Source organism: Catharus ustulatus, chromosome 20, assembly GCF_009819885.2.
Source record: "Catharus ustulatus isolate bCatUst1 chromosome 20, bCatUst1.pri.v2, whole genome shotgun sequence".
Classification (NCBI taxonomy): domain Eukaryota; kingdom Metazoa; phylum Chordata; class Aves; order Passeriformes; family Turdidae; genus Catharus; species Catharus ustulatus.
In genome coordinates, this window is record NC_046240.1 from 5006919 (window position 1) to 5278751 (window position 271833).

At 49.6% G+C, this 271833-nt stretch overlaps 13 protein-coding genes and 1 long non-coding RNA gene across 39 annotated transcripts; 7 read left to right on the forward strand and 7 right to left on the reverse strand.

Moving 5' to 3' along the window:
- Nucleotides 1–846: 846 nt before the first annotated feature.
- Nucleotides 847–5926, forward strand: MRPL38 (mitochondrial ribosomal protein L38). 4 transcript variants are annotated; one of them, XM_033077087.1, is made up of 9 exons: nucleotides 847–936; nucleotides 2012–2215; nucleotides 2595–2723; nucleotides 2805–3013; nucleotides 3344–3416; nucleotides 4088–4133; nucleotides 4456–4614; nucleotides 4946–5082; nucleotides 5345–5926. In XM_033077087.1, exons 1-9 carry the CDS (start codon nucleotides 870–872, stop codon nucleotides 5479–5481), a joined length of 1161 nt encoding a protein of 386 aa, XP_032932978.1. In that variant the 5' UTR covers nucleotides 847–869; the 3' UTR covers nucleotides 5482–5926. The 4 variants fall into 4 exon arrangements, with proteins under 4 accessions (XP_032932978.1, XP_032932979.1, XP_032932975.1 ...); XM_033077088.1 differs by having other exon boundaries at nucleotides 2012–2191; XM_033077084.1 differs by lacking the exon at nucleotides 847–936 and adding an exon at nucleotides 1888–1921.
- A 1320-nt stretch (nucleotides 5927–7246) lies between these two features.
- On the forward strand, nucleotides 7247–22385 carry TRIM47 (tripartite motif containing 47). Its single transcript, XM_033076995.2, has 12 exons — nucleotides 7247–8104; nucleotides 8678–8773; nucleotides 8845–9075; nucleotides 9318–9489; nucleotides 9728–9808; nucleotides 10695–11207; nucleotides 12842–13776; nucleotides 15416–15511; nucleotides 16011–16241; nucleotides 16802–16997; nucleotides 17654–17728; nucleotides 18761–22385. The coding sequence occupies exons 1-12, from the start codon at nucleotides 7658–7660 to the stop codon at nucleotides 19384–19386; spliced, it is 3699 nt and encodes a 1232-aa protein (XP_032932886.2). The 5' UTR covers nucleotides 7247–7657; the 3' UTR covers nucleotides 19387–22385.
- Nucleotides 22386–24002: 1617 nt separating this feature from the next.
- On the forward strand, nucleotides 24003–31733 carry WBP2 (WW domain binding protein 2). 2 transcript variants are annotated; one of them, XM_033076905.2, is made up of 8 exons: nucleotides 24003–24125; nucleotides 25783–25891; nucleotides 26423–26558; nucleotides 28106–28198; nucleotides 28417–28533; nucleotides 28725–28847; nucleotides 29952–30028; nucleotides 30184–31733. In XM_033076905.2, the coding sequence occupies exons 1-8, from the start codon at nucleotides 24067–24069 to the stop codon at nucleotides 30235–30237; spliced, it is 768 nt and encodes a 255-aa protein (XP_032932796.1). In that variant the 5' UTR covers nucleotides 24003–24066; the 3' UTR covers nucleotides 30238–31733. The 2 variants fall into 2 exon arrangements, with proteins under 2 accessions (XP_032932796.1, XP_032932797.1); XM_033076906.2 differs by having other exon boundaries at nucleotides 24039–24130.
- Nucleotides 31734–35975: 4242 nt separating this feature from the next.
- On the forward strand, nucleotides 35976–53238 carry UNC13D (unc-13 homolog D). 4 transcript variants are annotated; one of them, XM_033077106.1, is made up of 33 exons: nucleotides 39310–39388; nucleotides 41101–41140; nucleotides 41891–41923; nucleotides 42156–42263; nucleotides 42911–42970; nucleotides 43190–43256; nucleotides 43338–43515; nucleotides 43638–43682; nucleotides 44014–44082; nucleotides 44256–44325; nucleotides 44590–44694; nucleotides 45077–45169; nucleotides 45389–45492; nucleotides 45666–45783; nucleotides 46275–46399; nucleotides 46618–46708; nucleotides 46968–47024; nucleotides 47111–47208; nucleotides 47423–47474; nucleotides 47765–47895; nucleotides 48131–48251; nucleotides 48818–48958; nucleotides 49098–49196; nucleotides 49558–49764; nucleotides 49935–50003; nucleotides 50194–50273; nucleotides 50489–50594; nucleotides 50669–50740; nucleotides 50863–50946; nucleotides 51227–51347; nucleotides 51887–52010; nucleotides 52234–52439; nucleotides 52516–53238. In XM_033077106.1, the coding sequence occupies exons 3-33, from the start codon at nucleotides 41891–41893 to the stop codon at nucleotides 52617–52619; spliced, it is 3138 nt and encodes a 1045-aa protein (XP_032932997.1). In that variant the 5' UTR covers nucleotides 39310–39388; nucleotides 41101–41140; the 3' UTR covers nucleotides 52620–53238. The 4 variants fall into 4 exon arrangements, with proteins under 4 accessions (XP_032932998.1, XP_032932996.1, XP_032932999.1 ...); XM_033077107.1 differs by lacking the exons at nucleotides 39310–39388; nucleotides 41101–41140 and adding an exon at nucleotides 35976–36024; XM_033077105.1 differs by lacking the exon at nucleotides 41101–41140 and having other exon boundaries at nucleotides 39120–39388.
- Nucleotides 53239–56496: 3258 nt separating this feature from the next.
- UNK (unk zinc finger) lies at nucleotides 56497–100805 on the reverse strand. Of its 9 annotated transcripts, none has more exons than XM_033076453.1 (17): nucleotides 100693–100790; nucleotides 81746–81955; nucleotides 80176–80352; nucleotides 79607–79737; nucleotides 79346–79481; nucleotides 77193–77310; nucleotides 76172–76256; nucleotides 74235–74377; nucleotides 72945–72992; nucleotides 71875–72075; nucleotides 67719–67787; nucleotides 66883–67057; nucleotides 65676–65777; nucleotides 63983–64171; nucleotides 60969–61066; nucleotides 60245–60502; nucleotides 56497–59205 (listed from the first exon to the last, which is right to left on the reverse strand). In XM_033076453.1, exons 1-17 carry the CDS (start codon nucleotides 100788–100790, stop codon nucleotides 59050–59052), a joined length of 2394 nt encoding a protein of 797 aa, XP_032932344.1. In that variant the 3' UTR covers nucleotides 56497–59049. The 9 variants fall into 9 exon arrangements, with proteins under 9 accessions (XP_032932344.1, XP_032932343.1, XP_032932353.1 ...); XM_033076452.1 differs by having other exon boundaries at nucleotides 60969–61150; XM_033076462.1 differs by lacking the exon at nucleotides 72945–72992 and having other exon boundaries at nucleotides 60969–61150; nucleotides 100693–100805.
- Nucleotides 100806–104285: 3480 nt separating this feature from the next.
- Nucleotides 104286–105979, forward strand: LOC117005137 (histone H3.3A). Its single transcript, XM_033076463.1, has 4 exons — nucleotides 104286–104401; nucleotides 104823–104964; nucleotides 105040–105193; nucleotides 105278–105979. The coding sequence occupies exons 2-4, from the start codon at nucleotides 104837–104839 to the stop codon at nucleotides 105404–105406; spliced, it is 411 nt and encodes a 136-aa protein (XP_032932354.1). The 5' UTR covers nucleotides 104286–104401; nucleotides 104823–104836; the 3' UTR covers nucleotides 105407–105979.
- Nucleotides 105980–106600: 621 nt separating this feature from the next.
- LOC117005441 lies at nucleotides 106601–113111 on the reverse strand. The gene is made up of 17 exons (XM_033077058.1): nucleotides 113013–113111; nucleotides 112614–112821; nucleotides 112221–112328; nucleotides 112065–112137; nucleotides 111771–111927; nucleotides 111643–111688; nucleotides 110752–110810; nucleotides 110610–110645; nucleotides 109568–109620; nucleotides 109187–109319; nucleotides 108918–109114; nucleotides 108658–108703; nucleotides 108492–108557; nucleotides 108065–108124; nucleotides 107854–107936; nucleotides 107604–107698; nucleotides 106601–106868 (listed from the first exon to the last, which is right to left on the reverse strand). Exons 1-17 carry the CDS (start codon nucleotides 113109–113111, stop codon nucleotides 106834–106836), a joined length of 1554 nt encoding a protein of 517 aa, XP_032932949.1. The 3' UTR covers nucleotides 106601–106833.
- A 187-nt stretch (nucleotides 113112–113298) lies between these two features.
- GALK1 (galactokinase 1) lies at nucleotides 113299–117563 on the forward strand. The gene is made up of 8 exons (XM_033076839.2): nucleotides 113299–113482; nucleotides 114213–114402; nucleotides 114690–114809; nucleotides 115301–115436; nucleotides 115789–115970; nucleotides 116172–116322; nucleotides 116487–116649; nucleotides 117352–117563. The coding sequence occupies exons 1-8, from the start codon at nucleotides 113318–113320 to the stop codon at nucleotides 117421–117423; spliced, it is 1179 nt and encodes a 392-aa protein (XP_032932730.1). The 5' UTR covers nucleotides 113299–113317; the 3' UTR covers nucleotides 117424–117563.
- A 273-nt stretch (nucleotides 117564–117836) lies between these two features.
- Nucleotides 117837–145021, reverse strand: ITGB4 (integrin subunit beta 4). Of its 3 annotated transcripts, XM_033076837.1 has the most exons (41): nucleotides 144558–145021; nucleotides 140444–140535; nucleotides 140087–140169; nucleotides 139509–139610; nucleotides 138940–139144; nucleotides 138340–138436; nucleotides 137795–137966; nucleotides 136979–137242; nucleotides 136521–136610; nucleotides 136235–136357; nucleotides 135946–136113; nucleotides 135623–135699; nucleotides 135224–135435; nucleotides 134896–134999; nucleotides 134674–134772; nucleotides 133788–133914; nucleotides 133538–133657; nucleotides 132986–133092; nucleotides 132631–132664; nucleotides 132054–132242; nucleotides 131863–131966; nucleotides 131437–131495; nucleotides 130814–130837; nucleotides 130529–130677; nucleotides 130272–130451; nucleotides 129628–129776; nucleotides 129023–129227; nucleotides 128408–128568; nucleotides 127891–128071; nucleotides 127595–127732; nucleotides 126960–127142; nucleotides 126641–126772; nucleotides 125519–125719; nucleotides 124480–124653; nucleotides 123866–124039; nucleotides 122846–122995; nucleotides 122037–122225; nucleotides 121617–121772; nucleotides 121017–121181; nucleotides 120500–120613; nucleotides 117837–119969 (listed from the first exon to the last, which is right to left on the reverse strand). In XM_033076837.1, exons 1-41 carry the CDS (start codon nucleotides 144560–144562, stop codon nucleotides 119839–119841), a joined length of 5589 nt encoding a protein of 1862 aa, XP_032932728.1. In that variant the 5' UTR covers nucleotides 144563–145021; the 3' UTR covers nucleotides 117837–119838. The 3 variants fall into 3 exon arrangements, with proteins under 3 accessions (XP_032932728.1, XP_032932727.1, XP_032932729.1); XM_033076836.1 differs by lacking the exon at nucleotides 144558–145021 and having other exon boundaries at nucleotides 140444–143576; XM_033076838.1 differs by lacking the exons at nucleotides 125519–125719; nucleotides 144558–145021 and having other exon boundaries at nucleotides 140444–143576.
- A 6014-nt stretch (nucleotides 145022–151035) lies between these two features.
- LOC117005139 (SAP30 binding protein) lies at nucleotides 151036–179862 on the reverse strand. Of its 2 annotated transcripts, XM_033076472.1 has the most exons (11): nucleotides 179710–179862; nucleotides 179441–179550; nucleotides 176477–176524; nucleotides 163946–163988; nucleotides 158026–158114; nucleotides 155621–155712; nucleotides 155114–155174; nucleotides 154557–154608; nucleotides 154100–154158; nucleotides 152838–152922; nucleotides 151036–152168 (listed from the first exon to the last, which is right to left on the reverse strand). In XM_033076472.1, the coding sequence occupies exons 1-11, from the start codon at nucleotides 179822–179824 to the stop codon at nucleotides 151987–151989; spliced, it is 936 nt and encodes a 311-aa protein (XP_032932363.1). In that variant the 5' UTR covers nucleotides 179825–179862; the 3' UTR covers nucleotides 151036–151986. The 2 variants fall into 2 exon arrangements, with proteins under 2 accessions (XP_032932363.1, XP_032932364.1); XM_033076473.1 differs by lacking the exon at nucleotides 176477–176524.
- Nucleotides 179863–179869: 7 nt separating this feature from the next.
- RECQL5 (RecQ like helicase 5) lies at nucleotides 179870–217368 on the forward strand. 7 transcript variants are annotated; one of them, XM_033076464.1, is made up of 20 exons: nucleotides 179870–180123; nucleotides 180492–180622; nucleotides 181761–181882; nucleotides 183545–184063; nucleotides 184593–184698; nucleotides 185300–185411; nucleotides 187840–188002; nucleotides 188345–188427; nucleotides 208736–208963; nucleotides 210399–210498; nucleotides 211002–211038; nucleotides 211839–211897; nucleotides 212020–212096; nucleotides 212578–212671; nucleotides 213089–213226; nucleotides 213646–214307; nucleotides 214493–214571; nucleotides 215283–215534; nucleotides 216048–216120; nucleotides 216199–217368. In XM_033076464.1, exons 1-20 carry the CDS (start codon nucleotides 179885–179887, stop codon nucleotides 216318–216320), a joined length of 3396 nt encoding a protein of 1131 aa, XP_032932355.1. In that variant the 5' UTR covers nucleotides 179870–179884; the 3' UTR covers nucleotides 216321–217368. The 7 variants fall into 7 exon arrangements, with proteins under 7 accessions (XP_032932355.1, XP_032932356.1, XP_032932361.1 ...); XM_033076465.1 differs by having other exon boundaries at nucleotides 216220–217368; XM_033076466.1 differs by having other exon boundaries at nucleotides 180002–180088.
- Nucleotides 189777–193158, reverse strand: LOC117005141. Its single transcript, XR_004419779.1, has 2 exons — nucleotides 191850–193158; nucleotides 189777–190594 (listed from the first exon to the last, which is right to left on the reverse strand). It is a non-coding gene; the product is annotated as an uncharacterized LOC117005141 (long non-coding RNA).
- SMIM5 (small integral membrane protein 5) lies at nucleotides 194522–205416 on the reverse strand. Of its 2 annotated transcripts, XM_033076474.2 has the most exons (5): nucleotides 205085–205416; nucleotides 199200–199336; nucleotides 198690–198830; nucleotides 196930–197083; nucleotides 194522–195582 (listed from the first exon to the last, which is right to left on the reverse strand). In XM_033076474.2, the coding sequence occupies exons 4-5, from the start codon at nucleotides 197054–197056 to the stop codon at nucleotides 195461–195463; spliced, it is 249 nt and encodes an 82-aa protein (XP_032932365.1). In that variant the 5' UTR covers nucleotides 197057–197083; nucleotides 198690–198830; nucleotides 199200–199336; nucleotides 205085–205416; the 3' UTR covers nucleotides 194522–195460. The 2 variants fall into 2 exon arrangements, with proteins under 2 accessions (XP_032932365.1, XP_032932366.1); XM_033076475.2 differs by lacking the exon at nucleotides 199200–199336.
- On the reverse strand, nucleotides 216908–242970 carry MYO15B (myosin XVB). The gene is made up of 43 exons (XM_042779851.1): nucleotides 242753–242970; nucleotides 242192–242264; nucleotides 240657–240714; nucleotides 239078–239205; nucleotides 238877–238972; nucleotides 237128–237363; nucleotides 236875–237053; nucleotides 236130–236202; nucleotides 235533–235736; nucleotides 235365–235444; nucleotides 235095–235192; nucleotides 234831–234918; nucleotides 233421–233531; nucleotides 233180–233274; nucleotides 232430–232648; nucleotides 231888–231984; nucleotides 231405–231581; nucleotides 230965–231154; nucleotides 230760–230850; nucleotides 229952–230219; nucleotides 228466–228581; nucleotides 227904–227963; nucleotides 227615–227690; nucleotides 227044–227162; nucleotides 226733–226851; nucleotides 226189–226330; nucleotides 225957–226068; nucleotides 225524–225684; nucleotides 225167–225279; nucleotides 224999–225062; nucleotides 224692–224764; nucleotides 224299–224375; nucleotides 223863–223939; nucleotides 223177–223307; nucleotides 222835–222929; nucleotides 222490–222567; nucleotides 222261–222369; nucleotides 221283–221431; nucleotides 220841–220968; nucleotides 219979–220112; nucleotides 219362–219495; nucleotides 218800–218940; nucleotides 216908–218551 (listed from the first exon to the last, which is right to left on the reverse strand). The coding sequence occupies exons 2-43, from the start codon at nucleotides 242192–242194 to the stop codon at nucleotides 218492–218494; spliced, it is 4959 nt and encodes a 1652-aa protein (XP_042635785.1). The 5' UTR covers nucleotides 242195–242264; nucleotides 242753–242970; the 3' UTR covers nucleotides 216908–218491.
- Between the last annotated feature and the right edge of the window lie 28863 nt (nucleotides 242971–271833).

The window sequence follows — 271833 nt, forward strand, 5'->3', positions numbered from 1 at the left end:
GGAGCACAGGTGACACAGGGCAGAGCTGGCTGTGGCATTTGCTCGGTGTCACTGCAGCTCCAGCACCAGCAAAAGCTGATCAGTGCCCTCAGCAAGGGCTGACCATGGTGCTGGGCAGCAGCAGCTTCAATTCACACAAGTTGTTTTCCATTCCTTTTTGGAGTTGATGTATTGGAAAACATTTTCCTTCCTTGCTGCTGGTGAGGATATTGTGCAGTTCATGATTTGCTGTGCCTCAATGTCAGCAAACAGTGTTTAAACTCTGCCTGACAGCCCTGCAGCCTCCTCCATCTCTGGGCAACACTATGGTGCTATTTCCAAAAGTGCTGAGCCTCTTGGTGTAGGAGTAATTTCAGTGTCAAGCAGTGACACCTGTAAGTGACTGTTCCTGCACAGTCCTGACACGAGGCGTCCATTGCTGGGGGTTCACCTGACGGGAGCGATGGACTCTTCAAAATGCCACCGTCTGGGGACGGCCTCACAAGGAGCCCGTGTTCCCAGAGGGGCTGGCAGCCCCTGCAGGGTGGCTCTGTGGGTTAAAACACCAGAGGGAGATATTGCCAGGGATCTGCGGGAAGCAGGAGCTCGAGTACAAACAAGGCAGGAGCAAGGCTGGCTTTGTCCTCTACTCAGCCTTGGTGTGAACTGCCCACGGCATGCAGGATATTTGGGACACTTCCCTCAGTGGGAGCCCGGGGCGCAGGGACGTTTCTAATCAGGCTCTAGCGGGGGCAGCCCTGCCGCGGGGACCGCCCGAGTCAGGCGGAGCGCGGGCAGCCACGTGGCGGGCGGGCCTTCCAAGCCAGGCGTGCGCGGCGCGGCGCCCGTCACGATGGTAACGGGGTCCTTCCCTGAGCGCGGCGCACAACATGGCGGCGCCCTTGCTGAGCGCGGCGCTTCGCGGGGCCCGTGGCGGGCGGAGCTTCGGCACGGCCGGTGAGAGACGGGAGAACCAGGGGAGACCCGAAGCCCGCCAGGGAAGGGGGAAGGAAGGGGAAGGTGCTCTCGGACGGCTGTGTCCCGAACGCCAGGCTCTATCACTAATGGTGTCCCCCCAGGGTTCAGTACTGGGCCCAGTCTTGTTTAATTTGTTCCCTAGTGATTTGGATGAGGGGTCGGTGCCTCCTCAGCAAGTTCACTGATGGCACAAGGCTGGGAGGGGTGGCCGATAGCCCAGAGTGCTGTGAGCCCTTCAGAGGGACCTGGACAGGCTGGGGAGACGGGCAGAGAGGAATTGTCCGAAATTCAACAAAGGCAAGTGCGGGGTCCTTCACCTGCGGGGGAACAGCACCAGCACAGGCCGGGACTGACTGGCTGGAAAAGCAGCTCTGTGGGGAAGGAGCTGGGAGTTCTGGTGGACAATGGGCTGTCCATGACCAGCGCTGTGCCCGAGGGGACAGAAGGGCTCTGGTGTCCCAGGAGCGTTAGGAAGAGCATTTCCAGCAGGTCAAGGAGTGATGCTGCCCCTCTGCTCAGCCCTGGCGAGGCCTCCCCTGGAGCAGTGTCCAGCTCTGGGCTGCTCGGGATGAGAGAGACACGGAGCTCCTGGAGGGTCCTGTGGAGGGCCACAGAGATGATCTGGGGACTGCAGCATCTCTGTCCTGGAGAAGGCTGAGGGTGCTGGGGCTGAGAGGGGCCCTCAGCCCTGTCTGTCCCTGTCTGCAGGGAGGGCAGAGCAGGCCCAGCCTCTGCTCCAGGGGGCCCAGCAATGGCACCACAGGCCAGGGACACAAAGTGACGCCCAGGAAATTCCACCTGAACAGATTGTCCAGAGAGGGCATGGAGTCTCCCTCACTGAGATATTCCAGAGCCATCTGGACACAATCCTGTGCCCTGTGTTGGAGCAGGGAGATGGGATCAGATGGTTCTGGTCCCTCCCAGCCTCACCCATCCTGTGACTCCATGAACGTAGCTGTGGGAGGTGGGGATGGCTCTGGCCCTGTCCATGCTCTGCCCACCTCAGGCTGCTTTCTCTCCCTCTGAACCCCCTGGGATCTGTGTTCCCCTCCAGCTGTGCTCTGGAAGAGGGCAGCCCCGCTGGGGCCGATGCCCAACGAGGACTTGGACGTCGGGAACCTGGAGGCGCTGGAGAAGTACCGGAGCTTCACGCGCTACTTCCGGCAGGCGGAGCGGGAGAGCCGGAAACCGCACTGGTGGAACACCTACCACAAACACACCAACCCCCCTGCAGGTACCCCTGTGGGCAGCAGCACGGGTTTGTCCCCACACCAACCCCGTGAGGTGCTCTGGCACAGGCTCAGACCTTTCCCATGTACAAGTCTGCAGGGTGCAAATGTCTCCAGGGAAAAGGGGTGGCAGTTTTCCAGAGGGAGGGAGGCAGGACCTGCCAAAAGATACAGAGCAAAGAAGGGATTTCTTGGAGCCTCAGTGGTGACAGAGAGCAGACAAGGTGTCCTTGTCCATTGCAGGGGTTGGAAGTGGATGGTCTTCAATGCCCCTCCCAACCCAAACCCTTCTGTGATCCTGATCTCTGGAAGTCTCTGTCTCACACTCTCAGATGTTTCACAGGGGTTTGTGTTTAGGTGGTTTGGGTACTCACATTTCACTTCCTCTGTTTTCACCCCTCCCTGAAGAGCCCCAGACAGACATTGGCCTGCCACGTGAGAGGCTGTCACGAGCAAAGGAGATCAAGGAAAGAAAGAAGATCCTGAGGGAGAACCGCCAGAATGCTGAGATGGAACGAGCGGCGCGGCTCCGGACTGGTCAGTGCCAGCACCTCCCTTCCTGCTCCAGCTGCTCTGGGTGTCCAGTGCTGCCTCTGCATCCTCCCTCTCTCTTTACAGTGCTCATTCCCCTCGAGGATGTCAGAGCTGAGTGGGAGAGGACCAGTGGCCCGTTCCACAAGCAGCGCGTGGCCGAGCACTGCGGGGTGTTCCGGGACCTGTTCAAGGGGGCCACCTTCACCCCCTGGGTTGCCCTGAGGGTGCAGTACAGCCAGGAGGACGAGTACCTCGTGCCAGTCTACTATGGGAACATGGTGACTCCATCAGAGGTGTGTGAGGGGGGCTGGGAACAGCCTGGAGCCTCTGGGAAGCCTCTTTCTACCAGGTGCTTCCAACCAGCAGGGTTCATTTCGGGGATGCTTTTCACAAGGGTGTTTCCTCTGTGCTGAAGGAAACATTTTGTGGATGTGATAGGGACAGAGACTGTCCCTATTTTGTCTGTCAGAAAGCTGATGGTTATTTATGCCCTGGGGCTCTCCAGGTGGATTCCTCAGTAACCTGGCAGTGCCCAGTCTGTGTTGTGTCCAAGCCTTGCCCAAACACAGTTCATGGAAGCTGTTGTGTGAGTGATTTACATTCTCTTTATGTTGCTCTTTTAGGCTTCCAGTCCCCCTGCAGTATCATATGAGGCAGACAAAGGTTCCCTCTGGACTTTGTTACTCACAAATCCAGGTGAGCAGTGACTTCTTTAAAGGAACGTGTTTAAACTGGGTTGTTTCACTCAGCTTTAAGTTAACTCCTGATTCTTTTGGCTGCACAGAGATGATAAATACTGGAAGGGTTCAAGGCTAGGTTGGAGCAACCTGGTCTAGTGGAAGGTGTCCCTGCCTATGGCAGGGGGTGAGATGAGATGAGATGGGTTTAAGGTCCCTTCCAGCCCAAGCTGTTCTGTGAGTGTGATATTGGATCTGTTAGATTGGGACATATTACTATGGAGGAAAGACTGTAGCTTCCCCAAATCTGTGGCAGCTGAGAGAAGGGACAGTGACCTGTGCCACACTATAGAAGAAACAATTTCCTGACTCCCTCTTTGTTTACCTCCAAACTCCTTTCCCTTGGCAGTCTGCCTGGAAGGCAGCTTTGCTGACACTGTTCACCCTAGAGACCAAGGCACAGTGAAGGGATGCAGCTGCCCAGGATTTCAAGAATCTTGGAATTAGATCTGCAGAGTTCTTTGCTCCTCATTTTAAACTCAGTCCTATAGGAATGAGTTCCTTTTCTGCTAGGAAGGAATGCTGGGAGGCCTTGAGCTGCTCCCTCAGCAGGTCTGGGCATTCTCACTTTGGGGATGATGTTGACACCAGGGTGTCCCTAAGTCACTTTTGTCTGTTGTGTGTTGGCAGATGGACATTTGAGGGATGCAGACTCGGAGTACCTCCACTGGCTGATGTGAGTACATCAGAGCCATGTGCTCTGTGCTTGTGCACTGGGCAGAAACTCCTCCAACAGCTGAGAATCCATGGCCTTTTCTGAGCTCCTGCCATTAGCTCCTTTAGCCCTGTGTTCTGTTCTCCTGCTAAGGATGCAGGAGTTCCAGACATTGCTGCTGTTCAGTGCTCCAATCACTGGGTGGGATTTTTCCTGTGCAAAAGCAATCTCTACCTGTTCCCTTATCAAATGGGGCAGAAATCCCATCACAGCATGGCAGAGTGATTTGCAGTCCTGGATGAATCTGCTGGAGGGAAATGAGTGTAAATGTGTTTGTGTTCAGGACCAACATCCCAGGCAGTGACATCAAGGCTGGCAAGGAGATGTGCCATTACCTGCCCCCCTTCCCTGCCATGGGGACAGGCTACCACCGCTTCATCTTCCTGCTCTTCAAGCAACACGGCCCCATCGACTTCAGCCAGGATGCTCGGCCAACACCGTGGTAATTCCTCTGCTCACGTGCTGGGCTTGGCTGCTGCTGCTTGTGGGCTTCATGTACCTGTCACTGCAGTAGAGGAGCAGCTCCTGTCACTCTGCAGAACTCTCCAGGGCTGCTTTGGGTTTGTGTGTCCTCTGCAGTCACAATCCCAGCACTGCAGAACAGGCTGTTAGAGAGTGGTTTGTCCTGCCCAGAAATGTGCTCAGAGCTGGAGACACTGGGAGATTTCCTTTTAGTGGCTTCTTTTTCCACCTCTTGCATATGCTCTGGGGTGATGTGGAGCAGGGTTCTGCTGCAAGAAAAGGTTCACCTGGTGCTTGTCTCTTGTTTCCAGCTACAGCCTGAAGATGAGAACCTTTAGCACATTTGACTTCTACAAAAAGCATAAGGATGCCTTGACCCCAGCAGGGCTGGCATTTTTCCAGTGTCAGTGGGACAGCTCTGTCACTTCCACCTTCCATCAGCTGCTCAGTAAGGAATGGGGATGTTGGAGGGGGTCTGTGGGTGGGACATGGCCCTGTGGCTGCAGGCTCTGACTTGGTCTTGGCACTTGTCCAGGATCAGACTAAGCCCTCCCAAACTAACAGCACCCTGAAGGAACGACCCCTAATCCTTGGATGAGGATTTTAAAATAACTCCATGGGTGTGTTTGAGCAGCCCTGGTTGTGTGTGGGTGAAGGGGGGGGTGGGGTTCAGATGTGAGCCCTGCTGCTGACCTGTCACTCCTTTGCAGACATGAGGGAGCCCGTGTTCGAGTTCGTGCGGCCGCCCACCTACCACCCCCCCCAGGTGAAGTTCCCTCGCCACCAGCCCCTGAGGTACCTGGACAGGTACCGGGACACAGAGGAGCCCACCTATGGCATTTACTAGGAGCTGTTCCCCTCTTTGTCCGTGGGATGCTGGCTCCTGGATTTGCTGTGCTCCCCTCAGTTCCTCAGGAGGGAAATGATGAAGTCTCAGCCCCTCAGCTCCCTTGTGCTGGGAGCTGGCATTGGGTGCTCACAGGGCTGGCAGCTACCTGGTCAAAAAGCTGCTTAACAAGAACATTCAAAGTGAATCCATGGCCAGGCTGAAACCTTGCTCCTGATTCTGCAGCAGAGCTGAGCAGGGGCTGGCAGGTTGCATCTCCCCAGAGATGCTCTGCTTTGCTTCCCTGCAAGGATCACACTTCTCCTTTTGCCTGTTTATGGAACAAACAGAGCCAGGCCAGCCTGGATTTTCTCCTCTTACAGTGCTGTGGTTCAGGACTGTGACAGATTTTATTTGTGCCATCCTCCTGGAGAGATGAGTCTGATTAAACACTCTCTGAGCAGTGCTGGCAGAGCTGTCTTTATTGGAAGGGCCTGTTACCCTGGCCAGTTGGCACAGAGCTGGGGAGCTCAGCAGGGTGCAGGGGAGATGGGCAGCCCTTCCACTGGCCAGAGCCGCTTCCCTTCTTGGATGTTGTAGTTTGGGAAGAGTGTGGCTACAAGGTGGTAAAACCTGCATGAGGTTGGTGTTTGTGGAGGTGGCTTCAGCTACCCAAGCACATGGACCTCAGTCTCCTTCCCCACTCCCTGGGCAGGATGTACCTGGCATGGGCAGGTGGAGCAGAAGCAGAGCTGCTGCTGCTGGTCCTGTTCCCAAAGCTTGGAGAGCCTCTGCTTTCTGCTGTGCTCCACTGTGCAGCTCCTGTTCACATATACCCCAAATACCAACATGTTCTTGCTGGCACAGCTGCCTCTTCCCAGCTCTGGTTCCCAGTGACTTTTTCTGAGGCTCCTACCAGGAAATTGGAGCCTTCAGCAAACAGCTGAGATTGGGCTGAAGTGCCCCCCTGCTGCCTGTGCTCAGGGCACAGTTACCAGTTATTCCAGAGCTTCCTGAATTCACCTCCCACCCTGAAGAGTTCTGGGGTCTGGTTTAAGCTGGGGTGAGTGCACTGGGGAGGTGCCCATGGTGGGAACACAGGTTCCAGGCAGACACACAGCTCATGCTATGCCTTTAAATATTTGGTCAGAATTGATAGATGCAACCCAAAGGAATGTTTTGGAGCTGAAGCTTGCTGGGACATGCAGAGAGTTGTGACATATCCCAAGTCCTCTCCTGTGGTCAGGGGGCTGCCTGCCTGTGGTGTGGAAGCTGGTGTGGATAATCCACCAGAGACCTCCCTGCTTGCCCTCACCTGTGCAGGTGAAAGGGAAGCTGCTCATGGGGGGAAGCTGCAGAGCTGCTGAAAAACAAGGCTGTCCCAGCAGCCTGGGAACGTGTTCGAGATAGCACGTGGGCCTGGTAGAGATAAGGCTTGGGCTGGGAAAACTGAACTATGTGACAATGAGGTGAGAGTTTGCAGTGCACAGGTCTCCGGGCAGGAGGCTCCACCTGCCACCTGAGCGGGGACAGGTGGCCCAGGTGCCATCTTTATTGTGTTTCAGGGTGCTGCTGTGCGCAGGTGTTGCAAGGAAGTTCGTAGGAAAAGGTGTGGTGGGTGGGAACGTGGCAAACAGCAGGAGCTGTGGTTTAGAAGATGCAAGGGCAGAACATGGTGCTGGTGTGTCACAGCCTTGCCCCTGCACAGGGAGGTGACATGGCTGCAGCAGCAGCGGGTGCCCCTCTCTGCTGGTTCCCAGGCAGGAGCTCTGTACAGAGGTCTCTGTGCCATGCTCAGCTCAGGGATCCAGCCCTGACAGAGCTGAGGATGCCTGGAAGTTCCTTCAAAAGGCAATAGAGGAGTGAAAGTTCAATTGTTCGTGGAAACATGTTCATGGAAATACACATTGCTCTGATCCCTGTCCGGCTCCTGCGTGTCTCCGTGTGCTGTCACTGCAGCGTTCCATCCGCTCCGGAGTGTCCCACTGAGCTTCACAGCCCTCCTTCTCCGCGGGGGAACAGCTCCAGCCCTCGGGCACAGCGGGTGTGACGAGGGGACAGCCACCGGGTGTCACTTCAGGAGCGCTCTGGCCGGGAGCCCTGCCCCGCCTCTGGGCACGGCGTCACCCCTCTTCTTCCTCTGCGCTCCTCAGTTTCTATTTCCCGGCTTCTCGCGCCGATCTGCGGCACGGGCAGCATGGCATCACCCATCTCGCAGAAGCTGGAGGAGAAGCTGGTGTGCTGCATCTGCCTGGAGCTGTTCCGAGTGCCCGTGACTTTGCCGTGCGGCCACAACTTCTGCAAGCGCTGCATCAGCGACCACTGGCACAAGCAAAAGCAGGAGCCCTCCGGGACCGCCGCCACCTACACCTGCCCCGAGTGCCGCAGGGGCTTCGAGCGGTGCCCGGAGCTGGAGAAGAATGTCATCCTGGACAGCGTGGTGGAGCTGGCACGGGACAGCGAGGCGCGGGGCTCGGGCACGGGCCGGTGCGCGGTGGCCCCGGGTGAGCTGTGCCGGCAGCACGGGCGCCCGCTGGAGCTGTACTGCGAGGACGAGCGGCGCTGCATCTGCTGCATCTGCACCGTGCGGGACTGCCAGCGCCACCGGCGGGTGCTCTTCGAGGAAGAGCGAGCCAAAAAGCAGGTGGGTGACAGGGCTGGGGCGATAGGGGTGTTGTGATAGCGCAGCATCCACCTCCTCTGTCCCGTGTCCTGCTGCAGGGATGTGATGTCCCTCTGTGTGCCAGACTGCCCAGCCTCAGCTGGACGTGGGGCTGTCCTAGGAGATGTCAGCAGTGCCCAGCTGCTCCCTGAGAAACCAGGTGTTGTCAGGAGCAGCAGGAAGCTGGGGAAATCCAGCAGCACGAGATGAACAGCGCCATATGTGTTTGTTATCCTCTGATCTAGAGGAAACAGCTAAAAAAGGGTGAAAGGCAGCACACAAAAATCACTTTTTTTATCCTGACACGGAGTACCCTTCCCAAGCTGCCTCCTTCCCTGCTAGTCTTGTCCTGCAGCACTGACAGGGTCCTGGGGGCTGGGTGGGCAGCACTGGGCTGTTCCACAGGATGAGCAACGGGACACAACTGGGAGAAATGACTGGATATGAAACTCAGTGCTCTGGGCTAGCTGGGGGGGTTCAGTCACAGGTTGAACTCGATGATTTTGGAGGTCGTTTCCAACTATAATGATTCTATGTTGGTGCCTCTCTTCACAGACCATTTTGAAAGAATCCCTGGAAAAAGCCCAGGAGGAATCAGAGAGGATTGAGCTGGCAATGAAGGAGCTGGAGTTGCAAACATCGAGCATCAAGGTAACGCTGCAGCCTCCCTGTGCTGGCCTGTGGGTGGGAGCACACTGGTTCTCATGGCTCTTCCTGCCCAGGACTGCTCTGAGCTCGAAGCTGGGATTCAGAGCAAATTCACCCACCTGAGGACAGCTCTGGAGGATCTCCAGCGTCAGACAATGGCCAGGATTGAGCAAGAGAAGGTGGCAGCACTGGAGCGTGTGGACAAGAACTGGAACCTGTGTAAGGACCGCCTGGATGTCCTTAGCCAGCACAGGGAGAGGGCTCAGAGCCTGCTGGCCTGCTCTGACCACAGGACCTTCCTCCAGGTACCTTGCACCCTTTTGATGGCAGCAGAGTCATGTTCAACCCATTCCCACTGGGAATGCATCCTCACTTTGGCTCAGGGATGTGATGGGGCTATGGGGAAGACCTGGTTTTGGGGGTCCCTGTAAATTGTGTGGGCAGTGCTGGGATGCCCCTGTTGCCCACTGAGGAGACACGGTGAGTGCAAACAGGTTTGCACAGTCCTCCCCAGACTGATGCATGGTGTCTGTGTGTCTGTCTGCAGGAGTTCCCCCTGCTCCCACCTCTGGAGAGCCCAGAGGCGCCGGTGCCCGTGGAGTTTGATGTGGCTGCTGTGATCAAGCCCATCTCTGAGATCCTCACCAGCATCTCCAGGCTGCTGCTGGAGGACCCCGCTGTCTCCGTGGCCCCCAAAGCCCCAGACCTTGCTGGCCAAGGTAGCCCTCCTGCTCTCAGGGGTACTTTGAAGGACTCTGAGTTATCCTGAAGATGAGCCTGGCCTGTGTCACTGCTGGGGACACAGCTGCTGGGCACAGGGTTTGGGATGGGACACAAATTTGCTGTTCAGCAGATGAAGTGGGATGAGCTGGGTGGCCTCCCTGTGGCCCCTCTTTGCTGGGAATGCTGAACCATTTGGGTGGCATTACTCAAAATGCCTGTTCTCATCCTCCCCAGGCCCAGTGCCTCCCCAGGAGCTGGTGGTGAAGACTGTGACCCCTCTCCACAGGTGCCAACTCCGAGCTGAGCTTCTGAAGGGTAAGGAGCACAGGGGGCCTGGAGGGACAACACCCCACTGAAGAAATGTCACCAAGTCAGGCTCCTTCCCAAGAGGAGGGTGGCTGTGGCTGCAGGGACAGGGACTCCTTCCCTGGTTCTTCCAATGTGTCTCCTTAAATGCACAGAAGGGTGGTGTAGGGACAGGATGGTTGGGCTGGGATAGGAAAGGACTCATTAGGGGGCTTAGCAGCAGCAGGAATTGCTTTCCCTGTTGGGAAGAGGGTTGGGTGATGTTCAGGCAATGTTGGTCATGTCACTCTTGCCAAGGAGGCAACCACTGCCTATGGGACCTGTAGGAATTCCCTCCATCAGACCCAACAGAACTTTCTTAGGGTTATTAATAGGAACCCCCTGTTATTTATGGGCAGCAAGCAGGAGCCCAGCCAGCTGCCAGGCCCAGGTATTGGGGGAAGAAGGTGGGGAGCTGGTGGTCAGTGAATGCCTGTGGCAGGAGCTAGCACAGCCTGTGCAGGGGAGAATAACTCCCTGCAATACTGCATTTGCTCACTTAAAACCTTGGGGCTTTCCCCCACTCTCCCAACCCACTCTGGTACTGTTTTGCTCTTAAAACAAAGCACATCCCTGCCAAAATGGCCACAGAACCACTGTAGTCACAATGGCCATTTGTTGGTTGTGAGCTGGGTTGTGCAAAGCATCATGTCTCGGTGCCTCAGCAGCTATTTCTGGGCTTTTCCATTCCCTCTAGGGCAGGTATTGCATCCTCCCCTCTCCCCTTCCCCTCCAAACAACTTGTTCTCTTTCATTTCGAGATCCAACCCTGCAGAATTCAAACCCCATCACTGCTGGGAGGGCACAAAGGTCAGATGAAGCATTTCAGCCCCATCCATGCCCTTGCTCTCCCCAGACCACCGCAACCTGACCTTCGATCCCGACACAGCCAACAAGTACCTGGAGCTGTCCAAAGGTGCCCGGAAAGCCAAGCACGGTGCCAGTGCTGTCCCTGGGCAGGAGCAGGGCCCTCGTTTCCAGCCCTGGCAGGTGCTGTGCACGCAGAGCTTCGGCCCTGGGCGCCACTACTGGGAGGTGAAGATCTCCAGCCACTCTGTCATCCTGGGGGTCACCTACCGGGGGCTCCCCCGGGAGCAGCAGCGCCACAGGTTCAACATCGGGCTGGATGGGGGCTCGTGGGGGCTGCAGGTGCTGGAGGATTGTTACCTGGCCTGGCATAAGGGCCAGGCTGAGAAAATCCAGGAGCAGCTCTACAAGAACTTGGGGGTCAGTCTGGATTATGGCAAGGGACTCCTCTCCTTCTATGGCCTGGGGGAGAGGACAAAGCTCATCCACTCCTTCCACAGTGTCTTTACTGAGCCCCTGTACCCTGTGTTTTGGCTGTGTGAGGGGAGAGTGGTGACACTGTGCCAGAGGGACTGAGAGAGTCACAGAGCCATAGCCAGGCTGGTGCCATAGTGCATCTGCAGCTGAGGCTCTCATGGTACAGTGGGAGCTCAGTGCTGAGGCAGGTGTGGAGTGCAGTGTTTTAACAAGAGCTGATGGGGACAGAGTTGTAAATTAACCTGTTTGGTTTACATATGCAAATATCACTAGTGACACATGGCAGAGCTGGAGCTCACCATGGCTGCCCCTGTCCCTGCAGACAGAGCAAGGGAATGGGGAATAAGGAGGGTGGAAAAATTATATTTTCCTCTTTCTTCTATCCCTGTCAAACTTCCCAAACTTGGGGAAGGTTTGGGATGAGGGGGACCACAGAGGAAGGTGCTGCTGCCACAGGGTGCTCTGAAACAATTTGGAGAGACCTCTGTGCTCACACAAGTCTCACATGCAGGCAGGTCCTGCTCCCCCCAGCCCTTTCTTGGTCTCCTCTTGCCATTCTCAAGGCCTGGCAGGGCAACTTCTCAGGGTTCTACACTGTAGTTCTTTGTACAGTGCTGCTTTTCCCAATAAAGCTCTGTTTTCTTGCTGGTTTGACCTTGCTGCTGTTGGGAGACGTGAGACCCAGCAGCACTGGGAGTGGGGGGAGTTGTACACCCCTGCTCTCACAACCATCCCTGCAGGGCCCCATCCTGTCCCTCTGTGTCCCCATGACCAACCCTTGGAGTGACAGCTGGCAGCAGGACCAGAAGGTGCTTTATTTACTGTAGCACTGATAAGGAAACCTGGTTTCCTGCTGCTCTGCTCCAAGGTTGATTTGTCACAGGAGAAAATCTGAAGTTTTCATTGATGTTATTCCAAGAGTGAGACCACAAATCCGACGTCTCCTCTGGCTCCTGTGGGAGTGCTGGTGAGGATTAACGGGGTGAAACTGGGCACTGGGTTCAAAGGTGCTGGGGATGTGAATGCCTGGGGAATGAATCACATCATTTTTTCCTTTGGGGACAAAAAGCTTAAAAAGGATCAATCTCCTTCTTCAAGAACAGATGTTATTTTTCTTGTGCTTCCTGCTTCCCTCGACATCTCCCTGGTCCTCCCAGCCCTGTCCTTGGGTGAGGCCTTGGGCCAGCATGCACCTGGGAACTTATCCAAGTCAAAAAATTGTGTATCCTGCACAGAAGGGGGGCAGAGATCTCATGGGGCAGATCTTCACTCTAAAAGCATGTCAGGGTCTCCCATTCCTCTCTGGTGCCTGCCAGCTCCTGCCAGACCCCAGAGGAAAAGGGGACAGTGGCTGAGCAGGACCTGGGCACTGCAGCCCTTTCTGGCCATGGGGAGGGCTGATGTAGGTCCATGGACATGAGGGCTGGCAGGAAAGCACCTGTGCACTGCGGGGGCTCAGGATCTTCCATGCGGCCCCAGGGCGGGAGCAGAGGACTCCTAAAGGCAGAAGGAATGCTCACCGAGGGCAGCAGATCCTTGGGAGGGCAACAGCTTCCCCAAATGGGAGATCTGGGGAAGGTCAGCAGCCTTCCTTAGGAGCAGTGGAACACTGGGGAGAGTCCAGATCCCAGTGGGGCAGATCCTTTAAGAGACAGCAGCCCCTGGGTGGGAGGCAGCACATCCTCAGCAGGGTAACCTCCCCTCGGGGCTGATCTTCAGGCAGCAGAGAGAGGAGAGGAACCAGATGGGAGCAGATCCCATTTGGGGCGAGACCCTTCCCAGGAGGGCGGGTGCCGGGGTCGAGGCTGTGGATCAGTGCCCCCAGGACGGGGGAGAGCGCAGTCCCGGCTGCGGTTCGGGGAGGCGGAGCGGGCGGGCGGGGCGCGGCTGCCGCCCGCCTCCGTCGGGGCTGGGAGCGGGGCCGGGGCGGCTCGGGGCGTTCAGGGATGGATGCTGCGCCCGGGAGCGCCCCGCCGTCCTCCGGCGCGGCGTTGCGGCTGGCGCTGGCGGCTCCGGGGCTGCCCGAGGGTCCGCTGGGCTGCCCCATCTGCCTGGACGTGCTGCGGGACCCGGTGACGGTGCCGTGCGGACACAACTTCTGCCAGGGCTGCTTGCAGGCGCTCCGCCAGCGGCCAGGCCCCCCCGACGGCGGCGGGACGGGCGGGGCCGCCCGCTGCCCGCTGTGCCAGGAGCCCGTCCCCGCGGGCCTGCGGCTCTGCAAGAACCGCGCCCTGTGCGAGCTCCTGCCGCTGCTGGCGGCCGCCACCGGCGGCTCGTCCCCATCGTCCCCGGCCGCCGCGTCCCCGATGGCCCCGGGAGCCGAGGAGGAGGATGCAGCGGGGGAGGAAGGAGCGGTGGTGCTGTGCGATGTGTGCCCGCCCGGGTCCCGCGTGGCGGCGGAGCGGTCGTGCCTGGTGTGCCTGGCGTCCTTCTGCGGGGCGCACCTGGAGCCGCACCGGCGCGCCCCGGCTTTCCGCGCACACCGCCTGGTGGCCCCGCTGCGCCGGCTGGAGGAGGGGCTGTGCCCCCGCCACCTGCAGCCCCTCGACGGCTTCTGCCGCACGGAGCAGAGCTGTGTCTGCTCCCGCTGCCGCGCCCACGAGCATCGCGCCCACGACGTGGTGCCCCTGGAGCAGGAGCGAGAGCACAAGCAGGTGTGTGGGTGGGGGGGGCGCGGGTGGGATGAGGTGTGGGGGTGTCGTGGGTGGGACGAGGTGCGCATCCCTCGGAGGGTTCATCCTGCACCCACGTCCCCACGGGGAGCCCGATCCTCGGGTGGGGTATGTGCAGGTGCAGCACATGGTGGGATGCCATGGAGGGTTGCGCTGTATTCTCATCCCTTCGGGGGATTCCACCCCAGCATATGGACAGGGTGCTGCGCCATCGGGAACCCCTGGGACTGGGACAGGATGGGTAGGTGGGGACGGGTATCGGGGCAGAGCCGCTGCCAAGGCATCATCCCGTGGGGAATCTTCCCGCTGCGGAGCCAAACTCGCAATGCCGTGGGTGTAGGGCTGAGGCGAGGCTGCCCGGGACACCCCACAGCGGCCACCCCCGCGGTCCTGGGGCACCCGGCGGCTCCGTGCCGTTCCCACAGCTCCGTCAGAGCGGTTGTTCTGGCCGCGCTGGCAGCCGGCCCGGCCGCCGCTCCCGCTCCCCCAGTCCTTTGTATCCTGCCGTTTTGGCAGCGGGGGTTTTTCCATCACTCCCATTCCCAGATGTGACTGAGTCACCTCCTAAACTCACACCCTCCAGCCTTCCCAGGAGCCGGGGCTCCAGTCCCAACGTGGTGCTGCCTCCCTGGGCACTGCTGCCTTGAAAGTGTGGGGCTGCAGGCAGAGGGGAACCTGTGAGACTCTCGGTGTGGTGGCATCTCACATGGCCATGAGGCATTTGGAGACCTGGGGAAAGTTTGCCTTTTCTAAGGAGGAGCCCAGCCTCAAGCCAGCTCCCAGTCCTGATGGGCTGCTAGGATTGCAGGAAAACCCTTTTATCGGCAATATTAGTCATGGGGTGCCTTAAAATAGAAAGTGTGTGTAATCCCAGCCCCGAGGAGCTGTCAGACCTCGGGCGCTGCTTAATGTCGCCTGCACGGCCTCTGTGACTGCCCTGGGCCACCGCCCTCACTCCGCAGGCTGGGATGGATGCACGGGGAAAGCAGCTGTACCTGCTCCCGGGCACAGGGAACAGGGCCACGGGGCTGCTGTGGCTGGGGAGTGCCCTCCTGGCTCCCCAGGGACCTGTCCTCGTGATGGGCAATGGCTGAGCCAACAATAGCGTCTCAGGAAACGCCGTGTTCGGAAGGTGCTTCCTTTGCAGCCCGTGCTCCGGAGCTGGTTTGCTCTGCTCCTAAACAGAAACCTCCAGGGGAATCTCTGCTGAGTTTCTGAGTGCTCCAGGCTGGACTTTTAGCTTCTGCACCAAACCCAGGTGGATTTTTCCCAGCCCTGGGTACTTGCTAAGAGCACTCCCTTAGCTGCAATCACTGCCTCATGAGTTTGCTTTCAAATTCCTCTTTTGCTTGGTTTCCGCTGGGACCAGGGTGGGGAATGTGGAGCTGGACATGACTCTTTCACTTTCCAGTTGAGTGAGAAGGGAAGTTTGCATGTGGGATGTTGCAGGAAAGGAAAACAGGCAAACAACTCGTGTTTCCCCTTGTACCCTTCACCTGAAGCCTGGTAGGGAGGTCACGGTCACAGAGGGTCTGTGGGTTGAGCTCAGGGAGAGGCTGAATGCCCTATGGCTCCACTGGGACTGGGGGTAAAGCTCAGTGTTTGTCCTTCATGTCTGCAGGCTCAACAAGCCAAATTCCTCAGCGATGTGGAGAATGAGCTGGAGGAGCTGGCAGTCACCATCACCCAGGCCAAGAAGATGGTGGAGCTCATTAAGGTGACTCTGCAGTGGCTTGGCTCTGTCAGTGCAGCTCTGTTGGGCTGGGGGTGGAGGAGAAGGGGCTGTGAGATTTTGAGGTGCATGGGATGTAGAGAGGGTGCTCAAAGGAGCACTATGAAATGATGGTGATCCTGGCAGAGATTCCTGAGGATTCTTTCTCCCCATCTCTGCTGACACTCATGGCATCTCTGGTTGCTTTAGTTTTTAACATGGAAGAAGGAGCAGGGCAAGGACCATGCCAGGGCATCCTCTGGCTCCTGCACCTTCTCTCCCCAGACTCATGGGGGGGTTTGTCCCCTTTGGCCCTGGTGCAAAAACATCACTTTCCTGCTTGGGGACACCAAATGTGGTGCAGTGCCCAGCCAGGTCCCTTGACAGCTGTGCTGTGATCTGAGCTCTTGGGTGCAGGGGGTGATGGAGTGTCAGGGGAATTCCACAGAGCCGAGAAATGGATGCTGGGCTGGGCACGAGGGACTGACCCCTCTCTCCCTGCCAGGGTGCTGCCACAAAGGAGAGGGAAAGGGTCGGGAAGCTCTTTGCAGAGGCCTCTGAGGTGCTGGCGACCTTCCAGAAGGAGGTGATGGGGTTCCTCGAGGACGGGGAGCGCTCCATGCTGGGGGAGGCTGAGGCCGATCTCCGGTGGAAGGAGGAGAGACGAGCCAAGCTGGCACAGTGCAAGCAAAACCTGGAGAACGTCCCCAGCACTGACACCATCTACTTCCTCCAGGTGGGATGGCAAGAAGAAGGTGACAATGTTGTACTTCGGGGATTTGTCCCATTTCCCATGGAGCTGGGGGCCAGGAACCCTGGGATGTGCAGACTGCAGTCTCACTCCTGTTGGCACAGTCCTCTCCCCTCTCCCAGGGGGACCAGGCAGCCAAGATTTTCCCCTCCATCACCCCCACCTCTGTCCTGTGTGTGACTCAGGAGAGGCTGATGTGCTGCCCAGAGTGGGTACCTGGGTGTGGGGGAGAGCGAGAGTTTGGGGTGCCCCACTGCCTCCTCCAGCATCCCCCAATCCCTGTCAGCTCAGCAAGAGGAGACATTTTAGGGAGGAGATGCTGCTCCATGGGAGGTGGGCATGGTCTGAGTCTGGGTTTGAAAGGGAGTGAAGAGAAGGTGCCAGGAACACGTGGCTGGGAAAGCGCTCTCCTCCCTCATGCTGTCCTTGGGCCAAGTCCTGAGACCTGCCAGATCCCAAATCCTCCAGGGCCGGGTGGGGTTGTGGAACAAGAGACAACTTTGGCTTGTTTGAAACCTCCTGAAACTCTGTCCTTTTTGGCTCAGGAATTTCAGGCCTTGAAAGCAGCCATGGAAGAAAACCTCTCTCCACCTCTGAGCTTCCAGAAAGAGCTGAACTTTACCAAGTGCACCCAAGCCGTGGGCACCATGAAGGATGTGCTGTCCACTGCCTGCAAAAACCAGTGGAACCACTTGCAGGGGAAAGGAATTGATGGATTGAATTGCCAGGAGATGGAGGAAGGTTTGTGTTCACCTGCCTGGAAGGTTCCCTGTCCCTTTCCCTCCTCCCTGCCTGGGTGGGAGGTGGCTGCAGGCTCCATGGCCCCTCTGAGCGCTCTCCCCTGTCCTTCCAGCCCTGGAAGCTGCTCAGCACGGGTTCCCTGCACGTTGCACAATCCTTGTCTGGGCTTACGCCTCTTTGAGGTTTTGTGAAATTTTCCACGGAGACTGGAGACTGGAGAGGCAACAAACAGCCTGGGAGTTAGGCAGGGCCCTGTGGGAGTGGGCAGGTGGCCAAAGTGGCCTCCTGTGAAAGGGGACTCTTCTTCCCAGGACAGACAGTCCTCCTCACAGGGCAGGCTGTGGGCTCTCAGACATGCCAGGGTTGGAGAGCTGATGTGGCAGCTCTCTCCCAAGCTGTCTCATTTAACCTGAACTCTCTCCTTTCTCATTTTCTTGGATGCCCATGGGAATTTCTTGCCCTGCTGCCCACCTACCTCCCTGGGGTGACAGAAGTGTCTGTCCTTTCCTGTGTGGGAGCCACTGGGGATGTGTAGGGGGAGTGGGGATGCTGTGACAGCTGGGTGCCATCAGGGACAGGGGACAATGCTCCAGTACCCCCTTGCTGGTGGTTTGGTTCCTTTGCTGATGCAAACCCTTCTGTCCCTGTTTCCACAGCATTGCCTGAATCCCGATTACCAGACAAGTCAAACGATCCTGCCTGCCTGGAGAGCCGTGATTATTTCCTGAAATGTAAGCAGGGGACTTTTGCTGTGGTGGTTGTTGCTAAGGCCCATCTTCCCTTTCCTCCCTCCTTCCCGCTCACCCGGCAGCCCTGACCCAGCAGCTGTGGGAGTGCTGCCACCAGCAGAGGAAATATTGCTTGGCTAACAGGGAAGCCTCCTGGCTTTCCTGACAACAGTCCTAGCCCATTTAGGTGATGTTTTTTTCCCCTTGTCTGTGGTTCTGCTGGCCCAGCTGCCCCAGGGGGGCTGTAGGCGTCCTGTGAAATTCCTGCTGCCTTCCAGCCCTTGGCAAAATGGATCTTTAAATTAGATCAGAGTTTGTGCATCTGCCTTTTTTGCTGAAGGACTCTGGGCTGGTGAGAGTTGTCTGCAGCAGCAGAATGACAGGGATCACACTGTGGTGGAGCAGAGTGAGGCAGGAGGGGCTGATGCTGGAGGGTCCAGGGCTGGGTTGGAGTTCCCACACCCCACCTGTGTCCCCCAGCCTAACAGGGAGTATGGGATCAGGTTGGGACTGCAGACTGTTCAGACTGCAATGCAGTTGGTGGTGATCCAGGGTTGTTCCCTGGAGGAACTCCTTGGACATCCCCTCTGTGTGGGATCCATCAGTGGCTCTCACATGGCCCATGGCCCCACTTGCTGGGGGCTGCATGTTTGTAGCTGTGGCATACCTGGCTGTTCTCTCTTCTTGGGGTCTCTCTCAACTGCATTTATCTGTGATACCTGAAATATGCTTTTATATGAGATTTTCTTACCACCAGTCAGTCAGGTGGATTCTCCAGTGTCTGGTATCACAGTTGAGCTCATCAAGCAGCCCCTCTGCTCTCTCCTCTGCCCAGTTCCCTGTATTCATCCTGCTTATGGGGGTGTCATCTCTTTCAGCCTTTCACCCTCGTTGACTGAAATTTGCCATGGGGTTACAAGCAAGGGGACAGAGTGATGGGAAAGGTCAGACAGGATCATGTTCCTCATCAAAGGCTGGGGCAGGGAGCCTCACATTTCCCTCTGCATGCTCATTTCTCCCTCTTGCCCCACACAGTTGCCTTCATCATCGACCTGGACAGCGACACAGCCGACAAGTTCATCCAGCTGTTCGGCACCAAGGGGGCCAAGCGGGTGCTGTGCCCCATCCCCTACCCGGAGAGCCCCACCCGCTTCATCAACTGCGAGCAGGTGCTGGGTTTGAACCTCATGAACAGGGGCAACTACTACTGGGAGGTGGAGCTGATCGACGGCTGGGTGAGCATCGGGGTCATCGCCGAGGACTTCGACCCGCGCGAGGCGTACAACCACGGCCGGCTGGGCAGGAACGACAGGTCCTGCTGCCTGCAGTGGAACGGCCAGAACTACGTGGCCTGGTTTGGTGGCTTCGAGTGCACCATCCAGCAGCCCTTCTTCCACACCATCGGCGTCTTCCTGGAGTATTCCGAAAAGGCTTTGACCTTCTACGGAGTCAAGGACTCCAAAATGACCTGCCTGCAGCAGCTCAAGGCCACCCCTTCTGTCAAGGGGAAGTTTGGCCCGTTCCAGAACAAGATCAACCGCCAGTTTGCCTCTCTTTTCTCGTGCAGGCTGAAGCCAGCCTTTTTCCTGGAGAGCGTGGACGCCCACCTGCAGATCGGGCCGCTGAAGAAGGATTGTGTGTCGGTGCTGAAGCGCCGGTGACTGCCCGGGGAGAGCGGCACGCACAGACCCACAAAAGCCTCTCCTGGAGATTGCTGCCACCTCTCTTTGGTAGCCCGGTCTGTCTCTGTGGCAGCCCTCCCTCCTCTCTGCACTGTTGGGGACCCAGGGCTGGATGAAGCCTCCTGATGGGCAGGGCGGGGGCCAGGATCCGAGTGCCAGCTCTGCCACTGAGGGAGCTTGGGCGAGTCCCTGTGCTGCTCCCTGCCCCTCAGCTTCCCTTTCTGGACATCAGGGACTGCAACAACCTTTCTTGGTAAAGTGTGCTGCTCAGAAGTGCCACATGGATTTGGAGCTGTGCCTTGGCCACCTGCCCAGTCCCTCTCCTTCACCTCTGCTCGCTGTGCCCCAGCAGCTTGTGCAGATGCTTTGTGCCTTATCTCAGGCTCTGTTGCTGATGCTTTTTTGAGTGCTGCTTCATCAACACCTTCTGCATGCTCCTCACAAATGTGTGGACCTGGTGAACCCCCAGGGCAGACGTGGTCACTTCCCTGGTGCCACATCACCACTGTACCCTGGCATGGAGAGGTGGTGCTGCAGGGAGAGGGATCTGGAGGAACCTGCCTGGGTGCTGGGGTGATGCTGGCTGATGCAGCACCTCTACTGCCCACCCATTAGTGCTGCAAATGTGAAACAAGGATCTCTGCCCAGCTGGGAAAGGGAGAAACCTTCCTGCAGCACCACTGTTCCCAGCTGGAGATGGGGAAGGGAACAGCACAAACCAAGTTTTGAGGACATGCTTTAAGCAAACACATTTTTAGCAAAGCTTTTCAGCCAAATTTCCCCCCATGTTTTTGATGACACTGCTGTTCTGGGGGATTTTAGTACTGTTACACCACCAACTCTTCAAGAACCCTGGGCACACTTGAGCTGAAAATCTGCCCCTTAGCTTAGAGATTTTTAAGTGACAGAGGTGCTGTGAATATGTCCCAGAGATAAATGGTCTGGTTTAGTGTTCTAGGGACAGCTGTGAGTGCCTCGATAAAGCTGCAGCATCAGTCAGCTACTAAACGACCCTTTAGACTCTGGGAATAAGTAACAATTAACAAAAACTACTCTCAAGCCGAGAGGGAACACTGTTCCCTTCAGGAAAGGTGGAAACTCAAGGCTGAGAGACAAAACTGGCAGTTCACATGTCCTAAGGGAGCTTTTTCAGAAGGAAAACACAGAAATAGTGCCTGTGAGGGCAGCACAGAGCAGCCCCTGTCTCAGCACAACGTGCCTTTCCACAAGTTTATTTTTTCTGGGGTTATTTTGCTACCTACCTCCCAAAGCTTGCTTTACAGAGCCGTGGTGCTGTGTAATGTACACCTGGAGAAAAAATACAGAGGGGCATGAGTGAGTCAGGGATGATGCAACAACCATCAGCAGGGATAATAAACAGCCCTTTTAGCTAAATATATGATATATATATTTTTTCTTTTCTCCAAAGGATAAGCTGGAAATCATAGTGCTATATTCAAGCAAAGGGAAAAATGTGAACATGAATAAAAGGCAGGCACAAAGCTGGGAGGTTTGAAGTAAAAGCCACGTTTACATCCTGAGGCTCAAAGAGCTCCTTTACTGTCACTCCTTCACCAGCACTGCCAATTCCTGCTGCTGCAGAAAGAGCTGCCAGTGCCCTGAAAATGAGGATATTTGAGTGGATGAAGGGTCTGAATGCAGCCACCCTTCCCTGGGGCAAGGCTGGTGAGTCAGTTTGGGAAGGGGCTTGCTGGGATCTGTCTGCAAATTCCTTCTCCTCCTCCTCCCCTGCATGAGGTGACTCCTAAACTGCTTCGAGCAGTGGGAAAAGGAACAGTAGGGCTTGCAGAGCGAAATCTTCAGCTGAAATCTTGGCCTTTCCTGGCTGGTGGGAATGCTGCCCAGACTTCAGTCCGGATGGGAATTCATTCCCTGCATCCTGAGCCTCCAACCCCTCTTTGTTTGGCTGGCGCCAGCAGCCCCTGCAGAGCTCGGCCCTTGCACGAGATGTCAGCGGTGACACAGAGCAGGAGTCGCTGCTGCTCTGTGCACAGAGAACAGGAGTGCCAGGAGCTCCTGATGGAATGGGAAAGGTGGAGCTGTGCCACAGCCCGTGCATGGCCACCTCCATGAGGGCGAGGAAGGAAAGGAACCTTCATCTCTGCAGGAAGAGATCTCCGTGTGGGCCCACACTGGCGCCCTAAATCTCATTTATTCAGGATAAGCTCCCACAGTTTGCAGCAAGGAGTTTTGCCAGAGTAAACACAGCAGATCTGGGTCTTTGCCCTGCTTCTTTTCACTGTAGGCGGATTGATTGCTCCAAGGGGAAACCCAGGCTGGAGCCATGCATCCCACCCTTCTCCACTTTCCCAATTCAGACACAAACCTCTGACCTCCTTCAGGGCTTGGGAGGCTCAGAGATTCCTCTCTCTCCACCCTGTCACCACCTGGAGCAGCTCAGGAGGCTGCTGGGGTGTCTGGGCATGGTGTGTGGTTGTGCTGCTGCTTTGGGTGGATTCATGGATGCATCTCCATGGAGGAGATCCCTGTGGATGCCACAGCTGGGAAGTGCTGCCCAGCCCTCTCTTTCCTGCTGCTTGCTTTTCTCCTGTTTGAGAGTGCTAAAATCATCCTGGGTTAGGGATGATTTACAGCAGGAGCAATCCCCTCAGGAGCTGGGCCAGGGTTTGCTCTGTGCTGCCAGTAATTTGGGCTGTAAACTGGAACTGTCATGCAATGTGCACTGTGCCAGCTCTGGATCCCTGATTTTGCTGTAAACAAAGGGTTAATCACAGGGTGAGATGAGTTGAGATGGTTCAATAACACTTGGCAATTTAAACAGCCTTTCCTTGTTCCCTTGGGTTATTCCTGCTGTCACAGAGTGTTCCTCTTTTTAATTAGGATTTTTTAAATACAGTAACTGTAGGGTGTTTTACAGTATGTGAAAAAACTGTAACAGAATAATATAATGGTGTTAGAGACTATGATTTGTCCATTAAATATGATACAGTCATTGCCCTGGGTTGTCTTTCCTTTAAATACCAAACCATTTGAGTTGTCCCATTATCTCATGTTTACTTTTCTGTGTCCTGTACATCTGGCATAAAATAACACAGATTTTGTTTTCCAAGTGTGTCCAAGGGAATTCTGCCACAGACACATTTTTATTGCAAAATGAGCGGAAGAACCTTAAAATCCAATAATAATTGTCAACCCTGGGCAATTCAAAACAATGAATTGTCTCGGTTCTCTCTTCTATGTTTGTCCTCATCCTACAAATAAAAAAGATTATCAGATTAGGTATTTTTTCCTTAGCGTTTTCAAGTTTTAGAGTATAAATTTCCAAGGTTTTCTGTGTGATGAAGAGGTCTAGAGCTTCATACACATACACTTGCAGTTACAGCAGCATCTTTTTAAAGTGAAGGCTGCTTTTCTTAATCCCAAATGTCAGCTGGAGTTAGATAAAAATGTTATTTGGTGAGCCTTAGTTCATGCAAGGTGCCAATGCTCCATCTGGGCATTTCAGTGGAAGCTGAGTGGATTCTGCTCCTGACTTTAATAGGAGAAGAATCAGAACTGTTTGTTATGGCTGTTTCTTAAAAGGGAAACTTACTGCTTATTGAAAAAGCGGATATGAAAAGCACAAACTTGCTTTTTTCCTGCCAAGAAACCGTACAGATTATGTCACTGGGTTTATTTAAATCTGGTTTCCATTATGTTTTTCTGCTCTCCCCCTCCGCCTGCATCTGGTTCTCAGGCACTCAGACAGGACTGGGCTGCAAATCCAGGGAATAGCTCCGATCCCTCTAAAAAGATAAAATAGAGGGTAAAACATGCTCTTATTTATATATTGTTGATATACAGCTGTCAGTTATTGATCTGAGGGAGCCCTTCAAACAGGGATTAGTTTTCCCGTTTTTAACAAAGTTATGCAATCATTAATTTTTTATTTTTTTTAATTCCTCCTACTTGCACAGCTGGAGGCAAGAGTTTAGACCCTTCCTGCAGATCTGCAGGATGCCACAGCTATTTTATCCCTCCCAGATTCCTGACAGAGACACACCGTCCTGGCTTCTTAACCCGTTAGTCCTTCTAGTTTAACACACTTCAATATAAAGGGGAAATTTTTCGGACGCGCTTGATTCCATCACTGAAAGCAGCCAATAACAGGATCAAAAATCTGTTTCCAGGTGTGCAAAACAGAAAATGCATATCAAGTGGGAATTTAAAAAAACATTGGAAATTAAGCATCTTCGCTGTCTTAGGCGCTAAACCTCATTTCACGTACAGAACCGCCAGATATCCGGGATTATTTTTATTTTACTCCACCAAACAGCACAATTACAGAGACAGGGTGCCAGGCCCTGAGGCGGGGAAGGGGGGGTATCATGGCGAGCGGCCTACAACTCCCAGCATGCACCGCGTGACCGACGCGGACGGTGTTAACGCCGTGCATGGACGGACTACAGCTCCCGGCAAACACCGCGGGGCAAACGGCGCCGTGCTAAGGTGGGTGAGGTGAACTACAACTCCCAGCATGCATCGCGCGGAGACACCGAAGTGACCGACTCTATTGATTGAGATGACTACAACTCCCAGCATGCCCCTCGGTCCCATTGACGGCAACAGCCTTTTTCCCGCGCAGGCGCGAAGCGGGCTGGATGCTGTGAGGAGGAGGAGGAGGCGGAGGCGGCGGCGATGGCGCTTAACAAGAACCACTCGGAAGGCGGCGGCGTCATCGTTAACAACAGCGAGAAGTGAGGTGCTATCCCCTTCTCCCCTCCTCCGGCCTCGGGAGCCGGGGGACAGTGGCGAGTTGCTTTCTCCTCCCGCCCTCCTCCTGCCTTCCCCCTCAGGGGGAGCGGCTGTGTGGGTCATGGGGGGCGCGGCGGGTGAAGGGGGTGCTTTAACCCTCTCGGTGCCGGTGTTGCTCGTCCTCCCCTCACCTCGCTAAGGGATTAGGGCCTGTACGTATCCCCCTGTCCCAGGGCCTGTGCGGGGTGAGCTCTGCTGGGCTTCAGCCGCAGGCCTTGCCCACGCTGCACCGCTCCCTCAGCGTCCAGACTGTCCCCAGCCTGTCCCCAGCCTGCTGCTGTCCCCAGCCTGTCCCCAGCCTGTCCCCCGCGGGCTCAGGAAGGGCTGGCAGAGCTCAGCTCCCGTTCAGGTGATGTGGGGATACTGCACCTGCATCGTGCCCCAGCTCGCAGGCTGCCCGCCGTGGTTTTCCGCGTTGCTGGAGCACAGCCCCCTGTCTGTGTGTGCGGGAGGGAGCAGCAGTGTTGGAAAAAGGTGCTGGGATATAACCATGGAAACGGCGAGGCTGCACAGAGCTGCCTCTGTCTGCTGCCCTTTGCTGTCCGCGCCCGCTGTCTGCCAGCGTGCTTCTGACGTGGCAGTCATCTGCTTCGGGGACAAAGGAGTGCTTCATCCTCCAGCGCTTCTTCCACAGGGCCACTTAAACATTGCTGTAGAAATCCTGTGTCTGACTTCCACTTGGGATGTGACCTTTCTTAGAAGTCTTTGGTAACATCAGTTCAGGTATCTGAATTTGCATTCCCTGAGAGAACTGCAGCAGCTGAAGGTGTTGCTGTTCCCTGCTGTCAGCCTGCCTTGCATCAGGGCCTGCCTGTCCCTGGGTTGATCCAGCTGAAATGCTGCAGCCTGAGCAGAGCTGCTCCCACTGCCCTTCCCGAGCTGTTCCTGGAGGGACAGGTATTTACTGGCAAATGGCTGAGGATAGAAACACGTCAGCTGCCAAAGATAGAGGTGGTGGAGATTTCTGCAGCTTTAGGGATTAGAGTGCCTAATGTGGATGCTGTAATGTCAATACAAGTTACCTGCTGTGCCCATGTAACAGTTTTAACCAGATTGTAATTGAGAATTAAGGAATCAGTGCTGGCAACACGAGTTAATGAAGTCTTGTGGCAATGAACTGGAGTTGCTCTGCATCACATTTTTGTGTCAGAGGTGCTAGAGCTGTGCTGAGACCTTCAACAGCCGTGTTGCATAAGCCAGCTTGAGCAGTTTCTTCTCCTGCAGTCCTTCCTCTGTCATGTTACTTGGGGACAACTGACTTAGGGAACTGATCCAGCAGAAATGCAAAACAATTTAAAACAAACAAACAAAAAGTCTTGAGGTTTCGATCAGCTCGATTGACCGAGTTTGCTGCCTGGTTGTGCAGGCAGCAGCAGCAGCAGCTGTGTCAGCACACTGGGAAGGGAACGAGCAGCAGTGCTACTTCAGTTGCTGCTGCCAACAACAACAACAAAAAAGGCAAACCAGAACTGATTCTATCTGCTCAGCATCTCCACCAATGCTGAGGTTACAGGTGGTTTTGGTAGGTCAGTAAACTGCTGTGCATACTGCACTTGTGCCTTGAGCTGTAACTCCTGTCTGTTCTGTTACTGTGTGCAGTGTTTTGATGACCTATGACCATATAGAAATTACCTTCAGTGATCTGGAGCCAATGCCAGAGGCCTTCAAGGGAACCAAGAAGGGGAGTGTTTTCCTGACTCCCTATCGGGTAAGTGGTGAAAGGCTTTATCTTGTCTAAGGAGATAACAGCCCTGGAGTCTGTATTTAAATGTCCTCAGTGCATGAAAGTCAGGGTAATCTACTCCTGCTTGAAGTATGGCTCATCCTCTCCCTCTGGGAAGCATTATGAATTCATGGCATATCCCCTCTATTTGTCAACAGATAATAAATCTGATTAGGTCTTGTACAGGCAGCTGTTTAGTCCATCAGGCATCTTCAAACTGGAAATTAGCAGTGGTCTGGAAATGCTGAATGCAGCAGCACAGCTACTAAATCATAGCTGTGTGGAGCAGCAGGTTCTCTGGAAGCTGGGTGGAGCATTGTCTGAGCAAGAGACTTCCTGGAAAGCCTTAGTACCTTGAGGATTTGGTTTACCTCTGTGGCTGCTGTGTGCAGCTTTTGGCTTGTGGAACTGGTGATGTGGGAGGGAGGTTCAGTTCTTGGAGAAGTCTGTTCATGTAATAAATCATGTGTTTCCTGTTTGTTTTGAATAGCTTTTGTAATGTTACTTTCTTTTCAGGTTATCTTTGTGTCAAAGGGGAAGGATGCTATGCAGTCATTTGTGATGCCCTTTTACTTGTTGAAAGATTGTGAGATTAAGCAGCCAGTGTTTGGAGCAAATTACATCAAGGGCACAGTGAAAGCAGAGGCAGGAGGTAGGTATCACTCAGTGTAAGTTCTGTGTCTCAGTTCAGCTGCTCAATTCATAGCAAAGTCCTGGCTAACCAAACCTTGACACTGTCCAAATGGGTTTTCACACTCCTGTGTTTCTGTCACTGGCAGCTAAAACCACTCTCCTTACTGACTCCCTGCTGAGTTACAATGAGCAGATGTGCTCTGCACCCCATCTCCTTTCCTGCCCTCAGCAAAATGCAAAGTTCAATCAAACAAGTGATCTCAGCAGATAAACATCAGAGTGGAGTCAGCAAGAATGAGGATGTCATTTTGCTTTTGTCACTTGGGATCACCTGTCCCACCTGCATCCAGGTTCTCCTGTGCCAAAAACTCAGATCCTTTCTGGCTCTGTTGGGGTTCAGTGCAGATCCCCAGAGCACTTTCTCCACTGTGTTTCTTGTGCAGTTCAAGGACAGGTGTGCTGTTGCTGCAGTGCATCCTGGCAGTGAAAATGGCACTTGGAAGGGAATGGACTGTCCTGAAATCAATAAATTTAAGGAGCTGTTTCACATTAAACTCAATGAGAAGGCTGTGGCAGACATTTTCAAGAATAATTTTGATTTTGACTGGCTTTTTTTAACCAAAGGCACAGAGTTCAGCAAACTGTCATCCTCAGCTTGATTCAGTCTACTGGTTGTGGCACAGAAATCACACAGGGTGTAAGATCCTTCAGCTGGAGTTCTGCAATCAGCATTGTAGCTTCTGCATAGGAGCTGAGTGGGATCATCCAGCATGAGAGGGAGCCTGAGCATTAAAAACAAACTCAACTGTGTGAAAGGCAAAAGGCTTTAGCTAAATCTTTGTGAATTTTCCCCAGAGGCCATCTCTTTTAATGATGATGTTGTCTTAACAGCCATGAGAGTCTGGTTTACTTAAAAGGCTCTTTAATCTACTTGTTTCTGCTTCAGCACAGCTTCTGCTTTGATGCTTTCTTGGGACTCTGGACTGTGCATGTTTTTCTTTTTTATACTGTAATGTGAGATGTCACTAATTTATTTGTTTTTAATGATTTTTTCATCCTGACTTGAAATATCTTCCATGGGCTCTAATCAATTTATGTGGACCATGTTTTTCATTAAGCTCTTTGCTTTGTTGGGCACTCAGACTCCCAAACTAATTTGGAGCTGACAGTTAGGTGTAGTTGCAAAGGCTTTTTAGCAAATGGAATTAACAAAATCCCTGTCTTCTGCACTAATCTTATCCAAAGCAAGAGCAAATCCAGCACTCCTGATAGCTTGGCCTGTGACAGCTACAGTGGCAACAGCCACAACTCCAGAAAGCTTTTGAAGCTCTCCCTCATGGATGTTTCTGCTTCAGGTGTCTCTTGACCTGACAATAACCCCATGTGAATTTTTCTGATGATACCATAATTCTACCTCTTCCTCTGCTTTTTATTTTTTTTTAATTTGGATTTTAGGGATAAGCTCTTTAAAGAATTACATACAGAGCATCTGTAGATGCAGCATGTAACCTAAATAGCAAAGAAATGGCTTCTCCTTGCTCCTTAGTGCTGTCTTTCCTCCCTCAGGTGGCTGGGAAGGATCTGCCACGTTCAAGATGAGCTTTGCAGCTGGGGGTGCAATTGAATTTGGGCAGCGGATGCTGCAGGTGGCATCACAAGGTATGCAAGTCTGGGGGTGTCTGCCAGAGCTCTGTGGTTTCAGCAGCCCCTGCCTGAAGCTTGATTTAAAAAATACTTTTTTCACATCCAACAAGCAGTAGATTTATTGGTATGACACTTGTTTTTCTGATAAGGAACTCTCTAAGTTTGCTGGAGTCCTTGGGCTGCATTTGAGACAGACTTAATGTTCTGATGAGATCTTGTCTTTGCTTTTGCAGTCTCCAGAGGTGAGATACCCAGTGGAGCTTATGGCTATTCCTACATGCCAAATGGATCCTATGCTTTTGCACCACCTGCAGCTAATGGGGGCTATCCATACCCACCTCCTCCTCCAGGTAAGCCTGGGGATTATTCCAGTCAGTAAGAGTTAAAAAAGGCAAGAAAAACAGATTTTACACAGTGTTTTAGTAGTGACTTGTCTTGTGTAGCTTTTGTTCCTGAGTTTAACTGCATTTACCTTGGCTTCTTTTGGTTGATAGAGAAGGAGGAGTTAATTCTCTTGCTGTGTGATCTCCTTTCCTGACAGACTTTTATCCTGGTCCTCCTGCAGCAGATGGAAACATGGGCTACATGCAGCTTCCACCCCCACCCTACCCAGGGCCCATGGAACCCCCTGTCAGTGGCCCAGACCTGCCCTCCACTCCTGCAGGTAAGGAGTGTCCAGGTGAAAGAACTCACAACAGTTTTCTTAGGAATGAAACAGATTTTGTTTCTTGTCTTTTGGGGAACTTTGAGGCTTCACTTAGAAGTTGAAATTTGTTTAGAAAGGGGATTAGGGAGCTCCCCTAATCTCCAGTTTTGTATATCCAGCTCAGTCTGGAGTCCAGCCTGATTCTCTTCAGGGTAGACACCATTAATGGGTATTTTACACATGGATTTCTTCTTCTTTTGACACACAAAAAAATACAGTTTGTGATTCTCCTGTGGTGGTAATCTTGCCCTAATGGATTAATACAAGGAAGCTGATGGTGAAATGTGTTTGTGGTCTGTTTTAGTTCACAACTGTGGCTTTGGTGCTATTTGTTTCTCCTTCCCCTGTTTCACTCTTAATGTGATTATTTTTGATGAAACAATATGGAACAGGGGAGGAGATGATGGAAAGGAGCTGGGGAAATATCAACCTCATTTTTCACTCATTTGGGATTTATTAAAATGAAAAAAGAGCTTTTGTGGCTGAGCACAGCTATAGATCTCTTGCAGATAAAAATATTTGTTTGGATAAGGTTTTAACTTTCTTCTTTGGTTTGAATAAACAACCATTCATCTTTGAACTATTATTTGGAAAGTGGCACTGCTCCAGAGGGTTGTACAAGATTTTTATGTCCTGCAGAAATGGAGGAGCTGGATTATCCTCATAAATTACCATCTTTAATACACTAATCCCCTGAGCTGGTGTAAACTTGTGCTGATTTTTGTTTTGCCTGTTGATTTCACTCCCAAGAAAGATGGTTTGTTCACTCTTTATAAAGGGTATTGTCTGTATTTAGGCAAGGCTACAGCAGCCATTTATTTATGCCTGACATGCAAATCCCAGGTGACATTTCCAAACTCAGTCTTCCTCTGTTTCCCTGGGAATCAACAATTCTGTGGTAACTGGAAGGGATAATGCTCAATTGTGTTTGTTGTAGCTTTTCTGCAACTTGAGCACTGGTCATAGGGTGCTCAGTTAGTAACCCTTGATGGCCAGGAGTTCTTGTTTTATTGTCAGAATTCTCTGTGTGTTCCTAACCTGTCACTTCTGTCCCTGTGACAGCTGAAGCCAAGGCTGCTGAGGCTGCTGCCAGTGCTTACTACAGCCCAGGCAACCCCCACAATGTCTACATGCCCACGGTGAGTCCCTGCTGCTCTGGCCTTGGGGGGGAGCCCAAGTGTGTGTCTGCCAAATCTTCTCTGTGGCACAGCAAAGTTGGTCTGAACTGATGGTGGTGTCTTGGGTTTTTTATTCTCAGCCATGCACTGATGTCCTTTTGTCATCTTTATTGCAGGACCAGCCACCCCCTCCTCCATACTTCCCACCAGAGGACAAGAAGAACCAATAAGCTGACAGAGAACTTCTCCACAACTCATTGCTTTCTTTTTTTCCATTTTGGCAGAATTCTGGGGCACAGTCCATAGCACTGAGGAGTAGAGCCTTCCCCCAAGGCACACTGCTTTCAGGGGCTCTAGGAGTAGGTGTGTGCAGAGCAAGGGGAGGGATTTTGGCAGCCTGGATCATCTGTGGAGCTCTGAGGGTTTGCTGTCCTGCAGCATTCCCTCCTCCCTGTGCACAGTATCGCTACACCTGGGGGTTCTCTTCACCTCTGACTGCTTCCCTTAGCTCTGTTTCTTTTCATACTTAAATTATACCTCTTTAGAGTCAGCATCTGCCCTAAACTGCTAATTAACATGATCATGACATGGAAACAAGGCTCTTGGGGGTGGGAGGTGCCTTGAATTTACCTTAGTGTGCATCCAAGAGCACCTCTGGACACAGGGATGCCTCTGGGTATTCTTTTTAATCCAGAGTGTCACATACAACTCTTTGCTTTTGAGAAAGGACTTCAAAGGCAACCTTTGGGATCTCAAAGGAAATACGCACCTATGACATTTTTCAGATACATACTCAACTTTCTTGGGTTTCTTTTTTTAATTTTTTTTTTTAATCTAAGTCATTCCTGACAATCATAGCAAACAGTCTGATAGCCCTTCAGATTTTCCTGCTGCTCACCACGTATGACAATGCTGACCAACTTCCTTTCCTCAGACATGCTGCTCTTCACAGGGCTCTCCAGTACCATCTGACCAGTTTAGATCCCATGGGAACACTAATATTTCTGCACTCTCTATTTTCCAGTTAGATAATGTGAGTTCACTGAGTCCTGAACATCCTCCTCATAGTCTACAATGCACTTTTGTTTTTCCTTTGTTGTAACACAAGTTCCACTTTTTGGCCAGTGAAGCATCTTCCTGCTGTGATTTACCTGGTGAATTTACAGCTGATGGGCAGAAAGCAGTTGCTTTACTTCTACCCTGAGAGAATATGCAAAACATTGGAATAAGCTCTAAAGTACAAAGTGTTGTTTATTGCTGTTTGTGTTCCTGGTCCAGCTGTGAATTCCCAATCACCCAAACGTGGACTCCTCATAGCATTGATTCCTTGGTCTCTTTAGCAACAACTCCAGTGCAGAACCTCTGCAGGACTGATCAGAATCTGGGCTGGGAAACTTTTGTGTGTTGTACAGAGAAAATCCTTCCCAGCAAAGTGTGACACAAGATCCTGTGCTAGGGAACTGCTGAGACTTGCTGCATGCAGCCTGCTCGAAGAGAAAAAAGGTTCACCTCTTGTTTTGTTTTTCTTTGAGTTTAGCTGATTAATGAAATTGCTACTGTTTGTGCACTGACTTTTCTAGAATTGCTACTGCGGTGATGTAAAGAAATGGTTATTTAAAAAAATATTTATTTTGAAAGCATTTGATTAATATATTAATGTGAAATGACTTTTGAATGCAGATTTGTTTTGCCAAGACTGTGAAGTAAAAAGAAATGAGCTCAAAAATTGAAGTGTTGATGAGTGTTGGTGTTGGTGAGTTGGTAGCTTTGGATGCAAAGAGGAGGAATTAGAAGCAAAACCACTTGGATTTTCTATTTTATTATTAGAAGCAAAATCACTTGGCTCTTGGCTGGTGACATCAGTTGCTTGATTTCCCTTGGGTGACTTTGTGAATGAGAAGAAAATGTTAAAATGTTTCAGCAAACTCCCATTTCTCAGTTCCTGTTGGAAGCTGGTGTAGCAGCTGCTTTACCCACATGTGTCACCCAGGTTGTTTTTCCAGACCAATTGTCCTCATAAATGTTACAACTTGTTTACTGTTTTACTACCTCAGCAATCCAGCATGATTAATGCCTCTAATTAGAAGCAAGCCACAATTTTATCCTTTTTTTCCCTGTAAGTGTGCTGAGGTGGCTGGTGGTTGTGCCCAGTGAGTCTCAGGTGTGCTCCCCTGTGCTGGAAAAGCTGGGAGTGCTCCAGCAGCAGTGCCAGAGCCATCCCTCCCCCTGAGCTGAACCAGGTGTGTCAGTCTCACCTGGCAGGGCAGGACAGGAGTGTTCCACGTGGGATCAGCTCCTGCTCAGTGCTCCTGGCTCACACTGACACCTGTCAAACAGGAGCTGCTCTCCAGGTATCATCCAAACCTTGCTTGGTTTTATTCCTCTTCCCAGCAGCTGCTGTGGCTGCCTTCATTCTCCTGAGTTCCCTGACCAGCCAGCAGGGATATCTTCCAAATTCTGCTCATTTTTACACCCCTTTTGTCTCCCACATCCTCCCCCATGGCTGTTTGACTGTTTGTTTCCTGTAGAAGAAGGTGGCTGAAGGAGGAAAGTATTGAGATAAAATTTTACAGTTCAGTAGGAGCTGAATAAATCCTTCAAGGTTTCCTCAGTCACACCTGATGGTGCTGCAACCTTTCTGTTGTGACTCATTCCCAGTTACCTCTACTCTGAGACAGAGTCCTAGAAAACAAAGATTTGCATGAACTTTCCAGAGCTCTTGCCCAGCCCCACTCCCTGTGCAGCTCTTAAGCCAGCAATCAGAACAAATCCACGAGGTTCTTTTAAAAGAAGTAAAGTAAGTAAGTGTGCTTGAGAGAGAAATATTTAGATATCTGCTCCCATGGGAACTCAGCTCCGTGGCTCAAGCTGAGTCACTTCCCTTGGAGTGGAGAAGTGGCAAGACCTTCCAGAGACACCATGAGGTTTCTGTCTGGCAAAAGGGAAATGCACTCAAAGGATGAGTCAGGCTGGAATAAATGAAATATTCCTTAGCACGGGTGTCTGGGCTAAATCTGGACTTGAAGCTGTGGGCTTTCCACAGTGGTTTGAGATTGAACGTTCCCATTGCCCCAGGCACGCTCTGTGGCGAGGTGGAGCAAGCCAAAAAAAGAGATTGGGTGTGGTCTCGATGTGTTTGGAGTGTGCTGCGGGGAAGTGAAGCGCGTTTTGGGAATGCAGGTTATACACTCAGGCAGGGATTGGGCTGAGCGGGCCAGCACGATTTGGGATCCAGAATTTGACTTTGGTACTCAGCACTCCCTGCCATCCCCCTGATGGCAACTGGGAGCTGTTCTGTGCTTGGGAAAGGGCTCAGGGAGAGTGGAAGGGTCACCAGTCCTGCTGCCCACGCAGAAGGTTTTAAACATTAAAGCAGGCAAGTGCAATTTGAAGTCTGCTGCTGCTCTGGAAGCAGGGTGGGAATAGGACAGGAAGAAATGTTGTGCAGTGACACGTCTGCAGGTCTGGCCCCTGCCTCAGTGATTAACTGGCTGTGCAGCAGGAGGCTGCCATGTGACACCCAGATTGGTACCATTAAATTCCAGTAGTTGGATGGTATTATACTGCTGAAGGAAAAGAGGAGACACAGGGAACAATTAGTGTTGGATCCTTTGGCAGAGGCAGATTTTCCCACCACCACCTGCAGTTCTGTCTCTTTGGTGTGACTTGGGCTCTTCACTTGAGATGTCTCTCCCTGCCTCTGATGCTGGGAAATGCAGCTGCTTCCCTGCTCTGGAGAGTGTGGGGTAACTGGGTATTTCCAAAGTGCTTTGAGATCTTGTGCAAAGAAGTGTTGCTGCAGGAACTGCAGCTCTGCTGACAGATTTCAGACTGTCAGCCCTGAAATCCTGCTGCTGTCCCTGGGGGCTGGGGAAGGTCTTTACCTTGGAAGGATTGCCCCATCCTTAGGGATTAAGGATCCTTACCCTGGAAGGATTGCCCCATCCTGTGTGTACTTGCCTGGGATTGCCTCCAGACAAAGGAATAAACAGGGTCCTCCTCTTCCTCCAAACCATTCTGCCCATGTTTTACCTCAAGTGCTGCAGCTTCATGCATTAATCTTCTGGCTGGGGGGATGCACTAAGCAATTGTAGGGAGTGAGGTTAAGCCCATCTGGCCAGCACCTCCCCATGCTGTGTGTGCCTTCCTTTGGAGATCATGAGGAATTCCCACCACTCTCAGAGCTGTAGATGGTCAAACTGCCTCTGCCACATGATGATTTATCAGCTCTGGCTCACAGCATTGTCTCCCTTTGCAAGCACTGCTGGAGGTGGCAGGAGCTGTGGGGTGAGGTTTGGATCCAGCTGCTCCCACAGCATCCAGGAGCAGAGCCAGCCCTTGGCAGTGAGCAGCTCCTGTCACATCACAGGCACCACCACCTGTAAAAAGAGCTGCCAGAGGTGTGCTGGAGGTGAGTTTTGCCAAGGCAGGCTGTGATCAGGAAGAGTTTCAGGTTGAAGCTGCACAGAAAAGCCCAAGGGACAAATGTGAGGTTTGTGGGTGGGGACAGAACGCTGAGATGTGCAGGGTAAGGATCTTTATTTCAGTCAGGGCTCTCTCTGCAGCCACAGCAGGTGTTACTCACCTGTCTGCTCTCTGGAGTGAGTCAGCTCCAAGAGACTGGAACCAGAATTTCAGCCCCCTCCTTGCTCAAGGGCTGGCCCTGTGCCACTGAGAGAGGCCCAGCGGGACATGAAGTGGCCACTCAAAACCTGCTGGGACTCAAAGCTGCTGGATCTCACAGCTCAGGGTACGACTGGAGCAGGATCCCTCCCTGCCATTCCCTACACAGCTCCTCTGCTTTCCTGATGCTGGAACAAAAGGTACCAGCTTGGCTCCGTTTATGAGCTCAGCTCAGCAAATCCTGTCTTTCTAAACTTTTCCTTTCCCTTGCTCAAGTTGTCTCCTCCTCCTCCTTTTCCATGTACTTTGCTGTGTGAGGGTTGGGCTCTGGCTGGGACACTCTGGCTGTTCCCGTGGCACAGACTGGCTGCAATAATATTCCATGTTTTGGCGTGTCCCTCTGGAATGCGGGGGCGGTGGGAGGGACTGTCCTGCAGCCTCCTCCCATCACCCTTGCATTTGTCTACATGGAGCTTGGGCTCCTCAGGGGCTTTGGCAAGTGTGTGGGGAGGATTGTTGGTGGGAAAGCCGTGGGGAGAATGCTCTGTGCTGGAGCTGGTCAGCAATCTGTGCTCCAGAATAACCTGGTTAATGGGCACCATGGGGGCATGGGGGTACCTGGGTGTCAGACCCAGGTTCTTCCACCTTCACAAACATCCCCCAGCCCAGGCACATGCTGTAGGTCCTGCTGCTCTCAACTCAGCCCCCAAACCAGATAAGCTGGCTTTGAAATCTGTGTCCACCACTCTCTGTCCCTGCAGTGAGGGGATGATAAATCCAGTGTCTGAAATGGAATTATCTCTCTGGGAGAGGGAAGTGGAAGACAGCACATGACAGTGATGGTGAAAACATTTTAAAGCAGTCAAAAGATGCTGTGAGGCAAATGAGGGACATCCAGGTCTTCACATCACGTCTGTGACTTCCTCAGAGCCATCCTGGCATGTCCCTGCCATGGAGCTGGCAGCTCTTGTGCCAAACCCCTGCTCCTGCACAGGGCTGCCAGGGGGAACAGAGCTTTCACAACTGCCCTGTCTTGTGTGGGTGGCTGGAAGTCCCCTTGTTCTTCCCAGAGGGATGGAACTTTGCCCTGTTTGGGGCTGCCCAGGTGAGGGATCCCCTGGGTCCCAGGGGATCCCTCACCTGGGCAGCCCCAAACAGGGCAAACAGGGATGGCTCTCATTCTGAAACCACCTTTGTCTGCCCTGCCTACTGCCTGCACTGTCCCCTTTGCCAATGCCTGGCAGGCGCCACTGGCTTTTGCAGAGTCATCAGACCCCGTGTTTAAAAGGAGAAGTGAGGGAGGGACATGTTGAAATCAGGATTTTGACTATTTGCCCATTTCCATCTGAGAGATAAGAGTGAGGCCAGGCTGCGGTTCAGGACCAAGACAAGAGGTAGGAGATAAATTGCTGTTACTGCTGGTGTAAGGTACCTCCCTAGCAGGTTTTCCTTTTAGGGGAAGGTGATTCCCTATAAAGAAGGTGATGATGCTTGTTCTTTGGAGATCTGTTTTCTCAGCAGCACCTCTAACTCCATTCACCAGTGAACTGTGTGCTTTATTTATACTGGGGACAGGTATAAAGGGTTTTACTTTAGAATGATTTGTTTTTAAAAGGAATGTAAGGCTTCACTCCATATTGTGAATATATATGTTGGTTATTTTGGGAGGCAGGCTGACAGCGTGGGAAGCAGGGGCTGTTTTGGGGAATGCTAACCACTCCCTTTGGAAAGTCCTGCCTTGGATGTCTGGGATGTTTTGCCAGGGGTCTGCCAGTGTGGGGAACAGAGTTTGTTAGGATTGTGTCTGCTAACCAGAAATCCTCACTCATTCTGGAGCTGCTTTTAGGGCTCCTCTCATTGTTCCCTGGGCAAGGAGTAATTTGTTACTGGAGCTCAGTGATTTTGTCACTGGTATTTTGTGGAACAGGTGGCTGCTGGTAAAACCCAGGGGGGAAAAGGGTATTTGCTGCTTTTGAGACCTGCTCACCCAACAGCTCCCCCATGGCACACACAGAGGCTCGAATCCATGTGATCCCTGCACTAAATCCTTCCCAAGGACTGTGCTGGCCTCTGAGGGGAGCTGTGTGCTCCCACCCAAACCAGTGCAGTGGCCAGCTGGGGACCTGCTGGGGAAAGTGCTTTTAAACAGCCACTTCCACACTGCAGCTGAGCTTTTGCTTTCTAAAGCCTGCACAACCCCAGCCCACCCATCAGCTCCTGGCTGGAGGGTCACTGCCTGATGTTTGGCAATAGTTATGACTGGATTTTATTTCTCCAGTGTTAGAAGGAGGAGAGAAGTGGATTTGAGGATTGACTAAAGGTTTTCAGCTGTTCTTTCTGTGCTGGTTGAGGTAAGAGACATCCTGACTGCTGCTATTTTTTGTTGGCAAGGAGAAGTGAAAAGTGTGAGCAGCTCAAGGATGCTGAGTCCATGTCCTGCCTTTACCTCTGGGGTTGCTCTTTGCAGGGCCAGATTTTGCTTTTGCAATCAAAGCTAAAAGCAAAGATGGCAGCAATGGTTTCCAAAGGCCATCGTGCACTTTTCTCTAGTTCCCACTAAAAGTATTTTGCAAGGGAGCACAGAGCTGATGTCCCAGATCAATAAACTGCATTTGTGCTGTGACAGGACAGGAGCTGGCTTCTCCATCAGTGAGGGAGGAGATGCTTTTAAACTGTTTGCCCAAGGTGAGCCAATGGAAAATGGCTGGATAAAGCCAAGGCTGAGGCTGGCAGGGCTGGGAGAGCACCTCTGAGCATCTCTGACAGCAAAGGGAACAGGCATCCTCCCCAAGTGTGGCTCCAGTGCCGAACTGGGGAGTGCACAAAGAGGGGTCTGAAATGCAGTTTCTTGGGGCACCCAATTCCTGGGGACAGTTACCAGAGCCCTCCTGACAGGGAGGGAGCAGAACTGTAACAAGCAGCTTTTTTAAACCTCAGGGGACAGGGCTGAAAAATCTCAGCAGTGCCTTTCAGCATTTTGGTGTCTACCCATATCTTTGGGTTTTTATTCTGTAGATTATCTTGGCATCCCTCTACTCCTGGAAATTCAGGAGTAAAAATTGCACAGTTGTTCTATGCAGCCCCTCTTGGCCCCAGTCCTATGCTGGCTGACCTGGATAAAGAAAATCTGCCCCCACATCAACCCCCTGCCTCTGCTCTCAGCTCAGCCCTTTTTTCACCTCCTGGTCCCACAACTTCAAGGAACCTCTTTTGCCATTATATATATATATTGTAATATGTATATATATATAAATAACCTGCTCTTACAGGGTTCCAGGGCAAAGGGAGGTTGTGTCTCTCTTAATTAAAACAGTGCCACCTGCCTCAGTTAAAGGACTGGATGAGTGCAAGGCTGGAAGGGACTGGCTGCCTGCCCTCCCCCTCTCAGAAAATGCTGCTGCCAGCATCCTCCTGCAGCCCTGCTGGGAGCCAGCGTGCTGTGGGGCTCTGTGCTGATGGACTCTGATTCCTTCTCTGGTATTAAGGAGACAAACTTTCCAGAGCAGTTTCCATGGTCGTGGTTTCCTGTTTGGGTTCAGCACAAATCCCAGCGCCCCTGCACAGTACCACTGATCCCAGTGTACATCTTCTTACATCTTTTTTTTTATGGCTTTTGGGCCATCCAGGGCCCAGAAAGGTGTGGGGAGCACAAACCTTCCCCTTGGGGAGTCACTGCCCTGCTGCACAGAGCCCCAGCAGTGACACCAAACCCCAGCAGTGACACTGGGCACAGGCTGTGTCCTTGTCCTTCCCCGGGCTGTGGGAAATGCTTGTGCAGCTCAACAGCTCCTCCAAAGCCCAGGCTGCTCTCAGCTGTGCCTGTAGACACAACACACACCCAGGAGCAAACGGGCTCTGCCCTGGCCAGCTCCTGATGCCCAGCCAAGCCTTCCCCCGCCCAGTTTGTGATCAGTGAGAGCATCCTGATAGGGATCTGCCTGAGGAGAAACTGCCTGACAAGCTGCAGTCAGATAAAGCGTTTACAAGAATGAAAACTGATGGTAAAGAACAAGTTTTCAACGTCATTTCTTTCTGTTTTCTTTCTCAGTAACCAGCTCTTTCTGGACAGCCCGTTTGGGGAAAGGTCACAGCCCTTTCTCAGTGCTGTTCTTGGCTCTTTACTGCATCTGCTCTCAGCCCAACCTTGTGCAACTCTCCTGAGTGTTGCAAGAACTTCTCATCCTGCAGCTTCTGCGTGGGGTTTCAAATCCCCTCCATCCCCCAGGGCTGAAGACCCTGCAAGGTCCCTGTCTCTGCTTTCAGGGCAGGATGGATCCTAAAGGCACATCAGAGCCCAGATCCTGAGTGTTGCCCCCACCAATCCTCTCCATCACCCCTTTCCCTGCTGGGCTTTGCTTCTCAGGGTATTTCTCTCCACTTGCTCCCAATTCCTTTGTGTTCAGTGACAGCAGGGGCAGGATGTGACAGCAGGGGCAGGATGTGACAGCAGGGGCAGGATGTGACAGCCTCCTTTTGCCCCACGGCCTGTGTGCCCTGCAGTGCCCATGGCTGAGGGTGCAGGGGCAGCTTTGGGGCGCCTGCGTGCCCGGGCTGCTCTGTGGGGAGCCCTGGGAGCGTTTCCGCTGCGCTAAAATGGCCACGCTCTGATAAGGGCTGTGGTTTCCTCCTCCGAGCAAGCGAGGCACTGGGGGAGGCTGCAGCTCCAGGCACAGCTGCAGTTCCAGCACAGCTCCCCCTGAGATGGATCCTGCTGGTGAGAGCCCCCCGGGGACCCTCCCCGGGGAGGAGAGCCCCGAGGTAGGTGGCTTTGGGCTCAGGGGGGCTGGGGACGGTGTTTGGGGTGTGATGGCAGCAGGCAGGGCCAGGGGGCTGTGCCAGGGGACCCTGGGGGCAGTTCTGGGGCTGAGGCTGTGAAAGGGGAAAGGCCCAGAAGGGACAGAGGCCTGGGTGTGACTGAGAGATGGGGGCACTGACCCCATTGTAAATGGGCACCCCGGGGTGAGTACGGGTCAGCTGCAGCTCTGTGCCCCACTGAGGGTCCCCTCTGAGCTTGGCTGCAGCTTCCCAGCACCTCCCAGCCCCTCTGGGCTCTGCTGCTGGCAGCTCCTCCAAAACCCTGCTCTAGGCCATCCCAACCCGAACAACTTCCTCTGGGTACCCGTGAGATGGGAGCCACAGCTCTGCCCGGTGCTGCTGGGAGCGCCAGGGCACAGAGCCGGGTACTGCACCCCTGGGATGGTGTGTGCTGCACCCTGGGATGGTCTGTGCTGCACCCCTGGGATGGTCTGTGCTGCACCCCTGGGATGGTGTTGAACCCCTGGGATGGTCTGTGCTGGACCCCTGGGATGGTCTGTGCTGCACCCCTGGGATGGTCTGAGCTGCACCCCTGGGATGGTCAGTCCTGCACTGATGGGATGGTCTGTGCTGCACTGCTGGGATGGTCTGTGCTGTGTCCCTGGGATGGTCTGTGCTGCACTGCTGGGATGGTCTGTGCTGCACTGCTGGGATGGTCTGTGCTGCACCCCTGGGGTGGTCTGTGCTGCACCCCTGGGATGGTCTGTGCTGCAATCCTGGGATGGTCTGTGCTGCACCTCTGGGATGGTCTGTGCTGCACCTCTGGGATGGTCTGTGCTGCACTGCTGGGATTGTGCTGCACCCCTGGGATGGTCTGTGCTGCACCCCTGGGATGGTCAGTCCTGCACTCCTGGGGTGGTCTGTGCTGGTGTTGTCCCCCACTCAGGGACTTGTCCTCCCTCCCAAGCACCCCTGTCCCTCTGCCTCCCCCCTGCTGCAGCTGCTGGGCTGGGTTGATGCTGCTCTCTGTATCCAGACCTGGATTTAAGCAGCACTCCTGGGTTTGAGCTGGGCTCTTGGCATGAGGATTAGCAGCAGTAAACACGTCCTGGAGGCTCAGCTCAGCTTTAGCTTAACCAGTCCCCTGTGCACAGAGCAGATCCTGCAGCTGCCGTGTCTGGGGCAGAATGGGACAGCAGGGAGCTGCCCCCAAAACCAGCAGGGATTCCTCCCCTGCCTTCCTGTGCTACCCCACTGCTGGGCAAGGAGCAGATGATTCTGTCTTGCTGATAAATAACAGCAACAGAGAAATAAAGTCCTTTTTCTGTCACGTTTGCACCTGTGACCTTGCAGTGGGGCAGCGCTGACTGTGGGGATTTGAAAGATTTGGGATGGGGCCATGCCCCCCGTGCTTGGTGTGGGCAGGACAGTGCCAGCAGCAGCAGAGGTGCATGGAACCTGGGCAGAGGCAGGCTGGGACTCTCCTGACTGCACCCCCCTTTCACGAGGGGGCACCGAGCCACCAGTGCCCCCAGTGGGTACAAGAATGGATGTGGAGGCAGAATAAGGGAGAGAAGCAGCACAAGAGTTAAACTCACCGGGGCTGGAAGGGTTGAATTCAGTCCAGATGGCCGGGGGATTATTCCAGCCCTAGATTTGCCATAAGCAAATGTTAATGTTCCAGCTCAGGGTTGGTTTATTTTTTTTTCTGTTAGGGGTTCCTAAGGTCACTTTGGGGCCTGGGCTGACCCACAGGTAGGATTTGTCTGTCCATCCATCCATCCATCCATCCATCCATCCATCCATCCCCACCAGCCCTGCATGGGCAGGTGCTGGGACCATGCTCTGCAAACACCCCTCAGCCCAGAAAAGCCCAAACTCATTTTAGAAACTTGTGTTACATTTTTTGGTGTCACCCCCTTGTACTCCCAGAGGCTCCAGTGCCAGGACCAGTAACAGATGGCACAGGGACTCTGCTCCCCTTCCTCTGCTGGTGTCACTGCTTGGATTTAGTTCTTGTTTGGAAAGTCAGTGCTGCTGCTGGTCATCCTTCAAGAGAGGAATGAGCAGTGCACCCTGCAGCTCTCAGAGATTTGTAGCAGTGCACCGAATCCTGGTGGCTTTTGGCATCTCCTTGCCCAGCCTGAGCTCCTCGTGGTGTCCCTGTCCCTCATCTGCTTTGCTCTCTGGTGCTGCTGGACTGAGTGGCTCTGGGGGGTGAGAGGTGCCTGGTTTGGCTTTTAAAGCCTCCTGGGGGTCACCCCAAGCTGCTGTTCCACCCTTGCAGCCCCCTCCTCAATTCATGGGGCTTGGGAGTGAAGCCCCCCACGCTGTCCCTTGGCTGTGGGGTGTCTGGGGGGTGTCACAGCATCCTTTGGGACATCCCACCCTCACGTGCTGTGGGTGATGCCACCCCATCCTGGCTGCCCTGCCCTGTCCGGCCACCATTTCCTCCTCAAGCCACGCTCTTGATGGGAAACCTCTCTGCTTCTCTTCTCTCCCCAGATGGATCTGTCCCACCGCTTCTCCAAGGAAGAGGTACGAGTGTGGCCCCACTGAGGTGTCCCTTGGTGGCACTGAGGGGGTGACAGTGCTGCAGGGGTTTGGGGACGTGGCTCAGTGCCGGGAGATGCTGCCCAGCAGCTGGGGCAGGCAGGGCTGGGTGCATTGGGGCTGGGGGAGCCTGAGCAGGAAATCCTGCTGCTCTGGGGGATGCACAGAGCAGGTCCCTGCTGCTGTCCCCACGAGGTGACAGCACTGTGCCCCACAGCTGGCCCTGCTCTACGAGGAGGTTCTGTACACCATCCTGCACCGCCTGGGCAAGCCCGAGCAGCAGCACGTCGGGGACTCCCAGGAGCTCTACTCCTACGTGCAGAAGGTGTGTCCCTCCTCCCCAGACCCTGTCCCCAAACCCTGTCCCCTGATGTGTCCATCCTCCCAGCTGCAGGGAGGGGTCTCTTATTGCTCAGCGAGTTTTTAAAGGGGTTTTGATTTACTCTGGTGGTTCACAGGAGATCACAGAATTCTCAACAGGTTGAATAACAAACCTTTACTTGCAAACTTGAGAATATTAGTGCTGAATAAGGCTGGGCTTTCCGTGTGCCAGAGGCTTGGACAGGACCAGAGACTCCAGGGGCCAGGATGTGGAAGTGCCCCATCCCAACTGTGCAGAACTTGCCCTGACCCCCCCCACACACAATTTCTCTCTGTTTTTTTGGAGCCAATAATCATTCCTCTGGCCCCCTACAGGGTCACTCAGAGGGAGCTTTTAACAAACACCACCAAAGATGTAGCAGCAGCATCCAGCTGGAGGGCTGGGAGCATCCTGTGCTGGGAAATAGCCCTGGGGAGAATTGTTTATCTTAGGCTGGGAAGAAGGCTCTCCCTCAAGAGCTTTCAGCTGGTCCCCAGCCTTGCTGCTGGACTCTGCCACTCTCCTCTCCCAGGGAGCAGAGGGAAGCCCCTGGCTGCTCTCCAGCCCCTGTTAACAGGGCAGCATCCATCACAGCCCCATTATCCACACAGGCTTTTGGCATGGACCCGGAGGAGCACAGTGTCATCATGCAGCAGGTCATGGAGCTGGAGGTACAGTGTCCCCAGGGTGCAGCTGGGGTGGGGCTGGGGGGCTGCAGTGCCTCTGAGCCCCTGGCATTGGCATTTGGGGTGCCCTGGGGTTGTCATTGCAGGGGTGGGAGCTGATGGCAAGGTCCTGCTCCAGCCCCATCCTTCCTTGCAGGGTTGATCTTTCCTCACAGGGTTGGTGACCTTGCACATTAATTGCTGTTTTTTTCATTTTTTTTCCAGAGCCCCATTTACTGCCTGAAAGCCACTGTGAAGGAAGCCAAGGGAATTTTGGGTAAAGACGTCAGTGGTAAGTGGAGATGGGTGGGTGTCTGTGGGAAGAGGAGCAGCTGCTGCTCCCAGTGGAATTCCCACACCTCCACCCTGGCAGGGCTCAGTGACCCATACTGCCTGCTGGGCATCGAGGCCAGGAGCCAGGAGCCAGCCCACCCTGAGCACAGGAAGAGGATGAAGGCTGTGGTCAAAGACCTCATCCCTGAAGACCAAATCCATCGCACCCAAGTGATGAACCAGACCCTCAGCCCAGTGTGGAACGAGACATTCATCCTGTAATGCACCCAGCCCCTGGTTCTGCTCCCTGGAGCATCCAGGGTGTGCCCAGGGCTCTTGCTGTGGGTGGGGGTCACCACTGGTATTTTATCGAGTAACAGCATCCCCTGGTGCCTTGCAGGGAGTTCAAAGATGTGGAGACAGCCAGCTTCCACCTGGACATGTGGTGAGTGACAGCACCCCAGTGACCCAAGGACTCTGCCTCCTCAGGTTCAATCTGAAACTTTTTTAAAGGCCCAGAAGCTGGGAACCCCTTTGCCCATCACTTTCTGTGGAGCAGTGCTCCATGCAGATGTGACCTGTGCCAGCAGAGAAAGCCCAGGTTTAATTCAATTAAACCCTGGTTTAATTCCTGAGAGAAGCCAGGTGCTCACAGATTTGGGCTGGGTTTGGGGGTGGCCTCAGTGCTGACACTTCCCTTCTCCACCATCACTGCAATTCCTGCTGGGTTTTCCATCACTGGATTTCCCCTTTCCCCGGTGGGTTTTGCCTGGCAGGGACTCGGACACGGTGGAGTCGATGCGGCACAAGCTGGGGGAGCTGACGGACCTGCACGGCCTCAAAAGGTTGGTGCTGGGGTGGCCCCAGGGCTGCTGAGGAAAGAGGGGTGGAAAATCCTTATTCACCTGCTGGATTTTAAAAATCGCCCTTGGACGGAGGGAGGGCAGCAGGTGTGTGTCCCCTTCTCCACCCCGGGTCACAGGACACCTTCCCGCCCCCTCCGTTTTGTGCCTTTCAGGATCTTTAAGGACGCTCGCAAAGACAAAGGGCAGGACGATTTCCTGGGGAACGTGGTGGTTCGCCTGAAGGTGAGGGTGCCTCCCCTGCCCCGAGCATCCCCGGGATCCCAGCCCTGAACAGCGCCCGGCACACCCCGGGTCCCCTCAGAGCCACAAACCGGTGTCAGGTCCCTCCCTGTGCCACTCGGTCACTGCACATCCCGTGGTTTTAATCCAGTACAGAATCCTCCTGCCCCATGAGCGCAGTGGGATGAAGATCCCCTGGTCTCTGGATGAGATCCTTCTCCTGGGAAGGGTGCCCAGGGCTTCCCTCTTGTCCCTCTGTGCCTGCAGGACCTGCACTGCTGGAATGACCAGTGGTACCAGCTGGAGCCACGGACAGAGACTTATCCTGAGCGGGGACACTGTCACCTGCAGTTCCTCCTGACTCACAAGAAGGTGGGATGGGATGGGATGGGATGGGATGGGATGGGATGGGATGGGATGGGATGGGATGGGATGGGATGGGATGGGATGGGATGGGATGGGATGGGATGGGATGGGATGGGATGGGATGGGATGGGATGGGGAGGGGCTCCTTCCCCATTGTCCTGGCAGGATGGGACAGCTCCCTGTCCCCTGGGGCTTGTCTGGGGCTCGCAGGTGCCTGCCCCAGCATCTGCAGGTGCTGGAGCCTCCCCTGAGCTCTGAGCCAGCCCCAGGACCCTGCTCCTGGTGCAGCTGTAGCCCTTGGCTCTCCAGCCCTGCTCTCTGTGTCCCTGCTGTGACTGTCCCCGTGTGCCCAGGCAGGTGATGGCTCTCTCTCCTCCTCTCTTTGCAGAGGGCCACCACCAGCAGCCGGACACAGCCCAGCTACACCGTCCATCGCCACCTCCTGCAGCAGCTGGTGTCCCACGAGATCCTCCAGCACCAGGTACCCCCAGTGCTGCTGCCAGCACAGGAGCAGCCCTCCAGGTGGGCTGGGGGAGGTTCCTCTGCAGCCCACACCCAGGTTGTGTGACGGGAATGAGGGTCAGGATGGTGCCTGGCATCCTTCCCACTCCTGCAGACACCCCGTGGTGCCTGTTCCCCTCCGTACTCATCCTGTCTTGCCCCAGGACACATTTCCCCCTCTCCCTTTCCCTCCTGGCAGGCTGGCAGCACCTCCTGGGACGGGGAGCTGAGCAGCCACGCCAGCACTGTGCTGTACCTGCATGCCACACAGAAGGACCTGTCTGATTTCCACCAGGACATGGCGTGAGTACCTCACACCCAGAGCACCCCAGTGCAGCACCTGGGACCTTCTGAGCTCAGGTGTTGCCCCAGGACACCTGGGTGCCACCCCTGTGACTCCCCCAGCGGTGACTGTGGCTGGTTCCTGGGTGTCCCCCAGCCTCCAGGGGCTCAGCCCAGCCCTCCCTCCTCCCCAGGCAGTGGCTGGCCTACAGCAAACTCTACCAGAGCCTGGAGTTCAACAGCAGCTGCCTCCTCCACCAGATCACCAGCATCGAGTACCGCTGGGTGCAGGAGCGCCTGAGGCCAGAGCAGGTGAGAGCTGGGCAGAGAGCAGGGGAAGGTGCCCCAGGCACTGAGCCTCTCCTACCATGTGCCCCTGTTTCACTCCCCTGTTCCAGGGAGGGCAGGAGACTGTGGGGTACAGGGGTGCCAGGGCATTTCCCAGTGGTTTGTTCCCCCTCTCTGTGGAGAACCCCTGACCCTTTGCACTGACATCCCCCTTCCCCCTCCTGCCATCAGGTCAATCACAACCCCCTGCAAAACTTAAATATGACCCAGTTTCTGCTTCTCCCAGCCTGTTTTCCCAGAGCATCCCTGCACCCTGCTGAGACACTGAATTTTCCATGCATAGCAATGAGGTTTAAGCACAAAGCTCAGTTCAGTCCCTCCAGGGAGAAGCTACCACAGACATCAGGGTTTTTTTCAGGCTGGAAAGGAATGGGAGCACCAGCTCCCTCCACTGTGGTGCTGTGGTGCTGCCAGCATCTGAGGAGGACAGTGCATGTTTCCTTTCTTCTCCCCAGAAAGCAGAGCTGGCCGAGTCCTTCCAGTCCTTGCTGACCTACGGGGTCTCCCTCATCCGTAGGTTCCGCATCATCTTCCCCCTGTCTGTCCCGAGGTCCAAGGACAGGCTGCAGTCCCTGCTGCGGTGAGTTGGTCACTGGGCCAGCTGCACGTGGGGTCCTGGGCTTGGTCACTGTGATGGACAAGCCCCTGAGCTCTGTGTGAGCCCTTCCTCCCCCCTCTAGCTGCTGTGACACTTGTCCTGTCCCATCCCTCATCCTGGGCTCCCTGTGGGGAGTGCTGCTGGGAGGGGAAGGCTGTTTGGGCAGGGGCTGGGTTTCACTTGAGGTTCTCACTTTGCAGGGTCCTTGTCCAGATGTGCAAAACAAAAGCTTTCCATGAGCTGTGCACACCCAGCCCTGACCTGCCCCAGATGGTCTCCACAGCTCTGAAGGTACCGGGGGCCTCACCCACCCCAGCCCCTGCAGGGTGGGACCCTGTGGGTCTCCCTTTCCTTCCATCCCCTGCCCAATGCCCACAGCTCAGCAAATCCACATGGATCACCATGGCATGGGAAATACCCACCCCTACAACCTGGTGGCCCCAGCCTGTGGTTCTCACCTCACCCAGGGGACAGGGAGAGTGAAGGGGGTGACAGAGCTGGCTTTGCTCTCCTGCTTCCCTGCCATCCCACCAGGACTCCTCTCTTGCAGTCAGGCACAACAGAGTGGTTTCACATGCAGAAGCAGCACCTCAAGCCCATGGTGAAGGTCAGTTCCCATCTCTGTCCCTCTGACATGGTAAAGTCACCTCAAAATGTCTGAGCATCCAAAACCAGCTGTTCTTTCCTTTGCAGAGCATAGAGGAGAATAGCAAAGCCTTGTCCAAACTCCTCCTGGAGGTGATAGAAGATCTCAAGCAGTGCCAAAAGATCTGGAACAAATTGTTCAGCACGTAGGTCTCAGTGCTTGATCTCATCCCTATCCACCTTCCCTGGGATCAAGAGTCACAGGGCACTTTGATGCCTCATTCCTTGACCCTGGGGATCCACAGGTGGGATCTGTGGTCCCACCTCTGCCCCTCAGAGCTGTGCTGTGCTCACCAGGACATGGCCTGGCAGGGTCTGCTGGACTTGGCAGGCTCCTGGCTCCATGTTTCTCTCTTGCAGCAACCTGAAGTTGAATATCTTCTCCATTGCCTACCTGGAGCTGGAGAGCCTGGTGAGCAATCCTGGGCTGCTCTGCCCTCAGGGCACTGAGGTCTAAAGCCAGGCTGAGGTTTTTGGCCACCCTTCAGGTGACAACTGCTTGTTGCAAGCATGGAAGGGGAGCAAGAGAAACTCCCCCTCTCTCCCTGTGTGCCCACAGAGTGACTATGGGGACTGTTTGACCCAACAAATCTCCTGAAATGCCACCCAGAAGGAAGAGCAGTGCCCTGAGCTGACCCTCACTCCAGAAGGAGCCTTCCTGGCCAGACCTCACTGTGTCCCCCTGCCCTTGCTCCCATCCAGGTGGCAGAGCACGTCCAGGAGCAGCTGCACAAGGTGGACAGCAGCATGTCCAAACCCACGGCCGAGAGCCTCTTTGATCTCTACAGGAAGCTGCAGGAGCTCTATCAGATGAAGGAGTCCCTCCCAAGCAGGTATCCAGAGAGGAGAGGTGCCAAAGGGAGGGATGGAGCACTTGACTGAGGATCTCCAGATCCTACCCACTCACCTACATCACTGATTGCACATCAGGCAGAGCAGGCTCTTGGTGTCTGGTGTCAAGGGGAGCATCACAGGAGGGTTTTGGGCTCATGTCTGGGTGGGGTTGGTGTGAGAGCAGGAGGGGTGAGGGTCCTGTGCAGTTGGAGAATCCAGTGCCTTCCTCCCTAGGGATGGACCTCTGGCTCTGAGCAATTTCCACCAATGGTTTGAGGAAGCACTGCCCCTGTGGCTGCAGAAGGCCTACACCACCACGCTGGAGAGGGCTCAGAGAGCCATCCAGATGGACCAGGTAATGTGTGGGGCAGAAATCTCCCTCCTGCCTTTGGGGACATTCCAGTGTCCTCCATGCCTTGCTGCTGAGCCTGGCTCACAGCCCTGAGACCACCCCATAGGTGCCTCTGGCAGCCCAGGAGCAGGCTGGTTCCTTTCCCAAATGTGTAACAAAGTCCAAACTGGTCCCAGACAGCTGATCCCACCCACCCTGGCCCCACACAATGTCCCTGTGTCCCTTCCCTTGCTGCTCCCTGTCAGCCCATGGGATCTGAGGACCCTGCATTTTGGGCCATGATGGGAGAATCTCCTTTGCTTCCAACCTCTCTGAAGAGGGGAGGGAGGGAAGGCAGCCAGGGGGCCACAGGCTGCTCCTCAGTGGGGTCCAGCAGTACAGGGTGGGTGTATGGAGGGAAGCAGAGAGCTCGTGCTGCTCCGTCCATCCTCATCTCCTCCACTCTCCAGAGTGACACTGGGACATAAGGAGTTGATGATGGGCCAAAGAGCCCCAAAGTGAAGGAGCAGCTCTGCCCTCTGGGATGGCATCTCTCTGTAAAAGCTGTGTTTGCCTTCTCTGTCCCTCAGCTGAAGCCTTACGGGTATCACAAGCACAGCACATCCACCGTGGACCTGTCCACCTGCTACGCCCAGATCGTGACAACCTGGCAGCAGCTCAACTGGCCAGACCCTGAGAAGGCCTTCATGATCATGGTCAATCTCCTGGAGGTTTGTGCACCTGGGCACCAGCACCTGGAGTTTCCTCCTCCTGCTCCTGGGGATGTGTCTCCACGGAGGAGCCAGTACCCCAGTGATGTGTCCCTGAGGTGCCTGGTTCAGTCCTGCTGGTTTCCTCTCTGTCCTGCAGGATATGTGCAAGATCTCCCTGATGTACTGCAAGCTCATCAAGGAGAGGGCTGAGGCTCTGTCACTGAGCGAGCAGAACGAGGGCGAGGCGGCCAACAAGGTTGGTATTGGAACCTGTCCTGACTGCTCCAGGAGGGGAAGGATTTGGTGCTGGTTTCTGGACAAAAAAGGAGCTGAGCTGCTGAGAACCCAGCTGAAATCCCCAGTTTGGGTTCCACAGGGACCACTTGGCCATCAAAAGCCATAATCCTGGAAAATCAGGAGAGAAATGATGTGAGCAGGGGGAGCAGGATGGGCATGGGGGCACAGGTGAGGATGGAGATGGTGATGGAGATGGAGATGGGACACAGGTGAGGATGGGGATGGAGATGTGAATGGGAATAATGATGGAGATTGCATTGGGGATCGGGATGTGGGATGCTCCAGGGGGTGTGGACCCTGAGGCAGACCCACCTCCCCAGCTCTGCATCGTGGTGAACAACATCGAGCAGCTGCGGCTGCTGGTGCTGAAGCTGCCATTGCAGCTGGACTGGGCCCAGCTGGAGCAGCGCCTGAGGGGCATCATCGAGCCACAGCAGCTCCAGAATGCTCTGCACAACCAGCTGGACAGCACCGTGGCCTGCCTGGACCATGAGGTCCGGGACGTGGTGAAAGCCCTGGCTACCAAGGTGACCACCTGCCACTGATGCCCCCTTGGCCCTCACCTGCCCAGAGCAGTTTCACCCAAGGTGTCCTGAAGCCCATCATGCTCCTGGGATGGAGACAAGGTGGAGCTGGGCACGGGGAGGCTGGTGCAGAGGGCAGAGTCCAAGTCTCTTCTTGTGTTTCTTCCTGGCAGCTGGAAAAGGGCATTGCCAGGCACATCCAAGAGCTCTCGTCTTCCAGTGACACCCAGAAGCCTGAGGATGTAAGTATCTGCTCCAGGCCCTCCTGGACCATCTTTTTTGGGCAGCCAAAATGCCCATGTCAGCAGCAGGACCACACCAGGCACAGCCTGCCCATGGGAAGGAGCCCTTCTGGGATCCTCCCTGGCCTGCTGGATACACCCCCCCTGCCCTCCCCCCTGCCCTCCCCAATGCCCTCTCCTTTTGCTGCAGTCCATCATCCCACTCATGAAGTTCCTGGAGTCAGAGCTGCAGTACCTCAACGAGCATCTGGTCCAGGAGAACTTCAAAAGGTGACCAGGGCACTTGGGATGCAGTGTGGCACAGCCACCAGTGTCACCATCCCTTGGGCAGGAGCATCCCCTCAGCTCCATGGGCTTGGGGCCATCCCTCTGCAGGGCTGGGCAGGATGAGGCACCTCCTTCTGGGGCTTTGCAAAGCCCTTCAGCTGAAGAGCTGAATCCAGCCCAGCCTTGGATCCTGCTCACAGCCTCCCTCTCCCCTGCAGCCTCCTCACCCTCCTGTGGCACCACACCCTGTCCGTGCTCTCAGCAGCCCGGGGCCCACAGATACCCTCAGTCCAGCACTGCCAGAGGCTCTTCTGTGCCCTGAAGGTACCAAGGGGAAGCAGGGGGTCCCTGGCAAGGACAGGGGTGTGTTTGGTGGCTGACAGCATCCTTGTCCCCAGAGCCTGGAGCTGTGCTTCCACGCTGAGGGCTGTGGGCTGCCGCTGGAGACCCTCCACAGTGCAACCTTCCAGGTATGGAGATGGGGATGGGGAGTCCCCCTGGGTTCCTTTGGGGGGAAGGGATGCCAGGGAGGACATCCCCAGGCTCTGGACCTGTCCATGTACTTGACCATCACCTCTCACCCTCCCCACAGACGCTGGAGACTCACCTGGCTCTCTGTTCTGCCCCAAGCCGCAAACTCATCCAGAAATATTTCAGCAAAAGGATCCAGCAGCAGGTAGGAGCTGGGTGGTGCTCCCAGCCCCTTCCTACATCCCACCCTCGCTCACAGGCCCTGCCTGTGGAAATGGGGAATTTCCCCACTACCCTCCCACTCCTGGGGTTGTTGGGGCAGGTTTATCCACATTGAGCAGGAGGGGGCTCAATGCATCCCAGAGGATTCCAGCACATCCTGGTACCCCAAAATTTCTGCTGAGCCTCTGCCAGGCCCTGTGTATCCCTCCATGATGGGGATAAGGACCCATCCTTGTACCTTATCCTTGTACCCCACTGCCCAGCTGGACACCAGCTCAGAGAAGTACGGGGCCGTGACCATCAAAGCTCTGTACCGGCCTTCGGAGCAGAAACTCCGTGTGGAAGTGCTCAACGCCACCAACCTCATCCCACTGGACTCCAACGGTGGGTGTGGGTGGCCAGGGGAGCCACACTGCTCCAGGGTCCCCTGTCCTTGGTCCCCAGGCAGGAGAGATGCTGGCAAAGCTTGGGCTCTCCCTTTTGTTTTGTATTTTTATGCAAGGGGCTGGATTTGGGGGAAATGGGGGTTATTGCACTGGTTCTGGGTGGTTCCATGGGATGTGTCAGGCAGAGCCACGCAGGACACAGTGCCCACATCCCACTGTTTGTGGCACAAGCCAGCAGCCGGGGCAGGCGGCTTTTCTTCATCATGCAAAGCAGTCACAGATTAAGAAATACGGCAGGGTGAGCAGCGACCTTGTCCGGGTGTGGCTGTCGTTTGGGGAGCTCTCCAGGAGAGGTCACTCCTCCTGCAGCCACCCCTGCTGTGCCATGCGGGGTCAGGGATGCTCCTGCACCCTCCAGGAGCCCGGGCCGGGCTGGGGGCTGTGGGGAGGCTGCCCTGACCCCCCTGCAGCCACCCCGGTGGGTTCATCCCGGGGCACAGGGGCCAGGGGAGGGGGCTGATGTCTGCACCCCACCAGGCTCCAGCGACCCCTTCGTGCAGCTCACCCTGGAGCCCCGGCACGAGTTCCCCGAGGTGGTGGCCCGGACCACCCAGTGCAAGAAGAACGAGCTGCACCCCCTCTTCGACGAAGCCTTCGATTTGTACGTAGGGGCTGGCACCCACCGGGGCCCCAGGCTTCAGCAGAGCCTGTGCCATGGGGCTGGGCAGGGATCACTGCAGGGATTTCACCCCAGTGGGGACCCCCAAGCCCTGTGAGGGCGCTGGGCTGTGCTGGGCTGTGCGGGTGTGGGTCGGTGAGGGCAGGGGCTCCCATGGAGGATGGAAGGTCGGGGTGTGATGGACCCTGCCCACCCTGCCCTGCAGCTTGATCCCCTCCGAGAAGTGCCGGCAGGAGGGGGCCTGCCTGCTGCTGACCGTGTTTGACTACGATGTGCTGGGAACCAACGACCTGGAGGGCGAGGCCTTCTTCCCCCTGTGCCACCTGCCCGGCCTGGACAGCGAGGAGGACCAGGCCGACATGGGCCGGGTGCCCCAGACCCGAATCCCCCTGACCCACCCCAAGCCCACGGGTACGTGGTGCCACAGCCGGGCTGAGGGCGGAGTGTGGGGAGCATCTCCCACCATGGCTCCCCTCCTCTCTGGCAGATGAGATCCTGCAGCTGCTGGAGTCCAGGAAAAGGGATAAAGAAGCTCAGGCCTTCGTTAAGCTCCGCAAGCAACGAGCCAAGCAGTCCAAGGAGACAGAGTGAGGGAGGGGCAGGGAGGTGGCCCTGAGAGGAGGGGTCCAGTCACTGGGACCCCAGGACTTGGTGGTGTTGGAGCCAGAACCATCTGCAGGGAGTGAGGGGACAGAGGGTCCCTGTGCCAGCCCCACATCAGCTCCTGCACCAGCTCACCCCATCTTCGGGCAGCTCCCGTGAGCCAGCAGGGCTGGGCAGCTGCATCGGAGGGGATTTCTGTGCCTGCCTGGACTAGAAACACTACACGAGGGATGTGGAAGTGTGGCTGTCCCTGTCCATCCCCCTAGAGCCTGTCATTGCCAGTGCTGCATCTCCTGGCCGTGTACCCAACCCTCCTGTCTGCAACACGACTGATGGGGACAGCCATGGCCATGGCCAAACCTGCCTTCTTCCTACCTTTTTTTTTTTTTTTTTTTTTTTTTAATTTTTAAGTTTCTTTCCCCCCCTCATTTTCTTGTGGATAAGCCTCTTATTGGAAATGAAAAGCCACAGAGCTGATGCATGGGCTGTGTGCTTTGGGGCAGGGCCCTGTGCTGGGAGCAGCAGCACAGTGGGGTGGGACACGGCATTTGAGATCTGGTGGGAGCTGCTGAATTTCTCCTTTTTTAAAATGTGCATAGCTCTTGTGTCTGTTTGTTTTGTTATTTTTTTATTTTACCACTAACTTTACCGACCTCCTGGGAGCCTGGGATCTTGCTGGGCAGCAATAAAGAGCATCACAGCCCTGGAAGCCAAACCAGGAGGCATTTTGGGCAGCCGAGAGCCCAGGCATGGGGTGCAGGTCCCTGGCATCACTCCCGGCCTGTGCCAGGGATCTGGGTCCCTCTGGAAGTGATGGGAAGCTCTGCAGGGTGCATCCCTGTGGGGTGACCCAATATGACAGCAAAAATGCCTGACCAGGCAGCTGTTGTAACAATTAGTTGGGTTTTTTGGAGCTTGTTTTTGCTGCAATTTTAAATACTAATTATACACCTGGAGCTCCCTCTACCTCCACCCTGCACGGGGGTGTGTTTGAGCTGCAGTGGGTCCCTGGGAGCTGCCAGGGAATTAAAAGCATCCCTCTCCCGGGTGCCTGAGCAGCAGCTGCTCCCTCGGCGGGCAGAGCAGCCGCTGGGTCAGCTCAGGTCAAATCCTGGATGCGGGGGTGGGAAAAGAAAAAAGCTCCTTTGGTATCTGTGTGACAGAGCCCACAGCAGGAGGGATTAAGGCACTGCAGGCTCTCAAGGAAGCCATTTGCTGGCTTAGGCTTCAGTGCAGGGAAATAATATTGCAGAGCTGGCTCTGGGATTGTGGGGATGCTGTCCTGGGCTGTCATTTCAACCAGGTCCAGCACCCTCCATGTGCACCCTGCAGCTCATCTGGAGCTGGAAGCAGCTGGCAGCCACCTCACGCTTTATGACAAGGTTTACTACATAAGGCTGGAGGTTTGGATAAAGTCTCAGCTCATTTTTAGCTGTTTTTTAAAAAATCAATGTGTCCCTACTTGCCCTGGGCTGCCACCAGCCAGGCATGTCCCAGGGAGCAGGTGGCACAGGCTGACCTCTCTTTTGAGATTGTTTGCATTGGATTATTCAATGTGTTTTAGCTTAATTTTTGCTCAGCTCCAGGCAGTTGTGTGGGTCTTCTCCCACCCTAAAAGAAATCCCTTTAGAGCACACAGTTTGAGCAGGAGAACAGCTCAAACACTAAAAAATATTAAGGCTTGAAGCACACAAAACCAGCTCCTAGCAATGCAAGAATGACAAAGAGAAGAAATCTCCATCATCATCCTCCTCCTAATCCTGGTGAAGAACCCAACACAGGTGGATGGCCAGAACACAAGAGGGAAGGGACTGGCACTCAGATCTGATTTTATTGTGTTACCAATAATCTGCAGTACAAATGGGGCCATTCAGATTATTTTTGTGATTGGACTAATGGGAAGTGGTTGATGCATTTTTGAAGCATTAATTAGACCAAAATTAACAGGTAATTCTTGGATCCACAGACCAGGTGTGTTCTTTTGGGTGCACTGTTTGTATCCACTGTGCAGGCACAGCTCACCTCTGCCCAGCCTGGCTCTTCCAAAGAATTTGGGTGAGAAAGTTTTGGATTTACCACTTCCAAAGGGGTTTCTGCCCCACCTTAACCACACTGCACTGATGCTCCCCCTCTTTCGCCACACCTCCATCAGGAAAGTAAATTGCAACACCCCGAAAAGGGAAGGGAGCTCAGAAATTATTCTTGGTTGTGTGAAAATTGGCCACAGCTCTGTTGTTCTGAGGGCTCCAAAGCCCAGATCTCTCCACCCTCCCAAGGCCCAGAGCAGAGGCTGCACATCCACCCGGGCACGCATGCACACACACACACACGCGCTGCTTCAGTTTGTATTTTTTTTTTCTTAGCAAAAAAATAAAAATTTATTGTCCTCTAAAAAAAAAAAAAAATCCATCCTGCCCTTGGAAACTGTGACACAGATTGAGTTCTTTCCAGCCCCACATGCAAATTCACTCTGCCAAGAAAAGAGTCTAAACCAGGTTTCCGACAGCCAAAACACATATTTACAGAGTACGAGAGAACGACAGCTGAAATCACAGTTCTATACATGGAATCAACAACACGTTTTACACCACTGATCACCATTCTGCCAACTTCTACACGGACTAGGGGCGCCTCTGCCCAGTTCCCTTCCTCCTGGGGAGAGCAGGGAAGGGACTGGGCGAGAATTGCCACCAGAAATACTGCAGTGTGTATTATTATTATTTTTTTAAAACGTATACTGTATTTATTTTGTTTTAACATTGGAAGCTACGGAGTGGGGAAGCCCCAGAAATCTCTCCAATGCAGTCACTACTTTGCAGGAATATTTCACCTTTAAAATACTAGGTTTTACATCAGTAACATCTATTTTGCTGTTGGCCATCGCTCCAAGGATTATAGTAACTCTGGAGGAAAACACTGGTAATATTCTTCCTTCTCAGATAGGGGAAAAGGAGGAAGAGAGGAGGTTTGGAGGCTGGTGGAACAGCAAGGGATGACTGAGTCCATTCAGGGTAAGGAATTCTCTTCATTGTCTCAGCTGCACAAGCCTTGCCAGTGGCTCAGGTTCAGCTTCAGAGATGTACAAAAGTGTAAAACCCTTCAGCAGGGGATCAGCTGCAGGAACCCCCCAGGGGTGGGATCTGCTTTAGGAAATGTGCTCCAGCTCTGAGACCTTTCCTGGGTCCCTCCTGTGCCCCACAGGCACATGGCTACAGCACCTAAGGCTGGAGAAGAGCTCAAAGTGGTCCTGTTAGCCCAAAATGCTAAAATCCTTCAGCTCCTAGCTCTCAGCTACAGCTCTGACCCTGCTTGTTGCTCTGCTAGTGTTGTCCCACAAGCCACCTGCTTCTAGGTTGGTTTTCTGTAATAATGTAAAAGTTTATTGACCTTTAGGAGGCTGTGGTTTCAGAACACAACCACAACTCCCTTCCCCCAGCTCTTAACTCAGAAGTGCCTGACCTGCCCAGTTCATCACCAAGGTCAGCTCTTCTGAAGCTCCCAAAACTTTGGGGAGGAAAATGTCATTGTCCACTAAGGAGTCTGAGTGAGGAGGCACGACCCAGACTCCCCAAGGATCCCTGTGGACCCCACTTTTGTTGTGAAGCCCCCTGAGCTCTGCTGTGTTACTGTGTGTCCTGTAAAGGGAGTTCCTGCTCCAGAAGCAAGCCTGACAGTACGTGACAGGGGCTGCACTTATTAGCACCAGGTTTATTTCAGCTCTTTTTACACCATACAAAAGCTGATCACAGACTCTTAAGCCTCAACTGCAGTGCTGTGATTATGGTTTGTCCTTCCTGCACGGAGCAGGCAGCAACAACTGCTGGAGTGGGTCAGGAATGCTGCTCCTTCCCCCTGCTCCCACCTCATTTGGTTCAGAAATTGTCTTTAAATGGCCCACCAGAACATTCACAAAATACGCAAAGATGAAGTTCTCTTTTCCATCTGATGCTTAAGAAAATAAATTCACATTTCAATATTTCTCTCTTTTTTTTAAAGCAGCAAACAAATTGATAGAAACCTAAATTTAGGAAGTGTTTCTTCAAGAACCAGAGGAAAGTGAGAAAGTCTATGTGCTTGTGCAAAGAGAGTGCTGAGAGAGGCTGGGTGGGGGCAAGGGAATGGTCTAGTGCTAATTCCTTCAGGCTGCTCTGCCATGAGTGCAGTGTGGCAATGGAAAGTTAAAATTTAAGGGCCACAAACAGGTGAAATTCTGAATTCTTTGGTCCTTCAGTATAAGTTTTAAAACAGAGAAACTGTTTTACTCAAAAAGGGAAAAACACATTTTCTCTGGCCTGGAATTTTTCCTTCTACCCCAGGGAAAATGGGGGCAAAGAGCTCTTTTCCCTTAACACCCCCAGGTCCTGCATCAGCCCATGACTGCAAATCCCACAGAGTTCCATGGGGAGGGATTCCCTGCTGGAATCATGGAGCTGGTGCTGGACAGATCTGGAAAAAGAGGGTTGGCAAAAGGCAGCATCACCCCTGAGCAGCCCCCAGGGAGGCAGAGGAGCAGAGAAACCCCACGCTCATAAAAAGTGTTACAAACCATAGCCAAAAACGGGCTGATCAGCTCTGCTGCTTATAAATATTAAAGATCTGATTCAAGAGTTTATTTCCTACGATTTAAGTTAGTTACAAAAAAACTTTTTAGTAAATTTTTTTTTTCTTAATTGGGCTTTTTCCTCCTCCTCCCCCCCCGCTTTTAATTTTTTTTTATTTTTTATTTTTCCTAAAAAAAAGAGAAATGTTCACGTATTTTAATAAAAGGTCTTTCCTTAAGATCAGACCAAGGCAGATGTGCTGCCCCATGGCACAGACATTCAAAGGCTATAACCAAACAACATAGCCACAATAGTCACTCAACAGTGTCTCTCCATTAAAAAATTAAAAAACCTGATGCTAGTTACAATAAAATACACATGGAAAAAAAGCATTTTTACCAAAAAACCCAAAAACAAGTTAATGGGAAAACATAAAAAAGAACTACACAGAGCTGCACTTAAGAGATCATCTGGGAATGCATATTAACCCCTTCCATGGAGAGGAAAGGTGGAATTATGGAAACAAACCTAATTATGTGTTTGTATTAAATATGAAGCTTTCTGAGAGGCTCTGGTAAAAATTCAGTTTTCCTACAATAGTGGGCTGCTGGAGGTTCCAGTGCTTTTCCAGGTCACAGAGGGGCAGCACAGGAGCATCCCTGTGCAAAATAAAAATGTTTAATCAACTGAGTGGCCTTCTGGTTGAGATCCCAGCAGGTTACTGCAATCCACCTGATGTAAAAATCCAATAGACAAGCTGGTAAGGAAAGTCACAGGAAAGCTCAGCTGCTGGGCAGGTCTGAGCTGGTGGCATTTCTCTGTTCTGCTGGATTATTTCTGTCACCACACATCTCCAGCACAAGGTTTTCTGGAGCCAGCAATCCACAAACCACCCCTGAGCTGCTGACACAGGCAACAAAAACGTCCTCAGCCTACCTGGAATTGGTTCATGCACTTCAGCAGTGACTACGAATCAGGTCCCTGTGGCTAAAACAAAACTAATCTGGTCTGAAACAGGAAAAAGTCTCTAGACAGCCACCAGACAAAGGGGTGCCTGGAGAGAACTAACCTCTGCATCCAAATTTCCTTCATAAAGGGCTTTGGTTCACCCCTAAGGCTGCTCAGACCTGGAATATGTTGGCTGCATCAGCAGTGAACATTGGTCACTAAATTTTGGGGCTTGGCTTGCTCTAGATCCAATATAAATTTTTTTTTCCCTCTTTTCTTCTTTTCATACAAATATACAAAGAGTGTAAAAAAATTTAAAAAGTGAACTTTGCTGATTAAATGACAGCCAAAGTTCCTGCACATTCAGAGATGGGCAGTGTGAGGCCCTCCAGGCAGGAGCCTGGCAGAGCTCCCATCAGGGAGGACGGCTTTAACCAAGCTGGGTCAGTGAAAGAGCAGGGGGACCGAAGGCAAGAGCAAATCATTTCAATCCACCTCGATCCTCCCCATGATCTCAACTCTTTCCTCTGGAAAGCACGTGGAAGCCCCTCTTGCCCACTCTAAGTCCTTCTGGAAATAGTCAAAAATTTGTTATCACCTAAATAGAAAAGAGGAGAAACACAGACTCTTTGCAAATGGCCCTTTGATCTGTATTAAAAACAGCTCTCAAAGTTCATCAAGAGTTAGAATTAGTGGGGCACGGGTGAGGGGCAGTTTAGATACGGGATGTAAAATATTAAAAAGTGCTCTGCAACTAATTTCTGTTTTCATGTGTGCATGTGCGTGTGTGTGCGCGTCCCTACACGAGCACAGCCACGCCCATCCACACACATATATACATATATATATATACACATACATATATATGTACGTATGTATAAAGTTAAAAAGTTCTATAGGATATGATCTGGAGGAGTGTCCTCGGGAGGTCACGACTGCAGAGAGTGGGGCCTGTTGGGGTGGCAGATGGGGCACTCGCCCTCCTCAGCGCACGTCTCGCACAGCACCGCGTGTTGGCACGGCAGCACCACCCGGTTCTCCTTCTGACACTTAAGGCATTTCACTGACTGCATCTGAAATACTGCCTGCAAGAGAGGGGACAGGGACAGCGTCACACACACGAAGGGAAGTGCCCTGGGGGAGGGCAGGGAGCGATACAGGATGTGACCACAAGTTTGTATTCTGTCACCATCTGTTAAACCAGGTGGGGCAGTGATCCTTATCTCTGTGGGAGATATCCTCTGCTAATGGACCAGCTGTTAAAAAGCAGGTAGGGCAGTGTTCTTTATCTTTACCACAATCCATCCCTCCTCCAGAAAGATATTTCCTGTTCATGGCCATTGAGTGCCACTGCATGATGATAAAATTCCATCATCCCATGGGGAGATGCTCCAGCCAGGGCAAGGAGCCAAGTCTTTCCTACCTAGATAAAAATCTGAGATTTGGAACACCAAAGCAGCCTTTTTTCACTGGATTCCAGAGGAAAACCAGACCCTTCCACATCTTCACTGGACCTTCAGAAAAAATCTGCACCCTTCTACCGGAGCACTGCTTCAACAGAACCACATCTGTCACTGCAGGAGGATGCAGCCACCATGGAATGGGACTGCTGCCAACACCCTGCCTGATGGGGTGTCACATTGTATTCTGAATCTGGCAGTGTTTGGGGTTTGTTCTTTGTAATACTGTATTTCTATTTTAATTTTCTTTGTAAAGAACTGTTATTCCTATTTCCCATATCATTGCCAGAGAGCCCCTAAATTTCAAAATTATAATAATTTGGAGGGAGGGGGTTTACATTCTCAATTTCAAAGAGAGGTTCCTGCCTTTCTTAGCAGACACTTGTCCTCTAAACCAGGACACCTGGTCATCTCCTGAAGCAAAGTAAAGCACAGTGTGATGCCTTTCAGGATCTTTAGGATCAACAGAGCAGCTTTGATTGATTTAAACTCTACTTTAGGCACAAAGAACATGGAGTTATCTTCCTGTGAGCCAGCTAGAGCTCACTTTGATTACATCTATGATAGGTTTCTGATTTCTGGGTGTATAAAAGAAAAGGGAAAAAGCTGTGACCTGCAGGAGCAGAGAGGGCAGAGCCCTGCCCTGCCAGGCCCTGGCACTCACCTTGTCCACTTTCTCCAGGTTTGCCCTCAGCTGTTTCTGCAGGGTGTAGAGTGATGAGAGTGAGAGTGTCTCCAGGTCAGAGAAGGAGCGCAGGAACTGCGGGTCCTGGCCGGTGTGGATCCTCTCCAGCTCCTCCTGCAGCTTCTTCACTTGCAGCTCCAAGGCTTCCCTCTGCTCCCGGGCCAGTTCACATTCCATGTTAGCTGTGTTGGCGCGATCATTTGCTTCCTCTGCCTCCTTTTTCCAAGCATCACAAGCCTGCAAGTTCCAACAGAGAGGGTAAAAGAAGCAGTCTGAAAACTTGGTCTGTCTCCAAAGAGAAACCCAGGCAAAACTCTCCATTTCCATACACTCCAACCTGCCCTGTTCCCAAATTCTGAAACACATTTGGAGCCTGACTTCAAGGCACTGCTCATTCCACATATCCCATCTGCTTGGGCTGTGGTCCTGCTCATCTGGCTCACAGTGTTCAGGGGATGAACTTTGTAAACTGACAAATTATCATGAATCAAAGCTCTGAGACAGTGTCACACACTTCAGGGCATCTGTTGGGACATCTGGCCTTGCACTTGCAGCATCTGAACACACCAGGCCCAGTGATTTGGTGATTTCCAAGGGAGGGGAAAGAATGCTGAGAATCTGTAAAACCTACAGCTGTCCATCACCTCCATGTCCTGTTGAAAGGCTCCTTTACACTCCCTAATGCCAGGATTTGCCCAAGTACCTGCTTGGCTTGTTTCCAAGACTCTTCCCACTGCTTTATTGTGCCGTTGGCCTCATCCAGTTCTTGTCGTAGCCGTGCCATCTCCGCAGCACCTGGACCTGACAGAAATGCAGGTGAGGTACTGGGCGAAAAACTCCCCGAAGCAAAGTGTTCCCATATGCTGCTGTTCATCCCATTTAAACCTGTTTCACAGGGAAATAGAGAGGGTTATGTCACAGGTGCTGGCAATTTCCCCATTTCCTCCCTAACCCTGTGAAATCCAGGATTCAAAAATGTGTAAATAGGATAAAAAAGTTCATCTTAAGAATCAGTTTCATCCCCATGCCCCTGGAATCCATCATAGAGGGACTTTATAGGGAGATTACACACCACTAGGCCTCATCTTTAGTGATGCAGGGAGGAACCATGACACTGAGTGCAGGCAACTCTTGGATCAGGCTGTTTTTAGAAGCATCACTTTTACAGAAGAGCTGACTATCAGCCTGAACCCCCCTTGTTTCAGGAGAACCCCTGACCTGCTTCTACCTTCCCACTTTTCAGTGCAGCACAGCCAGAGCTGGTTCACAGACCCCAGGTGGTGCTTCCTCCCACCCTATACCCTGAGAAATTTCTGCTTTTGTCCCCTCAGCGTGGGGCTTAAAAAAGGAGTGTCACTTGCAAACAGTGACACAAAAATACTCCAAGTCATTACTGTTTCCATACACAAGGAACAGAACTGGAAAATCCTGTTTATAAACAAGTAGAGACAATAGTATCTGTATCTGCAGAGTTCTAGCACTGAGCTGGTGAGCATCATCAAAGAAAACTAATTAGCCATTTCCCAAATTTAGCTTGTTCAAATAAACTCTCTTTTCAGGAAGAAATTCAAGGCTTAGGAGACAAAGGAGTAGAGTAGCAGCTGTAGACAAAACTGGCAATTTTTCCAGAGTCCAGTGTTCATACTCCTTCAACAACTTTCACTTAAAATAGTGCATTTTCACTATTTTAGTTCACTACTCACTTCAATAACTTTAACTTTGCATTCAGGGCAAAACCAGTAGTAAAAGTTAACACTAAAACAGTGTGGAGTCTTACCCACACAGTTTGCTCCAGTTTGATGTGGGAGTCATTTTCATGCAGTGGTGCTCACCACTGGCTGGGAACATTCCTAAATCGAGCTGCAATTGATAATTCTGATCTCACAGCCCCTGAACTGTGCCTGCAAGTGAACCCTGGAGTCAACAGCCTCTCACTGAGGTCTATCCCAGCACCACTGACTTCCCAGCCAAGACACAAATAGTTACAAAATACACAGCTGAAAAATAGTAATTTGTCTTCAGCAATGGCTTAGGCACATGAACTCATTCAGCAGAGCAGCAAGGGATCTTTGCTGGCTCAGGCCACTTACCACAGATCCACTTCAGCTGCTCTGAAGGGTGCTCAGTTGAAAGCAAGTTTTAATGGAATTCCAACTCACATTTTGTTTTTTAAACCTCAGTTTTCTTGAATGGGAATCCAGCATTAAGCAGGATGCTGGCAAGCCACAAATTCTGCCACAGTTCTGACCAAGCTGATCCTGTAATTTGTTTTAACTCCCTCTTTCCATCTGCTGTTCCCATTTCACATTGGAAATATCAAGCCCCTTTGGGCAGGAAAGCCTTTTCTGCACATTTTGCACCTAGCACAGTGGAAACCAGCCCAGAACTAGGTATTTTAAACTCAATTTCAATACAAATAAGGGATAACTACACACTTGACATGTTATGTGCATTCACTAAGTTAAATGGAACAGATGACTGCCAACTGCTAAGAAACTATTTAAATATCTTCTCAAAACCCCAGCAAAGGATTTGTTGTGCTTATGGAAAAACAAATTTTATAAATAAATCATTTAAATCCATTTGTGATTTTCCTGCAATTTTTGGCTTTTTATTTGTATAAATACAGAGTCAAGATAAACATAATTAATTTTTTCTGAAAGAGCAATTTTTCCTTTCCTTACAAAAACTGGGATGAACAGCCAACCTCAACCTAATTAAGAGCAGAGATGGCCTCTGATGTCTTTTATTACAATAATTGTAATAAAAAAATGTAGCTGTTACAACTAAACAAGCAGCAATAGCAAGCATGGAAGCATGAGCCTGGGCTGTGCAAACAAGGGATGCAGTTACACATAAGTGCATGCAGAAATAGCTTACACAAGCATGTAATCATTTTATTAGGTTAAGCTGAATATTAAAGATTAAAGATTAAAGTGTATCTCAGATTTTAAGAGGCATTTATGTCCAGCATCAATAGAGAGAATTAATATTTACTAACAGAAAAGAGCAGAACTGGTGTCCCTGTAGCTTGGAGGCCAAGCAGTTTTATTTCTCAAGGTAATCTTGTATCTTGATAATAAAATAGATTTGTCTGCTAAATTCCCTGTTCTTCCTCATACTCATGAAGCTCCAAAGTAATTTCTCTTCCATCTGTCCCACATACAGGAGAAAGACCCTTGAGGAGGGGAAGGAGCAAAGGGGACAAAACTGGAACACTGACTTTTTGGAAAGTCCACACTGCAGAACTAGTGCAGTGTCAAACAGAAGAAAAAGTTCCAGTGGCCCAGGCCTGCTCAAGAGCTCCCAGGAGCCAATCTGACCCACAAGCTTTCCCAAAGGTAAACTGCAATCCCTACCTAAACTAAGCCAAGATGAGGACCCAGCTCTGAGTTTTATATGAAATCTCAGCAAAGCACTGCTGGCTGGAAAAGGCAGAGCTCTTTACCCTGGAAGGCATCATCAGAGCAAGGCAATTCACCTATCTGCCCCTTTTTCCCAGCCTAGAAACAAGGGAAGTAGAGGGAATTGCTTCCTTGTTCATGAAGTATTAGCTGACTTTTGGTAAAACAGCTTCTAAGCCCATTGCTGTTCTCATGGGAAGAGGAGATACATGGCAGCAGTGAAGTAACACTTTGAAATTAAAGCAAACTGAAAAGAAAATACTTACATGGCACAGACAGGCATGTACATGGGACACACACACTGTGCATTTACCTAATGATCCATGAGAAGCTGATGTCCCCAGGAATGTGTTTTCTGACTGGCTTAAGTGTCCCTGGGGCTGATGGAGGAAATGCGATGAGAGGCTGACCGGTGGAGAAGGAGAGGCGGAGTGAAAGGAGGCAGAGCTTCCAAGGGACCCGGGGATATTTACAGGAGCAGAACTTTGCAGCAAACTCCCACCTGGACAAAGAACACACAGAGAGGATGGCTATGTATGACCATGAGGTGTGGGCACAGGCAGGAGTTCAGAGCAGGAGGTGTCAGGTTCCCTTTCTTCTCCCTGAGCCCCTCGGGATTCCCTCCACTTCTCCTGAGGTTTCATTCCCCTCTCAGCCTTCAAGAGGAGAACTGAAGCTGCCATCCCATCACCCACACAGCTTGAGACCCTCCACAATTCAATGGATCACTCTTTCAGTGGCCAAAGGAACAAATGTTTTCTGAGCAGAGCTCGGTCCCTGTCAGTCTGGAGAAGATAAATTTGGTATCTGGTGAAACACTTCATCACAAAAAATTCACTTCTAAAACATGTGCCTCTGCCTTTAATACTTCCAAGCAACCTGTAGTGGGTGAGCTCATGATCTCAACCACTGAAAACCAGTGACTATCTGCAGTTACACACACCTGAGTGCCTGGATCTATCACTAATAAAAACCCACAAATAAACAAAAGCCTAACCACAAAAGACATCAACTTCCCTTACACAAGAGGTTGTTCTGCCTGCCACTCAAATTCAGGGAGATCTCAGCCCTGCTCTCTCCTCATCTATGTCTCTCCTTAGAAGATCACCAGGTAGCACCCAGGTGTGATGTGAAGGGGAGAAGGGGAGGATCCCCAAGGCACTGCAGGTGGGGAGCAGCAGCAGCAGGGCTGGCAGCACACAGGGACAGCAAACCTCCAACAGGCTCTCATCTTTGGGAAGTGGAAGTAATATTCTTTCCACAGGTCCTTTCCTACCTCAACACAGCTCCAGGCAGTGTGCAGTTCCCTTGGAAACCTTCAGACAACCAGAGTTAGCTCCTGTTCTAACACCTGCTTTACACAGCAAGGATAACCAGAAACTGCAACCACTTCCAAAAATGTTACAAGACGTTTCTTTTTTCCCTGGACACCCATCAGAGACAGGCAGAAGAGGCCTTAGCCTACCTCCATATATCAAAATGAGACAGACATTACAGGAACCAAATCAGCAGACCATGATGACACTCTGACAGATGGATGGCATTACCAGGTCAGTGAGTTTCCTGTTACAGCTAGCGACAGTTTTCTGCTTAAGATGCAAATTGTTACACTTTGGCCTGATTTGAAATGCATCAGATGCTTCTAGAGTCCACTTACACACTCAAAAAAAAAAAAAAAAAGAAAAAAGAAAAAAAAAAAGAAAAAAGGAAAAAGCAAAAAGAAAAAAAGGAGAAAAAAAAAAGAAAAAAATCAGGCAAGTCCCATTCAGTCTCAAGAAACATCCCCAAGACACCTGGGCCCAATGGCAACAACTCAGCTCTGCTAGTCAGTAAGGGCAAGCTCTCACTTCAGAGATGCTCAGGGGTTGCCAGAGTTTGTTGTAATTGCTGTTTTAACCAATGTAATTTTGGGACTGGTTTTAGAACTTGGTTGGGCTGGCTCCACTGAGGTGACTGGGCAACACTGCTTGGCAGAAGATAAAGAAAGCTCTGTTGCTTTCATGTACCTATCATGATGCCACTCGTGTGGGGCACTGTGCTGCTGTCAAATGTCTTCTCCAGGGCAGCCACTCCGAATTCATTCAGGTCCAGGTCATCCAAGGCAGACTCTGCCAGACACAGAGGTACCAATTATGTTATAAAGGACCAACAACTTCAAGAGATAGGATGGCCCAAAGAGCCTACATGCAGAGGAGCCTGTGCTTGCTACCTCTCAGCACCCTACTCTCCATCCTGTTCTCTGATGGTTTGGCAGAAGTGTCATGGGCAGCTTTTCAGTTCTGCTTCTTTTTGTCTTAAAGTATTCCCAAATGGTACACGAAACCAAAAATCTGATGAATTAACAGCAGATCCCATAAGTCTTCCCCAAACTGCTCTTTTAAGTCTGTCCCTTATACACAGGAACACTGGCATATGGCATGTCTGGGTCTGGTTTGTGCTTTGTCCCTGCTTTCCTGAAAACCACTTGGAAAAGAAATACCAGGAGAAGGGAACACTTGAAAAACATCTCTGAGGTTCACATATTGGGTAAAATAAAGCTTATTAATGCCTGAAACTGTTATATCTATTTGAACATGCCTCATCACTAATGATGATCAATATAATTTCATCCCACACATGCCCACTCATTTCTATTATTATTTTTAACAAATTAGTGAGATCACCTCAGAAACGTTACATTTAATTAAAAAAAGGAAAAAAAAAAGGAAAAAAAAGGAAGAAGAAAAACAGGTGACCAAAAAGCCTGTGCCTATCTAAGAGTGACTCCACTCTCTGGACTCTCCTGTTTTCCCTTCTCTCACAGCCTCTGTCCTACACTCTACAAAGGGCAAAGTCCTTACAATCTACCTGGTGGTAGCTCTGGCTATAAAATTGTCATTTAGAACAGAGGGGTTGTAACTGTGGAAAACACCCCTGTGATTTCCTGCCTAGTCCAAGACCTCTTTGTCACTTTGACAAAGCTAAAACTAAGGCCCTTTTACACTAGGTGACATTGTGAGTGGCCTTCAGTTGGTCCCGTGGGTGAATGTCATCCAAAATGACCTGCAGGAAACATCAGATGTGTCACAGTCACAGAACAAGCTTCAGCAATCTGCCAGCGCCGCCAGACACGGAAAACTGCAGGTCACTGCAACACCCAGCTTATTCCAAGTCTCATACCTTGATCCATGGCTGAGGGAGCCCTATTTTCATAAGTGACAAAGGCAAAGTTACCTATGACAGACTCAACGGTGTCACTGGTTGGGTAGAAGGGAAGGGCATTGGCATTCATGCCTGGAATGCTGCTGGTGCCGGCGGGGCTTGGGGGGGTTGCAGCCAGACTGGAGGTGATACTAGAGGAGATGCTGGATGTCAGTGGGCTCCCCACTGGGAGAATGCCCAGGATGTCCTGAAACAAGAGTGTGAAAAGCAAAAGAGGTAGGAAATAAAACATCTCGATAGAACAACCCCTCCAGAAAGGTGCAGGAAGGAGCCAAATGGCAGCAGCAAACCTGTTTCCTGCCTGCTTCCAACCTGACAGATGGCTACTGCTACACTGGGCTGGGGGTGGGGAGAGATTAACAGCTTTTCTTTAATTTCTGTCGACTGTTCTCCATTCCATGACCCCCATCCCCCTCCCCAGTATTCTAAACATCTTTCAGGCTGCCCCAGAATTAACTCCTGTGACCCACAAGTTGCATGCAATCACAGCCATGGGCCACACAATCACTCACTCAGCCTTAGCTCAGCACACGACTTAGAACCTGATATTAAATTCCCTCTGCCAAATCCTTGAACTTAAATGACTCCAGAGATCCATTCCAGCTCAATTTTCTGTAATTTGAAGACTCTCTCCTGCACAGTCCAGCCTCATGAATCTACCCTGAATTCACTCAGGTCTAACTACTCACAAATAACACCTCCAGCAAATCATCCCATCTTCATAAAGTAATCCCTCCAGCTGAGCATCCCTAATGGTGTCTGGACTGTTATTTACTCCCTGCAGAGCTGTCTGGATCCACAGATTTCTGTGGTGCTGGAAGCTCAGAGCCCTGCCAGCAGTTCCCTACCTGTTTGGGCTGTAACAAAGGTTGCTCCTGGCTCCTGTGCTCCAGGGAGTGGGACTTCATCTTTGCTTGCTGCAGTAAAGAAACAAAACAAAAGATAAGCAGAGGGATTATTTAGCAAAATTAAAAATGGCTGAGTGCTGGTTTTGGAGAGATCATGAGAAACACAGACCACTCTTCTCTTGGGCTGCTCAAGGCACTGGTGAATTTGGAGAGGGGAAAAGCACAGCAAGCTGAAAACATTCCAAAAAAATTGCTTTCTGTATCACCCCTAGAGTTATGCAGAGACTTGTCACAGTGATATTTGCCTTTAATGCTGCTGTAAGACCCCTGTTAGCACAAAGCACATCCTAAGAACCAGGATCAAAATCAAATTATTTTGCCTTGCTATAACTAACTCAGCAGCACTACTAGCATCCAACACCCAGAAAGGGCCACAAATGGTGGGAGGCACACTGCACTGTTAAATTATGCAAATATTTTTCAGTTTGGGGAAAATAAAAGTATGGTAGATTATGTTTTCCCTCAAACTTTTCCAGCTCCCAGGACTGCAAAGTAAAACACAGTGATAACCAACCAATTTTCAAAGCAAAATCACCAAACTAACTTTATTTTAAAATCCTCCCCTCATCTATTAACGTAAGAGCTCAAAGGTAGAAAACAGAAGGCTGTTTGGAATTGCAAAACTGCATGAATGCCAATACACATTTAGAATCCCACTATCCAGGCTAAAAATTCAGCTTAAGGTCCTTCCAGCATTATATCCTTAATGGATATCAACTGTCCTGCCTTGCAACATCAGCTGGGATGCAGCTGGGAAGTGGCCTCAGGAGCCTGTCAGTGTGTAACAGTCTGTCTGCAGCCCTGTCCCCTTCCCCTCTGCTGTGACATGGCACAGGGAGCCAATCCCACCCTCTGGGCACAAGAGGCAGCAAAAAAGGGCTGGGAGGCAGCCCTGCTGATTTACAAACACAGACATATTCCAGCCATAAAGCAAGCTTGGTTTTTATCCCCAATCCAGGCAGGCACCATCTCTGCAGGAAACTGAGGCACAACGTGCAACAGCAGCACAGAGGCACCACCCTGAGCTGAAATGACACCCCTTGACTTTCTGGCCTGAACAGTCTTGTGACAGAGATGAAGGAATGCTGGAGAGGGTGACGTAACCAGACAAGCAAAAGAGCAGCACAAGAATTCCTCCCTTGGTTTGATTTCATTAAATCATTTTCTCTGCTGAGCTCTATGCCCATGGGCAGACAGAGAGGTCAAAGCCTGGCAGACAGTTGGGAGATGGACACAAAGATCCTTCTGCAGTGGGGGCTGCTCTCCAACCCTTCCCTGAATGTGTCCACAACACAGGAGCCACGATGGGTTCAGTCTGTGTGGGAGAGCCATGCTCTGTCAGTGCCTCTGTGTATGTCTGATAATGCTCCTGCTGCATGATCCAGCACAGCCCTGCCCCATCTGACACTCAGCTGAACACAAAATGTGCTATCTCAGACGTCAGCAGCTCAGGGGAGGGCACACACACAGCCATGCCCCCACTGAGAGGCTTCCTGCCAACGTGGGGAGCTGCCTCTGCTGCAGCTCAGTCTTACTGAAAACACTTTTTTTTTCTTTAAGGGGGAGAAAAGTGAACATATTTCCAAGTTAGCCCCAGTTCTCACTGCCTGGAATTCACAGAGCACAAGGGGAAAATAGAACAAACAAAATGTCACCACTAAACCAGTCGCCTTTAGCTCTGAATAACATCAGAAAGGGCACACATCGAGACAGACATTCAAAGGACAGGCTGAAATTCTCCAGCTGCCTCTGTTGCAGTCAGGGAAGAGAACAAGGGACATAAATTATGAGTGAAATTAAATGTTTTCTGACCAGCATGGAACAGACCTACTGTGTTGTGTGTCAAGACTTGGGAACACCTCCTGGTTGTGGCATTCAAGTCCTTCCAGTGCAGCCAGCATTTTTCCAGCTTGCTAAATCTTTTGGGACTTGGGAAAAGTATTTTTAGCTTTAACTGCTGGCTCAGCCTTACCATTAACTTAAGACAGAAGGTGCATTTTTCATTCTGTTAAGTTAGAAACTATTTAGAAACCAATTCTACAGGGGAAAAATGACAAGGCCATTGCAGAACTGAGCCAGAGTGTCTCCTCTGACGTTTTCATACAGGAGCTGACAAAGTTAAATGCCTCATTATTGGTCTAATTTAAAGGGTATTTGAGAATCTCTGGTGCCCACTGCAGCCAAAGGGAATTACAGTAGAATTTTAAAAGTAAGTAATTATAGATTAAAGTAAAATTAAATCAGGACACTTATGAGACACCTAATTTTGTCTGTAGAAGCCTAGCATAAGGCAACTGTGATTACTTCTGTCTATACCTTAATAGCTATTTATTCCTATTTAACACAGGTTTTGCTTAATTAAAGCCACATAATTAAGCAGTTCTGTGAATACTGTATCTCTGTAGCACAGATCTGACTTCAGATAGAAATGCTCATCATCTGGCCCTGCTTTTGGAAGTCCTATTCATGCTCCATCCCCTTTCTCCTTGGCTTAGGCTTGCTGCCCATTTTCTCCAAAGCAGGGCCTCCTTGGCACCCTGCCCCTGCTGGCAGCAGACAGGGGTTCTCTCAGTCCTTCAGCTCTGGGTTCACTCCTCCTTTGCAGCAGAGGCCACAGAGGATGAGGACATGTTTTTCCTTTTGTTTCTAAACAACTGTTACAAGCTGCTGTGCCTGCAAGAAGTGCCAGGATCACAGCATGCTCTGCTCTTTACCCCCAAAGACGTGTTGCATCAATTTGCACTTTCCTAAGGCACATCCCCCTCAGCCAGACAAAGGGAGCATTGATAAGAGAGCACACATGCATATAGCTTAATCTGGATTTGTCACTGCATCATTTTAATTAGACTAAACAGTGCTCAAGACTGGCCCTACTGCAAAGCTTGGCCATATTTTCCCAAAGCCATAAAAATAAATAAAACCCATGGAGTCTGCTTCTAAATTCAACTGCTTTATGCAAGACCTTGTCTGGACAGGATATTTCCACAGTTTTCTCACAGCACTACAGACTCATTAAGACTGACTTCTTTAATGTCACAGACCAAAGCTAAAACATGGTCAGGCTGAAAGCAGCACTTCTTGTCCCTTCTGTTCCCAGGCAACACAGATCTGCTATTCTTATCCCTTTTTATATTCTTGTCCAAAAGAACTTGCAGGAGATACTTTTGCAGGTACCTCCTCACACAAGCAGCTATCCCCCTCTCCCTAAATCAAGATAAAATTACAAACCCAGTGAGAAATTAAAACTGAAATAAAAACCCAAGCTCTGGGTTGGGCTCAGGTTGGAAGGGGTGGTGCAGAGAAACTATTAATTGTGACATCAAGAAAGGAAATTCACAGCAAGAAGCTGACTGTGGAAAAGCTCATGTGTGGCAAAAGAGCTGGAAGAGACTGTTCCAGGCCTAGGGAGCAGCATGAACAAGGCATGACACCAGGAAGAAGACTGAGGAAGCAGCAAGGCAAGACTGGGATATCCACAAGGGATAAAAGGGAATGTCATTAAGAGATGTGGGTTGGGTTCTTCACATAAGAATGAGAAATTCTGATTTAATACAGAAGCCAGAGGATAGAGTCAAGGATCAGAATGATACAGCCACAGAAGCAAGAGACAACTAACATGCCATCTTTATACACCACAGGAATGGTGAACAGAGGACAAACCAAGTCATGGAGATCAAGGGAAGAGTTTGGAGTAGGAAGACAGAAGGAAGGATGAGCTTCCATGAGACAATACAGCAAAAGACACAGCAACTCTTGGCAAGGACCTAAACATGGAAAAAGAAAGAGCAAGAAGTGATGTGGGAAGCTGCCCAGGGTCAACACAAGACAGAAGTTGAGAGGGGTTAGGAAAACAAGCAGCAGCTTGACTTCTACAAACTGGGTGTGTGATGGCAGCAAGGGAGACAAGACCAGATGTGAGATGAAAGAGGCTGGAAGGGAGGCTGAAAGCAAGAGCAGAGATCCAGAAACTGCTCAACAAGAACAGTGCTTTTCCACTTTTGTTCCACCAGAAACAAAACCCCATTCAAGCTAGACTGGGCAATTTCTCATTCTTTCTCATCCCCCCCAACTCTTCCAGTCAATATTCCCCACTAACCTGGCATTTGAAACTCTTCAAATACTCGGCCCCCACCTGATCTTCTCGCTCAAACCCCGGTGCTTTCTTGTAGCTGCCGGCTGCTGTGACTGAGTCTGGAGGAAAACCAATGGTCTCCAAGCTGTGGGGCTTCCCAATGGCACCAGGAGGAGACCCACATATATTAGATGGGCTTCCAAGACTGCTGTTCCTACAAAGAATCTAACAGAGGGAACAAGTGTCAGCAAAGTACAGCCAGACAGCAGGAACTGCTCAAAAGAGGCATCCATGGAGGTGCTCAATCACGTCACTGTTTGTAGATCAATGACACTGACAGCCAACACAACCATACAAGCTTCAGTCAACATCCATTAAAAAAACAGGAAAAAGCTCCACTGAGTTTACACAGTCCCACAATTATGGTTTTATTGTTGTTACTTTGGAGTGAAGTCTTTTAAAATCTAACCTACAGCTCTAGTGACATTTATTCTTTCTGAGGCCTCAGAGGTGACTGATCAGGTTCCCAACATGACCAAAATACTCTTCTCTTCCCTTAGGCTACAGGGGTCCTGTCTGACTCTGGCTAGTGGTGTGGAACCTGGAAAGGTGTTGTGGCAGTCCCAACACTCAGGGATATCTGAGCTATATGGAATACTGTATTTTTTGCTTTGCAGTTGGAAATCTCCAAGTGTTAATATAGACACAAGTCAGGTATCAACAGCTGCATTTAAAATAAACCAATGATTTCCAACACTTCCATTCTTTGGACTAATACCAGGGGTCACAATCACATGCAACAAGGCTAGTTTTGCACTGTAGATGAAGCCACAGACAGCAGCAAAGGAAGTTGAGTTTTAGAGAATGTGTCCACCTGGATGAACACAAATATCCCATTTCTCTGGGACAAGAAATTATTTGCCTCCACTGGAAGCACAACTGTGCTTCAGACATCACAGATTCAAATGTGGCACAGTCTGGGCTGGCATTAGGGAAAAAAAAAAAAAAGGAGCAGCCTACAATGTTTTTATTTTATTTTTATACAGACATTCTGCTGTCCACGCTTCCCTACAGTCGCAAAGATAACTACTCACTGTGGTGGAGGTGGGGCTAGTTGGCAGAGTTCCTGATTTATTCCACACCTACAGTACAAATACAAAACAGAACAGGCCACGTGAGGCTGGCTGCTACAGGGACCTTTTTCTCTGATTAATTCATCATGTAAAATGATCACCAGCAAAGCCATATTTGTTTGCAAGCTACACGCAGATGCCCTGTGGAGTGATGAAGTCACAGACAGACGTGTGCTGCCATTTGGCACATAACCAAGGATTAGGAAAGACTGCTTGAAAGACTAAGAGCTTGAGATAGACAAGACCTAAACAGCCTAAAAGTAGGAGATATCTTCAACTGCCCTGCAGTTTTCAGAGAATTTCAATGATAATTTCATGAGATGGAGGGGTTTTGGTTTTTGTTGCTTTCCAGTGTTATTTAGCAAGAGACAATATTATGTCCAGACTTTTCAAGATCTGTTTGGAATTCTACCTGCAATCCAACTATGAACTGCTAGGTTGGCTCAAACACAGCTTCTCTTTTCAAAGAGAGGGAATAAAATAAAGCACAGGTCCTAGATGAGTTCACCTCAGCCTGACTAGTTTCAAATGAGTTAAATTCGTGTCATTGTACCTTCTCAAAATCTCAGCCAACCATTTGAAAAGGTTACACACCTTATCAAGTGCAGTACAAACAGGAAAGACTTAACAAAAAAAAAAAAAAAGAAAAAAAAAAGCTAAGTAAAAATGTAGTCTAGCATTCCATGGGTTTCTAATCTGACTCTGAGTATCTGTTCAGCACTTAGAGACCTCATTTTTTGTACAGACAACTAACTACCAACAATCTGGGGCATTACTAAAACATATCCCAGAGTTCTGTCTCCAGAAGTACAAGAGGGAGGGAACTAAGGATATCCTATAATGCAACACACAATATGCACAGGCTAAGGCTCTGAGATTACATATGTAAACAAAGTCCATTGTAGTTATGTACTTTACAGGCTGTTGGCTCACAGCCTTCAATTATAGGTCTTGGAAGCTAAGCCCAATATGTACCTCCAGACAGGAAGGAGTTGGACTTCATGTGCGGATGTATTCCACTTTCCTGAAAGTACATCAACAAACCCTGCTCAGAAAGGAAGGCCTGCAATTTTTATAGGTGAGAGGACAATACTAAAGCCACTGAATGTATGTTCCAAAAAACCAGACCTCTTTAAAAGTGTGGAGCTGAGAACTAACAGAAAAATCTCATATCCTCTGGGCTTTTGGGAGAAACTCAGAGAAACAAAGGTTTGCACAATATGGACAAGGCTTCTTCACAGCGCTACATACATTGCTAAGGTCTGGGGCATGTGGACTGGAAGGGCTGACTGGAACAGAGTCTCCAGCTGCTGAGGGCATGTACATCACTGGTGCTGTCTGGGTGGGGCTGGACACGGCTGAGGATTGCTGCAAATCTTCACTGAGCGCCGGCTCTGCGGGAGACAAAGCACAGGGAACACCACTCACAGCTGGGCAATTGCCATGGAGACCTTCAGCAACAAGAAAACCCAGATACTCCTGAGAGAAAAAATACTCCACAAGCACCTACTTATAAATATAGAACTAAGGAGAAACCTTACTTGGCTTATTTGCTTATCTAATATTCCTCACATTTTGACTGTCATCACAAACACTCTGTGCTGCTCTTTAGCTCATTAATGCTGCTCCAAAATTATCTTCCCTGGATGAATTGTGTGTTATTCATTCAGTTCTCTTGAACTAAGCAGAGTTTCCTTCTTTGCTTGGCACAAAGTTGATGGGTGCATTATAATTAGCTGAGGGAGTTAAAGTTTCCATCTGTGCTCAGTACAAATCATTACCAAAAAAAAAGAAGTGGTACTGGTTTAAAAGGCAGAGATGCTGTAGATTTATAGGATTTACATCTAACACTCAGCATCTTCACAAAAACTATAGAACTGACAATACATCTATATTTCAACACCCTCACAATGCTGGTTTCTTGCTATTCATCAGTAAAACTCAAGTTTAAGAGCAGATACAATAAATGGACTCCTGTTATTTTAATTGCATTAGGCCTGACCTTGCTTACCTTGTAGGAAGGACTAAAAGATAGAAATCAATAAGACAGTACAAGAAATAACCAAGTTGGAATGACCTAAATGCCATAGAATGTTACTCTAAGTAATATAAAATCAAGTGTAATAATCTTATTAGGAATAAGGCATTCCTAAACAAAAATACTGTGTTATACCCAAGGAAGTTTGCTGAACACTGTTCCTTTAGCAAGATTCATTTCCTAAAGCTTGCTGGATCCCACTGTGTAGCTGCACTGCTGTGTTTTGGGCCATTACAGCCCACAGCTCCAGCTACAATTACTGCTTGTCAACAAGGCTTCCTATAAAAGGAACTGCATAACCTGTAGGGAATTTACTCTCTCCATTCCTTGTCAAAGGCAGCAATTACTAATTCCCTCATTTACAAAGGATAATCAAATAACAAAGAGATTTTCTCAAGGCCATGTTGTGAGTCAGTATCAGAACAAATCTAGTAGTAACCTGCTCTAATTGTTGCAAATTCAGCAGTGAGATTGCAGAGCAGCATCTGAGGAGGAGCCCTAGGACAGGAAATAACCATTATTTATGAATGTTAGGACCACCTGCAGGTAGAACTTCCACAACTAAAACTGCATCACTAGTTTATAGTTGATTAAAGTGAGGATTGAAATAATGCCCTATAAGTCAGGGAGCTATTGAGAAAAGAGGATTTGAGATAAAGCAGTAAAAAAAAAAAAAAAAGCTGCATATTTTTCTTCTCCAACTTGACTTAAAGATTTAACCTCTAAGTAAAACCTCATAAAGAGTAAAATAGCTTTTTTTTAAAAATGGATCCACAAACTATCTACAATCAGCAATTTTATCTTCAGCTTTTAAAGATATGACACTTGGCAATTTAGCTAGTTCATCCATGTGCAGAAGAGAAGCAGCTTTCTCCACTTCCATCCTCCTGAAGTGACACCCAGAGAACTGAGCAGGAGAGAGGGGACAGAGGGAGATCCTCCAAGAGACAGAGCAGTGAGAGCTAAAGGCTGAGTCCTACAGACCACCTACTGCCTCCAGCTCTGCCAGCACCTCCCACACCAGCAGAGTTTTACAGAAATCAAAGTTTAACCCTTCACAGAGTTTTGCAGCTCTACATTTAAACTCCCTTGGTCAGAAACTTTCCATAGCTCAAACACCCAGGAAAGATAAGAGGAGTAGTGCACGTACGTTCTACGTGTGCAAAGGCACAGAAGGGTCCTCGGGGACAGCTGCCAGACTGCTGCATATCATTGCATTTGGTGGATTTGTAGATCTAAGGATGGGAAAAAAACAAAACAAAACAAAAACACCAAACAGAAATGAACAGAAAATAACAGTGACCACCAGGTACAGAAGTATTATGAAGAAATTTGACAGCAAGGTAGAGACGCAGATAAGAGGTGCAAAGGCCAGCAGAGCTCAGGGTGACCATTTCAGTGCTTTGCTTCAATGAAAGGAAAACCCACTGTAGCTGTGGAAACACCAAAATATGCCCATGAGAGCTAGAGTTCACCCAGAGACCAACCCACCACACACCAGCTCACCCAAAGGTCACCATCTGCCATGAAGTCCCTCAGACTCACTGGAAGCTCCATGGACATTACAAATAGCAAAAGGTAGGAAACAGCTGACAGATGACAGCACAGAAAGTTGCAGCCACATGTTTGCAAGGAAAATAACAAACCATTGACAAGGACTGTAGCAAATGGCTTATTCCCTTTCCCCCCAGTTTGACAGGCGGTGACAATGGTTACTGTGCAGATACGGGCCCCACAAAGCTTTTCAACACTGTAACATGAAGCAGACTACGAGAAGGTCTTAATTACACTTTCTGTAAGGATACTGGAATGCTCTGGGCATGCTCACAGCTAAGAGCTTGGTGGTGTTTAGTGCTGCCAACATGAACCACAAACTCTTAGTCAAGGAAACAGATGCTGTTTGCTCACATGCAGACCCACATTGTGCTTTCCAAAGGACCCCCACACCTGAGACTGCTCCTACACTCGAGTTTTCCCCCACTTTTCTTACCTCCTCCCATACAATCTATTCTGTTTAGCAGCTGAATTGCAGCTTACTCCCAACATGCAGCTTCTCTGCATCCCAGGACCACACTACAAGCAGCCCACATCCTCTCCCACCTGGCACAGTCATTTACTTTGTAAGACTGGAATGCTTTTGCCTCTCCCAGTGGGGTGAGGAGTTACTGTACCTCTGGATGGAACTGCTGCTCTGTGCGAGTGTGGCAGTACTGGCAGGAGTCTCCATTTTCACACTTACTGGGATCTCCCCACTCGTCCCCGTGTTTCACACTGGGGCACGGTGAAGATCTGTGGATAAAAGGGAGCAGGAGAAGAAATCAGGCTCACAGACCTGCTCTGAGCTTTGGGCAGGTGGAGGGAGGTGTTTCCCCCACTCTGATCCACTCCTGGAGGACTGCATCCAGCTCTGTTGGATATCAGAAGGATGTGGACCTGCTGGAGCAAGTCCAGAGAGAGCCAAAAAGGTGCTCTGAGGGTCCCTCTGCTCTGCAGCCTGGCTGGGAGCACTGGGATGCTCAGCCTGGAAAAGAGAAGGCTCCAGGGAGACCTCAGAGCCCCTTCCAGTGCCTAAAGGGGCTCCAGGAGAGCTGGAAAGGGCTTGGGACAAGGACCTGGAGCACCAGGACAAGTGGGAATGGCTTTAAATGGAAAATAGATTAAATACAAGGGAGAAATTGCTCCCTGTGAAGGTGGGGAGGCCTTAGCACAGGGTGCCCAGAAAAGCTGTGGCTGCCCCAGGATCCCTGGAAGTGCCCAAGGCCAGGCTGGATGGGGCTTGGAGCACCCTGGGCTAGTGGAAGGTGTCCCTGCCCATGGTAGGGAGTGGAACAAGAAGAGCTTTAAGGTCCCTTCCAACCCAAAGCATTCCATGATGTTAAAATTCCTCAGTCAGGGGCAGGTTTGGCTGCCCACCCTCAGCTGTACAATCTGCTTTTGCTGCTGCTTCCCCAGCCCCCAGCCAGCTGCTATTGCATCTTCTCCCCCTTCTTCCAATTTCCCAATGAAAAAACACATGGCTTAATTCTCTATTGGAAACGAAATACAACTTGAACCAGAATAACAATATTAGCAGCTGATGTGATTAGTGTCAGAGACGCTGGGTCTGGTTTCTGTTTTGGAACTGCACCTTCATAGAAAGCTAAGAAGTTAATTGGCTAATCCTAAAACACATAATACCCTTACAGCAGTATGTTTCCAGGTTTATAGTGTGGCCATGTAGAAAAGAGGCTGAGTCAGGTCACTGGGGAAAAGGCAAGTCCGTTTTCTTTCTCCCAGCCAAGAACAGTTCCTTTTTCCAGATCTGAATTTTTGCTGTGACCTACTTCCCCTGCTCTTTATGCTCTTAACCATTCCCTCAAACAACAGCAGAGGGAAGCAGACAGCAGCACCAGCACAGCCACATCAGCTGGGGTAGGGAAAACACAGGAGTGAGCACAGAGCAGCAGAGAAGCTTTCACCTCTTCCCTTCCCCAAGGGCCCAGAGAGGGGCAAAAAGCACATAGCTGCTGCCTGAAGACTGCCCTAATGGTTCTACTTCTCCTTAAAGCATTGAGATTAACATTCCTTTGATTGCTGCCTATTTAATTTTTTAAAATATGGAATTTCAGTGCCAATTCTAAAATTTCTGTGAATGCTGGGGGTGGGGAAGAAAAGCGAGAACATCCCTGATATTTTCTCTCCTGGCTTTCTGGTCTGCTCCAACGTTTTTCAAAAAGGAACTAAGGAAAAGCCCCACTGAGAGCACAACAAAAGCTCTGTTGTGTTGGAGGAAATGAGGGCCTATAATTTGGATGAAATGCGTTCAGGGAGACACAGCACGCTGAAAACTCCAGCGACAGCTGAGTGACAGAACACCCTGGTGCCTCAAAAGCAGAGCCTTCAGCAGCTGGTTAGGAATGCATGTCCAGCTACAGTCCCTCCTCATGATCCCCATCACCAGGCACACACAACAAGCAGCCTGATGATTCTGAATCCTTCACCATGAACACATTGTGGTGTGAGATTGTTTTTAGATGGGGATTAAAACTTTCTTTTGTTTTCTCTTCCCTGCACTGCTTTCTAAAGCAGAAGTTTATGTGGTAAGGGGAAGCCAGACACAGGTTCTCTTTGCTATAAAATCAGAGTTGTAATATGGTTTAACAATTCATTTATTAAAGTAGTGGTTGCTATATACAGGAAAACTTCCTGTTTAGTTTATTTTTCTGCTAGGAAGAAATAACACTCCATCATGGCTTGGAGACACACTAAAAACAACTATCCAGTGGTCAAAATCCTGCCTCCTGCACCACTCAGCTGGGAAGTACAATATCCAGGATCACAGCACCTGTATTTGTGTTTTCTTGGACTTCTTCTCCTGTCTTTGCTATTGTGGTAGTAGGGACAGGCATAACCCTGGCGACAGAGCCGGGGGGGTTTCTTACACTGCTCTGTCTTGTAATTTCCCAACACATACGTTGTATCTGCAAAAAAAAACAACCCATGAGTCAAAAGAAATGACCACAGAAAAGTTTTTACTACAGAAAAGTTTTGGCCAGGAGCAGGCACTTCACAGACCAAACTTTCCCAGACTCCCAGTGACACTCACCTTGCCACCTTGGCTCCTCACTGAGTATTTTCTCTATCATGGCATGGCTGGCAGCGACTGCAGACTGACCCTCAATGCCTCCTTCAGATGTTGTCTGACCATTCTGTAAAGCTTCCATCGCCTGAAGCTCTCTTCAGGGACAGAGTTAAGTGAACAAACAGACTGAGTAGAGGAAGAGTCAGATAAATGTGTATAAAAACTGACATACTGGAGCATTTGCTAAGTGGGTGCATTTCAGCCATGCATGTTTTGTCAGAACATCTTCAGCTGAACAGCAACTGCAATAAAAATACATCTTCATTCCCTGGGAATTCTAGATGCACTGTTTTGACCCCTCCATCAGTTTCCAAAGTGTGATCCCTTCCCCCATTTTAAGAATCCTCCCTGGAGATGTTTTACATTTGCCTTATTAGGAAGGGATATCTCACCATCCCTTCATTTCAGGTTGAAACAGCACTGTCCCTCAATCCTCTCATTTTCACTTGGGTACAAAAATTACCTTTTCCATCATCTCTTTTTGATTTGGGTACAGAAATGCCCCTTTTCCCAGGAGCCCCAACTCCACTGACCTGATGTCGTACACGGGGGAGCGCAGGTCATGGGGCCCGTGAGCGAAGGCGCAGTGCACTCCGTTCTTGGTGCAGTTTCCCTTGGAGTCTGTCTCATGGATGCAGATTCCAGTTTTGTAGTAGCGCAGGTGATACCTCCTCTCTGTGTCTCCAGTAGTTCTATGCAAGAAGGGACACCTGAGGAAGGAAGGAGGGGAGGAACAGACAGGATTCAACTAGCAGAAGACACTTTGCTGAGAGAAGATGCTGCAGTTGGCACCAGCTTTGCTAACTCTGCCCCTTCTCTTGTGCTGTGCCTTCCAACGCTTCAGAGAATACCCAAACCTGTCACTACAAAGGATGTAAGAGTTTCCCTCCCTAAAAGAAACCTGGATTATTAATCCACCAGCAACTTATTATTCCGGATGAGTGGCTGTCAGGGATCTGAAAAAGAGTAAGGATGTGGGACAAGGAAGAACAAATCTAAAACTATCATTTTAACTTGTTTTGTTTCCCCTTTTAGGCAAAACAACAATCTACATTGAGAAATAAAACAGAAATATAACAAGATGGAAGGAGAAAAGTTCAGATATTGCAGCAGTAAGGTAAAAATATAAATGAGCAAAGCTTCCTAGATGACAACAGCTTTCATTCACTGAGTTTGAGCCATGTGTTTACCAGTGATCTAGAAGCCAAAGCCCACAAACATCCCATTTCTAGTTCCTTCCAGATCTCTTCTAGTAAGGAAGAAAGTATTGAAACTGAGGCCTGAGGGACTATTCTATTCTGTTGTAGTCACAGAAACTTTACTTAATCAAGTTGAAAAATAAAAAAGTTTTGCCAATAAATAGCAGTTTTGTATGTTTATACTGGCACCACAAAAGGGAACTGAAATTCCATCTTTTTACAGCATGTCTCTATAAAACACTCTCCATATTTGACCACAGTTTGGCTACACTATTTATCCCATATTTGTCACATGGTTAAAGTTATATTAGCAGGTTAACCCCTTAATTGCTGGGGTCTGCCACACACATAGCAGAAATATTTGTGGTTTTGCCCCTACTGCAATCATGGGGGAAGAGCACCCAAAAAACCCAAACTCCTCCTCATGTTGCCTTTTTCTGTGTACCTCTTGGTTCTCTACTGGCATCTTAAAAGTTCAGAAAGACAAAATAAACTGATATGAATTAAAAAGCTGGGACAGATAACTCAGGGGGCAGACAAAGTTCCTCCTCTTTCTTCAATCTACAGAAAACTAACTTACCCTGCTAGTGAGAAAGAGCTGAGAGTCAGGGACATAGAGAACAGAGTGTTTCCAAACCCATTTGTCTCATTGAGCTGTTTTTCCCACTTCAGCTTTGCTGAAGATGCTGAAGCTCATGGGCACAACGAGTTCCCAAGAGCTGAATTCCCATCTAAGCCACCCTCAGCACTGTCTGTGCAGCAAGCCTGGAGCACACAGGCTGCTCTCATGTTACGTATGTGACAAAGCTGCTTTACTGCTGACTTGCCTCATCTGGCTGGAAGCATCACCTGGCCTGATCCCAAAAGCCTAAAGGCTGAAAAGCAGGGTGCAGCCTTTACTCACTCATCTCCTTCGGGGCAGATGCCCGTGGTCTCGTCGTACTTGGTGCAGTAGATGTCGGGGCTGTAGTTGAAGGTGCCGTCGCGGCGGCGGATGGACCTGCGCCGGCGCTGGTTCACAAAGTGCCAGTGGAAGCAGGTGTAGGGCCGGTGCTGGGTGCACTTGTGCTGCACGAAGAGCGGGCACTGCTCCGTGCGGAACTCCTTCAGGTACCTGCAGGGACCAGGCTGCCGTCAGTCCTGGGGGCTGGCTGGGCAGGGGCACCCACAGAGCCCCGTGTCCATCACAGACACGTCTGCTGTCCTTCCCACACCCTCCTGCTTCCCCTCCCAGGATGGAGGCTGTTTGTAACGGCAAGATATCCATTACACACAGGATGTAACGGGAGCTGAAATCACTTTGTGTTGGGATCATTCTGAAATCACTTTCTGTCGGGATCATTCTGAAATCACTTTCTGTAGGATCATTCTGAAATCACTTTCTGTCAGGATCGTTCTAAAGAGGCTTTTTATGAGCTTAAGAAACAGTTTGTGAGAAAATAGAACTCTTAAGTACCTTTCTACCCCTTTCTAATAAGTATCTTTCTACCCCTTTCTAAATCCATCTGGGCAAAAAGTTTTCCTTCTTACATGTTCAGTTTTTAAAAAAAAAACAGCAGAAAAAAAATCCAAATAGATATGCTTTTTTGAGTCATATTTAAAGCTTCAAGTTACTGAGTAAGATTTTTAAAAGACTCTTTCGTGCCTTGTCGTCCTGGCTTAGCTCTGCTTTGTCAGTACATGGTCAATTATGAAATAAAAATTAACCAGTTTCTCTCTTGCATTCATACAAATTCAGGGCTCAGTCTTGAAAAGTGGGATAACTATCCTCAAACTCCCACATGTTTATGTTGCTTTGATTTTAATATGTAATTCCCTGAAAGTACATGGCTTCTTTTATCCCGAGAACTAAAGAAGTCACAAGCTTTTATTTGTGACACTAATAACAGTCTCTAAACCCAGATTGTAGAGGATTACAAAATGGTTTGGATCAACATAATGATCTGACTGTGATCTGTGTGTAGGTGCTTACAAAATCCACACTGCTGAAACCCAGGGGCTGTCCTGTATTTACAGGGAACGTCCAAACAGCTCCAGGAGCTCAGACCCCAATCCCACCACGTTCAATCTCAGAGGCACATCCAGGAACAAAGCAGAAAACCCAGAGCATTCTGGTCTCTTATGTTTAGAGGTCAGTGTAAACAGTGAGGACCAAGATTTGTAGGTCAAAAAAAAAAAATAAAATACGAGTATTCTGCTGGAAGCAACAGGGTGATATAACAGCAGATTCGGACTCATTTTAAACCGCGTATGTAGTCCCAGGCAACAAAAAGGAGTGCAGGAATTCACTCCATGTCAGATAGTCTTTATCTCCTGTTTCTAAATAAATGGAAAGATGCCTGATGCCCAAAGATGTATTTACAGATAATACCACAATGCTAGGCTCATTCTGAAAGCAACATCTGTAAATAAAGCCTCCTTTCCTCTTTACCCCAGCTGAGGAGAAAGCCTCAGGAAAATGCACAGATTCAACCAAAGTGGTTTTATTTGTTTGCTATGAAGAGACAGTATCAGTGGCAAGAGCTTTCCTACATTGGATTTTGCAAGCATGAAAGGATAAAAGCTCTTCCTCTTCTTCAACCTCTAAATACGTGAGATTTGCAGGTTGCACTGCCTGGGATCTGGGAGCAGCCGGGGCTGGAAGCCTCCACAGCGGCTGTAAGCCCTTCTCTACTCCAGCCCATCTGTCCCTTGAAATCCACAGCGGCTGCAACAGTATCTGCACTGGGGCCCAAAAAAACCAGAGCCAGCTGCAGAACCAGGTCTGCTTGGCATAGGTGAGGGCTAACAACATCACTTTGCTCCTTTTCCCATTTAAAAATCTGGCTCTGTTCAGCCACACCAGCAATTCATCTGGAAACTGCAGGCTCTGGTAAATCCATCTATTCTCTAAAAGCTTCCCAAGTTGTTGGACCAAGCAGTTGTAGAAGGTGGAATTTCACACATTATTTTATTTTATCAGCCCACTAGGAAGACTTGGAACAAAAGTGACTGTAACAACATTTTGGTTAGAAAGTGAATTAAGTAACCCTAAGCAGGACAATGCTGTCCCCAGAGGATAAAATCACCAACCAGTCCCTTCCACTTACACACCTCCACATTACACCTCAGAGACACGAGATTTGTGTTATTCCCATTTTACACGCGGACAAATAGCAACACAGCTGGCTGTGAGCCCCAGCTGGTATCACACAGTAACTGGAATCCCAGACAGAAACCAAGAGTACAGTAATTTCACGATTATAAGCCGCACCATTTTGACTAAAATTTTGGTCCGAACCCAAAGTGCAGCTTATAATCAGGTGCGGCTTATATATGGACAAAGAATGAAAAGTTGCTGTTTTAGTTTGGAGGACAGGTGTCTGATGAGAAAGGCAGGAGCTTCTCTTTGAAATGGAGAATGTAAAGCCCCTCCCTCCAAATTATTATAATTTTGAAATCAAGGGGCTCTCAGGCAAAGATATGGGAATTGGGAATAACAGTTCTTTACTAGGGAAATTAAAATAGAAATACAGTACTACAAAGAAACAAACCCCAAACCCTGACACAGTCAGAGTACAACCTGACACCCATCAGGCAGGGTGTTGGCAGCAGTCCCATTCCATGGTGGCTGCATCCTCCTGCAGTGACAGATGTGGCTCAGTTGGAGCAGTGCTCCTGTACAAGGTACAGTTTCCCTCCGGAGCTCCAGTGGTGATGTGGAGAAATCCGGTTTTCCTCTGGAGTCCAGTGGAGAAAGGGGCTCCCTTAGTGTCCCAAAAACTCTGTTTTTATCTTGGTAAGAAATGTTGGGCTCTTCCCCCTGGCTGGAGCAACTCCCAATGGGATGCAGTAATTTTATCAGTCCCACAGTGGGACTCAATGGCCATGAGCAGAAAATGACTGGCTGGAGGAAGGATGGGTTGTGAAAAGATAAAGAACAATGCCCTGCCTGGTTTCAATGGATGGCCCATTAGCAGAATATCTCCCACGGAGATCAGGATCACTGCCCCCACCCTCAACAGATGGTGATAGAACAGATACCTTTTATCACACTTTGTATTGTAATGTGCGGCTTATAATCAGGTGCAGCTTGTAATTGTGAAATTACTGCATTTTAACTCCTCCATCCTCACCCAGTGCTGGGCTTAAGTTCAAGAACAGCATCCTGAACCTCCTCAGTGCTCTGGAAAGCACAGAGAGATATCAGGCAACAGCCTGGGTATCAAGCCCAGCACTCCACACTTGTGATAGGCCCAAATGAAACACTTAAAAATCAGAGAATTTAACAACTCCACAATCAGCTGAGCTGAAGCTGTTTCCCTTCAGCAGGGAAGTTTAAGAACCTACACACTGACTAGGGATTTCAGTCTCTAGTATCTCAATTGCTGCTGAAGAGTATTTGAAAATTAATTGCATTTCATGATGGGCTAAACTCCCTGGAGAAACATTTATTGTAATGTTAACAAGAGATAATTACATAAGTAAATGGTTCACCTGAAAAGTGTTTAACATCTCACTTGCTTCATCAGAAAGTATTTCTTTAATGATCCCTATTAAATAAATGATGTCTCACTCTTAATTTCAAAGCAAGTCCAGCAAACAGGTACCACTGAGCTCCACAGACATTAACTGTGCACAATCACCCTGCAACACACCCAGCTGAGGGAAGGAGAGTTGTCACATTAACTCAGTCATTTCAGGCCTTTCAATCACTGCTTTGGGTTTTCCTTTTTTCCAAGCCACTACAACGTTTTAAATCACCCTCCTCCACAATAGCCTGAATGGTAAATTGCCTTACAGCCCTTTATTTTCTTGATCCATGAAGTGAGTTTTGGCTCCTCTGGGAGAATACAGACCACTCAACCAGCCAATTTGTATTAAAATATATAAAAGGCCTCTGAACCACGTGTGTTTTGGGAACACAGAGAGGACACTGAGCCTGTTCCACTGCAATGTGATGTCTCACAAAGCAAAAAGCCATTAATATTTCAGGAGCCTTTTTGCAAAGGCTCTCAACAAAACACAGAGAACACTGTCATGACAGATCCTTCTGGTGTCAATGGTCTCTGCAAATTTTTTTTTCCCCCCAGAACAGCTGAAAAAAGGAATTTCTGAACGACCCTTGAAGCTGAAACCACGTTGATGACTGGTACACATTTCAGAGCATGTCAGCCAAACGCTGTATCTGCACAGGAAGAGGAAATCCAGCAATGATAACTTGCATTTGTCAACTCCTCTCAGGAAACTCTACAGCCCTCACTTGAGGGGCAGAAGAATTATTACCCCTGTTTTATACTGGAGCTACTTCCATATTTCTTTTGTTAAAAAAAAATCTAAGTATATGTTGTATTTTCATACCTATGTAATTATTAAAAAGTGGAAAGCACACAGTAGTGTCTTCTGATACATTAACATCAACAGCAACACCCAGATTATTCCTGGAGGAAATGTTATCATTTATGAGCCCTAGTAAACAAAGATGAATGCAATTCTAAACAAATAGGACAAGACTGGCCAGAACAATGCAGATCAAAGTCCCCAGGCTGAGCTGAACTTGCTGTCAAACAGGATGGAAGCTGCTGGAAATTAAAGTTTTTTTCCATAGGAAGACAAGAGGAGAGGTACTTAGAGTAGCTTTAGGAACTCCTAGAGACCAACAGGAGCAGCAAAACATCAGAAAAACCTAAATGCTACTTTGCTGAAATTCCACTTCCTCTGGGATGAGGGAAGGGGTACTGATTGTTCTGCAATTATTTACACTAGTGGGGAGCTGCTCACTGCGTTTAATTGCCAGCAGCAGCTCGAGTCTCCAGGGCAGGTAGCAAGTGTTTACCTCTGCAGCTTGGAATTACAGGAGTTCCCCCTCTGAAGGAATGAAGCAGGAACCTGCTCTGGGAGCTGCAGGGAAAAAGATAAGTGCAGCAGGGGAAGAAGAAAAAAATTCAAATCTAGAAAGAAGGAGCTAAAAAAAAAAAAAACAAAGTGAGAACCCAAGAAGAATTTTTAACCTAGAAGGTTCATTTTTATCCCCCACAATTGCAGCTGTGTCCTGGTCCCCTCCTTGCCTCCTAGTGCAGAGATCTCTTGTTTTTCTGCAGCTTTCCTGGCTCACACTGGTGTGCTCAAGCAGCTTGGTACGAGAGGATTCCTGCATCCATCCTGCTTCCAGGGCTGCAGCCCCTGTCAGACTTGACCCAAGTCACACATGCAATGGAGTGAGCTCAATTCAGGAAAATGTGCTGGTGATGCACAGCTGAGCTCCAAATTCCTCACAAAAGCCTTATCCCAAAGCTCCCAGAAATCACTGGAAGGTGCACACTGATGCCAAGACAGTCTCTGCTTTGTAAACAGAGGGATCACAAAGACCAGGGAGAGAAACAATACCAAGGAGCAGGGAAATGAAAAGATTAAACCCAACTCCTCAAAACTCTTGTGGCTTCTGTGATGCAAAGCTTTACCTCCTAACACCCCCTGCACTGTTTGAAATCTTCATGTAGGTCCCAAGACGAGCTCTTCTCCTTTGCAGCCCTTCTTGCTCTGCCAGGCCACCCCAAATTCCTCTCAGTCCCAAAGAGAGGCTCACAAACAGCACCTGAACCTTCTGCAGAACGACACCCAAGAGAAAAGCATTAGATAACATAACCACTACAGTCTGGCTAATCCAGACTAGGACACAGCCTGCAAATGTAGGGCAGTAGTGAGATCTAACACCACATCATCTGCATTCCACACAGGCTGGGGGTGTGTTTACACCCCTGAAACTGTGCTGTGCCACCTCAGGGCAGGCTGCAGCAGCACTGCTTGTGTGCTGGCACAGAAGTGTAAACTATGAGCAGCTTTTACACCAGGTCCTTACTCAAGGCACTGTCACTGGGGTTCCCTCCCTGCAGCTGCTCCTGGGTCAAACAAACCAGCCCAGAGAAGGCAGCCCAGGCCTGGCTTGTTTCTGTAAAGTCCAGCCTGGTGTGGGCACTCCACTTTTAGTATTAACATTAGAAATTACCAGTTCAGGGTTGTATAGAGATTCTCAGCCACTATCCAGAAGAGCCTCCTGAGGCAAATCTAATGAGAAATGTACAAATTAATTTTTAGATTGTGTGTTTTATCTTGGGTTTTGCTTTAGTTTTTTTTTCCTGTTCTGCTCTGTTTTTTTTCTTCAAACCCAGTCTTACCTTCCTTGTAAGATTTCTGGTATCAGGGAGAAAATGCTCTTCTGCCATTACCATTTATTTTAGCCATGGGTGCCTTTCTCTCAAAGTATTACACTGGCAAAAATGCCATTTCACTGGTACTAAAGTACATGGGAATGCTGGGGACACTTGTTGGCATTTCTGTATCAGTCATGTCCTGCTGTTTCAGACAGGACTGCATGAGGCCACTGACCTCTCTATAAAGTCTCAGGTGTTCCCAGTTCACATCCCTCCTGAAAAATGCACTCTGACTGAGAGGTCACTGCTCTCAGCTGCTCAACAGCTTTCCTCCTCTGGAAGCTTCGAGTGGCACTGATCTGTCCAGACAGCAGGATGGAGAAAGTTTTCCTAATTCAGGTTAGGAAAGATTTAAAAAAAATTTAAAACCAAAAAAACCCCATATATAAAAATACAGATAGATAGATAGATAAATAGACAGACAGATAGATAGATATCCCACCAGTTTCATTTAAAAATTTAAATTAGTGGTTTGAGCTAACACAGATAAAATTATCTGAAGCAAACCAGTGTGTGCTTACCCAAGACTGTCTGCTCAGTAGACAGCATTGCAAAACCCAGGAAAAAATATCTAACTATAGATATTGATATTTCTAATTCAATAATGCTTATCTTTTGGGAATATTTTCAGAACTGCTATTTTCTTCTCAGGCTCAGAGAGCCACCCCAACACAAGAGGAAAAGAGCTGTCCGTATTAAATCAGCTCTCTAAATTCATTTCACCCTCATAAAATTTTATTGCAAAAGATGATATCAGACACACTTTAAGTAAGAAACCCATGACTCAATTATTTTCTTTTACTGAACTGTGGTATTCCAATTGAAATGAGTCAGTGGTGCATGACAGAATCTACTTATTCCAACAGGATACTCAATAAAAATCCTACTAATGCACCTTTCATTTAACACATTACTGATAGAGAAAACCCATGATATGCAGCTCTGACATTGCTCAGGAGTTTTTGCTCTTGGGGCAAGGGAGATGTTTCAGAATAAGTGAGATAAAAATGGAGAGTTAAAGAATAGGATTGTTCTGAAATAATTTGGAGTTTGATACCAGCACTCACACAATGGCTTAGGAAATGCTGGCATTTCAATGCAAAGCTTCCTGACAGGGAACAGAACCTTCAACTTGGAACCTGGGAGGAAAGAAGTGAAACAATCTGACTCCATGGGAGTTGTAGTTCTTTGTTCCGTGGGGTGGCATGAGTCAAGCAAATCCCTGAAGCAGCAGCTGCAGACCCCCAGCACCCTGGTTTACAGCTCTGCAATGTTTAGTGTCCTAGTAAGAGCAGAAGTTAAGTCTGTTTCAATAAATATTTTTTACTGACTGGCAGATGTAATTTAATATTAAAACAGCCTCACATGAATTGCTGTTGAATATGAAACAACAAACACTTTTAGCAGCAATCTTCAAAGTTTTAATCATAATTTTGGGAAAAATTCTCATCGAGTTCTATCAGAAATCTGTGTCAAGCCTTGATTTGGGTTGAAGGGGATGTTAAAGATCATCTATTTCCAACCTCTTGCCATGGTCAGGGATGCTCACACCCTACATGAGGTCTATCAGCTACTGTGGCTCACCAATATTGGATATTTCCCCTTTTACCCCATTTAGGAGTATTTACAAAAATAACCTCATAATAAGCCTTCAAAATAAGCCTTCACACCCCAAGCTTTTTGCATACACCATTCACCACTTGGCACAAAAGGCAAACCTCACTCAGGACATCTCCACAACCATCAGTCCATCTGCCTTTCCACACCCTCAGCAGCCAGGTGCAAGTTCTGTAAACCTTGAAAAGATTAGAAGGCACTTAAATCTCAAAGAAAAATGCATGGATCATTTTATAGAAACAAAAGGCTGACTGTGAATGTGGGGAAGGAGAAAAGGATGAGGAGAAAGTTTCAGTAAGCTCAGATCTGTCAAGAAGATAGACTTCACATGCCTCAGTGTTTTCTTTATCACCTAAATAAATTGAACCATCAAGTGGAAAAAGGGCACACAGCAGACAGCAGTGTGTGATTTTAAAGCTGTTAGATCTCCCCTTCTCCATTAGAGCTTGACAACAATGTCAGTCTGAGGGCAAATAAAGAAAGTGACAGTTGGAAAGACATTACAGATGCATGGAGTTGGGTTTGTTTGGTTGTGGAAGTTTTTTGTTTTAAGACTTCATATAACTCATGGTGTACCTCAGTGATCAAAATGACAACTGCTCACATCCATAACTCATTGCTCCCCCATTTTTGTTGTAGAAATAGGCAGGCAAGCACTCAACTCTTCCATTTTGCAGGCATCTGGATGACTTAGAAAGCAGAGTTGAGCTGGATGCTGCCAAATAAATGGAAATGCAGAACGTGCTGCAGAGGGTAAAATACAAACTGCCAGATTACAGGAAACTGAGGATAACACACCAAAATACACACAGTCATATCCAACAGTAACCTGATCCCTGCTGGAGCTCCATCTCTGGATTTCAAAGGAGCTGGACAAGAACACAGCGAATTCATTTCGGCCGCGACGAATGAATTCTGTCCCACCAATACTTCATAGATAACTGAGTGACTGCAAGAGTTCAGGCTAAAAATAACACGTGTTGGCAACTATCAGAAACCATCAGGACTTTTTTCAATCAGAAGGGAAAAGTCAGACAAACAGTTGTGCCTTGTCTACACTGAAAAACTAAGGGAAAAGAGAGAAGCACTACTGTGTGTGCTGGCCCATCACGGGAAGACAGATTTGCACCAGCTTCAGGCAAAACATTGTTCAGTCTGCACCAAGCAAAAATGGCTTTGTTTGGAGAGAAATGCCACGTGGCAGCTAAGAAGTTCACCAACACTCTGTCCTGATGAGGAACAAAAAAATCAAGGCTTTCAAGCCGGAGTTCACTTGATAAAACGCACATTTATCACATTTGTGAGCAGCCAAGACAGGAGCTCCACGAGTCACAACTGTGTTCCTGTCCCTGGCTGGTGGGGAGTGGTGCCTGCTCAGACTTCCCAGAGCTGTGCATCCCTTTGCTTGGCATCTCAAGTTGTGTCACTCAAAACCCAAGAAATAAAGCGATTTAAATCAGTTTTTGGCTGTCTTTTAAAAGTAGGCACTTGTTGCATCAGCAGACCATGAAATGTATATAACCAAGTCATACCAATAAAATCCATTTCAAACACAAGTGTTTGTTTACACAGAGCTTTCACTTTTTAAATTACAACAACCCAAGCACTGGAAAAGGCAAACACTTAATGGCACTACATTTTAGAGGCATTTCCTTAAAAGCTATTCACCCAGATCCAGAATTCTGCAAAAAGCCTTGATCTTACATTTACATTTCCTTAAGTTAGTTATCCCTTTTTTCCCAAATTACTTGGCAATGAATATGTATTAGATATGACCTCGAAATTAACTCAGTATTTAGGCAGCTCATGCAATGTTTTAAACACACAGCCCATTTTTCCAAGTTTAAATGACATATTTGCAATCTGACACCGTTAGTTTATGTAAACTGTGCCTAAAGCACATTTTCCTGTTTTCAAACACGGATCACCCTGACTGAGACAACCCTCATCCCTCTCTGGGCTGGTTTTTGCTCCATAAACTATTTTGCTGTCATTAATCCTTCCCTACAGCACCTGTGTAAGTGCTGAGTCTATGAAAACACAATCATATGGAAATAATTATTTTTCAGTAATGTGGGTTGAGCCTGTTGCAGGGGAGCTCAATGCATCCAGGTCTGTACCTGCTTCAGTTGTCAGCACCACACACCAACATATGTTTAAATATGAGCAGGTAAATGTTTTACTACTAATTACTTCACAAAAACATCCATCCCCAGGTTTATCTATTATGGTCATTAATTCAGCTTATAGCCAGGTATATTTTCTCTCACATATTAACTTATATTATCCATCTCTAATGGATGGGATAGATGATGCCTCTTTATCCCAGTGTTAGTGTTCAGAGCCTCAGAAAGGTGTGGTTAACACACACCAAGTTTGGTACGACAAATTAAAGTCTGAATAACACCCTGATAACATGTGCTCCAAAAATTAAAGTTCCAGTTTCCAGCAAAGGTTTTTTCCACGCTGTACTTCTCTCACCACCAATTCAAGCACTAACAAAGCCTACCCAGGGCTTACAACTGCAGAAACACCAGGGAAGGCTGGGAACAGGGCTGGGCTGTTTGAAAACTTGTGTTACTCACTCTTCTAGTTCCCTAAAACAAAACATCCCACATGCAAGAATTCATAATGGCCAATTCAGAAAAATATTATTTCCATACAAGCCATTCCACAGCTCAGGCTTTCAGCTGCAGATTGTTAAGAGCATTTTAAACCAGCTAAGCCTCAACATTTTGTCTCACAGGAGGTGCTTTGGAAACAGAGCACAGAAGCCTTCCCTGTCCTGGCCATGCCAAGACCCTCAAGATTTAACAGACAGCTCATAGATCAGCTGCAGCCCCACACTCACAGGAGTTTTAAGACAGAACATGAGCTGTTTGAAGGGCTGTATTTACACAGGACCAAAAGCAGACAACCAAAGCTCCACATGACATGACAGCTCTATAGTGCTCTCACCCAGCCCAATCTACATTGGAAATGAAACAGCATCTGCTTCTTCTCAGGTTAAACACCAACCAGATTTGCAGCAGCCTCTCTGGAAAGGCTTTCCTTTGTGAACACACATTTTCTGCTGTGAGTTTGAAACAAAACACAGTGATTATCTAACAAGCATGAACCTGCATCCTCAACACATGTGCCAGCAATAAGATAAAAGCCAACCCTTACTGGCTGATTTTGAAGAATCAATGTCAACCATTCAATCGATTTTCTTTTCCACTCAGCACTCAAATCAGACTTCATCTGTGCCTGTTGTGGCCCAGAGGATTCTTTCAACACTCCACACACAGGCACACCTCTGAATGGAAGTCCTGACACCAGCTCTGCTCCAAAGGGAAAGCAGGCAAACCCCAGGCTATGCCACAGCTTCTCACTTCCCACTTTGACTAATCAATGCACTGATAAATCTGATGGCACTCTCATATTTTAAATGTGCAAACTATATATTTTTGTTGTTGCTGTAAAGTTGCACAGTTGTCCTCAGGCATCTGCTGTTTGTATTTCTGCTATGACAGTAATAGTCAAGTGCCATCAATGAAAACTCACAGTCTATTGAAAACTTTAGAGGAGAAAAAAAAAAATAACTTCTGAGCACACTGGGTGTGGACTGACAGCTTCTTTTTGAGCTGGGGTGACATGCTGAATACAAAGGATAACAAATAATACTGACTTTAATTCATTTTTTTGCAGATAGTCATAGAATCATAGAATGGCCTGAGTTGGAAAAGACCTTAGAGATCATCCAGTTCCAACCTGCAAGTTCTGGTTCCAAGTTCATCCAGAATAGTTTCAAATAACTAATTGCCTTTTCATATGGCCATGACTGCATATTAATCAAAACAAATTTTAGGCATACAATGATAAAAAGCCATCCCACTTAATTTCTCAGCTGCACTTAACAGTGCCATCAGTCTTAGGAAGGCAGTACATGCTCTGCTGAAATGGATTTGTCATTTTGACCTGCAGATGGAGATTGTATGAGATTTTTCTTGTTTGACCACAAATTCAGTGCACCACTGTTCTGACAATTTCATTAAATTAAATATCTCTGACTTCTAACAAGAGATAAGAATCAGGCCAGTATTGAGCATTTCAGTGATCTGGGTCTTTTATTGCCATCACTGCACTTTAATACTTAAAATTGCTTAAAATATTTCTTTCAAATTAATTTACCTTGTTGTAACAATCACCTCCCTAAACCTGAATGAACACTACAGCAGGGTGAGGGTCTGTGAGTCAGAAGGCAGCCTGCACCAGAGCTAAGGAGAGAAGGAATTGTTGGTATTCATTTCAAGGGAACATTCATTCCAACTGATATTTCGAATGTCAAGCTGGTATTAACTGCATCAAGCACTGATCAAAATACACAGGAGATTGCTGAGGAAATCATCACAAGCATCTAAATTGGCTGTCATCACTAGGAGGAGTTTGGGAAGGCACAAGCCTTTAGCATCTCCCTATGTACCTTCTGCTGAAGCTCTGTATTTTTGATGCTCTGATATAAAAGACAAATTCCTTCTCAATAAATTAGAGGGGGGGAAAGGTAGCTAAGAAACAGCACTTGCTCCACAGCCTGCTGGCACATGAACACCCATTAATTTAGGGGGAATTGCTGGCAGGCTCTGTGCACACACAGCTTTCAGCAACTGCTCTGTACCTGATTTGAAAGTGATGTGCTGAACGTTACAGAAAGTTTATAGCGTACATAAATTCTTGATGAGACAGAAACTGCTGTGATTTACTCCCTCTTACAATTCACAATTTCACCAAAATCCAGTTTAAAGTGGAAACTGATACAATATTAAAAATCAATGACAATTAGACCAAAAAAAATCCTTGCTAAATTGATGTAGGTGACTCTTGGGCAAAGGGACCAGGTAACTTCCCACCATTTCTTTCAGCCTATTTCTGCTGCTTTCAAAAAGATTTATGAAGTTTTTAAAAGGAGAAAGTTAATGGAAAGAACAAAACCTCTCCTCAGCATCCTCTGAAAGTGAACAGGCTCTTCATGTCCTGACAAGCAGGTTCTCACGAGCCTCAGCACAGCAATTAAAGACATTATTGCCTCTTTATTTTGCTCCTCTCTCGGAAATTACAGCTCCTTTACCAGGGACCACAGAAGGGCTGTGTCCCTGCCCAGGGTGCATTAACACAGTCCCCAGTGACAAATCATGCTAATATGCCACACCATAAGTGTGATTAACTGATGTCCTGACACATTCCCTCCTGCCATGCTGTCACAGGGGCAGGGACATGCAGCAAGCAGCCAGGCAGGGATGCTGGAACACACTGCAGGAAGGTTTTCCTGAGGACACAAGTCAGACCCCTTGGAACAAGGAGGATGAGTGTTTCAGCTGCTCCTAGAAGATAGTAAAGCCTTTTTCTGGAAGAATAGATCTAAGGACAATAAAGCCACATGATGTAAAAAATACTAGACAATAAACTACAAAATGAGAAAAACTGGTATAATGAGAAACTCTGAGTTCTGAGGTTCTTAGGATCAGAGAATAAATGGAATTGGGAGGCACCCACAGAATCACAAAGTCCTAGATTTTCTAGAACAATTGTTAACTTTAATATTGCTTCCCATGCCACAAAAACAAACTGTAAGCAACACACAACCATCAACATAATACTTTTTATTAAATTAAAATTTAAGGAACCATCTTCCACACTGAAAAAATTCTGCACCGTTGAAACCCTCTCCTCCTTCACAGAGTTTTGGATTTTTGAAACAGCAAACCTTGCCAGACCAAAACTAATCCTGAAAACATCACAGCAGTACACAAAGCATTTTGCTCTGCAAAATATTGATATCACACCTCTAGAGCAGCTATCCATATGTGAATTCCCTGTCAGACTGATATCCAGAAGTACTCAAGAAGTGGGAATGCAGCAAGCAAATCACAGGTCCAGCCCCATTTCAGCACGAGGGAAAAACTCATTTTTGCCCCAACACTTTTGGGGCACAGATTAGGCCCAAATGCCCCTTGCCAGCCCCTCTCTCAAGCTGGAGCCTTTCAACACTTGGCCTTTGAAGAACCATAAAATCTAAAATGTTATTTTCAGCACGTGTTCAGTGGTGAGAGCATATTGTGAAGGCAGCTCTTCCTGTTCACACTCCAGCACTTTATATTTCCAACTTCCTGTAGCTATTCACACTTCCTAATAACAGCTGGCAGTGGATGTGCATTCAGTGAAGTTCACACAGACTCAAAAAATACCAACAATAATAACCAGCTTATCCTTTCTTGGGAAGATGACATTTACAGGTAATGATGTAGTAGACCACTGGTAAGTCACAAGTTTACAAGTATTGACTCACTCTGTACTTTCCTAAGGGTATTGCCTAACGTTATAACACTATATAGACAACAACAATATATATATAACAATTATAACAATAATATATACAATATATAGTATAAATTATTGTTATCTACAATAATAACAATCTATCATACATGTTCTTTGCTTTCTCCAAAGGTATTACCAAACCTGAAACCTAAAACCACCTGGGTTTCTTTTTGTTGTTTTTGTTTTCTGGGTTCTTTGGGCTTTTTTATTATTTATTTCATTTTGTGCTTTGTTTTGTTGAGGTGGCTTTTTTTTTAAACTTAAACAACAGAGCTAGTTTCTACAACTTGTATAAGTCCATATCAGTTTATTGATCTAAGGGCTATCACCAGTAAAACCAAAGCAGAATCAGGGCAGCAGTTTGTTATTTTAAGAGTCCTGATGGTTTAAAAAGAGCACAAAAGGTTTCTAAAAACAATTTCCAAAGCCTCAACTGAGGCAGTAGGGTGTAAAGACCACCCAACTCAAACAAATCAAATGTATAATCTAACAGAGCGTGCAGGCAAATGTTATGGGCCCTGGAAGAGCAAACAGTAACCCCGAAAAATTGTTAGCTACACATCTGATTTTTGGTTTTCTTCCTACAGACACTCAGTCTGCACCTTTGAGATCAGACATTTGTTTGCTCTGCCAGTAGTAAGAGACCATCCACTGATAAGGAGATAAGGATTACTCTGCACTAGGGATGCTCCGAGGTGTTTCTGAGAGCTGTCGGTTTTGAGTAACAATTCACACATACAGTTTTGAGGTAAGAATTTAAATAAGCACATCTATGGTCTTGGTTTTTTTACTACTTCTTCACCCACATTTTCGTCACTGTCCTGATCTGAGTTCCTATTTAAGGTGAAGAAACCACCAGACAATGCACAATGCAGACACAAGAGTGTCTTCGATTGCAGTTACAGCCAAAGTATTGCACCAGCTCCATTTTCATCCCCATTTACAATGTCCTTCATCCAAGTCCTCTGGTCCTTCCATGCCCAAATGGCAGCAGAATGGTTGCAAGACAAAGCTTGGGTGAGCACAAGCCAGGAGTCACTACATGGCAGCCCAAGCAGACATGTGGATGCAGCCCCAGCAGGACTTACAGGGCACTAATCCTTCAGCAATTTCCCACAGCTCCTCTCCTTGTGCAAAAGGAAAGACAAGATTTTTGCTTCTTATGCTGCAAAGGCATAATAATAAAACTTGAGGCACTGCAAAGGAGGACAGGATGTGCTCCCAGGCACTTCAAGTGAGGGTGCAGCCAGCCAGGACACGGAATCCTAAAGGTCCCTTCCAAGGGTGCTGCTCACATTTAAGATGGGCACACTCAAGAGAAATGTCCTGAGCAGCAATGACTTGGGTTATGCACAACAAATCTGTGTCCCAAAGAGTTCATCACCTAAATCAGAGTATTTGCAATGCCACCTGTGAACGTGTGTACTCTGAATGCAGCAGACTAAAGGGACTCTGATTTTCATTGAATGCGTTAATTTATCTCCACCTGAACGTTTGCTTTCCTGCAGAGTTATTAAACTGTCTGACTCCCAGGTGAACGCACAGCGAACAATGGGCTGCTCCACTTTCACTTATCTAAATTCTGCCAGATCAATAAACACCCAAGCAGTGGAAACAATCTTTACAATTCACAATTAAGGCATCAAGTCTGAAACCAACCATGCTGCCAGCAGCTGAATGGAGGAACTGTACCAAAACAAAACTACTCCAGAGCTCTCCGTACCTACAGCTCCAGTGACTGAGCTCTTGCTTTCAGTTTCTTCCAACTCAAGCTCTACCCACACATAAACACACATTAAAGACAGAGGTACCTGCAGAAATGACATGCTAGACAGAGTCGAGAAATGCTGCAAAACCAATTCTTAGCTGAGGTTTGACAGAGCCTACCCAAACAAAATCCACTTCCCATCCACAGCACATCACCCCAAGCTGATCCCAGCCTCCAGGAACCCCAGGAACGAGGCTGTCTCACCCCTTTGATCCTGGGAATATGCTGCTCTCATCCTGCCATGGGATCAGAAAGCAGCCACATGCAGAACATCTAATCCAGCAACCCAGGGAGAACACAACAGCAGCCACGGAGGATTTTGTTACTCACTCGGGTTCTACAAATGGAATAGCAGATCCTCAGACAAGGAGCACAACATCCATAATTAAACAGCAAACTTTGGCATCTACCAGCAACTTGTCTCCAGGAATATCCAGCTGCATGCTACAACTGCTACCAAAGGACACAAATCATGGAAGTTCAGCCTCTTCTGCTAACAAACGGTGACAAAGGTGTGAGAGAGCATCACCAGCTCTATTTTTCCCACATTTTCTTTTGCTGCACATCTAAAGTAAACATAAAGGCTTCCTGTCAGAAAAACAGAGGTCTGAAGTACCTAAAAAATCTCTTGCAAGTAATACCAATAGTTTAGAAATTCACACTAATACAGAAATTGGAACATTTCCTTACAAATACAACCAAAACTTTCAGAGAGATCCCCAGCACCAGATTGCCTGTCCCCAGGGAACAGCAAAGTATGCAGATAATTAAGCTTACTTGAGTTTACAACTTGTAACCTTCGTGTCATTTTATGGAAACAAACTGTATTTAAGAGGAAAAAAATAAAAAGGAAGAAAATATTTACATTTTGACAACATACAACTCGTTCACATGGGCGACCACCAAATAAGTTCCCATATGTTATCAGGAGGAGGTTTGCAGTCTGATGTGACCCAGTGCACACATCCTAGACTTCCAAAGGATGGCTCACATCCCACTGTCAGCACTCAGCCCCCAAACCCGTCTTTCACTTATGGTTATTCAGCTCCTCTGCAACTGTTTTCACTGAGGTATTTTTAGCATCCATCTTCAAAATATAAGTTTTGCCCTCTGGAAAGGAGCTAATTGCACCACCAGCTTTGTTCCACACTATCCTCTTTCCCAATCTCCTCTTTTCTTGAAGTCTTTCTTCCTCTATTTTTCCTAACACTTGACATCCTTATTTCCACAGTCATGCTTAGCCAAGCTATCACCTTCACCTTCCTCTATCCAGTGTCCTCTATTTCTCAACCTCATCTCCTTGTTCTCCTTCATGCTTTTGACCAATTCTTTCTCCACCACTGGTGTCATTCCACCTCTACAGGCAGCTCCTGTTCCCTCTTTTTCCCTACAGCAATATTCCCTTCCATGCCCATTTCCCCCATAAAACTGTCAAACTTGTAGACCACACCAGAAACTACGCAACCTACAAGACTGTGGCCAGTTCCTCAAAGATCATGACAGGATCTCCACGATGACAATAAAACCTGGGAGCCCTCACTCTGCCACAGTATTTCAAACAGCCAGGTAACCTGTGATCCCAGCAGCAAGCACACAGGTGGTATGGATCCATGCCTGTGAATTCCTCAAAGCTCTTTTTGTTACAGCTATCGCAGTGTGTCCACCACCAACCTTACGAAAATGAAAATTAAAAGCAGGTCTCAGTTTGGGTGGGGGCATCAACACAAGCCAGAGATATGAGTATTTGTAGGGTATTTGTAGGACAACACCCTAAAACGATAAGGGCAAACGGCTCAACACACGTATTCTGTTCACAAAGAACAGTTCCAAAGTTTTCTCTTTTAAGGACAGGGAGCACACGACCTATTTCCAACCATACCCATCCATCACCAGCCCACCTCACAGAGATAATGCTCGCTCCCAATCCGTTATCCCTATTGCACAAGAGGATGGGACTGTCACCACAACCTCCAACTCCAACAACTGACCACAGGGCAACTTCACACAGCTCCGACAGGTTGTGTTTTCTCAGGACAACACAGTGAAGAGGTATTTTTTGGTTAGGAAAGACACATTCCAGCAACAAGTGTTCCCTAAGGGAGGATCTCCAGTGATGGAGGTGACACCAACGGGGTGCCCTGCACACCCGATCACACCCGAGCAGTGTGACAGGGCAAACGCTTGTCCAGATTTCGGTGTAAACCTTCCAAGGGGGATATTCCACACACCTGTGTCATTCCCAAAGACACCTGCCCTGAGAGGGACCCACTGGAACCCTGCACGGACACTGCGACCCTGGGGACCTCCTGTCACCTCACACCTCCCTCCAGAGGGGCCAAGGAACCCCCGGGACCCCGCAGGGGATGGAGGACAGCAGTGACAGCCCAGGTGTCAAATCCTCAGCCCCCCGAGCAGCTGTCCCCTCACAGGGGTCCCCTCACATCCCGTGGGACAGCGGCCCAGCCTCGGGCGGGGGTGTCACCACAGGGCCCGGCGCTGCTCCAACGCCACGGGGGAGGGACCAGGGCTGTCACTCGCGGGTGCCCTCAGCCGCGGCCGAACGGATCGGGGGTGCCCTCACATCCCGGGGGACAGACCCCCGCCTCCGGCGGAGGTGTCACCGAGAGGGAGGGACCGGGGGGCGAGGGGCCGGCCGTGTCACCCGAGGGTCCGGAGGTGCCCTCACCCCCGGGGGAGGCGCGGCGGCCCCGGTGCATCACGGGGGTTGCGGGGGGGGGTCGCTCATCCCCCGCCCCTCCCTCTCCCCCCGCCGCCCCCGGCCCGCGCCGGCCGAGGCCGGTTCCAGCCGGTGCCCGCGCGTCCCCCCGCGCGCCCCCGCGCGCGCCGCACGCTGACGTCAGGCGCGTGTTGGCGCGCGGGCGGGCGGGCGGCGGCGGGGAAGCTCCCGGCTCTACGTACGTGTAGTGCTGCGGCTTCTCGGGCTGCGCCTGCAGCGCGCTGGCGGCGCTCGCCGGCCCGGCCGCGGCGGGGCCGCCCGCCACCGGGCCCTTGGACATGCCTCCCGCCTTCCGCCGCCGCCGCCGCCGAGGAGACCTTTATTATTCACTCTGCGCGGTCCGCACGGAGGGCGCCGCGCGCAGGCGCCGCCGCCGCCATTGCCGCCCCGGTGGCGCGCGGGGCGGGGTGGGACTTGTAGTCCCGTCGCGCGCGCGCCGCCCGCCAGCCCGGGACGCGGCGGGCGGTGGCTTCCGGCCGGCGGGACTACAACTCCCAGAGGCGCCTCGCGGCGTCGTGGCCTCGGCGCTTCCTGTCGCGCGGGGCGCGACGGGAGGTGTAGTGCGCGGGGCGGTGAGGGCGGCGCGCCGGGGCGCCCCCCGGTGGTGGGGCGAGATAGGGGCCGGGGGAGCCTCGATCCCTGTGGTGGCACCCACCCCCGGGGAGACACGGAGCCCCTGAGGATGAGGAGCGAGCCGCAGGATGGCACCGAGCCCTGACGAGACACCGGCCCCGAGGGCGGCACAGCCCGCTCGGCCCAGCCCCTCCAGGCCGGCTGGGACGGCAGCGGAGGAGGCCGGTCCGGGGGGCTGCTGAGGAGGGCCGGGAGTTATTTGTGTCAGGCGGCCTCACTTCCTTCCTCCCCCCTCTTCCTCTGCCTCAGGGGCTGAGCGTGGACGCGGGAGCGCGGCCAGAGGGTTATTTTAGTGCTGGCATCGCTCATCGCTCCACGGCCCTCCCCACCCACGGGACAACGCCGTGCAGGAAGTGCCCGGGAATAGCACTGCGGCCCGGGGAGGAGGAGGAGCGGGAGGAAGGCCCAGCAAGCGCGTGTTGAACCTACCTGGGAGCAGGTGACACCAATGGCACCTGGCTGCTGGGACAGCGGAGCACGGGCTCCCCGTCCTCCCCTGGGAGAAACCCCCCCACCGAACAGCCGAGACCGAGGAATCGGCCGAATTCCCATGTGGAGCGCTTCCTCTGCCCGTGAACTTCTCTCCCAGGAGAGGAAATGATACGAGCTTCTTTTAATAGGACTTTGATCTCTTGGGCTCTGCACAGAAATGCTCCTGGCGCTGGGATCTCCAGCGGTGTGGGAAAGGGCATGCAGAATTTATCAGGCAAACACCTTTTTTACCTCTGCCAGCCCACATGGGGTGAGCAGTGTTAATAATAAACTTCAGGCCTGGTCTCTGCAGCTGGTTTGGGGAGGCAAATCACTATTAAAATACCTATATATACTGATTTAGTATCTACTGCAGGCAGGCTTGTCCTGAGGTGATTTAGTAGCTTATTCCCAGGCATTTGCAGGAGTAAGTCACAGGATATCCACACCTGCTTATTCATGTAATCACCCTCCAAGGGAAGCTGGAGCACTGGAATTATGCAGCTCCTGGTCAAGCAGGGCTGTTCCTCAGTCAGTGTGTGTGCAGGTGTTTCAGTGAGTGTCTCCACACACACCTGTACACCCACAGAGTCACTGTCAACTGCTGGAAAACCCCCTCTATTACTGGGGAATCACACTGAAAACACCACCAACCTGCGCTTTGTCTGAAGGAATTTGGGTGTCACAGGCTCCAATCCCTTGTGGTTGATGTTTACAACCTGGTACTGACACTGTTTCCTCTTCCAGTTGTTTCACACCTGGCCACACGTCCTGCCAAGCGATGGGGAAACACTGAGGACACTCCAGGTGATGTGCCCAGGCTGCATTTATTCCACCTTTGCTAGCATGTGCAGGTTTGCCCTCCTCAGTTTCTGTGTGTACACCTGTCTCTCACCCTGCTCCACCCCAGGAGACACCTGGCTTTTCTCCAGGAGAACAAAATATATAAAGTGTCTCCAAAATGAGGAGTCCAAGTAGCCATTGCTATGAAAACTGAGGAAAGAAATTACTAAGGAGACGCTGAACTCCGGGTAACAAAGTTTCACCCGGCCTCTTAGCATTAGCGACAGTGCTGTGAGCTCTCAAAAGTAACAAATTAAATGTATTAACGCTGTTACCACCAGAACCGGTTCCTAACTTATTTTCCCAATGTGTAAAGAACTCAGACCGAAGGAGAATTCTTCCCTTTCCACCTTCCAAAACAACGCAGTGAGTGTTTGCCTACACCTCCCAAGCCACCACATGGATACACAGCTTTTTGCCTCTGATAAATAATTAACATTTTCCTTTAGAAGAGAGAAAATTAACCTGAAAATGAGGACCAGAGGCAGGGGAGATGACATCCCTTGGGCAGCAACAGCCTAGGCACATGTGACAGCCGTGTCACACCACAGTGCCACGTTTGCTCGAGAGGATGGTGGAGCAGGACACGCTCCCAACACATTCCCAGTGTGCCAAGCTCCATCCTGGCTCTTCCCACCAGGCCAGTGCTGACCCCGGAGGCTGAGGATGCAGAGAGTGGGTGATTCCAGCTGTGCTCTGCTTTGGGAAGTTCAGCGACGCCTTTAGGAACATCTGTTTGTGTTCTCTGTGTATCCTACGTGCTACAGCTCCAGGGCATTTGGGACTTGTTTTTCTTGATCCTGGGAGCCTTCCCGTGGGCACCGGGACCTGCCTCCACAGTCAGTGCAAATACAGTAAAATACTGATACAAATCAAGGTATAACTTAAGGCAGCAGTTTTCCCCAAAAGACAAGTTTTTAAATTGAATTATTATTTATCTTAGGAAGATAAACGCTAAGATGGCACCGATAGGGAGCATGGATTCTGGATTTCTACTTGCAATGAGACTTTGTGGTTCGCTTTGGGGGGATGCAGGTGACCCACAGAGCAAGTGTGATTTGGGGAATGGCAGCGTGGAGGGGCTGAGCCCCAGCTGCTCAATGCTCCCTTCCCAGGGCCAAAGGTCAGGCTCCAAATGGGGCAGTCACACCCCAGCCCTGCTGCCCACTGCCAATCCAAGTCCCGTGACAGCCCTTCCTTGGCAGCTGGAACGACAAGCCCGGGCAAGACGCGCCGGAGGCGCTGCCAGACCCCGTTCCCTTGCCAGGGCTCCGCTCGCCCCCACGGACACCCCCGAGCGCGGGTGTGGAGCGGCCGCACACCGGCGGCTCCCGGGGGAGAGGGGGCGGAGGCGGGGGGACCCCGCGGCCCGGCCCTCGCCGCTCGCAGCCCCTGCCGGGCGCCTCCGCTCCGCAGGCCGGGCCCGGCGCTGTGCGGGGAGGGCGGCCGGGGCCGGCCGGGGGTGCCCGGGGGATCCCGCGGCGCCGCCGCCGCTCGCCCCGCTCCTATTGACTTCCCATTGTGGAGCTTCGCAACAAAGGGTAGGATCCAAACCCTGCCCGTTTCGTCCAATCAGCGCGCAGAGCGCCTGCCCTCAACCGATTGGATCCTTCTCCTCCCTCAACAGCCAATCGGACGCCTACTTTAACAACCAATCAGCGCCCGGCCGCGCGCCCAATCAGCGCCGGGGAACCGGAGCACGGCCTTTGTGTGTGGTGACGCAACGGCGCCGGCGGAGGTCCCGGCCAATAGTGCGGCGCGTTGCTTACAGGCATTGTGACGTCACCGCGCCGCGCGGGCGCCCCCACTATAAAATCCGTGTCCCCGCGGCGGGGAGGGCGCAGTGAGCGGCGCGGCGGCTGAGGAGCGCTTCGAGTAGCACTACAGCGTAGAGTCTTCGGCGCGCAGCGCTACCGGCACCGGCGCTTCCTTCTCTTCCTACCGGTAAGTACTGGATAGCGGACGCGTTCCGATGCGGATGGTGATATTGTGCGGCTTTTCGCGGCCTTGCGTTCTCCCGGAGCGCGGCGGACAGGCCGGGCCTTGCCTACGTGCCCTGAGTCACGGCCGGTTCCCATCCCCCCCCCATTGCACCTCCCCCTCCCGCCCCGGAGCGGCCTGGGAGGAAGGAGGAGGCGGCGTGACTCAGTCCGCTTTCCCCGGGGAGGGGAGCGGCTGGGCCGTGAGGCGGGGGTGGCGGGGTGACCGTTACCGCTCCTCCCCGTCCCGGGGGAGGCCGCTGGCCGCCTGCCCGCGGCGGGGGAGGGGGACGTTCGGAGCTTGAGGGGATTTGGCCGCCGTGTCGTCGGGCCCGAAGGTGTCGGGGAGAGCCGGGCCCCTGTGTCACGCGTGCTTGTCTCTGTAGGTGAGTGAGGAAAAATGGCCCGTACAAAGCAGACCGCCCGCAAGTCCACTGGGGGGAAGGCGCCGCGCAAGCAGCTGGCCACGAAGGCGGCCCGGAAAAGCGCCCCCTCTACCGGCGGCGTCAAGAAGCCTCACCGCTACAGGTAAGGCCTCGGCTCGGCCCCGGCTGCCGCAGCCCCTGCCCCGCCTCACCGCCCCCTCCTTCCTCTTCCTTCCAGGCCGGGAACCGTCGCCCTCCGTGAGATCCGTCGTTACCAGAAATCCACGGAGCTGCTGATCCGCAAGCTGCCATTCCAGCGGCTGGTCAGGGAAATCGCTCAAGATTTCAAAACAGACTTGAGGTTCCAGAGTGCGGCCATCGGAGCGCTGCAGGTACTGCTGGGGACCCACTGGGCCGCGGCGCTGGGGGAGCCGCGCTGAGCGCTTCTAACATTTCTTCTTGTGCTCTTGAAACAGGAGGCCAGCGAGGCATATCTGGTGGGTCTGTTTGAAGACACAAACCTGTGTGCCATCCATGCCAAGAGAGTCACCATCATGCCCAAAGATATCCAGTTGGCTCGCAGGATACGGGGAGAGAGGGCTTAAGTGAAGGCTGTTTTTATGGTGTTTTGTAGTTAATTCTGTAAAATACTTTGGTTTTAATTTGTGACTTTTTTTGTAAGAAATTGTTTATAATATGTTGCATTTGTACTTAAGTCATTCCATCTTTCACTCAGGATGAATGCTAAAAGTGACTGTTCACATAAACCTCAGTGATGTTGAGCCTCGGGCTCGGGAGTGACAAGTTGCTAATATGCAGAAGGGATGGGTGTTCTTTCTTGCTTCTCATGCATGTTTCTGTATGTTAATGACTTGTTGGGTAGATAAACTTGTAAGGTACTAGAATTGATATAAATGTGTACAGGGTCCTTTTGCAATAAAACTGGTTATGACTTGATCCAAGTGTTTAACAATTGGGGCTGTTAGTCTGACCATGCATCACTGTGATCAAATGTGGACTTCCTTCAGAGGGTGAAACTACAAGTCTTAACCACAGTGTAACTTACAGTTTCCTAAAAACGTAAACCTGGCAGCTATAGAATACACTATGTGCATTTATAATAGCTATTTTATATATTGTAGTGTCAACATTTTTAAATTAAATGTTTTACATTCACATGTGAGGAGTCTTTGTCATTTGGTTTGAATGGGCTTGAAGAAGCTTCTGCCCCCTCCTATGGATTCCTGCACTCCTGGGCTGCTGCTGTGGCAACTTAAGCTTGGCTGGCAAGAAACTGGAGAACTTTTGGAGTATTTTGGAGTCCTTGCTGGGACCCTACAGCTGCAGTGGCCTTTTGGGGGGCATAAACTCAGCTCTAAGTTGTTTCCTCTTTTCCTCTGGATGCAGGGGAAGTTTACTTTGTAGCTGGCTGAAGGAAAACCACCTGGCCATTCTGAGCAGTGCTAATGCCAAGGTGTGGGGGGAGCATTCAGTGGGATGGGGCTGTGCTGCTCCTGGCTGTGCACAGGGGAGGGGTGCAAGGGGCACAGCTGAATCTACACCCTGGGAACAGAGGGGCTGCTGAGCACAGGGCTGGGTGCTCCATGGCATTCTTATTTCCCATCCAGACTTTTGGATGGAGTGGGATTATACTCAATCCTTCACTTCAGGTTTAGTTAATGCCAGACCCTGCTGGGCTGTGGTGGAGGGAAGTGCCCAGACTGCCCCTGAGCCGTGGGTGATGAACACTGAGCTTGGAGGGTGAGCCCTGCCCCGACAGGCTCTACGAGTAAGGCTGGAGCTGTCACAGAAAGCAGCACAGGGAGGTGGTTGAGCCAGCCTGGCTTGATTTATTCCAGTGGCAGTGCTGTGGTGTTCTGGGGGAAGAGCAGCAGCAGTTCCAAGCAGGCTGGGGTAGATTGGTGCTGGCTGTCCGTGTTCTCCCGCCATGAAAACCATCCCACCTCACTCTGGGCACCAGGGCCTGCCTCCCTCAGCTGCTGTGGGCCAGTGGTGCCTCATCTGTGCTTCTTCAGACAAACCACTCGGTGTGCTTGAATCCTGCAGCTGGAGGAACAGGCACTCCTCACCCCCCTGTCCCACACTGCTCCAAGCTAGCTCAGAGCAAACCCAGCCCCTGGCTCACATCCTGCTCTGAAATTACAGGTTTGAAACGAGTATTTTCCTATTCTCCTTGCTGAAGCTGTAGGGAAAAAAGATTCCTTTGATCCAAAGTAATTAAGTTCACAATTTAGACACAAAGTTAAGCACCAGCTCAAACGTGAGGTGAGGCTCAGTGATCTCAGGTCAAGGGCCTGGGCAGCTCTCTGCAGGGACACTGCCTGTCAGGAATGTCCCCATGGGAACTCTGAGGATCCTCTGTGCCCATGTAATTGAGGAAGAACCACACAGCTTGTGTTTAGGCCAATTGAAAATGAAAAATGTCAAGTCATGGGATTTGTTTGTAAATGCTTGGTTTGGTGCTGAGCTGCAGTAGAAGCCTCAGCTTAGGCAAGAAAAGTATGTTTAAAATAACATCCCTTGAAAACAGTGTTTCCTCCAAGTCCTTACTGTAAACAATGAAGCATCTGGCTATGCCTAGAAGCCGTTTCTTAAAATAAAATCATTGTCTAGTGGTCCTTAAGAAAAACCCCACACCAAAAAAATATCAAACTATCTCTTCATCTTAGTAACCTCAACAAAAGGAATTAAGTCAGATCCTGCATGTGGTGGACCAGAACAGAATTCCTGATATTCCATGGTGTGACTGGTGCTAACTGAAGCCATAAACCCTTCCCTTACCGATTCTCCCGACGATTTCCTCGCATTCCTGTTCAGAGCTGGATGCAAACACCAGGCAGTCGAACGTGCTCCCATCAGGGCTCTCGGGGGAAGAGCTAAAAATGGAAACACATCCATTATCCAGCAGAGCTCCGAGCCCAGCCCTGCCTCCAGCCGCGCCGGGGACCCTGCGGCTGCTCCGGACCTGGCTCGCTCATTTTCCCAGCCCCTGATCCCTGTGCCCCCCTCCCAGGCCCACAGCAGAGCTCACACCACACAGAAGGCGAAGATCCTGGGGCTCCACGTGCAGCGTCCCACGCAGGAGATGGAGGGGTAGGGATGGCGGCACAGGAGCTGTGCAGGGGACAGGAAGGGGACACTGTTTGGGGCTGTGGCCAGGCCCTGGTGGCCCCATCCCTGGATTCCTCCAGATGGGCTCCCCAAGCCACCACATTCCCCAACCTCGGGTGTCTCTCATTCACCTTGGAAGAAACCTTCTCCTGCACAAGGACTTCTGCCTCCTTCACATCAAATAAAACCTCCTGCAGGGGAAAATGAGGGGGAAGAAGCCCTGATCAGCACAGCCCTGAGCTCTGTTTTTAATCAGACACTCACCAGAGATTATCTAAATGCAGAGGTGATGAAGCACAGTCAACCTCAGCTTTTTCAAGTTTCCTCTGTGCTGCCCTTTTCCCTGCCACCCAGTGCTTCCACACTTCAATCTCTTCACAAGCAACCCCCGAGGCTCAAACAGCAGTGAGCTGAGCCCTAAAGCAGAATCAGGCTTAGCCTTCCCAGAGTTTTCCAAGTGTTTTCCTGCATGTGGTTGTATTTTATTCCTTCATGCCCTTTGCTATCCTGCATTCTCTCCCTGAGCCCTTCCCGGGATGTCCCAGCCCCATCACTCACCTGCGCTGCCGAGTCCCTCTCCAGCACGGCAGGGATGGCTTCCTCCAGCACCTCTTTGCCACCATACTGAAATGGAATAGGAAAGAGGGAATAACCCTTGGACCCATGAAAAGAACTCCAGAAGAGATGGCTCACCCCATGGTAGGGCTCTGCCCCACAGCCTCACCGTCCCAACGCTGGTCTGGCCCAGGTACCGCAGGTTGTAGAGCAGTCTGGGGAGAAAAGGGCTTGGGGGCATCAGAGGAAGGACCCCACACATCCCTCCTGCTGCTCTTTGCAGGGAAAGAGGCCCCCAGCCCCCTCCTCACCTCCAGGCCATGGGGCAGCCTTGGCCCCACAGCCTTGAGCAGAGATCGGGGACAGTGTGGGCACGGGGCTACCCCAGTGCCAGGACCCCAGCCCAGCCTGCCCATGGCCCAGACCCACCTGCCCCCCTGCAGCTGCTGGGGCTCCCCCTCACCCCCGTGCTGGGGGCTGTGCTGGAGCTGGAAGTGGGGCTCCTTCTCCTTCAGGGCCTCCAGGTAGGGCAGCAGTGGCTCAAAGACCGTCCCGTCGTGCCACCGCCACCGCAGCAGGCGGAAGGTGAGCGGCTGTCCCTTCAGTCTCTGCAGTATGGCCCCAGCCTGGAGGGAGGGGGGAGCTGAGGGGAGCAGGAGGCACCAGAGGGGACACCCCAGCCCTCTGTCCCCACCCACCTGCCCGGGGGAGGCGTATCTCAGTGAGCAGCCATTGATCTCATCCAGGATGTCACCGGCCAGCACCACCTCGTCCACCTCTGCCTGGCTCCCGGGGAGCACCTTGGTGACAAAGACTCGGCCATCCACGTACCTGGGGGTGCAGCCAAACCTCAACCCAGCTGCCTGGCTCCCCTCTTATACCATCCATGACATTTCACCCATACACAGAATGCAGGGAAAAGCCACCCCATGGACAGCAGATACTCGCAAGTCTGAGCTGATGAGGAGAAAAGCACCCAAGGCAGCACCCAGTGCTCTCAGCAGGATATTTATTTTCTTTTTTGGAGCACTGTGATGACCAGATCCCTCTGGAGAGTGGAGATGATTGAGAGTTCCTACCTGAGCACCATCCCCAGTGCTCGGCACGGGACTGTCTCGTAAATACTGCACACCTGAAAGAGAGTGGAATTGACAGTGGCCCTGGCAATGGCCATTGGACATCCAAGGGACCCCATGGCCGGGGTAATTTCTGGCACTGATGCCAACCCAGGGCTTTGGGAGCCCAGGGAGAGGCAAGTCCCAGTGCCCCAGGCTGAGCTGGGACCATCAGTGGCCGCTTGTCTCTGTCCTCTCTCAGGAATCAGCTGTGTCCATACCCTGGAGGGACAAAGCTGCTCTGTGGAAGGGACGGCAAATCAACAGCAAATCCTTAACTCATTGAAGAGCCCTCCTGCCTCACCCCACATGTCCCCACACAGCCAGGGGATGCAGCTGCCCCTCCCCAAAGCCCGTGCTGTTTGCAGCAGCACTTACTGTCACATCGCATTAGCTGGGGACCCGAGACGGGGCCAGCTCGGCCGGGGGCACTGGCTGTCAGAAATGCCCCAAAGCCAGCGGGATCCCAGCCTCTGCAGCAGCACCACGGCTCAGTGCACGCCTTGACCAGTCCCAAAACCGCCTTGAGCTTTTTGGGGATTCTTTTGGGTTTTAGAAGTGGTGCAGGGATGCTGTTCATTGTTAAAAGACATGAAGGCATCCCTGCTGTTCTCAATAACGCGCTGATGTTTCACTGAGCAAACCAAGAGTGAAACCAACTGATGCGTAATCTGTGTCAGCCCAGGCAAATGGGGATTTTTTGGCAAGAAATCAGAAAAGGGAGCACGGGAAAAGTTCACTTATATCAGCGATTTAGGCCTGGGTACTGCTCTTGCTCTTTTATTCCCAGGAATGCTGGGATGTGCTCCAGGTGAGGGTGCAGGTACCTGGCAGGATCCAGCCCTGAGAGCAGAGGCAGCTCTGCTCATCCTGGTGCACCTGAGCCCACTCACCCTGGGGTGCATGGCAATCCCTCCCCACCAAACCATTCCTTATCTTCCTCCTTTGACTTTTCAGGGAGGGCCAGGTGGCGGAAGGAGGGCTCCCAGGAGCCACGGGCTCTTACCGGCAGCAGCCAGCTCTCGTCCAAGAAGCTGCAATTCTGCAAACAAAGGAGTGTCAGCACCATCAGTCCTGGCAAGGAAGGGGCCAGGGCCCCACGCTGGCAGCCCTGTGCTGGTCACCACCCCACTGATTCACCACTGCACCTGCAGGTCCAGGGAGAAATCTATCTCTGTCAGCACCAGCAGCAGCGAGAGGAAAGGCTCTGCGGAGGGATGGGGATGGAGAGGCAGTGTCACTGCTGGGCTCCTGGCAGCCACAGCCTCACAGAATAAAGCCATTTGCAGTGTAATTAATGAGTCCTGGGAGTGAGGCTTTGAGAGCACCCCAGCACCATTGCACCCAGGCTGCTGCTGGAGGCCCATCCCAGGCTCCCACTGCTGGCACAGCTGTAGCTTGGTACCTTTTTCCCCAAAATTCAGATGAAGACTTGCAGTGAATGCTACTGGCTGTTCATCCCCTTAGAAGCACAGCAAAGCTGCCCAGGCTCTCATGCACAAGCCTTGCAATCACACTGCAATCTGCTCATGCACCAGCAGCCCGGGTGATTTATAAACCATTGACGTACAGGTTTAACATGGGGTTATTCATCATCATCAAAAGATTAAAGGCTTCCACCCTGGCCTGGCCCCCCAAGGAGCCTGGCTGTGGATGGATGGAGTGCTGCAGCCTGTCAAGGCAATGCAGCCATTTACACCCCCGTGCCACCCCTCAGCCCAGGCCACCCGACACAGCCTCCCCTCAAAGCCAGGCTGGGTCTGATTAAGCCAGAATCCTTGGTACAAAGGAATAACATGGAAGATACTTTAGAAGCAATTTCCTTATCCCATGCCACTAAAGCCAACCTTAGATGGATTCAAATAATGTTTAAATATTTACAAAGGGTTTTTTTTTTTTCCCCATCATTGCAGCAATGTATTTAGATTCCAGCACTAAGTTTGGATTAGAAAAATCACAGTGGACTCTTCCCCCTCCCCTGCAGCAGTGCAGTGCCATAACACAGGCTGCACCCTGCCTCGGGTGAGCCACCATCTTACCCCGGAGATCTTCACTGCCGAGGATGGAGCTCCCTGGATCATAAAACTGAAACCCAGTGAATAGCACAGATTACACCTCCGTTCCACAGCCCACCGCCCGTGGGTAGCAGCTCCCCCCCGTGCCGCACCTCCAGGAGCCGCGGGGTCTGTGCCAGCTGCCTCACGGCCACCGCCAGCACCTTCCCTTGCAGGGCCGAGCGCAGAAAGTGCCGGCCCCGACCCTGTGCCGTCCGCGTCCGCTCACAGCCCCCGGCGCTGCGGATGCTGCTGCACAGAGGGCTCGGCCTGTTCGGGGAGAGGGGAAGCAGCTTTGGCAGCACACGGGAGGTCCTGCCTGCACCTGGGCTCTTTGGGATGAGAACGTGGCGACAGACGCCACCACAGCTCAGATTGTCACCCCAGGCCAGCTCGGGGACGCTCACCGGCCGCAGGTCTCCGCGGGCAGCTGCTCCAGCCAGTGCCAATAATCCCGTCTGCGGAAGCCCCAGGCGGGTTCTGCGGGAGAAAGGGAGTGCGGAGCCCTCGCCGCGGGCCCGGGCACGCCGCCACCGCCCGCCCGGCCACCGAGGGTCACTCACGTCGGAGCCCCTTGCGCAGGATGCTCTCCAGCAGCTGGCACAGGGACACGAGGTGCGGCGAGGTGTCCGTGCAGGGGCCCCCGCCCTCCCGCAGCCGCAGCACCCCTCCTGCGGGAAGGACAGAGAGCGGCGGCACCCGTGGGTGCTCAGCCGGGGAAAGCGGAGGGGGAGCCCCGGGGACAGCTCTGCACGGCCCCGCAGCGGGCTCCGACACCCGGCACGGCCCGACACCCGGCACGGCCCGACCCCTCCCCGGCTGCCGCCGCCGCGCCGGGCAGGAGTTCGGATAAACTTCCTAGAAGGCAAGGCGTGGGGCTGGGGAGCCCCAGCGCCGAGGGCCGGTCAGACCGGTACTGGAGGAAGCTCGCACAGGTGCCGGGGGCCCAGGCTCACCTTTAAGGGCGCTCAGCAGCGGCTCTTTCCTGGCCATGGGCTCGTTGTCCCCCAGCGCCAGGGGGTCCCGCGAGCGCGGCTGGACGGGAACCGGGAACCGGGAGCGGGCCCCGCCCCAGGAACGGAGGGAAGCTCGCACACACACACAGGTGTACGTGTACCTAAACTGAGAGCACAGCGCAGATGAACACAGGTGTAACACATATACCTATTGATGGGTACGGACATATGAATTCCATACCTTGTATCGACAGAATATATGAGTGCAAAATAGATTCAAATGTATTTATCTCTTATGCGATACGGACAGTTGTGTTACAGAGCTCTGTGCCCCGCCGCAGGCACACTCGGGGTGTGTGCGGGCGAGCGCTGGCCCTGCCCGTGGGGATGCCCACGCACCAACAGCGACTCCGAGGGCCGTGAGCGGGGGCGGTGCGGGGCTCGGGGGCGGTGCGGGGCTCGGGAGCCGTGCGGATCCGGGAGCGGTGCGGAGCTCATCGGGGGCGGAACCCGGGGGGCGGTACGGGGTTCATCGGGGGCGGTGCGGGACCCATCGGGGGTGGTGCCCGGGGGGTGGTGCGGTGCTCATCGGGGGCTGTGCGGGGTACTCGAGGGCGGTGCGGAACTCATCGGGGGCGGTGCTCGGGGGCGGTGCGGGGTGTTCAGGGGCGGTGCGGGGTGCTCGGGGGCGGTGCGGCTCGGCCATGGCGGTGCCGGTGGATCCCGGTTCGTCCCCGCTGCTGGCGGCCGCTCTCCGGGCGCACGAAGCGGCTTTCGGGGGTGCAGCGGTGCTGGCGGCGTGGGCCCCCGGCCGGGTGAACCTCATCGGAGAGCACACGGACTACAACGGCGGCTTCGTGCTGCCCATGGTAAGGGCCGTGCTCCGCCGCCCCGGCTCTGGCCGTGTCACCCTTCCGGCTCCTCCTGGCAGCCGCCGGGAGTCCTCGGCCACCGCCTTGCCAGCCCCGTGCCGGGATGTCCCCTCCGGGATACCCCACCCAGGACCCTGCGGATCCTCCGGGGGTTCGGAGCCAGCCCTGCTGCAGCCCCGCTGCAGATCAGCTCCTCACGGGGATGTGATTCTCTCCCAACCTCTCCGAGGGGCTGAAACCTTTTTTGTGCAACCCCGTCAAACAACTTCCCGTTCCCAGAGAGCGATGTTTTAGTGGCAGAGATGGTTCAGAACAGCAGGAGCTTCCTTTTCCTTCGGAGCCCCTTTGGCTCAAGCGGGGAAGTTCCCACTCAGTCCTAAATCGAACCTACAGCTAATTACTGTGAGGCCGAGGAGCGTGGGGGCAGATCAGCTGAATTCCCCGGCAGGCAAGAAAACTTCCCGAAGCCTCTCCCATCCTTGCCGTGGTTTCCACTCCCCCGGAGCCCAACCAGCAGCACCCGGAACCAAGCTGTGGGGCTGGTTCTCAACACTCAGTGGGAAAACTGACCCTGTGTGTCAATAAATAGGCAGGAAGTTTAATTCTGTGCCAGGCAGGAGCGTGCAGGGGGTGTTAAAGAGAACACTTGGATGGGCTGAAGCATCCACAGCTGTCCCCTGCCGCCCGTGGGGATGCTGCGGGGTCTGAGCCACCTTCCCCCCGCCAGGCCCTGCAGCTGGGGACGGTGCTGGTGGGATCCCCCACGCAGGACGGGACCATCTCCATCGTCACCACCTCGGCAGAGGCGGACGAGCCCCACAGGGTGCAGTTCCCGGCTCCCCGTCCCGGCAGCTCCCTGAGCCCGGGGCTGCCTCACTGGGCCAACTACATCAAGGGCGTCATCCAGCACTACCGGGGTAAGCCTGGCCTGAGGGGTGGTCACAGCCCCCCTGGCAGGACACTGGGGTTCAGATCCGGCTTTGGGGGTGCTCCAGGGCTCTGCTGGTGTCTGTGTAACCCCACAGCTCTGCCAGCTCCAGCAAAGTCAATCTCAGCTCCAGAGTTCCTGTGGGTGGGGGGCTGCAGGGTCACCCAGTGCTGTGAAATGTTGCAAGGGGCTCCTTGTACCATTCCCCGTGAGCTGTGGGGCACACACAGCCCTGCAGGGGCTCATGGCCCCCCCTCCTCTCTTCTCTTCCTGCAGGTGGTCCCGTGCCAGGCTTCAGTGCTGTCATGGCCAGTGACATCCCCCTGGGTGGGGGCCTCTCCAGCTCAGCTGCTCTGGAGGTGGCCATGTACACATTCCTCCAGCAGCTCTGCCCTGGTAAGACAGTCCTGGGCCCCAGCATCTTTCCAGGTGGGACCTGGGATAAGGGGAGTGCCTTTAGCCAGATCCCACAGCCCTTGGCAAAATGCTGCTGTGAGTGGGTAACAACTCCCCAGCTGGCACTGTCCTGCCTGTGTGGCTCCTCTGGCTCATCCAGCCTGACCTGCCCAGACCTCTAAAATCCATGGACCACTCCTGGGGCTGCCCAGGGGATGAGAGGAAGTTCCCTTGGGAGCATTCTCTCCCCACCCTAATGCCCCAAAAAATCAAGGTACCTGAAACACCGGTGTCAATTATCAATTATCAGTTATCACATCCAGCTGGATCTGGGGGCCCAGACTGGCATGGATGCCATGCAGTGGTGCAGGCCATCTGCAAAACCCCATTCTGCAGGAAAAAAACCCTTTACCTCCATGTTTGCTTCCCCTGCTGCCAGGCAAGGCACAAGTTGCAGGAGCTGCTAACCTGATAACTCTGCCGTGGCACAGATGACGGGGATTTGGTGGCCAAGGCGCTGGCGTGCCAGAAAGCAGAGCACACGTTTGCTGGGATGCCCTGCGGGATCATGGACCAGTTCATCTCTGTGATGGGCAAGGAAGGGCACGCGCTGCTCATCGACTGCAGGTCAGGACCGGGCTCTGAGCTCATTGTGCTGTGCCCACCTCCTTGGGCAGCTGGGGATGAGCTGGGCCTGTGGCCATGGACCCTTGAACCCGGCCCAAAACCTCATGGCGGGGCAGCCTACACTTTAATTCCTCCTTGTTTTGATTCCTCCTCCTGCAACCCTTCTGCTACTTGCCTGGGGTGTTTTTCCCGTGGAGTCTATCATGAAACTAATAACTGTGAGTGAGTGAAATGCTTGAGTGAAACCCTAAACCACCTGGACTTTGCCTCTGTAGTTCAGGATCTGCTGCCACGTGGCCTCACTCAGGTGTCTGAGTGCCGGGGCGGGCACATGGCTGAGCTGTCCCTGCAGGTCCCTGGACACCGTCCCTGTCCCGCTGAGCGATGCCAGCCTGGCCGTGCTCATCACCAACTCCAACGTGCGGCACACGCTGACGGGCAGCGAGTACCCCACGCGCCGGCGGCACTGCGAGCAGGCAGCGGCGGCTCTGGGCAAGGCCAGCCTGAGGGATGCCACCCTGGCCGAGCTGGAAGGTGGGGACAGTCCCCCCCTCATCTCTGGCCACTCTTTGGGACATCAAGAGCTGAGACCTGGGGCAGGCGGGTGGGCGCTCACGCGGTGATGGGAGTGCGCTGCAGGCAGAGAAACTTTGGCACGGCATGGTTGCAGGCTGCACCCCTGCAGCATCCTGCAGGCTGTGAGGCTTTGCTGCAGAGGCACTGATGTCTCTGCAGAGGCCAGGAGCAGGCTGGGAGATGAGGTGTTCCGGCGAGCCAGGCACGTCATCGGCGAGATAGCCCGGACAGCACAGGCAGCACAGGCACTGCAGCACAGGGACTACAGAACGTTCGGGAGGCTGATGGTGGAGAGCCACAACTCCCTCAGGTGAGGGTGACCAAGGATGCTGGGCTGGGATCTGCAGCACCCTGCAGCACCCAGCATCACTGCCACGGCAGTGGCTGCACCAGAACACCAGCTGGAGCTGTGGGTGGTGCAGTGCTTGTTCCCAGGGTGCAGGACAGGGCAGAGCACAGCTCTCCTCTCTCCAGGGATGACTATGAAGTGAGCTGCCCGGAGCTGGATGAGCTGGTGGCAGCAGCCCTGGAAGTCGATGGGGTTTATGGCAGCAGGATGACTGGGGGAGGCTTTGGAGGCTGCACGGTGACACTGCTGGAAGCTGGGGCTGCAGACAGAGCCCAGCAGCACATCCAGGTACGTGGCAGAAAAGCCCCAGGACCCTGACTGGAAGATCCCAAGGGAACACTCAGGGGCACAGCACAGGAACACTGTTGAACTGTCACTCCTGAGCCATTTGGGGGTGGTGGAGCCCATCCAGGGCCATGCAGAGGGCCCTGAGTCTGCTGGGGCCACTAAACTCTGGTAGGCAGTTCAGCACTGTGCCACTCACAGAGCCCTGCCCCAGGACCTCATTGCATCGAGAAAGGGAATGAAAACGTGCTGGGGGAGCTTCAGGAAGGCCAAATCCATCTACAGAAAAGTGATCTGAGCTGAGGTTGGGCACTGCTGAGCTGAATGCTGGCAGTTACAGCCCAGGAGAGATCTCAGTGCCATCACCAGTGTCCCTAACTCAGCACCTCGGTGTGCACAGGTAGCTGGAAATGCCAGCAGAATGGGGGCGTTAGGACATGGGGCTGTGAACGAGGCAAATCATCATTTTGCTGCTCTATGAGATCATGGTGCACCCTGTAAATAGCTGGAGGAGAGGGAAAGAAAGGACAGGGGAGGGTCTGAAATGAGGAGAGACCAAAAGGGCTTTGGTAAAGGTGGGAGAGAGGAAACATGAGCAGCAGTTCCAGTGCAGGGAAGAGGGGAGTGAGTGTGGAACCAACCAGCAGGGTCTCTGGATTCCCCATCCCCAGAACCCCAGCCCTGACTGCTCCTCTTGTTTTTCAGGAGAAGTACAGGGGCACAGCCACCTTCTACCTCACCAAGCCCTCGGGAGGGGCAAAGGCTCTGCCCCTGTAGAGGAGTGACCACCTCACCTGGGAACCTTGGGCTGGCATTGCCTCCCTCCCCGAGGCTTTCCCAAGGGGACCAGGTTGTCCATCTGCATTCTTTGCCTAATAAAAGCAAAACATTTGCACAGTTGTTCTGTGCCCACGTGAGCCAAAATCACTCAGGACTGTTCCTCAGAGGACACTGGGTTAACTGCAGTTTGCACTGGGGTAAGGAGCCAGGACCAGAGCTGTGGGGTCCAGCAGAGCTGCAGTCACAGGAGGGGAGGGCAGTGGAGTAGCAGGCACTCACACATGGCACAAGTTCCTGCTTGGGAATCTGCCCCTGGCCCCTGCCCTGCATCTGCTGCAGATGGAGGATAGTGACGGGGAGGGACTTTTGTTTACTTAAAAAAACCCCAACAACAATAAAAAGGCAGAATATAGAGAAAATATTTATTGAGTGCAAGAAAAAGCCATCTGATCAAAGGCCTGCTCTAGATCCAGCTTGGAAAGGCTGAAACAGCACCAGCTGCAAGAACCAGATGAAATTAAAAAAGACAGGCCTGGGTTAGTGCATAGGGAGGGCCTGATTCCCTGGAGAGAGCTGCTGGGCCCTGCTCTGCTCTTACAGGATCATCTTTGGTTAAAATGCTTGGGAAACTCACTGTTTAGGCAGTTCTCAGTGTTTGACCCTGGACCACAAAGCCCAGGGAAAGGGTCATGGAGTCCTTGTACAGGAGGAGAGAAAATCCCAAGCCCAGGCAAGAAGGAAGCAAGGAGGGAGGCAGCTTCTTGCTGTTGGCACTTGCTCAGGAGAAATAAGTGCTTCTTGAAGGCACAGTAAAACCTCAGGGCTGGTGAAGGATCCCTTGAGCCAAGTTCAAAACTGACTCAGCTCCATCTGCAGGCATGGAGAATCCTGTGGATTGATTCACCCCCATCCATCTTTGGCTGAAAGATGTACAACCCTTCCCCCAGTGAAATAAAAAGCCTGAAGAGGAGAGGGAATTGTTAGTGGTGAGCTCTTCTTCAGAGTCCAAAAGAAAAAAAAGAAAATTTTAAAAAAGAAAACCACAAAAAAGCCAAGGTTCATTGTGAGATCAAAGCAGGCTGGTGATGCTGCCAGGAGCTCAGGCAGCTGCTGCTTTGGTTGGAAGCTCTGCCCCAGAGCAGAGGCTGCTGCTGCTCCTCACCTGCTCCCATGCAGGTGGAACACACCAGGGAAACCTTGCACTGCTCTGCACGACAGGGAGCCTGTTTGTTCCTCCTGCAGAGGGCAGAGAGCCCCCAGGGATCCTGCCCAGCACTGGGACATGAAGTCCAGCAGGGTCTCAGCCCAGCCCAGTCTGTGTGAGGGGGCTGAAGGAGTCTCAGACTTGTTCAGCATGGTGGGAGTGCCTGTTGTTCCCAGGCTTGCTCTTCCTTTGTGTTTACTGAAGGATCCAGGTCCCTTTATGGATGTTGCTGCTGGGCAAAAAGTGTTTTAAAAGGTCCTCTGCCCTCAAATCTCACTCTCTCCACATGAGCTGTGTGAGGAATCCCAGTGCAGTTCTGATCTTTATCCCTCACCTCCTTCCATGTCCAAGTGCTCCAGCTGGGGGATGCTCTGCAGTGAGTGGATCCAGCCCCTTGCAGCATTCTGCTGGAGTCTTTGGTGCTGAAGGACACCAGGTCCAAGGCAGAGCCCACCAGCCTCCTCACAGGGTTCAAGTGGCCTTTGGATCAAGCCCTAAACTCATTTCTTCCAGTTATCCATGTTTCCCCTACAATCCCAGTGTAACCTCCACATTCAGCATAGATCTCATCCATCTCCATTTTTTTATAAAATAATAAAATACTTTTATATATATTTATATATATATACTATTAAAACTGTACAATATTGTATGCAAAAAAACCCCAAAGCATCAGAGGCCATCAAGTAATGCAACACAAATGGAAAGTTATTCTTTGCTATTGTGGTACCAAATGCCAGCAGCAAAGGACAGGCACAAACAGGTGCAGTAAGAAAGCACAGGTTACCCCCAAACCCTACCTTGCAGCTCTCCTAAAAACCCCCATACTGAAAAAAAGAACCATCTCCAGTGGACAGGTGAGTTGCCAGAGAGCCTGGAGCAAAGCTGGAAACAGTGACCCTCTATAAATGATGATTTTGGCATCTGAGATCCTCTCAAAACCGAGGACCTGACAATAAAACCACTCCATTCCATTTACCTGGAGAGGCTGAAGCAATGGAGACACCCCAATGAAGGATGAGCTTACAGACTGAGCTGTGCCACAGCTCTGGGTGTGCTGGGCTCCAAAGGAGAAGTCCAGAGCCTGGAGTGCCCCAGAGGGTCTGTGCTGCAGGAGGAGCTGCCCAGGCACCGCCTGGATGAAGCACCCTTGGGTTGTTCCATAAAATCCTGGCACCTGATCCCAAAAGTCCTGCTGGTGCTCGTGCTCAGGCCTCGTAGAACTGCCTCTCCACGTGCTGGGTGAGGGTCCCACTGGTCATCACTGTGTGGCTCACAAACTCCTGGGTCAGGGTGCTGCTGGAGTTCTCCACGCGCTGGGTGCTCACCAGCATCCCGTCTGCAAGGGGAGGCACCAAGCATGGGTCACAGCCAGCAGGGGCTGCTCCAGGCAGCTTGCTTCCCATCATAGAAAGGAGGATTTGAGGACCTCTCCACACCAAGGGATTCAGGGTCAATCAAGAGGATGGATCTCCCAACAGCTCCCAAACTCTCTGTGCTGCAGCATGAACCCATGAGCACAAATGGGACAACACAGGACAACTACATTGATGTGAATAAAGGTGTTTGTCCCACTGCTCTGCTTTTTTTCTGCAGGAAGAGCTATGATTTGGTCCCTAGTGATAGTGCTGGAGAGCTCTGGAATACAGCACTCCCTCCAGGACTGGGCAGCACATGTGGACATGACTGCAGCTCTCCCTGGGGCAAAGCAGGGACACAGGGTAGGAAAAGGGCTGATCCTCTTCAATCCCACCTGAAGGACCCTCCTCCCCTGCCTCTGGCACTCGAGGTAAAAGCAGCCTCAGACCTTTGGACAAGCAGAATTACCCTTTGTTTCCTGAGGGCTGCAAAGCCACAATGAGCCCCTACCTGTGAAGTGGGGATCCAGAGAGGAATGGCTGATACTGGTTTTGGTGGTGTACTCAGTGGGGAATTTGAAAACTTCTCTCATGTATTGCTGTCCTCCAAACTGGGAGAAGGCACCTGGGGAGAAGGAAAAGGAATCAGTCAGTCAAGAAATAACAAAGATCTTCCAACTCCTCAACCCTGCACAGTGAGCACCAGCAAGCTCAGGAATCTTCCCTTGCTGTTATCAGAGCAGGTTCGGGAGGAACTGGGAGGACTGGGAAGGTCTCACACCTGGGCAGTAAGAAGCTGCCTCCAGGTATTTGTACAGAGACAGAATTTTCACCATAAGTTACACATTTCCACGTACTCCCTCATCATTCATTGCACCAGTGCTCAGCAGGCACAGCACTGCCTTCATGGAAAACTGTCTCCATGTCTTTCAAGGACATGGAGTCACCACCAGAGCTGGGAAGTGCCTGCAGGAGTTGTGTGCCCTGCTCTGAGAGGTTTCTCTTCGCACCTCCACATGGTCCTGTACCTCTGTCCTGAGATTCAATGGTGATGAGGCCTTCTCTCTCTGGCCCAAAACCTTGGGTGGTGTTGGCTTGCACCTTGAACTTGTAGGGGACATTCTCGCTCAGGTGGGGCACGGTCAGGGTGGTTTCCAGGTTGTCTCCTTCAACGTAGATTGTCCTGGGCTCCCCTAATCCACAGAGACACAGAATGGTGAAGACAGAGCAGAGTGATGGTCCCTCCAAAATCACTCCCCCCCAAATCTGCTGCCTTGGCTTTCCCTGAGCTTTATACAGCCCATGGGCTGGAGGATTGCACCCACTTCTACTGAGGGTTAAAACAACCCCATTTCACTACAATGGGCAACCTCAACAACCAAACTCCACGGGGTTCTGGCTGCAATAACCAACAGGTCCACATCTGTTAGACCAGCCCACACAATGACACAAAGTGTCAGGAGCCACCAGCTCCCAGGCCTGGAATGAGCTTCAGGTCCCCACTTTGTACTGATGTAAGCAAACAACTCTTTTACTGGCCCCAGCCAAAATGCAGCAGATTGCTGCCTTAGCTGAGATACCCTGTGCTCTACACAAGGGAGCTGTGCTGCCTCAGCCTGACACTGTACCTCCTCCATGCAGCATCTCACAGGTGATCCTGTAGCCCAGGATGGGCCCACTGGGCTCACGGGGTCTCTCCCAGCTGAGGTGCAGAGTGTCTGGGCTGAGGGCAGTGAAAACCAGAGGTCCAGGGGCACAGGGGGTGCTCAGGGTGAAGGGGGTACCTGCAAGGGCACAGGGGACACGTCAGAATCACAGCAAAGGGAGCTGGGAGGGATCTGCAAGGAGGAATGAGCTTTTATGGAGTGAGCTGGAAGGGCTCAGCTCCAGGGAGTGTGAAGTGAATGTGTGGGGAAGAAAGTCCTGTTCCAAATTGAGAGAAAGGAAAGGAGAGCTGAGGATGTGGCAAGGGGAGAGAGAACAGCCAGGCCAGCAGTGCAGACAGCAGCACAGACATCAGTGCCACCCTGCTGTCCCCAGGACCTCACCTGGCACGGGGCTGAGCGGGCTCTGCGGGTCCACCTGGGACTCGATGGTGATGACTCCCTCCCTCTCGGGGCCCCAGCCCTCCTCACTCTGCGCCTTCACCCTGAAGATGTACGAGTGGTTGGGCAGCAGGTCCTCCACCACCACGGAGTTCTGGCTGGGGTTTGGGATGGTGATCCTGTGCACCTCTCCTGGGACACACAGGGGAGAGGATGTCACCACCGGGTTGTAGGCACAAAGAGTCACAACTTTCACCTAAACTCCGTCTCAAACAAACTGCCTGCAAAAGCCATCCATCCCTCCCCAACCACCTGTATACCACCTGGCACCAACAATGGGCAGCTCAGGATGAGCTGCCTTTCCAAAAAACGCTTAGAACAAACAACAGCTTCTTGAAAACTCCAGAAGTTGCAGACAAAATAAGTATATTTTCTCTAATACTGCCCTGAGATTCACGTAAGTAGAAGAAGGATTGAAATGAAAATATCTTATAAGTCCCATGTGTTGAAAATAAAAAAAATTCATGTAAGATATTTTGGCTGATGGAGAGAATCAAAGGGGGTGTTTTTTGGAGGCAAGATGATTCTACAAGCAACTCCAGGAATTGCTGTCCCTCTAGCAGAAACAGGGAGTGAAAGCTGTGGGGTAGCTGAAACATTTCCTGCACAAGAAGAAAATTTCGGAGTGGAAGGCACCTCTGGAGATCACCTGGTCCAATCCCCCTTGCTCAGAGCCGGCTCATCCAGAGCCAGAACTCCCAGAGCAGGCTCCCCAGCACCCAAATCCCCCAGCCCAGGGGCTGCTCACTGACCTCCGCTGAGGAGCTGGTACTGCACGCTGTAGCCCTGCACCTCCTTGTCGCAGCGCGGCTCCTGCCAGCTCACCTTCAGGGACGTGGGGCCCAGGGCAGAGAACACCAGGCGGGTGGGGGTGTCAGGGATGCCCAGGGGCTTCCTGGAGTCTGAGGCAGAAAGGGAACATCAGGCTGGAGATCTTGGGGAGGGGGGCTAAGGGGGATGGGGGTGGCACACACAAATATGGGATGGTCCTGATGGTTTGGGGAGGATGTGGTGAGATGTCCTCTCTGCAAGCTGACTGGCATGAGGGGGCACTGGCTGGCTCTGCACAGCTACAGGGATGTCCTATGGCCTCAGGATGCCAAGTTTGGGTGGGATAACAATGTAAGCTTCGTGCCCCTGTGGCAGAGAGCACACAGAAGGGACCTGGTGCTGGCTGTGACCTTCCTCACCCCTAAGCACCCTGGCCAGTCTGCCAGAACCTTCATAGACTTCATCAGATGGACGTCAATCAAGACTGGCCCTAATCTACAGCTAAATGAGGCCCTGTTCATGTGGCTGGGACCACACCTGGGTGCTCCTCAGCTCATCCCACTGGGACACAGAGAGCACAGCAGCCTCCCAGGTGACACTCAGGGACTGAAGCCCTTCATTGACAAGGAGCTTGCAGAGGGACATCTCATAAGGAGCACACATTCTCCCCAAGAGCTCTCCCAAGGCCTGTGGAGTAAGACTGAGAACAAGAAGCTTGTTAGGAATGAAGAGAATGGGGACAATGGGTTGATCAGAGCATGGTGGCAGCAGAGCTGGTGAATGTTAATCAGTCCAGGTGGGTTGAAACCTGCAATTCACCTGCAAATGGAAAGTTGATGTGATGGAGGTGCAGGCTGGCTCAGAAGGAAGATCAGCACAGCACACAGCAAGGCATGGAGAGGAGGTTTGGGGTGAGCAGTGGATGGCAGCAGCTCATGGATGGGTGGTGGCTGGGCTATTATGGGATGTGTGGCTGGGACAGAACACTGGACAAGCTGTACCTATGTACTTGCACATCCCTGCAGACCCATCAGCCATGATTACAGAGTCCCGACAGCCAATGCTGGGGTAGTAACCCTTCACCTTTGCCCTGCTCCTGACACCCAGGTCCCGGGGCCAGAGGAGTGTCCTCCCAGCATCTTCATGGATGGGAGGGAGGAGTGTCCCTGGGTAATCTACAGAAGCGGTGCAAGAACAAAGAGAAAGACACCATTGGAGATTTCAGAGCAGGTTCAGCCCAGGCTCCTGCACAGGTGGCTTTTTAAGGCTCAGGTCTGAAGAATCTTTAAACCACCTTCTGTCAGCACCAGCTGGTTGACACACGTGGAGCTGAAAGACAACCACACTGCTGGACAGAGTGAGAAGAGATGTGCTCTCCCTGCAGTGCTTTGTGGTGTGAGGAAAAGGATGGAGCTCCTTGCCTGTGAGGGGTGGGAACCCTTTCCAAATTGCTCTGGAAGCAGAGAGGCCTTAGCAAAGCACCAAGACATCAGTGGTGGGGACATGCCCTTCTAGACCTGCATTGGCCCCTTAGCTTTGAGCACAGTCCTCACCCCACAAGGGTTCAGGATGCAGCGATGGGGAGGGAAGCTCAGGTCCCATCCTTGGTACTCACCGTGCCCCAGCAGCACTGTGGAGCAGTCTCTGGTCAGCGAGGAGCTGCCCATCACCCTGTGCTCCTGGTGCACGTGGGTGCTCAGCTGGTGGTAGCTGCTGTTGGCTGTCCTGGTCAGGGTGCCACTGCCACTGCCAGGGAAGGAGAAGTCCACCCGGCCATTCAGCAAGTGCTCTGTGGAAGAGGGCACAGTGTGAGCAATGTGGCTGTGGACAAAGCTGCTGCTCCACTTTCCAAGAGGAGGAAGAAGGAGGCATCAAGGTGCCCTCCCTGCCTTGGCTGAATCCCAGGTTCAGCCACTCTGGAAGGTGATTCTCGAGTGCTACATCTAGAAGAAGCCACAACACCCAACATGAGACGCAGAAACAAAGAGGTAAACAAAGACTTCTCCCTGCACAGACACACCCATGGTGCCCAAGGTAACTCCAGACCTCGGCCTTGCTGGGGCACTGCCTCGTGGTTCTTGCCACATCTCCCCTTAGACACAAGCACTGGTTTGTAATTTCAGATTTTAAAAGATGGTGGAAGAAGGAAAATGGCCCTTTATGAAGGAGGTTTCTCCAGATCTCATTCTGGATCCCATCTCAGCTGGATCTGAAAAGCAAATTCCGCTCTGTTGTTCTGGTCCTTGATACACAAATCTCCATCCCCTCCCAGCAGGGGAGATCAGCCACCTACGAGAGAGTGATTTCTGTTTAACAGTCCAGCAGATCTGCCCCAGAAGCTCAGGGCATTTAATTTAGCTGAAGAGCTGCCCTTGGAGGTGGCACTTAGCAGGCATCATCTGAGTTTGCTCCTGCCTCGAAGGTCCAGCTTTGGTAGAAGCAGCTTGCTAGCAGGCTCCCAAGTCGGTGCCGAGATGGGGTTACCTTGACACTCGTGTGAGCAGACACAGGAGCAGGACAAGGCTTTGGAGCAGAGCACACCAACACGAGGGTGGGCACACGAGGGGAGGCAGGGCACAGAGCCCACCCGCCGCTCTCTTGGCTCAAAGCAGGACGAGACAGGATACTCGGTGCCGCAAGGAGCCGTCCTTCACCTGCTTGAGGCTGGGGCGTGGCGCTCCTCCTGGCGCTGCCGGGACCCCCAGCGCTGTCCTCCTCGGGGAGGAGCCCCTCGGTGTCCCAGGAGAGGCGGCTGCTGCCAGACAGCCGGGGAATGGTTTCGGGGGGGAGCCTCCAGGTGATGCGGCGAAGGTCCAGCTCTTCTCCCAGCAGCGGCACAAATTTCCACCTGGAGCCTTTTGGGACAAGCACTGGTGTTGGCACGGTCTGCAGGGGTCGGGGTGGGCACCCCCACCTCTGTGCTGCTTGCTGGGGACAGGAGGGGACAGGCACCAGCGGGGACGATGGCTGCTCACAGACTGTGGTCCAAGAGCGAGCTGAGGAGTTCGGGTGGTGCACCCAGCTGGCAGGTGGAGAGTGGTGGGACTGGGGGCTCCTCAACCCCCAGACTCTTTTCCAGCTCTGTGTCCATCATGACAAAAGGTGAGGATCAAAGTCCCACCACACGCCTGTCCCTGCATGAAGACTCTGCAACAATTGTGCTCTGCTCAGGAGAGGTTTCATCACTCCTTGACGTGCACTCAGGGTGGTTGGACTCCTGATGCTCCCATCACCTCGCTCTCAGAACAGACCAGGGACTCACTCTGGGTCCCTGGCCCTGGAGAACCCTCCAGAGAAGATCCTACAGACACACCTCATCATTTCACTCATGGCTCGTGTCCCAGCACAAGACCAGGCAGTCAGCCTCATTCAGTGGAGGGATGGAGGAGGAGAGGCCAGTGCCCTCCCAGCACTGCTGAGCTCCCTCCTGCTAGCTTGGCTCAGACCCCCAGGGACTCAGAGATCTGTGCCTTGCTGGTGCTTGTTTGCTGATGTTAACTCTCTTGGTCCAACCAAATGGCAGCACAAAGGGAAAATGAGCATGAAAAGCTCCTCTCCCACCCCACACTGAGACAAGGAGGGACCAGCCTTATTTGCACTGTGACCAGCCAAGTGCTCCCATGGATGCAGCTACTGAGCTTTGGAAAGGCTGATCTCCACCAGCTCCACTACTTGGATCTCCCCATCCCTGAGAGATGGAAAGGAGCAGTGAAGCTCGCTTCCTGTAAAGGAAAATGCATGTTACAAATGATCTTTTCAAACGCAGAGACACGAACCTGAATCGTCAGAGACACTGGGCCGCTTGCTGCCAGCTGGGGAGCGGAGCACATCTGTGCTGTACATCAGGAAGCTCTCATAGTCCTCACCTCCCTCTGCATCAACGATGGGGACATCAGGGATAATGGGGACTGCAGGAAAGGTGCAAAGTGCCATCAGACAAAGCAGCAAAAAACCACACAGCGCTCAGGCTGGCTCTCAGCACTCCCAGGCTGGCTGGAGCAGCAGAGCCAACAGGAATGGGGAAGCAGGGGGGTGATGGGGAGCTCTCCCCAGCACTGTCCCTGTCCCTCTGCCCCTGCCCAGGCTGGCACTCACTGGACATGGGGCGCTTGGGCTGCGTGGCCAGGTTGATGGTGGCGTCTCTCTCGGGCCCCCAGCCCGCGCCGTTCCTGGCCTTCACCATGTAGCGATAGGTCTGCGACTCGCGCAGGTTCTCGATCAGCACCATGCGCTTCTTGGGGTCTTCAATCAGCACCTTCTTCATGGGCCCACTGGGTACTGCAAGGCACAGCAGCCTGTCACCCACCAGGCACAGAGCACCCCAACACACCCCACACTTCGGTGTCAGCACACAGCCTGGATCTGGGAAAAACTGCAAATTCCCAAACCCTGCTGAAGTCAACCGACAGAAGTCTTCTGTTGTTTGTGTGTCACAAATGACACCTTCCTGGCACCCCACCCCTTTATCTAGACCTGTGAACTAAGTTTTTGAGAAGAAAAACAACATTAAACGCTATGGAATTGAATGGGAACAGAGTTTTCTGGCATTTGCAGGGTTAAATCCTGATTGGTGATTTTTCTATGCTCTTTCCATCAAGAAGTGACCTGTCCAAATCCCAGTGCTCAAAAGAAACATGCCTGGAGCTGTTCTGGCTCTGCTGCTGCTGCTGCCTGGGACTGGCCCAGCCCCTCAGCCTGGCTGGACTGTCCCATCACAAATGTGCTCTTACCACTGTCCTCGTTGACAGGCACATAACTGACTTCATAGGCCGTGATGTCCCCGTTGGTCTCTGCAGGCTCAGCCCAGCTCAGCTGGGTCACGGTGGAAGACACAACATTGAAAGCCAAGCGCCCGGGCTCGCTGGGCACTGGGAGCAAAAGCAAAGGGGCAAGTCAGGACCCAGTGGGTGCCCAGAGCTCCTGAGATCACAGCTGGGTTGCAGGGCAGACACTCTGTGCTCCCAAGAGCAGCAGAAGCTCAGGGGTGCTGGGTGCAGAGGTCCAGACTCGCTCTGGGGTCACTCACCCTCCTCCAGCGTGCGGCAGTGGATGACGTCTGAGTAAGTCCCTTCTCCCATGGCGTTGTAGGCACACACTTGCATCTCGTAGTCACAGAAGGGGTAAAGGTTTGTCAGCTCTGCTGATGGGGTTTTGACATCAATGAGATGGGCATCTGACTCAGGGTCTCCCTGGATCCAATATTTCACCTGGCAAAAAAAGTGCAAGCTGTGATTCCTTCAGATCCTCACATAATACGTGAGAAATTCCTTGTTTCTTACTAAATCAGCTCTGGGAATGGTGTTGTGCCATTGCTCTGAAATGGGAGGCCAGGACAGTCTGGGCACTTCATCATAAGTGATGGAAAGGGAGATGAAGCCACCAGGAATCTTTCTTGCATATCCCTCATTCACCAGTGATGGTCCCTCAGGGATGGAGGGGACCAGAAGGGGTGAACTTGCTCCATCTTTTGTGTGTACCAATGTCTGTGTGAAACACCTGCAGGAGGGGACCCACCTCTTCCCTGGGATGCACTCACCCCTTACCTTGTACCCCAGGAGTTTTCCTGGTGGAGGAAACCAGTTGAAGCTGATTTCCCTGGAGCTGAGGGCACGGGCGCTGGGATTCAGTGGGGCACTCAGGCGGCCTTTGGGGGACTGGGGGACCTGGGCCAGGCCAGTCATCGGGGGGACACCATCCACCAGCTCTGCAGACAAGAAAGTTTACATCAGTGCCAGTCCTCCTCCCTCTGGGATGAGAAAGAAGGAAGTGTGCCTCTCTCAGCATTGCCCTGCTAAGCTGTGATAAATACATTATTTATGTTGTTGACCCACTTGATGACAGTTTCTCCTGTCCAGCCACAGGAACCACCACGCACCACTCGTAGCAAGTCCTACCTCTCCCTTATTTCTATGCTTTTCACTCAAATTCCCAAAGAAAAGGAATTAAGGATCCATACTATTTCCTTTACCGAGGGAGACGATCCATCTTTTCCCCACATCCTGACTATTCCCACTCGTGCCTCTAGAGGGGGACCCAAATCCATCAGTGGGAGCTGCGGCTGTTTGGGAGAGGATGGCACTCTGTGCACGGCACCGCGGGGAGGAGCCGCTGTCCCTGTCCCGGGTCACAGCTGTCCCGTGTCACCCTGTCACTCTCACCTGGGTCAGCAATGGTCACCGTGGTCTGGGGGTAGCGGCCGATCTTGGCGCCGTACTTGGGGTGGAGGAGGTCGACAGCGAACTGCTTGAGCTGGCAGCTGTTGAGGAGGGTGTCGATCTCTGTCAGCTCCAGCAAGGGCACCTGCACCTCCTTTCGGGTCTCCCCAGGCTGGAAGACCAGCTCACCCTCCGTGAAGATGTAGTCCTGGAGGAGAAGGGAGAGGTGGGTTCCAGTCTGGTCTTGTGGAAGGTGCCCCACCCATGGCAGGGGGATGGAAGGAGAAGATCCGACCCAAACTGTTCTGTGATTGCAGCCTGCAGTGGAGACTCCCAAAGAGCATCCCCTCATCCCCCAGTCAATCCTCATTTGCCTCCCAGTGCCCACAGCTCCAGGGGCAGCTGGTACCCTCTGCCTCAGGCACAGGCATCCTCTCAGGTCCTCCCTCCCCGAGGGAGCAAGGGATGGAGAAGAATGTTTACCCTTGTGCTCACCTCAAACCTCTGTCCCAGCCACATAACCCCTCTTCTGCAACCCAGGGCTGGCCTTTTCCCAGCCCCACATTCCCACTCCCTCCTGCCTGCCAGGCCAGGAGCAGGCCCCTTACCCTGCCGTTCTTGGCAGTGAGATCCCGGGTCCTGTAGGTGACTTGGGATTTCCCGTTGTCTATGATCTCCCGGAGGACAGGGATCTTGGCCAGCTTATCGAAGCGGCTGTGGGAATAGGCTGGCTGCAGGAAGGTGATGAGGCTGCTGGCTGGAAGGAGCAGAGGAGAGAAGGAATGTGTAGAGCAAATACACAATATCACATCCCAAACAGGTGCCCTCCCTGAACAGAGTTCCAGCCACCCATGGGTGTGAAGTATCATTGCACGGATTAGGGACTTCCCCACTTGCCATTTGTGCTCCCTGCTCACGACAGCCAGGTGGGGAGCAGAGGGAAAGTGCTGGGGACATGAGCACGATATCATCAAGGAGGTTCTGCTTCAATGCACTGGAGCAGCAGAGGAATGGGGACAACCCCTAATCTACCATGGAACTGGCAGCATCTAAACTTGTGATGGCCAGCAGGGAAGATGACCCTCCTTTGGATGCATTAATTGATGCTCCAGTTTAGAACCAGGTGACTTCAGGAAGGAGTCACCAAGCAAGTCTGTGCTCTGTGACCCAGGGGTGCTCAGACTGTGCCTTACAAACCACATCAGTCTGGACACAGACACTCCAACACCTTCCCCCAGTCACAGCCCTTCACCTTGCTCCTTGATGATGGTGATGTTGACAACCCTGCGCCCGATCTTTGCGACGCCATTGGGAACCTCCAGGGCCTCCACCTGCAGCTGCTTCTCATCATCATCATCATCCCTGATGAAGAGTGGGACACGGACATCCACCAGCTCCACAGCCTCTTGGAACTCCACCATTCCCTCAGCATCTGGGGGAAAAGACAAGGGTGAGAGGTGGGAAATAACCCCCTGTAGCCAGCCCCCAGTGCTGGGCTCTGCTCCCTACCTTGGTCTGAGGTCACAGTGTAATACCCCGGTGCAACCTTCAGGTCGTTGAAAGCCTCGTGGGAAACGTGTTTATCCACCACTTTGATGATGTCTGGCTTGGCTGAGTGAGGGGCAGTGAGCACTGTGTCCACGATGGTGAACTCCTGCCTGGGAGCAGGGGAGGGAGAGGCAGGGGAGAGCTGAGACCAGGGTAACTCATCTCACACAGCAGCTGGGGGCAGCGAGTGTGTGAGTGCGTGTACACAGAGGGAGAAGCTGCATCAGAGCTGCAAATTCCTCTTACCTTTTCCCAGAATTGGGCTGTAACCTGGGGGAATAGAAAAAACAACCAACAACCCCAATCAGAGTGACTAACAGCTTTGGAGAGACAAAGTGCTGTGTGAATCACAGCCCTGTGCAGGTCTGAGCTGCAGCACTGCCCTGCGGGTGCCAACCCATCCCACGGAGCCCCAGCTCATGTTCCCTCCTGCCCAGCTGCTCCCTCCCACCCTGGGTTTCCCAATGCAGCAAGGAACGTGCCCACAGGGGAGATCACATCTGGATCAGGCTGTGGGGAGGAGGCACCACTCCCTGCTCAGCACTGGCATCCCCAAATTCCTTCCAGCCTGCACCAGGCACTCCTAAGTTTGCATCAGGATGAAACTTCTGAAGCCAGTGGGAATTCTCCCATGCCACCAGGATTTGTTCCTGCTGCTCCAAAGCCAAATTCAGCTGAGACCTCCTCCACAGCTGGGTGGGCCCTGCTCTGCAGCCCTGGGTGGATGAGGCACCACACCAGGCTTGTGTCACAGATCACCCTCCCTCCTGTCCTCACAGATTTCCCACCCCAGCCCTCTGGTCCACCCCATCATCAGCAGTGCCCTGGGGGAACCCTGCCCTGCAGGGGTCTCTCCCCCACTGACTCACCTGAACTTGGTCTGCTGGACCTTGTGGCAGCCAGGAATGTGCTTGAAAACGTCATTCAGCTGCAAGGAGCAAGAGGGACTTTCACAGTGTACCCCTCACTGAAAGGGATGTGCTGCTAAAGCCCAGGAGCCCTCTGACCACCCTGACCAATCCCCTCACCCTCCCACACCAAGTTTCTTCCCAGGACGTGGCAAGAGGCTTCAAATTGAAGCCAAACAGGAGCTTCAGATCACACACCCCAAAAAAACCCCAAAATCTCAATGAGATGCTTTGCTAATTCTTACAGTTATGACCTTAAAACCGGTGCTTTCTCACAAAAGAAGTAAAACTGCTCCTCCCTGTGGGTTCCCAGGGAAGGGGCACTGCACACCCCCTGTGTGGCTGTCCCCAAGGCCACCCCAGCCCCCCTTGTGCCCAGGTTCTCACGTTCTCCTCCACTTCCTTGCGCAGCTGCTCGTACTCGCGGGTGTCCTGCTTGCCCAGGCTCTGCGTGAACAGCCGGGCCAGCCTCAGAGACAGCCCGTAGGGAACTGCAAAGAGAAATTCCCAGCTGCAACTCTGCCCTTCTCGCTCAGAGAAACACCCTCCCCAGAAGCTGGGAGCACGGGGACACTCACTGAGGTCCTTGGGGTTGGTGGCAGCGGGGGAGGCAGTGCCCTGCTTGTGGACGTTGTTGTGGATTTTCCAGCGCACCGTGTCCCGACCCTTGAGGGAGCCGCTGCGCACCAGGGGCGTGTCCAGGTGGTCGGAGGACATGAGGCTGTGCCGCAGCATGTAGTGATCCTCCTTGAAGCCAACAGTGCGACCTGCAGGGCCAGGGGCAGGGTCAGAGCCTGGGCACACCGGGACAACGCCAGCCAGTAGCTTCCCAACACCAGAGATTGTGTTCTGGGGGATGTTTGGGGTTTCCATCATGCTGAGGGTGTTGGGATGGAGGGAGCAAGGGGTGGTCATGAGTGGGGAGATCACATCTCACCAGCTGAGCATTACAGGGATTCCCAGCAGGGCATCCCAGGGTGTGGGACAGGGAAGAGGGGTGGAGCAGCAGCTCCAGAACTCCTTGGCTCAGGCTCTCTGCTGGAAGCCTTCTCCCTGATCCAGCTCAGAGAGGAGGGATGCTCATGCCAGCACACCCCAAACCCAGGGAGGCAGTGCACCCCCCAGAGCCCTTCCCCCAGGAGCAAGGGCTGGTACCTCGTGCACAGCAGGGAAGCAGGGCCAGGCAAGCCTAGAAAACAAATGGCCAGAGAAACAATCACTTTGTGGCCAAGGACAAAACCCCCAAGGCTCCCTCAGGGAGGATCCACATCAGCAGGGATGCATGGGCACTGGGGTGGATGGGGCTCTCAAGTTGATTTTAGCCAGATGGGGGAAATCTGGCCAGAATTCCACCAGTGACTCGTATCAGCAACACCAGAGGGTTGGATACCACAGGGACATCCCTGCCAATCTGCCCATGCTGGAGGCTGGGTGGGTTCTGGAAATTTGTCCTGTTTTTGGCCATATCTGGTTCTCTCCCTGGGCTGGGGAAGCCAGCTGAGACACTCACCTTGCAGCAGGCACAGAACTTCCAGCAGAGCAGGAGCAGCAGCCCCAGGAGCAGGATGAGGAAGATGAGCAGTGGGATGAGCCAGAGGAAGCTCCCAGGCGGGCACTCTGCAAATGAGAGCAACATCAGCCCCGTGTGGGCTGAGAGGGAGGCAGGGACAGAGGGGAGAGGCTGGAAAGGCTCCCTGAGGGATGGAGCAGCCCAGTTAACCTTGGCAGTGCCTCACAATGAGAAATGCTGTTCAGGGAGGGTTATCACACCTCTGCTCACACCCAGCCATGCCAAAGGACTGAGCAGCACCCTGCAGCAATCCCTGCCCATGGCAGCAGGGGAAGGGATCTCTAAAGGTCTGAGGGTGCCACACTCCACCCCTTGCAGTTCATGTGACAGTGTCACCCACCCAGCAAGGTGGGAAGGGAGGTGCTGCTGCAGCTCAGCCTGCCCAGGGGCACAGCAAAGGGACAAAGCAGGGATTGGAGGCACTGTGGAATTGGTCACTCTGATCCAGATCCCAGACTGGACATCCCCTGTTCCTCCCAGGCCCCTGCTCACCTTTATTCTTCTGCACACGGACAGTGGTGTTGGGGAGGACACTGGGGTCTCCCTCCAGGTTGTAGTGGTAGGTGCAGTCATCATCCTCATCCTGGAAGGAGCAGTACTCACCACCCTCCTCTGTGGGGAGAGGGGACACAGCTGTGAGGTCACCAGGGCCAGGAAAGACTTGGGGAGCAGCCCTAGGCACCCACACACACAGAGCAGGACACACCACACCATCTGCACCCAGCTCTGCCTCTCATGTTACCTTTCTTCAGCTCCTCCACCATCTGGATCTGGAGCTGGCACGAGCTGCAGTTGCCTTTCAGGTTGCCTGTCCCCCAGGTCTGGCAGCGCACGCAGTCCCGGATGCTCTCACACACAGCCTGGAAGCCCTGGCAGAGGTGGGGTGGGATGGTCAGGGACACCCCAGGAGGGAGGGAGGACACAGCCCTGAAAGGCAGAGCTGGAGAGGCAGCTCCTCATCCCAGAGTCAGGGCAAGGTCCGGGTCAGAAAGAGGTCACTGAGAACAAGCAGCTCGTGAAGGATTTATAAGCCCAGCTGACTCCAAAAATCTCTAACACCAACAGCCTGCATTTGGGCAGCAATTAGATCTTCTCCAATGGTTTCAGTGGCATTTCCAAAACTTGATCAAGCCAACTTTCTCTATCCCTACTGTGGGATTAGCCCATGTTTGTCAATGGGGAAATCCAATGTGCTCAAGGCCAGGTTGGGTGGGGCCCTGAGCAGCCTGATCCAGTGGAAGGTGTCCCTGCCCATGGCAGGGGAGTTGGAATGAGGTGAATTTTAAGGTCCCTTCCAATCCAAACCAGTCTAACTCTAGGAAATTAGCTTTTTTCCCAGTCTTGAGGCAAATCAGAACAAGCCCCAAGCTGAGCCTCACCCCTGCCCATCACCAGGGTGCAGATAAGCACAGACAGACTCTCAACAGCTGCTGTTGGTGAACAGGAGGGCAAAGAAAACCTGTGGCTGGAAAGCAGCTCCCATGCCAGCCCCTCCCTGGCCACAGAACAGGCGAGACAAACCCTTGCTCAGGATTTTGTTCCTGACTGAGATGTGCCCTCATCTCTGCTTTGCCTTTCTTTTCTGGAGGTTCCTCATGGGAATAAGTGATAAACCCCGAGGGACTCACCAGGGAGTAGCTGATTTCACAGGTGGAGCTGGTGTACAGCGAAGCCATGTCACAGATGCATCTGCCACATTCACACCTGCCGTGGTTATTGCAAATGCCCTGGGAGAGAGGAGGCGAGAGCAGCACTGGGGGTCAGCAAGGCACCTCAGTGACCCAGAGATCCCAACACTGCAGCCCTGCCTGGAGCAGTCCCCGGGGAGGGCAGGGCAGGGCAGGACCTACCCCCCGGCTGTCGATGCAGGTGTCGTTGCTGGTGGGGCATTCACAGCTCGGGCCCTCCCAGCCGCTCTCGCACACGCAGGCACCCCTGGAGCAGCGGCCACGGTCTGTGGTGAGAGCGGGGATTAGCTGGGCTCCGGTGCTGTGCCATCCCCCAGCCCTGCCTGTGGCTCCCCCGCTGTCTCCGGGGTGCCCAGGGGCTGCAGACACTGCACAGCATCCTCCCTGCACCCTGCAAGAGCGGAGTCCCTGCACCCATCGCTGCCACCCAACCCCTGTGCCAGTGCCACCAGCCCAGGACACCTCTCTGTGCCACCCTGGGGGCTCTCACCGTTGCAGAGGAAGCCGGAGGTGCGCGGGCACTGCAGGACATCGAACTCGCAGAAGGAGCCGTCGAAGCGCAGGATCTGGTCCTCGGTGTAGCACTGGCACTTCCCGCACAGGCACTCGCCCCGCCCCGAGCACGGCTCCACATCCCCGGGGCGGATGCAGGCTTCGTTGTTGGGGGATGACGCCGGGGAGCAGTCACACGTGTCCCCTCGCCTGGGGACAGAGATGGTGCTGAGAGAGGCAGGGACAGGGCACAGCAGGGTGTGCTGGGATGAACGTGTGTGCGGTGGGTTCCCAGATCTGCAGGGTCCAGGGCAGATGCCCAGGGATGGATGTGTGTCACTGTGGGCCCCAGACACAGCAGGGTCCCTGCAGGGTGTGGCTCTGGCACAGCCCTTACCAGCCCGGGTGGCAGATGCACTGTCCGCAGACAAAGTTCCCGTGGAAACTGCACTTGGGCGAGTCCAACTCTTGTTGCTGGAAGCGAAGAGAGAAGAGGCATTGCTGAGTGGGCCCAGCTGCCCCCAAGACCATCTCAGGAATCAGAAGGGCAGATCCAAGGGAAAACTTTTGCCCTGAAGACCAAGCTCTGCTATCAGACATCACACCCAGCTTGGATCAGGCAGTGATGGAGATCTGAGAGGTCGAGCATGACCCACACACATCAGCCAACGCATTCCCACTCCAGGCTGGCCAGGACAAGGACACTGTGCATGGCCCCACCTGCTCACAGGGACACACATCACAGATGACAGCAGTGGACACGGTGAGGCTGTCGCTCAGGGACGTGGGTTTCACGTGGATGACCCCGTGCCGGTCCTTCTCGGGGAGGCTGCAGACATGCTGCCCACCAACGTACTCCAGAGCCTTGACGTGCATGCGGAACTTGCCCTGAAGGAAGGGGCACGCTGCAGGGATGAGCCAGCTCTGCTGGACCTCATCCCAGCTGGACACAGAGAGCTCATCCCCTCCTTCCCACCTGCCTTCCCTCTGCTGCCATCCGAGGACTTACCACTTTTCCACGGGTGATGTGGAAAGAGCCGGATTCTGTCTTTTCAAACACCGAGGAGGTGAACTCTGTTTTCAGGGCCTTGGGGGTGAAGTCAGCCCGGATGTCCATCTTGGAGCGGATGCGCTGGGCGGCAGAGGATCAACATGGATTTTCAGCAGTACCCTGTGACCACCCCTGGCCTGCTCCAGAGGGGCCACACCCTGCCTTGTGCCTGCTCTGCTGCCCAGGAGGTGCCACCCTCTGCCCTCTCTGGGAGCCAGAGCGAAGCTCCAGAGAGCGCCGTTACCTCAAAGGCTGTGCGGAGCAGCTCCACAATGTTGGAAGAGTCTTCTTGGAGCACCCCGATCTCAGAGATGGGGAAATACTTGTGCAGCTTCTGCAGAGAGACAGGAGCTCCCTGAGCCAAGGCCTTGAGAACGCTCCTCTGTCACAGGAGTGGGCCCTGCTTTGAACAGGGCTTGGACCAAATGTCCCTTCCAAGATAAATTACTCTCCAGCTCTGTACCTCCACTGCTTTACAAGAAGGAGAAACCAGCACAGGGAGGCCTCTAGAAGTGCAGATTCCTGCACCCAGTAAAACACCCTGAGACCTCCCACCACCCAGAGCAGCCCTCAGCACAGTGTGGCACCCTCCCAAATACCAAGGTGTTGGCTTAGAGAACACTTTCTCCTCACAGCTGAGCCGAGGCAGAGGTCCTGGAGGAAAGGTAACCCCACATGGCATCACTGCCGTGCTCTCCTCACCTCATAGTAGCTGTAGGAGTGGTTGGTGACAGCAAAGATGGGGATGATGTTGTGCTGGCCCAAGAGGCGCACGAGGGTGGGCACGGAGGGGTAGTCCTGCCTGGTGTCGTACACGTAGGTGCCGCGGCTGTCCAGGTGACACCGCTCGTCGTTCCTCGCCAGGATCCCTGCCAGGACGTTGGTACCATCAGCTTCATAGTGAAAGGCAGACTCGGTGGAGAACACGAGCAGGTGAGTGCTGTCCTTTCTCCAGCCAATCTTATCCTGCAGCCAGGGAGGGGGAGAAGGAACCTTTATCTCTGTGCCTCCCAAACCCCTGCACAGCACTTGTAGCTCTTGGCAAGCCAGCACTGACAGCAGCTGGAATAGCCAAGGGACAAGGCACCACCTGCACCTGGCAGCAAACACAACCAGCCCCGTGTCCCCAGGAATCCCAGCACCCATCTGCACCCCAAATCACAGGATGTCTCCCCCCCAGCAGCTCATGTGTGTACAGGGGCAAGCCCACGCTTCCCAGGACATGTCTGGAGCTGTGCTCATCTCTCAGCCAAGCCCAGCTGGGCCCTTTTCCAGGGAGCAGAGTTTCCTCACTGCAGGTGTGGAGGGGGACAGAGCAAAGAGCACACAGGGTGCCCAGCTCCTGTGCTGGGCATCAAACACCAGGACACATACTCTAAGGCTTAGGGAAAACTGGGAATGAAAAACAGCGTGTGGCAAGAAGTGACTGCAGCGGAACCGGGGCTCCCTGGCTGCCCAGCAAGCAGAAGGTGGATCAGGAAGATGCACTCAGATAAACACGGCCCTGGCCACCCTCACCTTGCACACAGCTGTCTGCAGGATGGCGTCGAAGCCGCCCTCGGGCGCGTCCAGGTTGCCCGAGATGCGCTCCTTGCGCAGCTCCCGGCTGAAGTCGCTGATGTTGCTGGTCAGGCGGATGACGTTCTTGAAGGAGAACGGGGAGTCGGCGTTGGGCCAGGGCTCACGCAGCCTAGGAGAGATGGAACCAGGGCTCTGGTGTGGGGCAGGAGCCAAGGGATGCTGGGGGCAAGGAGAGGAAATGTGGAGAGTCCCTCAGGGGAGTCGTGGAGCTGAGCACACTGAGAGGAGAAGGGATGAGAGATAGAGGAGACAACACGTGCACTGTGCTGTGGCACAGCAGGGAAGGTCTGGAGGCAGAGGATGGCACTGCTGCCATTGTCACAGTGCTACAGCAAGCCCTAAGGGATGGGGGCTGGCAGTGAAGACACCAGCAGTGAAGGTAGAGATGGATGGAGGCTCTGCTGACACTGAAAGCCACAGAGAAACAGAAGCACTTTCCACTCCCTCTACTCCCACCTCAGGGACCCATGGGGCTCACTCACTTTTCAGGTCTCATGTCTGTCTGAGGGGATGAGACTTTGTCCACAAACTTGCCAAATCCGATGGTGTAGTTGGAAGTCAGGGCTTGCAGGAAGTCCGCTGGGAGGAGAGGGAAGGAAGGGGGAGACACATAAATAAAGAGATGCCTGTGAGCTCCCTGCTCCAGGGAGCTTTTGTGGGCATCTTCTCTGCTGGTCTGTTGGTAGATAAGATTCCCAAACTGTTATCTTTGAGGATCTTTTGGCTTTTATAGGGCAGAAACCTGCACCCCCCTTTGGCAGCCCCAAAACTGGAGCTCCTGCAATAGCACCCAGCAGGTCCAAGGTACCAAAGGTCCTGCACAGACCAGCTCTGCACAGAACAGCTCCAGCTGGGCTGGAAGGGGAGAGCATGAGAGGATCCCTGCAGGACCAGAGAGACATCCCCACACGGGGCTGCACAGAGCAGTGATGATGAGAAAGTGTAATTAGAACAGACACCTCTCAGCCCACTGCCAGCTGCATCTCTCTCTCTGGTGCTGTCAGAGGACTCAGCCACAGGCAGGAGCAAGCTGCTGCCTTCATCAGCACAGGAGCAGGCTCCCCTCCTCTCCCAGTCCTCACCTAGGTTATGCCCCATGCTTTTGAGGTTGTCCAGATCATCAGACATGGAGTAGGAGAAGTCCATGAGGATGTAGAGATCCACAGGGCTCTCCTTGGGCTGGAAGACATCCATGTCGAAGCTCATCTCCTCCCCAGCCCGCAGCCGCATGAACATGGCCTGGGGGGACACCTGGGTCCTCTGCAGGGATGTGTTGATGCTGGAATTCTGAGAAGGAGAGATGTGAAGGGCATGGGTGGGTGCAGTGAGGAGGAGGCAAGGAGCAGGGAGATGTGTGGGAGGTACAAAGGCAGGGATGAGCTCCCCTCCCTCATGGACTGTCCAACACCCCCTCGTGTCCAGCCAGGCTCCTCCTGCAGAGGGATGGGAGCATTTTGCTGACTTCTGCTCTGCCAGCAAAGTCACCCCAGCCTGGATCAGGACCGGTGATCCACAGGATCCCCAGCCAGCAAAGGCATTGCTTTGGAGCAGTCCCTACATAAACAGCGATCTGATTTGTATTTTTCCTGATGAGGAGAAGGATGAAGGATCCCTGAGGAGGGGGAGCAGGGGCTGTGTCCCCAGCACACACCTTGAGTGTCCTCATCTCCCCCCGGGTGTACACAATGCTGGCCTCGCCGCAGCCCGAGCGCAGCAGGTTCTCCCGCAGGTCACAGCGCGGCTCCTCAAAGCTCTGCCACGGAGCAAGAACAGCATCAGAGCCACAGAGAGCACCAGAGCCACTGGGAAAGGGGGAAATACACAGGGCAGGAGGCAGGGCTCTGTGCATAGAGCTATGAGCCTTTGGGACAGGAGGGGGGCAGAGAGTTCTGTCTGTTCTGTCTCACACAGAACCACCAGCTGAAATGTGACCACCAGTGAGTTACTGGGTTGTGTGGGATAAAACTCCCCCTCCATCCCCTGCACACACTGTTTCTGGTGCACTGACATTTCCTGATAAACCCCTGCATTGCTGCAATTCTGCCCTGGACTCCCCTCCCTCCCCATTTTCAGCACCAAAAGGAAATCCACATTGCAGCCTCTCCCATCCAGAAGAGAAGCTGGATCCAAAGCTGTCCCTGCTCCTGTGTCCCTGTCCCGCTGAGAGGGGTGGGATCCCTCCATCAGCAGGGTGGGAAGTGCAGCCCCAGGCTGCCCCAGAGGTCTCACCTCATCAGTGCAGAAGGAGCAATCCTTATCCACCCGGATGCACTCGGTGCAGCTCTTTGCCCGGGACAGCACACAGCGATTGTCTGCCAGGAAACACCAGGGATGGGGAAAACAAAGTGGGAGGTGTGAGAAAGGCTGATCCATGGAGAGATGGAGGTTTTGCCTGGTTAGTGGAAACTGGCTGCAAAACAGCATTTGGTAGCAAGGGAGGTCCCCAAAAGCTGGGGAGATGGAAAACAGCAGGAAAAGCACACAGCAGGTGTTCTCCACATGAGGACTGGAGCTTCTGGAGCCCAGGACAGGCACACACAGTCCCCAAGAGGAGGTGGCAGGCAGAGCTACCACAGCTCCACTCACTTTTGCTCCATTGGCAGAGGCTGGTGGTGCAGAGCAGGGACAGGAGCAGCAGCCTGGCACACACCCGTGGCAGCAGATTCATCCTCTTCCTCCTGAAACGAAGGGATTGTGACATTGCAGAGAGCCAAGAGATGGAAATGGCCCTGGACATGAGCAGGGCAGCCCCCACAGAGCCCCTTCCCAACCCCAGCAGGCTGGGACAGCCCTCCCATCCTGGGAAAGCCAAGCCTGGAAGCAATTGCTGAGCTCTGCAGGGCACTAAAGGAAAGCCAAGGATGATTTGTCCTCTGCTCAGGCATCTGCAAAAGGCTCAAAATTCCTGGCAATGCCACCCCTGTGCCTGGAGCTGTGGTGCCCAGCTCAGCACCAGGGCTGGTGCAGGCAGCTGGAGCACAGGAGGCTCCAGCACCATCCACACGTGTGAGCACTGGCCAGGCCAAGATGTTGCTTTTTCTGGCAGGTTAGGGAAAAAAAATGTTGGAAAACAAAGTGACTGTCAACATCTCTCCGCGAAAGCAACACTGACCCCTCCCTTCAGCTATTTCCCATCACACTAAGAGTTTCCAGGATGGTCAAGCCAACAATAAAGAGAGGGCGAGGCCATGGGAAATGCCAGGCTTGGAGTTTTGGAGTGCTTGAATGAATCCGTGGTTTTGAGAGCCTGCAGCTCCCCCTTGTCCTGTCCAGGGCAGCAGGACCTCTTGATGGACACAGAGATCAAATCCTAAACAGAGGGAACCATTCTCCCTGCATCACACGTGACTGAGAAATCTTGGTGCCATCCAGAAGTCAGCATTTGGATGTGGTAAACAAGAGGCACAAAGCTGGAACTCGAGTTCTGCAGCTGCTGTGCCAGAGGTTCATCCTTGCACCCAGCAGGGAGAGTCAGAGCAGTCAAGGAAAAAACAACAGTGTAAAAGATATCATTAAGGCATCTCCTTCCTGGTAGATGCAATTGTGAAATATAAAATGTGAATGAATTGTCTCACAGCTTCTTGCTGTGTCAGCCCTGACTCTAAAATGAAAAGAATGTGAAAATCACTTAAACCAGGGAAAGGAAACAGGAAAAGTTGTTGTGTGCTGTAACAAGTCCAAGTTCCCTGAGGGACATCCAGCACACAGAGCTGGAGACTCAGCCTCTCACAGCCTGCCCTGGGCTGCAGGGAAAGCCCTGGAAAACCCAGCCTGGTGTCAGAAGCACCAGATCACACTTGGCCTCTGTGAACACACTGAATGCAGCAACTGGTGTCACACAGGGCTCCACCAACCCAGCACTGACACCACAGGACATCTCCCTTGGCTGCACTTGGCTCCTGGTGGGAGTCCCAGGTACCCAGGCAGCAGCTGCCAGGCTTTGGTGTCTGGTTCATCCTGCCAGCTGTGCCACAGGGATTTATCACAGCCATTAACGCCCAGTGGCTCAAACCTGAGCAGCACAGGAGCCTCAGGGCAGCCTCTGCAGGGGAGCCCAGGAGGATTTGCTGCTCCTCAGGAGCTGGAGCCAATGTGCCATTTTGCCAATGAGCTGCTTTTCTTATGGGTAAAATGAACCAGGTAACTGCACCAAGGGAACTCCTCTGCTCCCCTCCCTGCCACACTGACTGTCCCCAGTCAGGCCCTTTGCAGGTTTGGCTTTGTCCCCCCAAACCCAGTTGCAGCTCTGGCTCTGAGGCCAAAATTCCTCGTGCTGGACATGCCTGTGACTCCTTCAGTGCCAGTCCTCACACCAGCACTCACTGACTAATATTGTGTCCCTTGCTACTGATACAGGTGGATGTTGAAACCAGGAAAATCGTTTTTCCCTTGCTCTGCCCCAGCCCAGGACCGTGCTAGGAAGATGTGGGGAGGTGCCAATTAGAGGTGGGATGAAAAGAGAGGAGAGAAATCCTCAGAGCCTGTGGAAGGAAAAGACAATTGAAAACATCACCTGAACACTCAGCAAATCCCATCTCCCACCATGGCATGGGCCACAGGGAAAGGACTGAGTATGGGATGAGACTGCCCAGCTCACCAGGACCTAAAGCCTCTTCCTTTAATCACCGGTTAGGAAAAAGTAACCAAAGAACAGACGGACACACCCTGGGCCTCGGGCACGTAAATTGCCATCCTGTCTTTTCAAGTGCAGAGATAAGAGGCCATAAAATCCTGCTCAATATTAACGTCCTGGTGCCCTGTGAGCCGCCAACCTTCAAGGATTTTGCTGGACAGATGCCAGCAGGCAGGGTGCTGGTGGCACAGAGCATGGCCACTGCAGGAATGCAGCCCGCAAAATTTGTGCAAAAATAGGGAGCGGCCACCCCTGACTTTCAAAAGTGTCCTCTGGAGAGGAAAATGCCACTTTCATTTCAGGAAAGCTGCAGGATTTGGTTGGGTTTTCATGACGACAGCAACAATACATTTTCTGTTCAATTGTGCAAAAGGAGAAAGGCAGAGAGCTCCTGGCTGCACATAAACTTCCTACACTTTCCCAGACCTGCTCCAGCATTTCCTCCTGGTCTGCTCTTGCTCCCCCAGCCCTGCCCCTCAGCACAGCCAGCAAACCTGAGTGTGCCAAGAGCCCCTGAGCCTGGCTACCTCATCCCAAAAATCCAGGCAATGCTCCAAACAAACCACTGGTGCAGTGGGCATGGGGTGGAATGGCAGATGGGGCAGAGGGAGCGAGGAGCAGGTTGTGATGAGCCACAAACAACAGCAGGAGCCTGGTCCCAGCTGCCACATGGGGAACACCCAGCACGATGGGACACAGGAGCAGGAAAGCGAGGGAGATGCTCAAGCAATGAGTTCCCAAGAACAGCCTTTCCTCTCCCGGGTGGGAATTGCTCTTTTCATGGCTGCAGCCGTGGGGGGCTGTGCAGGGGCCTGGCCCTGGTCCCTGGCATCCAGGACCATCCACATGTCCGTGTGTGCTGAGGACAGCGGGGCAGCCACAGCCCAGGGCACAGCTCATGTTCTCTCCCAGTGACACACAGCTGCTGGGACCACGCTACAAAACTCAGAAATTATCAAACCAGACTCCCCCAAACTACCAAACACTCCAGTCACAAATCAAATCATCACTTATCCACAAAATCCCCCTGGTTTTGTTTTGTTGCCTTCCCCAGGTGTGCTCCTGCAGCTGGGGTCTCCATGTGAGTGTCTCTGTTGCTTTAGCTGCCAGCTGAGCTCCAGAGCCCAGACACGGCCCCAGCACCCTCCAGCCAGGGACAGAACAGGGCAGGAGCCAGCCTGGGCACACACATGGGGCTGCTTCGAGGCAACACCCCCGAGCTGTGCGGGGCTGGTGCCTGTGGTTCCATCTCCTCCCATCTCCTGCTGCTGCCCCCCGGCTCGGGCAGGGGAGCCCCAAGGAGCAGAGGGAGGGGAAGGGCAGGACCCAGCCTGGGGGCAAAATGTCAGCACAGCCCAGGGACGTTCCCGTTCCCTCCATGTGCTCTTCCTGCCACTTTCTCTGCTCCTTTGGCCCCACAAGACACTTTTCCCCTCCTTCCTCTCCGTGGGTGCTCCTCATCCCCATTTCCCCCACCTAACCCTAACAGCCCCCTTTACACCAATCTTCCTCCTCATTTCAGATCCACCAATTTACAAATCCCCCACCACCTACAGCTCAGCCAAGCCCACCCTGAACCCCGCTCTCTCCTCCTTTTCCTGCAGGATTCCCCCATGGCAGGGGCAGCCCCCAGTTCTGGAGAACACCCCCGGTGTGCTCCGGGGGTCGGAGGCACCCCCAGCCCGGCTGACCCTGCACACTTTCAGCCCTGAAAGCTTTCCCTGGGTGCAGCAGGCACAACAGCCTGGAACCGGGCTGGGGGTCAGGGCAGCCCCAGAGCCCTCCAACCTGTCCCCAAAGGGCTCTGCTGTGCTGTCCCACCCCGCAGCCCCTCCGAACACCTGCGGACACAACCCCGGACCCTGCAGCCCCAAAGCCCTGCCCGGCCACCTGCGTTGCCTTTCCCAGCCAGCCCAGAGGCACCGGAGAGCCGAAATCCGGGGAAAGGCAGAGGGAACAGGCGGGCAGGGCTGAGCCCCCCGCTCCTGTCCTGCCCACCTGCCCGTGCACTCATTCACTGCCCGCTCCATCAGCGCAGCAGAGCACAGATGAATTAATTCCACAAACCTCATTAGCGCTGGGTCTGACTCAGTCCAAATCCTGCAGCAGCCCGAATAACAGCACAGCAAGCCAAGAAATTCTTCCGAAGGCAGAGGGGGAACGTGCTGCTTCGCTGCTGCGATTTGATTTCCAGCTTTGTGCTTTTCTTTCTTTTTTTTTCTCCCTCCTCTCTATTTTGAGTCCCTTTTCTCTTTCCGGTTAAACGTCCAGTGCCGGTCCGGCGGGGAGCGCAGCCAGCCCGCGATCCCACATCACTCCCTGCGGATCCTGCACCTTCCACTCAAATATCCACTTTGTTCTCACGGCCCCTCCCGAGGGGCTGGCAGGGAGGAAAAGGTGCGAGCTGCGATAAATGAGATTGGATCCCAGGTGAGGAGAAGTTTTATGGCAGCTGGGAGGGAGGAGGGGGTGCCCGTGACGCAGGGCTGGCGTTCGCTGCTCCCTGCACACCTGGCCGGGCAGGCACAGCCCTCCGGAGCCTCCCTCCCAGCGGGCACATCCCACGGGAAAGGGAGCGGGCAGGGAGCCCGGAGGGGCTGCTCTGCTCAGGGCACAGCTGGGGGAGCTCCCCGACCTCCCCTGGCAGGGTTCTCCTCCGAATTTCCCCCTGGCACGACTGCGAGGTGTCACCTCTTGCTGAAAGAGCAGAATTCCTGATATTTCAGCAATTTGATGTGCCGAGCCCAGCCTCGGTGTTCTGTGTGCACAGAGGATGGATCCTGCTTTATGGGCACAGCACCTGCAGCAAACCTGCCTGGAGGGTCCGTGCAGCCCCTTGTAGCACCAGGAACGAGTTCCCATCCCTGCCTGCATCCCAGGAACAAGACCCATCCCTGCCTGCATCCCTGCATGGCCCAGGGCTGCACAGGCAGCAATCCCACAGCTGATTCCAGTCCTTCTGCTGGATCCAAACCCCCTTCCCCAATCCAGGAACAGCAGAGGAGGGTTTGGAGCTCAGGTGAGGTTGTTTTTCTGTCCACAGCACCCTTTTGCTTTAGGGTCTGGGGTTGATCACAGCTCAGAACCACTCACATTTCACAGAGTGGAGCACACACATCCTGGAGCAGATGCAAAGGCTCCATTTCAGCTCCCTGATAGATCCTCACAAGGAAAACTGCATCCCCTGAGCTTCAACACAAACAATAGCAACAGCCAGATGAAAAAATGGCACATTTCCTGCCTGACTTGGAGACTGAAATTCTGAGCAGGGCAGTTTTGCCCTCCTTGCTGTCAGTGTGGTGTTCATTACAGAGGCTGCTGCTCACCAGAACTGATCAGAAGGTGAGGAGCAGGATTCCTTTCACTACAAGAAATTAAGAAACTCAAGTTAATATATGCAAACTGCCGTAGCCTCGGGATAAAGGAGGATGTGCTTGTGCCATTAAAGAGTGCAGCAAATGGGAAACAGGCAGGGGTGCAGGGGAAGATGGCCCAGGCAGTTTAAATCTGGCATTTCCGAGTTTCCCAACACATGACTTGGCAGCCCCAGCCCTTTTGGAGATGTGATTTCCTAGATTTAAACAAAAGTTCTGAAAATTAAGGAGGCTTGCTGTTGTTTATTTTTTTAAAAAAACATGTCAAGACAGCAACTGCAATATGGGAGCTGGGACATGAGACAAAATAAAGGCAGAGCAGGACCAGGCTGTGAGTGCTGGTGCTTGAGCTGCTGGTAGAGCAGATCCCATGGAGGGACTGAAGGCAGAGGGTTCTGCTTTGCCTCAGGAGCCACAGCTGCGGCAGATGTTGAACACTGCAGATGAATTAAAACTGGGTTTTTGTTCCCAGGATGGGAGGGGAGCTTGTGCTGGTGCTCACAGATGTGTCTGGTCACCTCAGCTGGCCCTGTCCACCAGCAGCACCCAGCCCTGCCAGCCCCACCCCACCTCCCACTGCTGCAATTTTTCTCTTTGAGGTAAGAAAGCTGCAAGCAAGAAGCAGAGTAGTAAAAAACCCAGTTATTTCAGTGATAGATCCCTAACAGGAATCCTGAAGCCAACCCCAAAAGCTCATGAGCACCCACCCACCTTCTACCACAATACCATGTCCTGATTTCCTGGATGTTCTCCTTTCTCCACCTACAATGGAAAATGGTTTTTTTGCCTCCTGTGGAGGAGCTCTGGTCTCACCTGCAGACCCTGACAGCCCCAGGGCTTCCTGGCACCTTCCTCTGCCTCCCCTTCACCCCTGCAGCAGCAAGGAAGAACCAGCTCCCTTCAGCATTTCCAGCTGTGAGGTGAAGCCCAGTTGAACCCTCTGGTGCTGCCAGAAGAGCTCAATACCAGTTTTGCACCTTTCTTTGAAACACATCCCCCAGCACCTAAGAGATTCCAAGCCCAGGGAACATGAGTTTTCAGGGCTGATAAAGGCACTTTTCCAATATAAAGGAAACTTCACCACCAAATTTTTAGAGCAAAAAAGCAGAGAGGAATTAGAAATTTTCTGTAAATATAAAAATTTTTAACTTCATCCTGTGTTTAAAACAAAAAAAAGTTTTTTATGAGTTGTCTTTCAGGCAACTTCTCCAAATTACTTCCACCAAGGAAGAACATCTGGTGAACTCAAGTTCTTGCCTTGGTTCCATACCTTGCTCTCCCTGCCTGCTGGATCAGGCTTTTGCCACACAAATTTGCAGTTTTTAAGAACAGAGGACAGGGACTTTAGAGGCAGGGTGAGCAGATTTCAGTGCAGATGGCTCCACCACATCTCACAGCCACATTTGTGGTGAATCTCACATTTATAAATCACTGAGTTTCTGCAGTGGCATCGTGGCCTAGAAATTTTTGCCCTAGGAGGGAAAGCAAGTAATTTTATAGTTCACACGAAATTGCTCTCTCTGCTGAGACTATCAGTCCTAGTGCCAATTACTCATAATTACAAGTGATTGCAGGGTTAATTATTTTCTTTTTTTAATGCCACGCCAGCTTGCAACAGAGCCTTTCTTCTTTCTGTCCTGCCACCACAGTGTGCCTGGAGACAGCTTTGGGGCTTTCCCTAGGTCTTTATTGAGCAGTTACAGCCAAAATCCTGCTGCTGGAGCACATTCATCCCCTTTTTAAATTCTGTAACAACACAGATTACTAAAAGAAAAATAAACACTTAATCCCATCACTGCACTGTACACTGTAGTGACAATATCCTGCTATGTGGCTTAAATAAAAGGAATGTGTAATAATGTATTATTAAAGTACATTAATGTGCATATAATTTATTGCACTAAATGATCTCTGTGCAATTAAAAGTGCCAGATGAAATCCTGCCATATTCTCTCTCTCAGCCTTTCCCCCAAGGCAGCATTAACTACACATGCCCCCTGTTTTCCAGGGGATGTTCCTTGTCATGAACATGTTCCTCAGGGAAAATCTCTCTGATGGACACCCCTGATGAACATTTCCCTCTGGGACAGCAAGAGGGAAGTAGGACACTGAAAGAAAACATCAGTAAAGGATCCAGGATACAATTTCAGTCTGGGACAATTCTATCACCTAATTCAGGGATACATCAGCACCTCAGCTGCCAGAGGCTGGGCACACACTGATGTCTTCTCTGCAAAAAAGGCAAAACCTTTCCTTGTGAACCCCCAGAGCTCTGCTCTTTGCTGGCAGCACAGAGCACGAGCCCAGCCCCAGCCAAAGACAAGCTTCAAATAAACAAAGAGCAACGATTGGAAGTCATTGGTGTCCATGGTTCTCGCTTAGAACAAAAGGAAGGAAGTGGAATATAAACAGTGAGAGGAACAGCAGTGCAGGGAAGGCTCAGAGGTGGAAAACTGCTCTGTGAAAGCCATGCAGGAATGTGCTGAGGTAAATGTTCCCCCCAAAGGGAAGAGGTGGGGGGAACTTTCAGGGGGTCTTGAGCCTCCACAGCAATTCCTCTGAACATTTCACATTAGACAGTCCTGGGGAGCCCTGCTGAGAAGATCTGCATTTCTCACTCCCTCTCTGGAGATATTGCAGAACTGTCTGGACACAATCCTGTGCCAAGTGCTCCAGGAAAAGCCCTGCTTGAGCAGGGAGGCTGGGCCACTGCAGTCCCTTCCCAGCCTCACCCATCCTGTGATTCCCTGCAGGTACCAACTCTGGGCTTTACCAGGAGGGAGCAGCTCATACCTTTGAGGACTCTCTGGGCACATGACAAAGCCCACCTGTTTGAGGGACTTCTCCCTCAGTGGAGCAGAGCTGGAAAGGAGCTCGTGTAGGTGCTGGCTCCATCACCCCCTCACTGCTGGAGCTGTCATCAGCAAAGCCTTGGCAAGGAAGATTCTTTCTTTCATTTTTTGTTCATCTCAGTGCACAACTCCCCAAAACCAGACAGTGCAGCAGCAATCCAACTAAAACATAGCTTCAGGTGCTGCCATTCCACGGTTTGAGGTGGGGCTGGCAAGGGCTGCCCTCCCCACCTGCTCCTGGGCCCGGCAGCACCCAGTGAGACAGAAAATAAAAGAGTCCTGAACACACAAAATCCCTTCCCACACCAGCATCAAAGGAGGGCAGATCGCTAAAGCACAACAAGCAAATAGGAGAGAAAATCAACACCTCGGGGCATGGAGGTGGAAGAAAAGACTTCAGAAGGGAGAGGGAGAGCAGAACCAGCTCTGCCAAGGATGACTTCACTACTGCTGAGACAGAGACAGACTTGAACGTGGAGTTTCAGCTGAGACAAAGCTCCTGGAGCTCAGAGACACCACTGCTCAGGAAGGAGATAGGCAGAGAGAAGAGAAGCCCTGTGCTGCTCAAGGAGCAGAGGCTGTAATTCTTGGACTAAGGAATGATGAAAATGGGACTGGTTTTACTCTCCTGGGTATGGTTACATCACTTTGGAAGGAGAGGTACCAATGAGCATCAACACCTCTTAGAGTCACAAGTGCAGCCTGAGCAGTCACTGTTGCAGCAGCATAAGGAACTTTTTCTCTGTGCCAGCTCTGAGTTTGCCTCAGGGCACTCTGGAGTGCAGCTCAGTCCTCAGGGCTGCTCGGCACCCAGGCACTGACACACTCAGCAGGGCTCACACACCCAGAGCTCAAAAAAAACCAGTCCAAACTCCTGCCTGAGGGCTTCAGGCCATGGTTCCCAGGCCAGGAAGGATCCTCTTCCCTCAGGACATCACCCTTGTGTGCCTGATGTTCCCTCCAGTTTCTCAGGGGCACTGACTGACCACGTCCCAGCAAGTCATCAATCTGTCCAACCCCATTCTTAGAGCAGGGAAAGCTTTTCCCTCAGAACTGCAGTTTCCAACCCGAGTATCCATCTTTTACCTCCAACACAACATGCAAGACAAACAAGAGCAGTGAGTGACTGGCTGCAAGTTGTTTTTTTTAGGGGTAAAACCCAAACCACGCCTGTTTCAAGCTGTTTCTCCACTGCAGAGAGCAAACACCAACTCCTGGGAGTCAGGAGGGAATTGCTAGAGCACAGCCCAGCCCTGGAGGTCTCTTGCAGAAGCTGTTACTGCAGGAGTCTGGAAGCTGCTGCTCAAGGGGTCTCATGGCAACTCTGCTCAGCAGAGCTCAGGAAGGTTTCTCCTCATCTCTCATGCAGCAGCAGCAAACCCCTGTGATGAGCAGTTCCCACTGCTCCAGAGGCTGGACAGGGTCACTCAGTGCCACTCCCTGCTGCCACAGCAAAGCAGGAGCTGAACCACAAATTCCCAGTTCTGATCCTAAAATCCACAAAGCCATGCAGAGCTTTGGAATGACTGTGGATGCTGCAGAGAGAGGAGGAAGAGGGCACAAGGAAGGAGTGGGGTGCCAGGATGTGTGATATGAACAACATACATTGAAACACTGTTCAGTACCTTCTGTAGTGGGATTCAACCCCAAGAACTCCAGCAGTTGCCCTGTCAGGAGATTAACTGGAAAGATGATCAATAATGTGGTGGCATCAGGCTCCCCCAGTTCGTGCTCACCCTCAGTGGCAGAGCTGTTCCTCCCCAGGATGGGGATGGAGCTAAAGCTCCTTCACAAGCTGCAGGAGCCAAGCCAGCAGCCCAATGCAAAGCAAATTAAGAGGTTTCCATCTAACTACTGTCATGGCTTTTGATGTTTTATTGCTTTAAAAAGAACAATTCCACCATGTCCCAAACTTCCCATGCTACAGTCATATCACTCCTGGGTTTAGCTCCCATGAGCATTCCTGCATACACAGATGTTTTTGGGGTTTTTTTAAAAGCTGAAATGACCACCAAGACAAAGTTTTCAACATATTTTAAAATGATCTAAAACCAGGATATCAACAAGCAGGATACCAACCTGTTATTTCTACCTTAAGTCTCCATAAATGCAAAGTCTTGATCAGGGGTAACACAAACTACATAAAAAAAAGAAAGGAAATTTAAAAAAAAAAAAAAAAAAAAGCAACCTCAAACCACTGCATTCTCAGAAACTTACACTTTTGCTGATCTGGCAACCATGTCTCCTATCACTGCTTATACACCAGGACAAAGAGGCTCTGGATAGAAATTTAACTCTGAAGAAATGCAGACACATCAATGACACCAGGCTTTTTTTTAAAAGACTTTGCAATTTTTATACAACAAAATTTTCAACTGAAAATACTTTTTCACAACAGTGGAGCAAGCAGTAACTGCCATGTGTGCATTCACAGAACATCACGAGCTAAAACAAAGATGGACAACATCACAAACAGGATCAGACACTCTCCTCTGCTTATCTGCTGTCCAACCTCATTCCGTGGCAATGGAAGTGTTTTCTGCACAGGTCTTTGCAAGTGAGTTCACAAATCAAACCTCTACAGCTTGAGGGTTCTGCATAGAAATCTCCATCCCTGGGAGATGGCAACAGGATGTTCCAGCACAGTTTCCACAAGGGTTCCACAGTTTCACACTAAGAACTACACAGAGAGCACAGGGTACAGGTGTCAGTGCTAGAACAGAGTGAGCCTACACTCACTGATCAGTTTGCTTCAAGTCTCTGCTACACATCTGGACGTGGACACTGAGTGGTTGTCTCTGCTTCAGCTCCCTCAGAACTGAGCTGGCTCTGGAGGGAGGCACCTACACAAGCTGCAGGCAGCCCTGGAGCACCACCTGGCACACACAGGGGTAACACTGACAGTCCATCACTGCTTGCCCTTTTAATTTATTTTCCTTTTTCCCCCTAAACCAAACTTGCAAGTAGGTAAGACCCCAATGCAGTAATTAATAAGCAAACTTTTACAAGCTGACTCCAGCCTTCCTCCAGCACAACACAGGCAGCCTGGTTCTTCTCCCAGCAAGCAAAGGCAGAGGCATGGTGGGCAGAGGTCCATTCCTGTGGGCACACAGCTGGCATCCTGCTCCTGCCCCCAGCCTTCCAAAGGGGAACTGTGGGCTGCTTCAAAGAATCCTGTCATCTTTTACCAAAGGAGAAAGCCACCCCTCCCTTCCAAGGACAATGGCTTCAGTGACAAACAAGTCCAAGACTCCAGGCCCAGCACAGCAGTCACTGCTTGGCCTTTTTCACAATGGTGCCCACAGCTGAGATCACTGTGGTTTTGGAGCCACTGGCACTGGTTGTCACTGTGACAACACCTGGCAGTGTTGCAGTGGTGGTGAGGATGGTGGGCTGAGCTATCGTTGTGACAGGGATGGCAGAGTCCCATTTGCTCTTCCTCTTCTGGGCATCTGTGAATTTGATTAAACCAAGCACACAAGGATTAGCAATACCTTAGAGCTCACCAATCCCTTCCTAACACCTTGTCTTGTCAACCCTTAATATCCCTCTGCTTGACTGGACAGCTTCCCCTCACATTAACTTCAGCATACACTGGCAGTAAATGGTGAGGAGGAATAACAACTCTTCTCTGGGGGCACCAGGAGTCAGAGCAGAACTTTAGAACTGAACTCCAGCCAAAGTGGAGACAGGATCACTCACTCCCTGCCCCAAAGCAGATTTAATTTCAACAGAGCACATGTATCCCACTTGCTCAGCTACAGGCACTGACACACTCATCAGCCCCCAGTGATTTTTCTCCTCTCCCTTCCCCTCAGTTTCCAAGGCAGGAGAACGATTTCCAAACCTCAAAATCTATCAGTCCCAGGAATATTCTACAACCACAGACAGCAGCAGGCCTCTTGACCCACTAATAAGTCTCCTCATTATCCACCTGGCCCCAGCCTTGCACTCCAGGACAGCCATGGAATACAGGGAATAGAGGAAACCTAGTCCAACACCCCTTAGAAGAAACACTGCCTTGCATTATCTACAGGACCATTAAGGAGCCTTCAGGCTTCAGGAAGCACTAATCCCAGCATTACTGCAGCTCAAGGGGTACATTCACAGCTATTCTTTACCTCCCACAGTGGTGCTGGACGTTGTGGTGGTTGTGGAAGCAGCACTTGTTGTTGTACCCTTTTTAGTGCCAGTCACAAATTCAATCTGGGAGGGAAAGACACACAGGAGAAAGGGGAGAAGATAAAAAAAATGAAGTGTTAAGATACAGTCTTTTTTTAATCCACAGCACCTCTCTATGTTTTTTAAAAACAATTTTAATGTGATGTAAGACCCTGGACTGGCTCTGAGTTGCCCATCATGCAGGAAGGCAGACACAGAGTTCAGGTCGTGAGAATTAAGGATTAATTAAGCTGCAACCCAGCTCCTAAGTCTGACATAATAAAAATCTGTTTGTCAACTGCTACAAGCACAAGGTTTGATACAGCTCAGACAGCATATATCCTGGTCATTAAACACTGTATTTATACATTTAGAAGTTTTTATAATTTTTCCTTTGAGGAACATGCAAGGCAAGTCCCTGCTTGCACAATTTTCTGTGACTGCACCACAGCAGGAACCTGGCAACAAGAGCTCCAACAGCACTGCAGCCTCAGAACTGCAGATCTGGGCAAGGCCATGATCAGATACCCGGGCTACTGTGCTAAACAACAAAACAAGCAGCAAGACACAGCATGCACTGCACAAAACACCCTCCATGTACTGAGATGGAAGGAGTCTTCTGCAGCTTAGGTGGCAAATCTCTAAACACATTCTAATGTCAGGCTTAAAGAAAACATAGGACAGGAATGAAATCTCTTCCAAAGCATGCCTGTGTTCTTTTTGGGCCATGTCTAAGAATAACTGGGCTTGTCACAAAATGCACAAAGTTAAAATAGGCCCAGATTTTCTGGAAATTGGATGCAACAAGGCAGTATCACAGAGAACAGAAAGCAGATATTGTCTCACACTGAGACATGGTGAGGAAATTAAGCTTTAACTAGGATAGGCACCAGGCAAAATGTCATAAATTAAGGAAAAGGTTGTTCTTTATTCATTATCTAGCCTGTATCTGAACTTACTGTATGCCATTTTTAGAGCCCTGGTTTAAAAATACTGACAAAACAGCAGGAAATCTGTGGAATAAACAACCTATAAATGGACCTATAAGGAAGGGCAAATAATTTAATCTGTGCAGTTTGGGAAAAGACATGCAAGGAGAAAGGAGAGATCTGGGATAAAACAAGTAGTTCCAGCACAGAAATAGCAAAGCAACAGATTGAAATTCAGCAGGGAAAGAAGCAGAAGCCCTGCACCTGCAGCTCTTTAGGTTTTGAGTTGGTACCTTTGTGCGTTCCTTCTTGGCCTTCTCCAGTTTGTCCATCTCGATCTTCTGGGCTTTAGCTGAGAAAGAGCACAAGATGTGAAGCACTGAGAACAGTAAAATTCTATGGTTCTCATTCACACACTTTCCATGATTTAAAAAAAAAATAGATTCAAATTCTATATAGAAAAATTAAACTGCCTTGAAAGCAACTGCTGCTTTTTAAACAAATCATTGCAGCACCAATTTAATGATTTGAGAGATGAAAACATTGCAGAACCAATTTAAATTAAAAGTCTTTCCAAACTGATGGAGCATCAATAACATTCAGGCACATCCAACCAGAATGGAGTCATTGAAGAGCAGCATGTGATGACTTCTCATTTATACAGAAAGTGAAGTCTCCAGTGCAGTTAATTAAGTACAAAACACAAAGACCTAAGCTAGGACAAAAAAAAGAGAGACTTCCTGGAATTACCTAGTGCCTCGTAATATGAATCCTCTGACCAGCCATGAGGATCAAACATGTCCTGAAAAAAAAAAAGAAACAAATCAGATTAGGGCTATTCCCACAGAATCACAAAACCCAGTGCAAAAATGTTTTAGGTATTTCTGTTCTCTGATGATAATCAGAGGTGACAATGAGAACCATCACTGATTTCTTCCTGTATCCCAGTGACACAAAGATCCCATCAGACTTCCCTTTATGGGACCTTGCTCAGCTGTGAATTAAGAAACAGCTTTGAAGCAAGAAGGATGCTGGGGTAAGTCATGCATTTTTCTGCTACTCAGCTTCTTTCCCCCCTCAAGCAGCTCCATTCACATCTCCACACTTCAGCAGTTTTTGTGCAGAATCACTGTAGCAAAGGCTGAGGCACTGAGACTCAGTGCTACACAAAAATGTTCAATTCACTGCAGAGACTCAGGCTGAGGTTGACCTCTAAGCAAGCAGGCTCAAGAAAGCCTGAGGTGAGACTTCACACCTCTCTGTTTCCTTTACCCACTCCTTTTCCAGTGAAAAGCACTGCCCCTCACCTTTGGATAATTTGTACCAAGTTCATCAATGGAACAAAACTGGATCAGCTTTTCATAGATGCTGCAAAGGAAAAGCAAGAGGTCAGAACAGAAGCAGGGAGGTAGAAGGGGGCAGAAGTTTTCAGATGTGTCAACAGAGAGAGGCTGTCACCTCTTCACCCTACAAAGTGAAATGAGAACCTGGGAAGCTACACCTGCTATGATGGATGTGACACTCATTATCCACAGTATTCCCTACTCCCCAAAACATCTCCCAGAACAGTCACACCTTCTAAAGGACTTCATCCTGAGCCTTCACATTTAAAATCTAACCAACATACCAACTCCAGCTGCTGCTTTACCAAACACAAAGGAGAGTTTTACTGTTTCAGTCATGAAGTTGAGAAACACAATTTGTAAGCAGCAGTCCTTCCTGCTCAGGATCCTTCTGCTACAACTCCAACAAAGAAGAAGATTCTTCAAATTCATTCTGTGGTGCTGTGGTCACATGAAGAGATGGTGGCTCACCTGGGATTACGGAATTCTTTTTTCCTCTGGATGATGTAGTTCATATCCATGCCCTCTTTCACCTTCCTCTCATACAGCTTTTGAATTTTATCCTAAAGAAGAAAGGTTATAGGGTGAGCCAGGATGAAAAGGAGGAGCACACCAGCTGACTACTGTACAAGTGGAAAGAAGCCAACTGAACCAGTGACCTACTTGAACATCAGGGCCAGGTTGCTTAAGAGACATTTCTTCCTTGAGTGCCTGAAATACCTTCATGAATTGTCCTTTTCCTTGGAAAAGGAATTATCTTTGCACTTCTGGAAGGCTTTGGAGATTAAAGATCTGCATATAAGGCAGTTTCCTCCTTCCCAGTCTGTTGTTTCCTTTTACAGCCATGACACAGAGAAGCCAATTCTGAAATCCAGAGGTTGTCCCACAACTCACAGCAACCACCAACACCCACCTGCAGCCTCAGGTGAGCAACTGAGAAACAGCAGCTGGGCTACAGGGCAAAGTTCCTGCTCATCTGTTACCCAGGCAGAGCTAGAGCCAAGTTCTGCTGGAGAACTAAAGCCAGTGTGATCATCAGGTATTGCTGGGGGTGCCCACTGGCAGCCAAATGCTCTTAGGAACAATGTGCTCATAAATCCCTGCCTTGGTACCAGTCAGATGGAATCAGCTTCTCTTTGCACAAACCCATGCCAAAGGCAACTTAACTGACTCAGGTTGCAGATGTCAAGCAGTCTGCTCTCCAAAAAGACTAAAAGATTTCATATCAAACATGATTTTTTCCTTCCTCAGCAAGGTGGATGAAAGCATGTAAAAGTATTCCTGCTCTGGAGATGGTGAAGGGACAGCAGAGGCAGGAGCTCTCACACAGATCACACAGTTAAGTGGCTCTGCTAAAACATCCTCAGTAATTTCCATCATCTCTTCATTATGACAGCAATTTTTCATGAACAAGAGGCACACAAAACAAGACCAGAGGCTGGGCCTTCAGTCTTTCAGGATGGGAGAAGCTGAGTCAATTTTCCTTTGTTGCTTCTGGCTAAGTCACTTCATGTCTCCCTCCCTGGACAGTGAAACACAGAGCTGACTATTGTTCAGGGGCTTGCTGCAGCCTGAATAAAGGAGGATTGTTAAGGGCTGATATGAAACTCAACGACCTTAAAAAAACTTCTGTAAGATAAATTTTCATCAGGTTGACACAAAATCAGCAAAAGGAAATGACACAGTCTCCACATCCAGCACACACATTGAGGTTTGAAGGAACAAACTGCAAAAAGGTGAATCTGGGGAGTAGAAATGGTTGAATAGGTGCTCCCTTTTATCCCCTCCCCATGGAGTAGCAAAAAGGTTCCCCAAGTTCACAGATGAGCAACTACTCAGTCAACTTTATAACAAGAAATCCTCCCTTTGGCAGAGTTCAGTTTATCAGAGGAAAAATTTGACAAAAGAACAAATCACCAGTGAAAAGCCCAGACAATTTTGCATTCTAAGAACAATCCCATCTCCTTGCTCAAAGTGCTCTAAGATGTGGTTTGACCTGCCAAGAGAGGACAAGCTCCCCTTTGATGTAGCACACTAAACTTCTGTCAAAAGGGAAAAACTCTGCTTTATTCTGTCTGTCCTGTCAAGCTCTGTGCATTCCTCAGGTCTAGCACACTCCAGTTCATTGACATCAGAACAGCAAAATCCTCCTACAGCACTAGAGGAGGTTTGGGTGTGCCCAGGTATGGTGTGTGGAGAAGAAAGCATCATCTGGATGGTGAGTCACTCTGAATCACCACTGCATGTGGTGCTACTTTATAGAGCAGTCCAGGAATGATTCTTTACTTGTATTTCTGCTGGGCAGAAAATCAGAGTTAAAACTCAAGTATGTGTTAGGAGACAGCAGTCCCTGCTCTTTCATTTGCACTCAATGAGAGCACAAAAAGTTACTGCAAACTTGGTCACTGCTGTTATTTGGGTGTGCACCAGAGAAAACATGCATTTGTGTTCTTTTTGTTGCCTCTAAGCTAGAGCCTTCCCTCTAAATGTTTACAATCCAGAGGCATGTAGGTGGAAAAGGAATCCAGGCATTGCTGCCTCAACTATTCCAGTTTAGGGGATTTCAGGCTGTATAGAAAAACAGTTTGTTCTTTGCTAGGGAGCTGAATTTGCTGAGGTAAGAGGAAAGCAGCCCTGACAGTAAACATTGCTTTGGTGTCACTGCTGGGATCAAGAGTTGTTTTAAAGCATAAATAACCCACAGAGGCTGGAAAACAGCTTAAAGCTGCTTTGAGATTCCTAAAGTAGAACTGCTGTAAAGCATTAACACGGTGCTGGAGCTTTGTCTTGTGCAAAATTACTGAGCAGGGTTCCCCAATACACCCTGAATTACAAGTCTTTAAAAAAAATAATAAATGAAGTGCACTTATACCAACCTGCAATTGGTTAGAACATCTGCCAGGAGGCTCAGGAGGGATTTTGATCTCATCTGGAGACATGTTCCGCACTCTCTCTGAAAAAGAAGCTGGAGAGAGCAAACTGGGATGAGTTCTGGCACTACTGACAGGAATTTCAGCCATACAAGTCTTTAAATTTGTTTTATGTCTTTGTCAGCACTACTCCCTCATTGGGAATCCAAGGCAAAGGTGGTGAGAATGCTGAGAATGGTACTTGTGGTGTTTTCAAGGTGCAACTAAAGAACCTCAAGGTTGGGTCATTAGAAGAGAGATGTGATGCTTGTTTTATTGATACCTACACTCTTGGAGAACTGGAGAATGCATGGGGAGGAGCAGATCCATTTTCTGCAGTCTGGCCCTTTGCCATTTTGGGGGAGATAATCATTTGGTGACTATTTAGTTCAGGACATACCTTGAACCAAAATGGTTCAAGGAGAGAACAACGCTCCCCAAGGCTGTCAGGAGTTAACCACAAGAAATTCCATTTCATTTTTAAGTTAACACTTCCTTAACAGGCACTTTGATCCTTGCTTACAGAGACAGACTACTGCTAGAAAGAACAGCTCATCCTGCAGGACTGGGAACAACCCCATCCAGACTGCCAGATTTCCACAGCTGTTTGTACTGGGATATACTGCTAAAGGACCTGATTGCCCTGTAAGATTGATTTACAGAGTTATCAGCAAAAGAAATGGCCACATTTCCCCCCACTACCATGGGAAACCCAGGCAGTTTTCTGGCCAAGCCTTGCAGTAGAGATTTGTGCCCCATTTAAGTAGCTGGGACTGTTTTCAATGATTTGTCCAGGGAACACATCCCAGAGTTCTCTGTAGGGGATAAGAGAGCTGAGAGCAGCACAGAAGTCACATAAGCAAGTTTTTCACATGTACAGCTCCTCAGCTACACATTCCTCCATAAAGCTGCCTGAGCTGCAGCTCCAGCACCCAGAGCTCAGCTCCTCTGAATAAAGGCCAGGAGGGCCCAAAGGCCAGGCAGGGCTGCTGGAACTCCAGAGAGCTGAGGCTACAGACAAACACCACCACACACCATCAGTGCTGCTACAGTTTCCATGTCCTTTGTGAAAATATGAAACACTAAGGACAACATCCTTTGGAGAGGAAAAGCTGGCAGGAGAGCACTCATTCTATTTGATCAAGATGTTGCTGAGGGTTAAATTCTTCAACAGTTGCCAGTAATGAACAAAAAGTGTCCTTTGGCATTTACCAAGTGGGAGCCTTTATGGAAGGAGGAAAGCTTGCCAGAATCTCCAAAGAAAGGCAGGCAAAGGGAGCTCCCTGACAACAAGGCACACATTTATTACAGGTTACAGCTGCTGCTGGCATGGGGAGGCCTCTGGGTTAATTAGAGCTTCAGGAAAGCCAGAAAGACAGTGGCAAAGACAAAGGTAAAAGCTGATTAATGGCTTAAGAGGTTCACAGCATCAGCAGAAACACTAAAAAAAAAAAAAAAAAAAGGCCATTAAATCCAGACTTTATACAGCAAAGTAAACACCTGAAAAATATTTTTAAAAAATCAAGCCTAGCTCCCCATTACACATCCCACAACCCCCCTTGTCTATGCAGATGAGCCACAGAGAAACAAAACATTTATGGGAAGGGGAACTGTGTGCTCATATAAACTCAGGAACTCTGGCAGGACCTCTGTTTTACCAGCAAAAACCATTGAAGTCAGAAGAATATCTTCAGCAATCCATTCCTTGGAAAATAAATCATCTTGGAGGCACAACAAGAGCTCCCAACGAGACAATATATTTTGATGCATGACTTTTCAGATTGGTGCTCATTTCCTCTTTTGTTGGAGCCTTGTGAAAACAAATTTTTATCAGCATTATGGGGGGAAGCATCTTTTAATGGTTTACAAGGGACTGGAACTAAGGAATCTTTGCCTCCTGCAATCCCACCAGCAGCAAGGCAGGACATGCACCTCATAAACTGAGCACAAACTTGCAGCATTAGTCAGTTATTTCATCACTTTACAGCCAGACTGAGATGCCACATCAATAGTAAGAAAAGGGTGAGTTTAAGGGTGAGTTTAACCCCTCTGGGCTTATTTACAGTAAGGAAGTACAAATTATCCATGCCCTCCAGCAAGTCCTCAAACTTGTTGCCTAAACAGACAGAATGGTTGAATCCACAGCATCTTCACCCCAGCTCTTTCCCTAGAAATCCTGGCACTTGCATGTATGGCCACACACTCCTGTATAAAACATTTTGTGCTTTCCATGTCCCAAGGGCAGCTTTCCACCATCCCTACAGCAGTAACTGCAGATGAACAGCTCACAGCAAGGTGTGTCCTCACAGGATACATTCAACTGCTCTGTGCATCCTGTTATTCCTGCCATGATCAAAGTTTTACTTTGCCATGAGTCACAGGTAGTGACACTGGCTTCAGCCCTAAATTTGCCCTTTGATTTGCAGGCTCACAGCCTAGAGGATCTCTAAGTGTGGACCTCAGGAAGTGGCTGTTGGCACAATTAATCACTCCAGACACACCCAGATTCTGGCTCACAGTAAGTAAATATCTTCCCCAATCAGATTGTCAGTCCTGACAAAGAACTGAGGCTGTGAAGCAGACCCCATGAGTCAGATGGGGGTTCAAGAAAGCAGGGGCCACTGCCCCTGAAAGCATCCTGCTGCTAAAGGACACTTGCTGGTGCTTAGTGCATGCATTCCCATTCCACAAGCTGGCCTGAAAATTAAAACCTTCATCAGCACAAGCAATGGGTGTTTGTAGCTTTTTGTGCAGTCAGCACATGCACTGTGGTAAAGGAGAGCCACTGTGGTAAAGGAGGGGTACCCTGCAAAGACTCAGCACCTCAGCAGTCAGTGAAGGATATCTGCTCACCCCATCTTGGTGAGGCAGAATATTAAATGGAAATGCTACATTTAACGTGCTTCAGTTTGAGATAGATGGATTGTCACCTGTACCCAACAGCAGGAGACAATCTGCAAAGCAGGAGAGGAAGAGGCACAGTGCAAACTGTGAGCTCCACTTCCAGAAGGAAACAACTGCTCTCAGTCCAAAGGCTGGGCTGGAGGCACTGTCAGAGAGCACACAGGAATTTTGGTTCCTACCCATGGGTAGGAATGTTTTCCAAGTGCAGAGAAAACCAAAGCAGAGAGCACAGGAGCTGGTTGTACAGGACAGACATGGCATAGATCACAGCTCTTGGATTAATGCTGCTCCCAGGTGGAATGAAGAACTCCTGTCCCCTTCAGGGGTCACTTATATGCTGTGCTTGAAGCAGCCACAAAGGATTAGAGGCAGCTCAGGTGCCAGTTTGTTTCTAAAGGTCACGCAACACAAAATAAAACAAGGCAAGAGTGATCAGAGGACAAGGGTTTCCCCTGGAGACATGCAAACCGGTGGTGCCTGGTCTCTAACTGCATTCCCTGGCACTCCAGTCAAGGCTTGGCACAAACCAGGGTGTGGGGGGGTTCTGATTTCCTGGCACCAGAACAGCCAAATCAGAGGGAAGAACTGGAGACAACAACATGCCAGTGAGTCACCCATGCATGGAAGGACACCAGGTCCTTTCTGCTCTGTGGGCTGAGAAATGCAGAGGGGAGACCTGCAACTCAGCCATACTTTGTGCTCTTGTGAACACTGACTTTGTGCTTAGATATCCCAGGAGCTGGAGAGAACATTTCTTGTGATCCAAAAGGTAAACAACCATGCTGCAAAGAACTCCAGGGCAAAAAACCCCTACATCCTAAAAGTATGATTTTGCAAGGCTGCAGGGAACAGCAAATGCAATCTTGTGGCAGCACCATGAACTGTTCAGAGTGGTACAAAAAGCCCAAAAGGACCATGCTGATCCAGGAATCTGTGAAAAGAAGTTTCACTCATATTTCCTTCTCAACAAAAGGGCTGAAACCTTCCCTCTCATTCTGTCAGCCATTGATTATTTGATCACTACTTTGGCATAAGTCAGGACAACCATGCCCATCTCAGCTCATCCCTGCTGCTTTCTTTGTGCCAACTCCAGTGCCCACCTAGCATGCACTAAGCACATCAGGGAATGGTTCCAGCTGGAAGCCTCACAGGAAAAATAAATTTAAAAAAAAAAAAAAAGAAACAACAAAAAAAAGAGCAGTGAAGATGGATCCCCAGCTGGCACCCACTCCCAGAGCTGCTCCAACGTTATTGTGCATCCAGGGGAGGTAAAACACAAACAGTGCTTTTGGCAGGAGCCTCCATTTATTTAATACTTAACAACTGCACAATCACAGACTTTAATAAAGGTGATGCTGAAAAATGTAGGGTTATCTTCTGAGAAGGGCAGGCCTCTACACTTTCATTGCAAAAAGCAGTTGTGGAAAGCTGTCCAAGGAGGACCTTGACTTCCACAGACTGACAGACAAAACCTGAGGTGCCCAGATTGGAGCTGTTATTTGCCTTGTGTCAGAAAATCTTGCACCTTTTTCCATTAAAGAATTTTAACTGTCAAAGTCCAAGTTCCCAATAAAGGGAGTGGTTCTTGCATTACTCCAACTGTAAGTCTCTTCCAACAGCTCCATTTCAACTAGATAAGATATGGTCTAATGGAACAGAGCTCCAGAATCCTGCATGGCAAGAATGCTGACCTCTCATAACCTGCATCTGCACAAAGCCAGCCTGCACACTGCTGTTGGGAAAGAATATCAAAGATAAGATTGCAGAGACCTCAATTCAGGTCTCAGACCCTCCAACACTGTTCACCCATGAGTTGTGACACTCCCAAGTGCTCCCTGTGCTGCTTTTAAACTCATGTGAAAGTCTCAGACATCATGAGAACAAAAAAATCCAGTCTGGGCAGTCACTGGGGAAAAAAACAGAATTGTAACCTGAGTCTTACACCTTCAATAAGAAAGGACTTCCCACTGCATTGCTTCACAACTGCACAGCTTCACCCACATGTAAAATACAGAAGAAAAGAGCAGTTGGCTTGCAGAGATTTTGCTGTACTTTTACCCCAAATGCTGCTGTCTCATCCATGTTTCCAGGGTGCATTTTGAGGCAGATCAGGAGGTTGGAGAAAGATTCCTGTTGCATTTGATGAGATTGGTTGAAGCAGTTTTGCCCTCTAAAGGCAGAAAATCCAATAGAGCAGTTGCAAAGTCTGGGCAGGCCAACTAAAAAGGACTTAAAAATCCCAGTAGATTTTTTTTCATTAGGCTGCTGTGGAAATCAAAGCTGAGCACCTGAGTGTTTACCACCTTAATTTACACTTATCACATTTTATGGCTGAAATATCAAAATTATTTGAGAGATGAAGCAACTTCCAAAACCATTAGTTTTTAATGATACTATTACATGATAGCACCCAACTGCAGGAGTAACCCCAGGAACAGAGGATCAGTTCAAGACAGCCAAAAATTCAATATAAAATACAGTTTCTGTGGAGCTCCAAAGAGACCAAGCAGAGGATTGTATTTCAAGCTGACAACCCTGGACTTTACATGGTGCAATGAATAAATGAGATGTTACAAAAACCAAGTTTTAGCAACCATTAGAAAACACACAGTACTATATCAGTACAGCAGCTGTAAATCTGCTCACATTTAAATGGGGATACTTTTGGTAAATTTTGGAAGCCACAGAACAAATTCATCACTTCTGGTTCTGCTGGCTCTATCTAGATAAAGTTACACTATTGGTTGTAAGCTCATCTAGAAAAACACCAACACTGCCCTTTACATACATATTTTAAACATGAAATATTTTCCTATTTTTAGGCATGAAACCTTTCTCCCAGAAGAAAAGTTCACTGAAAATATTCAGGCAGAAATTGAAACTACAGCATTGCCAGGGCAGAGGGAAGATGCTTTTTACAAAGTGGGACTTACAAGGTCTAATCTTAAAAAAAACCCCAGTAAATACTTCTGAGTGAACTTACCAACTAGCTCCTGAGGATCTCTTTTCTCCACTTCTGAGAATTCCTGCAAAAAGGAGGAAGAAACAGATTTTAATCAAGTTATGCCTCCAACCTAAAAAGCTTTGCTGTTCATTCATTTAGAAACTTACAACTTTATTCTGAGAGAATAAAAATGAACAATGAAACTCAGTTTATCAGATAAGAGGACAATGTCTGGACCAAGGAAAGTCAAAGTCTGACAGGATGCTCCATTTCTTTGCAAAGCTAAATTTAATGAGAGAATTAAGGCTTTGTTTCACCAGGTCTTGAACACTGAATTCCTCTGGAATTGCACAGAAACTGTTGTACTCAAAGCCTTTCCTCAAAACAGATCAAACCATAGAGATTTCATTTTTGGTGACTGGTCCTGGGCACCAAGCAGGAGTCAGAGTTTTAGAGCACAGTTATGTGAGCACAGGCAGGATCCAGCCTGCAGGAGACCCCTTCAGTCCTGGCAATGCCAAGCACAGCCTGTGCAACTGCCAGTGCTCTGAGCAGGATCAGCAATGTGACCACAGCCCAGATGTCCCAGAGCCAGAGCTCAGTGACCTGAGGGCAGCTCCTGATCAGCCTCTCCAGCTTCCCAGAGCTCTGCAGGGTCCCAGGCTGCAGAGGTTTGCCAGATGTGTGTGTTTGATGCTAAATTCATCTCTGCCACTGCACCATGCAGGGCTTTGGCTGGCAAACCTCTCCAAACCAAACTGCCAGAGATTATGGCGGTGCAGATCCCTTGTTCCTGTTTTAGAAGGATGATCCCACTGTCAGTTCTCTTGCTGCTGCATTCCAGGAGTGATACAGCCAACCTGCTCCACCAGAGACTCAAGGCCAAGCTCCACTGGCTTGCAGTGCTCTGCTTGGAGATCTGCACACAGCTAATCCTTGCCTGGTATAGAAATTAAGGACACTTCCATTTGCAGATGTTTGCAGCAGAGTGTGCTGAGCAGGAGGCATTATGTAGGATAAAACACTCTTAAATATGGTTTCACCACACTGAGACCAACACCCAAATATTTTGGAGATCCCAGGAGAGTCACAAGCGAGATATCAAGTTCAGCACAAATAAAATTTCTGAAACAGTACCAGCTGTATCCCAACATTGCCCTCTCTCCCTGCCTCCCTCCCAAAGACCTTTTGTGACTCACTGGACTGTTTGTCCAAAATTCCTCAGTGCCTCCAAACACTGAAGCCATTCATTGAACCTGACACTGACAGAATGCTGCCTCCTTGCTGCTTGGTAACTGCACCCTGCCACCTCCTTTTCTCCATTTCCAGTCAGGTGAGAGGTGCATCAGGTGAGGAGAGAGCAGTGAGGTCACCAAGCCAGATGTGGGAACAGCCTGTGCCAAACTCACTCTGAAAATGACCCATTTTCAGAGAAGCCAAACCCCTCTGGAAGCAGAAAAACAAATTCTTTGTGCAGCACTAACAGCTACAGGGCATTTTTCTTGCTATTCATGGAAGACACAAAAAAAAAAAAAAAGGAAAGCACTATTTCTGCATTAATACACTTGGATCACAAAAATACAAGGCTAAAGCTATTTTAGAAAAAGAAAGAAGTACAGAGAGGAACATGCATCTTTCCCTGGCCAGCTGGCCCCTGGCCCCTCTGAGATGGCTGAAGTGTCACAGCTCCAGCCTCTCAAACAATGCCTTTGGTGTGTGCATCAACAGCTCTCCTCCCAGGGCCTCCAGCAGCATGGACAGAGAAAAAATAAAACAGGAACATGACCTTTCAGAGTAAAAAATTCATGCCAAAGCAGAAGCTCTCTTTAGTGAGAGCACTGGACAGGAATCCAGGGAATCCAAACAGTGCTCTCCACAAACCAAGGTGGATGGGGAGTTCACAGCCTGAGAGTGGGGACTGAGGTCACCACTGGAGAAGTGGAAGCAATTCTGAGGTAATGGATGGGCTGTGAAGACAAATCCATGTGAACACAGAGGCTGGAGAAGCTCACAGAGCTGCAGATGCAAGGTAACATCTGCCCAGGCACTTCCAGCAGTAAATACCTGTGGTCAGCAGGCTGCTCATTCCCTTTCAGGGGGAACTTGTTAGATGGGTAATTAAAACTATTTCTCACCTTGTTTTGAGACAACAAGCAAATGTTTGTTGAGGTGAAAGGAGGGAACTGCTTTAGCTCCAACCTTGACTAAACTACATCCTGCACTCTCATCTCTTGAAAGTTTAAAGTGGAACTGAGAGGGAAGTGGAAGAGACAGAATATGTCCCTGAGCACCTCTTGATCCTTCCTCATACCCAGCACTGTATTTATTATTCCATTATGCTCCCCATCTCCTTCTGCCCACTTGTCCTCAAGGGCAAGAGAAATAATCCCCCAAAATAGCAATATTGCCAAGGAGACACTCAAGCAACCCAGTGGCACAGACAAGCTCAGGTGCATTAGACATTGGACTCAAAAAGGCTGCCTTCTTATCTGGGCCACTAACAGCCTTGCAAGGGGCTGTGTGGCATTTCTGACTTTTCCAGAAGCTCATTTTCAAGTCTGCTGTATGCCTGGAGTTAGTACCAAGCATAAGCACACAGCTCTCAGGAAACATGAGCAAGAATCTGATGGCCAAACCCTCTCCTGTCATGCACCTTATATTAAACAAAGATCTCTACAGTGTCAGCTGTGCTAAACAGCATGTTCTATGACCTTCCAGAATCATCACTAAGTTTGCTTTTACCAGAATTTTCTTCTTTAATTTGCACCCTTTGAGTCTGTCCCATTTAGAACAGGCTAAATCAGGCCCCATGTTTTGCCCTGGCCCACACTTTCCCACCACAGCTGCTCCAGCAAGTCCAGAACCCACAGCTGCAGGTCTCAGCCAAGACATCAGAGAGCCCAGAGCTACAGCAAGCAAAAGCAAACACGTTCAGCACTGCATTGCAGCCACACCTCACTGCCCAGGGGACAGGAATTTTGCTTAGTGATGAGTTCCTTCATACCTCCACCCATCCTGAACCTGGAGACATCAACACTCAGGCTGCTTTCAAACCTCTTAAATGCCTTCAAAAAACAAATGGATGACCAACCTCTCCTACTTGTTCATATTTGCTCAGCTTGCTGTTGAAAACTACCAGGCAAGCATCAACAACTTGACCAAAGGTTGGCAGATGCAAGATTTAAGGAGTCTTGTTCAAACCTCTGAGTATCTACTGAAGATCCAGAACATTCTAAAAACCTCCAGTGGAGCAATCACACAACAAGAACTGTTCTACACTCCCTTAGGCTAATTTAAGTTTGAGACAAATGATGAGTACAATGAACTGATTAGGAAAGACAGCATAAAAACCACAAATCTGCAGATCTAATCTAATCCATTAAGTGGAGTGGAGAATCACCAAGTGGAAAAAAAAGGTACAATAAATACTGAAGAGTTGCTACCTTTTGGTTATGAAAGAGAAGAAATATTTATGCATGGATGAGAGATTTCTAAAGGAATTCCAAAGCATTTAAACAATGGAAAATCTGAAGGTAACTGAATTTTATATAGGGTAGTTACCTAAATCCACTTAGGCAAAGGTGATCTCTCTCTAATTACATCACCAATACCCACTGTGTTATGCATCAGGATCTCACATGGAGCAGAAAATCAAGCATGTGAGTGGTTCTAGCAGGAGGGATTTTATGCCAAATCTCCCTATCAGAGTAAATATATGAAATTATTAGAGATTTCAAGCATCCCAGAGCTAAAGGCATCACTTAAAGTGTTCATTTCCATTGAATTCTGAGGCATTTCAAAGAATAACAAGATTAAGACTTTGCTAGTGGCATCTGTACCAACAGAGTTTTCACAAACCAAACCCCTGAAAATCTGTACAGAAGAAACTCTAAATTCACTTCGAGCTTGCCTGAGTTTAAAAAAAAAAAGAAAAAAAAAGAAGAAAAAAAGAAAAAAAAGCAGCACTGTGCTTTATCATGCACTCAGTAAGTTGATTTTCTGGCTGCTGTCTACTCTGCAGCCTCGCTCTCACAAGACCAACAGTTTAAGGGCCCAAAGCCAGATAACCTCACTCCAACAGAGCCACTGAAAGGAGTCAAGGGATGCCATGGTGTTCCAGAGCCAAGCTGGGAGAAGACCAGAAACACAAAAACAAGTAGGAGGGAGACTCCTTTCCCCTGATCTGGAGACTAATAAAGAGCACAAGCTGCTATGGACAAAGTATTAAAAACACTCAAACCACATTTTTCATAGATTTCTGTGCTTCCAAGAACAATTGTGCACATCAGATCACTGATAGCAGACAATGCTCATGTTGTTACTAATCCAGAGTACAGGAAAAGGTTTTTTATTTTTTCCACTTTCCCAAGATAAATGATTTTTTTTTAAGCCCTGGACAAGATGACTCTGCCTGCAAGAGTCTGGCTCATGAGCACCCAGAGTGCTGGTTCAGTTTTCATGAATTATCATCAGTTAAAGAGGAGCAAGATGAAGGAGTTTGTGCACACACACACAAGGAAAGTGTTGCACTGTGCCTGAAGTTTTCACCTCACTGGGGTGAAATACAAACTATCCTTTAGTTCTACAGTGTCTCTATCCAGTTACATAAAAAACTGTGTCTGCTCAGGCTCCATGGAAAATAAAAACAACCAAACACAATCATCACAGCGTGGAACAGAGATTAAAGGAAGGAAGCAAAACAATATGAATCTGAGACTGAAGAATTCCAGTTTGGACAGGCTTGCCCAGAACAGCTTTATTTAATGGAAAGAATGGACTGACTTAAAACAATGCTCAGTACATACTTGCTGAAACAAGACCCACAAATCCAGCACAATGCTCACATCCAACAGAGCTGCTGCCATGAGCTGTCACCACAAGGTACAAACTCAATTCCTGCAGAAGCAGGTGCACATGTCAGTGCAGGTGCACTTCAGACTGCCAGGAGAAAGGGCTCAAGAGGGAGCCAGAAGATACAAAACCAGACCCCAATGGTTTAAATGCAAATTTTAAGAAATTGTGAAGTTGATGCCAGGTTTGCCACCCCTCAGTTGCATTCCCAGACCTGCAGCCAGCTGAACCCTGCAGCTTCATTTTTCCACTGACTTCCAGCTAGTATTAAAAGCAACTGGTTCATACAGTACTTCCCCCTCAACATTTTCTATTTTTTTTAGCTAATGCCCTTGTGTTGCAGAATTTCTTCTCTTTCCCAACTACTTGACCTGATTGTTGTCACATAAATTCAATGCCAGTTTAAACCGTCAGCCACAAAATGTACAGACCAGTCACATCATTGCCAAGCAGTGTATTAGTCTGAAGATATTGCAGAGAATTTTTCAGTACAGTCCTTCCACCAGCAGCCAGGGGATCTGGCTCTTAACAGCTGTTACAGTGGATTTCTTGAATCTGAGCAAGTGCCAGCAACAAATTTTTGTAATATTCCCTCCTCTCTACAATTCAGAATATTTCCTGTAGTCCCAACACACAAACAGCCTCACTTGGCTGAGTATGATGGAAAGAAACCATAATTTAGCAGAAAGTGTTGGAAGAGTTGTCTAAGCCAACAGTGGTGATGCCCTTGCCAGAGCAAACAGGTGAAATGTCCACATCATGCAGGCAGCAGGAGAAAGACAACCCCAAACCCTGCATTGTGCTTTATTTCCTCCCCTTTATTTTATTTTTTTAAAGGAACATGGTAGCAACTATGTTCTTGCTTTTCCTCTACAAGGATCAGAAGTGCTTATGGGAACAGAACACCAGAAATGTCTCATTTAATATTAAAAGTTCATGACAGCAACAATTTCATTTCTTGCTCCCCAGATCTGCCTGATGTTGGTGTGCACCCAGGCTGAAAGCAGCAAACAGAGTGCATGTCAAGTGTATTTAGAGTCTGGGGAAGAGAAAGCCAGGCAACAAGAGTACAATGTCTTTATTCCCTCCCCACACCATTTTTTTTCTTGTATTGTGAGAGAGGAGAATCCCAAGAGAAAGCTGGAAACAAGCACATTTCCTACAGCCATATCCTGTTTGCCAGCTCTGCTACACAGCTCCAGGCAAAGTGCCCAGTCCAGCATAAGAAATTTAACTAAGAAAAACCTGTAGGGACCATGATCTAGATACCAAGAGAAGTCCAACAGCTCAGAATTAAGTCACCACAGAAAAAACCCTGATACATCCCCTTCAGTGACACTTCTGTACAGGCTTTACAAATGTGCTTGTAGATACAGTCACAGATAGAAAGGGAAGGAAGAACAAATCAAAGAGTCAACTGCTGAGACATTCCCAATCAAATGTGTCTAGCTGACACTACCTGTTACTTTTCCAGCTAAATCACATCTAAAAATCCACATTCATTAATGAAGTGGGAAAAAAAAAACCACTGAAAAAATCCCAACCAAGACCTGGCAAAACATTTCAGTGAGAAAGTGCTTTAGAAAGGAAGCATTCATAGAATAAAGCTCTTAAATAGCTTCTTTGAAACCTGACTCTATACACCTGACATATGGTATCTCAATATTTGACAAAGATTATTTGTTAGGAGTAATTTCCAGTCAAGGAACTGTGTGCCAGGACTTTTGCTTTCTATGTGGAGGCATAGTTAATAACACCTGCTTCCCAGTGGAGCCTGGTCCCAAAGCTACCTGCTTCCCTTCACAGCTCCAGGAGCACAAGAGCTCCCAGCAGACTGCCCCTGATCTGCTCAACCTAAAAATTCTGCTTTTCAAGTCACTTTTGCTTCCTTCAGTGAAATAGAAATTCACTGGTGAAGTACCAGCAAGACATGACAAGGCTGGAGGTGTCATGCTACTCTGATGATTTTATTTTTTACAGCTTGCTGCAGCGCAGAATCAAGTAGGAGGTGAAGGTGGGCTGTGAAAATTCTGAAGCCTCACAGCAGCAAAGGAAAGGCTCAGGAGAGTTAACAAAATTAACTTGCACAAGCCTTTTCCTTACCACATACTATTAAAAATTCTCCATGGTTTGGAGTAGAGGCAAGGTGTAAGAGCAGTGAGAAATTCACCCCTCCATGAATGGATCCCATGGAGTTTATCCAGATTTTGCTCCTGTACCCAGCTGGAAGGAGCTATTTTCAGCTATTTGCTGGTGTTGGAGGCAATATCCCTCTGTGCTGACTGCTCAGCCTCTCACTCTGACATGCACAGACCTGCACACTCACAACAGCCTATTTGAGAACCACAGCCAGAAATAATTGCACCTACAGAGCCGGACTTGAAGAGCTCAGACCTTTATCAGGTGAAATATGTGAGGGGAAGCAGCTCCAGAAAGGACTTTTCTTCAAGTTTAAAGACAAACAGAACAAGCCTGGCTCTTCTTTGGAGGAAGGCAAGCCACACCTGTGTCAATAATCCCTGGTATTTAGTACTGCAGGGAGTGAAGAGTCTGCTGCAACATGTATGCCTGGCGGGGAGGAAGGAACAGGCATGTCCACGGACATGTCTCATCTTCCAAACAGCTCCAGAGCTGGACGGAAGCCAGGAGCTCTCCAGGAGGTTTTCCAGCTCCAAGGCTGTGATCTGTCTCCCTCTCAGACAGAGCTGGAGACAGGAGTACGTGTGGCAAGGGGTAAAATAATCCCAGATGCCAAATGTTGTTTTACTTCCTGCACGCAGAACAGCTTTGACTGTGGTACTGTGGCAATAGCCAAGGTTCACCCAGATAAAATGGGAACCAGGTTTCAGCTGGTTTCATGTCTGGGCACTCACTGTAGCAGTGCAGAGAACAGCATTTGTAGCTGAGTAACCTTTACTCCCCTCTAAACTCTCTGCAATACTCTCCAGTTCTCTCTACAGAGCTCTGAAAAAGCATCTGTCACACCTAAAACAAGGGAAAACCACACAGCAGACAGCATTTTACACAGTTCTATTAAAAGGAAGTTAAAACACAGAAATCTGAGTGCTTATCACTGGCACCCTCAGGCTGTGTTTCCAGGCAAAGGAATGAGTGAGGAAACAAACCACTGGAGTTCCACCTTGACCCCGACCCTGGGAACTGCACAGTTCATGCTCTGAAAGCGTTTCTGGAGGTATGCTCACAGCCATGCATAATGCAAGGCCACATTAAGGACAAAACTTTTCCCCTTCTTTAGAGCATAATAATTACACCTGAGATGAAAGTTAATGAGTAGGTTCAGTATTTTTTGAGAACTTGGCTTGATGAATGTATGGAGAATTCAGAAAAAATTAATATGCCTTATCAAAGTAAGAGTTAATTTCAGGGATTACATAAATGCACACACACCCATTTACTGGTTCTCAGCACTTACCACTTTTACTTTAAATCAAGATAATTTTGGTAGTTAAACAAACAGGTTAATGGGTAGGCAAGATAAAAAAACCACTGCAGTCAAAAGCCTCTAAGTATTAGTACACACCTACACATCATAACAGTAGAATTACTTTACAGGTATGCTGGATCAATAAAAGCTAAACATAATAAAGAGCTGATGGTTATTAAGAGGAGGTACTTAGACAAGCTTAGAGGGACAGTAATCCTCTGAAAATTTGACAGCCTTCTGCTAGATCCCAGTTTGGCTGCCTCTCCATACAACACCTCCAGGATGCAGAGGGGACCCTTAAAACAAAACCAAAAAGAAAGGAAAACATCAAAGTGTAACCACCTGTTCTTAAAAACTACTACCATGTGTCAGGCATTCACCTGCCAAGGGAGTGGCAAATTTCTTAGCTTTCCTGCACTGGTTGGTCCTGATACAACAATCTAGGCTCAAGAGTTAATGATTTCCATTTGGGAAAGCTCCAGAAGTCAAGCTGCAGGGCTGGGCTCTGTCCTTGATAACACTTGCAACCTGTTATTCATCTAACCCTCCAATATGAAGCACAGAACCTCTTAGGTGAGGCTTGGAGCACAAGGCCAGTATTTTAAGGTTCATTTTTCATTTTCCAGCATTTAGTGAGCTCTGAAAGCTTGTATCCTGTTACAGCATCAAGGCTGTAACCAGAGCCAGCTGCTGGTCAGAGCTCCAGCAACCTGCAGCCCCTGCAGCCCTTTAACCCTGTCCTTCCAAACCAGCACATTTCACACCCAACCACAAACCTCCTTCAGCTTGTACTCAGGGCCCCATCAGCTGAGGAAAAGGCACAAAGAACTCATCCAGGCTGTGGATTTCACTATTTTAACAACACTGTTAAATAACAGATTTTGTTGCCTATTTTTTTCCCTTCAAAGCAGAAGGTTTTGTCTCTAAAGTGCTTTTAAGGCAGATGCTTGTTTACAATTGGTGACTGCTCAGGTAAAAGTGATTGTGGTGGTTCAAAAATCTGTCCTATTCCAGAGCCTGAGCACATCCATCCAGATTTGATTTCTGCAAGAGCAGTTAATTCTACCCAGATTTGAATCATCATTTCCACATGAGTACCTGAAGCACTTCAAAATGCACTTATAGAATGCCACTGAACACATCTGAATATATCTGAATCTGCTGTTTAAAGAGAAGGATCCTGCTTTTTGCTGCAAGCACAGTGTGTTTTTAATAACTCACAGATGCTCAGTAACATGAATACCATGGGCCAGAAGTCTGCTTCCAAGTGACTGATGGGGCTTAAATATTCTCCTGTTCCTGGCACACCTTTTCCTCCAAACAGGTGTATAAAAACTTCTCTGTCTTGCCAAGAGTAGAGAGAAAACAGTGGTTTGACATCACAATGTTAGAACTTGGAAAGCTTATTGTGACTTGCTCCTTGGCAAAAGAAATAACCCACAGGAAAGCTGCAGTAGCAAGCAGCACTTTGTATTGGCTTCCCCTCCCCTGAGGAACCAGCCTGAACAGCCCCTTCATCAACAACAAGAAGGGCAGATTCCCTGGAATCAAGAGAAAAACCTGAGACAAACACAAAATAAATATCTTCCCAGTGGGGCTATTTGAGACAGGATCCAAATTCCACTCTCCCCACCATCACTTTACCAAAGGATTTTTACATCATTCCCCACTTTCTGACTCCATCCACAGCTGACCCCAGCTGACCCTTCTGGAGGTTTTGTGTCTGGCACTATTCAAGTGCACAACGAGGCCAAATCAAAGGATGCACCAGCACCAAGGGAACTGCTCCACACAACCTGGCTCCCTTATTCAAGGTATAAATCTAGGTAGTTCATTCACAATATGTACAAAGAGGCAAAACACCAGAAAAAAAAAATAGAGATATCTTCAGGGCTTGAAATGACTGTAATTAACTGATGAACTGCATTTTTTTAATTAATTCATGCTTTTTAAATTATTTATTTTCTGCCTATGGTCAGATTCAGATGTTGGAAAAGCCCTAGCTATATATAAAGAGCATGGGGAATCTATTTAAACATGTTTCCAGGTCTCTGATGTCTCCATGAAACTGAGCAGGCACAACTACAGCACTCTGCAGGTTCAAACAAAATTAAGTTACCCAAAAGCATGAGCAAGTTAGAATCAGGGCCTCCCTTTTTGCTGCACTTTGGATTTACAGTAACTGCAACACTTGTTAGCTGTCACAGACACTGCAAGCTCCTAGCAGTGAGGATGGAGGAGAACACTGCCACTTGGTGGAAAAAGAGGATAGGAAACATTTGCAACTGCTCCAAGTACAAACACTCCCACAGGGATGTTCCATCTCTCCCCATGCCAAGTGAACTACTCAAGAGCATGGCTGGTGCAGCTGCAGCACCCCCACAGCCACAGCCCCACCCTGCCCACTGCCAGCTGCCTCTACTGCTATGACTTAATAGTCAAAAAAACCCAAAAGGCCAAAGGAGACAATTCCCTTCTTCATCTGTGTTTGAAGACATCTATTAAGGGTGACATAGAAGTCTGAAACTTCTGAGTTTCAGACTCAGTTCAGCTTTGCCTCCCTCCTCCTCTTCTCAAATCCTCACCTTTCATGCCACACTGGGATGGCAGGAATTACATTTTACCTTTATTTTATTTATTTCCTTTAATTCACATTTTCAGTTCTTGCAGAGTTACTACTGCACAGTCTACAAAGATACAAAATGCTTTCTATTTTTAATTAATTCATTATTTCTTTGAAATGCTGCTCTGTGGCCATGTGTGGCTCTTCTTCAGCAGCACAAAATGCACCTGGACAGCTGCACACAAACTCACTGCAAGCAAGGGGCTTTTTAAACAAGCCACCATGAAATGTCAGTGGCATATTAAAGCAGCCACCACACATTTCAGTGGTGAGGTTTCTGTCACATATGATTACTCAGATAAGAGCAACCACAGTCTAATTCTGTTCTTTCTCTCTGCCAGACCTATTTTCCACTGCCCTGAAGCCCTACAGCCCTTTTAGAGAAGACAGAAATGCACATACTTACAACAGGGCCCTACTACACAACTTCAAAATTTTGATTTACACCAAATTTATCTTCTAAAGAAATCCCATATTTTTATTTCACAGCACACATTTGAATCCAGCAGTTTTTACAAAAACATCTTGCTACCATGTTTACCATGGCAAAAATGTAGATTAAAGGATTAAAGTGAGAGATTCCCTTTCCCTTTCTTTCAAAAAATTTATTCTTTCTTGCAACAAGGAAAGGAGACAAGACATTCCATTTCCAAGTGCTGGGAGCTATTTCACACACTGAGACTTTACCAGCTGCCAAGATTTCCAGCTGTGTATCAGTGTAAACCCATAAGAATATTGCTGGACCTGGAAGAAGGTGCTGCTATGAAACTAATTCAAATAGAATAAACACATCCATTTGCCTTCATCTTAGCCTATCAAAGCCCTGTGGTAAATCAAATTCTCTACAGAACTTTGCTTTGCAGCACAGCCCTCTGGTTTTTGTAGCAGTTTAGGGACTGTCTGCATCCCTGAGGAAGCTGCTGGATAAAATAAATGCCCTTGCAATTGTTCATCACTCAGCATCCCTGATGAACAGGACTGCTTCTACTGAACTAACATAAAAAATTTAAACACTGTTGTTTACAGTTTCAAAAGGATTTGGTCTTCTGTCCTCCAGCTTTTAGCCTGATCCATGTCCTGTGTGCTGTTAAACATCTGCTCTTCAGCAGAAACAAGGTGAAATCCCAAGTTAAAGATGATTTCAACTATTTATGATAATAGCTATTTATCTAGGGATCCTATTTCAATTTTTATCTATGACCTTTACAAAACTGCTTCATTCAGAAGGTCAGAGCTGGAGAGAACTGAATTAATTTTTACACCTTCCATGGCCTCTAAGAGCACAGGATCATTTATTCATTAAGTTGTTCTAAAGGAAGAAATTATTCCAATTAACACTGGTCATACAGAATTCTGTACTGGATGTTTCACCTCCCATATCACTGCAAAACAGGTGAGATGCTGTCAGCAGACTTCACATCTAATGCACAACATGACCAAATCCATGAAGGCTGACCTTCATTGTGACTCAGAGCCTGTGATCTGTTAACTGCCTTTGGCAGAAGCCAGAACTAAAGTCAGAAACACAGGTTAAAGCTACAAAAGGTGTGGAACTAACTACAGATCACAAATCAATACCAAGCCATGCTGTTAAGACTTACTCCTCTTGTACTGAGCTTCCCCACCACCACCAGACCACACTTTCAAATACCTTTAGGTCACCAGCCTCAGGTTTTTCAGTCTCTGAATCGTCATCTTCCTACAAGACAAGAATTTACAGGATTAAGCTTAAAGACCAGGCCTGGCAAGTAACTGAACTTACAGCAAAGGGCATTCAGCAGCCCAGCAGCAGTCCAAGATCCTTTCCATGGAAGGAAGTATTGCCCCACCCACTCATAACCACTCCTATAGTCAATGGAAGAAGTGTTTGTTTGGTTTTGGGGGTTTTTGTAGGCAAAAGCATCACTCAGTAGCAGTTGTCCCTACAAAACTCATGCAGCTCTGGAATGCTCAGAATTAGACAACAAGAAGCAGCAGAACTGGGGAAAAAAGCATTTGTCCTTTGGTAATTCTGTCCCATCCAGTTGGCAGGTGGTGACTGAAGAGCCTCTGTTCAGCAGTACCCACAGAAAAAGCAGCATTTGCAAGAGCTGTGATAGTCCCAAGCATCAGCAACACACACAGGACACACAGCTGGCCTGCCACCAAACCAAACATGCAGGCTTGGAGAGGCTCTGGCCTAGCACCAAGTTCCAGGGATCCAGCAGACACAACTTCCTTGCTGCTGCAGAGCTCTTGTGCCTTGCTTGCAGATGCTGTGAACCTCCACAGAAGGGAACACTGACAAATTGCAGGTAACAGTCTCCATTTTTTAAAAAAATTATTTTATGAACCAGAAATAAACCAAAGAATTGGGGGAACTTCTGCCCTGTGAGAGCTTAAAATATTAAACACAGCTTTGTGTGAAAATCCACAGCAGGTGAGCAGAAAGCTCCAGTCTGGTCCCCAGTGGCAGTAAATCTGCTGCTGTCCCCTCACTGGGCATCCTCCAGGTACCCCTGTTTCTAGACATAAGCACATACTCTGGGTTCAAAATAAGCTTGAGGAGCAGAAAGTGTTTTTCATGCTCCCATAACTCAGTAAAATGGTTTTTCTTCCAAACTTTCCCACTAATTTCAATGTTGGCCCCAAAACAAGAACTTGGTGTTTCAGCTTCAAAAAGGGAAACAAAAGAAAAAGTGAAAGAGAGGTGCAGCTGGAAGGAAGAGTTCACAAGGAACTGCCCACTTCAAAGTATTGGCACATGAGCCAGTTCTGACAAGGCAAGCTAGAGACTGAGCACACAATAACCTCAGAAGTTTTAATGACTGAGTTAAGATGCCTCTCTTACAGATGAGACACAGCTCCTTCACTTCAGCTACTCTCCACTTTCCTTTTCTGAAAGATGCACACACGACAATAATTCAGTCCAGACTGTCAAAGGTTTATTACAGTGAGAAACAACTAACCAACAACTAGAAAAGAAAAGAAACAACTAAGAAGAAACAACTAACTTGGTGTTTACCACAAATGAGATTGTTCTCCCCTCTACAATCTCCATTATACAGATAATCATGATTTTCATCAAAGCAATAATGGGTTGAATTATCAATTTTGCAGACAGTAACTGAAACAGCTCTCAAAAACTTCTGATCTAGCAGGGAGTAACAACATTAACAAACAAAGCAGCATTGCTGAGAACTGGCTCTGAATAAAAACAGAGGCTTTTCAGTCACTGTTAAAGTAGTTAAAACACCCACTGAGTTGTACAGAGCAAAACACAGGACTGAGTCCCCCTCATCCTGCTTTCTAAAAACAACTCATAACCCCCATGAGTTACCAGCAAAAGCAATGCCAAGGAAATTTTCAAGTCTGCTCAGAGAATGCTTAATGGAAAAAATAAAGGAGAGTAACTTGTGCACCTGCAGTGACCTGCACTGTAACCACAAACCTATGCAAGGTCCCCTGGCTGACCCCAGAGTGACTGATGGTCATTTCCTGAACAGCAGCTGATGATGGACAGCTGCAACCTGCACCCAAAGCTGTGTATGCAACACAGCCACTGCATTTACAACCCATTTACAATACCAACTAAACACAGCTGACCTTGGCAAGCACCTGGAACACACACAGGGCTTCCTTGAACTAGAGAGACCTCACTGAAACAGAGTCTAGAAGTGCTGGATATAAAAAGAAGAATCCCTGAAGCAGGAGAAAAGCTTCACTGCTTTCCTAAGGGAGACACAACAGAACAGAACTTAAAGCAGGGACAGCAGACTGAGGAATTCCTTGGCTGCTACTTGGGCAGATGGCAGAAAGCAATGTCTGCTAAGAGACTGATTTAACACACACAAAGCAGATTTCAGTGAGGAAAGGTTATAGGAATAACCCTGGGGTTTTGGCTATGTGGTAGAAGAAAGAACTGGAACAGGGAGAAGATAACACAGTGGTAAGAAAAAGGGTGATGATAAAGAAAGGAGATGAGAATTTTCCCTCTTCCCCTCCAAACTTATTGTTTCACTCCCCCAGACCCAGAGCAGAACTCCACATCCTTCTGTGCCATGCAGCTGCATTCACAGACTGTGAGCTCCATGTCCTGTCCCCCACCCCACCATTATCTCAGAATTCAGGTGATACCAGACACGTGCCATGCACCTGTGACACACAAAAGCCACCCACGTGTAGACAGGACACTGTTACATCACGGTGACCTGATGCAGAGAGTGGACCGAACTACACACAAAAGAATAATTTAAGACAGCATGAAGTTTATATTTTTTAATCCATCAGCTGACAATATGGTCCTCTTATAAGGTTCTAGTATGTCAACTATTTATAAAAAATAGCATTTATTTGGAGTGGCTGTAATAGCCTTTTCCCATAACAGAGTCCAACGACACCAACACAGTAACGAGCAACATGAGCTGTGCCAAGCTGCTGATGGGTTCCAGGGTAAATGCTTTCTACTTGAAAACACAGTGGAAAGGTGTAGGTGGAAAGTGCAGAAACCCACGCCAGGAATCAGATATTCCAGGTTCCATCACAGGTCACTATTCGGGGCTTTACTTGAAAGAGAAAAGCCTTTACAACCTGTGTAAGGAGCCAAGACAAGCTCCCGGAGCAGGGAGGTACTTACTGACTGCCTGCTGTTCTCATCGTCCTCCTCTTCGTACCCTTCCTCGTCCCCTTCCACGCGGCTAAAGTCATCTTCTCCATACCCAACTGAGACCAGGCCTCCTTTCTCTCCTAAGGTGGAAGAGAAAAGGAAAACGGTGAGGAAAGAGGAAGCGGCAGCGTGCGGGCCCTTCCCTTCACATAGCGGAAAGCGCCAGGCCGGCACGGGCCACATGGGGGCACTCAGGTGCCCCAGCCCGCCTCCCGTCCCGGCTCCCTGCCCGCCCTCACCCGTGGGTGCTCCCCCATCGCTCCCCGCCGTGCCGGCCTCGCTGTCCGACTCCGGGTCCGAGTCCTCGGCGTAAACCGCCAGCGAGGAGAGAACGCTGCGCTTCGCCGCCGCCATCTTCCGCCCCGGCCGTGGCGCACTTCCGGCGCGCGGGGATGACGCAGCGGCGCTGTCACCATGGCAACGCCGCCCTTCTTCCGCCCTCAGCGCGCCGGGGCCATCCCGGCCTCACAGCCAGAGGAGAAACTGCACCGAGAGCTCACAGCCGGAGGGGAAAACCCTCAGCGGGGCGGAGCGGAGCGTCTCGGGAGAGGAGAGGGGATGAAAAGCGCGCGGGCTGGCTCTTTAACTGAAGCGTTTGACGTCATTTTGTGGCGCCGCGTCAGTACCTGCCGGGTGTGGAGCGAGCGCGGAGGGTGGGGGCCGGGACAGGGCGGAGGTGGGACAGGGGACATGGGCTGTGCAAGGACACAGGCCCGTGGGGAGGAAAGGGGGTGGGTGAGAAGGAGCCGCCTGCCCCCACACCCCTCTGCATGTGGCGTTGGGTGGGCACTGAGATCCCCCCGCCATGAGTCCCCTGTGCTGTGCCCCGCGGGGAGGGCGCTGAGCAGAGTAAACATCGTGGCCCTCTCCAGTGAGGGGGTCTGGATGAGCATCCCTGAGAGACCCGGAGAAAGGGGGAGTGTGGCAGGGCAGCCCTGGCGGAGGTCGGGGCAGGCCTCGGGCAGAGGAGAGGAGGGTGGCAGGGTACGGGCCTAGCTCAGGTTCCTGTCGCCGTTCGCAGCATCCTTAGGATGAGCGGGAAGGCTCCCCCGGGCCTGGAGGGCAGGGTCCGGAAAACACTGCAGAAGGTCTTCGGGTTCGAGTCCTTCAAGACTTCCCTGCAGGAAAGTGCGACCATGGCTGTGGTGAGAGGTGAGGCTTGGCATGGGAGACGTGTGGAACACGGCTGGGTGTCCATCTCCGTGTGGGGTGACACTGCAGGAGTTGTCTTGTGCCTGATGTGAGCAGACCTCACCTGGACTGAGCAGGAGCTCCCAGCCCTCCACGCCCTCCTCTGCTCTGAGGTGGTTTTGGTGGCCCAGGAGCACATGCTGCACATGAGCTCTGCATCTTTTCCTTTCATTTGTTTTGTAACACTGCCTTTGCATCAGCCATGGAAATAGGAAATGGGAAAGTGCAGCAGTGTTGGTGTCTTTTCTAGTTGTCTCCTCACACCTGCCAGTGTGTTTGTGGTCAGATGACATCAAATCTGTTAACATTCAGACATTTTCAGAGTAAAACTGCCCTTGTGTTAAAGACAATACCAGTAGAGGACTTGATTTCTTGGCATAGCTGAGATCCTCAGAACCATGGAGCCATTATCAGAAACATTTTTGTGCTGATGTTGACACACCCCCTAACAGCCAGCTGGGGGTGGACAGGCAGCTCACACAAACAAGCTGCCAGCTCCCCCAGCAGCTCTCAGTGTGAATCAGAACAGTGCCCAGTCCAGTTTCCATCTGTCACCACTCACTGTTGACAACAGACCTGTCAGAAGTGGGATTCTGCATGCAAGATGTCTCTGGTGTCACTGGCACCTTCCTGGCTTGAGTTAGATCCTATTAGTGCAGGAACAGTCACTCACTGCAGGATATTATCAACGTGGTTGAGATTTTCAACTGTTTCATGTGAGGGGCCTTTCTGGGATAAGCTTTAAGAGGATGTGGTGAAGTTCTGTCATGGGGGTGGTAATGTGGTAAGTGGAGGTCTGTAAAATTAGCAGAAGCAGTTTTTCTGGAGGAGATTCTTCTCTTTATCTGGGTTTCTGTGTATCTTCTGGTACTTCTGCACAGCTGCCTCTAAATGTTTACAAAGCAATCTGAGGTTGTTTGAAGGAAACCACTGCTGGCATGCAAAGTATTGCTGTGCTTTAGAACCTAAACTGAAGTGTTTTGCTGCTATGCCACCTGGTACATGCACACATGTGCTGTTTCTGCCCACCCCTCCAGCCCAAGCCCCAGGAACTCAACACCACTCAGAGGCCTTGAGCTTTCTTCTGTTGTTTTTGCAGGAGAGAAGGATGTCTTTGTGTGCATGCCCACAGGGGCAGGGAAATCCTTGTGCTACCAGCTTCCTGCAGTTCTGGCAGTGGGCATCACCATTGTCATTTCACCTCTGATTGCACTGATTCAGGTAACTGTCTCCTGTTAGCTGGGAATAGCAATCAGGGAAGGGGTCAGGACACTCTAGAGGCACAGCAGCTGCCCTCTTGTCTTTCTGCCCACGAGTTTCTGCTGCTGACCTGCCTCTGGATTCTCTTGATGTCTCAGTGTGCTTTTTTTGCCCTGGCAGAGGTGAGGACAGCAGAGTATCTCTGGTGTGATACTTTGCATTTCTCTAAAAGGATGGTTTTGCCTTTAATAATGATCTGGTGGTTTTTATTTTCTCCAGACATAAGAAACAAAGCAGAGTAACTCAAATGCACCAAAAGATGGATCTTTCCCCAGAAAAAAATCTGCCACTTTACCTGTAAAGTAATCTCTCCAGGAGTGATGAAGTTGCCTTTGAAAGCACAATTCATTCTACATAAAAATGTGTTTTCAATGCAGTCAATCTGTGATAGGAAGAAGCTGGCTTAGCAGAGCTGCTCCATGAGCACTTTCATCTGTGAGACTTTTTTCCCTCTGCCTTTTCTACTGTTTCATCACCTGTTGGGAGAAACAAATCCCTGTAAGAGCAGCTGTAGCATTGCTTAGACTCATGTAGACCATTAGCACTGCATGACATCTGCTGCTGCAGGCTTCTGGTTTGGGATTTGCTATTTGTGGAATTATTTTAACTCTTTTATAGTCTCACTGGACAATAGCTGGCTTGGTGATAGTTCTCAGAAAGATCCTATAAAGAGTGAATTTGTTTCAAGTGTGAAGACCACTGATTAAACTCCAGCATTATTAGTATTATTAATATTATTAGTAAAATGGAGGTTAAGACATACCATTGATAAGAGAGTTACAAATAGGTTGAGATGGGCTTGATGAGTCTTAGGGGAAAGAGCTGGAGTAAACCCCAGGGTCTTCTCATCAAGCCCTGAGAAGGGGTTGCTGTGCCTGAAATGATCAATGCTGTATTTCAGTGTAGCCACAAGAGTTCAGCCTGTGCAGTTCATTATAGGGAAGGCTGAGGGGTGAACAGAAAACAGAAACAGACATTAAATCAATGACTGAAACCAGATATTGAGTAAAATAATGAGATACCTGTTTTTAGGACTCTTCATACCCTGAAATATAGTAATGTGCAAGGGGACAGGGAAGTGAATTTGTATGGCCAGTGTTCATGTGGATGTGGTGCCACATTTTCTTCTTGGTTTTCATGACATGATTCTCATCCATGCTTCTGGTCCTGCTGCACTGGTGATTTGCCTGATCCTTGTACTTGGTCCTATCTCATTGTGTTAGGACATCCCTCAGTTATTTTGGAGTGATCTGCTCCCTGTTCTTGCAGGATGGGAGTGTTTATTTGCCATCTGTGACAATGCTGGTTTGTAAATACTGAGATGTGTTCAGGTCACAGTGATGAGCTGTTTTGCACAGATCCCTGCTGGTGTTCCTGAGCAGCATAAAGGGAACACCTTCAACTGTTAAGTCTGTCTTAAAGTGAATGGATGCACAAAAGTGAAGAAAAAGGCATCTAGAATTGAAGTTGTAAATAACAGAACTGTAGGTGTGTGTTGTCCTGGGATTTGATCCTGGAGGTGGAAGCTGGGGCCTCACCTGAGTCTCCCTACTAATCTTTCTTGGTGCTGGTGATTTTCTTTAGTCTCATTTGATTTTAATTTCTATTTTGTGTTCACTCTAGGATCAAGTGGATCACCTGCTGGCTCTGAAGATCAAAGCCTGCTCTCTCAACTCCAAGCTGTCCGCCCAGGAGAAGAAAACCATCCTGGCTGACTTGGCGAGTGAGAAACCTCAAGTAAAGCTCCTGTACATCACTCCAGAGATGGCAGCTGCCTCTTCCTTCCAGCCAACACTGAACTCCCTGGTGTCCAGAAACCTGCTGTCCTACCTGGTCATTGATGAAGCTCACTGTGTGTCCCAGTGGGGACACGACTTTCGCCCTGACTACCTGCGCCTGGGCTCGCTGCGCGCCCGCATCCCCCACACCCCCTGCGTTGCCCTGACTGCCACTGCCACCAAGCAGGTCCAGGAGGACGTGGTGGCAGCACTCAAGCTCAAGCAGCCACTTTCCACCTTTAAGACTCCTTGTTTCAGATCTAACTTGTTCTATGATGTGCAGTTCAAAGAGCTGCTGACTGATCCGTACACCAACTTGAAGGATTTCTGTCTGAAGGCCCTTGAAGTGAAGGGCACCACTGGGGTAGGTTTTACCTTTAGGGAAGAAAATTAAACTGGACAAAATGTACCTTGATGGTCCCTGACCTTCTAAGAGTTGACAGGTCTGTGGCAGGAAAGGAGAAGGTCCCAGGAAGGAAAGTGCTCATGTGTATTTTCTAAGGCCTCTAAAAGTGCTCACATGTTTTTTAGTTCCTCTAAAACAAGTAGCATGTGAAGGTTGTGTTCCTGTCCTCAGAAGAGGGTTAGGCTAAAAGAAAATTGACTAGGAATACAGAACAAGCATTTCCACTTGGTTTGTCACATCCTCTGTGACCATTGTGTGTTTGTGTTCTGCTCTTTTACTGCTGTGAGGGTGAGCAGAAGCATTTGAAGTGTTAAATTTCCTGCTCTGACACAAATTCTCAAAATAACTCTATGCAGCTCAGCTATAACCTCTGCACCTGGCTGTGTTTGTGAGATGCTCCTTGCTTTGTGTCTGCTAGGATGAGGGGCTGTACTTGCAGCTTTGTTGTTTGACTTCAGTGTCCTGGCCTTTGTCTCCTGGCTCCCAGGTGTACTCTGGCTGTGGCATCGTGTACTGCAGGATGAGGGATGTGTGTGACCAGCTGGCCATTGAGCTGAGCTACCGAGGCCTGAAAGCCAAAGCCTACCATGCAGGTACTGCAGTCTGCATCTCTTACTGAACTCTGCCACCTGGGTTGGGGCTACCTAGAAAAGAGCTTTCTAGGCATGCTCTGCACTCTGTGTGATGCTCACACATCAGGTCTGTGAGGTAAGTGCAGGCCCTTCACACAGTGGCATTCCCTTGTCTCCAGAGCTGTTGGTTTTGTTGGATTTTTCATGGCCTGAAAGTGACAACTGCTTTTATCCTGGGTGAGGAACTAGATTTTTTCTTTGGAATAAAAGCAGCTGGTGCTGACTCCTGCTTGTTCCCAGGCCAGTTTAAACACTGGGAAGAGAGGAGTGTGTACATCAGTCAGTTTTAGTGAGGGAGTTGGCCTGCAATGGGGGATTGGATGAGAAAGAAAACCCTCTTGTTTCTTTCCTTGTTTTTTTGGGGGGGGTTTGTTCTCTTTGTGGTTTTTAGGGGTTTGGGGTTTTTTTGTCTTTTGGTTGGTTTTTTAGTTTTGGTTTGGTTGGGGTTTTTTTGTTTGTGGAGGTTTTTTTGGGTTGTTTTTTTTTCTTTGCTAGAAGTAGGTTTTTTTCCTTTTGTTTTATTTTTTGTTGTGTTGTTTACTTTCTTTTTTTTCCTTCCCAGGGCTCAAGGCAGCTGACAGGACTTCTGTCCAGAATGAATGGATGGAGGAGAAGATCCCTGTCATTGTTGCAACCATCAGTTTTGGAATGGGAGTAGACAAAGCAAACGTCAGGTGTGTGAGGCTGAGTGTTTTGCACCATCAGAGACTGAAACCTGAGCAGGGGGAGGGAGAAGTCTCAGGCCCTGTTACCTAATACACCTGACTCAACTGCCTGATGAACACTTGCTTAAACCAACAAAACCAGTGCTGGAAGTTTTTTATCTTAGAAGTGTGGCTGTTACAGGCCCAGAGAAAAATCTTGAGAATTTTTCCAGTCTAACTTTTCAGGCTCAGCTAGGGTTTTTTTCCCAAACTAGAGCCCTTTCTCTAATGTAAACATAAGAGAAAGAATTCTAACAAAAGATAAACACCTGCTGCATCCATGAGAAAGCCTGGAACAAGGGGTGTTGTTTCTCTGACCAGTAAGTGCTGTTCTTTTCCTTGCCTTGATCCTTGCTATAAATATAGGATTAAATTTCAATAAATTGCTCTTTCTTGCTCCATGCAGGAGAGTGCCATGTTACTGTGTCCTCTCACTGCTCCACAACACCTTACAGTAACAAAGAAGCAGCAAAACCAAACCTGGGAGGGCTTTGTGAAAACGTTAAACACAAGGCTGCAGAGCTCCTCTTTGCCAGCCATACTCAAAATCAAGACAACTGGAAGAATGCTTTTCTGCCACACCCTCCAGGGTTTCAGAAAGAGCCATCTCAGTGCAATCACAGCTGTCTCTTTCACTTCTCTTAGTGCAATGGCTGCTGTTAAAAAGCAGTGGAAAGAAAATCTGCACCTTAAATAATTCATCCACCCTCTATTAAAATAGAGCCAGCTTTTTTTTGGAGATCTCTTGCAGTGCAATGGGGAGAAAATAGCCCTTCCCAAATGGCATTAACCATATAAAAATAGAGTTCTGGTCCAATGACAAACTTTGCACATGGTTTCCATTGCTGTTTGTCTGAGATTGCTGTCCCCATAAGGGCACAGTTCCTGCCCTGCAGTATGGCTGTGCTGGGTTATTATTGTGATCACTTATTAAAGGGATAATTCAGGTGCAGCTCAGACAGCACCACAACAGACCTGATCTCTAAAATCCACATACAGAAGTTGCTCTGAATACTGTGAGAGAAGGGCAGGATATCACTGAGCTTATCCCATCAGTTCACAACTGTTTCATCCCTCTGTGTCCCTGTGCTGCCAGGAGGCAAAATCCCATAGCAGTGACAATTTTACTCCTTGATTCATCAAGTGAGGAGTCTCCTAGGACATGAATTAATGACCTGCTGAAGCCCTGTCCAGTGGTCATTAAAAAAGGCAAAGAGTAACATAGGGCTGACTGAAAGTGAAATATAGCTGAAATATGCTTGTAATCTCATTTGTTTACAAGCAATGGAGTTAACATTACATTTTACAGGATTTTTTTTTAAAGAACATTATACCCAAGCCTAGTTGACAAGGCACTGCTGCTTAGCCTTTGCTCTGTGTTGGCAGAATTCTGAGTATTCATGCATATGTTATCAAATAAGATCAGGTCTGACAGCTTCTGGAGGTGACTTCTGGACAAAATGGGAAAACAGAGGTGGTGTCCCTTTTTTCTGATGGAATCTACTCCTCTCTCTTCACTGTTAATTCAGTTCTACTTAAAATTGTTTATCAATTTCTTCAGCAAACTTCCTGGTGGGGTTTAAGTGTGCAGGGCTCTGATGTTTCCTGCTTGGCCTGTTCCTGGGCTGTTTGTGTTTGAAGAAATATGTTTGCTTGCTTTTGTCATTTAATCTTTAGCTACACCCATATGCATCATACCTGCCCTTGGGTCATGCTGGCTTTGAGGAAGACTTGAAAACATTGGCAGCATTTCTGTGCTGTCAAATCCTCTCTAAACAGGTAAAAGCTGAATTGCTGAATAGTCAGGTACAAGCAGGTTAAAGCAGTCTTGCAGTGCTGTGTTGAAAACCTTCCTGCAGAGATTATATAAAATTTAGTAATGATTCTATGGTCATATTTGCTGGTTAGGAAGGTTGTCTTCATCTGAGAAGCATAGTGAGGTGGAAATTCCCATGGAGATTTTGGCTAAGTCTCTTTTTAAAATGAAGTATTTAAAAATGTGTTTCATAATGGTGCAGTTGTGTCCCACAAAATAAATATGACCTTTTTATTAATGCTGTATTTTATGGTAAAATCTCCCAAACTCCTTAATTCAGTGTCCTTATTCCTCATAGCTGCACAGTTGTATGCATGTTTGGGATCCTCATGTGCTCATTCTTTTCCAGCCATTTGGAGTGGCATCCTGCTCACATGCTGTCCAGGTGCACTTGTTTTCCTACAGCTCTACTGCTTTCCATGTCTTTGTTAAAAGGACTGAAATTTCAGTGTGTAAATTCTCTTGCTGTTCTCCATCCTCTTTTATGTTTTTTGCTGTTGTTGATGCCCACAGACACCACACTGGTGTGTGCAGTGCTCTGAGAAACCTGCAGCCTCACATTCCCTGTTTTCCCACATGCAGATTTGTTGCCCACTGGAATATTGCCAAGTCAATGGCTGGATATTACCAGGAGTCTGGCAGAGCTGGGAGAGATGGAAAACCGTCCTGCTGCCGCCTCTATTACTCAAGGAATGACCGGGACCAAGTCAGCTTCCTGATCAAGAAGGAGCTCTCTAACATCCAGGTGAGAGCTGCAGAGCAGCACCCTCCTGCCTGGCTACACTGCCTTGGCTCTGCTCTGGTTTGCCTACAGCAACCTCTGAATATAAAATGATTAAATTAAATTTTCTGAGTCTAGAGCTGTGTGGAGCCCCATTTCAAGGGATAGCAGAAGGAAGGGAAGCAAGGAAGGAAAATGTTGCCAGGGCTCTGTTAGAGAGGAATGGGGGAGCAGAAGTTGGAGCAGAGACAGGGAGGTGTCTGTAGCTGTTTGCCATGTAGCTCAGAAGGGTTGGATTTGATCATTGCTAGAGTTACTCTGTCTGTGTATATTTAAACTACAGTTCCTTGTACCATCTACTTTCAGGAAAAAAAAGGCACCTTAAAAGAGTCTGACAAAGCTATGATGACAGCTTTTGATGCCATTGTGAACTTCTGTGAGGAGCTAGGGTGAGTGCATTTCTTTCAACCACCACTGTTAATGCTATGGAAAACATGCCCTCTTCTTCCAAAAAACTGTTATGGCTGAGATCCTCTATGCGTCCCTGAGAAATCTCTCATCACTCCCACCTCTGAGTTAACTGAGATGTTGGTCTTGGAGTCTGACCAAGTCAGGGGGATGTTTAACTTCTCTAGTGATGCATTTTACAGTATTCTATCTTTGATGATGGGTTGACTTAGTTGCATTTGCTTTTGCTTTGACTCTCCTCCCTCAGTAAATCAGCCCTCTCCTAAGGGGGCAAACAGAGCCTATGGGATGGAAGCATTTAGATTTAGTGTTTCTGTAAATCAGTGTCTCTGCTCTGCAAAGTGTCTGTGATTCTCACTGACCTTAGAAGGACCTGGTGGTGCTTAGAATGTTTCAGAAACAGGCTCAAATTATGGATGTGCTCAATCTAAATGCAGACTAGCAACCACAACATGCCTTGTTCAGGTTTAGTTCATGCCTTGTATGCTGTAATTGCACTAATTGCTGCTCTGTGCTGGATAAGACATCAAAGCTATAATTTTGCCAGGAGGAGAGCAGTGTATGTTCACTAACTGAAGATGGTCTTTGTATGTCATGCTTACAAGTTCTTCAGTTCATTTCATTTTTCACAAATGGGTCTGGGACAGCTTTTTTAACATGAACATAACACATGCTGCTTTTCTGGTGCCTTGGTGAGACTGTTCTCTCCTTGGCATGTTTGGGAAACAAATCCTGGGTTTATGGGATAGTCCTGCTCATACTGAAGTGTGGCACAACACTGAGCCCTGGGCACTTGAAGGGGCACTGCTTTGCCCAAAGTCAGGGTGATGCTGTCAAGTAGCTGCTGAGAGGCTCCTTGTTCTAAGAATTTGATCCACTAGTCTGAGGAGCTCTGCTCTTTCTGGGGTGTTTTCCCAGCTCACAGATGGCTGTTGTGGCTGGGTTTTGTATAATCATAGAATGGTTTGGGTTGGGAGAGACCTTAATGATGGCCTAGTTCAACCCCCTGCCATGGGCAGGGACACTTTCCCCTGGGCCAGGTTGCTCCAAGCTCCATCCAACCTGGCCTTCCAAGGGATGGGGCATCCATAACTTCTCTGTGCAACCTGTGCCAGTATCTCACCCTCCTCACAGTAATAGTATCAGTAAGGGAATATCACTGACCTAATTAAAATCACCCCTCCCAGAATTTTTCTTCCCTTACTCAGCTTGATCCATTCTTCCAACTGTAAATCATGGGATGTGCATCCCAGAGTCACATCCCAGCACCCCTGGCTGGCTTCCCTGCTCAGAACTCTGCAGGAAACTGAGGTGCTGTGGAAAGCAAAGCCATGTTGCATTTCTTTTTTACATATTGAATTCATACAGTTCTACTCACTATCCAAACAATGAAAGCAAACCTCAGACTCTGACCTTGCAAGGTTATAAATAAGAACAAATAAAGTCAGACTGTGTGCTGGCAAGCAAGTTTTTGCATAGTGTATTTAGGCCTGAGTATGACAGGAGAGCAATGTTCTGAACTGCTTTTAGAGAGTGGGTTCAGACAAAGCTTTCAGAGTTTCCTATTGCTCTTCTGTAAGGTGAAAAAAAAACCCAACCCACATAGCTGCAGCAGCAGAGCACATCTTTATCTGCTTTAGGTGGTAGGTGACCATTTGCCACCTCTAGTTGGTGGTTTTGCTTGAAAGATGAAAATCAGAGAAGAGTTTTCTTTGGTATTTGGTGAATGTTGCAGTTCCTGAATCCAGACAGTCTCACTGAGTTTGCTGTGGACAGCCAACTGTTCTGTGCCAGAACAACTTGCTGGCATTGGCACATTGCTCTTGATGCATGGAGAGAAATAACCACATGAGGAGTGAGATGAGAGTTTTCTGTGAGCATCACATTCAGGTTGTACCCTGGCTGGTTCTTGCTCAGCTGCACCAAGTTCTGTGTCCCCACTTTGCTGTCTACAAGTTACCCCGTCTGTGCCTTGGAGATGAGCAGCACCCAAAAACAGCAGCAAATAAAATGAGAACAATAAGAACAAAACAGAAGATGAGAATCACCACCAGCCCTCCAAGAGCCCAGTCACTTGTTGCAAGCAATGTCTTTAGGTCTTCTGGAACTGAGGATGCCTCTTGCTCCAGTGACATGGTGGCTTCCACCCTGCTGGGGACAGACAACAACAGGGTCAGGTGTTGAATTCTCTCCATGCCCTCAGCCACAGCCCCAAAACCAGTGCAGGTATGCAGAGTGTATGCAGGTATGCCTCCAAAAGGAGGGTCACAGAAATGGGAGCATAAACCAGAGAAATCCAGCTGAGACTGGTTCAACAATCAGCTCTATAGAGATGTAAAGAGGAAAAGCTGCTCACTCTACAGCATTTTGGTAGTTGAGATTTATTTTAATCATAGCTTATCAAGATTTTAAATAATACAGTGTCTCTCCAGCATGTGTTCAATATGAACTCTTTGAACCTGTACATGAAAGGTTGCTATTCAGTGGGACAAATTCCTTGACACCATTGGAAGGATCTCTAAAAGGGAGAGTTGGGGGCTTAAACTCTGAGAACACAGTGGAGATTAAATGGACACTTATTTTAAAACAAACAAGCCAAAACCCCCACCAATAATAAGTAAGGATCATGTACAACTTGTTACTTCCATAGGGCTCAGAATAGTCCCATTATATTAAAAAGGGTGTCCTGCTAATGGGGTTTGCTTTAGTAATGGTTTCTGTTACTCTGCAATAGAAGCATAAATTTTCCTCCCACAGGGAGGTCCAGTAATAATTTAAACTGGGATCTCAGTTCTACTCACTTGCTCTTTCACTGATACTTTGAATAATGACTTGGCTGACAGCTTTCTAAAGAACCTCCAGCATCTTTTTATGAGCATCTTGTGGTTTTATTAAAGCTTCCTTCCTTGTCAAGGGAGAGGATGGAATATTTCTCACACTTTCTTGCAAATGTGACTGTGCAGATGTAATACAGGAAGAGGTACTGGTTATTTTTGAAAATTTGCTTGACTTGCTGCCTCTTATGTCTGTATCCTGAATACTCTAAGAAAAATAATTACTCCTGTAAAGTGTTTCATCCTCAGCAAGCTGGATTTGACTCAAAGCACAAGCTCCCACTTACTGCAGTTTTTGTTTCTTTCTCAACAGCCAGATTTACTCAGTTCATGGTTTGTTTTCTGGGTAGATGGCAGATTACTGTGCTCAGTCTTTAGCCAGCCAGCACACAGGACATGACAGCTGTTCTGAATTCCTTTGCCTTCAAAAAGGAGGCAGCCTAGATGTAAGTTCTATAGACCCAAAAGCAGAAATCCCATGGGACTGCACACCCCAGGAAGTTCCTGTCTCTTTGCTAACTGCACTTCACCTCCCAGAATAGGAGAGCTGTATAACATTTTATAAATACCTGAAGCTGTTGTGGTTTGTAGTAGGTGTTTCCTCTGTTGCCTCCTCTTCACTCCTCCAAGAGATCTTGTCCTATGGTGAGGGACCCCTTGCTGTACCTGGAGATGTGGAGGTAGCCTGGAACTTGCCTCTTGGGGCTGCAGTAAATGATTAACAGCTGATTTTCCTGCAAAGGTGTGGCTAATCTAATCAAATCAAAGGCCTTGAACCCAACTAAAATGTCCTAATTCAGCTATTCCTCAGACATTTCTTCCTCTCCATGGCTTTATGCATTCCTACAGCTGTTGCAGTGCTTGTAAGGGCCCACTGTGGCCTGTGTGTGGGGCAGGCTGCAGGATGTGCTGGAGAGAAGAGGGCTGTGTTTCCCAGCTCCTGACTAGATCTGTGCAGTGGACTGGAGTGAGACTGCCAACAGGTCTGCCCTGCAGTCCAAAATTCACTGTGACAGTGTAGGTGAATAGACTCATTCCAGAGCACTGCACTGCTGTGAGCTGCAATAAAACTCTCTATCACTTTCCTGACTGGAGAAGACCAGAGGGATGGTGCTGGAGAGAGGGAGGAGTAAGGTGTGTGAGACTGTGTGTATCACAAGCCAAGCAAACCAGAGGGATAATGTTACAGAACATAAGCTGTTCCATTAAGTCATCAGTAGAACTTCAACCACTTCTGCTGGAGGGGCTGCCCTTGCTGGCTCTTTGAGGTTCCTCAGGGAAAGAAACTATTTCAACACTTTTATCATCATGACTGAAGTGACAGCATTCCCATGCAGTTCCTCTAGGCTTTCACAGTATCAATGGCAGTTGCTGTATTAGAAGCAGCCTTGCCTTATTCTGTGCTATTCTGAATCTCCCTGTGCAAGTTGAAACAAGAGGATCCATCCTCACTGCTGCTCCCTATAGGTGCCTGTATTTAAGTATTGATTGAAGGCAAAACACAAAAGCTTGTGTGAGTCCTGAGCAGGGACCAGGGACCAGCAGGTTTGTAGTCAGCAGAAGCTGAAGAGCTGCAGGAAGCTGGGCACTTGCTGACATCTTTCAGGCTACCCTGAATGCTTTCAAGGAAGCAGCAGATCAGGCAAACAACTGGCATGTCTGAACCCCAGCTGAAGGAATAGTCCAGCTGAGTGCAATGGTACAAAATAGTCTAAAGCAGAGTGTTAGGTCTGTGAGGTCCAGACAAGTGTGTAGAAACTGGCCCCTTCTACATGGTAGCTGGTCCTCTGCTCCAGAAAGCCACCTGAATCCTTTAGAGGATTGCCTGTTTTTCTTCCCTTCCCTTTCTTTAACAGTGCTGTGTTTATTCTATTTCTAATTCAGGAACTCGCAGTGGCCGAGATAAGACAGGAGCCATTTCTCTTGTTCCTCTGACTGCTATCTGTCGGTGGTTTAACTTGTACCACCACTGGGAAACATGCATTTGTGGCTTTTCCTGTTGAGATAAGGCCTGGCAGCTTGTTCCCAGTGACAGCAACCTGTCAGCCCTTGGTGTGTGTCCAGCCTGCCAAGCTTCTCCCTGTCTCAGCACAGGCTGGCTGAGCAGCGCTCACTGGGCTGCTGTTCATGTCTGCAGCTGGCACTGTCTGGCACAAGGCTGGAATGAAAGTCAGCTCTGTTCTTCCCTGGGTCTCGTGACTTAATCTAGATACAAAACCATCTGTTGAGTCTGTCTCTGCAAAAGAGGTTCTGAGGCTCCTGATGTCACTTTGATTGCCACTTGTTTGTGAGTGAAGTGAGCAAAGACTTATGTGACAGGAGGCTGGTGTGATACACCTCTGAATGTTTAAATTGATGCTGTGCTTGAGATTCTTTCCCCTTAACATGCTGGTTGTCAGTGACAGCTTTGGGACAGACTAATAATTTTTATTTTTTTTTTAACACTTTGTTGGTCTCAGTGTAACTGTGCATGCAGTAGCTTGTGCTGGTGCAGTCTGCTCTTGGTTGAGTAGTTGTCTCAGTTAAGTCTCAAATATTTGTTTGTAAAGAACATCCTCATTTTCTACTGGAAAGTTTTTCTTTTTATTAATTTAAAAGTAACACTGGTAGTTTCAGGAATTTTATTTTTCTTACAATTCTTAGACTATTCACTGTTCTCTGGCTGCAGATATATTCCAATGTGCAGCAGTACAAAAATACCAATTACCTAGATCCAGTATGTTGGCAAAAAATAAAGTGCATTAAATACATAAGAAGCTGATGTAATGTGCCTTTTACTAATATGGGTGCAGGCAACAGAGAAAATACATTTCTTTACAGAATTTTCTTTATTTTCTGTACCTTCTGAAGTGTAAAGAGTATTTTAAAGCCCACTGTTAAAAGCTTGATGATTCTGTTCTCCCTAGCTAGATGTTGGCTTTGGTACATACACTTAGTTGGGATACAGAAGAGACTTCTCTATATTAATTTAATTTTTTATACCTTCTCACAAAGGTGGTTGGTCACCCATTTGGGGCTGAAACACCTCTGCTTCAGAGCTCAGTGCAGAGTTCTGGCCTTCCTGTGCTGTGCCAGTTGTGGAACTGTGGCCTGTGCAGAGCCTTGTACGTCCATAAATCCCTTTCGGAAGTTCACCAGAGTGTAAACCAAACACCCCCAGTGGCTGCAGCATGGAAAAGGGATTTATCTGCACTTGTAACTCCAGCCCAGCAGCCCATTCTTGGCTCTGCTCTGTCACTGTGCCCACTTGTCAGCTGCTGCACACATACCCTGAAGTGATGGCTCTGAAATGCCTCTGTGCATGCTCATAAACACACCCCTGGCATCATGTTCATGTCCACTAAAATAAACTGCACATAGTGCAGGGAGTCAGGCACACAGATCCCTCAAGTAAGGATTGGGATTTGTTCATCTCCTGGAGCTCCCATGCTCTGTAAAAACCATTCACCTGCAATAAGCAGAAGAGTAGAACCACAGAGGGTGGAGAGGAAGCACGTTGAGCAGAGAATGATCAAAATAAGCCATAGGATTGGTGAGTTTTTTCCTTTTGCCTTCATCTTTCTGTTTACAAAGAGTATTCCACATGATCTGGATTTTTCTTTGGCAATTTCCCATCACTGTATCACCAATGATATGACACTGAGGGCAGTTGTTACCACATCTGGATCAGAAGGTCCACCATTTACTGATGTCAGCAGATATCTCAGCTAAACATGTCTCCTGCAGCAGGTTTGGCCTTGATCCACGATGCCCTGAGCAATTGGATCTCCCAGTGCTGTCAGTGGTTTTGTTAGTGCCCAGTACCATCCTTCTGGTGAGGGGAGCAGGCAGTGCCTGGTGTGTGGCTGTGTGCTCAGCCTCTGCTTTGCTCTGTGCCTCCTTGTCCCAGAGGGGATCCTCAGCTGGCCCAGCTGCAGGGCTGAGTTTGGGAAAGCTGGCTCTTTTCTCAGCAGTCTGTGTCCATGCCCTCCCACCTCAGGGAGACACTGATGGTACAGGAGCTTTACCTTTCTGGTCACAGTAGTGGCTGTCACAGACAGAAGGAATTCCACACTGTGATTTCTGGTCCTTTGAGTCATGTTAATGAATATTGTTATTGCCATTTTCAGTGGGCTAGTGTGGAAGGTCATTCCCACAGCACTGAATCACGATGTCCATGCCTGTCCTCGATTGTGTCACCTCAGGAACGGGCGGCTGGGCGGACTTGGCTCTTCCTGTGCCTGGGGTCAGGGCGGCCATCACAGCCACAGCAGCTGTAGCAGCAGCAACTGCAGGCAATGATGGTGAACACCAGCACAGTGACTGCAGAGAGAAACACAGATATTCATAGTGTAGGAACAATCCCTGCAGAGCAACCCTATGTCTCCTCCAAGTTTGGTGAGCAGCAAAATGAGCAAAGCCTGGTTTCTTGAAAAATTTATTTGCCCTATATCCCTATCTTCCTCCTCCTAAGTTTCTCCTCCTTTTGGTTTTCCATTTAATCTGGACAATCATTACCAGGTATTTCAAGACCTTAAGAGCTACATTCCAAACCATGTGAGGGTTTCTTTACCCACTTAATGGGCTGTTGTTTGGGAGCTGACATGCAGTACCTAAGCACAGCTGTGTGCCTGGAAAGGACAAAAATCCCAACTTGAGGGAGTTTGGTTACTCAAACTGGCAGCTGTATTTCTGAAGAGTGAGTTCAGCAAACTCTTAAGCATAGAGACTCATGACTGGGTTGGCTTTACTCTTCTGTATTTGGCTTGAAAAAATAAGATACTTCAAATGCAGGGGTTTGTTTCACAGAACAGTGGGCTGATTTACTGTCCTCTACTCTAGCCAGGATGGTTGGTGTTGGCAGGGATGTGTTAGTTTACCTGGAGTAGAAAAGGATGACATGTTCCATCCTGCAGAACATGTAAGAGTGTGAGCATGCCTCTGTGTATGCATGTGTTCCTTTAAAGCCTGGGCTGACATGTAACCAGACCTGTGAGGAACCAGCTGTAGGGATGAACCCAGTAAAGCTGCAGGTGTGACTGTGAATTCCAGCCCAGGGAGGAGTGTCCAGCTGGATACACACCCTTCCTTTTGGCCAGGAGCAAGCCCTGACTTTGAGGAGCAGGGCCTGTCTTCCTTCCTGCTTGTTTTCTCATTGTTTATACAAACTTCATCCCCCTTGATCCAGCAGTTCTCTGTTATTCCTTCCATGCCATCCCCACACAGAGCAGCAGGAGGGATCTTGCCATTACCAGAGGAGAATAAATAGGCTCATCTGCAGCATATTGGCTTCTACTGAGCCAATACAGGAATGACACTCAGAGTCTCTCTTAAGTGTCTTCTGTAGCAGGGAGATGCTCTAATACGTTTTGTTATAAACTATCTCCTATCAAAACAAAACATTGCAGCAGCTCTGGGTTGGTTAAAATATTGCTGATTTAACTAATGTTTAAAATGGGAGCTTTGGGGAAAGCTGTACTGTTGCCTGTACCATGTAGAGGTACATGTTGAGTGCTAAAAAATCACCTAGGAATTAACCTGGGCCTTAGAGCACAGCCTAGAAAACAACAGCCAACACCACCAACCCACCTCCACAGCCTGGGGAGCAATTTACCCCCATAGGAGAGGAGAGAAATTCTGACACCCCTTTGCCTCCACCCACAAACTCACCAATAAACAGAAGAACCACAGAAAAGCTGACAATCTCCACTGGGTCAGCCTTGGGCAGTCTCTGGAGCTTAAGGAGAAACTTCTCACCAATGGCTTGAACTTCCTTCAGAAAGCTTTCAGAAGACATTCTGTCACAACCTCTCCAGGCTCTGTGCTGCAGGAGAAGCAGAGAATAAACCTTTTCACTGACTAATGCCAGGGAGCTCCCAGCCTTCTTATACAGCTGGTGATCACAAGGAAAACAAGTTTATCTGGTCTCAGTCCTTGTTCCCAGTAGCTAAGGTGGAGGACTATTAATTGTCTACATGCTCTAGGACTGTTTTAATTTCAAAATCCAGCTTCAAGAGTGTTTTTGTCAACTGCACTGTTAAGCAAAGCCCAAACAGTGTTCTTTCTACAAGGACACTTTTTCCAGCAGGCACTGAGTTTAGACTGGACAGTGCCTGCCCTTGGTTCTCACCCAAGCAAAGTACTTTTTTTTCCAGTTGTGCTAACTTGTCCTTCCAGAAACAAATGCAGTTCTAACCCAAGTTGAATTCTGGATGCTGAACTCCACTGTACCTGGTCTCCAGGTGTTTCTTACTGAGTAACACAAAGTAGATTCCCTTGAAGGCTTCTTGCACTTTGAGCTACAGAACCCCCCTTCAAAAACAAAGGCATTTACCTCAACACCTCAATACAAGAGCATTAATAATTTTTATTAACCAGTTTTACTGTATGTGATACTAAATTTAAAGTCTGCATTCACTAGGGACTCCTGGATGCTTTTCAAGTTCTTACAGATAAATGCAATTTTATGAAGAAAACTAAATTTAGGGTTTTTTTTCCTTTCAAGCCAACAGAGCAATATATGAACAGTGGATTTTACCCATCACTGCTGATGATGACCAAAAGCCTTGGATCTGTCAGGGAGATATCTCCCTTGTGGAGCTAAGCCCTGCTCAGTAATCTTAGGTCTTCTTTATTCTCAGAGTGATCAGGATTCAGGAGCTATTGTTACTGAAAATATTATTAGCCTAGCTAAGTTAAGTGCCTCCATTTTGTCACCAATATTTGCTGTTCTTTACCCCATAAGCAAGATTTTGGGAGGCATTGCAATAGAGTAGCTGGTATAAGACCTGAGGATCTTCAAATTTTGTTTCAGTCAGGAACTGGAATTGGTTATTTTTGAGAAATATCCATAGTTCCACCTAAAACAAGTGTTTGGACAGGTCAACACTTGAATGGGTTATAACTCTTACTTCATTATTGTATCAAAATGTACTTGTTTGTGTGTGTTGTAAGAGTTAACACTGTGTTCTGGGACTTGAACACTGCAATTTAATACCCTGATCTTGGTGATAACACAAATCCAAGTGACCAAGACAACACTTCCAGTACAAACCAGCTAGTTCCTTATTGCACATCTGGCTTGGTTACTCAAACAAATGGATGCTTGGAGTTCAGTTTTTCTAAACACACTGAGGACAGAGAGACCTTGGCTGTTTCTTTGCATGCTGGGTTTGAGTACTACAGTGCCAAGTTAAATTAGTTTTGTATGTTTATGCAATTCAAAAAGGGGTTTCTTTGTTCTTTTAAATCCAAGCTAAGGAATAAAAATCGGAACCAGCTGGTTTCTTAGAAATGGGGGTGGATGGAAAATCTTCATGCACAGAAAAATCACTGTGCAATTTAGGAAGGAGGCAGAGCTGTGGTCTCTTGACCTGAAAAGGTCACTTTTGAGACTAGGGTTAAATACTTCTTTCCAGATGATTGCATACCCCAAGTGAGCTGCTCCAGAAATGGCTGCTTTATCCTTAGTGCTGCAGGATTCTGTTTCAGGAGGTTTTCAATTTTGTTTCCATTCCAAGAGATGGTGGAGGAGGCAGAGGTGAAGTGGTTTGTGTTTTCTGTTCTTGCCTCTAGAAGAAAAAAATTCAAAAAAATAAAATTTCTAGCTCTAACATGGTGAAAATGTTTGTTCCCTTTGGAGGTGGTTCTGCCTGTCCAGAAGCTCTCCTCATAAGGAATTTGCTCTAAGTTTCCATACCATGCTTTGGGTTACCCCAGAAGCAAAAGGTAAAAGGTATAATAAGAGTCAGGCTTGTGAAATTTGGTTCTACAGGGTAAAATGACTGACCAGGATTGTAGAACTCCATGTGGATTAGTGCTTAGTTGAAAATGATAAAGCCTGGCTTTGTAATGGACATTCCTCCCTGCCAATGGTCCCTGATCTGGAGCAAGTGAAGGAGTTTTTATTCTAAAACTTGCAATGAGTGTTACTTGTTTACCTTGGTCTGAATTACATGAGGGACCAACTTTGATGGTGGTGGTGCAGTCTCCAATCTGCCTGTGAGGAAGCAAATGTCTTTCAGCTTGACTACACTTTCTGCTGTTCCCAGGGCTCTCTGCTTTGGGATTTCTGTTTCTGCAGCAAGGCAAAAGGGTGAAGAATAAAATAATTCATAAAGGAAAAAAAGTAAAACTATCCCAAGGAAGCAACTTACATTCATGGACTTTTGTGTGTTCCATTCTACTTGTGATGTAAAATCTTTGTTCAGGACTACTTTTGATGTGACTTTTCCCAATTGATTTCAGTGGAACCAGTATTTTAGCCTTGAGATTAGCACAAGGGTAAGGACAGTGTGATTTAAACCAATTGTTTTATGCATCTGCATCATTTACAACACAAGGGTGATGACATTAATGATAATAACAGAGTGGAGCTGTGAGAATTAATTTGTTTTATTATATTGTGTTCAAAAAAGCTTCCAGTCACCAACAGCACTAAGGCCAGGTGGTGCAAGATAATTATTTAAAGCAGTCACTGTGATGATTATTATTAAAACAGGGAAGTCTAAAGAGGTTTGAAACTTAAGGTTGTAGGCCTTAATTGACAGTTTACTTTCTAGGTCTGGAATGCTGTTTTAGAGCCTGGAAGAGCCACTCAAATTAGTACCTCAGAGGTTTGGAGCAAACATAATTGTCTGCCAGTGTTTTCCTCAACTGGGAATTTCTTCTTGCTCATCCTTCCTTCAAATTTCACCCACTGAGAATGGGAACCCTCCAGAGCAGAGGAGACTTGGCTGTAGGGCAGCAGAGCTGATGGAACTCATCCATGTTATGGAAAAAATCCTGAATGACCACAGTGCAATGTGGTCTTCAGAACACATTGTCACACTGATGTCAGGAAATTCTCCTCCACAGCTGTAGTCAGAGCTCACATGAAGTGAAAATCAGATGAGGAGAGGAAAGATAAGAATTTCCCACAGAAAATAAAGTAACACAATGTCTTGTGACAGGCAGTTTGTGACATCCTGCTGGGATGGGGTGGCAACCTGAAATTCAGAGTTTTGACTTAAGAAATAACTCATGTAATCAGCAATGCCACTTGAACTAGATCATCAAACCCTTCTGCCTTCCTCTAATGTTGCAAGGCCCAGCAGGAGGAGGGAATAAAACAAATCATTTAATTTGGGTTTATTTGGTTTTGATGAAAAAAAGGCCCATTCTGCCATGTGCCATGAGTTATTAGCCTTGCTTGAAAGGACAGAGCACAGAAATGATGCAGGGGAATGGCAAACAGCTGCAGGTGTGCTTTCAGCAGCAAGGATTACATGACCCTGCAAAACCAAAGTGCATGTAGGTCCTGTGTTTAGGACCTCCATAGATTTAGATTCCCAGAAAGCACTAATGCAGATTCATCTTGCTGTGCCCACTGCAGAAAGCTGTGAAAATTGCCATAATAGCACTGAAATTATCTTTCCAAGTTGTTTTGATGGACTTGTGCCATGCTGAATCACTCAAAGAAGTTGGCTGCTCAGCCCTTTGGAGAATAAAGCCATTAAAAAGCCTCAATCTAGAAATTCAAGAGAAAAGCCTCTATCAAGATTCCTTTTAGCTGCATATGAACTGGCTGCATATGGAGGCTGCTTCCAAGAAAAACAGCTTTAGGGTGACCATGTGCAGTGGGGTCTGACATCCCTGTGCCTCTCAGAAGCTGGTGAGGCTGCTGTGAGTCTTTTGGAATTGCTGTACATTGATCAGAGTTTTTTAGTCTGTCCTGATGTGTGTGGAGAAAGCTGCACTCAAAGGTGAACTGTAGGGAGTGGCTGAGCTGAAATTTACTGCTGAGAATGAGACACTTGTTTACACATAACCCTGGGGGTATTTGAGCAGCCTTTTTTAGTGCAAAAGGCACAAATTTAAGTTTGTGGTTTAGCCCCAGGACTGGAAGTTAGTAAATACAGGCAGTCTCCCTGGCCTGCCAGTGATGCTCCCTGGCTGTGTGACTTTGGGAAGTCATCACATCCCACTGTTGGGTGACTTCATCTCTGCAAGACAGCGGAACATGGAACCACATCAGAGCTTTGCTTGTTAATTGTTGTGTGTCCAAGTTTCCAGCATGCTTGGCAATCTTCAGCTAGAAAGGCAGCAAGTCCCTGCTTTTGCTGCAGTTCCAAACTGAACTGGCCATTGTTTTGCTCAGAATTTCTTACACTTTGTTCACTGAGCCTGTTTAGGATGGATGTAGATTGAAGTGTGGTTTCCACTCTTGTTTGCTCCTAACCCAACCATGCTCCTTATATTGTTCTTGCCATGATCCTGAGCCATTGGTTTTACTGGGCTTGCATGGGTTTGTTGCTCTTGTAAACTAAAGGCGGAGATAAAGCTTTGGAGGGGGGAATTTTGGGGGGAACAAGAAGCTGCCAATGCCTCTGGTCCTAATGCATCCCAGTGATGGTGAGTTGGCTCCTCCACTGCCCACTGCAAGAGTGCACCAGAGCCCTTACAAAGCAGAACCTTCCTGATGTTCCCATCAAGCAGAATGCCAGGACAACATTCTTATTGCAACCTTGGCTTTTCTTTAAGAATGTGGCTCTGAAGGAGCAAATGCTGTGTTGTTCTTACTCAGACAAGTCCAATGAGTTGGTTGAAATTGAGATGGGAAGCCTGTATGGGTTGTGGGGCTTATCTGGTAGGAAATCTTACAAAGCAAGCCCAACCTCATGGAAGGAGGGTGCTGAGCAGCCAAAGGGGAGGGGATACTTTTTATTCTGCTCTAAAACTCTAAAATAAGCTCTGACTGTACTTGGCCACTTTGTAAAGAACGTGAAGGCTTGGCCAGTTTCAGAACGTACCAGCTTTGTTCTTGGTCCCTGAAATGTCCTTCTGATTTTATATGGATAAGGTCTGCAGTGCTTCCTGTTCTCAAACAATGCTGGGTTGCTAGGTGTGCCTATAGTGTGGATGTATTTTGGCATAATGTGTCATAATTCCTGCCTGACTGTTCATTGTTCTAAGCTTTTACTGTACTGCTGAGATGAAAAGGGCCATGGAAATGCAGTTGGATTATCAATGCATGATTTTCCCTCATCATTGTTAATGCAGTGTTTGCTGCCATGACTCTAGTTGACCAGCCATGTGAAACTTAACTATAGTTCAGACAAGCTCATTTTTCCTAAAACAGGAGTGCACAGAGCCAGACAGACCTATAATTCATTCCCAAGCAGATGAAAATAGTCTCCAGTATCAAGAGAATTCAGCCCTTTAACAGCACACACCCAAACTGGTAAATTGTAGCTCAATGCCATGGGAGAAAAGCTGGGACTTGGTCAGTTGGTTTGGAACAGAAGGCCACACATTCCTGAGATTTTAAAGCTGCCCTGCCTGGGTCACTCTTTGGCTGGGATACCCTGTCATCTCCACCACCCACTATTTGAAGATGGGTTTTGAGGCAGCACTGTAAATGTGCCTTCTCTTCCCTACAACCTAATATTAGATTAATATAAAAAGGCATTGAATTCCCAGTTTCACTAACAGAGGTACATACTAGGGCACTGAGCTGGGAGTCTTTACACCTCTGCAGAGCACCCTGGTTTTCTCCAGTCCATCCCACAACCACATCCACAAAACCCCATGAGATAATTCCTCACTACTAGAAATTTCTTAACTGGGGAAACCAAAACACTGAGCCATCCAATGAAAGGAAAAGGTCAATTTTAAAAATAAACCTGTAGCTCTTCTACAAGAGAACTTTTTTTAGGGTTGGTGATGCTTGAATCTAGCCTGAAAGTCTATTCTAATATTAGCAAAATATCCATTTCCCAAGAAGCTGAGTGAGAGGTAGTTGTATGCCTGTGAAATCCTTTTAGTGACTTCACAAACACAGTGGGATCTATCAGTAGTTGGTGTTTGAGGTCCAGCATCTGGGAGTGCTGGAAACTCCTCCACCTTTTAACAGCCATCTCTGTGCCCTGTCCTTGATCTCACATTTACCAGTCTCATAAATTACATGAGTTTTCCTAGTAAAGGTGCCACTGGAGTGTAGGAACTCAAAACCAAAATGTGCAGCAGCTGCTGCCTCAGGAGGAATTGTTTGGAACCTCATCAGCTGTGGCTGTGTGGGGCAGTGGGGAGAGCCTGCATGGAGGTGTGGGGTGGGTGCTGCTCCCTGTCCCCAGCTCTCTCCCAGCCCCTCGCAGTCCCTGCTGCCCAGTGGGTGCCCAGTGGCCACTGCCACTCTGGTCAGGGGTTATCTCACAGAGAGGAGCAGCTCCATCAAACTTTGTACCTTCACATGCACAACCACTGTTGGGTGCAGCCAGGCTGAGGCACTGTGACAGCTGTAACACAAGCCATGTCCTGCTGCTTTTATCCAGACATGTGTTTCACATTGCTGTGCCTCTCCCCCCACACATGAACAGCACGGCTGCAGCTGGACAAGCCCCCAGCCAAACCCATTAAGATTTTCTTTTGGCCAGGAAAACTTGGCATGTTTCTCTACCTCCTTCCCTCCCCTGCCCTTCTCCCCTCACTCCTCCCTCATTTTTTTTTCTGTTGATGTTTCCCTAAACTTTGTTTTTTCACATGCTTTTTTAAGAAACTATCTTAACTGCAACAACCAACCTGGAGAGACTCTCCATGAGCAGGGTGGAAACTTCCCTCCATCCCCTTGAGCCTCAGCCAGGCTGGAGGTGTGTGGGTCTGAACTAGAACATCTCCTCACTTAGGCAGTTCCAATTCCATGTTTGTACAACACAGTAGGTCAGAAAGACCTGCCCTCCATTCCTCAGTAATGGAAATGGAGAGAAGTGGAAATACCTGATCCTTAACATTCCTCCCTACAGGCATGTGTAGGATTGGGAAGACCTTTCTGTGAGAATTGGCTTTCTGCTCCTGTTTGTACACAGCTGACTGCCCATGCACCTCCTGGGGGTCCCAGTGCTGGGAGCTGCAGCAGCTTCCAAACAGAGGAGTCAGCTTCAGGTGGCAGAAAATGGGGATTTATATGGCCAGTCTCGATTTGCAGCCCCTCTTCCCATACCCAACAGCAAAACAGAGCTGGGAGCACAGGCGGTGGGACACCTGTAAAACCAAAGCTTGGGCACAATGGCCTGGAATGTCTTTTGCAATCTAAATGATTCTGTGTTTTATAATTTCATGTATTTAGGTGATCCTTTTGCTCTTGCTTCCCTTCTCAGTGCATTGAAACTGGACGGTGTGGTTACTGTAATCCATGAGCTGTGTATCTGCGTGAACGTGCCTCTCAGAGCAGAGGTTTGAACACTAAACCAGCATCTGTGCCTGATACACTGGCTGAATTCTTCTTTTTAAAATGTTCTCATTAGAAACCCTGTAAAATCTTTCCGTTTATTTCTACTGGACACAGATGCTTAACTTGCACAGTGTGCTAGTTCCCCGAGCAGGGTTTGTTTTCTAAGCCCTCTGCTTCAGGATTTGGGGGATAAAACTTGGCTGCAGCTGGGAGGAGCTCCGGGGAAAAGCTGTGGCTGGCACCCGTCGGGCTTGCTAAAGGCACGCACAGCCTCGGAGCCAGCTGCCTTGTCCACAGCGACTATTTCTGTCGCAGGACACCAGCTTATCAGGGCACACAGTGTGTGTGCAGGACCCCGAGCAGCCAGAGCCAGCCTTTGTCACCGGCACAGCCCCGCTCGGGCTCGCCGCTCCTTTTGTTCCAGGGCGGCTGCGGCGCAGCGCTCCGCAATCCCATTAAAAGCTTTTCTCCTGCCACCTTCGCTCCTCGGTGTCCCTGGCAAGCAAACCCAGCCTCCCAAGCTCTGCTCCGAGCAGGGGGAGCTCCCCAGGCTCCAGCCCCTCGCTAAGAGCGGAGGGTGCCGCGGTTGACCGCCCAGCAGCGATAGCTCAGCCTTACCCGACCGCGAGCTCTCCTTCTCCTCTTGCTTTTCTTCCCTTCTTCTTCAACTTTCACGTCATCTGTCCCCTCATCCTGGCTGTGGCTCGCTGTACGCTCAGCTCCTCTCTGCTCCGTTGCTGACAGCCAGCTGTTGTCTCTGCCTTTCTTTCTTTCTTTTTTTTTTTTTTTTTGTTGCTGGTTGTCGTGGAGATGCGAAGTTTCGTGTTACATGTGTGCCAAAGAGGGAGGGAGAGGAGGCACGGCCGGCTGAGCCGGAGCCGCTGCCAGCTCCCCGGGGCGTACAAGGGCTGCCACTTGTTGCTGCCTTCCTCCCTGCATCTCCTCCGACAGAGAACTTTCTTCTTTTCCTTTTAATGACTCCTTTTCCTGCCGTTTTGAATCGATTCCCTGCCTGCGGTAGTTTGGGGCAATGTTAAAGCGAGTAACTTTTCTTGACGCTGCCCAATTTCCTTCCGGCTCCCGGGGGAAGGAGCTTTTCTCTTGTGTTCATTGAAGGGGCAGAGCAAGGACAGGGCAGCTCTGGGAGAGAGACCTGCACGGACAGGGCACAGGGACAACGCTGGGACACTGCATTTCCTGCTGGCATGGGGAGTTTGCTCCGTGCCCTTGGCCAGGTCATTCACTCTCTTGATGCTGAGCTTTTCGCTCCTTGCACTCTGGGGACAGCTGACTGTCACTGTCGTGTCTCAGAGGTGAAGCTCAGGTGATGCTGAAAGGACACAGCCCTTCAGAGAGGGGCAGAATTAGAAGTTCTCATCAACCTCATGACTTGCTCTTCTCTTAGATAAAGCTCATTACATGGCTTTCACTCGACAACTGCATGACTAACTTTATTAACTTAACTTCACTTTATTCCAAGACTTGCTGAGTTATTCATTTCACGAAGCATTTCTGATGAGGCTCTGTACCCTTTGGTTTATACAAGGGAATGCTTTTGCTTGGTGTTTTTTGGGATATCTGGCTGTCCATCTGCTTCTCCTAATTGCAGGAATAGGGCTCCTGCTTTATGTGGTGTATAAAAACAAGGACTAGCAAAATGACACAGGGGCAGGCAGCTTTGTGGTCAGTTTAGCACTTTCCTGAAATGTATTGCCACAGACAAAAATGCATTAATAAACCTTATTGTTATTTGTTCTTCATCCCATTCCATAGTGTCAAATGGGAGGGAGGGTGGGGATATCTGAAATGACATAATGATTTTGTTCAGACATTTTAGAGACCAATGGTCAGCTCATACTTACTCTTTTTGAAGGGCAAAGGGAGACAAATAATACAGTAGCATATTTAAAAGATGAAATAATTTTAGGACATGTATTATAATATAAAATACCATTAATTTATGTAAATCATTCCTATCTTGTGCCCATTAGTCAGATGTTGATGTGACTGAGGGGAAGCTTCCCCTCACATGTTAATGCATTACAAGCTATGTTTCAGGAATTCTCGTGTTAAGCATTAATCCAGTGATTAACCCCAGCATCCCTGTCAGTAACTTTTGTTTTTTGCCTTTTGACTTTAATTATAGGATTGCAATTTTAGTTTTGCAACTGAATTTCCGTTATGACCCAACTCCTGAACACCGTTGGCTGAAATGGGGCTGTGGCCCCAATCTGGGTAATTCTTCACGAAGAAAAAGGCAATTACAGGAGGCTGGGTGGAAAGGGCTTGGCTTTACAAGCCTGATGGGTTAGAAACTAGAACTCTAAATTCCAGTGAGCTCACAGCTGATCTCTGCTTCCACCAAAGCCCTCCCCTGGGGCTTCTAAAGGACAGAGGTGTGTGTGCTGTCCCTGCCCAGCCTGCTGAGCTGTGGGAGTGGGGAGAGGGCTTGTCCCTCACTGAATGCCTCAGTTAACTCCAATACAGATCAGTGCGTGCGAGGGGAAGAGACACTCATTCTCTAATGAGAATGCCTGCCTGTTTTCTTTTGGGGAAACAAAAAGCTGACTTGCAGCTCGCTGACATTTCTATAGTCACGTTGCACTGGCAAGCCAGGCAGCACCAGCAGTTCTTTTGGAAAAGCAGGACAAGGGGATCGAATGTGTTGCCCCCATGCTGGTCCCCCCACCCTTGCCCTCCGTGTGAAAGGAGCTCTTTGAGTGCAGGAGCAGAGCAAGTCCTGGCTCTGCAGGGGGATATAAAGGCAGCTTTGTGGGAGCCCTCTCCAGGCTCTGGTGGCCTGCACAGTGCACACACCCTGCTGCAGCCCCTTACCTGAGCTCTGCCAGCCCCCCGGCACTTCAGCACACTCAGGTCACTGCTGGGGACAGGAACAGGGACCTGCTGCTGTGCTGCCTTCCCCATCAGCCTCCCAGGCCGTGGGAAGGAGTGAGCCAGCAGGCACTGCAGCCCCTCTGGGATGCTTTGGTAACACACAGTTGTGTTACACACAGACACAAGTGAAGAAGAAAACTGTTTGTTAAATCTCTGACAAGTTCTGACATGCCTTAAAGGGTTTAGAGTAAGAGTAAATGAGGTGTTCACTCTCTTACTTTTCCTGTCTGTGACCCACTTTTTGCAGATGAAGTTGGGAAGCCCGCTAGGGCACACCTTGGTAGAGAAAAAATTCCACCTTGTTCTTCCTTGTAGTAAGACTGATTTTCTTCTGAAATAACTTTTGTTCCCACTTGGCTGCAGGATTTGATCTCTAAATGCCTGATGAAGTGAATGTTTTCATGTCTTTATTATCAGCATTTTGACTAACACACAATCAGCCACCTCTGCTGTGAAACTTTAGTTTTAAAAAACTCCTCTAAATTCTGCTGTCTTAAAAAAAGGGGGTAAAGTAACTGCCTGATCATTCTTTGGCAAAATCAGTGTATTTTCTGGTTTAAGTTAGGGAGTGTTTTAGAAGAGAAATTACTTCCTGCCTATAATTCTAGTGAGCATATTGTCACCAAACTTTTTTATGTACCCCAAAACACTGATGCCTGCCAAGAATCTTCTGAAAATTTCTGGAAGAATCTAATCATCTTCACATGGCTGGTTTGCTAATGCTGGTAAACTGGTTGTGCAATCCTGTGTGAGCAAATGGACTGGTTTTCATATAGGACTCTTCCCAAACTGTGGGTGCTGACCTGGAGCATGTGTGAGCCCACAGAGATCCAGGCTGTTATCTGAATGGTGCTCCCTTGTGACCTCACTCTGGATCTATTTCTGGGACTTGTTTTACATTCTTGTGTCTTCACATATATATTTCTTCACCTTCAAATCACAAATAATAAACCTAGAAGCTCTTCAGGGTGAGATGTATAGATTTACTCTGAGTGTAGTGATCAACAGGGCCTCTTCACCTACAGCCATCCTGATAGGACATGGAATATATTTAAGAATTGATACAGAATTAATAACTGTATATTTCATCACCTGCTCCTTTTGCAGATCTCAAACATCTGAAAGGGTTTAGCAGAGGGGATAACACTGATTTTTTTTACATATGGGGAGGTGGAGGTAGAGAAACTTTAAACAAGGTGTCAGGAATAGAGCCCAAATTCTTCTCCAGGTATTAAACTCTGTGATTCCTGTTGGAATAGACATTCTCTGTGAAAAAAACAAGACTTAAATTTTTATCCAAAGCCATTGCATTTGAAGGGTGGAGTTTCTGTGGATAGAAGTGATGACCAGATGATCTTGCCTTGTGTTTCCAAGCTGTCGCCACGCTGCCATAGCCAAGTACTTCGGTGATGTCACCCCACCTTGCAACAAGTGCTGTGACTTCTGCAAGAACCCAGGGGCAGTGAAAAGGCAGCTGGAGGAACTGGAACGCTGCAGCAACCACTGGAACAAAACCTGCATCAGGCCCACAGGGTCCTCCTGGGATGGCTACGACCCAGAGCTGTACGAGGGCGGCAGGAGAGGCTGCAGAGGCTTCAGCAGGTACCACAGAGCTTACACTCATCTCACAGGAGCCATCCAAAAGCATCCACCAGCTGCAGGCCCAGACACTCCTATTTTCAGCACATGTTTCTGTGTGGATGGTATTTTCCTGTAACTTTCTGGCAGCAGCAGCTGGAATTTCATTTTCCACACACTTTGGCAGCCTTGTTCACATTCGTGTCCCAGAGAACCAAAAGCTGTTTTGACAGAGCTAAGAATTGCCCTGTACAATGTAATTGGCTCAAGAAACTAGCCTGAAATTTTTGAAAGTAGCAAGTGGGCTCAGCCTGTTTATAGTCACAAGGAAGAGAAATGTTTAAAATTGAGACCAAGATGACATGGTCCAGAGTTCATCTCTGATTTAACACAACTGGCTGTGGCCCAGCAGGCCAGGGGCCACTGACAGGACTCAGTCACCACAGATGTTATAAAGTGCCAGTGTCAGATTCTTCTGCAGATTGCTGCATTTTCCTATCAGGCTGACAGCAAAAGGAAGATGTGGGAAACATTATGAATTCTGTAAAATGCTTGGCAGTGTGGAGGTGACAACTTCTCTTTCCCCTTGTTCCCTGGCAGAGTTGCAGTGACTGTGCAGCTGTGTCAGGATGAAATTTCTCTGCTGGCACTGCCCATGAAGCTGTGCCAGGATACACAGTGCTGTAGGCTGGCCAGGCCCTCTGCTTTACCTTAAAAAGCTCGAGATTGATGCCTTTGTTCTTTGGCCAAGTCCAGCTGAGTCAGAGGAAACCAGGACTTGTGACTTAAGCCTGTGTTTGGTCTCAGGACCTGAGAAGCCACAGCCAATGCTGATGTACAGAACAGTGTTTGCCACTTGGTTTATTGAACCTTTCCATGACCTGATTGTAGTTTTGCCTTGGAAGTTGTAATAGTCAGCAGCTCTAAAGCTCAGATTTGTGATACCTGTAAATTTAGCAGCTGTGGGAAGCAGTGAACTCCTGGGCTAAATCTGGTGAGGATCAGCTGCTGCATTTCAGTTCATTAGAGATGGGGATTTCATTTATTGCAGCAGCCTGTGAACAAGTGAGGCTGAGGAGTGGATGTTGTGTCCTTTCTGCCATCTCTGCTCCCAGGGCAGGAGGGATGGACAGATGGCATACATGACATGAAGCAGTGACTCTTGAACCCCCTGGGAGGACCTGGCACAGCTTCTGAAATGGAGCCCGCCATTCTCAGGGCACTAGTTACATGCTCTTAGTTCATGCACTGCCTGCTGGTTTATGGGATTAACAAATGCTGGGAATTTTTGGAAGACACTCACTGCTGTCCTGATTGGGGAATGGCAAAGAAAATCAAAGTGAAAACACATTCAGGAAGGATGTGGGATGCATCCCTGGGGTGGCTTCCCCAACTTGTCCCCCAGTTAATGCTGCAGCTACAGAAATGTTTGTTTCTCTTGCTTTCCTGCCTTACCCAGGTATGATGAAGAGGGTGGTGGGAATTGGGACGAAGAGAACGAGGAGCGTCGGAAACGGGAGTGGGACAACTTCTACAAGAGACAGATGAGTCTGCGCAAAGTGAGCTGGGCTCAGGGGTGGAGGGGTGCACAGAGGGTCTGCTGTGAGTTTTTTCTGACAGCCTTAAAGGCTTCCAGGCACCAGTGACAGTAAATTATTTCATCTTGGTGTTGCTTGTTGTCTTTCACTTCTTGTACCTCTGCTTTTGCAGTGTTCTCCATACTGTGGGTCAGTCCCATAATAGGAAGAAATTCAGTTTATTCATGTGCTGGTTTCTCTGCAGTGCTAAGCAAGAGGAGCCTGTTGGTTTTAATGCCCGTGGTAGTTGTAAAAACAGATTTTCCCATTCAGTTTCTCTTAAATATTCCTATAGCAGAGGTGAACTTTTGGCTTTGATTCTTGTTCTTTGTCTTCTTGGCCCTGTTTTGGCACTTATTCAATGCTTTATAACTTCAGCTTTAATTTTCCCTGGAGCAGGGATATAAAACATGTCTTTTGTGCTTCTAGATCTGCATGTGTGTAGTAGGAATGGAAATATCTGACTGATCTTTGTTTTCTTCCAGGGCAAAGAACCAGAAAAGGAAGATTTTGTTCCTCCAAGTAAATATCTTCTTTGATTTATAATGGGTTTTCTTTGGGAGAAGAAAGTCTTGTATTTTGCAGCTGCATGCAATCTGTACAGCATCACCACTGGAGGGATCAGTCCCTAGGCACAGAGGTCAAGCTTTTGGCTGTGAAAACTTGGCTGGAAGAGATGGACCACAGCTTAGCTTTGGTTGGGGTGAAGATATGGAATGAATCTTTCTGAACAACATTTTCAAATAAGCAAGAGAGAAGGAAAACTCTGCCTAACCTGACTCTGTAGTGTTGGCTATTTCTGCAGAGGTTATGCAGCAGCAGCAATAATAATAAAATAATAATAATAATAATAATAATAATAATAATAATGCTGTAAGGAAACTGCTGAAAACCTTTGCTGTTAGTACCTGTGCTGCTTGGAGCCCTGTCTGGCACTGTTGCAAAAGAACTTGATAGGTCAGGTTACTCTATCCAGCCTGATTTTTTTGTTTGATGTTGTGGGGAGCAGAAAAGATTTGAGTTTCCTAAGAGCTTTAAAGAAAGATTTTCTGAGGTAGGAAAATTTTGGAAAGGTGTTAGTCCTAAACTCCAAAGTAGATGTTCTCAATCAGAGAAAACATTCTCACTTTGATTTCTGCCTACTCTTTTGGAGTGTGTAGCTTCTCCAGGTAGAAAGGGTGACCACAGTGTTCCTTGGGGTGACAATTCAGGGAGGAGAAAGCCAGGCAGTCCTGGATCTGCACCTCCCTGTGACAGCTGAGATGTTCTCCATCAGCCCAGCCCTGCCATGGCTCCTTTCCCAAATTCCTCTCCTGTGGCAGGTGCAGACTGTCCCCTGAAGGATGCTGCCAGCAGGAGGATCTCCAAGCTCACTGTGAAGGTAAGAGATGTTGCAAAGAACAGCAAAGCTTCTGCCTGGCCTGTCCTCACTCCTTCAGGGGTGCAAGTCCAAGAGGCACTGACACTTCTGTAGAGTATGTCTGAGCATCCCATGTTTCCTAGGGCCGGGAACACTGCCTGAAGATGCTGGAAGAAGCTTTGAGCAACAACCAAAAGACTCTAGCAGCAGAAGGAAAATGGTATGAGATGAGGGAAAAGGGGTGTATACTGAGTCCCTTAACACAGGGCCTGCTCCTCCCTGAGCACAATTACCATTCTCAGGGAATGCTTTTTTAAGCTACTTTGTCCATGGATGTAGTTTTACTTAACAGCATCTTTCTGGCAGTGGTGTTGAAGATCAGACCTGAGCATTCCTGTGGCTGATGGATGTTATCAGCTTAATCCCAGGAGCAGCAGTTCTGCCCAATCCCACAAGATGGGGATAGTGTACTTCTCAAAAGGAGCACTGGGCAAGAATCTTCATTTAAAACCGTTTCCATCACCCTTTCCATTCTCCATCAACTCACCACTACATCCCTTAGGCCTTCACTGGAAGTTATCACTTACTCTTGCACCAGAGGGAGTGGATTTTGTACTTTCTGGGAGATACTTAAGCATTAGTGTTCCCTTTGCAGATGCAGAAGTGTGTCTTGCCAGGAATCACCCCAGCCTGTGTTTCAGGTCAGACCCTGGTGCCTGTGCAGTGGAAATGGAATATGAAGCTTTCCAGACCAGCAAAATGGCAAATTCCTACAAGGCAGCTGTGCTAAAGAAGGTAGGGACAAACATCTACACCTGCTGCTCCCTGCCACGTGGGAGCTCCAGGGCAAATAGGGCAGAGTTTGTGTGAGAAAGGTGAAAGACAAGCTCTGTTTTGCCTTGGGTATCTTACAAATCTTTCTTCCTGATTTTGTTTCCAGGAGGGCCCAGAATCACCTCGGGTTCACATCATTGTTGGCTTTACAGGCTCTGAAAACCTACATAACAGTGCAAGCTTATCCAGATATGTTCTAGCAATACAGGGATTTGGGAATTCCTCAGGCTGCTGCTGGTTTAGGTTATCTGCTTGCCATCATTCTCTCTGTTCTTGAGGCTGGTGCCTCTCCAGGGCAGATATGTGGTTTTGTATGTACAAAGGCAGGAATGCATAAAGATTTCTGGCCATTAGAGAATATTTCTGTTCTCTTTTCAGGTGGCAGAAATCAATAAAGCCTCCAAACAAGGTGAATTGTTCTCAGTCTTTGGGTCTGGAAAGGGTGGTAACAGCAATTTGGAAACAAAATCTGTGTCTCTAGAAGAGGACTTTGTCCCTGCATCCCACGTTCCCTCGGTAAGTGCTGGTGGGATAGACAGGAGGGAATGGTGTGTTTTGTCTGTCTGCCTTTTTATAAATTTATTTAGTGTCCTTTCTATGGCCACAACTGCATATTTCTATTGTAATTGCTTTTTCCTGTCTGTCACATTGTTATTAGTGAATATAATCTGTGTGCAGACCACAACTTAAATAAGTTTTTTCTCATCTTTCTCTGTCTGAGGATGCTGCCTTGTTTTCTTATTGCTGGCCTAGGACTTCCATCTAATTTATTTCCCTCATGTCTCTGCTGATGGGTGTGATGATCAGTCACATTTACAGCCTCCCCCAGCTAACAGTGCCCACACTGGTGTATTGTATGCACAAACTTAGCTGCTTTCATGGTGCTGCACACAGGGATCTCACATCCAAAATTTCTTCTTCTTCCTGTTCTCCAGTTCAAACCCAAGCGTGTGGGAGCAGGATTTCCAAAGAAATCCAGCTTGTTCCAGACAGCTTCAGAACTGCTGAAGATCAAGGAGGAGAGTGATGCAGAGCCTGACAAAAAAGACTGCCCAGGTGGACAAGACAACAGCAGCTACAGTCTGGACCTGGACACCACAAACCCTGTTCTCCAGAGGGAAGAAACTGCAGCCAAAGCAGTGGGTGAGAGTGCAAGGGTGGAACTACACCCAGAAAAGAAGGGGCAGCAAACCAGTCCAGAAACAAAAACTGCCCTTGGGGACAGCCCTGCTAAGAAGTCCAAACGTAGCAAGAAGCAGCAAATGCTGGCAGAAGCAGCCAAAAAGGAATCACAGGATATTTCCAAATTCTTCTCCCTCCCCAAAAGTGGCTCTAAAGCTCAAAGCTGCAGTGCAGCAAAGGAAGATGACTGTTCTGCAAGCACACTACCTCAGGCTTCTTCTCAAAACATGTGTCAAGAGAAACTAGCACCTCAGGAAAACAAAGATGGCTCTGGAGATCTGACTGGGCAGTTCCAGGCAGAGACTAAAGAACTGAGAGAAACAGAAGTAACACTGACTGAGAGAGGGGAGAATTCTAAGTCCCAGCAGGCTGCTGAATCTGAATTCCTTGAGGAGGAAATGGATGTGAAGTGCAGGTAAAATCTCTACTTCTCTGCTCCTTGTGTTGTCCAGAGCCCCACCTGGAAACCTGGGTGAGGTCTCTGGGTGAGTGAAGGAGACTCTTTCTTTACCATGCAGTCTCATGGCACTGACAGTGAATGCAGAAATATTTTCCCTGTTGAATGATTACAATTGGCCTTCTCTCCACTCTTCCCACTAGTGTTGCTGAAAATGTTGCAGAATCTGAGCTAGCTGTTGTTGGGGAAGGTGACAGTGGGAAGCGACCGGGATCAGACGAGGTAAGATTTCAGTGAATGCTGATTTCCTCTATTCCTTCTGCTCATCTTCTGCCAAATTTCTCTGTGGGAGTGACACTTCTTCTCTGAGAGTGTAAATTTTTATCTGGGGAGGGCCCAGCTGCAGTTGTAGCAGAAAGCAGAACCCCAGTTGTGTTGCATTCCTGGTGTTTCTGGGCTGTGCCAGCACCTTGGGCTGCAGTGCAGAGCTCCCCATCCACTGCTTTGTTCCCTCCTCTGTGCAACTCGTGTGACTGTGCCCTTGCTGCTGACTTGCCTGGAATGAGTGTCTCCATCCCTGAGATCTGTCACCAGCTATAATTAGGGAGCTGCTTTCTCAAGGCAGGGGCACAACCACAGGCCAGAGACCATTGGGAAGTGACCCCTGCTCACAGCCTGCCTTGCCTTTCAGTCTGTCCTTCCTGAGGGATGTATTCTCAGCAAACATCCTGAGAAATCTTTTCCAGTCAGTTTTCCTCTGTAGGACAGGCTCTAGCAATTAGGTGCCCCAGCAGGAGCACAGGGTACTTCTAAATGTGGTGTTCTTTAAAAGTTCAAAGTCCTTTTGTGTGCACTATTAAAAGGAGTTACAGAGATCCCTACTTGGTATTCACTGGAGGGAGAGGCTGCAGGATGCTGCAAAGATTCACATTCTTGGGAGGGCAATGCTGCCACAGGAATTGGTAGGTTTGGTTTCTTCTGTCCCCTCTCCAGGATATGGAGAGTCCTGCAAAAAAGCGGCTCCGGACAGCGGCAAAATCTTCAATTCTGACCCAGCCAGAGGGCAGAAGTGGTGGTCCAACAAAGAAGAAGGTGACTTTTGACTCAAACTTAGCACAGTGTGATAAAGAAGGAAGCAGCAAGACCATACAGCCAGTGACCAGAGGCATGTCCCTCAAAGAGACTGCAGACATCGTTGTCAAGTATTTGACGCCGTTCTACAAGGGGGGCAAATTTGCTTCCAAGGTAGGGTACAGCTGGAGGCCCTCTTTCAGAGAATTCATCTCTCTAGGGGTCTGAGGCTCTGGGAAGTGGGAGATGATCAGGATCCTACCCTTTATTTCCAAGTTATGTTTTGGTATGTGCTGTTTTAGTGACTCCAGATACAGCAGCTGCCCTGTCCCACAAAAGGGTTGGTGTGTGTTGGTTCCACACCTCCTTGGGATTGTTCATATTTTCACACAAAACCCTGGCACATTTTTAACTCCCACCTGTGGAGTAGCAAGAGCTCAGGTTCAGTGCTGGTGTAGTTTCCTTGCTGTGCCCTGCAAGGCAAGATTTGTGTGCCTGGGCTTCTCCAGCTCTGCAGGGTCAGCTGGGTGTGTTCAGTCTAGGAGGGGTTTGTGCTACAGCCAGTCTGTGCTAGGGGCAAAACAAACATGGAAACAGGTAACTGGTGTTTGCTGGTGAGGTAACTGGTGTTTGCTGGTGAGGTAACTGGTGTTTGCTTTGTGCTCTTTGTCTTCCCCAATGCTGCAGGATCTCTTCAAGGGCTTTGCCAGGCACTTGTCTCACTTACTGACCCAGGAGCAGAGCTCTGCCCGTAAGACAGGTGTGTCTGGGGTTATTTCAATGCCAGATGGCTTCATGGCTTTAGAGGGGACAGATGTCTTAAATATCAACTCAAAAGATGATGTTTCCTCTCTTGCAGTGAAGGAGGAAGCACAGAGACTCATCAAGGAGTTTTTCAAAACAAGGCTCAGGTGTGAGAGTGAGGCGGACTGGCAGGAGCTGCAGAGCTCTGAGAGCTGATCCCTGCTACTTGTGGCTCCTCCTTCCTGCAGCACCAGGGGATGTGGAAGAACTCAGCCATGGAGGGTTTTATGAGACTGCAGAAATGAGATTTATTTTTCTTTTCCGCATTGCATTTTTGCTCACTTCTGTCCTTAGTGACACACATTCCCAGGGAAGCAGATTTTGTGAACTCATGGTGAGTTTGCCCAATAAATGGGGTGCTGAAACCCTCAAGGACCAAGAGGTGTGAAGCTGTACCTGCTGTGTTTGTTAGGGGCTGCTGCCTTGGATGTTCTGCACTATCTCCAACCCCTACTGCCTGCAGCAGTCTGGGCAGGGCTCAGACATCCCAGCTGGGACTCTGCTTTGGGATGGCACCTTGCGTTCGAAATGGCTCCTCCCCTTGCTCCCCTCTCCTCCTCTTTTAGTTCAGTGTCACCACAATGCTACAAGTTCTCATGCTTTGCTCAGGGCTGCCAGTACCAAATGCAATGTTTGAATTCCTGGATGGAATATTTCTGTTTGAAGGGCAGGGGAGGAGCATTTTGTAACTGCCATGGAGGCAGTGCTTGCTTTCTAAAGGAGGAGAAACGTGGATTTTTTTCTTTTAATGTGAACTTCTTTAACTTTGTCCAGTTCTGCCCTTTAATTTAAATGGTGATACTCTTTCAGTATTAACCTCTGCAACACTTCCAGCCTTTGCTTGTAATCCCTAAAGCCATATTTGCTCCCTGTCCCTCACCAGAAGTCTGTACAGGGAGCAGTGCTGCTGTTACAGCTGGGGAAGGTTCTGCTGTGACCCTCAGACTGACACTATGGTACCTCTGCTGCTGTGTTCATATGGAACCTGAACCTGATTCCCTGGCACAAGTCCTGCTGGATTTCTCTTGGGCTCTGCCTCTGTTCCATACCTGCAGGGGCTGGTGGCCTCAGGCTCCAATGCTGCCAGAGGAATGTGCAGCCTCAGAGACTGCCCAGGGGCTTGGATCACTGTGTTCCACAGCTGGATTTTTTAATGTTCTGTAGGGTGTATGCAGAACTGACAATAAAGCAATGTTACAACTGCTGTGGGCTGTTCCTGGAAGCTTTTTCTTACCACTCAGTCACACAGACTGGTCAGAGGTACTGAGCAGCACTCAGAGGGAAGCTCCTGCCAGGGAAGATGCTGTAGTTCCCACTGGCAGCAGCTCAGCAGAAGTGTAACTGTGCATCAGGGCTTGCACTGAGCACCCTCAGATCTATCCCCTCTCCTTGCCAACAGTGACAACATTTTCCTCAAGCTTTACCCATTACCTGCAGTTAAGTTTTCCCAGGTTAGATGGAAAATGTATCATAGCATCCCTTCAAAACATCTCTGTGATTATTTTATTGCAATTTCCTAAAGGGCAGTTACTCCTCAGGTCATTAGGAGAGCTGTGGCAATAAAAATAAATTAAATATTTTTGTACAACCCAAAACAACACTTCAGTATAATACAAGTTCTGTTTGAAGATGCTTCCCCCTGACAGCTGCATAGCCATGACTGACTTCTTTGTAGTAGAGGGAAGCATATGCATATAATTATGTCAGTGAGAAATTACTTAACAATAAACTTCCTTACTATTGCAGCTCAATCTGTGCCCCAGCATATGTGTTAATTGTATGATTAACACTGGTCTGCTTTTCAATTAGGAGCTTTTCTACAAACTCCTGCTTCACAAGTCCTGCTACAGGACCTCTGCATATCAATTTAGAGAAAAATCTGGCTCCTGGAAAACACCAGCAGCCCATGCAGGGCCATCAGCTGGGCATCAGGATACACAAATCTCTAGCAAGCACCAGGCTTTGCTCTTAATAATTAATTCAAAACAGAAAGGAGGCGTTGCACAGTGCAAAGCTTGAAGGCAAGTGCTTGCTTTGGGTCAGCTGCTTTGTTGGAACAGGCTGTGGTGTGGAGAGGCCCTTGGGGTTTGTTTAGCCACAGTGTGGATTGTTTCAAGGAAGTGCTTGGGGACTGAAGGGCAGGTCACGAGGGTTATGGTCACTCCATCAACAAACACTGTGGTGGCATTCTTAGAAAGCAGCTGGCTGAGGTCATGGGTGTCTTCTGGAAGAGTTCTCTCCCAAAGACAGGTCAGGGAGCACTGATCAAGTTCAGAGAAAGGGAAATTCAGTGCGGTTTTCCTTGGCCATCCTCCTCCTCTTAGGCTCTAGGAGCGCAGCTCTGTTTTATCCAGGATCACAACAATCGTGTGGTACAGTTCTTTGGCCTGTCAAAACACAAACCAGGATCAATCACTTTGCCCCAGAAAGATCTGCTTCCCCTAGTTAAACATCCCCATAAATCACTTCCCATAATTAAACACCAGCCACGTGCTGGGACCAAGCTGCCCTTTGGAGCCTGGAAATGCAGCACCCGCTCCTCCTTCGGGACAGGAGGGAGCACGGCCCTTAGCAGAGGCAGGGAGGGCAGTTTGGGAGGTGCCAGGAGGAAGCTGCAGGTGCAGGCAGATCTCACCTGTGGCAGTTCCACCCACATGGCCCTGGGGCTGTCAGGGGAGCCGTAGTGCAGCTCCAGGCCCGGGAGGCCCCCGTCGGAGATGGGCCTCAGGGTGCGCATCTTCTGCAGCTCCTGCAGGGGCACGGCCCGCGACACCTCCTGCCAAGGGAAAAGCCTTTCTCAGCACCAGCCCCTCTCAGGAGCAGCCCCTAGCAGTGAAACCACCTGATTCTCACCACAGGTCACTCCAAGAGCCTGGTGAAAGCTGAGGGAGCTCTGGGGCACAGGGTGCTGTTTGCAGGACACAGGGCAGGCTCTGTCTGCCAGCACAGCCCTGTAACTCCCACAGGATTGGGACAAATGTGTTCTACATTTAGTTTTAATGTGGATTGTGCTTGTTAGCATGAACACTGGGCTTACAAAGAGCCCATGGCAGTGATGCCTGTTCTACACTCTTGCTTTGGGCCAGTGCTGTTGTCAGAGTGGCTCTGATGCAGGGATGTCCAGCCTCACCCTGCACAAATTCTTCTAAAGTCACAGTTAGTATCTGACAGACATCAGGGGGACTTGTCTGGCATACCTGGCTGGTTCCATCCACCACTATGATCTCCTCCTTGTTCACACCAAAGAAACAGGGCACAGGGACCATCTCATCGCTGATTCTCTCCACGACGAAGATGGTGTAGCCAAAGAAAGGCAATTTCATCACATGCTCTAGGAAAAAGCAAAAAGTGGGCTGAGGGCAGCAGCTTTCAGCCAGCAATTTACTGCACCAGCCTGGGGTGGTCAAAGCTGCCAGTGGTCCCAAGATTTTCTACATTAAAAAGTAATACTGACAACTTCTGCCTCCTTCCCTGGCCTCTGAGACACAATTCTCAGCAGCCTGAGTGTATGTCCTGTCCTTTTCTGACTTGAAAGCAGTAATGCAGCCAGAACATCAATTAAAACACAGCTTCTACAGAGCTCTGAAAATCCATTGCAGACTCCTACAAGAGATGAAACTTCTACCATGATCACCATGCTTGGGAACAAGATCTAATCCTCAGTGAGGAGCTGTCAGGGAATTCCATTCTCATGGCCCACTCCAGGCTCCAAGAATCATCAACAACCTCTTGAGCTGTCCCAAAAGTGCATTCTGAACAGCTTCCAGAAACTGAAACAGCAGAGAAACTGAAGCAGATCTGGATGTCTCCTCACCTATGAACTGGATTTTTGCATCCAGAGGCTGGAGGGGCTGCCTTGCTCTCAGCAGAGTGGCCACGTGGTTGTGCAGAGCCATGGGGTTGATGGAGTCCTGCAGGGTCTTTGGAGTGTATTCCTTCAGCTCTTCCCTGTGTCAAAAACCAGATTCTACTTCACCCCCTGCCCAGCTAAAATCAAACATCAGCCAGGGGATTAAGAGGAAGGAGGGGATGGGGCAACAATTTTCCATTGTGTATCTAGGAATAAGGGTGAGAGAAACAGCACAGCAGGTGATGCCTGCACTGGGGAAGGAGGAGGGAACCATCAGAGACAGTGAGACCACCCTTGTCCCCAGAGAATCCAGCTGTGCACCACTGACCATGCATGGAAAGAAATCCCTCCTTTCTGGAGCCAGCAACAGCTCTTCAGTGACCAGGAGGGTTCTGCCATTTCCCTGCTGCTGGTGCTTTAAGGGAATCTGATAGAGGCATTGCCTCAACTCCAAGTCAAAGGGCATAAGGAAAGGAAGGAGTGGCAAAGTACAGCTTGGAACTGCAGGGCTGAAGGTTTCTGGTATCCAGGGGCAGTTTTGTTCCCAGGGGCATCTCACTAGAGATTTCAGGTGTCCAGGGTTGAAACCTCTGACACTTGTGAGAGAGAACAAAGAAGGATTCACCCAAACCATGAGCTCCTGCCCTTCCTTCTTGGTGTTACAAATCCATGGCAATCAAATGAAATGACCATGGCACCCTCATGACCCTCTCTGTTCTCCAGAACTGGACATTTCTTAATTATTCAGAGAGGACTTCCAGGTACCTGCTCCTATCCCTTGTGGTGCCTGTGGCCATCACAGAGATCCCCTCTACCACAGACATACCTGGAGGGAGCAGAGTTCTGCTGCTCCCCTTTGGCCCAGTGCTGGAACATTGCCAAAAGGCCAACCTGTATCTCCATTTGTTCACCCTGGCTCAGCAGGATCCTCCCATTCAGGTAATCCCACAGCACCTGAGGGACAGCACACCAGAGAGACCTTTGTTAAACCTGACAGGGTACAGGCAAGTCTGGGCAGTGCCAGGCTGCACAGCCCCACACCCTGCCTTGCTGATAATGTAAAACAAAGGCTGTCTGGGCTCAGGAAGAGCCTGGGCAGCTGCACAATGTGTGGAACAGCACAGCTTCAGGCTGAGGCCACAGGCACAGAGCCTTCCTGCCATCCATACAGAAACAGCACACAAAGCCTACCAGCCCAAGCCCTCCTGCTTTTCCAGCCCCCTTGGGACACATCTGTCCCTGCTAAGGAGGGTCCTGCTCTTGCTTACCTGTCCATAATGGACATCTGTGTAAACTTGGCTGTCAAAGTGCAGAGGTGCCCTCCAGATGAGCCTGCGCAAGGTCACAGTGACCAGCTTGTCCTCCAGCAGGTAATCATGGAGATACTCCTCCAGTTTTATTGGCCTCACCATTTTACCTATGGCACAGACAGGGTCATCCATCACTCTTGGTGGAGAGGCTGGGACAGAAACCTTCCTGCACACCTCAGGGACAGGAACATTCCTGCACATCTCAGGGACAGGAACATTCCTGCACACCTCAGGGACAGAACCTTCCTGCACACCTCAGGGACAGGAACCTTCCTGCACACCTCAGGGACAGGAACATTCCTGCACACCTCAGGGACAGAACCTTCCTGCACACCTCAGGGACAGGACCTTCCTGCACACCTCAGGGACAGGAACATTCCTGCACACCTCAGGGACAGGAGCCTTCCTGCACACCTCAGGGACAGAACCTTCCTGCACCCCTCAGGGACAGGAGCCTTCCTGCACCCCTCAGGGACAGAAACCTTCCTGCACACCTCAGGGACAGGAGCCTTCCTGAACACCTCAGGGACAGAAACCTTCCTGCACACCTCAGGGACAGAAACCTTCCTGCACACCTCAGGGACAGAAACCTTCCTGCACACCTCAGGGTCAGGAGCCTTCCTGAACACCTCAGGGACAGAAACCTTCCTGCACACCTCAGGGTCAGGAGCCTTCCTGCACACCTCAGTCCCACCCTGCCCTGAGACTCCAACCATCAGCCATTCTAAAGAGACACAGAGCCCCAGAGCTCTTTCAGGAACAAGTCACACAGCTCCTGAGAAGGATCAGTCCTTAACCCTAATACAGAGGGAAACTGCTTAGGAAGACCCTCCCAGGAGCCAGTAAGGGTGGAGGAACTATTCCAAGCAGGAGCTGTGATGCTCCCTGTTGCAGAGGCTGCTGGAAGAGAGAAGCTCCATGCTGGTCTCCACTTACCATGATTTTTGTCATCACTCCTGACAGCAAAGAGAACAAAGTCCTGGATCTCTTGCTGTTCACCTATTCCCATCTGCTCACAGATCTCCTGCAAAAGCTCCTTGGCCACCTGAAGCAAGGAAAGAAGGAAATGAATGCCATGAGCAGGCAGACACATCATTCCCTGTCAGGTAAGGGAATTCCCTGGTGTGGCTCAGAGCAATGAAGGAATTCACAGCTGGAAACTCACAGTGAATGTCCTGATCCTGGTGAGGTACTCCATTCCTCCAGGCATCAGCACCACCAGCCGGCGGGCACCGTGTCCCTTCTGCAAAGGACAATGTTCAGGGAGGGTCCCATCCATCCTCACCTGTGATTCTCCCTCTCCTTCCTCATCCTCATCCTCCTTCCCCTTCCCACTGCCTGTTCACAGCACCTGCCTGTTCACAGCACCTGCCTGTTCCCTGCCCACTCCTTGGCACTGCACATCCCAAGCTCCATCTCCTCTCCTGAAACACCAACTTCCCCTGTCACACTGCCCCAGCAAAGCCTCTCCCACTGCCAGCCTCCCTCCCCAGCTCCCAGCCCCCCATACCAGCAGTGCCTCCATCTCCACAGCGAAGGGCAGGTGCCGCCGGCCCCCGTACAGGAAGTTTTTGCGCAGGTTGCTCTCGCAGATCTTGGCAATGTCTGCAGGAAAAAGAAAAAGCTCCACGTGCTGAGCCAAACAGAGAACTAAACATCGTGTCCTGTGGTGTTGGGTGATCCTGGCTGGGTTGAATTTAACCTCTGGTCACTTCTAGGGGAGCAAAGAGACTTGACCTCACCTCCCACCTTTCCAGGACACATCCAAACCATGACAGTGTCCAGGAAAGAGGAATGACAGGGCAGGGATTAGATCTGGAATATTTGCTTTACAGAACACAAACAATCTCACCGTGGTGGCTGCTGGATGGATCACTGCTGGCCAACTGCAGGAACTTGGTGGCATAGGGCATGAGGGTTTTGGAAGGCAGGAAGTAGCCAGTGAGCAGGTTCAGGAGCAGCCAGCCCCGCATCTCACTCTCCCTGCGGATCAGAAAGGACTGTGGGCACCTTGGGACAGGACAATTCCTGCTCTGAGCAGCTCAAAGTGATCTTGTGCCCTTCTGAACACCTCTGGCAGGAGGCAGGAAAGGAGGTGTCAGCCCTTGGTCAGAGGTTTCTGTGCTCAGCAAGAGATTGATTCAGTTATTTCAACAGCAAGCAAAGAAAGGGAGCAATGAGGGCCACTCAGAGTGGGGCCAAGCCATCCTTGACTGGGGTTTATCAATTCCCCAAGGCTGGGAGGAGGAAATCAGGACAGCACTCTGAGCAGCACTATGATCAGGAGCCACCAGGAATGTTTACTGGTGCCCAGATAAATCAGCAGCCAGAAATATAAGGGAAAATATCCACTAAATTGAAAATGCCAGTGATTTTACAGAGGCAAAATTTCCTGAGTGCTCAGCAGGAGCTCCAGCACTGGAGCAGCTGGGGACAGCCCATCATGAGGGGACACCCTCTCCCCTGGCCCTGGTGTCCCTGCAGCAGATGTTCCTCTCCAGCTGTGCAGACACAGGAGCTGGCAGTGCTGGTACTCACTGCTGAGGGTTGTGGGTGACCTGTTTGAAGACCTGGCAGTAGATCTCATCGTGCAAATTCTCCTTCTCCTTGCACAGCTGCATCCAGAGAGGAGAAAACAGCATCAGAGAGGGGATGAGAGCATCAGAGATGCCCCCAGGTCATCTCTGTGCCCTTCCTCTCCCAGCTTCAGAGCTCTGCCAGTTTGGTTTCAAGTTTGGGCTGTGCAGCCTCTGGTCTCTAACAATATTTAGGCTCAAAGAAGGAGAGAGGAGAGGCAGGTTCTGCTCTCATCCAGGGATATCCAGGGAAATCATTTACATGCAGCCCCTGCCCACAGTCTGCTTCAGCTCCCTTCCTCAAGCAGGAGGTGCCATTATGGCTCTCCCTGCTCTTTTCCTCCCCAGCAAGGTCTTTGCCCTCCATTCCCATTGTTTCCCTGGGGCACCCTACAAACCTGGAGGATTTCATAGATGCACTGGACCTCATTCTGGTGCTTGTGTTTTGGCTGATCTCCCATGAACCGCATCAGCGCTGCAAGGCAAAGCCTGGCCTTTAGTCTGAGCAGGGGTGGCTCTGCCAGGGGCTGGAAATGGCCTGAAAACTTCTCTGCTGTTACAAGGCTTGCACTGGACATGTGGAGCCAGCCCAAAGCCCAGGCAGTGTTCTGGGACACTTTGCACTCAAGGCAAAGTCCCTTTTGCCGGAAGCTTTCAGCAAGCACTCAGGGGGTTATGAACGGCAGAAATCCCTTACAAGGGGCTCTCCTCACCCAGTCTGCACACCCACCAGCGTCTGTGTGCCCACCCTGACCACCCCTCTGCAGTGCTGTGCCCAGGGAGAGCCTTACTCTGGAAGTTCTTTGTAGCCAGCTCGCTCAGCTCACTGTCAGAGTAGCAGAGCAGAGACGCCTGGATTGGGACCTGTGGAGCACAGGGATTTATAAACCAGGGCTGTGGATCACACTGAGCTGTGCCCTGCAGGCTGAACCAGAGACCTGAGCTCACAGGATCCCACAGGCAGCACCCAAGAGCAGGGGACACCCCCACTTGTCCAGGGACTGCAGGCAAGGATCTGTTTTTGGGTCATGTGGGGACAAGGGCAGGGCAGGGCTGGAGCTGGGGCTGGCTGTGGCCAGGGGCAGAGGCTGAGCTCACCTTGGTGTGCCGCACCAGGTCAGCAACACTCCTCTTCTCAGCAGAGGTGCCCTTCAGGCCCTGCCTGGACAGAGGAAAGGGAACATGCAGTCCAAGAAATACCCCCAGAAACAGCCTGGTGTGGTCAGGCTACCCAGGTCCTGCTTGGGAAGGAGCACACGGACTCACGTGGACTGAGCCTCTCGGAAGTAGGCGGTGGCGAAGTCAATCATGGTGTAATGGTCACCAGCAGGGACTAACATGGTGCTGTTGGCTCCTGGTACCAGGCTGAGGACAGAACTCTGCAGGAACACCACCAAACCCACCCTAAAACATCAGCTGAGGAACTGCAGAGCGTATTCTCAGCTGCCAGGCCTCATCTGTGTGTGGTGCACACCAACACTGGGATGGATTTGAGTGTCTCATCTGCAAGGACTGAGCACTCAGCATCTTCCCTCTGCCCTCAGAGGTCAGGCAGTCCCAGAGCCATGCACCCACCCTGGCAGCTCCCACAGAACCCAGCCACGTCCTCCCAGCACTGCTCACCTCCCTGCTGGTGTTCCTGCTCCCTGGGGAAGTTCTCAAGCTCTTCCTCTGCTCTCCCCTCCTGTCCATGCTGCTGCTGAGGTAGTCGGGGGCAGGAGCCAGCTGCACCAGGCTGATGGGGAAGAGCCCGCAGCGGCCAGCGGTGCAGCCGAACTGCCACCCTGGGAAAGCACAGAGGAACAGTCAGGAACCAGAGAAAACAAGCACTGAAGCTCTCTGCTGGCAAAGGACAGCATCAGACCCTCCAGGTTTTCCTGCATCCTAAGGAAACATTACAACATATGTTCCTATAGCTGAGGAAACCGGGATGAGGCTTGTCGGGCAGAGCTGGAGGCTGATGATGCCAGCCTGCCCTGTATTCCTCTGGTTCTGGGCACCATGGAGCCAGCAGGACCTTAATCCTGGCCCTGCCAATCCCAGCACATGCCCTTACCTGGCTCCACGCCCTCCATGGGCAGCAGCTCGATGAGATCTCCCTTCTTGAAGCTGAGCAGGCTCTTGTCATCCACGACGTAGCTGCGCAGAGCCACGACGTAGTTGGAGTCCTGGGGAAAAGCCAGCTCAGACCTCATCCCAAGGATTTCACATCCTTGCTTGCACCATGTCATCCCATGGACACTCTCAGGGTCATCTGGGAAACCACCTTTATTCCCTACTGCACTCACCTGCCTCAGCTCCTGCATGAAGAGCTCCACCATGGCCTTGATGCTCGGAGCCTTCGGAGAGTGCAGGATGAGCTGCTCTGTCTTCAGGGAGAACTCCAGGGAATTGCTGCTTCTCATCTCCACTGACAGCACATCTGCAAAGCTGGGAACACAAGCCAGCATGCTCAGGCTCCTTCTGCCAGAGCTTGGGGTGCAGAATGTGGGATGGGAGCCCCTTCCAAGGACTGGGAATGGAGACATGCCTCAACATTCCCCATGTTGGCCTTCCAGCACCAGCTGCTCATGGCTTTCACCCTGAGGAGCTCCCTGTGATGATACATGGAGCTGATTCACCCCCAGCGCTCACTTGTAAGCAAAGGTCAAGGTGGGAAGGAAAAGGAGAAGCCAGACTCATTCAAAGGAGGGTCAGTGAGTCACAGCTGGCCTAGGAAAATCCTAGGGAGCACAGCAAAACTGGGAATTTCCAGCTCCCCCATTCATTTTGCCACCAACAGCCTGGCAGACACAACCTGTGCTCCTGCAGCACCAGGGCCCTTCTGCTCACCAGTAGCTGCGCAGGATCTTGAGGTGCTCAGGGTGGTATCCAGCTGCTTTCTCCACCTTCAGCAGCCTCATGCCCCGGTGAGAAACACCCAGGATCTGCACATCACTTCCCTTTTCACCCTGTAAGGCAAGTGCAGCACAGAGAATGGAAGGCTCCATCCCACCTGGCACCAGAGGAAGGAGATGCCACAAAAGAGGTGTGAAACCCTGCAAGGCGTGGAAGGTGCAGAATCACAGACAGGGGAATGGAAAGGAGGAACTGCAGCCACAGCTACAGCAAGCCCAGGGGCTGGTGAGAGAATGAAGACTCACCTGAACAGGGAAAAGGCGGGAGAAGTAGTTGGCCCAGTTGTCCCGAGCAGCCACCACAATCCTCTTCTTGATCCCGTCCCCCCGAATGGACCGGGCATTGTTGCCAACTCGGAACTCCACTGGCACGGTTACAAAACAGTTATTTCTCAGAAAGACAGAGGTGGCCAAGTCTCCCTCTTCCCAGGGGTTCATTCCCAGCAGTGCCTCTGTGCTCAGCACAGAAAGGACACTTGCACATACAGGTCTGCTACTGGTTCCCACCCCTTTCTCCATGAAGATCATGTCAGAGATGACAGTTGGAATTTGAAACAAATCAAAATCCTGTCCTTGGGCTTCAGTTCCCTCTCCCCACAATAAACATTTTAGAGCTAAGTTTTTCTGTCTCACACAAATTTCAGGGCCACTTGGAATAAACAAACATTCCTACACTGCACTTTACAAATCTGCTTTCCTGCTGCAGTGACAAACTGTGCCTTAAGGACTGACTGAAGGGCTTGGAGGGCAGTTTCTCATTCCAGACCAGAAGCTGGGGTGGACACAGAGGGGAAGGGGTGATGGGGCTGTTAATTACTCAGCAGATCTTTCATCTTGCGCTTCTCCTCCCTGGAGATGCGGAAGCTGGACTCGGAGAAGGTGTCACGGATGATCTGCAGGGGAAGGGAACAGAGAGGCTTCCATTGCAAAGGCCACACCTGGCTCTGCAGGAGCATCTGGGGCTGTGAACAGGGACTGGACTGGATGGATCTGGAGAAGAGACTTGCACTGCTCGGGATGGAGCAGTGAAGGTGGCTCATGCAGTGTAATTGTGGAGGGTTTGTCCCCAGGGACAGCCTGGCCTCGAGCCACACTCCAGTGCTTACCTGCTCACACAGCAAGTTCAGACTGTAGGGGTGGCTGAAATTTTCTTTGGGGTAAAACACCTGCAAGAGGAGGGTAAGAGTGGTGTTACAGATATTACAGTAGCAGCTCCCCAGGGATGTTTTGCAATCCCTGCTGCCAGGGAGCAGTGAGTTCATCTCCAGAGACAGGCAGGGAGAAGATACTGTGAATGTGAACAGAAGGACCAGGAGTGAAGGACCAAAACCTGAGTAGTCAGACCAAGGGATGAACCCTGGCGAGTTTAGCACTCTCCAGTGCTTGGTTTTAAACATATTTGTAATTATTTTAACAGGAAAGCACCAGGCAACACAAATTCAGTTTTAGATTTCTCAGTGGTCTACAGAGCAAGGAAAGGACAGGTAGAGAAACTGAGACACAGTGTCAGTGAGGCAGAGCAGGACCCAGATTCACCAACAGGATCCCCTGCCTGCAGCTCCTGTGTCTGTGTTCCCAGAATTATCTTTGTGCCTATGACCAAAAAACCCATTTTAACCAAAGATGGGAGGAGCTCCCCCCAGCCAGTCCTCAGCCAAGGCACTGAACCTCTTTGCGCAGAAAAATTTTCCAGGCAGGGTCGATATAGGAAAAGCTGACACTGGTGGTGAGCTTGTACAGCTGGGTCTTGATCCCATCATCATCTGCCACTGTCACAGCAGAGTCTGTGTGGGGACAAAAAGCAGTGAAGATGGGCTGTGAGGTTACAACGTCCTTTCCACCCAAAGACCTGCCAGGAGAAGGGGAGCAGTTCCTGATGGAATATTCCTGTCAGAGAATCTCCTGAAGGTCAGTGACCAGCTCATGTGAGCACAAACCAGTCCTTCCCAGACTTTCTGGGAGCATTTACACTTCCTGTAAGTTCATTTTCTAAGGACAGGAACACTCCAGGCACGGGGAGCACTCAGCCTGCCACGCAAAACACTCCTCTGGTGTTGAGGTTGAAGACACAGGTTTCACTTTGTGTCACTATAAACAGGCTGCTGAAGGTTTCAGAGGGACATAAAAGTTCTTCCCAGAGCTTGGGGGCTGGTTCAGGGCACCCAAAACTAGCCCTGGATTGTCTCTCTGCAGAAGTGTTAAAGACAGGCTCAGTCTGAAGGCAACTGTTCAAAGTTGTTACTTCATGAGGTAGGAATGTCTTCATTTAAGCACTTCAAACTTTCAAAACTTCAGAGTTCATAGACAAATAATGTAGTAGTTCCCATACTTCAGCTGTTTCTATATCCCTGCTCCAAAGCATGAATATTTTTTCAGGCTAATCCAGTTACTTTGATTTACTTTCACAGACCTTCCTAAAGAATAATTTTTAAGAGAGGAGGAGCTAACAGGGAAATTATTTTTTACCAGGGAAGTTGCTGCAGGACAGATTCCTTCAGTAATATGTTTGACTGCTCCTTGCAGGTCATGAAATGTGATGCTGATGAGAATTTTAAACAGCTTGAAATACATTGGTACAGGTATCCAATGTATAAAATGAATTCACACTGAAATTCAGAGGCAAAACTAAGACTGAATAACACTTGCAAACCACTGCTGACAAGCATTAGCCCTACTTTTTAAACTGGCAGCATCTAAACACTCTTTGGGTGTCCAAGGTCTCCCAGGCTCAGCCTCCCTCTGACAAACATTCCCTCTCTGCAGCCTGTCTCTAAGATGCCTCCAGAGGTCTGCAAGGTGAAAGACCTGGCTTCCCATCCCTCCCTGGTCTAAAGTCCACCCACTAATTGCCACTTTGATAATTACAAACAATAAAAGTATGGAGGGCTGGACCTTGATAAAGCTGTAGCCTGAATGGCCTTTCTATTTTTAGCTGCATTTTCCAGCTAAAGGGAAGAGTTGAGAGCTGGGAAGTGCCACGCTGGTGTGTGGAGCTGTGACAGCTCTGTGACTCTCACAGATCAGACTGCACCATCCCCTGGTGTCACACAGCTCACTCAGTCCATGTGCCATGGCTCTCCTGGGCTGACTCCAGCCCCATTCCCATCCCCTCCCTGCCCTGCTATGATCCCACAGGGGTGAAATCAGTACTCACCCTTCCCTGGGGGCTCCTCCTGCCTGCCTTGGTCCTCAGGTGCTGGTGGGGGCTGAGGGGGAGCAGAAGGGGGCTGGGGGGCTGGGGAGCTGGGTGCTGGGGAGCTGGGAGCTGGGGAGCTGGGAGCTGGGCTGATGGGTGCTGGGGCACCCTCTGGTCTGAAGATGGCCAGGAGAGGCAGCTGCTTTTCCTTGATAGAGCTGGAAGCTGGGCCTGGCTTGGGCTTGACAGGTGGAGGTGTTTTCTTCTCCTGTGGCACAGGAGATGGCTGCAAGACAGCAAAAACATTTGAGCCAGTGTTTTCCTGCATTCCTGGGCTCTGTCCTGACACTGCTCTTCCAAAAATCATCCTAGGGCAGCAGCCCACCCCTGGAGCGAGATCTGTGTGAGCAGTCCACCACTGCCTTTAGATCAACACAAAATCTACAAAGAGATGATCAATCAAACCCAGAGCACCAAGTGTTTGAGATCAAAGCATCCAGTTTGGGAAGGAAAAAATTATTTTAACAAGCCAAAGCCTTGGTGCTAAATGTAGAGAACATGATTTGCTTGCTTCCAGACCAGCCTTAAGCATCTCCCAATAGGACTGGCTGCTCCAGAGCCTTTTCTGCAGGACCTCAGATGACTTTACAGACTGGAACCCAGCCTAGGGTGGGCAGCACCATGGTGTGAGCTCCCAGCTGTCTCACAACCCAACCAGGAATCACTGCTGCTACTGCAGCACCAGGGAGATCCCAGCCTGCTGGAAATGGAATGGACAGGCTCTCTCTGCTGAGCTCCTGAAGTATCCAGAGAGCAAAGAACTCACTGGTGGCTGAGGTGAGGCTTTCATCATTCCCAGCTTGGCCAGAGCCTCATTTTTGGGGTCGCTCTTCTTTACAAATGGCTTGGCTACTTTCCTGCAAGGGAACAGGGAACAGAATTATGGGGTTTGGGCACAATGGAGCCACATGGCAGAGCTGGGATAGAGCAGCCCCATGTCCCTGCTGCCAGAGGGGATCCCCCACTCTCACCTGACAGGCTGCACAGGCAGGGGTTCAGGGGCTGGTCTGCTCTGGTACATCTTGATGATGTTCCCAATCTCACGGCTGGGTGCAGGACGGGACTCAGGGCCTGAAGGCTTCACTACAGGAGGCTCCTTCCTTGGTTTTGGTGTCTCATTTTTTGGTTTGGGCTCAGGAGGTGGCAGAGGGGAAGCAGGAGCTATTTTGGTGACAGCTTTCATCAACAGACCAGCAAAGACACAGGAAAAATCCCTTTATCTCATTGGACTTTCCCTTTCTTTCCCTCTGACACTGACTGGCAATGCCTGATATTTCTCTTTCCTCTCCTGCCAAGATGCAGACTCCCAGAAGAGCCAGATCCTTTCCTCCTCTGCCTAAATCCTGGCCTGATGTTCCTGGAAAGTTATTTCTTGTCAACCTGCTTGGGTCTCTACTGCACAGCATCTTACCCGGCTCTGGTTTAGGGACAGGCTTCACTTCTTTCCTCTTCTCCAGCTCCTCTCTTTTCCTCTTCTCCAGCTCCTCTCTTTTCTCCTCCTCTTCCTCCTCCTCCTTTGGCTGGGGTTGTGCTGGAGGAGTCCAGGTTTTGCTAGGTCTGACTTTCTTCACTCGGATGTGCTGCTCTCCTGCAGAGAGGAGACTTGAGCTTGTCAAACCCACACCAAAAACCTGGCACTGATGGCACAGCTCCCACTCTTGCCTCAGTCAGCAAAAACCTCCCTAGAGTGCCCAGAGATTTCTAGAAAAGTGGCCCCACTAGAGCTCACAATCTGAATTGTAGCTAGCTGAACAAGAACCCCAAACTCCTGTACACACATCAGCAGCAGCTCCTGCAGGGATTCGCTGAATTCCAGACAGGGAGACAAGAACACCTGGGCATGCCAGGAAGGGAGCAGAGCATGAGTGACATTCCCAAAGTGGCAGATGCTCACCCATCTTTTGGAAGTACTCTCTCTTCTGCTGGAAGGTTTCCCGAGGATAATCATCATCCTCATTGCTGGAGAACTCCTCTTCCACGTAGTTATAATCCTGCAGGCAGTGCACAGCTTGTTTAGCACCTCTCAACAAGTACCTCTGCAGTGCCCTTCAGCTCAGGGTGATTTTGTCTCAAAAAGTTCTGATCTAGAGCCTCTCCACATCCAGCAGGTCAGTTTTTAACACAAGGAACCCTCAGCCAAGCACAGAGAAGGGGGATTATGTTAGAGGCCCAAAACAGTTTGCTGGAAGATAAAGAACTCAGAGTAATTAATTCTCCTGTGGAAAAAAATCATCTTAACTGGAAATGAATTGGCCAACCCTGCAGCCAAACCTCCACAGAGCAAAACCACTAAGGTTTGATCCTTAAAGACCCAGCAGGCAGAGTTTGAAAGGTCTCAGTATCACCAGTAAGCACAAACCACACACAGATGGACACAGAGCAAACAGCAAACACAAAATTCAAACCAAATCCACTGGAGCTGTTTGTTTCTCATACCGGCTCTTTTGCCTTGGCTGGGGGCTCTGGAGAATTTGATGATGCTGCAGCAGCCTGGCTGCTGGGAGGCTTCTTGGGTTTTGGGAGAGTGGCTGGGGCTGAGGCTTGTGCTGGCCTTGAGAATCTTGGCCTGGAGTTCTCGAGAGACTTTTGCTGCTTCTGCAGCTCCTGCTGCTGCTGCTGGGAAATGCTCATGGCTTGAAGGGTCATCTGCTGGGCCTGGGCAAGGAATTGCAATGTCCATGAGCTCTAGGCTACCCAAACCCAGCCATCAGTCACAGCCTGTCTTGTTTTCTCACTGTTAACCAACCCCAAACATCCACACAGTGCACAGCAAATTTCCCAGTGTGTGGAAAAGGCATTCCCAGGGAGTGCCAAGGATGCAGAGCTCCCAACACCCCCAAAGGCTCAGCCATGCACTCACAGGGCTTTGCACAGAAAGCACAGTGCTGCAGACCTGCAGCTGTAGCAAATCCCAGCTTCAAACCCTTGGGAATCACAGCTGCACCTTCCCAGGGGTTGCTCCTGTCCCTGCCCCTCACTGCAGTGCCTCAGTGTCCCATGAGCACAAAGGGGCAAAAAGAGGGGTCCCAGTTTTGTGATCTTAAACAATCCCCACTTTACAGAGCTCACCCCAGCACAGGGCAGGGAGTGACACAGAGCAGGCACAAAGGGGAGAGCTGGGCTCCCCTCCAAGGCACAAACCCCAATGTGTGGCTCTTCCCCAGGTGCTGGGGCCCTTGCACTCACCATGAGCATGGCTTGCTGGTTGATAAAGGCTTGCTGCTGTGCTGCCAGCTGGCTGGGATCTACAGCTGGAACCATGGGCTGGGGCATCACCATGGCTATGGAAAACACACACATCTTCAAATTCCTACAGGTGAACATTCCCCACAGAGCTGAGCATCAGCCTGGGGTGTTCACTGAGCCCCTCACCTGACATTGAAATGTCCCATCCTCCCCTCTGCAGTTACACAAACACTGCTGTTACCTGGCATGGGTGCAATGCCACCAGCCCCTGGCATCATGGGCATGGCTGCTGGCATCCCCATCATGGAGGGCATGGGCTGGTAAACCGGGGTTTGAGCCATTCCAGAGAAGCCTAGAGGCAAAAAACCAAATGCACAGTGCTTTGGAGAATCCCAAATGAGAATTGAGACATTTGTGGTGCTCTCCACATGCACCAACCACAGCAGGACACAGCAAACTCAGGTGGAAAAAGGAAACCTAAGAAAAATGTGTGGCCTGGCAGATTTTAAATAGCAGTATCCAAATTCAGTTTCTGCAGCCTAGCTTAGGACACCACCATTCTTCATGGTAAAGCTTATAAATAATTCCTGCCTGTGTATGATTACAGAGTTTCTCTTGAGACTAGGCAAAGATCTCTGGGGCTAGGACTGTCACATCCATATTGGTCTCTGAAGTGAGTGGCAAGACTGGATGAACAACAAGCCCTGGCCTGGGTGACACTGTGTGTCTGGGGAGGAGCTGTGGGGAGAAAGGAATCCCTCTGCTCTCAGTCAAGTCCCTTATGGGGTCACAAACAAACCCCACTGAGTGCAAAGCCAGCAGAGCAATGGGTGTGGGGGTCAGAGCAGCTGGGAGGAGTCAGCACACAGCACAGATCTACTGATTCATGGTGTCCTCACCAGTGAGAACAGCCCTGGGACGCCATGGGAAGATCATCGTGTACCTCACTCATCTAAGAAGCATGTAAGTGATAAACTGGCCTCTGGCTTGGCACACCCCAGAGCCTCTCCAACAGCCAGGAGTAGTCCTTGCCTCAGGAATGACTGAAGTGGACATTCCCCAGCTCTCTGAGACTGCTGGGTGTGTTCCTGCCCAGGCAGATTTGTCAGTGCCATTAATATATTGATGTTTGACTCCACCCTGCTGCAAATGCCAGTCTGAGCTCCACAGAAATGAGGAAAAGAAGCCAAACACACAAACCAGAACCTCTTCAGGGTTCAGACTTACTAACCCATGGAATAGCTACAGATGATGCTACAGGGAAACTCTGTAAGGAAGTAATAAGAAAGATTAAAACCACCCTTGATGAAGGCACCAACAGCTCTGTGATAGCATGGAGTGAATGCATGATTTACAAGTATTTGTCTAGGGAAGAGGTGGTCTGGGTCAGAAAAAAGCTACTTGCTACCTTGACCCCAAGACCAGCTCCAAAGAGAAATTAAAAATATAACAAATCAGTTCCCTTGTCTAACACCCTGCCCAAAGAATCTGTCTCACCTGGGAGTGAGGAGTGCAGCCTGTGCTAAAGCCCAGTGTCCTGCATCAACCAGCTGAACATGCAATAATTAGCTTTTAGGGGGCTCCCTGACCTGTGCTCACTGAAGGCCATGTGGTCCCAGGTGTTCCCAGGGGTCTCCCTGCCCTTACAGACCTGCAGAAGGAAGGATTCCTCTCTGTGTGGGTCCAATCTTCCCCCCTCCTTTCATGCGTCTGGTGAGAATCTCCCTGTTCTCCATCTCCTGCACAAAACAAACCCAAAACAGTTCTCTGAGCTCAGAGGGACAGACTTCCCAGAGGGAAAGACATTCAAAGGCATGTCTGAGCTGGGCAGGGGCAGTGAATAGGCAGGAAAAGGCTTGAAGGACTCCAGGGAGGGCTGCAGGGAGAAGGCAGGAGGGAACATTGGGGCACTTACAGGCACTCTGGAGCCCTGATGCAGCACAGGGCTGAAGAGATCATCCACATAGTGATCCAGGCCTACAGGGGTCCTCAGGTCATCCCTAAACCTTGCATCTGGGGCAGAGAGAAGGCTGGTGACAAGGCAGCTAAGAAACACTCCCAGTCCCTATTAGCCATGTTTCAGAGTGGAGTTCCACAACAAGAATCACCCAACCCCCTCTGTCCTGTGCCCTGGCTGGGGCTCACCTGGCCCCTGCGTCAGGCACAGTCCTGGGCTAAAGCTCACCTGGAGGGAGACCAGCAAGCTCTGGAGGCAGGCTGGGTGGGGGGAAAGCAGGGGCCTGGATGCCTGGAGCAGGAGGGATCCTGGTGAAGAGGAAAATGAGATGAGGACAGTGCTGAAAGTTGGGTGACAGGGCCACAGGTGGTGGGGCAGCATGAACAGGTGGCTCACATGTCCAGGTCACCGGGGAGGGTGCTCCTGTCCCTCTCTGGAGTGATGGGGTACTCAGTGGGGGCCTGGGAGGGGCTGCTGAAGTTGCTGGTCTCCTCCATCTCCCCAATCAGGTCCAGCACAAAGTCACAGCCCAGCAGGTCCTGCCATGTGTTGCCAGTGAACATGGAGACAGACCACCCTCGAGTCTTCTTGTCACAGCCCCTGGGAGAGGAGAAGTGTCCAGGCAGGCAGAGAAAATGAAGGAAAATGAAGGAAAACATTACATTCAGTTTCTTCTTGCCTGGCTTAGGTCCTTCAGATTTAGGGTGTGAGCCAACTATTAAGTGTTCAGGGTTAGAAAGAAAACAAGAATCATTCAAGATTTGTCCTTTTTATTATTTTTTTCCTTGAAGCTGCTTTCACAGATCACACCAGTGGTTCCTCTATTCCTAAAGGAGCCCACTGTTTATGGCTGAGGGTTATGTTAAGGGTGAAGAAGTGAGTATTCCACACATGATCATATAAATCCCAGCCTGCAGACCAAACCAGACTGAACCTTAGAGCTGCTGACAGCCTCTCTCACACCCCAGACCTCCTCCCATCCTCTGGCAGTACCTTGCACTCAGGATGCAGGCTGCATACTGCTCCCCAGTCATCCAGGACTCCACCTCAGCTGAGAACTTCTCCTCTGGCACAGAGAACAAAGTCAGAGCACCCACAGCCTCCCTGGCAGGACCCAAAGCAGCACCCACATTCCATGGGACACAGGCAGGGCCCAGCTGGAAGGTTTCACACAATCCTGAGCAGGGCCACAGGAGGACTGAAAGCTCATGGAAGGCTCCACATGGACACATTCACATCCAAAATATCTGTTTGATGGCACAGGTTGGCATTTCCAACCTGACAGGTGAAAACCCTTGCAGTGCCCTGGTTTGCTTTGGGATCACTCCACTCACAAGGACCCAAATGTTCTCTGTTCAATTCACAGAGCTGCTGGCTGCTCAAGAGGCAGCTTCAGGTCATATTTGAGAAGGGAGAAGGGCAGAAAGTCCCTGTAACAAAACACTGCTGCACAGGCTGTGCTGTAGTGGATAGCAGCCCTGTAGAGATGCACAGCCTGAACAACCCTCTATTGAGCAGGGTCCACACCCAGGACAATCTTATCCCACAGCATGAGAAACAGGTCCCACCAGACTTAGACTTTGCAAGTTCTAGGTCTAAATTCATATGCTTATTTCCCCCACAGCAAACAGTGTTCTGATCTGCTTTTAGTTGAGGGAATTATTTCCCAAACGCTGATTTCGACACTGGAAAAGTCCTTAGAGAACAGAAGACAGCAGGAGGGCAGAAGATGAGTTACCATTAAAGGTATGAACATCCAGCACCATCTTCCCTCTCCTCTGGTTTGCTGTCCACTCCAGCTGGGTGGGGGGGTAAGCCCTGCAGGCTGCAGGCTCTGTCTCTGTGCACTCAGCTGCCGTCAGCATCTTGCGCTGGCAGACGGCGCTGTAGCCCTCCATGCCATGGTCTGACACAAACCTGGGAGAAAACAACTGCATGGAGCACTGCTCTTAACCCCTCTGCAAACCTGGCTAAGCCTTTTCCCCTCTTACTTCAGCAGTGGTTTCTGCAGTGCTGGTGAGGGGCTGAGGCAGCTCAGCAGAGTGGCCATCAGGACCCAGCCGCGCTGGCTGTGCTCCGTGTCCGGGTTCCTCCAGGTCTGGGAAACCACCTGGCTGAAGATTTCATCTCGCAGAGCAGCATCACTCAAACCTCTCCCAGCAATGTAGTTGCCCAGCAGGACCTCCTGCCAGCCATGGAGGCTCTTGTCACCAATGAACCGCAGAACCTGGGAGAATTCAGGGAGAAAGAGAGAACTGGAGCTGTAACCCAAAACCAACAACCCAAAAGTTGTGGACACCAGGACGTTTGTGAGCCTGAGCAGCCAACACTCAGACTGAGGTCTGTCCTCAGGGGTTTGTGCACCACCAAAGTGCTGGGCAGTTTGGGAGGCAATTTATAGAGACTGGATCCTGACTGAAAGGGTGACTTCAGTCTCTTCTGAGGTGTGACTGAGAATTTGGTCTAGGGCAGAGTATTTCCCCTTGGCAGGGCTCAGACACACAAGTAAATGACCACAGGGTACTTGCTGCTGAGCCCCTGAGTGTTTCAAAGCCTTTGGTGCAGTTAATATTACACCAAGTACTATGGGATGTGGTGTCTCAACACACTCACTGAAGAAATGATTCAGCTTCTTGGCTATGTGTATCGACACCTTCAGTGCTTTTTTAGTTTGTATTTCTCACCCTTAGCTACAGATTAATTTTTTTCATCCTCTACACTTCAGTACGTCACAAATTAATTTTTTTCTAAAATGTACAGCTTTGGAAAGAACATTTAAGAGTAACAACATTTCTAAAAACACTTAATGCTTGTCAGAGATTCACTGAGAAAAATGGGATAGTAGTTGTTTAGTTCTCATGGAATTCTTTGTAGCAAATCCCTGCTTCATTAGCAAGGGAGAAAAACCGCCTTTGATCTTTAGAAAAATAATAATATTCTGCTTAAACACAATCCTGTTCATAAGATTATATTGAAGCTTATGCTCTTCTATAATTGGGATCATGGGGACAAAACAAGAGACTGGTTTTAGGTATTAACTTTCTTAATGGGCTTATTTAATTCTATGTAATTCCCAAAAAGATTGCCAGATTTACTTAGAAACTATCTGGAGTTTCATTCTATTTTCAACCATTTAAAAGAAGAACTATAAAGACATACATGTTTCATATTCACAGGGATGAAACAGCACCATCCCCTTCACACAAACACTCCAGAGTGAGGGTGTGGTTCCAGGTGTACTTTTCCTGATGACAAAGTCCCTGCCCTTTTCCAGCCCTTAAACAAGGGGTCACTGTCCCCTGCTGGGAACTGACACATCTGTGAGCCCAAGTGCAATTGAGATGTTTGCTATAAACCACATCATGGAAAAGATCTGGGTTAAATCAAACTCTTCAATGACTGATAGATGAGTAAGTGCTGGACTTCCCTCACCATTGCTGCTGAGTCTGGAATAGTGGGATATTAAAGTTTAGCAGTCCTGCCAAATTCTGAGGCTCCATCCCCATCAGTTCAGTATGATCCCAGCAGTCTGTGGCTGGTCTGTGCCTCCCCAAACACACAGCAACCCTAAGGGGCTCTGTTAGGCTGCCCCAGGGCTCAGAAGGAGCAATTTAATTCTGCTTTTCCAGCTCTCCATGTACTGTAGGAACAGTATCCACCAGCAGCAACTTGTATAACGGCATCAAAGCACTGTGTGTGCCCACCTGTTGCTCAGCAAGGTCAAGAAGCACATCTCTTACCAGCTTGTTTATCTCAAGTGCACTCTCCTGGTGTTCAGCATCCAGGTGGGTTAAGGGCTGCTGCAGAGGCTGACCAGGGGCAGGGAAATCTGGTTTCTACAAAGAAACAGAAAAGGATAGAAATATTTGCTCCTGGTGTTGCTAAAAGCAGTGTGCCTGCACACAGGGGAGGCAGTGAAGAGGGATGAAAAGAGTTCCCACCTGGAAGTGTGATCTGACAAAGGAGGAGAAGGGATAGCTGTTGATGGTGGGTGGGAGGGAAAGGTCATCCTTGACCTTGACTTCTGGGGGCTGTGTCTCAGTTATCTGGTTGGCATGGGCTCGGTTTCCTGCAAGGGAAGAGGTCAGGTGTGGTGGCAGGACACAAACAATTCACCCCCAGCTCCTGGCTGAGCTGCACCTCACCCTGCCCCAGCCCCTGAGGCAGCTCAGGGACACCCAGCCCAGCCCTGCAGCCTCAGAGCCCCCAGCAGGCACAGCCTCTCCTCCCTGGCACCACCAGGACTCCCTTCAGGAGGGAGAGTTTGCAGCTCTGATCCTTCAGACTCTTCTCCCCAGGGAGCACCTGGAGATTCAAGTCTGCTCTGCAGCATTTACAGGCAGGAAATGCTGAGCCCATGCAGGGGCTGACAACTGCCCAGTCCACAGGGAAATGAGAGATCTTTGTAGTGAGGGATTTCTCATGGATAAGAGAAGCAAGTCATTAAATGAAGGGATTCCCTGTGCATTCCCCCATCTCCCACCGTCCCCATTTCCATCCCCCCAGCTTTCATTTCCAGCAGTTTCAGTTCCCTGAGCCCCTCTGGCTCACATTGCTCACTAGAGCAGCTGAGAGTCCCTGGAGGGTGTGCCATGAAATGTGAGATATTTGGGGATCCAGCACAGTCTGCTCCAATTCTCCAGACCCTGCTGCCTGACTGTGTCCCTGCCCTCACAGAGGCTCTGCTGGCTGTGGCTGTGACCCCACACAGACACAGAGAGCAAATCCTGCCTCTCCCTATGTGAAATATTCACATTGTACAGAGAGCTACAGAGGAAACACAACTGCCCCTAACTTAATGCTCAAGGTCAGATCAACAGCTTGTGAAATTACTGCAGTTAGTGATATTTTGGTGATTTGAAAACCAATTGGTGCATCCCTAAATTGATATATAAACACCTGCTCAACTTATTACATTGTTGCATCCTTAAGTTATTAAATTATTATATTCTTGGAGTGATAAATTGTTATATCTGAAGTTATTACATTGTTCCACAATCAAGTTGTTACCGTTTTTCCTTCCTTCTGTTTTAAACTTCTTTTTGTGGAAGTAATTTTTGATGAAAACTAAAACTATTTCTTTGAAATTGTCAAGACTTCAATTCCCTTAAAGATTTTAGAGTAGGTAAAAGATGGGTTTAAGTTCCTCCACCCCAGACACTCATCTCTGCCAGAGACCTGGGCTCATTAAGCAGTTTGCTCTCACATAACTTTGACCAAAGAGTTTTGCACCATCCCTGCCATGAGTTCTACCAACTCAGTTCAAAAGAAAAGCTGAAAAATTAACAAATATACTGATTTTTAAGCTGGTGTTCTGCCCCCTGGCCCAAGCTGCTTTTCCTCCCTGCCATGTCAGGAAACATCATCCATCCATTTGCCTTTACCACATTTACACTGCAATGATAATGAACCAAATCCAAGCCAGTGACAGCAGCAGGGAGAACAAACACACACTGACAGAGAGAAGGAAATACTCGGTGAAACAGGGCAGGGAAGGGAGGGAAGGAAGAGCATTCTCACCTTCAACAAAGTGCAGGAGGGCTGCGAGCTCTGCAGGGATCTCCAGCAGCCCCACGTCCTGGAGAGAGAAACAAATCAGCCACTGGCTGCCAGCAGAGAGAGCACAGAAAACCTGAGCTGAGCCTGCCTGGAACTGCTTTGGAAAAGCTGCCAGGACAGGGAGGGATATCTGAGCCAAAGCAGTGACTTCTGCCTCCACATTCAGAGCCATTGCAAATGGGAGGTGTTGCATGAACACAGCTGGGTGACACGGGTCAGCAAAGGGGGGAAAGGGGAGCAATTCCTAAATAAAAAATCAACTGCCACTAGGGGAATGACAGGAAAGTTGGCTTTCTTTGATTTATCCCTCATTCCTATCAAGTCTGGCACATTCTACTGCAGGGACTGCAGCTGAAGGGTAAGAGCCATTTCTTCCTGCACTTTCCTGACATTTTTCTTTTGATTTTTCAGTATCCACAAGTGCTACAGCATAAAATGAGTCTTGATTCTGATCTTTGATATATGTTGGAGGCTCCTAAAAAAGCTCAAATCTCTACCTGGGTAATCCAGGTGAGAATCTGGTCAATTAGGCTTGGTTTTTCATTGGTTTGCACCTCTCACTGCTGCAGGGTAGGAAGGAAATGGGCCAATAAAACACAGAGTGTCAGCACCACTGCCTGCAGAGACAGCTCAGGGCATTTCTGACAGAACTACCCAGATTAAGGCACTACAAAACTAAGCCCAAACTGGAGCTTTTGGGGTTTTTTTGGTTTCTTGTTTTCTGGGGTTTTTAAAAAAGATCTGCACAGTAAAGCCTCTTGTACCAGCACATTGTTCTGACATCTCTCTCCACATAAAATATAAAAACAGAGTCACAGCATTTTTGATCAGCTTGATTTTGCTCATGAGAAGATACTTGACTTCAAGTGTGGCTTTTCAATGGTGTATTCAGGAAGTGGACTGTGAAATTCCACAGTTCTGGATCCACACCTGAAGAATCAGGTGATACAAGAGCACCCAGAGCTAATTACTCTTGTTGTTACTGACAGATTATACATAATTGTGGATAATATCAATTCAGATTCCCTTGATCAGACACTGCAGCAAATGTGTGTCCACTCTAGACACATAAATAATGGCATTAGTTAGAAGTGTTGATACAGACTGAATGTGTCATGAAGCCTTTAATACATCCCTTCCTCTACATCAGCTTCTGTTAATATCTTTATGCAGAAATGTCTCATTCCCAAGCCTCACAATAGAAGATGATCACCAAAAATAATCATCCCTCCACCTCTGAAGACCAGGTCCAGTGCTGTGAACAAACTCAGTGCTCTGACTCAGGACTGATTTACGATGCCTGGCTGTGCCCAGAGTTTGGGAAACACTGAACTAATGAGATATTTCTGTATGAGAAGGCCCTTTGCACCACCTAACCTGCATTCTGTGCTAGGTTCCACACACATGCCCCCTTTACATGTTCTGCTGGGAGGGAGAACACCTGGAGAATTTGATGTTTTTGATCTCAGCCCCTCCCAGACCGTTTGACAACTCACCATTCCTTGGACTATTCTCTGTGCCACCACGAGCCAGGGAGCTCCTTCTTTGTTTCCTTTCCTCTAACTCCTGCTGTTAGGAGATGAAGAGGGGATGAAGGGTGGGAAAAGATGTGTGTGAAGTCAATTCCAGCTGTTCTGGGGGCAGATGCTGTGCGTGGGCAGGAGATGGTGTCCTGCCCCAGCAGATAAAATGTCAGAGCAGCTACAGAGCCTTCTCGGGACCCCAGCACAGTGTCTTGAGAAGGGGCTGCCCAAAGACCTGAGCTTTGCTGAAACACCTCCTGCCCTTCACAACACAATTCAACAGCAAGAGCCTCCAGCACCTGCCCAGCACCCTGCCCACCTCCCCTTGATGTGCTCAAAGCACCCAGCAGCTGCCAGCAATATTTCCCTGTCTCCTTCAGCATCAAAGCACATAATAACAGCCTGAACACAGACAGATGAACTCGTCCATGGAGGGGAAGCACTTTGGAGAGGTGGGGGGATACCAAAAGCTAAACTCCCTCCCAGCTCTGCCCTTCCCCACCCACTGCATTGCTCCCCAGGCTCAGCACTCACCTGACTCCCACTCGGGATGGGGAAGGAGGGTCCCTGTGTGTGCCTGTGCCTCTCCTGCCTGTCAGGTGTGCACAGCACTGGGACTACATGGGAGCTTAGGAGGGCTGGGCTGACAAAGACAGTGACAAGCTAAAGTCCAAAGGGCAGGGCTGTGGGGTGGGGGAAAGGAGGAACTTTGCAGCAGGTGAACTTTGAGACCTTTGGTGCTGCTGCTGCACGTAAAGAGACCTCAGCAAACAAACACTGAAGGAATAGAAACAGATTCAAAAGAGCTGTGCTGTTGTGGTTGCCTGGGAGAAAGAAAAGCTGGATCCTGTCCAAGTGGGAAGGGCAAGAAACAATAGAAACTCGGGCTGGCAGGAGAGGAGGCACCTCTGCAGGTTTGTATCAACACCACTGGCCTCAACCCTCTGCCCCACCTGCCCTCACCATGCCAGAGCTCTGCTGGGTCCTTCCCTTGTGAAGCTGACAGCTGTGAGGTGTTTGTTGCTGCTCTGAGGATGAGTGGTCTGGTTTCCTCTTTCCAATTTTATTTTAATAGTTTGTGCAGAATACATTATATCCATTTGACAGAACCATGGCTCTCTCCTCTCAAAAATTTGCCATCCTGTTCACACCCCAGCAGATTTCCAAAGTCCAAGGGCTTGAGCAGCCTGAGGCAGCTGTAAGGAATCAGGGGAGGATCATCATGGACTGAAAAAATCTTGTATTTCAGTCACCATCAGAAATTGAACTGGGCAACAAAGAAAGCAAGATGAATGACTCCTTACAGCTGGAGCAGCACAGCAGCTCTGAACACCACAGATGGAACTAGCTCTTGTCTCATGTGGGGCAGCCTGGAGTGATGCCTGGAGAGGCTGCCTAGACAGAGCTAGAGAATAAAGTGGGGATTTATTAAAGGCCTTTAACAGACACACCCTGGGCAGTGCAGAGCCTTCCAGAGGCTGCACCCCAGATGGACAATGGTCATGAGTGTTTCAGACAGAAATTAGTTTGGTCTATCTGTGTATCAGAGGTTAATTGTCCAATTACAGCTTCAGCTAATGAAGTCACATTTCCCCAGCTTGCTCTCCCCACACATTTTTGTTTATACTTTTGGGGGCCTGAGGCTGTGATGGTGACCCTGGTTCTCAGGCCTGGAAGGATTGTTTTCTCTGACCAAAATGTGAAGAGAGCTTGCTAACACTCTGCATGGAGTTCAGTTATATCCTGATGCAGTGCATGATCTGAAAAACACAAAAGCTAAAACTTCAGGCATCATTCCCACCCTGGCTCTGAGCCAGACCCGTGACTCAGCTGTGTTTGCAACACCTGTGCCAATTCTGAATGTCATTTAGAGAGAGAAGGCTCAGCCTCTGTGGTTCCTTCATTTGACTACATTCATGTCAGACAGAGGGTGAAGGACACCAAACCAAACCCAGCAAACCTTCCAAAGCCATCCCTGCCCTGGGCTCCCCCCTGCCCTGCTCAGGGCAGCCACAGAGCACTGCTGTCACCTGGCAGCGCTTCCTCCATCGAATCAAAGGTCTGGAGATTAAAATCATGGTTTTAAACTGCACCAAAGTCTTCTTCAGCCTCCTGTAACGCTTCCTAGAGGACGAAGAAAAAATTGTCTAATGAGGGATGCATCAGCCACACGAAACTCGTGGAGCAGGCAGGAGCTCAGATGAGGAGAGGCCTGGACATGGCTGTCCCTCAGCAAGACAAAGGGGGTCCCTTGGCTGGCCTGGCACTGCTGACCTTGCCTGGTAGCCTCGGAAGTGAGCCTGGATCAGCGTGACCTTCTCCTGGAGGAGGCGCAGGCGCCGGCGCTGCAGGAGCCGCCGGAATTTCCTCTGCAGGGTGACAACGGCCCAGCTGTGCCTCTGCTGCCATCGCCTCTCCAGCTGCTGCCTGCCCTCCTCCTTCAGGAACACCTGGCAAGGGCAGCAGCTCCTGAGCCACCGGGGGAGCAGCAGCTTCTCCCAGAGCTGATCAATAACAAAAGCTGCTGGGTTTTGTTGCCTTTAAAGGGTCTTGCTAAGGAAACTGGGGAGGGCACAGGTGCAGGTGGCAGAGATGGATGTGTTTGTGGTGGATAGGGAATCAAGGAGTGATGAAGGTTAGCAGGTAACAAAAGTAGAAGCCCAGGAATGTTGGGTGCTACAATAGCCTGGAGTGGAGTCTCCTGTTAATCTGAAGTGCTAAAAAAGCCTCCTTGGCACTTGAGACAAGAGGCAAAGGTGAGAGGGGAAGGTGTGCAAGGCCCTCCCTGTGTGCTGGGCCAGCCTGGGAATGGCTGGGTGGGGCTGTGCAATCCAGATGGGATTCTCTGCAGGTGTCACCTTTGTCACTCCAATCTGGTAGAGATGCGAGGGGCTCCCCAGGACACGAGCCAGCACTGCTGCACAGCCTGCTCTCTGCTCCAGGCTGCTGGGGCTGCCCCCAGCCAGCACCCCGTACCTGGGACAAAAACCAGGGCTGTACTGGAGCCCTCAGAGAAAAAACCATCCAGGGCTGAGGGATCCCAAGCCAGCACACCCCTGTACCTGGCCAGGAAGTTCTGGAATGGCAGTCGGACTGGGAATCCCTCCTTCTGAATGTGGATGGCCTCCAGAATCCCAGAATGTCGCAGCTGACAGCTGACATACTCCACATCAAAGATACGTGACAGCTGCAAAGAGAGAGCAGAAGAAAAAAATGGAAAACAAAAAACAAAATAAAGAAAAATTAAAGAAAGGAGACTGGAGGTGAGGAGTTTAGAAAGGGTCTCCTTCTCTTGTCCTGTCCTTGGATTGGATCTTGCCATGGAACACAAAGCCCAAGGAATACTTTGGTGTCCAGCTGCCCCTGGTTCTGCTTCTGCAGCACAGGGTTAACTCACATGGCCACAGGGAAGGGTGGGACACAGAACTGGCAAGAAAAGTCACAAACGATCAAAAGAAACAAAGAGGTTTTAATCCCAGCTGTGAAAGGAGAGCTGTTGGAACTGAGGGACTCCCTGAGGAGCTGGGGGTGCTGCCCTACCTTCCTGGGATTGGGGGTGATGCACCTGATGAAGAAGGCATGGCTCCTGGAAAGCAGAGGGAAAACCTTGGATCACCTCTCTGTGCTCACCCTGCAAGACTTCACACCTGTGTGAGCATCTCTCACCCTCTCAGCTTGGCTGTGAGGTCCTGCAAAGACTGCTGGAATTTGGAGACCAGTGTGGAGGTCTGGGACCTGAGCCCTCTGCCCCTGCCCCCCAGCTCCCTTCGCTGGCCACAGGCAGCTTTAGCCCTCTGGAAAATGTGAGACACCACCTGCAAATACAAAGAAATTACCAAAACTCACTGAACTATGGGGAAAGAAGAATCTCTTCTACCTGAAGCTTAAGGGGGCCATTTTCCCTGGCAGTGTCAGGGATGCAGCTCAGGCACTCTGTGTTTTATATATATATATATCTCAATTGCAGGAAATGACAATTTACCCAATTCCCAAGTAAATTCAGTAAAACAAAACTTGTTGCTTCTCCAGGTTCTCCTGACACCTGATCACAGCTTTCTGCTTCTCACATAAAGACAATGAGTGGATCACTGGGTGTCTGCAGCACAGACCTTCCTCCTGACACTGCTGTACCTTGAGGCGGCTCTGGGAGAAGATTTCCAGCACCTCTGGCCGCAGCTGGTCACGGTTTTTATTGAGAAACTTGTGGACCTGCAGAGGCAAAGTCTGATTTAAAGCATTTAAAGCACCCCTCAGACAGGCACTGCTGTTTCACACACTGGGACTGGGGGCAGGCAGCTGGAGAGGTGAACAAGGGGAAAGCCCTGGAGAAGGAAACTGCTTCCTGCTGCCACCAGGGTAGAGAGGACAATGACTTTTGCTTTGAGAAGGGATTGCTCCTTTTCTCCTTCACATCACCCAGCAGGCTTTCACCTCTCTTTTTTCTTTTATCTTTTTTTTTTTTTTTTTTCCCCCAGCAGCAAGAGCTTTCCTGCATTTCCAGGGCTCTGGGGCTGTTGTGTCACTGAGGCCAATTGCTATTTTGCTTCTGCCCAGAGGCAGCTTAGCTGGCTCTCTTAATAACAACCTCCTCTGATAAACTGATGCTCTGCAGGGATGTGCAGCCACAGGGGGAGAGCTTTGATCACAGAGCTGATGAAGGGGGAGAGGTTGGAGCCCTGAAGCCTGAGAGTTTTGAATTTTCTGTGCTTTCTGACACTGACCCTCAAAAGAACACTGCTTTTGACTTAAGGCCTTGAAGAAGGCTCCCAAATTTAGGTGATAAAGTCGAAATCACTGGTGTGTAGTCTAAATGGAAGTGTGTAACATCACATGGTAAAGGGTTTGGAACTCAGAGTTTTAAAATATAGTAATAAGAATGATAAAGGGGTTTGGGTGGGGTTGTTTTTTTATTTTTTGGGGGGTGTGGGTGGGTTTGTTTTGTCTTTTTTGTGTCCTGCAAAGATGCTCCTTCTTCAGGCTTTAAGGCTGTATTAATTCCTTCAGCCTGGTCCATCAGGACACCCTCAGCTTGTCCCCAGGACTGGTTATTTCTCCAGCTGCTCTGAGCCCCTGCCAGCTCACCTGGTAGGTGACAGGGCCAGCATAGTGCTGCACAGTGAACTCTGGCAAAGGCAGCTTGGGCTTGGTGTACCAAGGGCTGTTCCCATGGTGGTAATGACACTTCTGGAGGAAAGTGTGGTCTGTGGCCTGCAAAAGAGATTTCCTGATGCTGCAACACACTCAGTGGGCTGCAAAGCCACTGTTAAAGTGAAGGAAAAAACATTGAGTACTTGTGCAGTCATTGTGGAAAACAGCTCACCTTACCCACCCTTTGAAAGGGATCCCAGGGGAGGCTGAGCTCCTCACCTGGCTCAGGGATGTCTGGTCATCCAGGATGCACAGGATGCCGTGGGGCTTGGCAGTGAGGAAATCCAGGCAGGACTCGCTGTACACCTTGGGAATGGGAATCCAGGCTAACTGCTCCTGGCTGTATTCCTCCTGCATGGCAAATTTAGTGTTTCACTCCTGTTAGGAACTTGCCTAGAGTTGTCTGGTTTTGTCTCATGAAACAGTGGCTTCCTCTAAAGCCACTAAGGATTTTCCTGATTTGAGAGAGGAAGGCTGCTAAGCTGAGTGATGAAGTGAACTGTAGAAGGCTACAAGTCTGATAAATACACTTTCATCCCCAGGACATGAGTGGTACAGAAAATGCTAGAGAGAAGCCAAACAGGCTTTAAAAGTGCCCACTGAGGTTTGGGCTCTTTGACAACTCATTTATGAAATCTGGAAAAGGGAGAAAGGTACTGACAAAACCTCCTTCTCTTAATTTACTGCAGAATTAATAAAAGGTGTTAAACAGGCAGCTCTTTGGGCTAGGATTCCATGGATATTGCTCAGTTTCCTGTTCCCTGCTGAGGGATGCTCTGAGGATGCCTTAGCTGGTGGTGTGGATTCCACTGATTGCACTTACCTCTTCCTGGGCAATGACAGTCTGGCTGAAGAAGCACTGCAGGTGCTCGTTGGCAAAGTTGATGCAGAGCTGCTCTAAGCTGTTCACTCCCAGATCCTGCAGAGACAAAAAGGGATCATCCCTCCCAAGGCCCAGGGAGCTGTGGCTCCCTCTAAATGCTGCACAGGCTGAGCTGTGCTGAGCTGCTGCTCTGGCTGGTGTGAATGAACCCAGCTCAAACCATCCTCTGTCTTTGGTTTGCAAGCTCTCAGCTCTCAGCCTGGCTTACTGACTAGGCTGAGCAGCCAGAGGTGAGACAAAATGTGAAGGAGCATACAGACAAAAAGATCCACTCTGGGATGCACAGCCCCACCTCTGTATTCCACTCTTTTCAGCATTCATTGGGACAGGTTTTAACAGGAGCTCTAAGTAAAATACTCCAAGGCCTTGGTGAGCAAAAGAACATTAAAAATGACCTCAAACCCGTGGATATCCACAATGCCCACAGCACAGTCAGACTCCCAGGGAGCCAGCCACTCGTTGATCCTCAGCAGCAGCCACTCAAAGAGCAGGTAGTACAGAGCCTTGGCAATGCAGTCCCTGAGTGGAGAGCACAAGAGCCAGTTACTGCACAGACAGCACCTCTGGGGGCATCTCACCCACCCAGACATCAGCAGAAGTCACCTGGCATCAATGGCTCCTTCTACAGACAGAGGGGTGAAGATCTGATCATAGGATGTGACCTGGACACATAAAGAGACAGAATTTACTCTTATTATCTCACAAAAACACCTTTTTTTCTTTTTTTTACCCTTTTTTTAAATCCACAAAGAAGTCAATCCAGTTAATAAATGGATATTTTTTTCTATTTGGCTGAGAATTTACTCAGGTATCAAAAGAAAAACTAAACCCAGAATTTTGCTGCCAAAGTGCTAAACCTGAAGCCATTGGTGTCAGACAAGAGCCCTCCTAGATGTGAGTTCTGCCACCTTTACAGAGCTGCCTTGGGGGGTTCAGCCCATCCCAACCATGTTATTCCTGTTGCTACCTCCCAGATTTTGAGCCTTCTAAGCTGAGGGCAGTGGGGCAGGACTCTGTGTGCTGCAGGAGGAATGAAAGTCCCCAGAAGGTACTCACAGTGACACGGTGAGTGACAGCTCTCTGCAGCAGCTCTGCTGACACACGCAGCAGCTTGGCCACAATCTGGATCTCAGCACCACTGGCAACGGCTGCATGCTCAAAGGAGTCTTCCTAAATAATAAAAAGCTCTTTATTATACATAACTATACATATATTACTAGCTATATTGCTGTGTATTATGGATAGGAACAATGGATGGGATACAGGGTTCCATTGTATTAATGCAATATATTAATTAACAGCACCCCAGCTGCACAGAGCTGGGCACAGCCTGGGCAGAGCACCACGTTCATTTTGGCTCCTTAAAAAGCCACCCAAGCTCTTTGGTTGCCTCCCATCTTCTGTCCCTGCCAATCCAGAGCCCAACACTGAAAGGACAAAAGGTCTCCAGAGGATGTCATCCTCACTCAGGAATCATCTCCTAGGTCCCAACAGCAAAATTCAGCATAAATATCCCGTTCTCAAGCTACTGGGGGTTCTGTACCTCATAGGAGGTAAAGCAGATGTTCCCCAGCTGCAGAACAGCAGCCAGGACAGCCCAGGTGGAGCTCAGCTGATCTTCTGAGAGGCTGATTCCCTCCAGAGCCTGCACCAGGACCAGAAAATCCTGACTGTCCTCCTTCCCCAGGACATCACATGCTCTGCCCTGAGAGAAAAGGGACAGATAATCCTGATCAGCCCCTCAGGCTGGGGTTAAACCACCACCAGGAATCTTCAGAGAAGGAATTCAGTGTTTTGGAGGCATCTGAAGAGATAAAGACACCGCCAGTGGAAATTCAGCATTGGTGAGGGGCTGGTCTCTTCACTCTCCGGAGTTTTGAAATTAAGATCTCTCTTACCACACATGCCACGTTTCTGCTGGAATTCCTGTACAAGCTCAGGGCAGAATTTGGGAGTGGAAGTGGAGCCTGAGTCCATTCCCATGTAAATGATGCAGAGCTGCTGCCCCAGATGGGGTCTGGGCACCCAGGGAGCCCCCAGGGTTCCACCTCAGCCACAGAGCTTCACTGGGCTCATCACTGCCCTGCTTCTCTTTTTCTCTACAGGAGGACACTGCCAGTGTCCTGTGGCCCTGAAGGTCACAGAAATCCCGGCTCAGGGGGTTCTGCAGAGCCTCTTTGTGTCCAAGGGCATTCTTTCACCACAGTTCCCAGCTCTCAGCAGATTTTGGTGAGACAAGGATGAGCTCCAGGCAGCCCTTGGGCTCCTTCTCACCAAGATCCAAGATAGATTTTGTCAATCTCTGCTAATTTAGTGCCTAATCTGATTTTTCCCCCTTTCCTTCTCTGCAGCAGGCTGGGATATTCCTGTTAATTATCACCTTGAAGACTTTGCTTTACAATGCTTTGCCAGCCAGGAGCCATTAATCACCCATTAAGGGCTGGGCCGTTAATTGCCCTCCATCCCTGAGTCATTCATGGTGACTGTCCATGCCTGGCCTGGGGTGAGGTGATCACAATCACCATCGAGGATTCCTCCTGACCGCAGCTGCTCCGAGCAATTTGAATTTGCCACCTGGGAAAGCTGACTCACGCTGAAACAGGAAAAATCTCTTGCTATTGTTGTGATCTCCTTGAGAAAAGAAAAGAAAAGAAAAGAAAAGAAAAGAAAAGAAAAGAAAAGAAAAGAAAAGAAAAGAAAAGAAAAGAAAAGAAAAGAAAAGAAAAGAAAAGAAAAGAAAAGAAAAGAAAAGAAAAGAAAAGAAAAGAAAAGAAAAGAAAAGAAAAGAAAAGAAAAGAAAAGAAAAGAAAAGAAAAGAAAAGAAAAGAAAAGAAAAGAAAAGAAAAGAAAAGAAAAGAAAAGAAAAGAAAAGAAAAGAAAAGAAAAGAAAAGAAAATTCCAAGGCTGTGACTTGATGTAAGTCTGACAAACAAATTGCAATCAGCAATATATTTCAGTGGCTGACTCAGTCAATAAAGCGAGTGTTTTGCAGAAGATAGAAATAAATCCTCCCTGCTTTTAGCAATCCACAATAAATTGCAAATGCAAGGAAAGGCAATGAGAAAAGGGTTTTACACCACACGATGGAGCCATGAGTCTGCACAAAGACTCCTCGTTAAAGTCTGACCAGAAGGGACCTGAAAGGTGGGAAAATGATCACAAAAAGAGACAAAGCTGTTGATTCTCAGATCAGGTGTGAGAAGGAGCAGAGCTGACTTTAGCACAGTCCTGAGAGGGCTTTGCAGGAGAGCAAAGCGATTTGGTGCCTCTGTAACTAAACAAAGGGATGCCCGGGTCATTTCTCTGCCAGCTCTCACAGCACCCTCAGCTCACTCACCTGGTTCAGGTAAAAGTAGGACTCAGCCTCCTGCAAGAACATCTCCTCCTTCTGCTGCAGGGGCAGCCCTGCCAGCAGCTCGTAAAACACGTGGTAGTTCCTCTCACCGGGGGCCTGGTGGGACACATGGATGGACTTGATCCACACCCAGCTCCAAAATCCTCCAGACACACTGACAGCAGGACACAGACTCTGGGGTCAGCAGGACAGAGTCAGAACCTCTTCACTGCCAGGGTGTCCAGGGTTTCCTGCTGACACCTTAAGAATATTCCATCTGAGAGAATGTTTGCTGTAATATTTGACCATTTCCACACTCCAGACATTAAGAAAAACTAATTGAGAGAAGATTCACCTTTCAGTAATCCCTAATAAGTGCCTTAATTCAACCTGTTTGAGACAGAATTCAAATAAAGGAAATAATCACCCTGTGCTACATGGAGGGGACATAGCTCTTGCTGGTAGTAGAAAATAAAAACAATTCTCATACTAATTCCCAGCTCTGTTATTTCACAGTAAATTCAAATGTTGATAAGGGAGGGGGGGGCACTGGTGCTCACCTGAAACACCACACGAGACTTCTCCAGCAGGTACTGGGAGATGGATGTTCCCACCACGATGCCACTGAGCAGGAGACAACAGATCCTGTCAGAAGCTGGGGACAGGTTTTCTGCAGACTTCTGCAGATAAGAATGATCTTAGGGACATAATCTACATGAATTTCCAAAATATTTTGACAAAACCGTGGGTCTTGGGAAGCCAAGCAAGCACGGAATAAGAAGGAAAGTCCTGACATGGGGAGGAATAAAGGTGAAGTCTCAACACTCTGAAACAACCATCAGAGTTCCACAAAGTGTCTGTACCTGACCTGGGAGTGCAGCTGAGGGTTTGATAAGTGACCTGGAAGAGGGAGCTGAATGGGACAGCAATGGGACAAAGCTCCCTGCTTGTATGAAACATTCAGGGTAGTGAGGCTGAAGGCCAACTGTGAATAAATGGAGACAGATCTTACAGTGCAGAGTGAGTGAGCAGGAAAATGGCACATGAAACCCAGTGTGGATAAATGTGAAGTGATGGGTACAGACCCAGCTTCACGTATAACCTGACAGGCTTCAATTTAACCACTGCTCCTTAGGACTGAGACCTGAGGGTTTTTACAGACAGTTCCATGAAAGAATCAGCTCAGAGCTTGGCAACAGTCAGAAAAAAATCCCCAAACAAACCAACCAAAGGGAGAAGTTAGAAAGGAGGCAGGCTCAAAACAGAAAGGTGTTGTTCACAGAACTGGTTAGACCTGTGGAACACTTGTTGAAGGCTGTTGCAGAGCCACCAAATTTGTATGAGTCCAAGAGGAAACTGGAAAACCTCAGGAGACAGGAAAACTCCTCAGCTGCTGCAAGTGTTGAAGAGCTCAAGGGGTGTTGGGGAAAAGCACTGAGTGCATTTGGGATATCATTGCTTGAGACATCAGATGGGTCCTTGGTATAAACCAGTTCAGCCATTCTCATGTTCTTAATTTAACACTCATCTTGAGAACTAAGATCTGCTCCTTTTCGGAGGAAACACAAAAAAAACAAAATAGGGGTGTAAACTCAGCCTCTTCCCACCCTGGTGGTAAGGAGAGTGGAGGGGAGGGGGTGTTGTGTGAGCTCTCAGCTCCACCTGGCCTCACCCAAACACCCCTGGGCAGCTGCAGGGACCCCAGCAGATTGCTGGACTCACTGGCGAAGGTGGACATTCAGCAGCTTTCCAAAACGGCTGGAGTTGTCATTGAGGATGGTTCTTGCATTTCCAAAACTCTCCAGGATGGGCAGGACTTTGCAGGGCTGTAAAGAAAAGAGGAAGGGAACACTTCAGGAGCAATCTCAAAAAAATTCAAAAGGGGTTTATGTACCTTAAAAAAAAAAAAAAAAAAAAAAAAAAGAAAAAGAGGACTTCACTGGTATAATCCTCACATGTGTAAAAGTCTTTTAAAATGTATCCTGGCATCATTATCTCTAGCCAGTGGTGAGTTCCTCTGTGAGCTCTTTACCCTCACTGCTGTAATCTTTCACTTTCCTTCTGCTCTGTTTGTTCCTCCTAGATGCACCTCCTAGACTGCTGAAAGCTCTCCATGGCCGCTACCAGCTCTCTGTTCTAACACATACAGCACTTTTCACAGCAGCAGATCACCCAGGTATTAAAATACAAAATTACAAACACACCAGCTGTCCTCGAGTCTTTATGGGAGCTTCACCTTGGAGCACACACCCTCCCAAGTCCAACCAAAGAAATAACATCAGCACATGGCCTCTATCCCCTGTCCAGGCTTCTTTTCCCTGCCCAGCCTCAGGGCCCCCAGCCCAGCTCACTTTCCTGTTACCTGTCTGATCCTGTGGCTGTCAGGTCCCTGGTACAGCATGGTCAGGTACTGCACGATGGCTTTGGCAGCTTCTGTTTTACCTGATCCACTGTGTCCACTGCAGGAGCAAGAGGTGGAGAAGTAGGCATCAGAACAGAGGTACCTGATCCAGGCACATCAGAGCCCTGCTACAACACATCAGAGGGGCTGTGCTGATTTACAGCTCAAGATTTATCACCCATTGCTTGAAAATCCTATTGCCCAAATGGGATTCCACTGGGGAATATCAGACTCCTTCTCTCCCACTCCTCTGAATTGAAGTGAAACTAAATTCAAACTGTATTTGCACAGAGTGAAATAAAAATCCACCTTATTCAGGTTCTGCACAGGCAGCCCTCACACAAGAGCCACAAGGATCAACTGACAGGCAGTGAAATGCAAAAGTGGAACTTTTACACAAAGAAATTCAAGGGCTGCAGCAAAGCCCTTCAGTTCCTACCTGATGAGGACACACTGCTCCTGCCCTGATGCCTGGGACAGCGTGTAAGCCATCTCTGCTATGGCAAAGATGTGTCTGCAGGGACAGAAAGAAAACTCTGTTACCTGACCCCACATTTCCACCTCACCAGCGCAGCACCAAAAGGTTCCTCATCAGGGATCTACATGAGGGATGAGCCAGTGTCTTGATCAAAGAAACTTGATCTAAAAATCACAGAATGGTTTGGGTTGGAGGGTCCTGAAACAACATCTCACTCCTCTGCCATGGACAGTGTTTTAAATTTTACCAAAACAATAAAACTTACTTTTCACAGACAGGGACAATTTCCACTAGAGCTGGTTTTTCGAAGCCCTGTCCAGCCTGGCCTTGGACACTTCCAGGGATGAACCCTAGTTCTGTAGAATTATAGCCCCAAGAAAGTACAGCTTTGACATTCATCCTGCTCTACCAGAAAACTGGAGGAAAATGAAATACTTTCTGGAGCACAAACAGAACAGGGTTTGGAGAGTTATTTGAGAAAGAAGAACATACGGGGCATTGTTTGAGAGAGTCCCCTGCTGGTACTCGGTGGCCACATCTTCAGAGTAGATCCTGAGGTCTTTGAAAGGATTCACAGAAATCAAAATTTGCCCAATATAAGTCTGGGGAAAAATAAGAAAGGGGGAAAAAACTGGTGGCTTCTTATAGAATTTTCTGAATGAGGACTGCAGCTGAATGCATGTATTAATACAAATACAGAAATTCCCTTTAAAGGAATGTTATTTATTCTGACAATTTATTGAGGACACAGCTTTTCAGTGGTCATTTTCAAAGCTCTGTCATTAATAATTTGGTATAAGTGAGCACTCACTGGTCTGTGATCATCTTCTCTGGCCCCTATCTATTCTCCAAGCTCCACATAAAATTACAGGCACAGGTTTGAACACTTGAGCCAGTAAATGGAAAAGAGAACAATTAACCATCCACAACCAGATCTGGACTGCAGCCCTGAAATGTTTGCAGAAACTCTGAGGTTTCTTCTCAACATCCACAATTTCTAACTCAAAACTTCTCTGCTAAAATAGGAGATTCCTGTTAGGAGCAGCTGAGGCTATGAAGGACTCAAGTATGCTCACAGGCTGGCAATGAATACCAAAATTACAAAGAAACTCTGGAACTTTCAGATTTTACCCCAAATATTTCATGCTCCCTGATTTCTGATAAAAGCTGTGTGAGTAAACTTTTTACCATTGTTCCCAGTAATGAGTGAGATACTTGGTGCATTATTAAACCTAATAATATAAATTATTTTCTCCTAAAGCTCATTGTTCAGAGTGAAGAAGCACTGAAGAAAACCAAACCAAGCCAAGCCAAGCCAAGCCAAACCAAACCAAACCAAACCAAACCCAACATCACTGTCCATACATAAATGAGATTGCGATGGAATCTCTTCTTCAGGCACAGCAGGACTGAGCTCTCAGAGACTTCCCTACAAACAGAGGAAAGGACTCATCAGCCATAAGCTTCACTTGCATGTGTTAATATCAAATATTTACCTTTCTGCCCTCCCCAGGATCACAGAATATTTGGAGTTGAAGGGACCCACAAGGATGGTGGAGCCCAGCTCTGCAGTGAATGGCCCAGATGGTGATTGAAGATTTTGAGGGGAGCTGGGACTGAAACTCTTCACTGCCTTCATGTTGTTCCAAAATCTCCAGGAATAAACACATCAGAGAATGGAGCATTAAAGCCCAGAACCTCCTCTGTGTGATCACAGCTCCTTGCACAGCCTTCCCAGGTGTTTATCTCAGGAGGATGACAGGAGGGGAGGATGTGTGAGCAGCAGTGTCCGGGGTTTATCTTTCCACAACAGCACTGAACCAAGGCTTTAATAGCTCCTAAGCATGTAGCACCTGTAGCTGAGGGCAACAGGAGTCACTAAATCCACACGTGCCAGTGTGAGCAGGCACAGAACACAGAAATGTGCTTCTCATCCTGCAAGCTGTCCTTTCTTACCACTCACTTCACACAGCAAGAAACGTGTGTTAAATTCCCAATTCTGTCCTTCTGCTGCATCACAGAAGCCCTATCAGCCTCTAAACTTAATTTCCCCTACCCATGAAGTGTTTTGGGGTTTTTTTAGAACCCATTTCAGGACTGGGAACCGTTTAACAGGACAGACAGAGTTGCAGGGATCAGCTGTAGAGCAGTCTGCAACCCAGGCTGAGCTGCTGGCTCTGGGGTGTGACTGCAGAGGTTCAGTGTCCCCTCTCTGTGCAGCAGAGCCTGGGGACCTGCCCTACATGACAGTCAGGAGTTCCCTCTGCACCTCTGCTCCTCCCCAGTGGCTCAGTGCAGGTTCACAATTTAACTCCTAAAATTCAGTCTTTTACTCAGCTTTTCAGCAGAGCATCAATTACTCAGCTGTGATATGCATCCAATCAATTCTATTTTCTCCCATGGAGGAAAAATTTTATTTTCTCCTATCTAGCTAAGGATCTATAATGTGTTTTGTATTGTTGAGCCACCTTTGCAGGATAACCAGCAAGCCCCTGTGACCTGAATGAGCTGCAGGCACTGAGGACACCTACTCCAGTCTGGTTAGATCTTCAATCTCCTCAACTTCTGCACAGTGCTCTTCACACACGTACACCTGAAATGCACAGACACACGACTGAAAATCAGCGGGAGTTCAGTTCCCTTCCAGCCCTGGGACAACAGCTGTACCTGTTTCTGCATGAACTCCATCTCCAGCACATCGTCTGCAACATCTTCTGCCTCCCAGTGGTCCCTGCAGGCCCTGCTGGCCAGCTGGGGCTCCTTGGACATGGCCCATTTGCTCAGCTTCTCCATGGTAGCCCTTGGCAGGGAGCTCAGCCACGCTGCAGGGTCACATCCCTGCCCCTGCTGCTGGGACCAGTGCACACCAGCAGTGACCAGGGGGACACCTGGGCCCTCCTTGGCACCTGCCTCACTGCAGTGAGCTGATGTGGGAGCTGCCTCCTCTTCTCGAGGTGGGAGGAAGCTCTGCTCACTGTGTCTCTGGCCTGGATCCAGCAGAGATTTGGGAAGGTCACACTGGAATCTGCAGCCCTGCTGCACAGGAGTGACAGATTTTCTCTCTGATGGAGATTTCAGTTTCTGTAGGGAATAAGCATTGCCAGAGCTCCTGGACAAGGAGTTCCTGGCCTTAACCAAGCTGTGGACTCTGGGGAACACCACAGCAAACTTGGCATCAGTGGCACTGCTCTTCTCATCTGAGCATGGAATGGAACTGGTTCCATGAAGAGGGGAATCACCAGGAGGCAAATCAATGTGTCCCAGTTCCTCTGCCATTCCAGGACCACCTTTCCCCTCCACTAATGAAGCAGAAGATCCTCTGTCCCTCAGCTCAGCCCTCTCCAGCTGTCCAGCTGCACCAGGGAAGGCTTTGCCAGACCCACCAACCCACCCAGCAGTGCTCAGAATCTGGATTGCCATTCTGCTTCTGAATCTAAAAGGTTTGTTGCTCCTCTTCTTCTTCCCAAATTTCTTCAGAAGCCATCTGGAAATACCAATTGCACGTGCCACGCTCAGCAGTCGAGCTTTCAGCCTTGCTTTCTTGGCAGGTTTTTGGCCAAGCCAGCTGGTGACTTTTCTAAAAGCAGAACGGGTGTGCAAGTGCTTGGATCCTTCCCCACTGTGCCCAGGTTCTGGTTCAGAAGGTGCCTCTGCAACTGCTTCTTCTGCTTTCTCTTTTTTTGCCTTTATAGACTGGCCTGAACTCTGTTTAACTTTTCCAATAACTTTTCCAACTTTCTTTGTCTTTCCAAGGAGCTGTTTATCAGACAATTTTTTTGTAACTGTGGAGCAGCTTGATGTACTTAATCTTTTCTCTCCAAAACTCTGAGCTGTGTTGGGTTCTTTTTGTTTACTGGGAGTTTCTGGAGTGATGGGTTTTGAACAGATGCTTTCAACATTGTTCAGGTCTGAGCTGGTTCCCAAAGCCATCTGGGCAGGATTTGGTTTCTGGCTTGCTGATAATTTGGTCTCAGCACTTTTATCCTGGTTTTCCAGGCTGAGGGGGATTTGGGATTGAGAACATTTCTTTGTAAGCACCAGTGCTGGCAGGTCCTGCCTGCTGCAGTCTGAGCTGTCCCTCTGTCTGTGTCCAGCCTCCTCACCTTGTTCTGGGACCTCACACTTCCCAGGTTTCTCCCTCAATGTCCTCTGCTGTTTGGAGAGGAAAGAGCCACCTTCCATCTCTCTGCCTGCATCCTTCACCTCCTTTTCCTGTTCATATTTGCTAAGGTGAGCGTGGGGTTTTGCTTTCACAGCGGCTGGGAGTGGTTCTGGTTTGTTTTCTTTTACTTCATCAATGTTCTCTGCAGTGCTGCTCTCCCCACTCCTGTCACAATTCACGTGTCCATCTTTTGACATGTCTGTAACTCTGACATTTTCTAGTATCTCTTCCTTGCCTACTTCAATATTTTCCCTGTTTTTAGCACTCTTAACTTGGAGTCCTGAAGTGTTTAGGTGATCATCTGCCTCCCTGCTCTCAGCTGGAGCACGTTCTGGCTCTCTCAGCACTCTGTCTGGCTTCCTCATCTCCTCCTCTGCTTCCAATCCTGCAAATTCACTGCCTTCAGCCTCTGATTCAATTTTCCCACCTGTGCTCACCTGCTCCTTTTCAGATTCAATAGATGTTGCCTTGCTTTCATAATCCAGTTCCTTGTAGCCTTTTCCTTCACTCCCAGGAGGATCTTGGAGCACAGTTTCTTTCTCACTGCTGCTATCTTCCTCTTGAGAGCTGCTCCTCTCTTCACTGCAGGAGCTGCTGCCCACCACAGCCTCCTCTGTGCCTGCCTTGTGGCTTCCTTCACTGCTGGAGTCAGAGCAGGAGTTACCTGAGCTTTCCAGAATATTTTCATCCTCACTTTCAGTGATGACAATCCCGGTAAGATTTTTAACTTGCTTTTTCCTGGTCCTCTCCCCTTTCTCCTGTGCTGTGCTGCCTTGGGATTGAGAACCTGCTTTCTGCTCAGGAGCCTCCTTGGAGTGCTGGTTCCCTCTGTGCCTTCCCCTGGGGTTCTGTGCCTTTTCTGCCAAGTTCTGTTTCTGAGGAGAACCTTGAGCACCTTGCTCTGTGACCTCCAGCTCAGTGCCTGTTTCACCAACACCAAATCTCTTCCCACACCTCTTTTTAAAGCCCTTTTTCCTTCTGTTTGTGGTGGCTTTTCCCTCCTTGTCACTGCTGTCCTCACTCTCCTGCCCTGATGTCATTTCCCATTGCTTGCAGGCTTTTCCTTTTTTCTCCTCCAGCCTGGACACTCTGTGTTTTTTCCCCAGACCAGACTCACTTTTATCATTTCTCCTGCAGGCTCTTTTTCTCCGGAATAACTTCTTGTGGTTATTTGCTTTTCTTTCCTGATGCCTCTGGGTTTTTGAGGGCTCTTCTCCAGGGCTGTCACCCTGTGACTCTTTGTCCTTCACTCTGCCCTTCCCTCCCCTCTGCTTCCCACCGCGGATCCTGGAGTCTCCTGCAGAGTTTTTCTCACAATTGAACACTTTCTCTTTTCCAGCCTTTTTCTGCCAGGTCTTGGGTCGGGAAGGAGGCATTTGCTCAGAGTTCAGGAGTGTGTGAGGGTTTATCTCGACTCACCTGTGAGAGGAGACATTGAGCATTTTGCTGTGAAATGAGCTACAAAGGGAAGCCAGATGTCCCTTCTTTCTGCACTAATTTGCCTCATTTCTGAAATAAATGTTTGCAGAGCGTTGCCTGTGCAGTGCCAAACCTTGTTCCAGGTTAATTTCTGGCTTATTTTGTCACAAATCACCCTGATTTTCCTCTTTTATGAGAATGATGAGCTGGAAGGGACCCATCAGGATCATCCAAGTCCAACTCCTGGGCTTGCACAGGACACACCAAGAATCCCTTCATTAATCCATGTGTCCATGATTTTCTACAGCTGACAAAGGTTTGGACACAGTTCAAGATAGAATGATTATTTAATTTCAGTTTCTGTTTCTCCAGTATCCTTTCTTTGTGCACAAGAAGAGAGGAACACAGCTAATGATCTATGTGAAATAAATGGCAGAAGCAAACACTTGTGCAGAGTGTCACAACATCTGCACTCCCTGGCAGTGTGGGAAATGCTGGATATCCCAGGGGTTAACCTGTTTATCTTTCCTCTAATCATATGCATGGAATAAAGGGTGTAAAAGTGCCCAAAGAATTGGTCCTGATCTTTCAGGCTGATGCAAAATATCAATTCTATCCTTTCCAGCTGTGCAGAACTTTTATTTTGAGTCAACCTCAGACATCCCCTGGGGCCCTGTGAGTGAATGAAGTGCTGATGGCAGGGCCTGGGTTTGGGCCCCCAACACCAAAACCTTCAAGGAAAGGCTCCAAACCACAAAACAGCAAGAGCACAACTGAAAGGAAATGATGGACCAGAGAAAGGAAAATTTGGAGGTGAGTGGATGCAGAGAATGGGACTAAGGGGAAAACCTTACAGCAAGGAAACTCATCAGTCTGCAACATCTTCCCAAAATAAAGAGATAAAAAAGCTCTTTGGGGGGATATTTGGAAATTACATTGCCCACTGATGAGCAGGGAACAAACCAGAAGATGGGACAGGGAAATACCATGATATATTTTGTCCTCTCATCTCTTTCTCTGTTAAAAGTCTACTCTCCATTTCCTCCCTGTTCTTTCACTTTGTTTTTCATCCAATTCTGTGGCTTCTCCACAGGCAGAAACTTCCAGCCATCACAGGTTTACAAATTCTACCAGTGGGTAACAGAGGCAGAGGATGGAGCAGTCACGATTTTGTTATTGCTTCCTCCTAATTCCACCAGGTATTAACTTATTTAAAGGTTGAAATCCAGTATCTGGAAGCCTCCAGCTTGTTATTATGGGATGCTGGCAGTATATTTACCTGTCTGACACTGCCCTGCACCCCAGTGGCTGTGGGTGCAATGTCTGCACACAGGCTGCAAGCCCAGAAGAGTTTTGGCCAAGGCTTCCTGGAACTTCCACCCACAGGCATCTCCCCCTGGAGCCCCAGGGAAGGGGATGGGGGAAAAGCACACAGTCAGGATTGCAATTCAGCAAGCTTTAAAAGCTTTAAACCTTTACAGCTGCTATAAAATCTGACAAGGAATGAGAATTTTTAGCACTTAGTACCTCGAGAAAGATGGAAATCCAGCCACTCTCCATGGTATCTTATGACCTGATTGCAGACTGAAACCTGTCCAAGTTATTAAAATAAATTTTGAAAAAAAAAGGCCACTGAAAAGTACATTCCAGTACTGTGGGAGAAACTCTGTAAGAAACCACTCAGTGTCTCACCCCAGTCACTCCAAGGAGGGCAGCAAAACCACATTTGAGATTTCCACAGCTCAGGAAGGATGATGCTCTAAGAAAAGCACATCTGGTGTGTGCAAAGCTCAGGGGTTTATTGCAAATGTTGGTTCCTTTTCTGCAGCACCCATTTTGTGCTGTTCTGCACCACAGTGGGGAAAAACAGAATCTCTGTTCAGAAACTCTGGTACTGAAGCAAAAAGCTGCTGCCCTGCAAGCAGCTACACACAATCCAGAGTTCCCCAGCAATGTGTGCTCAGGATTCCCTCTAAACTTGCTTTTTTTTTTGCTCTGGTCTGGAGTTGGCTCTGTTCAAACCCTCCTGGGCACTGCACAGTGCAGAGTTCATCTCTTAACCCCAGTCCTCTCCCCTCCCTCCCTTTGAGGACTGTCACACGTAGGTGTCTGCTCACCTCATTTCAGCCCCCCCTCCCCACTTAATGCCCCAGTACTCCTGGCCTAGATCTCTAAATCCTGCAACAAGACTTTTGTTACTGAGATTAATGGCAGCTGAATTAGACCCTAAATCCTCAGTGCAGAATAGTTGTTAATATTCTGCCCTCCTGGGGGCTTAAAGTTGATTCAGCTCCTCTACAGTGCCAAATGCAGGAGAAAATAATAAAAGTCTGCTTTTATGTGCTGTCACTAGGTAGTTATGTGTCTGCAGAGCTAAAGCCTTCCACAAAACAGAAATGCTGAAATTCTTGGATGGGGAGGAAGGTCAGGGACACTGCCCACATTTTGGGGAGCTGACTCACAGTAAGGCAGGACCCCAGACTGAATCTGGGCTAGAAAGTGAAAAACTGGAGTTCACAATTCTTCAGAGACAGGGTTTTAGAGCAGATTGGTTTGTAACACCACTGTTATTACTGGGAATGAAAAGATGAATCACTGCTTATATAAACAATTCCTTTGACATCAGACCTGCTCTGATTAAGTGCCCTGGACCATCTGCCTGCTGGACACACTGCAGCAGGTGAAAGATGCTGCTCATCAGTTTTTCAGCTCCCCTCACACCACCAACTTCACCTAAATCACTACAGGAAAAAGAACAATTCCATGGCATTCTCCCTTTTTAGATGAAATAACTCACATCAGAGAAAGGAGATCCTCAGTGCTGTCAGGAATCACAGCACGAAGCTACAGATAAAAAGAAGAGCAGAAAGCTCACACTGCTATTTGGAGACCAACAGGGAATTAATTGTCTGTCTTCCCTGAGCACAGTGGATTCTCCCAACTCACACAGAGGAAAGCACAATCATTAATATTAAAGGGACCTGCCTGGAACTTAATTCTTAAATTTCTATTTTCATTCACTGTACAAACTGCTCAGACCCCTTCATTTATCACTCTACACAGTAATTTTTGTAACACACCCACACTGATTCTGCCCCATACCTGGATCCCAGGTCACATCCATGCAGTGTAACATATTCCCTCTCCCATGCCTTGTTTCCATGCAGCCCAGGGTCTGTTCCAGAGCTCTTGCAAGCCTGCCCAGCTGTGGAGTCCAGCAGGGATTCTGGCTGGGCTGTGCCCCAAGGGCAGATAATTACACGTGTATGGAAGGAAAGTGGCATCAATAATTCAAGCTTTCTCATGGTACCTTTTGAACTTTTCAACCAGCAATATCAGCAGCTGGCTGGCAGAGTTTGGGATAAAAGAAGAGGTGGGATTTCACTCAGGTCAGGGTCAGATGTGCTATGATTAGGTGCAGTCCCAAAGAAAGACTGAAAGGCTCAATTCCAAAACCAAAACTCATCTGCTTTAATGCAAGAGGTTACCAGATTAGGCACAGTGAAAACTACCTGAAAAAAGTTTAGGCCAGTGAAAAGAATTAAATCATAGACCCCTTTCTTCTGGAGCCCTGGAGTTTTATTCCAGGGAGCCAAGCACGGATAGCTCAGCCCCTGCTTTGTCCTTGCCAGCACCAAGCTTTCTGCTGAAACAGGAAAGCACTTTCCAGCTTGGCACTGAAAAGACAGCAAAACTGGCACCATTTTTTTTTGCCCTCATTATGCCTAAATCCAGTCCAAATCAAGCAGAATGACTAAATCTCTTTTCAACTCGAATTTCCAAATAAAGTCGTGCTCCTCTGCAGACAGGCTGAGGTTACTCACAGCCAGTGCTCATGTCCATGAAATCTGGTTAATTCAGGGAGGGTTTTGCCCTGCCTGGGTTGCTCTCAAGAAATCAGGTAGCAGAGCAGGCAGAGATGCTCAGTGTGAGCTGTTCCCTGCAGGGACAGCAGGGTTGAGCTGCTCTGAGGATGGCCCTGGCTCAAGATTTCCTGCCCCCTCCCAAAAAACCTTTCCAGAGGAGCTGGAGATCAAACAAAATGAGCTCAGCCTTGGCCAGCCACCAGGACAAGTGACCCAAGCACGAAATGTGATAAGATTTTAGGTGCTTTGCAGCATTAGTTGGAGTGGGACCTGTTTGTGCAGCTCCTTCCAAGAGCCCCTGGCTGTTCTATTCTGTCCCTTGAGGATTCCTCCACTGAGAAGCAAAGATAAAAACTGGGGGCTGAGCTGAGAACTCCAAAAACATTTCACCTGAGCTTTCTGTCCCTGCATCCTCCACTCCTCTTAGTTTACAAGAATGAGGCTGTAGAGCAGCAATTTAATGAATTATTTCATCACATTCTTTTATTAACTGTCCTCCAATAACTCTGTATCCCTTTCTGCAGAAAAATCTCTCCTGTAGAGCCCAGAATGACTGATGGGATCATTTATTCCTTAACAAATCTTGGAGAAAAGCCCCGGGGCTCTTAGCTCTAAGCCTCTAATGTGTGTGTGTGGAGGGAGGAGAAGCTGCCCTGAAAAATTCAACTCTTGAGGAGGAAATGGCTCCAACAAACTCTTGTGGAGCCTCTGCAAGGCTCTGCACAGCACAGGCAGCACCAGAGCTGCTGCTTTGATTTCTGTGATGTGCCAGAAGCCTCGGGTATTGCACCCTGGATGGCTGAGATAAAGGCACCGATCACATTCACATCACATTGTCTGCTCTGAGTCCTGAGCTGAGCTGAGCTGTGCTGCTGCTCCTCCCCAGCCTGTCCCAGCCCCTCACACCTGAATTCTCTGCACACACTCAACACATTTGTTTGCCTTTTAAAGTGCTCCTGGCAAGATGCTGCAGTTGGCTCCTATCTCGTTAAGGGAGATAAGCACAGGAAAGATGAAACCTCCCAGATTTCAGCTCCAGATCCCTCAGCAGACTGGATAGAGGAGTTTCCTAAAGATTTCCTCATTTATGCAAAACACCAGCTCCTTTCAGGCAGAATTCAGCCACTGTGGTTGTAAAGTTATTAGAGAGTGATAAAACATCAGAATCACCTTTTCACTGCAAATTCTTAAGTCAATCACATGAAATAAAAGCTTTTGGTGCTATTGCATAATTGAGACATGGAAAGGTAACTCCATTTTAAAAAATTCCTAAATCACACAAATCAAAGAGTGGAAACTGGTTGTGATTGATCAGAGAAATTAATTACACTTTGCAAAAATTCCCAGCCACCCTGTTTGCTTGGTAATAGCTCAGGTAAAGAGATTGGTCCAAGCTATTCTTAGGAACATCTGTTTTTAAGATTAAACTTGCTAAATGTATAAATAGGGTCTCCTCTTGCTTTGACTCCACAGCAAGCAGAACTGACAATCCAGTCAGGACCCTGAAGCCTGTAAAACCTGTCAAAAATTTATCTTTTTTATGTATCCTCCTCCTTCCCTCTCTCCCCATTGCATTAATATATCTCCACTCTTGCTTCTATCTCATATGCTGCCTCATATTGATGGAAAATATTCTCCTTTGAGCCTGTACCCCAGGCTACTGAGGGAGAATTCCTGACCTCTCACTGTTTCAAACTGGTGAGGGCTCTGCTGCCTTCTTCCAGCTATTTTAAGACAAGCCAAAAGGTCTCCAAGGGCCTCTTCCCCAGCATCACCCGAGGAAGCCAAATTAAATATTCATGATTGCAAGGAGAAACCAAAACAATTAAGTTACATAGGTTTGAAAACAGCCCCCTTAAATATTTCAGGAGCACTTTGTTGCCCAATTGTCTGCAGGGCTGGATGATCCTGTTTCACTGCAAGGCAGGGTCCTGTCCTCAGAGCCAGCCCCAGGCTCTGGGCAGGGATGGAGCTGATCTGGGGGAGCTGAAGGACTCCTGTGCTAAGTCAAGGCTCAGACTTCTCCCTTCTAATCCCCTGAGTGACCTCTCTGGTTCTAAAAGGAGCAAGGCCAGGCAAGCCCGTACTAAATTCAAGCCCATATTAAATTCAAGCCCATACTAAATCCAGTCCTGGTTTGGTGGCACCAGTGAGCTCCTGGCAGAGCAGGAACAGCCCCATGGGTTATCCCAGCCCTGCTGCTGTGTGCTGTGATGCTCTGGGGCTCAGGATTGGATGTTTGCACTATTCTTTTTACTGGGCACACCAGTAAAAGAACCTGGGTGGCCTCACAGGAGCTGTCCTTGCTCTCCTTCCCTGTTTCTGCTTAGCTGGGTTTGACAGAGAATTCCTCAGAGTCAGTGAAATCCCCTGGATTTAAACCGAGTTTCAGCCCAATTATACATGAAAGCAAGAGGTTTTTAATGGTGGGGGTGGGCTGCAGCCCCCAGGGCAGCTCTGCCGTGGGAAAGGAGTGCTCTGCAGAAAGCAGCTGAGCCCCCCAAGCACAAATCAAAGGCTCTGGGTGGAATGTCAGATTGTGCAGACTGGAATGATTACACCCAGGTAGTCGAAAATCCCCAGCAGATTGCAATAAGCTTGCAGAGATAAAGGTGGAAGGAATGGTGCAGCTAAGGGTGAGCTCTCATGTTACAGCCAAAATGACTTTATGGGGCCACTCCTTCCACAGTGTGCTCTGTATTCCCAGCTGCTCCCTCTGCCCCAGTGCTCGTGGTCAGCTCGGTGCCATTGGATCTCACAGGTGACCTGAGGCTGAGCTTCCTCCTGAATGAGGGACCTGCAATTGCATTGCTGGTTATTCCTGTATTCCACTTCATAAGGCATTAGTTAGTTAAAAATTCAATTTAAAAGCACAAATGTGCAGCAAGAGAAGAAAGGGAACAGGAGCAAGCAACACAGGAGGGCAGAACAGACCTTAGCCACAAAGGGGAAATTCCTTGAACTCTGTGAGGGAATGAAGAGGAGGGTACAGGAAGGCCCACTGTACCTGGAAGAAACTTTAATTTGGAAACTTGGACAGAGACCCTGTCAAAAGTAGATTATTCCAGAGTGGAATAACAAACTTTCATGAGATATTGGGCCACACACTTTTTTTTATGCCCTGTGACACTGTTATTATGCTTTGCTACTGAAGATCTAAACAAACTGGGAGTTGTTTGCTGAGCCAGGCATTTGAAGACACCTAAAGATTCTTCTCAAGGGGATTGCTTCCAAAACTTGACATTTATTTTATAGGATGACAAACATTTTCTCTCATTTAATATTAACTACCCTGTATCTTATGCTCTGTTCCACTGCAGATATTTATCTCCCTTAATCTTCTGTAGAAAGACCCCTCTTCATTTTATGGGAGGTCTCAGCACAGGAGAGATCCTCACATAAATCTCTCTCACCAGATACCACTGTGACAAGGAAATGTTTATAGAATTTGAGCCATTTCCATGCAGACACATTCCAATGGGAAGTTCTTTCTGTGCACAAGCAGACGCAGAACAAACACATCAGTGAACAAGTTCACCTGCAGAATCAAGCCTGGTCAGTCTTAGGAAACAAGAAGTGACCACAGCTACTTTTTGTTCCTTCTCCTCAAAGAAAATCTGCCAGGTTAATGGTACCTGCATCCCATGTTATTAATTAATGAGGCACATGGAGCTTTGATACATTAATTCATGCCTATGAATTAAATTACTGAGAAATGAGCATTTTTCTTGTGCACTAAAAATTACTAGTTGAAGATCTCACCCCCAAAAAGGATTTTTTAATGGTTTAAAAATCCCTCTAAGGAACAGCTGAATGGGCCCAGAGAACTGTCAGGAGGAATCTGCCTGTGCAACATCAGTTAACAGAGATGAACTGGAGCAGGAATGGTTTCCATCCAATCCAAGGCTTTAAAAGGGCAAAGCACTTCAGAGGGATGACATGATATTATTGCACTTTGAAATTCTCAGGCATCACTTACCACAGCTCCAAACCAGGGTGTTGTAAGGATGGCCCCTGGATGCTGCACAGCAGAAATCCCAGTGCCTGGACTGACACTGCTCTTGGCAAAGAGCTGCTGGAGCCCTTAGGGCTGAGGTTGCCACCTGCTCTGGAGCTCCAGTAAGTTAAGCATAAAATTAAACCAGTCTTTTTCAAAGGTTAAACCCATAGTAAGTAACTATCACTTAATGCTTAAATTTTATCATTTCCAGAAACTGCACCTCATGGATCTATCTTGACAGAACTGAATTTCCTTGAGATGGATTTTTTTTCCACATCCTCATTACTGTTAATTTACATTGAAAACATCTTCCTGTAATGAAAGTACAGGCAAATATCACCAGGTCTGAGCTGTGAGCAAACTGTCACAGCACTGACAAGATCACAGGTAACCAAACTGATTAAGGACTGTGACACCTCCCTTGGCCACAGCCTGCATTTCATCTGCTCTTACCTGTGTCAGAATAAAGTCAGGAGGATGTATCTCTCTGCAGAACAATCACACCCTTGAAAAATAGCTCTCCCAAATTTTATTCCTGTGGCTAACTTGCAGTTTGAATAAATCTCCCCCATCTATAGCTGAAGCCAACTTTGCCTCAATGCTTAGGAAATAACACAAAGCCTTTTCTTGATCCTGCCCTATTCTCTGCTCCTTGGACTCTTACCCCATCAGGGCTTGAGCTGCAATTTCTGACTGCTGGGGTGATGTTCAGCAGCTCAGAGCTGTCCTTGTGTTGCCAGTTTGGGTTTTTTAGGAGCTCAGCCTGCTTTTCAAAGGCTCAGCACAGCAATCTGATACAGATAAGTTCCCTTTAAGGAAGGAGAATCTGATCAGAATCTAAGCTTCATTTTTTGAAGTCCCTGACTTAAGCATAAGCAGAGAAGAGGAGATTGGCTTTAAACAAATGAACAATATGCAGAGTCTGTAGGAATAAGCACAGAATGCACAGACTCATCTGCCAGAGGAGCAAACAGGAGGAAGAGATCCTTGTCTTTTGCAGGGCAGGAGTCAGGGACAGGCTGGGCTCTGCCCTTGGAGATACAGCTCCTTCCAACCTGGGGTGACTGCCTGATGCTGTCAGCATGTGCTCAGCACCATCCATCTTAGTGAGCTCCCTTGCCAAAAAGCTCTTTTAAAACATAACTCAACTCTCTGCATACAAGAGCTGTGCCACAAAGAGCTGCAGAGATCAGTTTCTATCATTTAGCTGGGGAAGAGGTGAGCAGAGGGAAGAGCCTCCAAGTTTTCCTCCCTACTGAAATAGTGCAAGGAGCCTTTTAGCTCTCCTGCCTTGGTTGTGTTCCCAGCAAACTCATCCCTCCCATCCCCATGATCAGCCGACATGCATAAAAGGCACGAGAGGCAAAATGGAAATGAGGAGTTTGGTCATACCACAGTTTCACTGCAAGAAAATCCCACTTGGGAGAGGCCATTTCTACCTGAGCAACAGCTGGGACAAATTCACCAGCACCAGGATGATCCAGGACATCCTGCTGCTGCAGCACCTTTACACTCAGGGATGTGCAGATCCTCTGGGAAGCTGCACCTAACCCAGAAATCTCATCAAACACCCCCATCATCATCATGTTGGAGAAAAGAGTTGGGAGTGCACAGAAATAACCCAAGCACTGGGGGCTTGTGGCTGTGAGTGAAGGCACTGAGCTCCCTGTGACCAGACAGTGAAGGAATTTTTCCACCTGGTTTACCCCTGGGAATCAGCTACAGCTGCAACAGAACCTTGGTTCTTACTTGAAAGGGATAAAATCTAATGGCTGAGCCAGGACTGCTGGGTTTTAGAAGCAAATTTCCACTGAAGTCTGTCTCATCTTTCAGCCATAGCAATTCCTGCACCAATTAAAGACATCCCAATCCACAAGGCCACATAGGCAGAGGTTTGGAGGCTGAATTCAGGACCACAGCCCAGGCATGGAATTGTTTGAGCCATAGACAAGCCATATTCTAAGAAACAGACCAATTAAGCTGTAAAAAAAATTCATTCTCTCACTAACCAGACAGGCCTCAGGCTTCATGACCAAGATGAAAAGTACTTTTCCTTCCAACATTATACTCTTCTAACAGAACTGTGAGACAAATTCTGCAAACATTCAATTACATCTGAGGAAAACTTGTATTACTATTGAAAAATAAATTAAAAAAAAAAAAGCTCCAGGCCAAGCTTTTCTAGGAGTAGAGAATTTTGGCAGCAAACACACCACCCAATAAAAGAGCTCACATTACCAGAAAGCATTTGACCTAAAACTCAGGCCACTATAAAACAGCATCCCACATTAGGGATCCAATATGTGTACTCAGATGTGGAAAATTTGTTCTTTAGTTGTGATCCAAGCCTGTCCCCTGTGCAGGTCTGTGGGGGTCAGGGAACACTGAGCCAGCATTGCTGGAAGGATTTTTTCAAGTCAGTGTTAACAACAACTCTGGTCCTGCAGCCAAGGGACACTTGGCAGTGCCAGAGCCCTGGGAGGCTGCACAAAGCAGGAGGAGGAACTGCCAAAGCCTGACTGGCAACAACCTTAATGAGGGCCAAGGAGCCCTCAGTGCTCCCAAGCATTAAAGCATTAGCTCTTGGAGAGGGCCAGCAAACTTCTATCACATCCCAGACAAGGGGTTCAAGTGAAAAGTAGAGTAGGCACAAAATTCGAGGGGTTTGGCAGCAGCTGAAGCCTCTGATCAGAAGCAGGCCATTATTTTTAGTGTCAGCTGAGGGGCAGGCTAAGAGTAACCACAAGGCTCAAAGGCAGCTCCTGAAAGGGAGACATGAAGAGGGATTTTTTTCCTCCCCACTAGATTCAAAAGCTGTTTACATTCATTCATTGAAGGCTCCACCCTTCATGATCATCTCATCCCATCACTGATTTTACTTGCTGCTCATTTTCTGACAGCACAAAAAATACACCCTAATTCTGTCACAAGCATTTCCATCCCTTCCTGCTCAGCTCAGAACACAACTGAAAGCACAATTCATGAGTTCCAGTCTTGCCCTGCTTTGTCCCTTTGCAATTTCTCCTGTATTTTAGGCACAGTAGCTTGAAAAGGATTCTTAATGCCTCTGTCCACAGGTTAAAGATCTCCTTCCAGTGAATCCTTCACTTCAGTCTGGCTTGTGCTTTGAGGAATATAAAAAGCCTGGATTAATTTTTTTTTCTGTTGGGTTTTGAAACTAAATGCACTTTAGGGTTTACAAAAAATGGTGGCATTTTTGTGACTGACTCACTCTTCCAGTGGACCTACTGGATTTTTCAAGTTGTATGGGTGAAAACAGGGAGAGGATAATAAACTGCTTTTGCCCTTTCTGAGTAGGACTGTCACATCCCAAACCTGCCAACAAATAAACACTCAGAACAGGCTTTAGAATCAGTCCATCTGTGAGGAGCAGAAAGAAGCAGCTGGGTGCACCAGGATGATGCACATGTACAGGGTCACAGCAGCTCAGAAGCTGCTGATTAAATCATCATTTCCTGTAAATTTGCAGCATCAATGCCTGGCACAAGAGGTGGAAACAGCAGGACACCTCCCTGCCAGCTTCAGTCCTGCAGCAAGAGACAAGGAAATAATGAAGCAAACAGAAATAAGGAAGTGAAAACTACTTTGGAAATAGAAACTGAAAAGAGAAGGCTCTCAAAAACCTCATTAGCAATAAAATAGGTCTCAAAGGAGGTGTTAATACTTTCAGAAGGAAGGGTGCCTGAAGCGCCAGCTGAGCAACTCCACAAGCATTTTTCTCCTGAAGAACAGAAGGTGCCATCCTAATGCTGTAGGCAAGAAAGGATCCCTCAGCCTGGCTTGGGAAGATCAAGACAGAGCCTGAAACAAAAAAGCTTCCAAGGAGAGGTTTCCAAAGTGTGCCAAGGACAGCAACTCAGCACCGTTCCAGGAGGATTCAGTTCTTCCTTATTGTCACAGTGC

Excerpts from the sequence above, each read along its gene's own strand:
- MRPL38 (XM_033077087.1), top strand. The coding sequence starts at position 870 with ATGGCGGCGCCCTTGCTGAGCGCGGCGCTTCGCGGGGCCCGTGGCGGG. Across the intron at positions 3,014-3,343 it reads ACATGGTGACTCCATCAGAG|GCTTCCAGTCCCCCTGCAGT; the intron begins GTGTGTGAGGGG and ends TTGCTCTTTTAG. Across the intron at positions 3,417-4,087 it reads TTTGTTACTCACAAATCCAG|ATGGACATTTGAGGGATGCA; the intron begins GTGAGCAGTGAC and ends GTGTGTTGGCAG.
- TRIM47 (XM_033076995.2), top strand. The coding sequence starts at position 7,658 with ATGGCATCACCCATCTCGCAGAAGCTGGAGGAGAAGCTGGTGTGCTGC. Across the intron at positions 13,777-15,415 it reads AGGAGCGAGAGCACAAGCAG|GCTCAACAAGCCAAATTCCT; the intron begins GTGTGTGGGTGG and ends TCATGTCTGCAG. Across the intron at positions 15,512-16,010 it reads AGATGGTGGAGCTCATTAAG|GGTGCTGCCACAAAGGAGAG; the intron begins GTGACTCTGCAG and ends TCTCCCTGCCAG.
- WBP2 (XM_033076905.2), top strand. The coding sequence starts at position 24,067 with ATGGCGCTTAACAAGAACCACTCGGAAGGCGGCGGCGTCATCGTTAAC. Across the intron at positions 28,199-28,416 it reads GCTGCAGGTGGCATCACAAG|TCTCCAGAGGTGAGATACCC; the intron begins GTATGCAAGTCT and ends TTGCTTTTGCAG. Across the intron at positions 28,848-29,951 it reads CCTGCCCTCCACTCCTGCAG|CTGAAGCCAAGGCTGCTGAG; the intron begins GTAAGGAGTGTC and ends TCCCTGTGACAG.
- UNC13D (XM_033077105.1), top strand. The coding sequence starts at position 39,332 with ATGGATCCTGCTGGTGAGAGCCCCCCGGGGACCCTCCCCGGGGAGGAG. Across the intron at positions 45,493-45,665 it reads GATTTCCACCAGGACATGGC|GCAGTGGCTGGCCTACAGCA; the intron begins GTGAGTACCTCA and ends CCTCCTCCCCAG. Across the intron at positions 50,947-51,226 it reads GCAAAAGGATCCAGCAGCAG|CTGGACACCAGCTCAGAGAA; the intron begins GTAGGAGCTGGG and ends CCCACTGCCCAG.
- UNK (XM_033076452.1), bottom strand. The coding sequence starts at position 100,790 with ATGTCCAAGGGCCCGGTGGCGGGCGGCCCCGCCGCGGCCGGGCCGGCG. Across the intron at positions 77,311-79,345 it reads CCAAGAAAACACAAATACAG|ATCTTCACCGTGCCCCAGTG; the intron begins GTGCTGTGATCC and ends TTTTATCCACAG. Across the intron at positions 60,503-60,968 it reads CTTGGAAACAAGCCAAGCAG|GCTTGTGATGCTTGGAAAAA; the intron begins GTACTTGGGCAA and ends TGGAACTTGCAG.
- LOC117005137 (XM_033076463.1), top strand. The coding sequence starts at position 104,837 with ATGGCCCGTACAAAGCAGACCGCCCGCAAGTCCACTGGGGGGAAGGCG. Across the intron at positions 104,965-105,039 it reads AAGAAGCCTCACCGCTACAG|GCCGGGAACCGTCGCCCTCC; the intron begins GTAAGGCCTCGG and ends TCTTCCTTCCAG. Across the intron at positions 105,194-105,277 it reads CGGCCATCGGAGCGCTGCAG|GAGGCCAGCGAGGCATATCT; the intron begins GTACTGCTGGGG and ends CTCTTGAAACAG.
- LOC117005441 (XM_033077058.1), bottom strand. The coding sequence starts at position 113,111 with ATGAGCTCCGCACCGCTCCCGGATCCGCACGGCTCCCGAGCCCCGCAC. Across the intron at positions 110,646-110,751 it reads ATTTCTCCCTGGACCTGCAG|AATTGCAGCTTCTTGGACGA; the intron begins GTGCAGTGGTGA and ends CTTTGTTTGCAG. Across the intron at positions 108,704-108,917 it reads CAGCAGCTGCAGGGGGGCAG|ACTGCTCTACAACCTGCGGT; the intron begins GTGGGTCTGGGC and ends TTTTCTCCCCAG.
- GALK1 (XM_033076839.2), top strand. The coding sequence starts at position 113,318 with ATGGCGGTGCCGGTGGATCCCGGTTCGTCCCCGCTGCTGGCGGCCGCT. Across the intron at positions 115,437-115,788 it reads GCGCTGCTCATCGACTGCAG|GTCCCTGGACACCGTCCCTG; the intron begins GTCAGGACCGGG and ends CTGTCCCTGCAG. Across the intron at positions 115,971-116,171 it reads CACCCTGGCCGAGCTGGAAG|AGGCCAGGAGCAGGCTGGGA; the intron begins GTGGGGACAGTC and ends ATGTCTCTGCAG.
- ITGB4 (XM_033076836.1), bottom strand. The coding sequence starts at position 140,594 with ATGTCCAGGGCCATTTCCATCTCTTGGCTCTCTGCAATGTCACAATCC. Across the intron at positions 137,967-138,339 it reads ACAGACATGAGACCTGAAAA|GCTGCGTGAGCCCTGGCCCA; the intron begins GTGAGTGAGCCC and ends CATCTCTCCTAG. Across the intron at positions 136,611-136,978 it reads ACTCCTACAGCTACTATGAG|AAGCTGCACAAGTATTTCCC; the intron begins GTGAGGAGAGCA and ends GTCTCTCTGCAG.
- LOC117005139 (XM_033076472.1), bottom strand. The coding sequence starts at position 179,824 with ATGGCGGCGGCGAAGCGCAGCGTTCTCTCCTCGCTGGCGGTTTACGCC. Across the intron at positions 176,525-179,440 it reads ATGAGAACAGCAGGCAGTCA|GAAGATGACGATTCAGAGAC; the intron begins GTAAGTACCTCC and ends CTTGTCTTGTAG. Across the intron at positions 163,989-176,476 it reads CTGAGGCTGGTGACCTAAAG|GAATTCTCAGAAGTGGAGAA; the intron begins GTATTTGAAAGT and ends TCCTTTTTGCAG.
- RECQL5 (XM_033076464.1), top strand. The coding sequence starts at position 179,885 with ATGGCAACGCCGCCCTTCTTCCGCCCTCAGCGCGCCGGGGCCATCCCG. Across the intron at positions 210,499-211,001 it reads GACAGATGAGTCTGCGCAAA|GGCAAAGAACCAGAAAAGGA; the intron begins GTGAGCTGGGCT and ends GTTTTCTTCCAG. Across the intron at positions 211,898-212,019 it reads TCTCCAAGCTCACTGTGAAG|GGCCGGGAACACTGCCTGAA; the intron begins GTAAGAGATGTT and ends CATGTTTCCTAG.
- SMIM5 (XM_033076475.2), bottom strand. The coding sequence starts at position 197,056 with ATGTCTTCTGAAAGCTTTCTGAAGGAAGTTCAAGCCATTGGTGAGAAG. Across the intron at positions 195,583-196,929 it reads TGTGGTTCTTCTGTTTATTG|TCACTGTGCTGGTGTTCACC; the intron begins GTGAGTTTGTGG and ends TTCTCTCTGCAG.
- MYO15B (XM_042779851.1), bottom strand. Across the intron at positions 233,532-234,830 it reads AGGAATCCTTCCTTCTGCAG|GCTTCTCTGGAATGGCTCAA; the intron begins GTCTGTAAGGGC and ends TTTTGCCTCTAG. Across the intron at positions 227,964-228,465 it reads AAATTTTTCTGCGCAAAGAG|GTGTTTTACCCCAAAGAAAA; the intron begins GTTCAGTGCCTT and ends CTCCTCTTGCAG.